At 41.4% G+C, this 223,769-nt stretch overlaps 2 protein-coding genes across 8 annotated transcripts; one reads left to right on the top strand and one right to left on the bottom strand.

Moving 5' to 3' along the window:
* Nucleotides 1-2,986: 2,986 nt before the first annotated feature.
* ERMARD (ER membrane associated RNA degradation) lies at nt 2,987-117,599 on the top strand. 6 transcript variants are annotated; one of them, XM_089669711.1, is made up of 18 exons: nt 2,989-3,189; nt 11,363-11,516; nt 14,451-14,590; nt 18,759-18,860; nt 32,418-32,507; nt 35,999-36,096; nt 37,182-37,318; nt 40,035-40,149; nt 48,595-48,697; nt 51,999-52,028; nt 60,930-60,998; nt 62,834-63,001; nt 66,043-66,126; nt 69,521-69,600; nt 92,840-92,962; nt 108,457-108,675; nt 115,295-115,408; nt 115,620-117,599. In XM_089669711.1, exons 2-18 carry the CDS (start codon nt 11,363-11,365, stop codon nt 115,768-115,770), a joined length of 1,977 nt encoding a protein of 658 aa, XP_089525837.1. In that variant the 5' UTR covers nt 2,989-3,189; the 3' UTR covers nt 115,771-117,599. The 6 variants fall into 6 exon arrangements, with proteins under 6 accessions (XP_089525841.1, XP_089525837.1, XP_089525840.1 ...); XM_089669710.1 differs by lacking the exon at nt 2,989-3,189 and adding an exon at nt 3,240-3,345; XM_089669712.1 differs by lacking the exons at nt 2,989-3,189; nt 51,999-52,028 and adding an exon at nt 3,240-3,345.
* Nucleotides 117,600-132,240: 14,641 nt separating this feature from the next.
* Nucleotides 132,241-212,985, bottom strand: AHCTF1 (AT-hook containing transcription factor 1). 2 transcript variants are annotated; one of them, XM_089669708.1, is made up of 36 exons: nt 212,668-212,985; nt 204,995-205,124; nt 199,032-199,285; nt 197,373-197,553; nt 195,621-195,828; nt 195,005-195,118; nt 193,839-193,920; nt 190,725-190,878; nt 190,491-190,623; nt 190,236-190,414; nt 188,129-188,190; nt 187,348-187,476; nt 187,160-187,250; nt 186,983-187,072; nt 186,758-186,898; nt 184,737-184,841; nt 182,242-182,335; nt 180,291-180,411; nt 180,160-180,216; nt 177,726-177,872; nt 172,296-172,483; nt 168,697-168,841; nt 168,437-168,568; nt 168,093-168,240; nt 164,793-164,940; nt 162,256-162,357; nt 161,823-162,030; nt 158,958-159,158; nt 157,818-158,205; nt 155,576-155,678; nt 148,747-148,826; nt 147,736-147,917; nt 143,429-145,220; nt 139,568-139,701; nt 139,348-139,457; nt 132,241-132,708 (listed from the first exon to the last, which is right to left on the bottom strand). In XM_089669708.1, the coding sequence occupies exons 2-36, from the start codon at nt 205,113-205,115 to the stop codon at nt 132,516-132,518; spliced, it is 6,717 nt and encodes a 2,238-aa protein (XP_089525834.1). In that variant the 5' UTR covers nt 205,116-205,124; nt 212,668-212,985; the 3' UTR covers nt 132,241-132,515. The 2 variants fall into 2 exon arrangements, with proteins under 2 accessions (XP_089525834.1, XP_089525835.1); XM_089669709.1 differs by having other exon boundaries at nt 155,576-155,672.
* Between the last annotated feature and the right edge of the window lie 10,784 nt (nt 212,986-223,769).

Genomic DNA, 223,769 nt, shown 5'->3' with positions numbered 1-223,769 from the left:
AAGTCCAATAAAAAACGTCAGGTGAATTCTGTGACTCCAGTGGCTAAAAATGAATGTATATTGCACTAACCAGAAAGCGCAATATAATGCACATTTGAGTAAATCAGACCACTCCTGGTCATCTGGATAGGTAACTCAGGGGATCATCTGGCAAACCTCAGCAAGACAGGTAATCAGCACATCGTCACTATCCAGGCATGCACATCCAACCAGCAGGGGGACCACTCTTGGGGGTAGGGTAAGTACGGAGTAACAGAAATCGACCTTGGGGGGGGGGGACGCGCAATAAACGAGCCACAGTTTATTGCGAGCCCCCCCCAAGGTGGATTTCTGTTATGGATGAAAAACAGACACCCAAGTATTTCTACGGATTAGTGGATGTAGATGGATGATCGTCCGTTAATGTCCGTATACGTTGATATTAGATTTTTTGAACAGAAGAAAAGCCTATTTTTCTTCTATAAAAAAACAGACAAAAAACGTATGTAAACAAATGAAAAATGATGTAAACGGATGGTATACGGATGAAAAACAGATGTAATGGATGAAAAATGCATGAAAAAAACTGATGTAACCTGATGAAAAAATTGATGGATACTGATCCATTTTTTCTTTGAAAATACATAAATGAACTGATGAAAAAAACGGAATGCCCCTGTGAAAAGACCCTTCCACTCTCCCACTGTTGCTGTAGATACACTTTTTAACCACTTGCCACCCGCCCACAGTACATTTACATCACCACTTCCTGGTTTTCGGGCTCACTGCGTGCGACCCCTGCTGATTGGCCATAACACAAGTCTGTCAGCAAGTTACAGCCAATGATTTTGGCTGTACACCAGCTGATCAGCTGTGATCAGTCACAGCACACAGTTCTGTGTTTGCAAACACACAGAACACTGAAAAGAGAACAAGCAATCTGGCTGTTTCTTCTCCCTGAAATCAACTCAGGGAGAAAATATAGTCAGATCCTGTGAGTTCACACATACACTGTTAGGCACACAGTTAACCCCTTGATTGCCCTTCTGATCACCCCTGTCATTAATACAGTGTACAGTATTATTACGGATCACTGTATTGGTGTCAATAGCGACGTCACTGTCAGTGTCCATCCCAGCCAGTGTCAGCACCAGATTGCACACTATCACAGTCACACTATAAGTTGCTGATCGTTACTAATACAGTGTCTATAGCTGCGTAAATTCCAGTATATATACCATAGTTTGTATAACTAACAAAACCAATTAATATGTGTACATTTTGTTTTCTTTGTGTGAAAAACAAAAAAAACATAAATTTAATTTGGGTACAACATTGCATGACTGAGCAACTGTCAGTTGAAGTAGCACAGTGCTGAAAAGCAAAAAAATGCCCTGGTTATGAAAGGGGTAAAACCTTCCAGAGGTCTAGCGGTTAAAGCCGTACTCCAGGAAACCTAAAAACCCTCCCTTGTGGCTGGGCTGCACCGGCACTGCAAGGGTTACCTGCTCCTTTATATTTAAGGGACAATTTGTTTCTTTTAAAGTGAAACTTCACCCTAAAGTTCTGCTTTATGTCCTTTTTTTTTTGGGGGGGGGGGGGTGTAGCAGGTACCTAGTTTTGGTAGGTACCCCTCTTCTGGTTAGATTGTCTTAGTGATTCCATTGGAAGTTCTGCCTCCTCCCTGTCCACAACCTCTTGGGGCACGTCACAGGTCCCATGATGCTGTGGGACCATTGGCAAAGTGCAGCACGGCTCACACATGCATAGAGGGAAGGCAGCTGTAAAGCTGCAAGGAGTTACAACCGCCACCCCACACTAAACATACCGGGGACCTGAAGACCAGCGAAGAACTGGCCCAGATGAGGACTGTGCTGGATTCCTGGACAGGTTAGTCCTTTTTATTAAGTCAGCAGCTACAGTATTTGTAGCTAATGACTTTGAATTTTTTTGCAAACAGGCTGAAGATCCTCTATAAATTGGAGAGATTTCTCATTTCCTATCGGTGAACTTTTTACCAAACAGGCTAGGTTCACACCGATGCAGTTTGCATATTTTCCGTTTCTGAAGTCTATTGGACTAAAAACACAAATTGCTGTGGGGAAAGAAGTCCTTGACCCTTTCCAAAAAACGCGCCCGCAAAAAATGCACAGATGTGAATGTGATCCATAGGAAATCATGATAAATGGCATGCAGTGCATTCCTGCAAAACGCAAAAAAAAAAGTGTGAACCTGGCCCAAATGGAAGAAGCCTCTGGCTGCACTTAGGGTCAGTTCACACTATAGAACAGTCCAGATACGTTTCTGCATGTGCGTTTTTCATGGTTCCGGTGCGTTTTTGACATGTTCCAGTTCATTTTTTCTTTAATTTAAATAGGGACATATGCGTTCCAGTGCATTTTTGATGAGTTTTACTATACTCTAGTACAGTTCTGTGCAGAAAAAATGCAGCCTGTTCTTTTTTTTCCTGCATCTGGAACACAAAAGCTGGAGATTGGCCTGGGCAGGAAGGGGGTATAAGTGCCCAGTACACAAGTGGTTAATACCATTAGATTGTAAGCTCCAGGGAGCAGGACCCTCCTAACCCTCTTGTATTGAACTGTATTGTCTCCCTTTATATGGTAAAGTGCTGAGCAAACTGTTGGCGCTATATAAATCCTGTATAATAATAACTAGAAAAGCTCCAATTTCAAACTCGGGCACTGCTCGAGAGCCCGGGATCAGTAGGGGGCCCCACGAGATGCCCCTGGTACCTTTTTCACAGGCTTTTTTGAGTTTGGGCAAGGACACAGGAGCCCCATGATCCCCTATTGCCCGGGGGCCCCATGAGTTGTCAGTCTGCCCCTGTATTGTACAATCCAGAGAGAAAGAGGAGCCTCCTTAATGCCCAACTCGCTTATCCTGCACCTATACACAGCAACTGCATAACCAATTAGAACGTGCTGCCCCCTAATGGTCTTTCCAGAGAAGTACATGATTCCCCTCAGCGGTCTATGTGCTCCTTCTCCGCCCCGCCATTTCACATATTGCAATGGCTGGAACGCACGGAAGTCCTGACAACCAGGCGCCTCTTTATGAAGCGATTACTTTTATGTTATTTACACCGTTTTCATAACCGCATAACCACAACTAAAGTGTATAGAGCCCACGGGTTTCCCGAGAACCATTCCAACGGCAGAAGGAACATTGGAACACATATCTTTTCCTCAGGTGGGTGGTTTCCAATGTGAGCATGCGCGGTGCCACAGAGCCGGTTGCACCGGAAGTCCCAGCTCTGGAGGTGTGTTCCCGGTGTCCGCAGAGTCTGTTCTGAGACATGGGATAAAACGTACAGCTCTCAGTGTAGGAAGAGGAGGCTGTATAATGGTAACTAACATCCTTCCTTCACAGCACAGGCGGCTGTAAGAGCTGAATTCATGCTGGCTTGTGTCTTCAGCTTACATGGGTGGAATGACATGTCTGCTCAGTGACCAGCATACCTGGAAATTCCAGTTACTCACCGGTCACACTGCTGCGATTTGTGTGCCGTTTCAGCACGATTTTCTGAATGATGCGCACTGATAGGCGGCACTGACTGATGGCACTGATAGGCGGCACTGACTGATGGCACTGATAGGCGGCACTGACTGATGGCACTGATCTTCTTTCTGAAGACTTTATTGCTACTTGTGAAGATTTTCAACGATTTCTTGCAATTTGCAGTGTGATTTCCATTGCGTTCTATGGATGTGAAATCGCAACAAAACTGCAGAAAAGGTCATGCAAGAACTACTTTAGAAATTGTGCTGCAGCAAATCGCACATGGTAAAGCACTGACGTTCACTAGATGTGATTTCACCATAGATTGTACACCCCTTGAGGGTCAGCGACTGATGTGAATGTACAATATATATGTAAAGCGCTGCGTAAATTGACGGCGTTTTACAATTCCCCGAAATTGAAATTTCAATGAGCAAACCGCACTGATATGACTAAGCACGCAAAGTGAAACAAAAAGCGCACCAACCTTGCGCATTACCTCAGTAAAATGTGATTTTATTAAATAGAGAATAATAATCACAAACAAAGAGCTCTGATGATGAAGGGACCCCCTTCGAAACGCGTCAGCCTTACTTTGAGAGTCTACCCTTGTGATGTGACTCGCACGGGTTCTACACTCCTAAGTCCGGTTGAGGACCTTATACGCTTGTTATACTTCTTTGTGAGTATTAGTCTCTACTTAACCACTTGACCTCCAGAGGATTTACCCCCCCTTAATGACCAGGCCTCTTTTTGCTACTCGGCGCTGCACTAATTCAACTGATAACTGTGCGATCATGCAATGCTGCACCCAAACGAAATTTACGCCAAAAAAAGGCCAAAAATTTTGAAGAAAAACAATATTTTTTACTTTCTTTTAAGTTGGTTATAAATTTAGGCCAAAATGTATTCTGCTACATGTTTGTGGTAAAAAAATCCCAATAAGTGTATATTGATTGCTTTGTGTGGAAGTTATAGCGTCTACAAACTATGGTATAGATCAGCAATGGGCAAACTATGGCCCGGCGGACCTTTTAATCCGGCCCGCGGAGCTAGGCTCCCGCTAGGCTCCTCTCACAGTCCGCCCTGAAGACCGGTGTAGCATGAAAATCTGTCTCCTATGAGGATCTGTCCCCCTCGACGTATCTGCGCATGTGCCGGAGATTGCCAATCGGCTGCTAATGCCTGAAACTGGCACATGCGCAGATACGTCGAGGGGGACAGATCCTCATAGGAGACAGATTTTCATGATACACTGGAACGGCACGGGAACACGGCGAGAGGAACGCGCGGAGCAAAGGTAAGTGAATTCACACAGGGGGTGACTTGGGGACTTAATATGGGGGATGAATTACTATAGGGGGGGATGAATTACTATGTGGGGGATGAATTACTATGGGGGGGATGAATTACTATATGGGGGATGAATTACTATGGGGGATGAATTACTATAGGGGGGATGAATTACTATATGGGGGATGAATTACTATAGGGGGGATGAATTACTATATGGGGGATGAATTACTATATGGGGGATGAATTACTATGGGGGATGAATTACTATAGGGGGGATGAATTACTATGCTTACTATGGGGGAATATTACTATACTTACTATGGATGACACATACACATCATTCATCTACTCTTGGTCCGGCCCCCGGGTCCAATATATGAACCCATTGCGGCCCTCAAGTCAAAAAGTTTGCCCACCCCTGGTATAGATACTGCAATTTACGACATTTTTCTGCTATACAGCGCTGCGCTAGTTTAACGGACAATTGCGCGGTCATGCAATACGGTACATAAATGAAATTTACATCTTTTTTTTCCCCACAAATTGAGCTTTCTTTCGGTGGTATTTGATCGCCTGTGCGGTTTTTATTTTTTGCGCTATAAAAAAAACAATATTTTGGACTTTTTGCTATAAAACATGTCCAGTAAAAAAAAAATGCAAAAATCAAATTTAGTCATAAATTTCTGCCAAAATGCATTCTGCGACATGTCTTTGCTAAAAAAAAATCCCAATACGTGTAAATTAATTGGTTTACGTGAAAGTTATAGCGTTTACAAATGGCGGGAAAGATACTGGAATTTTTAATTTTTATTTATACTAATAATGGCGCCGATCAGCGACATATGGCGGCGACCAGCGACTTATGGCGGGACTGCGGCGGACATTTTGACACTTGGGGGGGAACTGACTTGGGGTCACTGACATCCCCAGTGACACCAATACAGTGATCAGTGAAAAAAAAACACTGAAACTGTACTAATGTCACTGGGGAGGAAGGGGTTAACATTTTTAGAATTTGCTGTGTAAGTGGAGTGTTTTACTAGGGGGCGGGGGTGTGTACTGGACGGGGGAGGGAGGGGGGAGCTGATCGAGGGAGAGAAACTCTGCAGCTTCTCACAAGCCGTTAGAGAACTGACACAGAACAGGGCTGTGTGTAAACAATGCAGCCCTGCTCTGTGTCAGCGATCACCGTCAATCGCGGGAAAACCGCCGGTAAAAAACGGCCGTGACCCGGCGGCTGACACCCGCGGGACAGGTAGGGCAGGCGCGCCCCCTACCTGTTTTGAAGGCAGCCGTTTTAAAACGTGCTTTTGCCTACGAGTGCCGCCCTGCCGCCGTTTATATGCGGTGGCTGGGCGGCAAGTGGTTAATAAAATCACTGAGGTAATGCGCAAGGTTGGTGCGCTTTTTTGTTTCACTTTACAGTACTGGTCAGGCTTCCCCAGCCTTGTTTATAGCTGCACAACCTTCTGTGCATTGGTGGTCGAATTTTATCGAATTTTTTTTTCCATCCTTCCACCCTTGCTCTGAGTTGTGGAGCGCAGGAGATATTGTTTCTGTTTCCACTTAAAGTGGAGTTGCAGCCAATTTTGTGATTATTAAAAGTCAGCAGCTATAACAACTGTAGCTGCTGACTTTTAATTAACACACACTTACCTGTCCCAGAGTCCTGCAATATTCTCCCCGTCCCTTCTTCCCTTCTCTCCTCCACGGCGCCGGCATCTCAACTGTGGGCACTAGGCTGTGACTAGCCGGGAGCCCACTACGCATGTGCGAGTCGCGCTGCACCTCCTGATTGGTCTGGCAGTCTTCTGGGACCTGTGAAAGTTCCCAGGAGACTGCAGAGGGAGGAGGGGGCAAACTTCCGGCTCACTTCACTGCAGTGAACTGAGCCGGAAGTGGGAGTGGGTACCTGTCGAAACAAGGTATCTGCTTATCCCCCCCCCCCCCCATAAGGTGCTAAATATGGCAGTAGAGGGGGGGAGGAGGCAAATAAGTGGAGCTTTTGCTTTTGAGTGGAACTCCGCTTTAAGTCACCCATCACACTGCTGAGATTTAAAATCATGTGGTTTGTGTGCAATTTCAGCACGATTTCAGGTGCGATTTCTGAAGACTATTGCTATTTGGGAAGATTTTCAATGATTTCTTGCAATTCGCAGTGTGATTTCCATTATATTCTATGTATGTGAAATCGCAGCAAAACTGCAGAAAAATTAATGCAAAAACTGCTTTAGAAATTGTGCTGCAGCAAATCGCACATGTTAAAGCACTGACATTCACATTCATTAGATGCGATTTCAATGAGCAAACCGCACTGGTATGACCGGGCACTTAAAGCGGAGTTCCAGACGTTTTTGTGTTTATTAAAGTCAGCAGCTATAACAACTGTAGCTGCTGACTTTTAATAAACACACACTTACCTGTCCCAGAGTCCTGCAATATTCTCCCCGTCCCTTCTCCCAACTATGGCGCCAGCATCTCAACTGTGGGCATCAGACTGACAGCTTGCGGCTTCGTAGCTGTGTGTCCACTGCACGAGTCGCGCTGCGCCTCAGTGAACTGAGCCGTAAGTGGGAGTGGGTACCTGCCAAAACAAGATATCCGCTCCCCCCCACAGGGTGCCAAATATGGCAGTGGAGGGGGGGTAGTAGGCAAATAAGCGGAGCTTTCACTTTTAGTCACCCGTCACACTGCTGAGATGTAAAAACACGCGGTTTGTGTGCAATTTCAGCACGATTTCAGGTGCGATTTCTGAAGATTTGCTACTTGTGAAGAATTTTAATGATTTCTTACAATTTGCAGTGCGATTTCCATTATATTCTATGTATGTGAAATTGCAGGAAAACTGTAGAAAAAGAAATGCAAGAACTACTTTAGAAATCGCACTGCAGCAAATCGCAGATGTTAAGACACTGATGCATTCATTACACCCCGGTCACATCAGGTGTTGACTTGGCATGCGGTTTGCAAATCGTATGCCAGGTCGCACCCTTTTGTCCGCTATTAAAGCGGTCATATTGGTGCGATTCCGACTTGGTTGGAGCCGCACCGATTTCTAATGTAGTGCATGCACTACTTTTGTTGCAATTTGTATAGACAATGCCTCTTACTAAACACCTTGGACTTTCTATTTTCTAAAAAGGGGTCATTTGTACTGTCCTGGCATTTTTGGGCCTCAAGATATGAGATAGGCCATCAGTACATCAGGATTGATCGATTATCGATTTTACACCGTAGTTTCTGGACTCTATAACTTTCCTACAGACTAAATAATATACACTGACTTGGGTTATTTTTACCAAAAAAAGGTAGAAAGAATACATTTTGGCCAAAATTTATAAAGAAATAATATTTGTGAAATGTTATGACAGAAATGAAGAAAAACTTTTTTTTTCAATATTTTCTGTCTTTTGTTTAGTGTTTTTTAGCAAAAAATTAACACAGATTAAATACCACCAAAACAAAGCTCTATTTGTGTGGAAAAAAATGACAAATATTTCATATGGGTACAGCGTTGCATGACCATGCAAGAAGGGTAAAAGTGCTCTGGTATTGTAGTGGTTAAGATAAATGAAAAAAAAAAAACAAAACACTGGAATGCATCAAAAACACATAAAAAATGTAGCAAAAGCATGAAAAACATATCTATATGCTCATGCAGAAACACATTCAAACGCAGAAAATGTGGTGTGAAAAAGACACTGGATGTCTTGACTGTGTGCATGGCATTAAGAAATCTGAAGACCAGAGAATTGTGGGGTGCAATGTAGGGCCCACTGTCAGAAGGTCTCCGTCAGAGGTCATGGGTCTTACAGCAGGACAATGACCCAGAAATAGTTTAAGATAAAGTGCTGGAGGGTAGTGAACTGGCCAACAATGAGTCGAGATCTCAGTCCCATAGAGCACCTGTGGAGAGATCTCAAAACAACAGTAGGGAAAAGGAACCCTTCCAATGTGAGAGACCTGGAGCAGTTGGAGAAAGAAACTCATTGATAGTTACAGGAAGTGATTGATTTTTTTCCTAAGGGGTGTGCTACCAAATATTAACCCCTTCACGCCTAAGGGTAAAACAAATCTAAATGCCTAAGCACAATTCTGCAACGTTGACGTGTTAGTAAAACCGTACATATCGTCACAACTACTTTGTACATCCAGGTGGATTATACCTTGTTTTTTTCAGGACAAATTGGGCTTTCATTTGGTGGTAAATGGTCATGGATAGCTCCTAATTTTTTTTTATTATTAAAGGAAAACTGGGCCAAAATAGTAAAAAAAATCATTTTTTTAAATTTAACTGTGTGTTTCTTGTTACGACCATAACCTACCACCAAAGAACAACTCAAAATACATTCTCCAGTTCTTGACGATCGCAGCGATACCATATATGTGTATGTTATTTGTTGTTTGTACCCGTAGTACAGTCCAGAAACAACAGTGCGCATTTTGTTTTTGTCTTTTTTTTTTTTTTATATAAAACACACTGTCACTGACATTGACATTAACACTAACTGACACTGATACCAATTTTTTTTTTAAAAATCCTGACCTTTGCCCCTGACCTTGACCCAAACACTAACCCTGGTACTGAACTAGATCAAACCTTGATCTAGGTATTTTTTTATCTTTTTATTTATCTTTTTTTTTTTTTACAAACTTTTTTTTTCTCTCTCTGTGTCAGGAGTTCGAGAGATACAATGTATCTCTCTTCTCCATTCATAGAGAGAGAGAAAACAAGGGGGCCGGGCTGCACAGTGATTGATCACTGTGATAGCCAATCAGAGGCTATCACAGCGATCACGTGACCCGGAATCGGGAGTCCCGGGTCCCGATCGTTAGAACGGGACCCGGGGCTCTCAGTGACACCGCGGTCTTGGTGCTGGGAGCGCGCCGAGTGGCGTGCTCCCAGCACAAAGACAGGTACGCAAATATGCGGCCCCACGGAAAAAAGCCCAGGTCCGTGAGGCCGCATATTTGTGTTACGTCGGCGTCAAGGGTTTAAACTGAGGGGGCCAGTCCATTTTGGGGTTTTGCGTGAAATGTGTCAGATTTGGCTTTTTGTTTCTCCACATTTTTGTGTCATATCAATATAAAACAAAAGAAATAAACATGAGAATGCCTAAGCCCCTGGTCACATCGGGTGTGACTTGGCATGCAGTTTGCATGCCAGGCGATTTGCAAATCGTATGCCAAGTCGCACCCTATTGTCCGCTATTAGAGCAGTCATATAGGTGCGGTTCTGACTTGGTCGGAGATGCACCAATTTCTAAAGTAATGCATGCACTGTGTCAGATGTCTTGCAAATCGCAATGAAATCGGCAAGTCACCCGATTGTGAAATCATGCGACTTCACTGTAAGTCGCATGATTTCAAAATCGGCTTTGATGTGACCAGGGTGTAAACATTTGCAATTGCAACAATTTTCTGGGCGAAGTGGTGCATTATCTGGCAGAAATGCAGGGGTGCCAATATTTTCGGCCATGACTGTAGATAATACATCCAATGTTTTTTAAAATATTGAAATGATTCTTTACTTTGGGAAAAATAAGTCATCTACAAATCTTGTAATCCTGGCATCCTAACTTTTGGCATCCAGCTATGCTTCTTTCGTCTTCACACTCAGCTGCCCACTACTTCACACTGTCCAAACTACCTGGCTGCCCACCTGTCAAAACTAGGTTCCACCCTGAAAAAAAAAATTTACATGCCAAAAGGGGAGGAGGACTTGAAGTGGAACTTCCCCTTTTGGGTGAAGTTCCATTTTAGGAGTGTGTTAGCTGCATGGGTAATAGGGATTGGGCCCACCATTGTTGGGGGTGAAAATAACACATTAAAGTAAAATGTAAAGTATGACCAAAGCTTTTTGGATATACTTTTATGGATCACAGGAGTGCAGAACTGAACTGTCAGCTGACGTCACTCAGCTGGTCAAGGCACTGGATCGATCCCGACTTTACAGTTGGGATCCACCCAGCAGCCTGGACCAGCCTCTCTGAGATCTGCTGGGAGACTTAGCCAGCCACTCCCACTCCCTTTACAGTTCAGTGCTCCAGTGGGAGTTTGAGTGGCAGAGCAGAGAGCTGGTGACTGACAGTCATAGCTTTTTGCTCAGAGCAGAGGGAAGAACTGAGCGATCAGCAGTGTTTGATTACTTATTTCTCAGTGTAGAGGTAGCAGGGGACGGAGATCAATGCTGCATCCACCTAGGTGAGAATTATTATTTTTCTTTCTTTTTTTTTTTTTTGGAAAAAAAAAAAAAATTCTGTCAGCCTCTGCTCCATACTCCATTATGTAGAATCTAATGTCACTATAATAGTACCTTCACTGGAAACAAACTGAATCATTTAAAGCGGTGCCCACATACTTTTGACCATAAAGTGAAGCGACAGCCATAACATATTTTATTGAGAATGTTCTCCAACTTTTCAAAACATGAGCCAGATCAAAATGACTGAAAAAGATGGTTACTTTTCTCTGTCTTTTAAAGGTTATTCAATGCTTGTCCAAGTAACAATAGGTCATTGTGCATGAAACATTAACATTATATGTTTAATTTTGTTTTTCTGTGCAGATGCTCACCACATGCCTGTCTCCAGCAGTGCACAAGATGGTGTGTCAGCTTGGGTGTGAGATCAAGGATAGTATAGAGATTTTAGATATTGTGGACAAGGACAATCAAGTGTGCTGGGATGCAATATCTAGCAAAGTGTGTTATGCACCTTCAGGTGAGTTGTATTTTCACATGATTACCTAAAAACAGATGAGCATTTTGAAACACTCCTAAGGCCCCTTTCACATGGGGAGGACCCTGTTTTGATCAGCAGTCTTCTGATCCCCTGCTGATCAGAGCAGAGCAGACCAGACCAGTGACAGGTTTGTGTGTGCTCTGCATAAACTGAGCATGCTCTGGTCTGTGGCTGACCGGGTGTAAACTGATTCCACTGTCTGTTTACACCCGACTGCCTTCCAATCTGCTCCGCCTATACGGAGGAGGACAGATCCACTTCCCCCTTTTTTTTTTTTGTAATGGACCGAGTTGGAGGTAGGCAGGTGTAAGTGAACCCAAGTCTGCTTACACCCACCGTGCACAGGGGCGAATGGATCGTCCAATTACGTCCGCCTGAAAATCTGACATGCAGACCTGATCTGTCAGAACCTTCATGTGAAATGGGCCTTACACTTACCTTTGCTGTCCTGTTGGAGTCTGCATGTTAGCAGACAAAATATATTGGTGCTCCTGCCCCATGAGGAAGATCTAGAATATGGAATGATTGAAACGCATTGGTTTTTTTTCTCTCTTTTCTTGTGGTTTCATATTTTTGTTTTAAGAGTTTTCTTGTAAGAATACTGTCAGAGCAATATTCTTTTTAGAAATCATGTATTTAAAATTACAATGGAAATGTGTGTATAATAAAGTTGATAATCTTTTTTAACCAAATGTCTTTTTCAATATGTCTGATCCTATTGCTGCATTAAAGTCCCACTGGGGGTTCTTTGGGTACATGCCTAAATGCATGAAGGTAAAAAACCTTGAGCCTTTACAATTACCGTATTTTTCACTCCATAAGACGCACTTTTTTCCCCCAAAAAAAGGGGGGGAAATGTCAGTGCGTCTTATGGAGCGAATGTAAAGCGGCCGGTCCGGTATTTCTGCCGCCACCATGTCAGAATATTGTGCCGGCCGCTCAGCTCTTCTGTCCTATAGGACCTTACCTGTTCCTCGCTCCAGCGCTGCAGTCTTCCCGCGGCGGCTTCTGTGACAGCCGGGTGCCCTCTGCGCATGCGCGAGAAGCGTTGCGCTTTGTGAATGGTAGTGCGTCTTCTGGGACACATGACAGGTCCCAGAAGGCTCCGGGCCATTCACAAAGTGCAGCGCTTATCGCGCACTGGGCACCCGGCTGTCACAGAAGCTGCCGCGGGAAGAAGAAGGAAGGACAACTCCGCGGAAGTAGGAGCGGGTACCTGTCAAATTCAGGTACCCGTTCCCCCTCCCTCCCCAAAGGTCCGCAGTCTCTGGTCATCCCCTGCACTGTCTGCAGTCTCTGGTCATCTGTACTATGTCCACAGTCTCTGGTCATTCCCTGTACTATGTCCGCAGTCTCTGGTCATCCCCTGTACTATGTCCGCAGTCTCTGGTCATCTCCTGTACTGTGTCCGCAGGCTCTGGTCATCTCCTGTACTATGTCCGCAGTCTCTGGTCATTCCCTGTACTGTGTCCGCAGTCCCTGGTCATCTCCTGTACTGTGTCCGCAGTCCCTGGTCATTCCCTGTACTGTGTCCGCAGTCCCTGGTCATTCCCTGTACTATGTCCGCAGTCCCTGGTCATTCCCTGTACTGTGTCCGCAGTCTCTGGTCATTCCCTGTACTGTGTCCGCAGTCCCTGGTCATTCCCTGTACTGTGTCCGCAGTCCCTGGTCATTCCCTGTACTGTGTCCGCAGTCCCTGGTCATTCCCTGTACTGTGTCCGCAGGCTCTGGTCATCCCCTGTACTGTGTCCGCAGGCTCTGGTCATCCCCTGTACTGTGTCCGCAGTCTCCGGTCATCTCCTGTACTGTGTCCGCAGTCTCCGGTCATCTCCTGTACTGTGTCCGCAGTCTCCGGTCATCCCCTGTACTGTGTCCGCAGTCTCTGGTCATCCCCTGTACTGTGTCCGCAATCTCCGGTCATCTCCTGTACTGTGTCCGCAGTCTCCGGTCATCTCCTGTACTGTGTCCGCAGTCTCCGGTCATCTCCTGTACTGTGTCCGCAGTCTCCGGTCATCTCCTGTACTGTGTCCGCAGTCTCAGGTCATCTCCTGTACTGTGTCCGCAGTCTCCGGTCATCCCCTGTACTGTGTCCGCAGGCTCCGGTCATCCCCTGTACTGTGTCCGCAGGCTCCGGTCATCCCCTGTACTGTGTCCGCAGGCTCCGGTCATCCCCTGTACTGTGTCCGCAGGCTCCGGTCATCCCCTGTACTGTGTCCGCAGGCTCCGGTCATCCCCTGTACTGTGTCCGCAGGCTCCGGTCATCCCCTGTACTGTGTCCGCAGGCTCCGGTCATCCCCTGTACTGTGTCCGCAGGCTCTGGTCATCCCCTGTACTGTGTCCGCAGGCTCTGGTCATCCCCTGTACTGTGTCCGCAGGCTCTGGTCATCCCCTGTACTGTGTCTGCAGGCTCTGGTCATCCCCTGTACTGTGTCCGCAGGCTCTGGTCATCCCCTGTACTGTGTCCGCAGGCTCTGGTCATCCCCTGTACTGTGTCCGCAGGCTCTGGTCATCCCCTGTACTGTGTCCGCAGGCTCTGGTCTTTCCCTGTACTGTGTCTGCAGTCCATTGGTTCAGAATATTTTTTTCTTGTTTTTCTCCTCTAAAACCTAGGCGCGTGTTATGGTCAGGTGTGTCTTATGGAGCGAAAAATACAGTACTTTTAGTACATTTCCAAATTCTATGAATATCTCTAATTTAAGAAGAAAAGAAATGAAATTCCCATTACTCTCTTTACATTGTTTAGTGCCTAGCAAAATGACTAGCATTGTTGTATATTACTTAGCAATCATTTTCTATTATCCGTTTATTAACTTTCTGAATACTAGTTTCTTTTTGACTGACAGTAATGCCCCTGTTTTTCTGTAGTTACATTATTTTGGTAACTTGCTTCCAATTTTTAATCTTTTCCCTTAGGAAAAGGGCTGGATTATTTTGAAAGTGTCAGGCAGTTTGGGCCCCTATGTGAAGCTGTGCATTCATATTTCTTATCCTTGCCAAATGAGAAGTTTGAAGAAGCATTTAGACAGTACTTCCACTGGACAAACAATAAAGAGGTATGAGGAAAACGTAAAAATACTGTTTCATTTGATCTTAAGTACCCACTCAGGAAAGCAAAATTTGGGCTTTCAGTGCTTGAACACCGAAAGTCTATTGAGGCCAAGTAGTCAGATACCCCCTGATAGCCCCCATGCTGCACTTCTTGCATCACTTCTACACATCACTTTAAAACGTAAAATATGAAAATGTGATGAAATGTAAAATTTACATTACCATGTTCTAATTTGATTTCTACAATATAAGTGGAAGAACTGTAATAGGGATTACTGTGTGAAAACAGCTGTCATAAGTATCTATATATTTTTTTTCCTTCCCATCCTATCACGCCTCTGAGAAAGAAAGGGCTGGAGAACAGGATCATGGAGAAAAATAAGCAAATGTACAAAAACTTGCATGATTCAGTATTTATGATGTGATTTAACTCCGTAAGTTTACTGGGAAGTCAGGGAATTGTGCATATTTCTTTAAACTTTATTTGGTGGTACCACAAATACCAGCTAAATTGACAGGTTCTATTCACACTGCAGTTTATACAAATGCTATCTATGAATAGTTAACGCCTAACTGCAGGCAAAACCTGCAGAAAATGAGGGAAAACCTAACTTTTACACTATTGTCAGAACATTAGGTCAGGGGAAGAACTGTAATAGAGACTACTGTATAGTAACAGATGTCATAAAGGTGATTTCTTTCCCATCCTGTCACACCTCTTGAGAAATGAGGGATGGAAGAGTAATTTTCCAACAGGATCATGGTAAAAGTGTACACAAACCAGCACAGTTCAATATTCCTGATGCGATTTAGGCCTCATGCACACTGGATGTTTTTAACGCTGCTGTAAGGGATGTCTGGCACTTTTTTTCTGCCTCTAAGGGCTTGTTCACACTTGGCTGTTTTACCAACGCTTGCCAAACGCCCCTATAGCGTTTGGCAAGCATTGGTCCGGCGTTTGCGGAGCGTCGGTTGCTAGGCGTTTGCCGAGCATTAATAACGCCCCACAAACGCCTATAATGCAGTTTGAGTGGTGTTACTGCTCCGCAAACGCCCCGCAGCCGCACCGCAAACGCCGGCCGGGGGCGTTTGCGGAGCGGCACCATAGATGAGAATAGGAGGCTTCAACGCTTCCTGACTCGACCAGAGGCGTCCGTTTTGCCGCGACGTGACGCAAACGCTCCCGTTAGAACAGCATCATGTGCTGTAATGTGCAGAATTGGCAGAGGCGTTTGGGAAGCGGTAAAAACGCTTCCCAAACGCCTCTCTGCCGCCTGCACACAACGCTAGTGTGAACGTAGCCTAAAAGTCCCTGCAGGCATTTAGAGGCAGAAACAAAAACCCACTACCAGCACATCAAGGAGAAGAAGCGTTTGGCATCAAAAACACTTGGCAGGTCTAAATGCATGTTACCGCTAGGCACATTTAGCTTTTGACCGTTAATTCATTTCAATGGCCAGAATAAATTATTATTATGGCCAATGAAATTAATTAGTGTCGAAGCGCTTGACACAACTTTTTTTTTTTTTCTGGCAAAATGCTGCTGCCAGGAAGAAAGGTGTCTAGGAGGGATGACCTAACATCCAATGTGAATGAGGCCTTAACTCTGCAAGCTCAGTGAGAAGTCAGGAAGTTTTGCATTTTTGATTAAATTATTTTTGGTGGCACCACAAATATCAGCTCTTGTGATTGGTTTTATTCACACTCTAGTTTATACAGGCACTGTCTATAGTTTGCCTATCTGCAGCAAACCGTTTATTTTTCTTTGTTCTGAGTAGTGTAGGAAAGAGTTATAAATTCTATCAGAATTTTAAAATGTTTGTCCCTCTTGCAAAGATTTCCAGTTTTCCTTTATTTTTACCTAGTGATCCAGCCAGTAAATCCTGTTATTTTTCAAATTAGTTTAAAGGGGTAGTAAACACCGCTTGGACACTTATAAAGCTGACTTTGTAGGTACAAGGAGTATCTCCTAAATGTGCATTGTTTAGGAGATATTTAGTGTTTCTCCAGCCAGTGACTTAACCAGCAGAAGCACTCTGAAGGGACAGCATATTCATGTATTCATGCCGTCTCTTCAGAGCTCTGTACCGCGGCTTTAACTTCCATGCTTGGGAGTGATAACATCGCGGCTTGGCAGTTCAAATGGCCAGAGCCCACAAACCCAGGAAGGAAGACCGAGTGAAGATGTAAACCCTTTCAGCGGTGGCACTGCGCCGCTGGAGGGCTTTGTTTTAGGTAAGTATTTCATAATGTGCTAGCATTCAATGCATATCAGCACATTATGCTCTTAACTTGCAGGGAGATTTTTTTTTTTTTTTTTTTAAAGGGTAAGTTCACTTTTGGGAACATGTTGCATGTTCCACAGCTGATTTTAAGGTTGAAATATGTAACATGTTCCCAGTGCTACAGCTGCTGCTCGTTGCCCCCCCCCCCCCCGTGACAGCAGTATGGAGAGAAGTTCCCCATAGAACCTGTCACATTTTAAAAACCGCACGGCCGTGTGGGGCTCAGCCCACACATCCTCGTCATTCATTCACAATGTTTTGTGAATGAGTGAACTACAAGTTCCAACAGCCTTAGCAGCTGTTGGCTTGTAGTTCTCAATGAACTACCACGTCGCTGTGGAGCATCATGGTAGTTAATTGAATCTTCCTGTCAGTATATCTGCTTGCTCGTACATCCCATACGAGCAAGCAGATACACTGACAGTCTACAGGAGACCTGTATGGGACCAGCGATTTACTGATCGCTGGTGCAATGCTTTACAGGCTCCTGCAACCAAAAATAAGACGTGCACATTTATTTTTACCTGCAGAAAAATGTGCATTTATTGTTTTTGGTCAAACTGTGAACTTATCCTTTAATAAATGAGTTTACTACTGCTTTAACAGACCAGGCTGTCCCGCAAAAGTGGTAGTTAGAGGGCTAAGACAAACCATTTAACAGTGAGAGGGGTGCTTACAATTTTCTTCATTTATGTAAAAGCTTTTATTCTAAAAGGGGGAAAAAATGGTTTGCTGTAACTGCTTATAAAGTGTTAGCTGAGTATAAACTAGTAGGTTTTCGTATGGAAATTTTTCTTTTTTTAAGAACGTCATTTGATTTTCTAATTCTTAATAGGGTTAAATCGATGTTCATTTTCAACCGCAGTACAGTAATGAGTAGTATTGAGAAAATTTTGAAGGGTGGAAAATGTTTCACAAACAAATTCCTAACAGTATATGTTTTTGTTTGGGAAGTACATTCACTCCAAAATCAAATGTCAAAAACAAACAAAATTTAGAATTATTTTCTAGTGAAATTTTGTCAAGCTGTCGAATGTACTGAGAATTTTTCGTTTTGAATATTCGCATTACTTTTTTGTATGAAAATCTACTGGTGTATACCCATTTCTTTTTAGCTGGAGTTCAGCCTGAATTTGTTAGTCAAGTCCATTTTAAGCCGGCCTAGATGGTTTGAATATCTGCCGGTTCAGCTGGGACCGGCTGAGATTCAAACCATCTATGGGCAGGCTGATTGTACCCAATTCAATTGTTGTATGACTTGAGTACAAATAACCTGTGGGATTTTTCATGCAATTATTGTCAGTGGCTATAGCCACTAGCAATAATCACTGTGTTCTCCCAGCATTAGTGGCTCCCTGCTTGGAGAACACGGTAGCTTTGCTGACTGTTGGTGGGGGGGAATGAAGCAATTTTCTTTCCTGCAACCCAAGGTTGTAGGAAAGAAAATCTTATTGTCTATGGCCGACTTTAATCTGCTCGTTTTTTTTAATGTTCCCCTCCCCCTGCACTGACAATGCTGTTGTCCAAAGGTGTCTGCTTTACTACTTTATCCGGACTGGAGACATCCTAAGATAGGAAGTGTGTTACTGGACAGACCGCCAGGTGAATATAAATGTAAAAAGAAACTAATGCAGCCACCACATCTAAGGATTGGTAAGCTGCAATATATTATATGTTTCTTTTTGGAATTAATACTGCTTTCACTACCTGTCCCGGTGATCATACAAGTAGTGGGGAGAAATATTCCTGGGGGGAGGGGGTCACGATATAAAATATAACAAAGCTTCTAATTCTTCCCCAGTCATGAAAAAAAATCACTGTTTCTTTGTTTCATTTCCATCCCTGGCTAATATTATACAGTTATCATATGCAAATATATTATTCTCAGTTGTTTCTCAGTGTACCTACCGTACTAAAAGGCATGATTGGAACAAAGACTTCCCTACTGTTGATGAAGATGACATCTTGTTTAGAGCGTGCTCTGGGAGATGTAAGTAAGGGGGTACTTAGCGTATTAAGAAACATGGCTATAAAAATGTTTGCACATACAGTATAAAGAACTTGAGATATTTGTTATGTGTACTTTTCATTTGCAGCTGAATGCAATCAAATATGTCCTGGTATACAAAATTGTGGGCTTAGGGGTGATGCCAGCGGGGACTGAAACACACTCCCTGGATTTCATAAAGACTGGCGCAGACAGATTTTGCGACCAAGTGTCTCTTCTGTTCTAAAAGTGGTGCAAAATGCAACAAATTCCTGTACCTGTGTAGAACTTGTACTTGAATTTGATGCAGGCTGCACCATGTTTAGAATGCACACAAGACACTTTCACAAAATCTGTCTCTACCAGTTTCTCTGTCTGTACTGAAAAAAAACGGTTGGTCTTAATTAGTATCGCTTTTGTAAGATATGAAGCACTGGTATTTTATTTTCAATTTGGCTCATTTAGTGTGTAAAAGTGGCACATTTTAGAACTGTCTGCATTTAGTGCATGAGTCACTGTCAGAACCAAAAGCGTTGCAAATGCTTCATGAATTTGGAGTTACACTTTAACAAGAGGGATTAAGCACTTTACCCCCCTTACTGTCCAGGCCATTTTTCGCGATATGGCGCTGCGTTACTTTAACTGACAATTGTGCGGTCATGCAACACTGCACCCAAATTAAATTTATGTCCTTTTTTTCTTTCCCACAAATGGAGCTTTCTTTCAATGGGATTTGATTGCCTGTTTGTTTTTTATTTTTTATTTATTTATTTATTTTTTATTTATTATTTAGTTTTATTTATTTTTTCGCTATAAACAAAAAAAGACAGACACTTTTGAGAAACAATATTTTTGACTTTTTGCTATTAAACTTGTCCAGTAAAACAAATTTAAATCAAATTTTGTCTTAAATTTAGGCCAAAATGTATTCTGCTACGTCTTTGCTAAAAAAAAATACCAATACGTGTAAATTAATTGGTTTACGTGAAAGTTATAGTGTCTACAAATGGCGGTATATATACTGGAATTTTTTTAAATATATATACTAGTAATGGCGGCGATCAGCGACTTATTGCGAGACTGCGGCAAGCATTATGACACTGGGGGGGAACTGACTGTCACTGACATCCCCAGTGACACTAACACAGTGATCAGTGCTAATAAAAAGTACTGACACTGTATTAATGGCACTGGGCAGAAAGGGATTAACATGTGGGGTGATCAATAGGTTAACCGTGTGCTGTTTTACTGTGTGCTGTATGTGTGTTTCACTGTGTAAGTGCATTGCTTTGTATTACTCTGCTATGCAGAGCAATAAAAAGCAATGTGCAGGAGCTGACAGGGGAGAGATCTGTATTGTTTACATACAGGTTTCTCCCCTGTCAATGATACCTGGCGATCGCCGGGTGCCAGCGGGGAATCACTGGCTGGGACCTGGTGATCGACAGCTGAGGCCGCCAGTGGTGGTGCAGGTAGGGCGCGAGCGCCCCTTACCTGAAATGCAAAATCACGTATATACGTGATTTTGCGCAACCCTGCTGCCCTGTAGCAGTATTTCTGCTATACGGCAGTGGGAAAGCAGTTAACACAAGAAAAATGGCGGAGCAGCTATGTTCCCCCTGTGTTCTCACTTATATTAGAAATATGTCTCTCACATACTGTACCATACTGAGTTGATACATGCATACCATGGATTTCCAATAAGGAGTACCTTCTTCCACCCTACCAGAAAAGAATGAGTCCTATGTTCTTGTTCAGGTCTCAGCCATTTTTGTCATAAGAGGAGGCATAGCTCAGTTATCTTACCCCCTCCCTCCTCCTGCAGTCCGTGTAATTCATAGCTTTAACTTTTAACACACTTCAAAAGAGCCTGTTCTCCCAACTTAGGGACAGCAGACACCAGCACACATGCCTTTGACAGAGCTGTGAACAGCTAATTGAAGTCCTGGCAGGATGTTGGTTAGTTTCTACTGACCATAAAAAACCCTACAGATTAACACTTCTCACTGACCTATTGTAAACCTATGAAAAAACCCTTCAGTTCTGTCAGCCATGGTTTGTAGGTCAATTAACTAGGAATTAATTTATGGCACTAGGAACACATAGCGTGCCATCAAAATGGGGTTTGTAAAGCGGTCAGGCTTGCAGTGACCTTTGGGAGACCCCCTTCCTGCCCAAATCAACACTTCAAAACTACACACAATTCATAAAAGCAGACAGGACCAAGACACACCAATATTAAGTATATATTTGAATGGGGAATATCAAACAAATGAAGATCATACATGGCTAAGATATAGTATACAGAAGGTTAGATAGCCGTCAGATGGCTCCTGGGTGACAGGCCCTTCGAAAATACTGTATTTGATATCCTTGGACACAAAATATAATGCTGAACAATAATCTACCTGTTTCCAAAATGCAACCTGTACATAGTGAAAGATATTATTTTTAGTATACAGCTGTTTGTAATGGAGGGCCATGAGATATAAACATGGTGACACCCATATGGCCACTCCTTAGCCACTTAAAAGGTCAGATGGTTCATGTCAGCACTCCTTTGATACCATGGAAAAAAGGGAATGCCAGGACAGTTTGACAAGCTCTTGTGTACCATCAACCAAGGCACATCTGTTAAGTTATGAGAGCCGATAACAACTTGCTCTGCTAAATTCAAGGCATTTGCAAGTATTTACCTTATTTCACCTCTTGTCTTGCTGTTGCTTGTTCTCTGTTACTTTGTAATATCTTTGATTTTGTAAATATTTTATTTGCACCATTTTGACCTTTTAATTATTACTCGCTTGCCCGTCGCCCTATAGCCCTATAGTAGAACTACTGCTACAGCGCGGCAGGGCTGCGCAAAATCACGTGTATATATATATATATACACGTGATTTGCATCTCTGGATAGGGGGTGCACACATGGCCCTACCCATGCCACCATTGGAGGCATGTCAATCACCGAGTCCTGGCCGGAGATTCCCTGCCGGCACTCGGCGATCGCCTTGTAAAGTCCAATCTTTAACAAACTCGTGCAGACTCCACCTCCGCAACATCGCCAAAATCCGCACGTTCCTAACCCCTGAAACCACTAAACAGCTCATCCACTCCCTCATCATGTCACGACTCGATTACTGCAACTCCCTCCTCACTGGCCTGCCTCGCCGCTGGCTATCCCCGCTTCAGTCGATCCTGAATACGGCTGCCAGACTCATTCACCTTTCTAACCACTCTGTCTCCGCCACCCCCCTCTGCCAATCCCTCCACTGGCTTCCGATTGCGCAACGGATCAAATTCAAAATCCTAACGCTGACGTACAAAGCTGTCCACCATACTGCCCCGAACTACATCACTGACCTAATATCCAAGTACCGCCCAGCACCGCACACTCCGCTCCTCACAAGACCTCCTTCTCTCTAGTTCCCTGGTCTCCTCCTCCCATGCCCGCCTCCAGGACTTCTCCAGGGTGTCACCCATCCTCTGGAACTCCCTGCCCCAACCCATCAGATTATCACCTACTCTCCTCTCCTTTAGGCACACCCTGAAAACCCGTCTCTTCAGGGAAGCCTACCCCACCTGTTAAAGATAGTTATTAAGAGGTCGTACAATAAATTACCGTATCACCCAGTAAATGGTCTCCGTTCAGTAGCCAAAAAAGGCATACAAAAAAAGAGAGGTTGTGAAAAGAAATTCACAAAGAAAGCGGCTACATTATGAACAGAATGTGATACTCAGAAAAATTTCCAAAAATGATGCTTTATTACACATACAAATTTGACATATGGGCAATCGCCCTGGTTTACCATCACCTCAGTATGAGACAATACACACAGACCTAAAACCATATAAAATGACTCCAGTACCGGTCTAAATACCTGTGCAAAAAGGACAATGACTACAAGAATCTAAAGTCCCTGTGGCACTGGCGCATAGGTGAACACTTCCCAAAGGAGGTGTATACAAAAAATTATACCATAGGTATACCATAACACGTGTTATAAATATGTAGACTATGCTACTACCAGAGTGGTTATATCCCAAACAGGGAGTTTCAAAAAATTATACCATAGATATAAATATCACATGTATGCAGTACGGCAAGCACAGTATGCGTCAAAAAGAAGGCATGCCTCTAGGCCTATATGAAACAAAACATAAATGTCATGTAAATAATGCAGTACATTCCTATGCCGGCACAAGTGGTTGGGGCCCATTCATCTGTGATTATTACCAGCTGTTTCCTAGAGCTCTTGAAAAAATATGCCCCATTTTTACCAGGATGGAAGGGTAGATGCATAAAGCAGCGCACTGCTTGAAATGGTTTCTTCACCACTATATGTGGACTACATACCACTTTCTGTGAGAAAAACAAGACACATCCCAATAGATCTTCTGCCTGTTGAAATACATGTGGTATATCTTGTTTCCTATACAAGGCACCATGATGTCCCCATCCTGTAGTGAAACAGACAATATGTGGAAAGTCACTGAAAGAGCTTACACTCTATATAGGATATATAGGTCATATATGTCACATAGGACCATATATCTAGTGTCCCGCAACAGTCCACTCACCACCTGTGCAATGGATAATAGGAGAGGAAAGAATATCCTTCATAGGTACTGCCATACAAGGCCAAGGAGGCCAGGGAGCCACCGCTGACATCCGCCGATATACCGCGGGCTCCAGCCTCTTCTCGGCGCCTGTGCTGCCTAGGCTTGCCTCATGGCATGTGAAAATGGCTTCCTCCTTGTGGGTCAGCGTGCGTTCCACCTAATGCGCATGACCGGAAGTGACGTATCTGACGTATGACGTCAACGCGTTTCGCCGATGGGCGTATCTCACTCAGCTTCGTCAGGACCAATGAGACAACTGCATTTCAATTTCCTATTTATAGTGGGTTAAGGCCCACCCATTTATGCAAACACTAACTTGCAGCTATTCCCAATGGAGAAAAAAGGGGCTAAATACTTAGCACAGCTGCTGGTCATTATTGAATACAATTAAAAACAGGCGACTGGAAATATCAGAGAACGGAAAGGCATAGCAATTTTAACAATACATGTATAAATCAAAAAAGCATAGATTGAACATAATGATCAGTTGAAACATTACCACATTCTCACCAGAAGATGGCGATATTATTGAAAGAATTACCAGGCCTATTTATTAAATCAAATTTCCTAAAAGTACAATATAAATTACCATAAAGCCACCACAAGATGGCAATGTTAACTAAGGGATCTCATTATGAATTCCTTTATCAAAAGTACCCAGATTTCAAATGCCCATTTATGTTATAGTTATTCTTGGAGAAAATATACTCAAACTTATATCATGAGATCATCAAAATTGTTCCCAAATGCGAAAAAAGAGAGATTAACCTTAATTACTTAGCATATAATCCAACTATTAATGAAAGCAGGGAAATGCCATAGGTTAGTCAACATATGGAAATATAAGGGTACATAACTATGTAGATCTATTTATCCAAAAATACTTGGAGATCACATTCCACATTTAACCCCTTGGGGTGTAATGTATCAAGCTTATATATCCAATATTTCTCCTTTTTTAAGCAATTCTCTGTCAAAATCCCCTCTCCTTTGTGGAAAGTGCAATGCATAGAAACCTTTCACTTTTGTACCGTCCAGTTTACCTCCATGATATTTAGCATAATGTTGTGCAAGATTACTTTCACGGTCATTTGATCTAATATCTCTAAGATGTTCACCTATTCGTACCTTAAGTTGTCTTTTGGTCTTACCTATGTACATCTTTTTACAAGGACAGGTTAAAATATATAGCACTCTTACTGTAGAGCAATTTATGAGACTTTGAATTTTATAGTGAGTGTTGTTTCCTGAATCAGAAAGAGAGTCCGTACGATCCACATATTTACAGATTTGACATTTTCCACATTTAAACATCCCCTTAGTACGCGATTTTAACCATGTTGTTTGTTTTAACGGTTGATAATCAGAATGGATAAGGAGATCACCAAGATTTGGTGCTCTTCTTGCTACCATCTGGGGGCGTTCACCTACAATCTTATTCAATTTGGGACATTGAGTTAAAATTTTCCAATGTTTTTCTAATATTAATTTTACATCTTGCCATTGGGCTCCAAATTGGGTTATCATTCTTACAGGTTGGTCACTTAATTTGGCCTTCTCATCCTTTTTAGGAGATAATAGATCCTTGCGGTCAGTTTGATATGCCCGTCTTCGAGCCTTTCTAAATTGAGAGTGAGAGTATCCCCTTTCCCTAAATCTTTTATAGAGGTCCTGAGCCTCCATCCTAAAGTCATTGATGTTTGAGCAATTTCTCCGACATCTCAAAAACTGTCCCACTGGAATCCCTGAAATCAGTTAACGTGGGTGGTAGCTCCTAGCCTCTAATAGGGTATTGGCAGCAGTTGGTTTCCTATATGTCCTTGTGAGGAGTCTTCCATTCTCAAGTCTAATTTCCAGATCCAGAAAAGAGATACATCTTTCGTCAGATACATGTGTAAGTCCAATATTGAAGGAGTTTTGATTTAACTCTTCCATGAAAAGTTTTAATTCCTCAGATGTTCCTCGCCAAACAAGGAACACATCATCTATATATCTTAACCAAATCTGGACATTAACAAGAAATCTTGATGATCTGAAGACAACCTGCTCCTCCCAAAAACCTAAATGAAGACATGCATAGGCCGGAGCCCACGGTGCTCCCATGCTAGTACCTCTAGTCTGTTGGTAAAAGGTATTGTTAAGTTGAAAAAAGTTATGTCGTAATGCAAAATCCAACAACTCACTAATAAATTCATTCTGTCCTCCCAAAGTAGGATATGTTTTATCAAGGAAGTAAGAGGCCGATCTCACACCACATTCATGTGGGATAGAGGTGTAAAGTGATTCCACATCTATTCCCACTAGAATGGAATTTTCATTAATAATCATATTCTCAATCTTAGCCAACACGTCTTTAGTATCCCTTACATAAGAGGGTAGATTAGGGACCATGTCTTTAAGAAACAGATCTATATATTTCCCTGTTTTGTCTAGGGGACCATTAATGGCAGAAACAATAGGTCTACCCGGAGGGTTTTCTTGATTTTTGTGTATTTTGGGGATAATATAAAAAGTAGGGTGATTAAATTCTTCAATTCTCAGATACTCATACTCTTTTTTAGTTAACAAACCCACTTCTTTTCCCAGTGTTAGGATAGAGTTTAATTTTTTTGCCACCATATGAAAAGGATTAGTGGCTACTTTCCTATAGGTATATGAATCACTTAATAAGCGCTTCACCTCCCTAACATAATTTTGTTCATTTAAAATCACTACATTACCCCCTTTGTCACTTCTCTTAATTACAATATTCTTAGTCTCTTTTAATTCTTTAAGAGCTTTTCTTTCTTTTTTCGTAAGATTGTCACCAATTGGCATTTTCCACTCAAGATTTTTAAGATCATCAGCAACAAAATCTAGAAATGTTGAAATCCTCATGTTGGAACGAATTTTCGGCATTTTCGTCGATCTAATATTCAGATCGACTTTTCTAATCACATTACTGTGATTATCCAGGTCTATTTCACTCTCATCACCATCCTCATTTTCCTCCATGAGAGATATCAACATATCGAGCATCTTGCGATCCTCCATGGACGAGTCGGAGGCCATATCCTCCAACATAGTGGGATTGCCATGTATCATTCTCAAGAAAACTTTTCTTAAAAATAAGTTAACATCTTTAAATACCTCGAACTCATCCATGGGGGTCACTGGTGAAAAGGACATACCCTTATTTAATAAAGAAATATGTTCCCTTCTGAGTGGAAAATTAGCCAAATTGATTACCTTTTTATCATGAATATTTTCATCTACTACCTCCTCTGACTTCTTGTTCTGCCCTTGTCTTCCTGATGTTTGTTTTTTAAGGATTCCTCTACTTTCTTTTTGGATCCTCTTCCCATCTGTAATTGATTGGTGCGAGGAAGTTCTCCATTTTGTTGGTCTAAAAAAGAAACAGATTTCCCAAGATTTTCAGAATCACTTTCACTAGACATGGTTTCTCCCATTGATCTAGAGTGTGAACGAAATCCTCTTCGTTTAGATCGACTTCTACTTCTTTTTGTAGTGAGATCAAATATCTCACCTGTTTCCCAATCCTTAAGGTCACGTTTAAATTTAGTTTGTTTAGTAGTTCTCAGATTTTTTTGTACTTTTTCAACTTCCTTTTTCAATTGCTCATTATATTTTTCAAAATTCTCCTGATTTTTAAAAGGATCTAATCCAAATGCACTTTTACTAATAGCCTGATCCAATTCTTCAAGTTGTAATTTTTCCTCCTCAACTATAAGTTTCATACCATTAATTCCATGTTCTATGCATAGCATTTTCCATTTCTCCAGAAACCTTTCATTATGTAAATGTTCAGCTGGAACTACCTTACTTCTCAGGCCACGTGGGATAATACTCTGTCTAATGTAGGCTTCCAAAAAACATACATCCCATTTCCGGTTGAGACGTTTAATAACAAGCTTTTTATGTTCCCGAAACTTAATTTTAATGTCCTCATCTTCAGTAGATAAACTTGGGCCTTCTGCTGCAAAGGCTTGATGCATTTCCAACTCAACCTCTTCTCCTGGTATAAATGCCATGACTACAAGCCCTTCCAATCAATACATTCCAGCCACCTTAAAAAATAAAACACTCATCACCTGAGGTAGTGGCAAACCAAATTTCCAAAAGTCAGATAACCTCTATGAGAACAGGTCCATAAGAACCCAAAAGATACATTTGTTAAAGATAATTATTAAGAGGTCGTACAATAAATTACCGTATCACCCAGTAAATGGTCTCCATTCAGTAGCCAAAAAAGGCATACAAAAAAAGAGAGGTTGTGAAAAGAAATTCACAAAGAAAGCAGCTACATTATGAACAGAATGTGATACTCAGAAAAATTTCCAAAAATTATGCTTTATTACACATACAAATTTGACATATGGGCAATCGCCCTGGTTTACCATCACCTCAGTATGAGACAATACACACAGACCTAAAACCATATAAAATGACACCAGTACCGGTCTAAATACCTGTGCAAAAAGGACAATGACTACAAGAGTCTAAAGTCCCTGTGGCACTGGCGCATAGGTGAACACTTCCCAAAGGAGGTGTATACAAAAAATTATACCATAGGTATACCATAACACGTGTTATAAATATGTAGACTATGCTACTACCAGAGTGGTTATATCCCAAACAGGGAGTTTCAAAAAATTATACCATAGATATAAATATCACATGTATGCAGTACGGCAAGCACAGTATGCGTCAAAAAGAAGGCATGCCTCTAGGCCTATATGAAACAAAACATAAATGTCATGTAAATAATGCAGTACATTCCTATGCCGGCACAAGTGGTTGGGGCCCATTCATCTGTGATTATTACCAGCTGTTTCCTAGGGCTCTTGAAAAAATATGCCCCATTTTTACCAGGATGGAAGGGTAGATGCATAAAGCAGCTCACTGCTTGAAATGGTTTCTTCACCACTATATGTGGACTACATACCACTTTCTGTGAGAAAAACAAGACACATCCCAATAGATCTTCTGCCTGTTGAAATACATGTGGTATATCTTGTTTCCTATACAAGGCACCATGATGTCCCCATCCTGTAGTGAAACAGACAATATGTGGAAAGTCACTGAAAGAGCTTACACTCTATATAGGATATATAGGTCATATATGTCACATAGGACCATATATCTAGTGTCCCGCAACAGTCCACTCACCACCTGTGCAATGGATAATAGGAGAGGAAAGAATATCCTTCATAGGTACTGCCATACAAGGCCAAAGAGGCCAGGGAGCCACCGCTGACATCCGCCGATATACCGCGGGCTCCAGCCTCTTCTCGGCGCCTGTGCTGCCTAGGCTTGCCTCATGGCATGTGAAAATGGCTTCCTCCTTGTGGGATGTGTCTTGTTTTTCTCACAGAAAGTGGTATGTAGTCCACATATAGTGGTGAAGAAACCATTTCAAGCAGTGCGCTGCTTTATGCATCTACCCTTCCATCCTGGTAAAAATGGGGCATATTTTTTCAAGAGCCCTAGGAAACAGCTGGTAATAATCACAGATGAATGGGCCCCAACCACTTGTGCCGGCATAGGAATGTACTGCATTATTTACATGACATTTATGTTTTGTTTCATATAGGCCTTGAGGCATGCCTTCTTTTTGACGCATACTGTGCTTGCCGTACTGCATACATGTGATATTTATATCTATGGTATAATTTTTTGAAACTCCCTGTTTGGGATATAACCACTCTGGTAGTAGCATAGTCTACATATTTATAACACGTGTTATGGTATACCTATGGTATAATTTTTTGTATACACCTCCTTTGGGAAGTGTTCACCTATGCGCCAGTGCCACAGGGACTTTAGACTCTTGTAGTCATTGTCCTTTTTGCACAGGTATTTAGACCGGTACTGGTGTCATTTTATATGGTTTTAGGTCTGTGTGTATTGTCTCATACTGAGGTGATGGTAAACCAGGGCGATTGCCCATATGTCAAATTTGTATGTGTAATAAAGCATAATTTTTGGAAATTTTTTTGAGTATCACATTCTGTTCATAATGTAGCCGCTTTCTTTGTGAATTTCTTTTCACAACCTCTCTTTTTTTGTAAGCCTACTCCACCCCCTGCTAACTTGCCGACCTCCTCCACTCTTCCTACCACTCCATCCCCCACAGCTATCTCCTCCTGTACCACTATCCCCTCCCTCCTAGATTGTAAGCTCGAAAGAGCAGGGCCCTCGATCCCCTCATGTTTTGCATTGTATTGGTATTGTTCTGTCACATGTTCTGTCCCCTTTGTAATGTACAGCGCTGAGCGAACTACTGGCGCTTTATAAATACTGTATAATAATAATAATAATAATAGTACTGACAGGGGAGAAACCTATGTGTAAACAACACCGGTCTCTCTCCTGCCAGCAAGGACATGCTGCTGTGTATTTCTCTGCACAGCAGAGAAATACACAGCAGCTTGTCTCCCTAGTAAAACACACACAACACATTGTTAACCCTTTGATCGCCCCAGATGTTAACCCCTTCCTGCCCAGTGTCATTAGTACAGTGTCAGTGCTTTTTATTAGCACTGATCACTGTATTCGTATCATTGGGATGTCAGTGGCAGTTAATCGGTTCCCCCCCAGTGTCAGAATAACTTTCACGTAAACCATTTAATTTACACTTATTGGGATTTTTTTTAGCAAAGACATGTAGCAAAATACAGTTTTGCCAAAATTTTATGAAGAAATGTAATTTTTTTTTTACTGGATGTTTTATAGCAAAAAGTCAAAAATGTTGTTTTGTTTTCAAAATTGTCGGTCATTTTTTGTTTATAGTGCAAAAAAAAAAAAAAACTGTAGAGGTGATCAAATACCACTGACAGAAAGCTCTATTCGTGGTGAAAAAAGGACATAAATTTCATTTATGTACAGTGTTGCATGACCGCGCAATTGTCAGTTAAAGTAACGCAGTGCTCTATCACAAAAAATGACCTGGTCAGGAAGGGGGGCAAATCCTCTGGAGGGCAAGTGGTTAAAACTTATTTTGAAAAGTGTTGAAATTTGTCTCTAAGGGCTCGTTCACACTTGATTGTTTTTCCAACTCTTGCCAAATGCCCCTATAGCGTTTTACAAGCGTTGGTCCGGCGTTTGTGGAGTGTTTTAACGCTCCGTATGCGCGGTTTAGCGACGGTTGCTAGACGTTTGTCAAGCGTTAAAAACGCCCCACAAATGCCTATAATGAAGTTTGAATGGTGTTAACGCTCCGCAAACGCCCCGCAACCGTGTCGCAAACGCCGGCCGGGCGTTTGCAGAGCGGCACCATAGACTTGAATAGGAGGCTTCAACTCCTCCGGACTCGACCAGAGGCGTCCATTTTGCCGCGACGCTAACGCTCCCGTTTGAACAGCACCATGTGCTGCAATGTGCAGAATTTTCCCAGGCGTTTGGGAAATGGTAAAACCGCTTCCCAAACGCCTGTCTGCTGCTTGCTAACAAGGCTAGTGTGAACGTAGCCTAAATGCGCTAATGCAAACTAAAATTACAAAAAAAACATTTTATAAATCCTCTGAATATACCTGTCTGTGGTGACCAGTGTGTGTTGCAGGCGTTTATTTTAAAATCATAGTTGTTATTGCTAAGATTGTTAGTTTCCTCCTTCTCGGTAAAAAGGTGGTGGTGGTAGCTTAAAGAGTTAATTGCTTAGTTAACTTAACCCAGTGACAATTGCTCTTAAGCTGCTGGCACCTAGATTGTGGTCCTGTAAGTTGGAAAGTTGGACGTTTGTGCAGGGTGAAGCTGAGAGTGGCATTATGATATAAGTGACAGCGCAGTGTGAGATTGGCCAGTCCTTTGTCACGAGTTGAGAGAAAGGCAGGGGTCTGACATCCGCATTCCTCACAGAAGAAACCACAGTAAACAGGAAAAAAACAGATAGACCTTTTGGGGAACATAGACTCCATTCAGACAGTGCTTAAATAGTCAAAAAGCAGTGTATAATAAATACTTCACCTCTCCTAGAGCTGGATCGGCTACAAAGCAACCTTGGCATGAGCCTATTGCTCACTGGGTGTATAGGAGGACCACCTAAAATCTTCATGCTCTTGTAATAAACTAAGAGGGGATAATGCAGTTGATTAAAGGTGTGCACCTCCCTGTCACTTTGTGATCGGACCATGACACTACAGACAATGAAAATGAGGTAGCTTCTCTGTGCCTATTGCAATCAATGTTAATTGATAGGTGGAGGACCAAAGAGGCTACCTTGCCTAGGGCCCTATTTTGCCTTAATATGTCTCTGATCTTACAGTGGAACTTTACACTAGAAAATGAAAATGGACAGACAGGTAGGATTTTGAATGCAGAAGAGGCCTGCTTTGTCTCTTCTGCATTAAACTACTTACCTGCCTGTCCACCCGTGTCACTGCACAAATTTAGCAATGCTGCAGCTGACAGAACTGACATCATCTCAGCCTGGCGAAGGACAGCGGCCTGCAATAGAGACCATTAAACCAGCCACTCAAAGATGTCAGCGGCTGGTGCGGATTTCCAGGGAAAGCCCATCGCTGGATTCAAGGTGAGTATCGTTTTGCTTTGATATCACAAGTGTATTTTATACATATTTACATATCTAGGACTAGCTCCTGCATACCTTTTTGTTTTTCTACATACATCTACAGCATTTTTACCTAAATTTGATGCTAAAGCTGCCCAGGAATGAATGAAGGTAAACAATCTGATATAATGGTTCTGTATCTTTAAAAAACCCCCTTTAAATCTTTAAATGCTTCACAAAATGTTTACACAGAAAGTCAAACCACAACTTAAAACGAGAAGTACAAGCTTGAAATTGTGGGCTTTTTGCTCATCTCTCAGTCATTGTATAGTAGGGGTGTCTGTGATTCTGTGTTAAGGGTACTTAATTATTGTAAAAAGGAGATTCTGTTTTCCTCTTAATTTGTTTAAACTGTTCTTTTTGTTTTGCAGGTTTATTTAACAGTTGGAAAAGACTGCCCCTTTTTGCTGAGAGACCTTCTTGCATCAGAAGAGCTAGCAACAATCTTTGGTAAATCTGTTGTAAGTCAATACATTTTCCCAGTGAAAGAACCACTAAATATAATCCATCAGTGCTTCCTTGCACACATCCTTTATCAATACACCATCTGTGCTGATCTTATACTTTCCCAGATTTCAATATTCTAATGAAATATTGCACAAGTGTCTTTTTATAGTAGCTATATTTCGGTAACTTGACATTTTTACCCACAAGTTAAATGTAAACTTTTATTGATGTATGTCTAAACCCAGTATTTTTCTTTTGTTTTGGGTAAGAGTGATGAGGGGTTACAACAATACCTGGGAAAGGGAAAAGGGATGGGGAGAGAGGTGCCAAGCTGCCAATAGTGTAGCAAATTTTAATAAATAAAAAAGGGTATAAAATGCAATAATTATGCACTCACATATATCGCTGGTAATGAACATTGAATCGAGCTCCAAATGCAGACATCAGTCCAGAGTCCAGTCCACATCAGTACCACTTTCAGGAGTGCTGTGAAGCCGAAGCAGGGATCCAAGCAAGCCGGGGAGCCCCTTCTTGAAGACCAGATCTGTCAGAGAGCTGTCCAAGGAGCTGTTAAATGGCCAGGGTGTATATTTAACATCATTTATATCAAATAATAGCTATACTTAACTTCAATTATAGTGTATATTTCTTTTTTATATTATAATACTTTTTATTGCTCTGCTCCTTGCCTATGTGCCTATGCCGATAATTGCTTTGGGCACTATAGGGTTAATGGCAGTGAGTATATAATTCCTGGAGGTTAGGGTAAATGTCAGGCTGATGAAGGAGGTGACAGATCTCTGCGAGATCTGGTCTTCAGCGGGGACTTCTCAGCGGTTTGCTTGGATCCCTGCTTTATTTAATAAATTTTGCTACACTATTGATGGCTTGGCACCGCTTCGCATCCCTTTTCTCTTTTGTAGCACTTGGGTTCCCAGCCCGCTCCCAAGGCAGCCTTCCCCAGCCAGGTGTGTTAGCAACAAACTAATTACAACCTTACCTCCAGGATTATATTATATGTGTATATATTTTTTTTGTATATATTTTAAAGTGTTCCTAAACCCACAACAGTAAAATCAATCTGTACATGCAGTAAAGCATGCTTGTTATACTCACTGTGAAACCTAAGGGGTTAATCTTCCTCATTGTGTAAAAAGGCTGTTTGGTCCTGTCTTCTCTGATCCTTTCCTTCTACTGTCCCCAATCCATCTGCTGCTCTAGGAGTCACTCTGCACAAGCTCAGTTTAGTGTGTGATGGTAGAGAGGTTTTTTTTTTCCTTCAGGAGTGTGCATGTGATCAGCACAGGGCCAATCAGCACTGTCCAGACAGAGGGTCAGGGATTATGCAGCCTCATAGGACAGTCAGAGGACAATGAAAACTCCTCCTACAAGCTTTAACCAGTGGTCAGCTGGACACTGATAGAAGTCACATGACTGCTATATACTGCAGATGAGAAAAGGTATTTAGCAGTTTATATTTACTAAAATAATTGCATTTCCATGTTGTGTGTACTGAGGGAGACCAGATATAGTGAATTCAGGGTCATGGGTTTAGTAACACTTTTTTTAAATGTTCATGCAGTGAATTGGTGGATGGCGTCACCATGCAATCATAGAAAAAAAGGATCTTCACATACGCACCTCAATATAGTAATAATCTTGTCCTTCTTTCACATAAAGTAAATAGACCCAGCACTGAGTTCATTTCATGGTTGCCACCATCCCAAAAGTTATATACAGAAAGGTGTGTTCCCCAACAGTTTGAACTGGGACTTTAAAAGCAACCCAAAAAAGACAATCGATAATAATTAAATAGATCATTTATTCCAAAGATGTGAAAAGACATCATAATTTAACGTATAATATACATGTTAAGAACCTACATACAGCATAGTAAATAAACTGTATATATAACTTGCTAAGAGCTGAGATGTAGTGTTATGCCTTCTACAACTCAGAAGGCAGTGAAAGGTGAATGAACTTCAGCAGAAAACCTGACGCTTTTCAGAGCATGTCTTTCCTCAGGGGTATGCTGAAGAGAAAGATGGCTGGAAAGGCATTCTACAAAATGTAGTAAATATGAATCAGAATTCACAGTAGCATAACAAAAAAAGTGCAATCAAGAACATATAAACATTTACAACCTACATGCCATCTGGTTTTCTTCTGGAATAACAGTTGTGCAGAGAAAGGCATGAAGCAATCTTATTCTGATATGCTCACCGGTGGCACCCTGGTGCTCCAGGGGCTGGATGGTGAAAAGGGACTCACAAGGAGGAGGGGAGGAGAATAACCAATCCCCAAGTGGGGCGGTTCTCTCACACAGGGATCATCTGGAAAGACAGCGGACTATTTAATGTGGATGCCAAAGTTCAAACACAAGCCTATAGAAAATGCAGTATAATGACATTACTTTGACGTCGGTCCTATAGTGGCAGCAAAAAAAGGGAAAATTGTCAATACCTACACTGTCACAATAAATGTATAGAGTTGGTCTGCTAAATATATGTTAAATGTCTTTTCATAGCTTTGGAATAAATTATCTATTTATATATTATCTATTGTCTGTTTTGGGTTGCCTTTAAAGTCCCAGTTCAAACTGTTGGGGAATACACTTTTGGTCATTCACATAAAGCAACGGCCATCATAAGTCAGCTTTTTGAAACCTCACAGGATCTCTTTCAGGGCACTCTTGACATCACTTTGCTGTGTGAAAAAGGGATCCTGTGAGGCACTAAACATCAGCTTGTGATGCCTGTGTGAAAAAGGGATCCTGTGAGGCCCTAAACATCAGCTTGTGATGCCTGTGTGAAAAAGGGATCCTGTGAGGCCCTAAACATCAGCTTGTGATGCCTGTTGCTTTATGTAAATAAAGGACACAATTAGCACTATACCTAGGTGTCTTGGTCCTTTTCCTAGGTTACAACCTCCCATTGTTTTTGGGGTCTGTACACTCCTCCCTGTTTTTCTTGGTTTTCACTGTCAACAGGTTTGAAAATGATGGGACATCTAACATTTGGAGCTGCCACCAGTACAGGGAATTGAGGAAAATTTTCCTGTTGACAACTAAGAGGGAATTACATCACTTTGGAGATATTTCCCCTTAGTTCCTGTTGTGTTTAGTCAGGAAGTGAAGGCAATTCTTGTAAATGAGACATAGCAGAAAAAAAAAAAGTTAAATGACTGATAATTTGGTGAGGTGTGCTTCCTGCCTTATAATAAATTAGCAAATCCTATACCATGTCTGAATATTTAGAATTAACTTTGGTGGATCACATCATAATGTACCCTGTTAGGTAATTAATTTACTGCTAAGTACAGATTTTTAGTGGCATGCTCACTAGCAATAGTTTGGAAATTGAAAATACTAGCATCATTTGTGTGATCATGTTCAACAGCATGTTTAAACTTTCCTTTTAGATTGCTGTACAGTCAGCAGTTTCATAACATACAACTGTAATAAAATTATACATACTTATTTGTGCTTTTTCTTTTTTACAACCAGATGGATGTCCTGAGGATATTTATTGGTTCTCCAGAAAGTTTGAACCTCCGTAACATCTTATGGCATGGATTTGCTTCGCCTCATGAAATTCCTCCTAAGTAAATTGAAATACAGTACTGGTCTAATAAATATAACATGTACTGCCACATTAAAGTGCATGTATTAGACATGTGTGGTTCGTTTTGTTCCTAATCAAAATTTGGCCAAAATTTTTGTTATTCAGAGAGATTCAGGTGTACACGAATTTCTGAATTACAGTGGTAATGAATGTGAATGAATTCGAAATAACGAAAATAAATTTTGTCCGTAATAATATATTTGTATCAAATTTTGAAAATGAAATCGAATTCGAAATGTAAACATATTGCTGACTATTGCCGATTTCCTTCAAAGACTGTGTGTATTAGAATATAGCCTTCTTCCAAAATTCTTATTTCGAAAAGAATAGAAAATAAGAGAATAGAATGTAGCCTTCTTCTGAAATTTGAATAGAATAAGACAGAATAAAATAGAAAAGAGCAGAGTAAAATAGAATAGAAAATAAAAACAGAAAAAAAAAGAATTGAATAGGATAAAGTAGAATATAGCCGTTTTTCAAATTTTGAACAGAATAGAACCAGCTATTCTTCACAGTGAATTTGGATCAATTCGATATTTTCAATTTCAAATTTGTTTTCAATATTTCAAATCCATTGGAAAATTTTTAATGTGGTCGAAAACGAAATGAAACTAAGGAAAACTAATTTCGTCACAAATGCAACAAAACAAAATTAGTAACAAATCGATCCAAAACGAAACACATTTTTTCGTACTGCACATGTGTAGTATTAGCGCAAAACTTTTTTTTTCTTTCAGTTTTGGAAAACTTTGCCTGCTTATTTGTTTGTTTTCTGTGCATTATTGGGGAGGGGATAATTTTATTAGATCAAGGTGATTAAGACTGGAGTGTGGAAACTAATTTTAATCAATTTGCATAAGATTAAGTGAAAGGCCTGTATTGTAAGTGTTTTGATTGGTAACTAGTACACAAAGAGCATATGCATTCCACCTGGGTTTAGCTTTAAGTATCTGCTAATTTTTATGTGAAACAGTAATTTAATTTCTGATCTTGTGCGCTATTAATCTGTCTTCTGTTATATCCTGAAATGATTTATTTTAAATTCAAAAACACTTCTTTCTTCAGGTATTGTTCTGTGCTCCTGCTGTTTACAGGAGCCCTGGGACAGATCCTGCAGGCTCGTCACTGTAACTCTGGAACATTACTTGTCCACCGCCCTTACTTCATGTTTCAAAGTACAGAGGAATTACAAGTTTTTCCAGGTATGCTTTCAGAGCAACTTTGCAGCATTGATGCAATAACGGAATAGATATTTTAAAATTAGAAACAGTAACTGCTAAAAGCCCAGTCACACCACAATGCTGTGCACTGCAGCACACACTCTGTTGTGCATTGACTTGCGTTGTGTTAAACAGCCCAAAAAAACTGAATAAGCTGAAAAACTAGTAAATATATACGCAGCTTGTCCACTATAGTACGAATACCACTTAGTCTCCCTATAGTCCGTTGTGGGGCAGCCCTGCACTCCCTCACTTGCTCACTGTGCCAGATCCTGTCATATGGGCTACATTTGGCATAAAGACACTACGAAGTCTAATGCCACAGGGAACTCTCTTACCCTTTAGTGAGCTTAAAAGTATTTACAACCTGCCTAATCTGATGTTCTTCCATCTTCTACAACTGCGGCACGCAATTTCTGCTCAATTCCCAACTTTCTCAACATTTAAGACTTACCCTATGGAACGTATGTAATAGAGGAAGACCTACCTAAACCTCTGTCCTCTACTCGTTACTGTCTCCCTTGACCACTCCCAAAATAGATTCCCTTTATAATAAATGTCATGCGGACAGTCAATCCCTCTGAGAGGACTGCCTTCTGTAATATGTTCCTACCATGATCTCTGCCAGAGATCGATTTATTCAATTGAAAGTTATCAATAGATTGTACTATACCCCTTGGCTACTAGCTGCAATGCATCCTGGCAGACTGACGGCTTGCCTGTTGTGATATGGCAGAGGGCACATTTTGATTTTTTTTTCCAAATTATGTACCTTCTGGACAGGGGTGATGGATACCAGTAATACAGTCCCTATGTCCCTCTTAGTACTGCTGCTAGGACTCACTGGTTTTATGGAGGCATCTAAACATGTCAAACTTAGTTTTCTTTTTGGCCTACTATGCTAGAAGGGAAATCGTGTTGAAATGGAAACTGCCTACTCCGCCCACGGTTTGTGGCTGAAAGGCAGCTGTCAATGGGGATCTTCCCCTATATAAGCTTACTTACATCAGCCTAAACTGTCCTGCTAAATTTGACAAAATTTTGGCTGGCTGTATAGAGGCGTAAGGCTTTACTGTCTACATGTTGACACCTCTTGGTATATAATTGAGAGTTAGCTATTGTAACTTGTTTATTGTACCCTACCCACACTGTTTGTTTCCGCTTGATCCTACTGGTTTCCAGACTTTTGGTCCTAGGGTTATAACACTCCCTGTGGATTTTAAGCTGAAAAAGCTAACACTTTTGGCTTGTAGTGCTGGGGTTCTCGGCTCAAATCCCAGATGGTACACTACCTACATGGATTTTGCATGTTCTCCCTGTGCATGTGTGGGTTTCCTCCAGATAATCCAGTTGCATCTCCATTCTCCACAGGCATGCTGGTAGGTTAATTAGCTCCTACCCAAATGGCCCTTGTGTGTGTCTGTGTGTACATGTGAGACAGGGGAACCTTAGGCCCTTTTTCACACGAACATTCTGATTGGGTACACCTGTCCATTTTTCAGGCGGACCCAATCGGACCCTCCATCCTACATCTTGGAGTGGCTGGTGTAAACGGACTTGTGTCCGTTTACACCCGCCTACCTCCAATATGATCCGATCTTGGAAAAGCAAACGGAAGGGGGAATTGTTCCTCCTTATCTGGCGGATCAGAGGGTAGTCCGGTGTAATCAGACAGCTGGTCTGTTTACATCCTTCTGCCCATAGAGGAGAGTGGGCTGTGTCCATGTCCACTCTCCATAAGCAAAGCGGACATGGACCCGTCATCCACCTGCTTAGCGGGAGATCAGTGTTGACGAGCAGGCAGATCACAAGCGGAGTCAGCCCTGTGTAAATGAGGCCTAAGATTGTAAGCTCATTTAAGACATGGACTGATATGAATATACAGCATGTAAAAGCAATGCCTAAATTTTCAGAGGTAAAATACATATTGGAAACTATGGGCCTACCTGACACTGATGGCCACAGCCTTGTCCAGTGCTTACAACCTGCAGCCAACATATATGCTCGTGCCTACACGATGGATCCCCATAGAATGTTTTAGGACCATCTGTGGACGGAGGCACTAAGAAAAGGCTTGCAGAAAAGTTTGAGACGTTACTGTGTAGGCACAACCATTGGCAAGAAGATTTTTCTGAAGGATGTAAATCTTTCGGAAGGCTGCAGGTCTTAGATTAATGTAAGTATGAATGTGGGGTTGGGAGCGATAGATACTTTTGATCAAGGGTATTAGGCATAGGCAGGCAGGGGTACATTATTTGAATTAACACATCCCTTAATGGGATGTTTAATTGCAACACTGCTAGTCTAGCATGTTATAGGGTCTCTGGAGATATCCCTACTCCATTTGTGTGATTACAACACTTTGTTGGCCCTAGGCTGACTAAAAGTTACTGATATGCCAGGTGAGAAAATTTCACCAAGATATAATATTTTAAAACATGACTGTAAAATAATTATTTAAAAATTAATATTCATTACATTGTGCCAAGGTCTTTACAGGCTTTTCTGTGCCATGCAGCTTGTAGCCAAATTTTCTGGGTATTATCAGTTTTCCCAGATACATCATGCATCAGAAAGGCATTGTTCATGAGTACAGATCATAAGAATTCCAGCTACAGCTTGTGTTCCCCTTTGTTGAGAGTTATCTGTTGCATGAAGCTGGCAGTGAAAATAATATATTACTCTTTGCTTAATGTAGATCTTGATGAGGAGGTACTGTCTTTGTCTGAAAAGTTGGTGGAAGAATCTAAATTTGTGTTGTCTAATATGATACCCTACTGGAAGGAGGCAATTGCAGCCTTCAAACAAGCCAGGTAAAAAGAACTCAAAATTGTATTCGCTCAGCATTAGCATACGATTATTCCCATGTTTATAAATGAATTGAAGAATAAAGAAAAGGTTGGCACAGAAGTCACACACAGTACTTGACTGTTTTATTACTAGTGCTACAGTTACCTTACATGCAGATCATGTAGTGCATTAAAGTAGTATGATGACCACAAATGCTATTTCATATCCTACAGCTTCTTATTCTGCAGATTATGCTAGAATGGCTATGAGATTAAGGAAAAAACAACAGTTAGCAGGGAAAGTTCATTGTTGTGTGTAAATGTTTCCTGTGATCAACTATAATTGGTTACTCATGGCGATCTTGTGATCAGCAAGCCTCTTTAATTTTTAAGATTCCCCAGTGGAACTTTGCAGCCCATGACTAAAGATCAGAGCGATTGCTGGAGTATGGAGCTGCATTGAAAGGCCTCATTATACAGGGACCTTCTCAGAAGGACATTAAATTACAGCACAACTGTGTGGGGAAAAGGTTGAAACTAGAGACAGCCAAGCAAAACAGAAAATTGAATACCAAATACTTAACGCAATTTTCCTTTCCTGACAAGTTCCATGTCCACCACCTCCTGGGGTATGCCCCGCCTACCCCCATGTTATCAGGACTTAACTCATAAATTTGACCCCCACTGCCCAGGCCAGCGTTGCATAACTAGAACTAGAACTTTGTCCTGGGGTGGGAGTCTATGCTGACATGGAGCTTGTCAGGAAAGGAAAATTGCATTAAGTATTTGGTATTCAATTTTCCATTTTCCTGACAGGTTCATATCAGCCAACTCCGGGAATTAACTAGATAACAGGGTGGGATAATGTCAATATCATTTTAATTGTGGCCACTGGCCAAAGAGATTACAGCTTTCCCAAAGTCAACAGTACTCAATACAGAAGGATCAATATGGTAATGAGAGACAAAAGTGTGCACAGAAGTCCAGGTTGCTGCCTTGCATATTGTCTCTGGAGAAACTCTGCAGGAAGCCTCCCAAGAAGTTGAAACGCTACTTGTGGAGTGAGCTGCTGTTCCTTCCAGAAGTGCCAACCCCTTCTCTTTATATGTCAGAGTGATAATCTCCACAAACCAGAAGGCGATAACTCTTAGAACAGGCACGTTGAAGACCTGACATCAGAGGTAGCTTCAATGTAGGACCTTAGAGTTCTGTCCACATCTAGTGGGCTGACTTCTTTTTTGGCCTTAAAACTACTCTGCCTGGAAAGAAATATAGGGTTCTTTAAACCTTAAGGCTGCCAGCTCCAAAATTCTTCTAGTCAAAGCATTGTGATCAGGAAGGATATCTTCAGTGTTAAGTCCCACAATGACACTCCTTGGCCGAACCTAAACGAGGCCAGGAAATTTGGACTACTGGCAGGTCCCACTTGAGAAATGTGGGTGCTCTAAGAGGCCTTAGCTTTACTACAGCCTTAACCACTTCAAGTTCGGACACGTTTACCCCCTTCCTGTCCAGGCCAATTTTCAGCTTTCAGTGCTATCACACTTTGAATGACAATTGCGCGGTCATGCAAGACTGTACCCATATGAATTATTTAGCATTTTTTTGAGACCGATAAAGCTTTATTTTGGTGGTATTTATTCACCACTGGGATTTTTATTTTTTTTTGCTATGTAAATGGAAAAGTCCAAAATTTTTGGGAAAAAAAGTGTTTTTCTTATACAATTTTGCAAATAAATAATATTTCATCATAAATCTTGGCCAAAATTTATTCCGTTATCTTTTTAGTAAAAAAAAATAACCCAAATTAGTTTATAACCAAAAATTATAATTTTTAAACTTTTTTTTTACATTTTTATTTTTTTTTTTATATTATTATGTTTTTTTTTTTTGTTTTTTTTATACATACTGTCACCCTAGCAGTACAGTGCCATGGTGACACTGTACTACTTGTGGGGGGTGATGAAGATTTTTTTTTTTTCTTTTTTACACTGATTTCTTTTACATCCATAAAGGCTGTAAAAGCAATCATTTCTCCTCTCTGCCTGCATTCTTGCAGCCATTGAGAACTACTGTGTGAGCTGTGATTGGTCACAGCTTGTCACATGGTACAAGGCTGTTGTGAATAGCCTTGTACCATGTGACCTCTGTGATCATTCACAGATTTCACACAATGATGTCAGAAGTGACATCTTGCTTACTACTCTGCCTGTGATCACTGATTGGTCAATCCGTGATCACATGATCGGGACCTCACAGAGAGATCCCGTACAACGATCGGTGTTCCAATGTGTCTGGAGGACACAGCGGGCACCGGATCGCGGTGCTGCACGTTCCCAGGGAGTGCGCAGAAGCAGGGGGCGGGGAGACCGTTTATAAATGGCCACCCGACCCTTCACTGCCACCGTCCAGCCGTTTATATACAACGGCCGGACAGGAGGTGGTTAAAGAACATTACTATTAGTCTGTTAGAGGCCTACTGAGTACCCATGAAGGCTGATTTGGCCATTGAGCATACTTGCACCCATGCCCATTTCTAGGGCTTTCTGTAGAAACCCATAGACGTGACAAGTCCTGCGTTTTTCTGGCTTGAATCCTTCTGACTCTGCATATTGGAACCTCTGCCAGACTCTGCTATAAATGTTATTTGTTCTGAATTTGTGTGCTTTCATAAAGGTTTCTACAACCTCTGTGGAGCATCCCAAACTTAACCTCTGCCTCTCAATATCCAGGCTGTCAGTCTGAGCTTCTCTGGTGCTGGGTATAGAACTGGACCCTGGGGTAGGAGAACTGGCCTCATCGGTAACGGATGGGGAGTTCTCAAACTTAAGCTTAGAAGTAGCAAGTAGAAAGGGCACTTGGGCCAGTCCGGAATCACCGCCAGCACTGTGACATCTTCTGTATCAACCTGTTCAGAAAAGATAGAATGAGAAGCACTGGGGGAAAGACGTAAGCTGTCCGAAAGGTCCATTTTGATGTCAGAGTGACCGCCCATGGGTGATTACATCTTCCACAGAATTTGGGGAGTTTTGTGTGGTCTAGAGACGTGAAGAGGTCCATTTCAGGAAGAAAGGATCATGTCACAAGTTCCTGAAACACTTGCATCAAAAGAGACCACTCAGTGTTGTCCATTGAGACCCTGGACAGATAGTCTGCCTGGAGATTGACATATCCAGGCAAATACAACAGAGAGGAGGAAAAGATTCTCTTAAGCCCAGTCCATTATAGATTTTACCTCTTTCAGAAGGGACAGACGCTGCATGCCCCCCTGTTTTCTGACATAGGTTATGGCTGTAACACTGTCCATACTCGGGAGATCCGATCTTGCAGAATTCTCACACTTCAGGATGAAAGGAATCTTCCCCAATGGAAGAGACACTGTGTTTTTCTGTGTATTCAACTCTGCGCCTAGGTAAATTAGCAGCTGAGATGGATCCAACTGGCTTTTTTCCAAGTTTGAGCCACCTGAATTGCTGAAGGGTTGAGATTACTTTATTGCGGTGAGACAGTAACTGAGCCCTGTTTTGATCCAACAACAGGATATCGTCTAGATAATGATGAATGCGTATCCCGTGTTTCTGGAGCTGTGCTACTACCACCAGCAGCACCTTGGTGAAAACCGTGGGCGAGGTGGTCAACCCAAAGGGAAGGCATACAAACTGGTAGTTAAGAGGGCCCACTGCAAACCTCAAGAACTTCTTGAAAAATGGAATGTGGATGTACGCATCTTTTAAATCTGTCAAGAGGAGCCAGTGTACAGGTTGAACCACCTGCAGGATAATCTGTAACTATTCCATCTTAAGTGTTCCTTCACCACATGGCTGTTCATCCACATCAGGCCTCCAGCCCCCCTACTTCTTCTGCACTAAGAATAGTGAAGAATAGACTCCTAAGAAGCGCTCTTCTTGGAGGTACTGCTTCTACCGCTTTCTGATGTAGAAGCCTGTCAAGGAAGTGTAAATGGGAAGTTTGAACATAGTTTTTAGAGGAATTCCCAGAACTTTCAGTCTTTATGGTGGATAGCACCCAGTGAATGTTTTCCACCCATACTCACCAGAAACCACACTGGGTGGATATGAACAGGGACACCAACAAATCAATTTCTGGGATTCCTGATCTGCAGAAGAGGCTGCCCCCTCCTATTCTGGTCTGGAGGAGGCATTCCTCGGTCTGCAGGATTCTCTCTCTGGCCTATAGGACCTTGCTTCCTTCCCTCTAGAGGGTCTAGCAAAGGGTGGATATCTTTTGGCGTAGTAATCTTCTGTTTTGGGGGATGAAGCCAGATTTTTCCCCTGCTGCTTTGGCAATTGCTGTATTAAACTTGTCACCAAATTTTATTTCTTGTTAGCTGTAAACAGCAAGCTAACATACGGAAAAAATAAAAACGCTCAATTTCAAGAGAGCTAATTTTTCAAGGCTGAGAGCTGCTCTCCAAGACTTAGACTGGGAGGGAATATTGGCATTGATGAACACAACACAAAAATGGGAGTTCTTCAGAAAGACTGTATGTGAGCACACTGCAAAATATATTCCCATGGGCATCAAGTTTAAAAGGCTAAAAATCAAACCTATGTGACTTACGGCCAAAGTTAAAAAGGCTATAGATAATAAGAAAAGAGCTTTTATTAAGTATAAAAATGAAGGCACACTATCATCTTTTAAACATTACAAAGAATATAACAGAATATGCAAAAAGAAAATAAAGGCTGCAAAAATTGAAAATGACAGATTGCAAAATATAGCAGGACCAACCCCAAAAAATTATTCAAATATATTAATAGTAAAAAGGTTCGGTCCGAGCATGTAGGCCCTTTACAAAATAATCAAAGAGAAGGCAAATTTATTTAATACCTTCTTCAGCTCTGTGTATACAAAGGAGCATGGGGGAGCTCTTGTCCATAATGGGCATGGTATTGACACAGCTCCAAATGATCCACATTGGCTCACCATTGATATGATCCAAAAATATTTATACAGTATAAAGGTGAATAAAGCACCTGGACCGGATGGCATACACCCATGGGTTCTTAAAGAATTGAGCTCTGTCATTTCAAAGCTATTGTTTCTAATTTTTAGGGACTCTTTAATGACTGGCATAGTAGCACTGGATTGGCGTAAGGCCAATGTGGTGCCAATATTTAAAAATGGGTCAAAATCTTTACCAAGTAATTTCAGACCTGTTAGTTTAACTTCTATAGTTTGGGAAGATATTTAATAAAAGACCACATAGATGAGTTCTTCCTGGAAAAAAATATTTTAAGCAACAGACAGCATGGATTCATGAAAGACAGAAGTTGTTAAACAAATCTGATTTCTTTTTATGAGGGGGTGAGCAAGACCTTGGACAAAGGGGTGGCGGTGGACGTGGTATACTTGGATTTTGCAAAAGCATTTGACACAGTTCCCCACACACGGCTAATGTGTAATATAAAGTCTACTGGCTTGGAAAAATCTGTAATTGGATAGAAAACTGGCTAAAAGATCGTATTCAAAGAGTAGTGGTTAATGATTCATACTCTGAATGGTTTGGGGTCATCAGTGGTGTACCCCAGGGTTCAGAGTTGGGACCCTTACTTTTTAATATATTTAAAAACGATATAGGATCTGAGATTAAAAATCCCATTTCAGTCTTTGCAGATAACACCAAGCTGTGCAGTGGAATAACGTCCTTATAGGATGTCTTCAATTTACAAGCCGACCTCAATGCACTGTTTAATTGAGCAACTATGTGGCAAATGTGGTTTAATGTTGATAAATGTAAGGTTATGCACTTGGGGGCTAAGAATATGCATGCATCATACATACTAGGGGGGGTACAACTGGGGGAATCAATGGTGGAGAATGGTGGACAATGGTGGAGTTCTGGTAGATTTCAAGCTTAATAATGGCATGCAATGCCAAGCTGCGGTTTCTAAAGCGAGCAAAATTCTCTCTTGTATTAAAAGAGGTATAGACTCCAGAGAGAGAGACATCATATTACCCCTGTAAAAATCATTAGTAAAACCTCATCTGGAATTTGCAGTTCAGTTTTGGGCACCAATTCACAAAAAGAACATTGGGGAACTTGAGAAAGTACAGAGAAGGGCAACTAAACTGATAAGAGACATGGAGGAGATCAGCTATGAGGAAAGATTTAGAGGAACTGAATTTATTCTCTCTTGAGAAGAGATTAAGGGGGGATATGATCACTACATGAACCACTGATGTATTTATACATGTTGAATTCGGTGTGGAGCTGTTCACCCTGAGGTCATGACAGAGGACAAGGGGGCACTCTTTACGACTGGAGGAAAAGAAATGTAATCTCCAAAACACGGAAAGGTTTCTTCACAGTGAGAGCTGTGAAAACGTAGAATAGACTCCCTCAAGGGTTGGTTCTAGCCAGCTCAGTGGATTGCTTCAAAAAAGGCCTGGATTTTCTCTTAGATACACAGAATATAACAGGATACTAACATTTACAGGTAAAGTAGATCCAGGGAATATCTGATTGCCTCTCGGGGGATCAGAAAGGACTTTTTTTTTTCCCAGCAGGAAAAAATTGGATCATGCTTTGCTGGGTTTTTTTTTGCCTTCCTCTGGATCAACTGTGGGTATAGGATTAAAACAGACTAACTATATGTAACTAACCAAATAAGGTTTGACCCTCAAAGGCGATCCTGCACCAGCCATAAGGCGTGCCTTGCTGTGAGTGAGTTTAGCATCACGCACGCAAGAGATATTATTTAAATCAGTAGTGGCCTCCGTCATAAATGCAGTTGTCCGCTTCAGGTTATAAAATGAGGCAGTGATCTCGGCTTTACCAAGATTGCTAAAAACAGCTGCCTCCGACTTGTCTATCCAGACCTCTATGGCCTTGGAAACCGCTGCTAGGGCCACCGATGGTTTGCACGCCCCTCCTTTTTTTTTTTTAAGGTCTAAATCCACCCTCCTGTTGAGGACACACCTAATAGAGACCACATCATGTAATGGCAAAGTGACGTGCCTGGCCAAATGCATGAGGGCTGCGTCGAACACAGTTGGGTCCATGTTTGCTTCCACTCATCTTCAGTTGTGTCTTAAATTTCGTCAATGAAAGGAAACTCAATGAAAGGAAACTCAATGAAAGGAAACTTGAGCCCCTCTCTCTTCATATTCTTGAAGTAGCGACGCTGCTTTTTTAGTGGTTCCTCCATCGGATCCTCCCTCTCCCTGACTTCTTTCAAGACGGACTAAATCAAATTAAAGTCTTAACTCCTCAAAACTTGCATCGTCCTCCTTTCTGGACAAGTCTTTTGACACAGACCTGGCCACTGCCTGAGTTTCTTCACCTCCAGTGTTTAACTGAGGAGTAGTCACATGGGACGAGGAAGGGGCTTGCTGATGTGGAGGCTGTAGCTGCTCAGCAGATGATTTTAACGTATCCATGAACGCTTGCTTCATAAGAGAAACCATCTTCTCTTTTCCTGTGTCCTTATTTCTCTGAAGCAGGCTTTGCCACCTGTTTTTCCTTAGCGCCACATTAGGACAGGCCTAACAGATCCGAGGTCCAGGTTGTGGGTGGTGGGAGGAGCTTCATGCTCTTGGAGGGGGGCTACAGTGTCTGGGTCCTGAGCGAACGTGCCAATCCCTCAATCTCTCATGGCTTCATGGATCTGTAGCAGTGTTCAGCTTTTGAATGGCCTCTCTGAGTAAAGGAAAGAACGGTGTCTTGAATCTGATAACCTGGCAGGGAGAGGGTTACATCAGTGTTAGCCACTGGGAAAGGAGCACAGAAGGAACAGATCACTTCAGTTCACACAGACCACAGACTTGCAGCAGGCACCCAACCTTACCTCATTCACTTTCACTGCAGATTTGGCAACCTCCAGAAGGTACACAGGAATGCTTCTGGCAAGGCAGTGCTGATCTGAGCACCCTGAAAGTTTAAATTTGGTGGTAAGTCACCTCTGAGGTTTGCAATTGCTCGCCAGTCCACACATGCTCAGAGCAACCAGGAAGCCGTCGGCAAACCACCAGGGAGTGCACCACCATTTAGCTGGGACTGGAGCTTCATTGCAGAGACACCAAATAATCCTTGAAGCCCAGGACTTGCTGGAGAAGAGAGACAATGCCACCCCCGAAACTGCAGACCTTTAGTCCACTTACCACAGCCTAGAAAACCAGCAGCGTGGACCCCACACAGCCGAAGCATTTAGCAGGCACCAAAGGGGCAATGTCCAGGAGGACCCACACTGACAACCGGATCTTTAATCCAGCAAGGTAGGAAACTGCACCAGGTCCTGACAGAACAGAGGAAAGGATCGCCATTCTGGGCAGTAAGGGGCAAATTTATAAGTTAGGTCCTGATAGCATGGGGATGGCGGGGCATGCCTCTGAAGGTGGCTGACATGGAACTGTCAGGAAAAGTATGTTTAGATGAGGGTCAGAACTTTCTTGAAGCTCTGCTCTGGATTATTGCCTTCACACTTTTTTCCATTTATCTGTATTTAGGTATGCAGACTGTGCTATACTAATACTTCCACAGCTTGAAACTGGTCTAAGACTCATCTTTACCACTGTTAACAACTGTCCAGATCGGCTACTCACTGCTGAAGTTAGTAAATTCCATTTTCAATAATGTTACTTACAATTCGCATTATAATTCTTTGTTTTTAACAAACATGTCAGTTGTAGCACAGTTGAATAGACATACATCACATGAATAAATGTCTGTCAGCTGGCAAAATTTAGTCTACTTTGTTGTAAATATGAAGAAAGCTTGAAATGCTTGAAATTTGGAAACACAACTCATGTGCCTATAATTGTGGGCAACAAATGCAACATATTTTGCTTATAATTGTTTCTATGTGCCTTGAACACCAAAAATAACTGATCAAAACAATGTTATTGATTGGCACAGTGCGATTCCTAATGAGCAAGTGGTGAAAATATATTGATATCATTTTTACCTAAGCTGTCAAGCAAGATTTAACACGGTCCTTTTCTTCACAAAATCTTTTTTGTGAAACTTTCATTTTTGTGTCTTAGATCATAACTCCAGACAAATAGATAAATACACAGCTGAAATACATATATTTTACTGTTTTATATTGAGTAGAGAAAAACAAACAGGGGGAGCACCGGCCTAGTGCATTACCTTTAAAAATGCATTTAATAAATGATAAAAGTAGGTATTGTACTCACAAATTGACAACATAGTCAAAGGCACATCATGAAAGAACAGCTCTGTCCAATTCGCACTACGTGTCTGTCCAACAGGCTAATACGTTTTGAGGACTTGCCTTTTCCTCAGAGCCAAATGTAAGGGATTTCCGGCAAGACGAATCGTGACCGGAAATGCACGATCGCGCACACGCACGGTGAAGATTGGCACCAGATGGCCTATTTAGAGAGTGTCTCTGCTCATGTTCAGTGCTGACTGGTCTTCAGCTCCCCCGCTTGTTCCTGTATGATTCCTTTGTTACTGACCTGGCTTGTTCCTCACCTGACTCTGATTGCTCTCCTGGTTATTTGACTTCGGCTCTGCTCCTGACCTTGACTTTTCCTTCTGATTCTGTACCGTGCTGCCCGACTGTTGATGACCCTGGCTATTCCATGACATTGCTCCTTTCTCTTGTCCTCATTACCTGCCTTGCTCTGGTGCACGCCTGGCAATCTGCAAAACCTGCTCTGCCTACTACTACTGTGCCAAGATCAGAGGATCATCAGCAAGAGCTGCAAACAACAACTACTGGCACTCTTGTTCCCCTGGGTCCTAGACTCCCTCTGTTCCTACTCCAGTGGGGTCAAGACTAGTGACACAAGTGAGGCCGACCTCGTCATTTCAGTCTCCCATCAGGTACGTGACACCAACAAATGTGTGTGTGTATATATATATATATATAGAGAGAGAGACACTCTCTTCCTGGGGTAAGCACACATACACTCTGGGTTATAGGCTGCTACCCTCATATGATTGAACACACCCCCTGGGCATTTTCCTATAACCCTACCCCACTCTGTGAGACCTCAGTTTTTTTGCTAGTGTCCTTAGGTGTCCCTTGCAGAGAAGTTTCCTATTCACTGCCTTCTACTATAACATTAGAATCAGGTCATCTACATCAGCATAACCTCAGTAATACCTTGGGTACTGTACCCAGACCACACCCTGGGGACTGTTTGTAATGTTGCTTCAGGCACTGGAACCTGCTTGGGCGTCCACCTGGCACTGAATGCAAATGTTTGTAGTTAGATGCTGTACAGGTTTAGGGTTGTGGTCCATTCCTATGGTTTCCAGACCCTAAAAACCCCTCCAGGATTTGCCCACCATGACTGGCGAAAGCTGGACTCATTTAGGGACTAGTGACATGGACAGTCAAGACAGGTTCATCCTGGTTATCAGACAGATACCGTAGCCATAATCGCAGATATGAAAATTCTCATTGACATTACACAGTACACTTATTTAAGTGTTTCCTGAATAGTACTCCCCTTATGCAGTAAGGTGCACAATGTGTTGGATTTTATTCACTTTTGAAGTGTTAAAGCATTCAAACTTGGTGGCAAAGATTCTACTATTTAGAGCTTAGTCTTAGGTGGAAAACTAGGTGTTACATCGCAACACAGGTTGCACTTTTAACCACCACTTCCACCCAAAGCCTTTTTTGGGTGTGCTCAGTCCTTTCCTTCTGCCCTTTCACCATGAGGATTAGTACTGTTGTGTATCCTTGTCTAGATACGTGTACCGCCCTACTCTGTTTGTACCCCACAGATAATTCCCTCAATGATAGCAATGGTGAAAACCAGGTGCAAAGAAACTACCTCTCTTCAAGCCACAGAGATAATTCTATATCTTGTATTCTGGCCTTCTTCCAGTTGGAACCTGACCAGAATCTGCCCTTAATTATCCTTAAGAGAAATGATTTGGCCTTTTCCATCCCATTTCAGAAGCCCCAGCCCTCACTTTGATTTGATAGAGCAAATGGTTCTGAGTTGGGTCATTGACACTTGTACAGTGGATATAAAAAGTCTACACACTCCTGTTAAAAGGTCAGGTTTCTGTGATGTAAAAAAATTAGAAAAAGATAAATAATTTCAGCGGTATGAAAGTCACATGATTTACTGTACCGAATTAGAAATCCCTTGCAGAAAAACTGTAAAATATGTATATTTTAACTGTGTATTTAGCTGTTTGCCCACAGTTCTAATTTAACACCACGCATAGCATTGGGTAAAGAGCTGTCAAATAAGGGCCTATTCACACCATTGTGCTGTGGTAGCACACAGTATTGGATGTTATGTACTGTATGTTGGTTTGCTGCGGTTACTTAAATTTTTAACAGCATCCCAACCCACCTGCGTTGCAGAACATGGTAAAGCACTACCGTGTTGTGATGTGCTGTGATACAAATAATGCAACAGGTCACTTTTGGTGCTGCCTATTCAGAATAATAGGTTGCTCTTACACAATGGAAATGAACATGCAACATAACGCCTATTAATGTGTGTATATTGAACACACCAGAACACATTGGGGTTGATTTACTAAAGGCAAATATACTGTGCACTTGCTCCAGAGCTTAGTAAATGAGGTAAAGCTTCACTTTGCAAAGAATACCCAAACACAAAAAATAAAATAAAAACCAGCATTTTTACTTGCACATGATTGGATGATAGAAATCATCAGAGCTTCCTCTCATTTCAGAGCTTCCCCACAGTTGTGGAGCAACTGCACTTTCAGTGCACAGCGTATTTGCCTTTAGTAAATCAACCCCATTGCCGTGCTGTGAATTGTCCCTAAAGGTTTGATGGTGTTATCTGGTCTTCATGTTCTCTGATATGTATTTTTGTGTTTTCTTATCTTCCATAAATATGGTGAAAGCCATTTTTCACACTACTTTTTTTTTTCCCCCAAGTCCAACACTCTTTACACAACCTTTGATGAGGTAGGTATTCTCCTTTATCTATGCAATTATGTGTTTCCTATAACTGACTAATAGGTACAGTAATAAATGGTGAGTTTTTACATTTCTGTACTGGTTATGGATGAATAGGAGGCGCTTATGGTAATGTAAAACAGGTTGGACCAAAAAAAAAGCAAAATATGATTCGATATTTTGAAGTTCTTATCTAGTAGATTAGTATAATTTATAAATCATTTATTTTACATTAAATATACCATTAGACATCTTTTCGGCATATATTGCAGTTTGTATTCACATTTTTAATTTTGAGTAACTTTGACCGCACACCACAAATTAACTTAACATCCCCCCAGAACAAGCTGCTTGCTCTGGGGGCACCCATGTGTACTCGCTCCTGAGCTGGCCCTTTATGTCCATAAGACATAAAAGCATGGTTCTGCCCTGCCCCCCACTACCGCCTTCCTGGCTGTGATTGACAGCAGAAGGAGCTAATGGCTCCCACTACCATGTCTCAGCCAATAGGGAGAAAGAGACCTGGGAGAGCCGAGGCTCTTGTGTACAGTGCTTTTACAACCACTAACTCATTGCTATCTACATAAGTTTGTACAGGGCTTGAAGTCAAATTAAAGGCTTCTTCTGCAATAGGCGATTCAGTTTGTGAGATCCATCCAAGTGCTCAGGCATGTGTAAAGTTTTGTGGAAGGTTTTCTTATTGCAACACTGATCAGGTGGTTGTAATAAATGCAGCCCTCAATCAGTGAGTAGGCCTGTCAAGCTGAGGAAGCAGCAGCAGGGAGATGCAGAGAGCCACATGGAATTTTAGGCTTCAAATTGCTCCTGCTTCTAACGTGCCTTTTGGCCACCACAAGCCATTTGACCTTCATCCGCTACCAGCTGTCCAGGTTTCAGTACTTGAGGCCTTACCTCTTACCTTAATCCTATACTTTGCCTTACTGCTATGCAGTTACAACATATCTGTTTTTTAGACATGGAGGGGATTGTCCAACTGTACCGAGTGTTACCTAATTATTTTCCATTAACCGCTTCCCGACCGCCCTATTGCCGAACTTCTGCTACAGGGCAGCTCAAAATCATGTGTGTATATATACATGATTTCATATTTTCTGGGGATGTCAGTGGCAGTTAGCCAATTCCCACCCAGTGTCAGAATGCCCGCCACAGTCCCGCTACAAGTCGCTGATCGCCACCATTACTAATATAAAAAAAAAAAAAAAATTCCAGTATATATACCCCCATTTGTAGATGCTATAATTTTCATGTAAACCATTTAATTTACACATACTGGGATTTTTTTTAGCAATGACATAGCAGAGTACATTTTGGCCTAAAATTTATGACGAAATTTGATTTTTTTTTTATTTTTTACTTGATATGTTTTATAGCAAAAGGTCAAAAATATTGTTTTGGTTTTTTTTTTCAGAATTGTCGGTCTTTTTTTGTTTATAGCGCAAAAAATAAAAAGTGCAGAGGCGATCAAATACCACCAAAAGAAAGCTCTATTTGTGGGGAAAAAAGGACATAAATTTAATTTGGGTTCAGCGTTGCATGACCGCGCAATTGTCAGTTAAAGTAACACATGGCCGTATCGAAAAAAAAATGGCCTGGTCCGGAAGGGGGGTAAATCCTCTGCAGGGCAAGTGGTTAAAGGCTCCAGACTTCTTGCAGCAATCTTGTTGACGGCGCTGACATCTGCAGCCTGGAATCACGTTTTCCCCTGCTGTTAGAGACTTATCATATCTTAGGAGTCCTTTTTAACTCTGTCGGGTGTGGCCTGATCCTCTGCTTTTTCAACTCTAGGTTTTTATCAAGTGATCCAGTTTTTTGCTGATCATAGTGGCAACAAGCACATGCCCACTCCATCTCCAGCAGATTTCTTATCTGATTTGCCCATGGCATTAGCAGTTTCTGAGCAATCGTTCATATAGTTTTTTGCTCAAGTCGCCAACTGATGAGCATGCCCCTGAGGAGTAGCAATATACTGCAATTACTCCCAAATTAGAGGAGACCGTTTTGTCTCTTTTTCAAGTGGTGTGTACAACCCGCTGCAGAATCCTGTTGCTTCCACCAATTCTGTTTCCAGTATTTTTCTTGGCTCCAGCTTTTCCATTTTATTTCTGTACATGAATTGGAAATGTCTGTTTTTGTTTTTGTTTTTTTTTGCCATCCCTAGGCTCTATACTCCTTTAACAAGGATTTTGTTCTCAAGTAGTCGGTTCTCTCTGTGGATCTGGCCATGTCCCATCTTAACAAGGCGACTATTATACTGGTGAAAGATGAACCTGCCTTTAAAAACCCAAACGATAATCAGTTGGAAGCCCTTTCCAGAACTCTGTTCTCACTTGCGGGTCCGGCCCTGCACCTGATTCTGGATATGATTTTACCTTGTTGAACTATGTCTGACTGGTCAAAATCTTTTAAAAAGCATTTAGCCACCATTTCCTTGATCCTCTGCTCACTGAATGTGTGGAACAAGATGGCAGTATTAAGTTTCAGCTTTGATGGCTTATTAGAAGTTTGCCAACTTGTTTATCACATTGGTCTCCTGTCAATATACAGTATATGCATAGAGAAGTTTGGCTGAAGTCCAGAAAAGCATGTCAAAAGCATGGCCTTCAAGGGACCGTGCCTCTTTAAATCAGCTCCTGATAATTTTATCAAGACTGCTCCTGGTGGCAGGAGCACTCCTCTCTCCCATCAGAAGCTTAAAGCGGTATTAAACGCAAAACAAAAATGTAATATATGACAAAACTTTATTTACCTCCATGCTTTCCTATCTAACCTAAAAAAATGTTAAACTAAGCTGCTGTGTTTATTATCAGAGATGATAATGAATAAATACAGTAAGTGTACAGCCCAGGGCTCCTAGTGTTCTCAAACATACAGTAATAAAAACCATGTATATAAAGTGTCTGAACCATCAAAGAATAGAAATTATTCATCAGCAACTGAAATGATAACAATCATAGTCTCCAAAAACCAAATAAAGGCAAATAAAAATTTTGCATATCATAGAGAAAAAAAAAAGTAAACTCTAAAACAATTCCTCATTTTCCAGGACCATGTTCTTGAAAATGATGTGCTCAGTGCAAAATGTATTTAAATAGTTTTTTCCATGACTCATCTGTGTCTTCCACCAATTTCATGAATTGCTCAGCATGGTGCACACCCTAAGGTATAAGCACTCACCAGATGGTGTTGACCACTTCTAAGTTTGTCAAAATTCACGTTTTAGCTGACACCACTTTTTCTTTACTCCTTTTTCCTTCTCCAATGTGCAGGCTTTCCTTTCAGCAGTAACTCAAGAAAAATAAGTAAGAAAAGGCTCGCATAGCATAAAACCTTTATTAAAAATCAATATAAAAAGAACTCACATTTCCATCTGCTATACAGCACTGTTAGGATAGGTTCACCTGTAGCATGTTACATGCTACAGCCATATTTAGGATGTAACATGTTGTAGTACAGCACTGGCTCCGCCCACATGGCCACGTCATTCATTCACAGAGATCTGTGAACGAATGAACTACAAGTCCCATCTGCCATCTTGGCAGACGGCTTTCAGTACTCAATTAACTACTACAGCGCTGATCAGAGTCCTGGTAGTTCACTGACCCTTCCTGCATCTGGGTAACTGTAAGCCCGTACGGGGATATGGGCAGGAAGCTCTCAGCAGTCTCTGTCAGCCTTGCAAAAATATGTGCATTTGTTGTTATTTATTTTTATTTTTTTACCTGAACCGAACTGGACCTTTTTAACCTGTTCCCGCCCGGCCAATAGCAGAATGACGTCCAAGTGGGACTCCCATCGATCCAGGTGCGCGTCCCCGATCGTGCTTCGTGCATACCTGCGGGGTCGTGCTGTGGTGAGATCTGTCACTGGCTGTGTACCTTGGACACAGCCGATGACAGATCTGTGTACTGGCCCGTTGCCAGTGTCATGGCAAGGGCTGTGAATACTTACTGTCAGGTCCATAAATATTGGGACATCAACACAATTCTAACATTTTTGGCTCTATACACCACCACAATGGATTTGAAATGAAACGAACAAGATGTGCTTTAACTGCAGACTGTCAGCTTTAATTTGAGGGTATTTACATCCAAATCAGGTGAACGGTGTAGGAATTACAACAGTTTGCATATGTGCCTCCCACTTGTTAAGGGACCAAAAGTAATGGGACAATTGGCTTCTCAGCTGTTCCATGGCCAGGTGTGTGTTATTCCCTCATTATCCCAATTACAATGAGCAGATAAAAGGTCCAGAGTTCATTTCAAGTGTGCTATTTGCATTTGGAATCTGTTGCTGTCAACTTTCAAGACGCGATCCAAAGAGCTGTCACTATCAGTGAAGCAAGCCATCATTAGGCTGAAAAACTAAACAAACCCATCAGAGAGACAGCAAAAACATTAGGCGTGGACAAAACAACTGTTTGGAACATTCTTAAAAAGAAGGAACGCACCAGTGAGCTCAGCAACACCAAAAGACCCGGAAGACCACAGAAAACAACTGTGGTGGATGACCGAAGAATTCTTTCCCTGGTGAAGAAAACACCCTTCACAACAGTTGGCCAGATCAAGAACACTCTCCAGGAGGTAGGTGTATGTGTGTCAAAGTCAACAATCAAGAGAAGACTTCACCAGAGTGAATACAGAGGGTTCACCATAAGATGTAAACCATTGGCGAGCCTCAAAAACAGGAAGGCCAGATTAGAGTTTGCCAAACGACATCTAAAAAAGCCTTCACAGTTCTGGAACAACATCCTATGGACAGATGAGACCAAGATCAACTTGTACCAGAGTGATGGGAAAAGAAGAGTATGGAGAAGGAAAGGAACTGCTCATGATCCTAAGCATATCACCTCATCAGTGAAGCATGGTGGTGGTAGTGTCATGGCGTGGGCATGTATGGCTGCCAATGGAACTGGTTCTCTTGCATTTATTGATGATGTGACTGCTGATAAAAGCAGAAGGGTGAATTCTGAAGTGTTTCGGGCAATAGTATCTGCTCATATTCAGCCAAATGCTTCACATCTCATTGGACACCGCTTCACAGTGCAGATGGACAATGACCCAAAGCATACTGCAAAAGCAACCAAAGAGTTTTTTAAGGGAAAGAAGTGGAATGTTATGCAATGGCCAAGTCAATCACCTAACCTGAATCCGATTGAGCATGCATTTCACTTGCTGAAGACAAAATTGAAGGGAAAATGCCCCAAGAACAAGCAGGAACTGAAGACAGTTGCAGTAGAGGCCTGGCAGAGCATCTCCAGGGATGAAACCCAGCATCTGGTGATGTCTATGCGTTCCAGACTTCAGGCTGTAATTGACTGCAAAGGATTTGCAACCAAGTATTAAAAAGTGAAAGTTTGATTTATGATTATTATTCTGTCCCATTACTTTTGGTCCCTTAACAAGTGGGAGGCACATATGCAAACTGTTGTAATTCCTACACCGTTCACCTGATTGGGATGTAAATACCCTCAAATTAAAGCTGACAGTGTGCAGTTAAAGCACATCTTGTTTGTTTCATTTCAAATCCATTGTGGTGGTGTATAGAGCCAAAAATGTTAGAATTGTGTCGATGTCCCAATATTTATGGACTTGACTGTATGTACATGTGTTTTTTTTTGTCTTTTATTCTTAATAAATTGCAAAGATTTCAAAACGAACTTCTTTCATGTTGTCATTATTGTCATGTTGGGTATTGTTTGTAGAATGTTGAGGAAAAAAATGTATTTAATCCATTTTGGAATAAGGCTTTTACATAACAAAATGTATCAAAAGTTAAGCGCTGTGAATACTTTCTGGATGCACTTTATATCCCGAAGTTTGTGGACTTTACAGACTAAATAATAAATACTGTTTTGGGTTATTTTCACCAAAGAAATGTAGCAGAATAAACAAGTTTTTCTTTCAAATTTTCTGTCTTTTTTTGTTAATTTAGCAAAGAAAAAAAAAGCCCCAGTGGTGATTAAATACCACCAAAAGAAAGCGCTAGTTGTGTGAACAAAATGATAAAAATGTAGTTTGGGTACAGCATTGCATGACCGCACAATTGTCATTCAAGTTTTGAGAGTGCTGAAAATTGGCCTGGGCAGGAAGGGGTAAAAGTGTCTGGTATTGAAATGGTTAAACAAACACCTTACTGGACAGTGCTACCTCCATGTTTAGGTCACCGCTATTATTCTGTTAGATGTGAGGGCATCACAGACTGATGATCCCATTCACCATGTTTTGTCAAAATTACATTCTCAGGAATGGCGTCTGTGCTGCTAACCTTGTATACAAAAATAAAGGCCTCTTTCTTCCTTTCACAATTAACCCCTCTCCCATTTTTATTTGATCCCTCCAATGTAAAATGTATTTTTTTATATAATTACATCTTCCACTATATTATTTAAATAAAAAAATATAAAAAATATTTACCCCTGCCTAATATAGATAATACCCTAAGGATACTGAACATCTAAATCTTGCAAATATTGCAACTTGTGTAACATCTCCACCTAAAACTAATAATCTCATAGTGATAATATGCATTTTGCCAAACAATTTTGCAACTATAGAAACTCGAACACAAAAAAACTCCCAAACAATATAAGGGATTTTAAGTATGCTCATCGGTGTTATGTAATCATGCAGCAGTCAAAAAATAAGTATAAAATTCAAGGAATAGCTTTATTACATACAAAGTTTGTTTTGAAAACGTGTCAGTAGCCCATACAGGTAGAATCATCACGTTCATCAGTTATACAGTAGAAGAAAGCTCACTATACACTTAGATTAATCTATGCATTTTATGGGGTTACCACTTTATCAGGACTGTGGATAGAGCTTTCTTATATAGCTAAGTAGCCAAAAGCTATTTTATATCCCAAGTGGAACCAACATATATGCACAGATGTGTGAATTGGACTCCTACTGGATCCCCCCACTCGGCTTGTGGAAGAACATACAGTATCAAGGGAAGAGAGGAAGAACTATTCACAAAATGTAAGAAGGGATTGCTTACAAAATCTGATGCCAGAATTGGTGGATTTAAAGGCTGATCAGAGGAGGACACCAAGATATATGGACTAACCCAAAGAGATATTCAGGCCTCACTGCTCACAAATGGCCACAAGTAAAGTCTTCCAAGTAAATTCTGTGTCTCAATCATAGGGTCCCAGCCACCAGTAACGCTAGCACAGTTCTAGAGTTGGATGAAGGCCCTTTTTCCCATATTCTCACAAGAGATGCCACTTTGTTGGGTTGGGGAGGTAGGTCCGGGGTACCTGGTCTATGCAGGAAACTTTGTTCTCGGAGGAATTTTGTCTCCCAATCAATATTTTGGAGATTTAAGTTCTTTGGCTGTCCCTTAAGCATTGGTCCAACCTGTTGTAAAGCCAACCAGTCTGTAGTCAGTTAGGCAAGACTCTGTTGGTCAATCATCAGGAAGGAACCAGAAGTCTTGTTGCATTAAGTCGAGCTATTCTGTCTGGTCACTCTGAGAGATAAGTACACCCTAATCTAGCTCTATCCTTCCCTGAAACTTCTTCCTCGTTGGCTTTTCAGAATCAAAATGGTTGTCATTCCAGTGATCCTCATTGCTCCTAAATGGCTCAGGTGAATGTAGTACACTGACCTGGTAAGATTTATAGCAGACACACATTGGGATCTGCCACAGCAGTGACTTTCTCTGGCAAATTGGTGTTACTTAAGATAAAATAGCCAAACAAGGCAGTTCTAATTTACTGAGCAGATTTCGATCATGTTGGCTTTTAAAGCTTAATATGAATATACAGGATAAGGAATACGAATTTATTTGAATGCCTGCTATCATGTGCCCCCTTCTGGAGGAGTTTGCCTGAATTACGGATGACTTTTTATACAGATGCACCATTTGTGTGCACAATGCAGGAGTGGCTAAGCTTCTTGCTCTCTAAGATTATACCATCAGTGTAAGCCAGCTGGATCTGCTTGGATGTCTATTCAAGCTGGCCTCATACCAATGAATAGTTTACTTTTACCCCAGGACCCCACTACACTTTATTACTGAGCTGAGATCGATGTCCCTATCCATCAGGATATTGCCTTTTAAGAGATTCATTCTGCTTGCTTATATTCTAGTTTGAGTAATAAATCTTCATTTGCATTTTTTGTTGGTTGTTTTATACCTGGATAGGAACCAATGAGTAATCGCTCTGTTATTTATAAATTGATTGTATATAACAGGGGTAGGCAACCTGAGAGCCGCAGGACTACAAGTTCCATCATGCCTCTGCAAGTCATAGCTGTAACTGTCAGTTTTGTAATCTTTGCAATGCCTCATGGGAAATGTAGTTCCACAACAGCTAGAGAGCCACAGGTTGCCTACCCCTGGTATATAACATTGCCCAGGATAGATTGCTATGTTGAATGTTATTTTATCAAGTGGATGTTATTTCATAATTTAAGCTGTGTATTTTGAGGGGTATTTTGGACTATTAATATATAATTTATATATATAAACTCGATAATATTTATTATTATTATCGAGTTTATATTTCCATGCATTGGTTCTTTCCAGGATCTCTATCTTATTAATTTTAAATTTTGAGTTAATGATTGGGGGTATAGTTATTTTAATAAAGGTAATTTTTGATACATTTATCAGATGAGGATTTCTACTGAAAGCAGAAGAATCAAGACAAGGGACACATCATGCTAACTGCAAGTTGTGTCCCTTGTGCTGATTTTTCTGTCTTTAGTGTTAGCTAAACTTAGGCTTTAATAGAATAACATCCACAGAGTTCAATGGCAAGTGTTCTTTATATATTATGTTCCCATGTGCATGTAGAAAACGGTGAGATATTCACTAATGTAGCGTTCATGAATGATTTGTTCCTGAAAGGTGATTGCATCATTTTGCTTTGTTCTTTAGATTTTGGCAAAACATTTGAATAATGAATGTGAGAACAAAGTACCTAATGCACTAGGAGAACCAGCAATGGTAATTATAATATTTTTGTCTGCATATAATAAGTAACAAGTGAAAAACGTCTGCTCAGTATTTACAGCAAAATCATGTAGCCAGTATCTAGAGGATACATTACTTAAAATATGTTTAAAATTACTTAAGTCGGAAATGAAAATTAAATATCTGTATAAGGAGCATGGGATAGCTGAACAGAGAGCATTTCCTACTTTTTATCAGTATTTCATCCAAACATTGTTGTACCTCACCAATTAAAACCTACTCCGTGTTGAATATCATCTGCTTATTCTGGTACACACCTGCTGTTCATGCCGGAACATCTCCGTGTTGCCTTTCTCACAACACCCAATCACTTTTAAAACTGACTTGGAAGTTTGAACATAACTGGTAGAAAGAGAAAGAAAGTAAAGTTTTGGGAAGTATTACCAGGACAAGGTCATCTTGATCCCAGGGTGTAGATGCCCCTCCCCCCCCCCAAAAAAAAAAAATCAAGCACTAATCTGCACACTTGCCCCCCAAAAGCAAATTCTAATTTCCTGTGCAAGCCAAAATTCTTCACCCCCAGCTCAAATCACCCCCCAAAAAAGAAATCACGCACAAATCTTCTACCCCTTAAATGTACCCTCCTAGCACTAATTTTTCTCCCAAATCACCCCTGCCAGCACAAATACCCCCTTCTCTCTCTCTCTACAAATTCCACCTCCTGGCAAATCCTCTCTCCTCCCCCCTAAATTTCCCTTCCTAGCACAACCACCCCCTCAGAACAACTTCTACCCCCCCTACCAGCACAAATCATCCCTCTCCCCCTTTGAATTTCCTCTCCCATACCAAATCTTCTCCAAGCGGAGCCTAGAGGGAGCTTCTCTCGATTTTGACTATTAACACTTTTGACATGGCCAGTGGAGAGAGATGTTCGCTGCTACAGGGGTATGACACTGGCTGTCAGATTGGGAATTAGTAGGATTTGCTTTCCTGTCCCCTACCCACATTCTTTGCTGCCAGGACAGGAGCAATCTTGGGAGAGGATAGGGGTGGGTAAGCAAACCCTGCACAATCCTGATCTGACAATCCTGATCCAGGAGTGCTGTAGTGGCAGAAGGAAGAAAGGGGGGGGGGGGGCTTTGCAGCTCCTCCCTGCTCTCTTCTCCAGATTTGGCTTATCATTTCCAGCACACTAACAGAAGTAGTGATTTTGCATTTTTTGTATGCATCCTAGTATGTGTTAGCTCTTGTTAGTGCATACTTTATAATTTTGCTAAGTGGACCCTAGACCAAAACGGAAGATTTACTAAAATCTGGAAATGGTAATTGTGCTCAAGCTATACCTTGATAGATTTACTTTTTTTTTTATTAGTATTCCTCCTGAAAAATAGCGCTGGATTACCTGGGGGTTGGCAACCCGTCGAGCAGATGATGGATTGCGAGTGATTGAAATCCTTCCTTGCCAAGCCTCAGAAACTAAACAGGAGGAGCAGTATTTATTAGAACTAATCCTCTGTAATTTCTTCCTGCAGCAGGTGAAAGTTGTCCTCTACTCCTTTCCCTCCTGATGGCATTCAGCTGCTGCAGGAGGAAAATCGAGAGGATCAGTTCCAGTAATCTCTGCCCCTACTGTCCTTTTTATTTTTAGTTAATAGGAAACTGGCGACTCCACCACCAGCGCCGCCGCATTGAGGCAGATAAAGAGTCCTCAGTCCTGAATGGGCAAAGTTCAGGTTCACTTTAACGGTCATATGGACTTCTGTAAAGCACATTGGCTGCATGATATCATCATTCTTTTGCTATTCACAGTGATTTGTTATACTGTGTGCCCTATGTACATTTTAATGTTGGGTTTGGAATGCTTCCAGGAATTCATGTGGGATGTTCTAAATCATCAAGAAGGGCCACGTGTGAGAGACCACCTTAGCCATGGAGAAATACAGCTCAGTGATTTTCCCAGAGGAATTGCTAATGACTTGTTGGCTTTTTCAATTGTTCTGCTCTATAACTATTGCAACCATAACAACACTGACAAGGTAAGAAATCATATTAGGTAACAAGTGCAATAAACTTCTTGCCAAGGGCCTGAGATCACAATAGATGCAAACTTAAATTCATAAAAAAAAAATAGGGATAGAGATAATTATCTGGAGTTTTCATTTCACTAAGTTTCTCAACATTGCTGTTGTATTGAAAACTGAATAAAAATGATAAAACATATTTTTTTGCCGAGAATCTTTAACCATTATTTCCAGCCTGGATCCACCCAAACCTAACTGGGTTTGTAGAAAAGCTTCTTACCTGAGATCCTGCCAGTAACTGTACTTCCTGTTGCAGGCTGACAACACTGAACCCACTGCCTTGCAATTGGCAGCAGCTTTGTTAACCTGTCGTGTGCGCTTTCAGGGCACAAACCGTAAACTGACAACGCTGCTGCTAATTGCAAGGCAGAAGCTTAGTGTTGTCTTACAGCAGGGCATGATGGCAAACTATGAAAAATAGATGTGGGGTTTACATATACAGTGAGGAACAGAAGTATTTGACCACCCTGAGATTTTGCAAGTTCTCCCACTTAGAAATCATGGAGGGGTCTGAAATTCACATTGTAGGTGCATTCCCACTCTGAAAGACAGAATTTTTTTTAAAAAGATCAGGAAATCACATTGTATGATTTTTAAAGAATTTATTTGTCTTGCACTACTGAACATAAGTATTTGAACACCTCAGAAAATCAGTGTTAATATTTGGTACAGAAGCCTTTGTTTGCAATTACAGAGGTCCAACGTTTACCTGTAGTTCTTGAACAGGTTTGCACACACTGCAACAGGGATTTTGGCCCACTCCTCCACAGATCTCTAGATCTGTCAGGTATCGGGGCTGTCGCTGAGCAACACAGAGTTTCAGCTCCCTCCAAAGATGTTCTATTTGATTTAGGTCGGGAGACTGGCTAGGCCACTCCAGAACCTTGATATGCTTCTTACGGAGCCGCTCCTTGGTTATCCTGGTTGTGTGCTTCCGGTCGTTGTCATGTTGGAAGACCCAGCCACGACCCATCTTCAATGCTCTGACTGAGAGAAGGAGGTTGTTGCTCAGAATCTCATAATAACTGGCCCCATTCATCCTCTCCTTAATACAGTGCAGTCGTCCAGTCCCCTTCGCAGAAAAGCACCTCCATAGCATGATGTTACCTCCCCCATGCTTCACAGTAGGGATGGTGTTCTTGGGATGCAACTCATCCTTCTTTTTCCTCCAAACACGACGAGTGAAGTTTAGACCAAAAAGTTCTACTTTGGTCTCATCTGACCACATGACTTTCTCCCATGCCTCCTCTGAATCATCCAGATGGTCATTGGCAAACTTCAGACGGGCCTGGACATGTGATGACTTGAGCAGGGGAACCTTCCGTGCAATGCATGATTTGAAACCATGACGGCGTAGTATTCTACCGACAGTGACCTTTGAAACTGTGGTCCCAGCTCTCTTCATGTCATTGACCAGCTCCTCCCTTGTAGTTCTGAGCTGATTCCTCAACTTTCTTATCATCAGTAATACCCCACGAGGTAAGATCTTGCATGGAGCCCCAGTCAGAGGGAGACTGACAGTCGTCTTTAGATTCTTCCATTTTCTAACGATTGCTCCAACAGTTGATCTATTTTCACCAAGCTGCTTGGCAATTGCCCCGTAGTCCTTTCCAGCCTTGTGGAGGTCCACAATTTTGTCTCTGGTGTCTTTTGACAGCTCTTTAGTCTTGTCCATGGTAGTAGTTGGCGTCTGACTGACTGTGGGGTGGACAGGTGTCTTTAAAGAGCTCAGACAGGTGCTACTAAGTTAGATTAATGAGTGGAGTAGAGGTGGACTTTTTAAAGGCACAGTAACAGGTCTTTGAGAGCCAGAATTCTTGCTGTTTCTTAGGTGTTCAAATACTTATGTTCAGCAGTGCAAGACAAATAAATTCTTTAAAAATCATACAATGTGATTTCCTGAATTTTTTTTTAATTCTGTCTCTCAGAGTGGGAATGCACCTATAATGTGAATTTCAGACCCCTCCATGATTTCTAAGTGGGAGGACTAGCAAAATCGCAGGGTGTTCATATACTTCTGTTCCTCACTGTACATCGTTGAAAACAAATGCTATTACACTTAGAATTTGACTGATACAGATATCACTTAAACCTCAGGAACCTCCACATCAAGAGTTTCCACATTTAGTTCCATGTGTATGAGAAGGCTTCTGTTTAAACTATTTTGGAGTAATGAACAGCCCCCACAAACACAAGAATATATAGAAGAGGCCCATGTAACATCCTCACTGGTACTGGGCAGGTCAAAGCAATTTCCATTATCAAGGTCTTGAATATACAGCAAGTGTGCTCACGGCTCAATAGTAGATCCACCAACAGTTACACTTCTAAATAATTTAGAAAATATATGTTGCTGTAAGATAGTGTTGTTCATATTTTTTAGACATAATGGGGTTTATTTACTAAAGCTGGAGAGTCCAAAATCATACTCCCTTCTGCATAGAAACCAATCAGCTTCTAACCTCAGCTTGTTCAATGAAGCTTTGGCAATGAAACCTGGAAGCTGATTGGTTTCTATGCAGAAGGGAGTCTGATTTTGGACTCTCCAGCTTTAGTAAATAATAACCCCAATATGTTTTCTGTAATGATCAGAGCATCTTCCACTGGTGAATATACTAAAGCATTGTCACTTTTAATGCGTGGACATAGCTTTTTCCTTTTTTACTCATTTTGGAATATTAATGAGAAAATAATAATGTTTCTAGTTACATAGATAATGATACAAAGGTTGAGTTCAGAGATATGCAGTGCTTTATCGAAATCAATTTAATGTGGGCTACTGATTCATTATAATGGACCCTTAATTCACCAGCACCCTTTTCCAGTCCAGTGCAGTGCACATCTATTTTATATCTGGGTGGTGTCGTGTGCATTCAGATCGATGAATGGACTGCGGTTCTTGCTTTACCAAAGATGTGAAACAGACCTCAGACATCGTCTTGCTATGTATGTGAAATCTGCCACTGATGCTGTGAGTTCTATTTTTAACACAATAGGAGGCGACTGTATTGTGTCCACTGATAGATGCGGTTGTATCATATCGGTCAAGAGTTCATCCAGTTGCATTACTTCAGAAACAGGTATGTATGAATATAGTCTACATATATCCCTGAACTTTAGACATATCCTAGACCTGCCAACACTTTCTTGGCTGAATTGTAGCATCTTTTAAAAAGAAACTACAGATTTTGGGAGTTAGTGGAATTTCAGCTTTGTAGAAAAAAAAGCATAGACCCCCAAAGCACCCCCCCTTCAAACAAAGAACACTATTCTTACATTTTTCCTATAGTCTTCTATTGGTGCAGTGACATTACGGGACCTCCCTCTATTTTCTTGGAAGGGGGTTGTGTTGGCTGCTGTAATAAATGTGGGCTGGAAGCCCTAAAATGCTCTCTGGAATGTGAACTGGCTTTTTACAAACTCTGAAGCTGATCTTTGCTCTACGAGTTGTAAAGATTTTCTGTATTAAAGTGTTTGTCTAGCTCAAATATTTATTTTACTTTAGGAAATAGGTAAGGGTTAGAACATCTGTCAGATTTTTACTGGCATGAGGACCTCCGTTGGAGAGATTTCCTCTCATGTACTATATTGGTGACAATGGTTTCACTAGACTGGAAGTGAGGGATAATCCCCAACACAGACATCAAGAAAAAGCTGATGGGAGCAGTAGCCTTTCACTTCTTTACTGAAAACAAATTTATTTCTTTGTGTGTTACTGTTGGAGATTTTCCCTCACTTCCTTGACATAAGCTTTATAATGGTTTCATGAATTATGTATTCATTCCTCATAGCATACTTGGCACATACATAACGTTGCTAAAGTGCCAGTAGTATGCCATAGCAGGCATCTCAAGTTGCCTGCTTGTTCCTTCAGCTTTTCTGTTGAGCTCACTGAGACCCAAGGATGTTTTGGTATACAGGTTTTCAGTCAGCTCTTGTGGTCTAGGTTTTGTTATTGTTCATAAAGGTTTAAGATTAGGAGGAAGACTGGGTTGAGATCTAGGGTTTGGTTAAAGCTGAACTTTTAGGCAACTGATATTATTAATATTATTATTAGCTTTTTATTAGCAGTGATCACTGTATTGGTGTCATTGGGGATGTCAGTGACACCAAGTCAGTTCCCCCCAGAGGTTAGAATGCCCGCTGCAGTTCTGATATAAGTCGCTGATCGCTGCCATTACTAGTTAAAAAAAAAAATTCCATTATCTATAACGCCATTTGTAAACGCTATAATTTTCACATAAACCAATTAATTTACACGTATTGGGATTTTTTTTTACCAAAGACGTAGCAGAATACATTTTGGCTTAAATTTATGACGAAATTAAATTTTTAAAATTTTTTTTACTGGACATGTTTAATAGCAAAAGTCAAATATTTTTTTTTCTCAATTTTCAGTCTATTTTTTTGTTTATAGCACAAAAAATAAAAACTCCACAGGTGATCAAATACCGCCAAAAGAAAGCTCTATTTGTATAAAAAAATGGACATAAATTTAATTTAGCTGCAGTGTTGCATGACCATGCAATTGTTAAAGTAACGCAGCTCTGTATAGAAAAAAATGGCCTGGTCAGGAAGAGGGTTAAATTCTTTGGAGGGCAAGCGGTTAAGGTAAATCCTTGGTGACCCCAGGTCATCAGAACTAGTATCCCCATTGGAACATTTCCCTCTCTATTACTTTTCTGAGGACAACCCAAAATGTGGGATTTTCTTTTACTTTCACTTTCAACGATAACGGTAAACAGGACAAAAAGAGAAGGTAAATCTGCCTAATGGGGGAACAGACAGCAATAAAAACTTGATAGATTTTTTTTTTTTTTTTTGCAAAGTCCTGCGGTGTAGTGAGCACACTCAGAAAATTGGCACCCGGTGCAATAAAAAAAGTGAGCACGCAAAAGTGAGGCACACAAAAAAAGCGCACAGGGTGTACATCTAGTCCTCCTCCACAGAGAAAGAGCCCTAGCCCTGATTCCCCGTGGCACAGGGCTCCTGACAGGAACTGAGGCACTTGCTGGTCCACCTGGCCAAAACCAGGCAAATCCCTTTCTCTGGGAGGCCTGCCAAAGCAAGGCCACCCCAAGTACTCAGTGGGGCTCCCCCAAAGGGAGACCCCATGGGAGGGGGAGAACCTGACCAAAAGGCCACGTTCCCTCTCACCAAGATTTTCAGGGCAGGCCCGAGGACCTGCACCCTACTAATCTGGGTAGTGAAAACTGCATACAGTGCTGTGCAAGAGTGCAGTGACAAACACATATATAAGGCAGGGGAGAAGTGGACAAGTGCAATAGGTGCCATAGTGAAATACCATGGCGGGCCGTTCGGCCAGGAATAAAAGAAATTCCTCTGGTCCTGGCCAAAAGGCCCGGCCCTAGAGGCAGGTGTGGGGAAAAAAAGTGTGGCTGGTGCAGTGGCCATGGTGTCTAAAACCCAAAGTGAGCTCCCTTATCGTGAGAATTTTGGCAGCCCTTGACTGCCACTCCAGGGATACATACACTGGGGGGCTTCTTTCACAGCCTGGCCCTTGGCCAGACTAGTGCAGCTCCATCCCCATTAGGAAGGCATCAACTTAGCTTAGGGAGAGTCTTGACTACAACCAGGGACAAGCTCGGTACACCAGTCCAGATTCAACACGGGAGGAAAAAGGCCCTTCTACCACCCTCACCATTCCTTACCTAATTACATCAGGAGTAATACTAGTGGCTTCATTCTATGGAGAAGCAATAGAGCCACCTTTGAACAGCAACATTGTCAGTTGGTGGAAAGGGGAGTGTTAAATTCACCAGCAAATTTAGATTTACTGCTAGCTGGTGGCAGCTGCAGGCTAGGTGATGAATCCATACTCCACCACCTGCTCCCAGGTTTTTGGGTATGCGTGCACCCCCCCATGCTGTGTCCAATCACAGGTTTGTCAGCCAATTATTTTGGCTGAATACCTGCTTGACTGGCTGTGGCCAATCACAGCACAGAGTTCTGTGTTTACAAACACACAGGACAGTAATTCTTTTTCCTGAAAAGCAGGGAGAAAAAGCAGCCAGATTTGTGATTAAAAGCAGCACACAGTACACTTGTTATGCACACAGTTAACCCCTTGATTACCCCTTGATGTTAATCCCTTCTTAGCCAGAGTCATTAGTACAGTATTATATCTGATCAATGTATTAATGTCACTAGTGAAATCCGTGTTAGTTAGTGTCCCTCCCAGCCGGTGTTCATAAGCGCCAGATTGCCCACACACTATCATAGTCACACTATAAGTTGTTCATCACCGCCATTACAAGTATTGCATCTACAGCTGCGTATATTCCAGTATATATACCATAGCTGGTAGACGCTATAACTTTCACACAAACCAAATTATATACACATGAACCCTTAGGATGGCATGAAACAAAAAAAAAAAAGACCTTTTAGCATTTTTTTTTTAAACATATTTTGTGTTTTCTTCCCACTTAGATTTAAGTATTTATTTCACAGGTGTTACAATGCATGAAGAGTCTTCAGGAATGGTTTCTTCTTCCATCTCCTGATGTAGGTCACACTTCCAGCTCAGAAGGGTATGTTTTTTTTACCTGTTATCTGTTTCTAGCTTCATGTTTGTGTTCTCTCTCACTTTATTTACTCGTTATCAAGTGAGCAGTGTTTGTGTTATTTTATTGTGAAACTATGGTGGTGTGGGGTAAAATTTATTTATAAATTGCTTTTTTGTTTATTTTAATGTTTATAATTCGTTTACCCTTTCGCCACCATAGCCATTTTTGCACACATTGAAAAACTCATTTTTAGGCCTGAAGATTCCATAACCCCCTCTCCCCCAAAAATGTTATATTTTATGAAAGCAGACACCCTAGAAAATCAAATAGTGGTAGTTTAAATTTTTTATGTCACACAAAATAAGTGCTATGGTTCACAAAATGCAGAATTTCAATAAAAAATACACTAAAGTTACTTTTAGGGCACATAAACGCACTATATTAAACAGTTTTTATAAAATAAAAGGAGAGGTCATGCTGAGTAAATAGATGCCCAACATGTCAAGTCTTAAAATTGCATGTGCCCATGAAACTATGAAAACATCTGTACCCTAAATTTTCCATAGGCGTGGCAGTCTATAACAAAATAGTTGTAAGCCAGCCAAGGATAACCCCTGCTACATGTCTTAGGAGGATTTTTTTACTAGTATTTTTTTAAATTCAATCAAGAATCCATGCTGCAACACTACTTGAGCTTGTCTCTACAATGGAAGCCATTAAGATTAGACTTTCCAAAGCCTAACCTTGGAGTGTCATACCAAGTTGTTGGCATTGCCTTAACTCTTCCTGTCTCTGAAGAAGAATAGGCTGATCAGGCTGAGCACTAGGAGCTATTGCACTGCTAGGCACTTTGAATTTCCTGCTCTCCACTGGTTTCACAGTAGAAGGGGTTAACACTGAGGTTAGTGCATATGCCACCCACCTGGTGAAGTGTCACACGTTCTCTGTACTTTCCTGCCATTGAGAGCTGAGGAAGCATTTTACCCCTGCTACTCCTGCTTGAAAATAGCCAATGTGGAACTCTGATGTTTTGTCCATTTCTGCTGCTTTCCTATTGTGACTTAGTCACCTCTGGCCATCTGACACTGCACCTGCTACCAGGTAGGGTCCTGTGAGTACTTGAGGCCTTGCTTTGTACCCTGAGCTATGTTGCTTCACCACCACCACACGGTTGCAACATGTCTGACTCGAGACACAGAGTGGACAGTCCAACTTTTCTATGTGCCCCAGCTACAATTAATTAATGGCTCTTGTGTTGCTTGCAGCGTGCCCACTGATGCAGCTGGCATCTGCAGTCTGTCCCCTTGCTCCTGAAGTCTGTCATCCTTGGAGTCTTCCTTGCACTCTGCTGCTGCAGTCTATGCCATACTTGGAATTTTCTTTGCGCTCTGTTCCTAAAGCCTATGCCATCCTTGGAGTCTTCTCTAGCATTATTGCGCATAGGCGCCTCCTCTGCTTTGCCTGAGGAGGTTTCTACTTCAGTCACACATGACTTTATAGGCCAGATAGCACAGTTTTTTGCTGACTCTGAACGCAGAGGCCACAAGTATGCTACTGTTCTTCTCTGGCAGATTCTGTATCAGATGTGCGTACAGTTTCCAAGCCATCACCCTTCTGAACGAACTTGCCCTCAAAGAATTACAAACTTCCCCGATCACTCCCAAGCTAAACAAGACCATGTGGGCTCTTATTGACATGTTACCCACAATTATGAAGCTGGAGGATCAGCCCATTGCATCCACCAGTGCTATTCCAGGTATGGAAGGGAGTCCATTCCCTGATCTTCTCTGCTGATTGTGAACCAAGCCATTTCCAGGTCAACATCCTGGCTGAAAATTTGGGTAAATAGCTGATCGAGCAGTCTGTCACCGTAAAAGATACCTGTCACTTGACTAATGCTGTCACATTGGGGCTTTTCCTTGTGATAGCTATAAGGGTAAATGTATAAAAAAGTTAAATATAATAAAATAAAAAAATACCCGAAAAATTCAAAAGCACACTACACACAAATGCAAACCCATGAGTAGAGCAAACACATATACGTAAATGATTGTGGCACACGTTATTTATCTTCATGTATTGCAAGATGAGAACAATAATTCTACAACCCTCATTTACGGTAAACACTAAACTGATGAGCTGTAAAGGCATTTAAATGTTTATTGATCATTTTGAGTACTACAATTTATCACTATTTCGCAGGTGCATGCATTGTTGAGGCTTGATCCATTTGGTATTGATTAGCGTTGCCCCAATACCTGTATTAGTGCTGATACTAAGCATTTGCATGACTCATACTCGCACAAATACTCCGATACTAAAACCGATACCTTCAAGTCCGCAGACTGTAACCGTCACCTTTATTGAGAGATGCAGCAGGACATCTGACAAGGGCAGCTTCCAGATGACTGATGTCACACACGTCAGTTAGGGTGCGGCAGTGTGAGACGTGATACCCAGGGACTGCAGAAGCTCTGGCAAGTGCTCTACTGCTACACCGCCAGGGCAGAGGCAGGTGATCTGGGTGTTGTGTAAAAAAAAAAATAATTTTAATAGAATAGTTATTTGTGAGCCACCAGGAGTTAACTTACTCTATTATTAGTGTTAATTGTGTGCTTAAGTGAATATTTATTAAATATTGGATCGCCAGGCACTAATTACACCCTCTCTAGGTGTATGAAATTAAACTATGAATTATTATACTGTACCGCGCTCCAATATTATCAACCTTTTGTGATTAACCTTTTTTGGTTGTGTGAATTTCTTAATATACCACCTATAATCCAATCATTATTGGTGGATTATAGGTGGTATATTAAGAAATTCACACAACCAAAAAAGGTTAATCACAAAAGGTTGATAATATTGGAGCGCGGTACAGTATAATAATTCACAGTAAAAAAAAAAAATAAATGCATCCAAGCGCAATGATTGATTTTTTTTTTTTTTTTTTGCTGGCCTACCACTGTACCATCAGGGCAGAGGCATGGCAAATAAGTGTAGTAAAAATATAAGTTAGAAACTTAAAAACAATTAAATTTAATTTGTAAATATATAAATTCATACACTGCTGGGCTACCACTAAATCACCAGGGCAATGTCTTTTGAGTTAACGTTCTTCACAATTATAATGAAATTGTAATAATTTTTCATAGTGTAAAAAAACCTGTCACGTGAATATAAGTATCGGTACTCGTACACGGTCTTAAAAAACTGGTGTCAGTGCATCCCCAGTATCTATTTACGCAACACTATATAATTTTTATTTTGTACAAAATGTGGATCAAATTGTGTTTATGTGCACTAAAATTAATTTTAATGTCTTTTTCCTGAAACTACAGAATAAATATTTGATAAACAGTTGCACAAATATTGTACGATGTAAAAAAAATTGCAACTACCACCTTTCTATTCCACAGGGCCTCTGCATTCTGAAAATATATAATGTTCTGGAGGGTGTTAAGTACTTTTAAATAAAATATAAAGTGCAGCGCTAAAAATATAAATGTGACATAAAAAAAAAATATATATTTATATATATATATATATATATATATATATATATATATATATGAAAAAGTCCCAATAAAGGTGGCCTCGGGTAACAATGCACACTGACCAGAAGTGCACATAAATAGTGCAATGTAGCAAAGATGGAGTTCAGAAAGTAGTCATCAGCATGGAGAGGGTAGATGTATTCCCTTGATCAATGAAGGTCCGCACGGTGAAGACAAAGCTGGGCAGAATAAATCCACTAGATAGCAGAAAAGGAATCACAGCTCCACAAAAGAAAGCACCACTCCTCCACTGCACATCAACGATATCTAGGAAAAAATGCTCCCCACAAGGGATCAAGAAAAAATGCCCATAGTGAAGTATAGTTATGGTTTATTGGGATAAAGCAGGATGCATCCAGTAAAATGGCAAAGTGAAATGGCAAAAACGGCTAGCACACATAAAAGCTAGCATATGTAAAACGAACAGGACTAACCGTCCTGTCAGATGTAGTGGCCGCCGGAGCTCCACAATGCTTCGACGGCGTGACGTCAAGGCGTGCGCAGGCTCCTCCTTACGCGTTACGTGCCGAGCACATCTTCAGAGAAAGAACCGGTGTACGCCGCGACGTGCAGGTCGGAGCTAAATAGACCGAAAGGCGCATGCGCGATAGCCAGGCGCCATTTTGTCATAGCTCAAAAAGAGTCTGCATGCCCATCATAGATTATCAGAAGGACAGCAGACAATACCTCAATTGGGATCGAGCAAATCTCTCCATACCAAAAAAGGTCATACATAATGGAGAAAGATTACTCAAATCTAAACATTAGAGATATGTATAACTATAAACATAGTCCATACCATGAATATTAAAAAACAACCTAACTGCCAAATTAAAATGAGTCAATGAATACATATATATATAAACAACACAACAAATAATGATCATGAAATGATAATAAAGACACCACAAAATTATCGCAAAAAACATAACTCAAAAATACAAGGATGGGGGCGCATGCGCGGCCAGGATCGATGGCGGCCGCACTTTAAGTGAGCTCCGCTCATCCCCGGCCAGTAAAGACTCACCCGACAGCCGCTTCCACTCCTCTTCAGCTGTGGGTGAGTCCTACGTACCCCGCACCCGGCCCGGCACTTGAGGAGACTTGATGGGGAAGATAGGGCGCTGGAGGCCCCCCTCCCCGCAGTCACGTGACCCGCGGCCGTCGCCGCTCCGGCGGTTCCTCTCCAGGCCGCAATCCCCGGCCTCTAGTATGGCTGGGAGCCCAGGAAGGGATCGCGGCCCCCCGGTGGTCGCAGAGGGTACTGCACCCACGGATGTTTCAGCCTCTGCCCTGACACAATCACTGCTGGAGGACTATGAGCCCCAGCATGCTACTGGGGGGGTTGCGGAGCAGTCTGCATCAGGGAAGCATCCTCCCTCCATCCAGGCACCTCAGCAGGCCACCTCATCAGCTTCCCTCACATTGTCGGCGTTGGATGATAAGTTACAAAATTTTTTGCGCAACATTACTGCGTCCATATCCACGGAGGTGGGAAAGCTGGCCTTGGAGCTTAGAGGGGAAATTGCCCAGATTGGAGACCGCACGGACAGATTGGAAAACGAGTTTGATAATTTGGTACAATACGTCCACGTACTGGAAGAAGATAACGCTTACCTGAAGCACTCCATGTCCCAAATGCAGCTCCAGCAAGAGGACCTGGAAAACAGGGAACGGCGCCAAAATATCCGTATTCGCGGTATGTCCGAGTCTATTGCAGATGCACAGCTGCACCGTCATCTTCTGTCCTTCTTTACTGCCACTGCCCCCTTAGTTCCAGTAGCAGATTGGCGTATGGATAGGGCTCACCGCTCCTTGGGCCCAAAACCTGCTGAAGGCACCAGACCACGCGACGTTATTGTTCGCTTTCATTTTTTTCAAAGCAAAGAAGCTCTACTTTCTGCTGTTCGTCATAAATCGTCGCTGGATTTTGAGGGTGACAGACTCCAACTCTTCTGCGACCTGTCCCCGATTACGCTGGCTAAGCGACGAGACCTGAAGCCGATTACCATGCACCTTCAACAACACCATGTCCCTTACCTTTGGGGGTTTCCCTTTCGGTTGGTCGTAAATAGGGACAATACCCAAGTTGTGCTCCGTAATCTTCATGAGGCGGACTCCTTCCTAAAACGCCTGGGACTTCCGCCTCTGTCAGAGGATGGGTCCTCTCTGCCACCAACTCCATCTTGTCCGTCCGCCACCCCCAGCGGGATTTGGACCCCGGTTCGCAGAGGTCGGAAGAGACCTTCACGTACCCCACAACGTCCGCGCCATCCTCGGTCAACTGATCCACCTGCTTGACGAATCTCTGGGGCTACCTTCTGGATCTGGTGATGAACCTTTTCCTCCTGGGTTTTTGGTTCTCTCTTGCACTTTTTTTTTTTTTTTTCTTTCTTCTCTACATAATTTTCCCACGGGTTTTCCTTATCTGTCCGGCCAAATTGTGTTGGGTGCTTTTTTCATTTTTGATTACTTTTTCTTTGCTGGCCGGGTTTGACGTCCTCTCCGATGTTCTGGTTGTCATGCTGCTCCCGATTTTGTCTAGCCATAGGCCTAGACGACTTGGGTCACATTGTTGCTCCCGAGTTTATATCCTTGCGGATACTTATTTCTCCTCTGTTTTTTGTTCTTTACACTATTGCCTTGCAAAGTATTGTGTTCAACTGTTTGATGGTTTTTGTTTTTTACTGTATTACATCGATGGTATTCCTTTCATTTTTCATGCTATTACATGTAAAACCGTTGTCGTTATTTTATAATGGCTTTGCGGTTTCTGTCATATAACGTCAAGGGCCTCAACTCCATTCAAAAACGGTGGATGGCTTTGAAGGAATTCCGATCCTCAGGAGCAGACATTATTTTTGTCCAAGAGACCCATTTCAAATCGACTGGCTCTTTCCGTTTTGCCTCGAGATTTTTTTCCCAAGCGTACTGGGCCTTTGATCCCTCTGGGAAGGCCGGGGTGGCAATCCTTATTGGGTCACACTGCTCTCTTCGGGTTGTTTCCTCCAAAGTTGACCGTCAGGGTCGTTATATTATTTTAGAGTGTATGCTTGGCGAGACTCCCCTTGTTCTGTTGAATTTATATGCTCCCAATACAGGTCAACTGCAATTCCTGTCCCAAACGCTCGCTAATCTGGATTCCATTACTACCTCACAGGTGATTGTAGGGGGTGATTTCAATCTGATTGTTTCCCCTCATAAAGATAGGAAGGTGCTTTTTGAATCCACCCCCTCGAAGCGGCAATGCTCCTCTTCAAAATCGTTTCGTAAATTGATTAGGGAGCATCGTCTCTTTGACGCTTGGCGGATTAAACACCCTCTTCATAAACAATTTACATTTTACTCCAACCCTCACCGTAGCTATTCGCGCCTAGATCATTTTTTCATCTCTACCTCTTTGCTCCCACTTCTGGTTTCCTCTGAAATCAATCCCATCACTTGGTCTGACCATGCCTCTTTGACCTTAAATCTTTTTTTTCCCCCTGCCGTGTCACTGGCGCCTTAATGAGACATTTCTTTCCACAGATCATCTTAGGGATGAATTGTCACGGGGACTCGATTCATATTTCACTCTTAATGTCGGTTCCGTAGCATCTTCTTCATCTCTGTGGGAGGCCCACAAGGCGGTTTTTCGTGGACTTTGTATTTCCATGGGTTCTCGTTTAAAAAAGTCCTCGGCGAGTGCTAGGGCCTCTCTCATACAACAGCTCTTGGTGGCGGAACGTCGGTTACTGAATAGGCCATCTATTTCGGGGCTTCAGAGGGTGGCATCTCTACGTGCCCAAATTAAAGCTTTTGACTCCAGTAAGACTGCACAGTCTCTCCTTTGGGTTAAACAGAAATTTTACGAATTTTCTAACAAGCCACACCGTATGTTAGTCAACCGTCTCAAAACTCAGTCCCCTTCTACGATGCCCGATCTTCTAATACAGCCAGATGGAAGCCCTACTTATGACCCTCGGGCCATGGCAACACTTTTTGGCTCATTTTATGGGAAATTATATAATTGTCTGACCCCGGACCTTCACCCGTCTCTCACACAGTCATCATTTGACAATTTTTTTGACCCCTTGTCACTTCCGAGAGTAACATCCTCAGACATGGACGCCCTTAATGCAGACATTACACTAGAGGAATTATTGGACACAATCAAACACCTCCCTTCTCGTAAAGCCCCGGGACCGGACGGATTGCCTTACTCCTACTATAAATCTTTTATTGGTATTTTGGTCCCGCATCTTCTCTCCCTTTACCGAGATCTTTTTAAGGGAATCATACCCCAGACTGACTTCTCCCGTGCATATATCTCGGTTATCCCTAAGCCTGATAAGGATCACTCTATCGTAGATAACTATCGCCCTATTGCCCTACTTAATTCCGATTATAAGATTTTTACTAAAATCTTGGCCAATCGACTCTCCGGTATTATCTCCAAGCTCATACACAGGGATCAGGTGGGCTTTGTACCTGCCAGACAGGCTGCAGATAACACCAGGAGATCTATTGATCTGGTTGATTTGGTCAATCGTTCCTCTACCCCTGCTGTGTTATTGAGTCTGGATGCTCAAAAAGCCTTTGACCGTTTAAGCTGGCCCTATATGTTCATGGTTTTGGAGAGATTTGGTTTTAGGGGTTCATTTGTAGCAGCTTTGAAGGCCCTTTATTCATCCCCTTTTTCACAGGTCAGATTAGCCTCCTTTCTCTCACCACCCTTTCAGATGTCAAATGGCACTCGTCAGGGCTGTCCACTCTCTCCCCTGCTGTTCATTCTCTGCCTGGAGCCATTGGCTATCGCCATCAGGTCGGATCCGGATATCCGGGGAATACAATCCCATTCTCGTGAGTACAAATTATCGTTATTTGCAGATGACATTCTCCTTACACTTACGAGTCCCCACACCTCTTTACCGATTTTGCACAAAACTTTGAAACAATTTGGGGCTTTATCAGGCTATAAGGTCAACACGTCCAAAACTGAGGCACTTCCAATACATGTCTCTCCTGACGTTCTTTCCTCCCTTCAGGCAGCCTTTTCCTACCGATGGTGCACCCACTCTTTAAAGTATTTAGGTACCAACCTCACCTCCTCTTACCAATCCATATATGAGGCCAATTTTCCCCCACTGTTTGTAGCAATTTCTCGCTCTCTGAAACACTGGGATGCCTTGCCCATTTCCTTCCTCGGTCGTATTAATGTCCTAAAAATGACCGTGCTACCCAAACTTTTATATCTGTTTGCAACTCTGCCCGTACCCGTTCCTATGTCCAAGCTCCACTCCCTTCAGAAATCTTTCTTACACTTTATTTGGCACAACAGGCGGCACAGGATTGCTCGTTCGGTTCTGCTTTCCCCACGTTCTAGGGGAGGCTTGGGAGCGCCGGATATAATAACATACTACTTTGCAATTCACCTTCGCTTTCTCATGTCATGGTCCACCCACTACCCTCCCAATACATGGACTGAGATTGAGTCTTTGCAGTTGTCCCCTGTTCATCCGTGTTCCCTTCTCTGGTCGACCTCAGCAGTGGAAGTCCTTTCTTTTCGACACTTATTCCAAGGTCCCATGCTTTTCTCATTGAATGTTTGGCAGAAATGTAAGGCTAAATTCACATTGGCCTCTGATTGCTCCCCACTGACAAATATCCTTTATAACCCTAATCTTCCAGACAATATGGCCAAGTCCCGGATGCCTCTCTGGGTAGGATCTAACCTTTTTCAACTACGTCACTTGGTACACCCGGTGACTCGTAAGTTGCATTCATTCTCGGATCTCCAGAGGAAAGCCTCTCTACCCTCTCGCCATCTGTATATATACCTTCAAATACGCCACTTTTTCTCTACTCTATCTCCCTCATTGAGCTTAGGGAAACCTACCCCCTTTGAACGTCTATGTATGGAAGGTCCCCACCAAAGGGGTATTGTCTCTAGCACCTATAAAGTTCTTATGGAGGCCCCCCCTTTGTCCAATGACGCTCACCTCTATATGCGTAGATGGTCTCAATTTATACAACGTGATATTGACTTATTGTCATGGAAGAAAATATGGGACAATGCATCTAAATCCTCTATTTGTGTGGTTTTTAAGGAAAATATATACAAGATTATGATGTTGTGGTACAAAACACCAGAAGTTCTTCATGTTTATAATCCGAATGCTTCTCCTGCTTGCTGGTGCTGTAGTAGAGCTTCTGGCTCTCTTTATCATATTTTGTGGACCTGCAGCTCCATTGCTCCTTTTTGGGAAGAGGTTCGCTCCTTGTTGCAATCGTTGTTGCATGTTTCTCTTCCATTTGACCCATTGCATTTTTTGCTGGGCTTGCCATTCCCGGGTCTACCTAAACTAGCCAGAAAACTTGCTGCACATGTGCTAACAGCGGCCAGGAGAAGTATTTCTATGTGTTGGTTATCCTCTACTCCACCTTCCTTGCCAACTTTGTATAAACTTATTGCCGATGTAAGACAGATGGAGTGTTTGACTGCTTCACATAGTGGTTTGTTTGCTGTATTTGAGATGATCTGGCTCCCGTGGGATAATTTCTCTTCCTCTATGCTGGCCTGAAATGTAAGACCCTGATTATTAACGCACTGTTAATATATGACTCTATTGGTCTTGACTAAATGTAATCCTTGCCATCGATGTACTTCTCTGTTTTGCTTGTCTTTTTTGTTTTTCTCTCCTTGTTTTCTGTAACATATGATTTCTTTGAAAACCAATAAAAATTGTTAATATAAAAAAAAATACAAGGATATATCTATAAAAAATAAACTTATATATAAAATAAACAAAAAATTATAAAATGAAATAAAATGACAGTGCGGGAAACTGTTATTTTCAGCTATTGTCTATAAAACAATTTACGTCAAGTTCGACGTTAAGGCCCCGTGGATATAAAGTTTCCAATTGACAAATATATCTAGTTTCTAACTGTGAAACAGCCCGAATTTTATAAGTGCCTCTCCAATGTGGAACAATAGTATCAATTCCAGTAAATCTCAAAAGGGAGGGATCTCTCCCATGATGGCGTCTAAAATGTAGTGAGAGAGAATGATCTTTAAAACCCTTCCTAATATTATTTATATGCTCCCTGAGCCGATCACGTAACCTTCTTGTGGTACGGCCCACATATTGCTTGGAGCAGGGACATTCGAGAAGATAGACTACGTGCTTGCTATTACAGCATATGAACTTGTCTATATTATATGTGTTGTTATTAGAACTGGAACGAAAAGTAGTAATTTTCCTTTTCCTGATACCATCTACTCTACAAGCTATGCACTTGTTGCACGGGTAGAAACCTTTGTAATTAAATAAAGAAAGAGACTTAGCAGGGGGATTAATCACATTGGGAGATATAATATCTCTCAAAGTGGAAGGTTTACGAAAAATAACCTCTGGTGAGTCAGGCAAAATTTTGTTTAATATGGGATCAGCCCTCAAAATTTGCCAATTCTTTTTAATAATATGGCGAATAGATCTATGCTGAATTGAAAAGGTAGTGATGAAAGGGCAAATTAAATTCTTAGGTGGTTTGGAATCTGATTTAAGGAGTTGTTTCCTTCCCATATTTGCAACCATAGTTATGGTGTCATCAAGCGTAGAGGTATTATAGCCTTTTTCAATAAATCTCTCCTTCAAGATGGAGGCTTGTGTATGCTAGTCACCTAGATCGGTACAATTCCTTCTAATCCTCTCAAACTGACTTTTAGGGATGTTAGAAAGCCAGTTAGGATGATGGCAACTATCAAGAGGAATGTAACTGTTACGATCGGAAGGTTTAAAGTAAGACTTAGTAACAATCTTACCACCAATGTTCATAAGAACTAAATCAAGATAATTAATTTCCACCATACTATAAGTATATGTGAAATTAATATTACTGGTGTTGTAATTAAGCGTTCCAAAAAAATTAATGAGAGATTGCTCACTCCCATTCCATAACAAAAGTACATCATCAATGTACCTTTTATAGAAAGATAATTCAGGCCACTCCCTAGCATATATAATCTCCTTCTCCCAGTATGACATGAAGAGGTTGGCAAGGCTGGGGGCAAACTTAGCCCCCATAGCCACGCCCTTAATCTGCAGATAAAAATTGCCATCAAACCACATATAATTCTTTTTCATCGCAAAATCCAGTAGTTCAAGAATAAAACACATATGAGGTGCAGATAAAGAGCTATGATGTTTTAAATAATAATCAGCTGCCCGCAAGCCTTTATGATGGCTTATACTACTATATAGGGCTTCCACATCCGCAGTAACCAAGTAGGTAGTGGGGTTAGTAGTAATATCTTGTATAGCGTTCAATACTTGCTTGGTGTCCTTTAAATAGGATGGTGTAAGGGTAACCAGTGGCTGAAGATAGTGATCTATATAAGCTCCAATCTTGGAGCAAAGGGAATTAATCCCACTTACAATTGGCCTACCCGGAGGGTTTAAAGCATCCTTATGCACCTTAGGCAGAATGTACATAATAGGTAATCTAGGTGCTTTAGGACACAAAAAAACCTTTTCTTTCTGGTTAATTAGCTTTTTATCAAATCCAGAACTGATAATACTCTTTAGAGACTTTTTATATTTCAAAATGGGATTATTTTTCAAAGGCAGATAAGTTGTAGTGTCATTCAGAATTTTATAAACCTCGTCAACATAATATTGCTTATCCAAAATCACTACACCTCCACCTTTATCCGCCGGGCGAATAACCAAATCATTCTTCTCAAGAAGAGAGCTCATAGCAATTTTGGTAGAGTGGTCAGTATAATATTTTCTAACAGGAAGATTGTTTAGATCCCTTAAAACCTGTTCTCTAAAAAGACCCACTGCAGAATTAGCTTGAGAAGGTGGATTAAAGGTGGAGGCATTGCTCAAATTGGAGTAACTATGCTTAGCAGGCTCCCTACTGATAGGGTTAGTAAGAAAATACCTCTTAATAGATAACTTTCTTGAGAACTTATGGACATCTATAAAAGCCTCAAACGTATTAAGATGTCTTGTAGGAGCAAATTTGAGGCCTTTATCTAGTAGTTTAATCTCATCATCAGTGAGATGAATTTTACTGAGATTGAAAATTCCATTACCCTTTAGAACTTCCTCTTTTTGGGGGTGTCCATGTGTTCTCCTTCCTCCTCTCTTACCTCTAAATTTTTGTTTCTTTTTTTCCCCTGACCTGTCCCTAAAAAATGAGCAGGCTGGGAAACATAAGGGTAATTGTTAGGAGGTCCCTGTGACATAAGGGGAACCACATTATTAGGAGGTGGATAAGGTCCACTGGGTGGTCTGGAGGGACCTGAATTCCTTGAAGTCCCTGATTGCTGGTAATAATTATTATTAGGATGATAATTCCCCTTGGGAGGTGGACCACCATAATAATTAGATTTATAAGGGCTATTGTAATTTCTAGACTGGGGTGGACCTCTATAGTAGCCTGGTCTAGGTGGATTGTCCTGATACTCTCTATATTGAGAGTCAGGATATGTTTGTTGATGAGACATAGAGTGGCCATGTGGATGCCATCTAGAATCCCTGGGGCCTATATTAGTCTCTGGCATATATGAAAGTGGTTCGAACCTATTATGAGTAGGTATAGGTGGAACAGAAGGTGTAATCCAAGGCTGATTAAACCTCTTTTTTGCACGTTTATGCTTAGAGGGTTGAGAGTAAGGTAGCTGTACTGACACAGGAGGTAATTGTATAGGTTGTGGCTCCTCAGGAGAGAGTTGCCACTTAAATACCAACTTAGATTGATAATCATTACTGTCACAAATGTACTTTTTCTTTTTCTTCACTCTTTGTTCATTTTCAATATCCTCTAAATGCTTCTTAAGTTTATTAGATTCCAATGTGTAATCTTCCATAGCCATGAAAGGCACCAATTTCTCTTTAATCAGACTAATCTCATTATCCAAAAGCCTCAGCTTTTTCTTCTTTCTAATTAGAAGAAATTTAAGTAACTCAATACCAGCTGAGTTGAAAAATTGGTACCATTCAGAAAGAGTGGTAGGATCATCCGCATCTGGTGGGATGCTCCATCTAAGAGCCCTAGGTACCATCTGCTCTTTGATGTACCTCTCTAAGAAGGAGACATCCCATAGTGTTTTTAATTCAGAGGTAGTAAGATTATTTAAGTGTAAAAAAATACCTTTAAGGTCATTGGATTCATGAGATTGTGTATAAACATCATCAGAAATTGCCATCCTAGAGGCTCTGGTGTCAAAAATATCTCTAATGATTTGAAGATGAAAAGCTGCTACAAACTCGTATTGGTATATAAACGTATGAAATAGAGAGCAAAAAAGTGAGCGCTTTAGATGGACAAGCAGCTGAAGCACACAGGATAACCAAAAAATCCTCACATGAAAATAAGATTGGAGCTTATATAGATCACTATCTTCAGCCACTGGTTACCCTTACACCATCCTATTTAAAGGACACCAAGCAAGTATTGAACGCTATACAAGATATTACTACTAACCCCACTACCTACTTGGTTACTGCGGATGTGGAAGCCCTATATAGTAGTATAAGCCATCATGAAGGCTTGCGGGCAGCTGATTATTATTTAAAACATCATAGCTCTTTATCTGCACCTCATATGTGTTTTATTCTTGAACTATTGGATTTTGCGATGAAAAAGAATTATATGTGGTTTGATGGCAATTTTTATCTGCAGATTAATGGCGTGGCTATGGGGGCTAAGTTTGCCCCCAGCCTTGCCAACCTCTTCATGTCATACTGGGAGGAGGAGATTATATATGCTAGGGAGTGGCCTGAATTATCTTTCTATAAAAGGTACATTGATGATGTACTTTTGTTATGGAATGGGAGTGATGGGAGTGAGCAATCTCTCATTAATTTTTTTGGAACGCTTAATTACAACACCAGTAATATTAATTTCACGTATACTTATAGTATGGTGGAAATTAATTATCTTGATTTAGTTCTTATGAACATTGGTGGTAAGATTGTTACTAAGTCTTACTTTAAACCTTCCGATCGTAACAGTTACATGCCTCTTGATAGTTGCCATCATCTCACCAGAGGTTATTTTTCGTAAACCTTCCAGTTTGAGAGATATTATATCTCCCAATGTGATTAATCCCCCTGCTAAGCCTCTTTCTTTATTTAATTACAAAGGTTTCTACCCGTGCAACAAGTGCATAGCTTGTAGAGTAGATGGTATCAGGAAAAGGAAAATTACTACTTTTTGTTCCAGTTCTAATAACAACACATATAATATAGACAATTTCATATGCTGTAATAGCAAGCACGTAGTCTATCTTCTCGAATGTCCCTGCTCCAAGCAATATGTGGGCCGTACCACGAGAAGGTTACGTGATCGGCTCAGGGAGCATATAAATAATATTAGGAAGGGTTTTAAAGATCATTCTCTCTCACTACATTTTAGACGCCATCATGGGAGAGATCCCTCCCTTTTGAGATTTACTGGAATTGATACTATTGTTCCACATTGGAGAGGCACTTATAAAATTTGGGCTGTTTCACAGTTAGAAACTAGATATATTTGTCAATTGGAAACTTTATATCCACGGGGCCTTAACGTCGAACTTGACGTAAATTGTTTTATAGACAATAGCTGAAAATAACAGTTTCCCGCACTCTCATTTTATTTCATTTTATAATTTTTTGTTTATTTTATATATAAGTTTATTTTTTATAGATATATCCTTGTATTTTTGAGTTATGTTTTTTGCGATAATTTTGTGGTGTCTTTATTATCATTTCATGATCATTATTTGTTGTGTTGTTTATATATATATATATTCATTGACTCATTTTAATTTGGCAGTTAGGTTGTTTTTTAATATTCATGGTATGGACTATGTTTATAGTTATACATATCTCTAATGTTTAGATTTGAGTAATCTTTCTCCATTATGTATGACCTTTTTTGGTATGGAGAGATTTGCTCGATCCCAATTGAGGTATTGTCTGCTGTCCTTCTGATAATTTATGACGGACATGCAGACTCTGTTTGAGCTATGATAAAATGGCGCCTGGCTATCGCGCATGCGCCTTTCGGTCTAGCTTGTTTTTTAAATAATCATGATATGGACTATGTTTATAGTTATGCATATCTCTAAGATTTAGTTTTCAGTAATATTTCTCCATTATGTATGACCCTTTTGGTATGGAGAGATTTGCTTGATCCTAATGGATGTATTGTCTGCTGTCCTTCTGATAATCTATGACGGGCATGCAGACTCTTTTTGAGCTATGACAAAATGGCGCCTGGCTATCGCGCATGCGCCTTTCGGTCTATTTAGCTCCGACCTGCACGTCGCGGCGTACACCGGTTCTTTCTCTGAAGATGTGCTCGGCACGTAACGCGTAAGGAGGAGCCTGCGCACGCCGTCGGAGCATTGTGGATCTCCGGCGGCCACTACATCTGACAGGACGGTTAGTCCTGTTCGTTTTACATATGCTAGCTTTTATGTGTGCTAGCCGTTTTTGCCATTTCACTTTGCCATTTTACTGAATGCATCCTGCTTTATCCCAATAAACCAGTTTTAACTATACTTCACTATGGGCATTGTTTCTTGATCCCTTGTGGGGAGCATTTTTTCCTAGATATCGTTGATGTGCAGTGGAGGAGTGGTGCTTTCTTTGGTGGAGCTGTGATTCCTTTTCTGCTATCTAGTGGATTTATTCTGCCCAGCTTTGTCTTCACCGTGCGGACCTTCATTGATCAAGGGAATACATCTACCCTCTCCATGCTGATGACTACTTTCTGAACTCCATCTTTGCTACATTGCACTATTTATGTGCACTTCTGGTCAGTGTGCATTGTTACCCGAGGTCACCTTTATTGGGACTTTTTTATATATATATATATATATATATATATATATATATATTTTTATGTCACATTTATATTTTTAGCGCTGCACTTTATATTTTATTTTCATGTGAGGATTTTTTTGGTTATCCTGTGTGCTTCAGCTGCTTGTCCATCTAAAGCGCTCACTTTTTTGCTCTCTGTTTCATATGTTAAGTACTTTTATAGCGAAAAATGTTGTAGAAAAATAAAAAAAATTGCTGTAGAGAGATAATGTTTAAAGTGCTGCTTTATGGAGAATGAAAACACCTAGACAGGATTTTCATCCCCACCCCATCAAACGCTTAGTAGCCTTCTACCAATTTGAGAAGGACTTTAATGAAGAATGGGCTGCCCCCTGTGGATCTGGCAGTGTCTCGTCTTAACAAAGCGACCACCCTACCTGTGGAAGACGAACTTGGCTTCAAGGACCTAGCATTAAATGGTTGGATGCCCTCTAAAGCTCTGTTTTTGCTAGCGAGACCAGCTCTTCACTCGGTTCTAGCTGTGACCCTGATTTGTCAGACACTTACCAACTGTTTTAATGCTATTAGAAGGGATCTAGTTACTATTAAAAAATATCCCTTGGCTGTTGCCTTCAGCTAGAGCGTTGAAGGGCTGTTTGAGATTTCTAATGTAATTTCTGCATTAAGACTCCTGTCAGTCTACATGCGAAAAACACTAGTGTTGGACTGCGAATCCTGCATCCATAAAACACTCCTGATTGCCTTTAACCCTTTGAGGACCAAGGGATGTATTTGTCCCATGTTTTTAATTGCGTGTATCATCTGATTAAGAACTTAAAACTCTTTTTTTTTTTTGGTTTGAGTCAAAATTTTAGTTCTTATCAACAAAGAACAAATGGATCTAGCTTTTTGCCAATTATTTCATGAAATGGCTTAGTTACAGCAACTGAAGTGTACGAACTTTAAAAACAAAAAAATTGATTCTTTTGGCGTTCCAAAATCTTACGGTCCTCAAAGGGTTAAGGGACGTCTTTATGGGTCTACTCTGGGTGCCATCATCAAAGACTCTACAGGAGTCAAGGGTACTTATCCTCATCAGCCAAAGAAGTCTAAGGTCAGTCTGTGAAGGCTTCCTCTGCGATGGACATTAAGAAAAGATCTTTTTATTACACATCATTGTCAAACGCCAAGCCTGGCTCCCAATCTACTTGCCAAGCCCTTAGACAAATTTTATTCTGCATGAAGTTCAAACCCCACTTTCCAAAGGGGAGGGACTACTGTTAGATATTGAGAACACATGGGCAGCCTATATCACAGATGCTTGCATTTGGGAGGTGACTTCCAGATGCTACAAGCTAGTTCATCACTTCCAACCTTCCGGTGTTGCCGCACAGATTAGAGATCTCCAGCCATCTCTATCTGGTTATTTGGAACAAGGTATCATTGCCCTAGTTCCTGTGGCAGAACAACTCCAGGGGTTTTACTGCAACCCAAAGGAGGCATCAATTCCCTCTTGGATTTTTAAAGCTCTAAATGTCTTCATTCAAGCTCAGAAATTCTTTATGGAATCCACTAGGCCTATCATCTTCTCCATTTGCCTACATGCCCCCCGTCTTTCCATTGCACCAGCATATTGCTTTGCTGCAGGTCCCCTGCATTTTCCATTGGTGGACCTGCCATTCTGCCTATCTTTTGCACCTAACGTGTTCAGCAAGATGCAAGCCGCTTGCTGCATTCTTGAGGTATTCCGATTGTGGAATACTTAGATGACCTCCTACTAAGGAAATGGTCAGTATAGATTCTGACTTTGACTGTCCAGACTTTGCAAAGATTCAGATAGATCCTCAGCCTTCAAACATCAGCCCTGGAATGGACTCGTGGCTTGGATGAGCCTTTTCTGCTATTTTTATCCTAGGTTAGGACAAGTTGAAAGTCCAGCTTCCAGGGGGAGTGGTCCCTACACCCGGATATGTTCCAGGACCTGTGTCACTGGTAAGGAACACCAGATGTGGACCTCCTGGCTTAGAAGTTCAACAGAAACCTTGATATGTTTGTCTCCAAGTGCAGGGATCTTCTAGCAGAGGGAGCGGATGCTTGGTGGTTCCGTGGGATCAGTTCATCCTGATCTACATCATTCTTTCTTCCTTGTCTGCTTTGCTGAATTAAGATGGGGAGCATTCTGGTGATACTCATAGATAGCCTAGATGGATTTGGTACTGCGACCTGATAAGTCTCCTTTTTGTTTGCTCTGTGGTCTCCTCCATAACATCTAGATCTTCTGTCACCAGGGCTGATTTACCATCCTACTTTACAGTTAGTAGCTTTTAATGGCATGGCTGTGGAAGTTCAGATTCTGAAGGACAGGGACATCTCTAAATTAGTTATCTACAAAGGTAAATGTTAGAAGTATACTCTAAAAGTCTGTCACCGTACATGGAAGACGTATTTTCCTTGGAATGGGGCCTTCTGTGGGATTAATCTTTTTCTTCCTACAGCTGGGTTTGGACCAGCATTTGGCCCTTGGCACCAGTAAGGGTCAGGTCTCCGATCTTGCTATATTGTTCCAGAGACCTTTTGACTTTCTATTTTTTGATTAAAGTGTCATTAAAGTCAAAGTTGTTTTCATAAAACAGATTCTGTTATAGCTTATTTGCATTAGCTGTTTTTTTTTCTGTAAAATTCTCCTCTGAGCTTGCTTTTTAAACTGTCCCCTGTCCATGCTGACACTCATTCTGTTTGTGACCTCTGTGCTGCCAGAACCTATGAAGTCCTGTAAGAATCTCCTCGGCCTGCACGTTCCTGCTTTGAACTTCAACTATACATCCATTTGTTCAGAGCACCACACACAGGCAGCACAAGAGTAGCACAGAACAAAAGCTAAGATTCTCTTCCTCCTCCACAGCAGTAATTAGCAGTTCCTTTGCATCCCTCTCGCAGTGTGTGTGTATGTGTGTGTGTGTGTGTGTGTGTGTGTCAGTCATTCTGAACAGGTGCAAATGTACAGTTCTAGTTTAGAGCAGGAGCCTGCTTGCAGTGGAGAGATATTAGTATTTCTTTTAAGTAAAAAAAATGTACTTTAAGGTCACTTTTGGACCTTTGTTCACCGTGGCTCCCTTGTGACTCCATGGGATCTGAATTTGGTTCTCTGGGCATTTAAAAATGACTCTTTGAACCCATCAGAGAATCTTCTCTTCATTCTTACACATGAAGTGGTGTTTCTTATAGCCATCAAGGTGAGTGTCTGAACTGGTGGCTTTATCCTGTAAAGAACCCTTTCTGGTTTAGCATAAGTACAAGTTGATGTAGGGGTCCAGAACTTTCTACCTAAAGTACACTGCTCAAAAAAATTGAAGGAACACTTTTTAATCAGAGTATAGCATCAAGTCAATTTAACTCCTGGGATATTGTTCTGGTCAGTTAAGTAGCAGAGAGGGTTGTTAATCAGTTTCAGCTGCTTTGGTGTTAATGAAATTAACAGGTGCACTAGATGGGCAACAATGAGATGATCCCCAAAACAGAAATAGTTTTACAGGTGGAGACCACTGACATTTATTTCCCTACTCATCTTTTCTGACTGTTTTTCACTAGTTTTGCATTTGGCTAGGGTAAGTGTCACTACTGGTAGCATGAGGCAATACCTGGACCCTACAAAGGTTAAACAGGCAGTCCAACTCCTCAAGGATGGCGCATCAATACGTGCCATTGCTAGAAGGTTTACTGTGTCTCCCAGCACAGTCTCAGGAGCATGGAGGAGATTCCAGGAGACAGGCAGTTACTCTAGGAAAGCTGGACAGGACAGTAGAAGGTCCTTAACCCATCAGCAGGACCGATATCTGCTCCTTTGTGCAAGGAGGAACAGAATGAGCAGTGCCAGAGCCCTACAAAATTACCTCCAGCAGGCTATTAGTGTGAATGTCTCTGACCAAACAATCAAACAGACTTCATGAGGGTGGCCTGAGGGCTCAATGTCTTCTAGTTGGCCCTGTGCTCCCTGCACGGCACCATAGAGCTCGATTGGCATTTGCCATTGAACACCAGAATTGGCAGGTCCGCCACTGGCGCCCTGTGCTTTTTCACAGATGAGAGCAGCTTCACCCTGAGCACATGTGACAGACATTTAAGGGTCTGGAGAAACCGTGGAGAATATTATGCTGCCTGTAACATAGTTCGCATGACCATTTTGGTGTTGGGTCAATGATGGTCTGTAGAGTCATATCCATGGAGGAACACACAGACCTCTACAGGCTAGACAATGGCACTCTAACTGCCATTAGATATCGGGATGAAACCCTTGGACCCATTGTCAGACCCTATGCTGGTGCAGTGGGTCCTGGGTTCCTCCTGGTGTACAACAATACCTGGCCTCATGTGGTGAGAATATGCAGGCAGTTCCTGGAGGATGCAGGAATTGATACCATTGAATAGCTCCCACACTCGCCTTACCTAAATCCAATAGAACACTTCTGGGATATCATGTTTGAGTCCATCCGACGCTGCCAGGTTGCACCTCAGACTGTCCAGGAGCTCCTTGATGCCCTGGTCCAGATCTGGGAGGAGATACCCCAGGACACCATCTGTTGACTCATTAGGAGCATGCCTCGACGTTGTCAGACATGCATACAAGCACGTGGGGGTCATACAAACTACTGAGTACCATTTTGAGTTCCTGCAATGAAATTTCAGCAAAATGGACTAGCCTGCTGCATCATTTTTTCACTTTGATTTTCAGGGTGTCTTTGAATTCAGTCCTCTGTAGGTTGATAATTTTCATTTCCATCAAACGATGGGGCATTCTTTACTTTCCTAACACATTACCCAGTCTATATCAGTATAGATAGCCAGCATACTTTTCCCCATTGAGATCTGATGTGTTTTCAAAGTGTTCCTTTAACTTTTTTGAGCAGTGTAGTTTCAGCCTCTCACTTCAACCAGGATATCGTTCTGCTGTCCCTTTGTCAGTAGGAGATTTATGTCCATTGTCTGAATGTGGTTTGGGCTGTAATCTCTCAGCCACTGCTTTCTTCAGAATGACTGAACTTCCCATTCCATCATTTCTCTGTGGCTCAGACAGACCATTTCATAACCTTACAGTTTTAAGGAAAGGATTCCTCCCTTTTCTGTGAAGGCACACTTTACTGTGTACAGTATGTAAGTGCCTTTTGGGCTCTTCAGTGTAAGGCTACTATTTCCCAAATTTGCCACCTGGTCTTCTGGGCTTTCCAAGTTCTACCAGATGGATGTTCAAGCCCCATCCCATGCCAGCTTAGGGTATAAGGTCCTTCAACTCTTTGAGCAGTGGGCAGTACCTAGTTCTGTTGTTTTTGATGGGCCTGTTTATCATTTTATTTGCTGTTTCCCCTCCCTCAATTAGACTGCTTTTAGACATCCCTGCAGTTAATGACTTCCAGAGTCGTTCAATGGATGAGAAAGAAGGAAAATAGGATTGTGTACTCACTGTAAAATCCTTTTTTGGAGTCAATTGAGGGGCACATGCCCTCCATGTTTATGATCATGCCTTGCTACAACACTGAATCATGCTGGTAGGAGGAGGGGTTATCCTGGGCTGGCATACAAATTTTTTTTGTTTGCCAGTGTCCAGTCCTCCCATAGGTGACATTATGACACGACAGTCAATGACTTATTGTGTCCCTCAATGGACTTCATATATAGGTTTTTACTGTGAGTACAAAAATCCTATGTTTACAAATAAGCATTTAATATCTGACATCTTGATTTCCATGGTGCAGTGGTTTTTCTAAAGAGAGCATGGCCAGACTTGTTTCCTTTCAGAACCCTTGTTTTTTTATCGAAAAACTTGTAAGTACTTGAAGAAGGACAGGAGTTACAGCAGTGATGTATTCAATTGCATGTGAATTTCTACTGAGCTGTAATGCTTTGCAAACAGCCTTTTTGTGACAGTAGATAAGGAGTAACTAGAAAAGTAGCCTTAAGACCTTTGGAAATGCAAATAAAGAATATTTATACAAAAATGTTCCTATTTCAAAAGCTCAAAAGAGAAAATGTTTAACATTTTATTTTTTAGTTTTAATAAAGAAAATATGTGCAAAACCACTATACATTCTGTTTACATGTAAAGTTTTTTTTTTTGTAGAAAAATAGCCTATGCAGATATGGGTCCCCAGAAGGTTAAAACAAACTGTGTTATTTGAGAAAATGTTCTCTACTAGTAAGTCCAATTTAGGTGAAACGCATCAGTGTGAGTCTATGGTCAGGAATAAAGTTTTTTCCCAAAGTGATTTCACCAGTGTGCTGCCATCTGTTACATTGATTCTGTTGGGAAAATGTTGCTTAATATAAGCGCCATACCTGTAGGACATTTGAGCACCTTCTCCCACGGAAGTCTGGCTGAAAAATTCCCATAGCCATCATCCCTTGTCCTTCATTATTGCCAGGAGACTGCAGCCATTGGCCTCTCACCCCCAGTATCACAGAAGCGAGCAATATTCAAATCCTGATGCGTGCTCTCACAGGCTTATTCGTGGTTCTGCTGATAGGGAGAGAGTACATTCTCTCATAAGAAATGTCACCAGCAAAGCTGTAGAGAGCAGTCTTATGGCATTCCTTATGCAAGTCTAAGGCCCCTGCCTGTTAGGAAAGACCTAAGAAGCCTGTGTGCACATGCTAACACGGTCACTCCCACTTGACTTCATAAGTCCAGCCTCGGAGGTTTTGCTGTAAAAGCCATTGTTTGCATAGGCTATTTTCCTAAAAAAAAGATGAACTTCACCTTTAAGCCACAGAGCACAGAAGCACAATTTTAGTTGAAACTATTGTTTTATTTAAAATTAGTTACCAGCTTCTTTTCTTGAAATTATGATGAAAGATGTGTGCTCATAAAGAGTCTGATTGATTGAGATTGTTTTGTTTCCTGTGCAGGCTTGACGACATGACAGATCCTAGTGTATCATTTTGTGCTGAAATAATGCATGTTTTCTCACTGCTTCAACATCAAAGAATGAGTGGGTTCAGCAATGAGAAGTGGGATCTTCAAACAGACAAGTACAGTATTTGGATTTTTTAGTTAAATACATTTTTATTGCGTTTATACAATAAGCAGATTAAAGTGGTTGAAAAACCCTTCTGTATACCCAGGGAAGAAACTAGCCTCAGTTGATACAGAGATGAAACAACTCCTTCAGGGGCTGGATAAAATTATGGAAACACCAGGTAAAAGAACAAAATCATTACCTAATATGGAGTTGGACCGCCTTTGGCATCCAAGACAGCTTGAATTTTCCTGGGAATTGACAAATATACGTTTTGGATGGTGAATAATGGAATCTGGTACCACTCTTCATGCAAAGATCGTTCCAGTTTCCTGCTGAACCAGAAAGATTCAAATTGTCTATGACAGGCAAGGGAGGGACAGGGAAAGAAGACAGAAGTGGGGCAAGCAATAGTTTGACCAGAAGAGAAATTACCTTAGAACATTCAACTTTGCCCCATTCACATACGAGTCACAGTTACTGAGTAAATGCTGGTTAACCACTTCCTGTCCGGACACTTTTAGCCCCTTCCTGTCCAGGGCAATTTTCAGCTTTCAGCGCTATCACACTTTGAATGACAATTGCGCGGTCATGCAACACTGTACCCATATGAATTTTTTACCATTTTTTTTGAGACAGATAAAACTTTATTTTGGTGGTATTTATTCACTGCTGGGATTTTTATTTGTTTTGCTATGTAAATTAAAAAGTCCAAAAATTTTGAAAACAAGTGTTTTTCTTATAAAATTTTGCAAATAAATAATATTTCATCATAAATCCTGGCCAACATTTATTCCGTTATCTTTTTAGTAAAAAAAAAATAAGCCAAATTAGTTTATAACCAAAAATTATAATTTTTAAACATTTTTTTTTTTTACACTTTTATTTTTTTATATTATTATTTTTTTTACATACTGTCACCCTAGCAGTACAGTGTCACCATGGTGACACTGTACTACTTGTGGGGGGTGATGATTTTTTTTTTTTTTTTTTACACTGATTGCTTTTACACCCATATAGGATGTAAAAGCAATCATTTCTCTTTCTCTCTGTCTGCATTCTTGCAGCCATTGAGAACTACTGAGTGAGCTGTGATTGGTCACAGCTTGTCACATGGCACAAGGCTGTTGTGACTAGCCTTGTACCATGTGACCTCTGTGATCATTCACAGATTTCACACGTAGTAAGCAATGATGTCAGAAGTGACATCTTGCTTACTACTCTGCATGTGATCACTGATTGGCCAATCAGCGATCACATGATCGGGACCTCGTACAGAGGGAGCGCGCACAAGCAGGGTGTGGGGAGACCGTTTATAAACGGCCCCCGACCTGCAGTGCCACCGTCCGGCTGCCGTTTATATACAACGGCCGGACTGGAGGTGGTAATCAACTTATTGTATGTACATAATGTTTCACTGGATGAATAGCTATATGCTCTTTTTTAGAACTGTCATAGTATCATCTAGTCATGAGGAGCAAGGAGGCAGATGTTATATAAGTGGCTGTTTATTGAAGCTTTGCTCAACATTGTAACTGTATTTTATGTATACCAGTACAATTCTATTTAAATTCAGGGGAGGGACAGGGAAAGAAGACAGAAGTGGGGCAAGCAAGAAGGTGGGTGATCCGCATATGTTGCATTTGTATTTCACAAGCAGAATGAGCAATCAAAATTGGGGGGAAGAAAACGCTTCACCCTTGGGGCCTACATTTTTTCAGAACTGGACACATCCAGTTTTCATCAACTGCTTGCCGTCCGGCCACTGCAAAAAAACGTCCACAAGGTGGCACCGCTGGGCAAAATCACGTTTTAAAGCGTCATTTTGCAAAACAGGTAGGGGGCGCACACCCGCCCTACCCATCCTGCCAATCGTGGCAGCGGGTGTCAATTACCGTGTACCGGACGGTCATTACCCGCCGGGTCCCGGCGATTGCCGGCAAGCAGTGACACAGAGCACAGCTGCATTGTTTACAATGCAGCTCTGCTCCCTGTCAGCTCCTAACATGCTGATCCTGAGAGAGGAGTTTATCTCTCGGGATCAGCGTGTTCCTGTGAAGTACACACACCCCCCCTAGTAAAACACTCCCCTCACACAGTTAACCCTTTCATTGCCTAAAAAAGTTAACCCCTTCCTCACCAGTGCCAATAATATATATATATATATATATATATATATATATATATATATATACACACACACACACACACACATGATTTGCGCTCCCATGGTTTTCACGCCCCTCCCAGATAGCATCAGATTGCCCGTCAGTACACCAGTCATCACATTTAACCCCTTAATTGCCAGGAGCACGCTCATGCACAATAACCCTCCATTGCTAGTATAGTGTCTGAACGGATCAATATCTTTGATCAGATCAGCACTATACCAGCGTTCACATTAGTATAGTGTCCCCAAAAATGCAGCGTTAGCGGGATCAGCATCGGCACCTGCGTTTAGCCCCTAGGCTTACCCCCCCTTCTCCCCCAGCAAGTGCAGTGTCAGTAGGTCACTGTCACTTGATACAAAACCGCAGTGTTCGCAGAATCAGGCCTGATCTCTCATATGCAGCAGAGTGCCAGTACTAGTGCCACGCTACCTTTTGGTGAACTGGCGAGTACCAGCGGTCTAGTACATCTTGGTCTTTCACATACCTGCTTGATTTTTGGAGCTGTTTTTCACGGAATATCTGTATGCGTTGATTGTGGATCAAAGCAATTTATATGCACAACAATTTATCGCCGCCAACCCAAATTCAAACCTTGCCAGACCAGTCGCAAGGAAACTCATTACGGTTTCCGAATTTACATTTTTTTGGGCCTAGCCCTCAACATGTGCATTACTAAAAAAAAAAATGAATTGCGGTTGTATTGGTCCACAGACCCGATTCATCATATTCCCATCTTCTCTGCTGCCATGGTCAGCCATAGATATGAGAGTATAATGTGTTTTATGCATTTCAACGACAATATACTCTGTCATCCTTGGGGTGACCCTGAATTTGATTGTCTCCACAAAATTCAGCCCCTCGCAAATCACCTTAACCAAAAATTTGCAGATGTCTATACTCCCCAGAAAAAAATCTGCATTGATGAGTCCCTGATTAATTTTTCTGGCCGCCTTGCATTCAAACAATTTCTCCCCAGCAAGCGTGCCAGATATGGGGTCAAGATTTAGAAGACCTGTGAGAGAACAACAGGCTATACTTATAAGTTTCGGATATACGAGGGAATAGATAGTCACGTGGAGCCCCCTGGATGCCCAGACTACATGGGGAGCAGTGGCAAGATAGTTTGGGACTTGGTGTCATCCTTTTTCTATATGGGGTACCACTTATACGTGGACAATTTTTATTCAAGCGTGCCACTATTTAGACATTTGTACAATCTTGGAACTGGCGCATGTGGCAAAGTGTGACCTAATGTGTGCCCACCATTAGAAGTGGGTGGATGCAGGGCGGTATATTCTAATGGTGGACATACCACACACTTTTTCTGGCAGAGATTTCTTCTTTTTTTTTCATTCAGTCCACAGGCTGCATACAAAAAAAAAAAGAACACAGCATATACACCCAACAAGGATCAGCGATGTAGTGGTACATCACTGGACTTTGAATGGTTATACCAGGATGATGCCTACAGCTGCAGGCATCATCCTGGTATCGTTTTTTTCAGCCGGCGATCGGCTTTCATGTAAAAGCAATCCTAGTGGCTAATTAGCTGCAGGATTGTTTTTACAAGCAGCCGATCCCCCACTCATAACTTTACCATTAAGATCAACAGCACTACCATTGGTCCTTCCCCTGATGCCAGGGTGCTAGGCGTAATCCTAGACTCTGACCTCTCCTTTGGGCCCCACATCCACTCACTGGCTAAATCCTGCCGCCTCAACCTCCGGAACATTTCCAAAATCCGCCCCTTCCTGACCAGTGACACCACAAAACAACTTATCCATGCCTTGGTTATATCCCGCCTTGATTACTGCAACTCCCTCCTGACTGGTCTACCGTTACACAGGCTTTCCCCCCTTCAGTCTATTATGAATGCTGCTGCTAGACTCATACACCTTACCAACCAATCAGCGACTGCTGCCCCTCTCTGCCAATCCCTTCACTGGCTTCCACTAACCCAACGTATAAAATTCAAAATACTAACCACAGCTTACAAAGCCATCCACAACACTGCCCCTAGGTACATCGCCAACCTCATCCACAGATACCGCCCAAATCGCCCACTCCACTCCTCCCATGATATCCTCCTCTCTAGCTCCCTCATCACCTCCTTCCACGCTCGCCTCCAGGACTTCTCTAGAGCCTCTCCCATCCTCTGGAACTCCCTACCACATCATGTCCGGCTAGCCCCCACCCTGTCTGCCTTTAGGCGATCTTTGAAAACTCACCTCTTTAGGGAAGCCTACCCCACCTCCACCTAAGAACTGTACTTGAATCACCTCCACCAGATCATCCCCTGCAGCTATCACCTTTTGTATCATCTCCCCCTTCCTTTAGATTGTAAGCTCCACATTCCTCACATTCCTTCTGTACTGAAATGTATTGTAATTGTACTGTCTCCCTTATATTGTAAAGCGCTTAGCAAACTGTTGGTGCTATATAAATCCTGTATAATAATAATCCTGGTATCGTTTTTTTCAGCCAGCGATCGGCATTCATGTAAAAGCAATCCTAGTGGCTAATTAGCTGCAGGATTGCTTTTCCAAGCAGCGGGATATGATGCCCCCCCCCCCTCCCCCGCTGCCTTCCACGGCCTTCTCAGGCAGTCCCGTGCCATCGGGGGAACCTGAGAATGCAGCCGGTGTTTCTGCCAGCTGACCATAGAGCTGATTGGAGACCAGAGTGGTGCCAATCATCTCTATAGTCTAAGAATTTGGAAGCTACGAGCATTTCGCAGGATATAAACAGCGCCATTTGTAAATTGGGAAAGCATCTGATCACACCGATTTTGGTTTGATTAGATAATGTAAGGGCAGAGGAGATATCTAGAGTCTGAGAGACCCCAGATTTCTAAAAAAAAGATTATATGACAATGCCCATTGAAGTTATAGGGGATATTTGCATTCCCTGTGATAGCATTAAAAGTGATAAAAAAAAAATGAAAGTTACAGTGTAAAAATAATTTTAAAAAAATCAAAATAACTTAAAAAAAAAACTTGCTCCTCCCATGCACGCACACCTGTGTGCACAAGCGTTGACCCTGTGCCGGTATGTAAACAGCGTTGCACCATACATGTGAGGTATCGCCGTGAACGTCAGATCAAGGGCAGTAATTCTAACACTAGACCATCTAAAATGGTAGCTTTTAAAGACTTTTAAAGTGTTGCCTATGGATATTAAAAATGTATGCAGTTTGTCGCCATTGCACGGGGCATGCGCAGTTTTAAAGCATGTCATGTTTGATATATATTTACTCGGCATACCATCATCTTTTATATCTTACCAAATAATTGGTCATTGTATTGTTTTTTGTGCATTAAAAGTAAAAAAAATTTATTATTTTTTAAAAAATTGCTTTTGAAAAATCGCTGCGCGAGTACTATGTGCCATAAAAATTGTAGTACCCACCATTCTATTCACTAGGGTGCCTGCTTTAAAAAAATAATGTTTGGGGGTTTAAATTAATTTCCTAGCAAAAAATACTGATTTTGTTTCATGTGAACAAAAAGTGTCAGAAAAGGCTTGATCTTCAGGTGGTTAGAAGAGTGAGTGATGTGTGGCATAAACTTCTAATGCTGGGCATAAAATGCCCCCACCCCCCAAAACGACCCCTTTTTGGAAAGTAGACACCCCAAACTATTTGCTGAGAGGCATGTTGAATCAATAGAATTTATTTTTTTACCACAAGTTTTTGGAAAACAGGACCCCAAAATCCATGAGCACCTTCAGGCTTTTAAAGGGCTTTATTTCCTCATTACAATTCCAGACTACCTGTCACAGTTTCGGAGACCCTGAAATGCCAGGATAGCACCTAACACCCCCCCCCCCCCAAATGACCCCTTTTTGGAAAGTAGACACCCCAATGAATTTGATAAGAAGCATGATAAGTATTTTGCATATCTCATTTGTTGCCACAAGTTTTTGGAAAATGAGGAAAAAAAACAAAAACATATTTTTTCTATTCTTTTTTTATATTTCAAAACCTTGTGAGAAAAAATGAAATCTGCAAAATACTCACCATGCCTCTTTAAATTCCTTGGGGTGTCTACTTTCTATTTCAATGGTTTTTATTAAATTTTAAACAGTATAAACAGAGGCAATAAAACACGCCCACGCAGGGGCTATCAATTGCACAGATAAACAATATGCAAAATAAAAAAAAAGGAAAAACAATGCTCTAATGCCAACAGGGCAAAAGGTACGCCCACGCAGGGGCTATCAATGGCACATAAGTTACAAAACAGTAATGTAACTGGTTATAACAACTAAATGCAGCTGCCCAGTCACACCAAAAACAGAGAGAGAGAGAAAAAAGAAAAGAGAGAAAGAAAAGAAAGGGAAAAGAAAAAAAAAAAAAAAAAAAAAAAAAGGGGGTGGGGGCAAAGAGCAGGGATTCAAGAGCGCCAATACCGAACGCCATTACATCCCCAGACTAGCCGGGGGGAGTGAGGGAAGGGCATATTGCAACCACGGCTCCCATATTTTCAAAAATTTACGTTGGGAGTCGTTGCGGATACTCGACATCTGTTCATTGAGCATCATAGTGGTCATACGATCCCGCACCCCCTGAAGAGGGACAAACGGACTCTTCCAGGCCTGAGCAATTGTTCTAGTGGCGGATAAAAACAGATAGGAAGCCAACTTCTGCTGGTGAGCTAAGAGGCCCGGTATGGGGCAATGAAGCAAGGCATACCGAGCATCCCGGCGTATGGAGAGATGGAACAAGGTGAAAAGGAGGCCAAATACACGAGACCAAAAACGAAACAGTCTCGGGCATGACCACCAGATATGTAATACATCACCACGATGACTACAACCCCGAAAACATTGATCACTACAGGCAGGGTTAGCCCGGGCCAGCCGAGCCGGAACCCAGTACCAACGAAACAATACCTTATAGGCTGCCTCCAGTGTGGTCGTATTAAATGAGCATTTAGCTATGAGTGACCAGGCCTTATTCCAGTCCTCCGGATCCACAGCCACTCCCAGGTCGCGCTCCCACTGAACAACATATGAAAGTGAAGTATGCGACGAGCGTCTGTTCAGAGCTGCATAAAGAAGGGATATAAGGCCCGGAGCGCCCGGACGCACTTGGCAGAGCTGTTCAAAGGCAGATTTCTGGTACGGGAACGCAGAAGTACCCCGCAGCGAGAGCAGCCAGTGTCGCAATTGAAGATATCGAAAAAATTCCGCCGGGGGGATATTCCGGGATTCCCGAAGAGAGTCCCAGGTGGGAAAGGACCGAAAAATCAAAAAGTGTCGCACCTGCGAAAAACCATTAGTCACCCACCAAGAAAACGCCCCTGGGTGATCCAAACCCGGCGGGAAAAGAGGGTTGTTAATAATTGGGAGCAAAGGCAGAAAAGGTGACATCAGACCACCAGAGTAACGCACCGAGTCCCAAACTTGTAGGCCATGAAGTAACATCGGACTCAGTGCCATAGGGCGCAGGGCAGGGGGAAGCCATAGAAGCGTCGATAGTGCGATAGGGGCACAATTAGGTAGTTCCAACAGGACCCAGAGGGGGACGTCGGAAGAGGCGTGCAACATAGACAGCGGGGCAATCTGGCTTGCTTGATAATACTTAGTCACATTAGGCACCCCAAGACCACCCTGAAGTCTATGGGCAAAAAGCGTACTTTTGGATACTCTGGGGTGCTTATCGGCCCAGATAAAACGCATTAACTTCGCCTGAAGCAACCGAAGAAAATGAGGGGGAACCCGCACCGGGAGTGTGCGAAAATAATACAACAATTTCGGCAAGATGGTCATTTTCACCGAATTAACCCGTCCTATCCAAGACAGGTGCGGAAATTGCCAAGAATGCATAAGAGAGGATAGAGAGCTAAGCAATGGATAGTAATTCGCAGCAAACAAGGAGTCATAAGTGGGGGTCAAGCGAATGCCTAAGTATTCAAGAGAAGAGGAAGCCCATTTGTAAGGGAAGTGGGATTGTAGGCGCGAAACCAAATCTGAAGCCAAAGTAATATTGAGGGCGACAGTCTTATCCAAGTTGATACGGAGACCCGAAATCAAGGAGAAGCGCTCAAGAACATGTTGCAAATTAGGAAGCGTCGTCAGGGGGTTAGTAAGAGTCAGGAGGGCATCATCCGCAAAAAGGTTCAGTTTGAATTCCTGTCCCGCGTAAGGAACCCCCGATACATTGCAATCGGTCCGAAGCGCCAAAGCCAACGGCTCAAGCGCCAGGACAAAGAGCGCTGGGGACAGAGGGCAACCCTGTCTCGTCCCTCGCCCAATAGGAAAGGGATCTGAAAAATACCCAGCGTATTTGACGGAGGCCGAAGGAGAAGAATACAAGGCCTGAATCCAAGAAAGAATAGAATCCCCAAAACCCCAACGAGACAGTACAAACCGCAGATATTCCCAGGATAGAGAATCAAAGGCTTTATATATGTCTAAAGACAGTAAGAATCCCGGGATTTTCCGCTGTTGCAGAAAATGTATAAGATGGACCACCTTACGAACGTTATCACCCGCCTGCCTCCCGGGGACGAACCCTACCTGGTCCCTGTGGACCAGGCTACGCAAATATTTATTAATGCGGAAACTAAGGATCTTGCCCAATATCTTCAGGTCTTCATTAAGAAGAGAAATAGGCCGGAAGGCTTGCGGTTCCTGTACATCATCGGTCGTCTTAGGAATCATGGCGATATGCGCTCTAAGCGCATCTGGGGAGGGCGAGGAGCCCTGTCGTAACGCATTAAAATACTCAGCCAAAAAGGGCGCCAACAAGGCTGAGAATTTCTTATAATAAAGACCGGAAAAGCCGTCGGGACCTGGGGCCGCGGTGGACCGTAAAGATTTGATAGCTTGGAGCACTTCTGGTACAGTGACACCGGCGTTGAGTGCCACCTGTGCTGCCTCGGATAACCCAGGAAGTCGGAGATCTTGAAAGAATGCCTCTGCTTGAGCCACGGGGAAGGGATCTGGTTTAGCGTAGAGGCGTGCAAGGAAGTCTGAGAAACGGGAAACAATCTGCTGGGGATTAGAAGTACAGCCACCTGTAGGAAGTCGCAGTCGAATCGGTTTATGGGGTTTCCCCACAGAATTGAGTTTCCTGGCCAGCATCGGGCCTGGCTTATTAGCACAGGAATAAAATTTGTGTTTGGTCCAACGCAGGGCCCGTTCCGCCTCTGAAGAGGCAAGTAGGTCTAACTCTGCCGCCAGAGCGTCCCGAGCGCGTTTATGGGCCGCAGATGGAGAGGACTTCCAACGCGCATCCACAGAGGCCAGGAGAGAATGAAGCTCCAAAAGTCGGCGCTCCCGCTCCGCTTCTCCCGCTCCGCTATATTCCTAGCACAGACAAAGGGGAGATTGCGTTTAAAAGCGATCAGGACACCCCGACGCTTCTCAGGGGCCGAGGCCGTGTAAAAGGTGGGATAGTGAGGTGAAAGATAACGCGGGGCGGAGGACTGAGAAAACCTGGTCTCTTGTAAACATACCACGTCAATTTGTTGTGATTTGAGGTGATGAAAAACTTTAGCCCGCTTCTGAGGCGAATTAAAGCCTTGAACATTTTGCGAATGAATTTTCAAAAGGGGCGAGGCCATGGCGGCATCAGGGCAACACGCTCAGCAGAAGAAACCATAAAGCAGCTAGCAATTTCCGCTCCCAATGGCGATCGGACCGTGGCGTCCCGGAACCCTGCAGAACACAAAAACAAAAAAAAACCAAAGGAGAAAAAAAAACAAAGAAAGAAAGAAGGAAAAGGACACAAAAAGAATATACAATAGTGCAATCGTGTCACGCCAATGGTGACGTGCATCCTACAAAGGAAGGATACCAGTTAGGGGTGGCTCTACCACCGGACACATGGCTGCAAATGGAAACATCAGAAACATAAGTCCCCAGGGGGCAAAAGGGCAATAAGGCACTAAACACAATAGAACGGGGTACCAAAGCAATAAAACTAAAGGAGCTAGGCCACCGTGATGACCTCCCCATAACAACCCAGAGAACCATGGGGCTAACCCCCTCCCACCCAACCGGGCCTACCAGATCAACCTCCCACCCCGAAACCAGAGGGAACCCTCACTCCGTGCTACCAACAAAAACCGGAATACCATCACCCAGGCCCAAAATAGGCTGCGGCAGCAGAAAGTCATAATTCTCGAATCCATGAGGAGACCCCCCCAACCAGGGAAGGAACCCAAGGGGGCACACTGGAGCAGTCCCAACCCGTAATGCTGACAAACTGGGGGAGCCCTAAGGGCCAAACTCACGGTCCCGTCAAGGAAGTCAATCGGTGAGATGATACATGGGAAGTCCAAGACACATCTTCAGCCCGGAGAAGAACAGGAAGGACTTGATCGTGAAGAGGTCTGAGGGAGGGCCCTCTTCCTATTGGATGACCGCTCCCAGATGCGGCTTGGAAGAAGCGGCCTTGCCGGGGATCCAGATGAATGAGCTGGGCTCCGATCCGCAGCCTCAGGCGAAAGAAGGTGTAAAGATTCCAGAAGAGAATGGGCCTCCTCCGGCGTAGCCACAGAATGACTGCGGCCCTGGTAGGTGAAGGTAAGGCGAAACGGGAAGCCCCAAGCGTATTTGATACTGTGTTTCACCAGGACCGAAGTGAAGGGCTTCAATTGGCGACGCTTCTGAAGAGTGGTCTGAGAGAGGTCCGCAAAGAGCTGGTAGCGATGCCCCTGGAAGCTGAGGTCAGGGTTGTTTCTGGCCGCCAAGAGGATAGTTTCCTTAGTGCGGTAATACGTAAACTTGATGATAATGTCCCTCGGGGGCCCATCCGGTCGTCTGGGGCCCAACGCACGATGTATGCGGTCAAATTCAAGCCGGTCAATGGGAACAGCGGGTGTCAGCTCCTGAAACAGAGCTGTAGCAGTGGAAGTAAGATCCGCGACCGTTTCCGGGATACCCCTTAACCGCAGATTGCCACGGCGGGAACGATTTTCGAAATCCTCAAGCCGTAGCAGCGTGTCCGCCAATTCTTTCTTGAGGTCGCACAAATCCTGTTCGTGATTTTCCATGACCGTGGCCGCAGCGTCCATCTTATCTTCGAGGTCGTTCGTCCGGTTGCCCAACTCGCGAATCTCCTGCGAAAGACGGTCGGCCAGCTTGGAGGTAGCGGAGGACAACTCGGACTGCAGCATACATTGGAATCGGCGCAGGAGCTCAGCATCCCGCAGAGATGGGATGGGAGACTGCAGGGATGGCTCTGGTCCCGGGTCCTCTACACTGCCAGGGTCCGACCCACCTATGGATGGTGACAGCGGGGGACCCAAAATCGCGGCTGGGGCTCCATCTGAAGTCCCGGGCGGGAGCCGCGAACCCGTGGCCGGGGTCCTGGAAGTCCGCGGCGGCCGGCCCAAAATCGAGGCCCCGGCTTCAGCCGCGATCTCCGGCAGGTAGGCCGCAAACTCCGGAGCAGCCTGCCGGGAGCTGGAGGCACGGGCGGCTGGCGTTTTTTTGCCCATCAGGGCACCAGAGAGACAGGGGGCCAGGGAGGAAACAGGGGGACCCCCCCTGAGGAGAGAAAATTGGCCGATGTGTCCGGCGGCCGAGGAGTCAATTTACAAAGCAGCCATCTTGGTTGCTGCTCACGAGCGCCCCCGGGGTGTCTACTTTCAAGAAAGGAGTCATTTTGGGGGGGGGGTTGGTGCTATCCTGGCATGTCAGGGCCTTGGAAACTGTTAGGTATTGAGGAAATGAAATGAGGAAGTTACGCACCTTCAGGCTTTCAAAGTGGTCATTGGATTTCAGGTTCCTGTATGTGGCTAGGCTCCCAAAAAGTCTCACACGCGGTATCCCCATACTCGGTAGAAGTAGCAGAATGTATTTTGGGGTGTAATTCCACATATATCCATGGCTTGTGTGAGAAATAAATCATTTAAATGACAACTTTGTGTAAAAAAAAAAAAAATTGTTTTTGTCATTTCCCAGAAACTTGTGGAAAAAAAATAAATCTTCCATGGACTCAATATGCCTCTCAGCAGTTACCTTCGGGTGTCTACTTTCCAAAAAGGGGTCATTTGGGGGTGTTTGTACTATCCTGGTATTTTAGCACCTCAAGAAATGTGATGGGCAGTCAGAAAGTAAAAGCTGTGTAAATTCCATTATCTATACCATATTTTGTAGAAGCTATAACTTTCACACAAAGCAATAAATATACATTTTCTGGGATTTTTGTTAACTGAAAACATGTAGTAGAATACATTTTGGCCTAAATTTATAATGACATTTTAGTTTTTTTGGATATTTTTTATGACCGAAATGAGAAAATGTTTTTTTTTTCAAAAAAAGTCTTCAAACATTTTTTGTTTATAGCGCCAAAAATAAAAAGTGTACAGGTGATCAAATACCACCAAAAGAAAGCTCTATTTGTGTGGAAAAAAAGATAATAAATTTCATTTATGTACCTTTTGCATGACTGCGCAATTGTCCGTTAAACTAGCGCAGTGCTGTATAGCAAAAAAATGGCGTAAATTGCAGTATCTATACCATAGTTTGTAGACGCTATAACTTTCGCACAAAGCAATCAATATACACTTATTGGGATTTTTTTTACCAAAAACATGTAGCAGAATACATTTTGGCCTAAATTTATAGCTAACTTTGAGTTTACTATATATTTTTTATAGCTGAAAGTAAAAAATATAGTTTTTCTTCAAAATTTTCGGTCTTTTTTTGTTTATAGCTTGAAAAATAAAAAGCGCACAGATGATCAAATACCACCAAAAGAAAGCTCTATTTGTGTGATAAAAAGTACGTAAATTTTGTTTGGGTACAGCATTGCATAACCGCGCAATTATCAGTTGAATTAGTGCAGCGCCGAGTAGCAAAAAGATGCCTGGTCATTAAGGGGGGGGTAAATCCTCAGGAGTGCAAGTAGTTAATCTGGTCCATATAATTTGGTTCCTTAGCATCATGGAAATGTAGACTGTGGGATTTCTAGAATATAATCTGCTTTGATGCTGAAAGTATCAATGTTCGTAGAAAAGAACACACGTGGTGCAAACACCTAGCGCATTATCCAAGATTTATTGTAAAATTGATGTGAACAATATCATATTCACAAACAACAGAAGAATAAAAAGCCTGCAAATAGCCACTGGGGATCATCCAATGTGGTTGCAGAGTTCCTGACTGAATGGAGTCGGCACACTAATGTGTTTCAGGGACATGTACCTTTCCTCAGAGCTCAGAGGAGGGCTGCATCACCAAGATCATGTTCCAAGAGCATTTGCACTTTTGATGTCTCCACCATTATACTATTAGCCCGCTGGAGAGGTGGTTTCTTGTCATCAATGTTAGTACTTTAAATTGGTTCAGGGTAACTGCCTGTTTTTTTTTTTTCTCAGTGGTTTTATAATATTGTTATAACACAGTCTCACACCAGTGCCTCTTTTTCTTCTACTTCGAGTAATACAAAAATGGATAGTATTTGGTGAAGTAAAACAGGTGTTTGTGGAAAGTGGTGCTTTTTATGTACTGTCCAATGGTCTATATGCAGTATGAGATACATGTTTAAGTACATTGTGCCTTCAGGGTAGAGTGCTTGTCAACATTGTCTAATCAGTGGCAGACTTTTTGTTAACCATTTCACACTAGCTGCTGCTGCCCCTTTGTGGACCAGTGCAGTTTGAATAATTTAGCTTTGGCGCATTGATTTGCCAAAAGCTTTGTCTTTACATATATATAGTTAGTCTGTCTGAAAAAAAGACAAAAGTCCATCCAGTTCAACCATAGAAAAAAAAAGTTATAATCCTATACCCACAGTTGATCCAGAGGAAGGCAAAAAAAAAAAAACCCCCCAGCAAAGCACGATCCAATTTGCTCCTGCTGGGAAAAAAATTCCTTCCTGATCCCCCGAGAGGCAATCGGATATTCCCTGGATCAACTTTACCTATAAATGTTAGTATCTAGTTATATTCTGTGTATCTAAGAAACAATCCAGGCCTTTTTTGAAGCAATCCACTGAGCTGGCCAGAACCAACTCTTGAGGGAGTCTATTCCACATGCTCATAGCTCTCACTGTGAAGAAACCTTTCCGCGCTTGGAGATTAAATTTCTTTTCCTCCAAAGGTAAAGAGTGCCCCCTTGTCCTCTGTGATGACCTCAGGGTGAATAGCTCTACACAGAGTTCACTATATGAACCATTGATGTATTTATACATGTTGATCATATCCCCCCTTAATCTCCTCTTCTCAATAAATTCAGTTCCTCTAATCTTTCCTCATAGCTGAGCTCCTCCATGCCTCTTATCAGTTTGGTTGGCCTTCTATGTACTTTCTCCAGTTCCCCAATGTTCTTTTTGTGAATTGGTGCCCAAAACTGAACTGCATATTCCAGATGAGGTCTTACTAATGATTTGTACCGGGGTAATATGATATCTCTCTCTCTGGAGTCTATACCTCTTTTAATACAAGAGAGGATTTTGCTCGCTTTAGAAACCGCAGCTTGGCATTGCATGCCATTATTAAACTTGTGATCTACCAGAACTCCCAGATCCTTCTCCACCATTGATTCCCCCAGTTGTACCCCCCTAGTATGTATGATACATGAATATTCTTATTCCCCAAATGCAAAGTGATCTGTATATATTTTAGATCAAGCAAGACTTTCTTATATTGGTGCTGTCTTGAATTCTTCTTTAAAAATAATGTTAGCTTTAGTATGACTGTACATGATAAATTTTTTCTATAATTTGCCCTCTTTGGTAAAGCAGTAAAACAATATTTCTGGTGAAAAAAGCATGTTTAATCTATTTAGATAAATTAAAGTTATTTCATTTTATTTTTTATAGAAAAGTTGTCATTTGTGTAAATGCCTTCCTCCCTGAGTGCGCCCGCCTGGTAAAATACTTATCTTCCACCCTGCTCTGTTAGCTTTTACTGCGTAGGTGTGCTTGGCCAGGTCCTCTACTGTGCATGAAGCCGTTATGAACACGACTTATTCATGGTAATGATAGAAGGATTATATTACCCAATTAGGCCCTGTTATTGTTTGTTAGGGGTTATATAGGAATATTCTTTTTAAAATTTAAGATTAAAAAAAATCTGTAAAGCTTTAGGTCGATATCAAGGAGCACTTTTATTGAGGAGAAACTTTACTTTCACCAGGTGGTAGGGTGAGATTTACTAAAACTGGTACACACTCAGAATCTGGAGCAGCTGTGCATGTTTAGCCAATCTGCTTCTAACTTCAGCTTATTCAGTTAAGTTTTGACAATAAAACCTGGAAACTGATTGGATTCTATACAGAGCTGCACCAGATTTTGCACCATGCAGTTTTAGTAAATAAACCCCAGTAAATACTTTGCAATGTATATAAGTGAAATAGTTTTTTTTTTTTATTACAGGTGGTTTACTTTCATGGAAGAGCATTGTAGCAAACGTTTTTCAAGCCTGTATTGTCATCGATGGGTGATGGAAGTAGTGAGCATTCTGCGCAGAGTCACCACAAAGTGCCACCTAGTGTCAAATAATATTATTTCCACCTTAAAACTGAGATACGAACAGTGGGAAAAAAAAACATTGCGGTCCCGTCAAAGGCAGAATTATATCCGGCTGTTGAGTAGGTTAGTGAATTTACTATATGGACTATGTCTAGTTTGCTGTTACGTTATTTTTGTTTCGCGCTAGAAGCTAACACACATCAAACACTGATCAGCAGATTCCCATTTATTTCAATGGAATAGTCTAGATGACAGTTCAGAGGCTATATTTGAATTGCTGTGTGTTGTGTTTCTTCAGATGCAGCAGGTCCTATTAGGGTGCATTTTCACTCTTCTCAAAAGCTGAATTTTAAATTTTAACACGTGCATTTGAATTGCTCTGGATTGGAATGGAAAATGCTGTGTAAACACCCATCTCCATGAGTCTTTCTAAAAATTCTTATTTACAGGTGATTATCATATTTAAAGTATCTCTGTTTGCCCTTTTTGTTTACAGTGTTTTTATTTCACCACCTCCTTCCCTGCCAATTATAATAGTATGGTCGAGCAGGAGCACCATTATCTAAGGCAGATGTCATATGACATCCTCCAACTCGTACACCTCATGCGTGCCCTGGGAGCTGCGCAGCTGTGAAATCTCTGACCTGCTGTGTCCACCAAAGACAGATTGTTGTACCGAGCTGGCCTTAGTACCCCGTGATTGCCCTGACCAATCACAGCAATCATGTCAGGTGTACACAATGGCTTTCGTTAATAGCCATTCATCATAGCCAATATTATTTATATTATGTGTCATTTTTTTTTTTTTTTTTACATACGGGCACCAGTAGGTGTCCCTGATTAGTGCCACACTAGTCATATGGTGATGCTGTACTGATCTGGTGACACAATACCATATAAATTGTGTGGAAAAAAAATGTTTTGTTTAATTTTCAAAAAAATTGTGATAAAAAAAATTACAGCTTCAAAAAACTAACCATACCTCTTACTAAATGCTTTGTGGTGTCTACTTTCCAAAAAGGGGTTATTTTGGGTGGTGTTTGTACTGTCCTGGCATTTTAGAGACTCGTGAAATGAGATTGGCTGTCAGTATATCAGGAGTGATCAATTTTCAAATATATATACTATAGTTTGTGGACTCTATAACTTTCACACAGATTTGGATTATTTTATTTTTTACCAAAGAAATGTAGCAGAATACATTTTGGTCAACATTATATCATTGGGTACAGTATTGCTTGACTGGCGTTTCACACTTTGAATGCCAGTTACTCAAAGTCTGAATATTAGACTTGGCAGGAAAGGTTTGAAAGTGTCCAGTGTTGAAGTGGATAAAGAAAAGAGGATCCTATGTGAACATCTTCAAGATGAGAGTAACTATCTTTTGAAGCGCTTTGGAATTTATTATACCAGGGAGAACAAGTTGTGTTCCCACCTGTCACCTCGTCCATGTGAGCAGTTTTTAGGGCTTGGCCCATATTAAATATGCTTCGGCCTCTGCCTTTTGGTGTCCTCATACACTATTATGGTATAATCCTAATGTGCCTGAATTTGAGACTCTCCTGGACTCCTTTATTTGGGCTTCGAGAGGTATAGACAATATTTGTGATGGGCTCATTCAATACTGTTGACCATCTTAAAACACAATATGACCTTCCCAACTCTCACATCTTTTGATTTCTGCAACTCTGTCATGCCCTCTGTTCTTAGTTTGAGGTGGATTCAATCTGTTAGCTGACGATTTGGAGTCTCTTTTACGTGACCCATCCCTAAAGAAGCCTCTGTCAGATATTTACAAGGCGCTGCTACCTACAATCCATATAGGTCTACACACCTTGCACTCAAAATGGCAGGCAGAGATTGCTGAGCTTACTGAGGAAAATTGGGAAGAGACTTGGGAATATCCCTTTGCATACTTGGTAGCTACTGGAGACAAATTAATACAATTTAAATTTTACATATGGCCTATTTAATGCCATCCAGGCTACATAGAATATTTAAAGGGTGACATCTAATTGTTGGCGCTGTGGTGCTGCCTCAGTGGATTTCATACATATATTTTGGTACTGTCCCCACATCTCTGCATTCTTGCTGGAGATCTTGGGGTTTGTCCACTCCCTGACCACCATACCCATTACCCAGACAGTAGATGTGTCTCTTAGGCTTGGTGAACTGCCTGGCACACACCAGAGCTGTTAGGATGCTCTTTGGCTTATTACCCTTTTATGCAAGAAAAACCATTGTTTTGAAGTGGAAGGCGGCCCAACCCACCTCCTTAAATTATTGGAAGACACTGGTCAATTCTGTTGTGCCATTTTACAAATTGACATATATATCCAGGGGATGCCTGAAGAAGTTTAAAGAAATTTGGAATGTGTGGAATCTTCCTTTATGGTTGCTGGTGCTTCTAAGTGAGGGAATCTGGGTGCTCTTCTACTCCGCACAGCTTCCACATAAACATTTTGTGATCTCCAGGGTTTTCTGACTGCTTCCAGGCCTCATACCTGGACCTGAATACCCTCTCACTATACATCCCTTTTAATCTCCTACAACTGCCAGGACCTATACTTATCAGTGTATATTACCTAACCAATAACAATGGTTCTCAGGATTGAGTGACCTGTTAAGTTTTGTTTTCCTATGATTGCACCACGTGAACTGGCTAATGCCCAGAGGCTCTGTTTTGTACCACCTCTTTACTGCAAATTCAAATATAAAGAGTTAAAAAAAAAAAAAAAAAAAAGATGAGCGTAACTAGTTGGGTTTATATATATATATATATATATATATATATATATACATACACACTCTTTTGCCACTTTATTAGGAACAGCTGTTCAGTTGCTTGGTAACAAAAATTTCTAATCAGCAAATCACATGGTAGCAACTCAATTCATTTAGGCATCTAGATGTGGTGCAGATGACTTGCTGAAGTTCAAACCGAGCATCAGAATGGGGATTTAAGTGACTTAAAGGTGGCGTAATTGTTGGTGCCAGACGGCCTGGTCTGAGTATTTCAAAAACTGCTGATCTACTTGGATTATCACGCACAACCATCTCTAGGGTTTACAGAGAATGGTCCGAAAAGAAAAAATATCCAGTGAGCGGCAGTTGTGTGGACAAAAATGCCTTGTTGATGTCAGAGGAGAATGGGAAGACTGGCTGCTGCGACATTCAGATGATAGGGTCAGAATTCAGCGTAAACAACTTGGATCCACCCTGCCTTGTATCAACGGTTCAGGTTGGTGGTGGTGTTGTAATGGTGTGGGAGATTTATATATATATAAAATATTTTTAAAGGCACAGCAATAAAAGTTTGCTTTCTTGCATTCTTTAGTTAAAAATTCCCTGGACTGTATCAGGTTTTGAACTCTCTTGTTCAGGAACCATTTTTATCTCTTGTGTATACAGTTAATATGAAACCTTGGATGTAACATTTCTTTTGCCTAAAGTGTGCCACTACTGGCTTCAAGTGATACAAATGAAATCACTTGATGTCGCCAGTTTTAGGGAGGTTTATTTACATGATATAGCCTTAAAGGCTAAGTTCACCTTTTTTTCCAGCTCGCCATGTACCAATATACCATTAATGTACCTCAGTTGCAAAAAAATAAAAGCTTTCTTTGATTTTGAGAACAAGGCCATACCTTAGCCCTTACTGTATTTCTTAGAAAGCTTCATCAATTCCTGGTATGTAGATTTGGGACAGAGAAACCTGCAAGACACAGGAAGGAATTTACCAGCTGACCTCATTAGCACAAAAATCTTTCACTGACAAACACCCATCAACTATGTGTGCGTGACATCCCTCCACGTTTGCATTTTTCTGGCTTTCCCAGTGTCCCTTAGATGGGTCTAAGCTGCATGCTAAACTCCCTGGGGCTGCATGCACCTGTGGTTTCGACACCCCTGATGTAGTGCAAGGGCCTGCCTGATTGGATACAAAGTTAATGGATAGATGGTGTGTCTTCCTATTATATAGGTTTGTTAAATCTAAAGGCGATTGTACAATCAGATTGTATAGTGTATTAGCACCTTTATACACCTAAAATTAACTAGTTGTGCTTTCAGTGCTATTAATTGTTAATGCCACCCCAAACACAGAGGCAAACACACATTTTGCCACATGAAAAAAACAGACAAATGCAGAAAAACGCACAGTAAAAAACATGCAACCCCCACCATGCCAAAATGTCCCATGAGCTACTTTGCCAAGCGTCACACAGCCCATTGAAATCAACAGGCTAGCCAAAAAAACATGCGCTCCTACTATTCTAGGTGGGAATGGGGCCTGAACGTGAAATTGCTGGGTTTACTTAATAACAATGAGGCTCTATTCAGATTTTTGCGTTACCTAATGCATGGCAAACCACACAAAAAATGCATACTTTGCTGCGCATTTGAGAAACGCGTTGCAAACGAACCAAAGGCTAAAACAACTGTGCAGTATGTGAAGATGTGAATGGCGCCTGACAACTGAGTGTCTCCATCCACTCCCTCCCATGTGCTTGTATAATGATGACCATACACTATGCAGTCTGATTGTACAACCTAATTTAGATTTACCAGAACTGTGGAATAGGAGGACCCACCTAAACAATCCATTCAATTTGTATCAAATCAGGCTAGCTTTTGCACTACAAAGCTTATAGGAGATCTAAAGGAGATTGTATAATCAGATTGTAATGTGTATGGTCACCTTAAGGGAAGAAGTACAGTCAGGTCCATAAATATTGGGACATCGACACAATTCTAACATTTTTGGCTCTATACACCACCACAATGGATTTGAAATAAAACGAACAAGATGTGCTTTAACTGCAGACTGTCAGTTTTAATTTGAGGGTATTTACATCCAAATCAGGTGAACGGTGTAGGAATTACAACAGTTTGCATATGTGCCTCCCACTTGTTAAGGGACCAAAAGTAATGGGACAATTGGCTTCTCAGCTGTTCCATGGCCAGGTGTGTGTTATTCCCTCATTATCCCAATTACAATGAGCAGATAAAAGGTCCAGAGTTCATTTCAAGTGTGCTATTTGCATTTGGAATTTCTTGCTGTCAACTCTGAAGATGAGATCCAAAGAGCTGTCACTATCAGTGAAGCAAGCCATCATTAGGCTGAAAAAACAAAACAAACCCATCAGAGAGATAGCAAAAACATTAGGCGTGGCCAAAACAACTGTTTGGAACATTCTTAAACAGAAGGAACGCACCGGTGAGCTCAGCAACACCAAAAGACCCGGAAGACCGCGGAAAACAACTGTGGTGGATGACCGAAGATTTCTTTACCTGGTGAAGAAAACATCCTTCATAACAGTTGGCCAGATCAAGAACACTCTCCAGGAGGTAGGTGTATGTGTGTCAAAGTTAACAATCAAGAGAAGACTTCACCAGAGTGAACATAGAGGGTTCACCACAAGATGTAAACCATTGGTGAGCTTCAAAAACAGGAAGGCCAGATTAGAGTTTGCCAAACGACATCTAAAAAAGCCTTCACAGTTCTGGAACAACATCCTATGGACAGATGAGACCAAGATCAACTTGTACCAGAGTGATGGGAAGAGAAGAGTATGGAGAAGGAAAGGAACTGCTCATGATCCTAAGCATACCACCTCATCAGTGAAGCATGGTGGTGGTAGTGTCATGGCGTGGGCATGTATGGCTGCCAATGGAACTGGTTCTCTTCTATTTATTGATGATGTGACTGCTGACAAAAGCAGCAGAATGAATTCTGAAGTGTTTCGGGCAATATTATCTGCTCATATTCAGCCAAATGCTTCAGAACTCATTGGACGCCGCTTCACAGTGCAGATGGACAATGACCCAAAGCAGACTGCAAAAGCAACCAAAGAGTTTTTTAAGGGAAAGAAATGGAATGTTATGCAATGGCCAAGTCAATCACCTGACCTGAATCCAATTGAGCATGCATTTCACTTGCTGAAGACAAAACTGAAGGGAAAATGCCCCAAGAACAAGCAGGAACTGAAGACAGTTGCAGTAGAGGCCTGGCAGAGCATCACCAGGGATGAAACCCAGCGTCTGGTGATGTCTATGCGTTCCAGACTTCAGGCTGTAATTGACTGCAAAGGATTTGCAACCAAGTATTAAAAAGTGAAAGTTTGATTTATGATTATTATTCTGTCCCATTACTTTTGGTCCCTTAACAAGTGGGAGGCACATATGCAAACTGTTATAATTCCTACACCGTTCACCTGATTTGGATGTAAATACCCTCAAATTAAAGCTGACAGTCTGAAATTAAAGCATATCTTGTTTGTTTAATTTCAAATCCATTGTGGTGGTGTATAGAGCCAAAAATTTTAGAATTGTGTCGATGTCCCAATATTTATGGACCTGTCTGTAGGTGGTGGTATAGTAATGAGGGAGGTGTGGTCCAGACTGGTAATACACACCCCTTCACACGCTTTCTGCGATGCAAAAAACACAGATTATGATGGAAGCTTGACTACAGAAAGTGATGCAAGCTGAAAGAATGTTTTAAAACTTAACCAGAAACATATTTCAGACTCTGTTGATGAGGTAAGTGAGAGAACATTGGGATTGCTGGGCCAGAAATTATATCTCAAAAGGATCCTATTTATTATGTAAAGTGAACTTCTAACAAAAAGGTGGACTTATCCTTTAAGAAAAAGGCACTGAAAGCTTTTTAGTGCATAAGCCTTATGACTTTAGAACCACTTTAATGCACCCAATGTTTTCACTTTATTTTTTTCCATAGCACCAAGACGTTAGCGCTCGCAATACGCCTGATCCTGACGCTGATCATCATTGATTTGCACAACATTCATAGCGTATCTTCAAAGATGCCATCAGAATACCAAAAATACTTGAAGTAAGGCTGTATTTTATAATTCTGCATACACACACATACATACACATATATATATATATATATATATATATATATATATATATACAGTATATATATATATATATATATATGCAGAGTTACATTTTTGGGCAAGTTGCACTCTATAATATAACTCTTTAAGGTCACATTTCTTCCTTTTTATGCACATTATTTTCTCCCTTCTTTTTTGCAGGTACTTAAAATCCATTTTACAGTATGCAGAAAATGTGTCAACATACACAAATCAAGATAAGAACAGATGGGATGAAGCAATGCACTTAACTAGTAAAATTATTATGAAAATAAGAATGTTTTTTGAAGCAAGTAATTTGAATGAAAGATGAAAAATAGATATATTGTTCTGTTATAATACATAAAACATTCATTACATATTCTAACGGTCAATAACAAGGATTACTAGTAATAGAAAACCAATTCAGAAGAGTTTCCATATAGGGGACTCTTCACTCTGTATATCTTGAAAGAGAATGTATTTGTATTTTCTTTTTACCTATTTTCTTTAACAGGTAATATTCATATTTCACACTTGCCACTTGCAGCCAGTGTGTGATGACCCACAAACCATTAGTGTTCAGAAAATAGCTATGATGAGTAAAATATATGAATAGTAGGAGAGATCAGATTACACACTGAACTGAGTTACTCAGAGCAGGGACATCTGCCTTTCTGAGGCAGGACTGTATGGCTTTCTCAGTTATATACATGTTGCCAGAAAACCTAATGTCCTAGATGCACCTTGTAATTTTTTTTCCTTTTGTTGAAATAAAAGATTTATTCACAGTGGGACACCAATCGTTGTACGGGACCTCTGTGCGAGGTCCCAACCATGTGATCACTGATTGGCCAATCAGTGATCACATGCAGAGTAGTAAGCAAGATGTCACTTCTGACATCATTGCTTACTACGTGTGAAATCTGTGAATGATCACAGAGGTCACATGGTACAAGGCTAGTCACAACAGCCTTGTACCATGTGACAAGCTGTGACCAATCACAGCTCACACAGTAGTTCTCAAGAACAGAGAGAAGGAGAAATGATTGCTTTTACAGTCTTTATGGGTGTAAAAGCAATCAGTGTAAAAAAAAAAAAAACCATCACCCCCCACAAGTAGTACAGTGACACTGTACTGCTAGGGTGACAGTATGTAAAAAAAATATATATATATATATATATATATATAAAAATTAAAAAAAAATGTTTAAAAATTATAATTTTTGGTTATAAACTAATTTGGGTTTTTTTTTTTTTTTTTACTAAAAAGATAGCTGAATACATTTTGGCCAAGGTTTATGATGAAATATTTATTTGCAAAATTTTATAAGAAAAACACTTTTTCAAAATTTTTGGACTTTTTCATTTATATAGCAAAAAAATAAAAATCCCAGTGGTAAATAAATACCACCAAAATAAAGCTATATCTGTCTCAAAAAAAATGCTAAAAAATTCATATTGGTACAGTCTTGCATGACCGCGCAATTGTCATTCAAAGTGTTATAGCGCAGAAAGCTGAAAATTGGCCTGGACAGGAAGGGGGTAAAAGTGTCCGGACTTGAAGTGGTTAACAAAAGGACACCAATGTCTTGTCAAATCCTTGTTTCTTTTATGACCCAATGACAAGATGATGAATCTCATACACTCAGATATTTTCCATGTGATTTGAGATGTTTTTGAGCTGAATGGAAACCAGTAAGATATGATTAAAATTTGGTTCCGTCTATTGTCACTACAGTAAACGGTAATGATGTAGGGTTCTGCAGGAGGAACCACACAGTGCCCAGTAGGTGCATGTTATCTGACACACCTAGAATTGTCTGATAGCAATTGCACCCAGAGCTTTGCAAGGAGGGGAAGAATTTGATGGATAATTGTTACCTTTATTGGTTTACTTGCTCTGGAACTGTCCTTCCTTCTGTTTGTTGGAAACATAATGTTTTGTCTCCCAATCTAAAATAAAGGATACGTGTAAAAAAAATATATATATATTTTATGTAGATATAAACTGCTAAATATAATCATGTGCAGAATATTTGGCATCCACAATTATGAAATGTATTTTCTCTGTGAAAAGGAGAGAACCCAGATTCTGTAGGGAACACACATAGACTTTGTCATGACATAAACGGGTCTGAAACAGACAGTTCATGCAAACTATGAGGGAGGTCCTGCTGTAATGTGTGGAGGTCAGCAGATGTAGGGGATCAACAATCCTGAAAGTGTGAGTTTACTTGTGGAAAGGTAGGTATTTCCTTAATTTTTTTTCTTTTTTGCAGGTATGTCTGTTTTTGGAAAATGTTTTTTTTTAAATTGTCCTTAGAGGTACACAAGAAGCCTTATACTTTCCTTTTATACTGCCACCTACAAGAGCATTGGACACTGGCAGACAAAATATTGGGGTCAAGTTAAGGATAACCCCTCCTACCTAGGGCTGGATCCACTAATCCATGAGCCAGTCATGGGAGAACTCTGATTCGGACACCTGATGTAAGGGAGCACTCCGATAGGGGATGGGGACACCTAATGTAAGGGGGTACTCTGATGGTCCCCATCAGAGTGCCCCCTTACATTAGGTGTCCCCATCCCCCATCGGAGGATGTAAGGGGACACACTTAAGGAGACACCTGATGTGAGGGGGACTTTGATGGGAACCTGATATAAAGGGGGATTCTGATGAGGACTCCTGATATAAGGAGGCACAGGTTCTTTTTAATCTCTCTCTAATCTAAAAGAGCCTAATACATACTAGTGTTTCCCAAGTTGTGACTGTGTGAAAGACTCAGTGACTCACACTGTCAACATTATACCCCCTGACTTTTTCTTACCCCCAGATCAGATAGGCTAGATCCGGCCCTGTCTCTACCCCCAACATGCCTCATTTTTTTTGCTAATTTCCTGGGATGATGGACATCTTTTCTCAAAATTCAATGGTGTAAACCATCGGAGGGCCAAGAGTGGCCACATATCCATCTTGTGGTACTGACAGAGAATTAATACCCTAATCAATGTATAAAATGTACAGGTGAAACTCAAAAAATTAGAATATCGTACAAAAGTTCATTTACTTCAGTAATGCAACTTAAAAGGTGAAACTAATTTATGAGACTCATTAAATGCAACGCAAGATAGTTCAAGCCGTGATTTGTCATAATTGTGATGATTATGGCTTACAGCTCATGAAAAACCCAAATCCACAATCTCAGAAAATTAGAATATTGTGAAAAGGTGCAATATTCTAGGCTCAAAGTGTCCCACTCTAATCAGCTAATTAAGCCATGACACCTGCAAGCCTGAGCCTTTAAATGGTCTCTCAGACTGGTTCAGTAGGAATCACAATCATGGGAAAGACTGCTGACCTGACAGTTGTGCAGAAAACCATCATTGACATCCTCCATAAGGAGCGAAAGCTTTAAAAGGTAATTGCAAAAGAAGTTGAATGTTCCCAAACTGCTGTATCAAAGCACATTAATAGAAAGTTATGTGGAAGGGAAAAGTGTGGAAGAAAAAAAGTGCACAAGCAGCAGGGATGACCGCAGCCTGGAGAGGATTGTCAGGAAAAGGCCATTCAAAAGTGTTGGGGACTTTCACAAGGAGTGGACTGAGGCTGGAGTCAGTGCATCAAGAGCCACCACACACAGACGGATCCTGGACATGGGCTTCAAATGTTGTATTCCTCTTGTCAAGCCGCTCCTGAACAACAAACAACGTCAGAAGCGTCTTACCTGGGCTAAAGAAAAACAGACCTGGTCTGTTGCTCAGTGGTCCAAAGTCCTCTTTTCTGATGAGAGCAACTATTGCATCTCATTTGGAAACCAAGGACCCAGAGTATGGAGGAAGAATTGAGAGGCACACACTGCAAGATGCTTGAAGTCTAGTGTGAAGTTTCCACAGTCTGTGTTGATTTGGGGAGCCATGTCATCTGCTGGTGTTGGTCCACTGTGCTTCATTAAGTCCAGGGTCAACGCAGCCGTCTACCAGGAGATTTTGGAGCACTTCATGCTTCCTTCCGCAGATGAGCTTTATGGGGATGCTGACTTAATTTTCCAGCAGGACTTGGTACCTGCCCACACTGCCAAAAGCACCAAAACTTGGTTCAGTGACTGTGGGATTACTGTGCTTGATTGGCCAGAAAACTCGCCTGAGACCTGAACCCCATAGAGAATCTATGGGGCATTGCCAAGAGAAAGATGAGAGACATGGGACTGAACAATGCAGAAGAGCTGAAGGCCGCTACTGAAGCATCCTGGTCTTCTATAACACCTCAACAGTGCCACAGGCTGATAGCTTCCATGCCACGCCGCATTGAGGCAGTAATTGCTGCAAAAGGGGCCCAAACCAAGTACTGAGTACATATGCATGCTTATACTTTTCATAGGTCCGATATTGTACAATCCTTGTTTGATTGATTGCATGTAATATTCTAATTTTCTGAGATTGTGGATTTGGGGTTTTCATGAACTGTAAGCCATAATCCTCACAATGATGACAAATCACGGCTTGAACTATCTTGCTTTGCATGGAATGAGTCTATCTCATATATTAGTGTCACCTTTTAAGTTGCATTACTGAAATAAATAAACTTTTGCACAATATTCTAATTTTTCGAGTTTCACCTGTATTTATGTGTATATATTTTTGTATTATTAGGTGGAAGTGTGCAGAGCGTTTATGTAGAACAACCGTGCAGGGGTCGGGATCTTTTTCTTAGACGGTGATATGTATTTATGGAAATCATAGTTATCGTTCTCTTAGTGGGAGATTTGTATACTGCTGTATGTGGTTGTGACAGTATTCTTATAGCCACATTTGATTTTTATCATAGATATGGCAGCTGGGCATAGCTTTTATCCCATTGGAATTCTTGATATCTTTGCTACAGAACAAGGAACACTCTAGTTCATTGTGTTTATTGGCCTCCCCCACATGTGGTCACGCTTTTTATACATTGATTAGGGTATTAATTCTCTGGCCCTCTGCAAAAGCTGTTTCTAATTTCTACCACATTTCTTACGACGATTATAGAAGGACATGGAGGGTGATTTGGCTTTCCTTCTCTGCCTTCAGTACCACGAGATGGTTATTTGACCAGCCTTGCCCTTCCGATGGTTTACACTTTTGAATTTTGGACTATGCAGTCCCATCTTGGATGTCAGTATTTTTATGACCACTCTGATCAACATTAACCATTTAATTCCCTTGTAAGTATGAAAATGGAGATTATATTAGTTATTCTGATTCTAAATATAAAATATTATTGATCTCAAATATGTTTGTTCAGAGATCCCTTTTATACTCGTGCCCCCTGAAAAAGGTCTAAAAGTGGAATGATTGAAACGCATCAGTGTAATTTTGAGAATATTGTATTGTTGCAACTTAAAGGGAATACATCCCTGGAATAGTTATCAGAGCCAGTGTGTTTTTATTAATATTTTTGTTACAATAAAGTGCATGACCAAAAAGAGATCCTTTATGGTACATGTGATATGTTTGCTGCATTAAAGTCCCATAGGGGGTCATTTTTGTTTGTATTCATGTTGGGGACAAGCAGCAAATACGCAATTTTTCCTTACGTTCATAAATGTGGGGATTGGGGTCCTCAAAATTTTTTGGGTGGGAATGTTAGGTGATTGAGTGTAACTTTTTATTTCAATCACATAGGGGATACAAAGTCCCATATGTTATGATTGTTAGGTGACAGGTTCTCTTTAATTAAGACATGCAGGGTCCGACAACCCTGTAGAGCAGTTTCTCAGCCAGGATTCCGCAGTGATCTACCCATCAATCACAGACAGCTGAAGAATAGATCGGGTCTCAGTCAACACATGCAGAGTAGCGTGGGAAGCAGCTGTAATAAGACCTCTGTTATACCGTGATCCTTACCGCCAGACCCTCCTTTCCACCTTATGTGCTTGTATGTGACATCTCCTGTGGTGGATGAGAAGAGAGGAGGGGCCGGCAGGAGGGATGACGCTGAGAGGTCTTATTACAACCGCTTCCTGCACTACTCTGCATTTGAAGGAAGCTGCTACGCCAGTGTACCCTATTGTGTACCACATGCCCTGCTGTGAACCCCATGATGTGCCCTATGCCCTGCTATGTGCCCCCATGTAATGTGCCCTATTGTGTCCCCATAATGTGCTCTGCTGCTGCCCACCTGTACACTGCTGATCTCAAGTTAAACCCAGAATTGAGCATCTATGCAAAAAAAAGTTTCACAAAAAAATATCAAAAAAAAAAATCTAAACTTACCTATTTCTTAAAATAGTTGATCACACCAATGTTCTGTGAGCTGTAGATCTGACTGTTAATTCAGGGGTTCCCTGAGATCTCAAACCTTTTGCCAGGGGTTCCTCGAAGGTAAAAAGGGCGAGAAACACTGCTGTAGAGTTAATAAAAATTTGTGGACATTTGAAAGGTTTAGTTTCTCGGAACAAGCAAGAGTGACTTCGGGATACCTTGTACCCAGCTGGTAGGCATGATCAAATCTGCCAAGTTTCAAGTAATGGTGGTTTGTCAAATCCTGCTTGAAATACGTGAAAGATAAACTTGAATTCTTTTGGTGAATTGATAAATTCTGGCCATTTGTAAGGCTAATAGACAAGCTATGGTCAAAAAAGGGCATAGAGAGTTGGGCACTGCCAAGGGTGATTGGGTATTTTATGTAATTTCAAGGGGGAAAGGGGCAAACCAACAATCCTCTTAATTACATGCTTGAGAGATGCCTTAAAGCTGTGGCGTTATTATTATTATACAGGATTTATATTGCGCCAACAGTTTGTGCAGCACTTTACAAAATGAAGGTAGACATAATAGTTACAATACAATTTTGTACAAGAGGAAACAGAGGGCCCTGCTCGTTAGAGCTTACAATGTAGGAGATGGAACAGTGTGATTTCAAATATTTTGGATGTGTAATTGTTGTTTTTACTTTTTCATGTAGCTTGGTTTTAGATACAGTAGCAGCATCCCAAGTAATTCTTTCAACTTGAAAAGGGTTGTTTTTTTCTTTCTTTAGGTAGTTTTGACTGCGCTACCTTAACTTATGTTTATTACATGACTACCTATTATAAGATATAACATACTCCCAGGAAACACAAAATTCACTGTGAAGAAATTAAAAAAAAATCAACAAATATCCTGTGTCCATATGTTCTTGTAGATGTGTTTTAGTATGTGTTGTTAACCATATAACAAGCTCTCATGAAAACAGGCAATTCAGTGTGAAGAAATTAAATAATTAACATAAAAGTTCCATGTGTCCATACATTCTTATAAATGTGTTTTGGTGTTATATGGCCTTCCAACTGTAATTTATTTTCTCTGCATTTATAATCCTTTGTATTATACTTTCACCACATGCATGTATCCCTTCACCATCATTTGTATGCTCTCACCTTATGTCAAGACCTCACAAGTAGGTTTCATCTTCTTGCCTCTTTAAATGGGGTCTTGTATATCATAGATGCAATGCCCTTCTTCAGCTCACTGATGCTTCTTAATCCATCTCCATCCTCTGGATGTTGGTAAAACACTCAAAGAGGGAAATATAGTGCTCACCAAATAAAAACAAAACATTGTTTCATAATTAAAAAACATACACTTCCATTTTTTGCGGCCTGACGCCACTGGCTCCTCCCAACGTGTTGCGTTATATGATCGCATGACTTCATCAGGGGTAAAAGGGACTGATACTTGCTAATCGCCTTTTATACACCTCAGCTCAATTTGTTGCCTTGGAAACTTGGGGAATGTACCTATCGGTCCCCATCTTACTGAAGCCCATTTCATGGTCAACTGTTAGTGGTATTATAACAAAGTGGAAGCAACTGGGAACAACAGCAACTCAGCCATGAAAAATGACAGAGCGGGGTCAGCGTATGCTGAAGTGCACAGAGGTCACAACTGTCTGCAGAGGCAATAGCTAAAGCCCTCCAAACTTCATGTGGCCTTCAGATTAGCACAACAGTGCATAGAGAGCTTCATGGAATGGGGTTCCATGGCTGAACAGCTGCATCCAAGCCTTACATCACCAAGTGCAATGCAAAGCATCAGATGCAGTGGTGTAAAGTACACCGCCACTGGACTCTAGAGCAGTAGAGACGTGTTCTCTGGAGTGAGGAATCACGCTTCTCTGTCTGACAATCCAATGGATGTGTCTGGGTTTGGTGGTTGCCAGGAGAACGGCATTGTGTAAAGTTTGGTGAAGGGGTTGGGCTTGGCCCCTTAGATTCAGTGAAGTGAACTCTTAAGGCATCAGTATAACAAGACATTTTGGACAATTTCATCCTGCCAACTTTGTGGGAACAGTTTGGGGATGACCCCTTCCTGTTCCAACATGACTGTGGACAAAGCAAAGTCCAAAATGACATGAATGAGCCAATTTGGGGTGGAGGAACTTGACTGGCCTGCATGGTCCTTATCTCAACCCAATAGAACACCTTTGGGATGAATTAGAACAGAGAATGCGAGCCAGGCCTTCTTGTCCGACATCAGTACCTGACCTCACAAACGCGCTTCTGGAAGAATGGTCAAACAATCCCATACACACACAAACATTACATTGCATTGTTTGAGAGACAATAGCCATAAATACTATTGATTGACTGGAAAGTATGTAAGTAGTTTGGTTAAGCCACATTATAAGGATAGATGAGGAAGACTTATCTTGAACTAGAGTATAAAGTGAATGCTGTGCTGATATGAGAAAATAAAATAAATCTGTGTTCTACACAATTAATAATAATCAACAGCACACAATGAAGAAACTCAATATACATAAACATATTTTAATCAAACAGTGTCAAGCAATAAAGTGCATATGTGCAGTATTCCAAATGTAATAGTTCACAACAATCAAATATCACCAGTGATATTAATAAACTGTGACTAAATGGTTAGCACTTCCGCCTGGCAGTACTAGGGTCATTGGTTTGAATCCCAAGCACGGCACCACCTGCATGGAGTTTGCATGTTCTCCCTGTGCCTGTGTGGGTCTCCTCTAGGTACTCTGGTTTCCTCCCACACTCCAAAGACATGATGATAGGTTATTTGGATCCTGTCTAAATAGTCACAGCACTGTTTTTGGAGTGCTTGAGACATACAATGTGTCACAGCTCAGACCCCCTAATTGTGAACACCCTAGGAGAAAAAGGCAGCAGGAAAAGCAACATCACATACCGTGCAAGAAAGTTAAAACACAAATTCTCTTCACATAGTCACCAAAACAGCACACCTGAGAAACCGCCTGCCTGTGAGGAATAGCAGAGAGAATTAATAAATATACGTTAGTGTGTAAAATAGTAGCAAAAAAGGACAATTAAACACCACAGTGGGAATAAGGCTATACTATCACTGTGACTACTTAGTGGAAACCAAAAATTAAATTTACTAGTAATTCCCTTTCTATGTTCCATGTTAGCACACCTGAGAAATATAACAGATAAATAACTTATCAGTGGAATGCTGAGGACCACACTTTCCATCCAAAGTCTGCCTCATGATCTAGGTTCCACTTCTGGCCTGTAGCGATAGATGAAAGTGTGAAAACTTGAACACAACAACTGTACATAACTGATCCACTGTAGCTGAGGCATCCTTAGACCAAAGGAAGAGAGATCAATCTGGTAGAATGTGGCTTTAGCTTTTCAAGTGGAAGCTTTCTGATAACTATGTATCTTACAATGAATGGCTTGGGTGAACCATCTGGCATTAGTCATCTTAGAAGCCTTATGGCCTTTATTTTTTTTCCTTGAAGATATTTTTACTTTTCTCCAAGGCTTCATGACCTCTAAATACTTGAGCAAACACCTTTTCACATCCAGTTTGTGAAAGTCTTCCTCAGTCGAAGGAATAGGGTAAAAGGAGGGAATAGTTAGCTGTTTCAGCTTCCTCCTTAAATTTTCCATTGGATTAAGGTCTGGAGACTGGCTAGGCCACTCCATGACCTTATTGAGCCACTCCTTTGTTGCTTTGGCGGTATGTTTTGGGTTATTGTCATGCTGAAAGAGCCATCCACAACCCATATTGGTGGGTGTGCCTTGCTGGGGGGGGGGGTTGCTATCAGCAGACAGGTGTGGAGGCCGGCTTTGAATGGGCAGAATGACTGCTGATAGCAAGACATACCCACCAAGCATCCGCTCCTCCCATGATATCCTCCTCTATCTCCCTCATCACCTCCTCCCACACTCGCCTCCAGGACTTCTCCAGAGCCTCTCCCATCCTCTGGAACTCCCTACCACAGCATGTCCAGTCAGCCCCCACCCTGTCTGCCTTTAGGCAATCTTTGAAAACTCACTTCTTCAGGGAAGCCTACCCGACCTCCACCTAAGAACTGTACTCGAATCACCTCCGCCAGATCATCCCCCGCAGTTATCACCTTTTGTATCACCTCCCCCTTCCTTTAGATTGTAAGCTCCACGAGCAGGGCCCTCCTATTCCTTCTGTACTGAAATGTATTGTAATTGTACTGTCTCCCTTATAATGTAAAGCGCTACACAAACTGTTGGCGCTATATAAATCCTGTATAATATAATAATATTCAGTGCTGTGGCTGAGGGAACATGGTTTCCATCCAAGATTTCACAATACATAACCCCGTCCATTGGCACCGCAATGCGGTAAAGTCGGCTTGTACCTTTATCAGAGAAACAGCCCCAAAGCATGTTTCTACCTAGGTGCTTGACTGTAGGGATGATGTAGTTAGGGTCATCGTAAGCATTTTTCTTCCTCCATAACACGGCGAGTCGAGTTAATGCCAAGGAGCTCAATTTTGGTCACATCTGACCACAGCACTTTCTCCCAATCTTTCTCTGAATCATTTAGATGTTCATTGGCAAACTTCAGAGGAGCCTGTACATGCTTCTTCTTGAGGAGGATGACCTTTCGGGCACTGCAGGATTTCAGTCCATGGCATTGTATTGTTACCAATAGTTTGCTTGGTGACTGTGGTCTCAACTGCCTTGAGATCATTTACAAGCTCCTCCCGTGTATTTCTGGGCTGATCCCTCACTTTTCTGATGATCATCCTTACCCTACAAGGCAAAATCTTGCATGGAGAGCCAGACTGAGGGCGATTGATGGTTATTTTTTATGACTTCCATTTGCGATCACTCCAAAAGTTGTCTCATTCTCATCAAGCTTCTTGCTGATGGTCTTGTAGCCCATTCCAGCCTTGTGCAGGTCTACAATCTTGTCCTTGATGTCCTTTTACAGCTCTTTGGTCTTGCCCATAGTAGTGAGGTCTGAATGGAAGAAAGATTCTGTGGATAGGTGTCTTTTATACACATAATGAGTTGTCGTTAGGAACACCTTCTTAAATTGACAGGATTAATCTGTGTACTACATAGCCAGTCTGTGGGAGCCAGAATTCTTGTTGGTTGTTAGAGTATCAAATACTTATTTTGCTCACTGAACTGCAACTCAATTTATAACATTTGTATCGTGTTTTGTCTGGATTTTTGGTTGATATTCTGTCTCTATCATTTGAAATACACCTATGATAAAACTTAGACCCTTCATTTCTTTCTAAGTGGGCACACTTACAAAATCTTCAGGGGATCAAATAATTGTTTTTGCCACTGTACCCAAAAATCATTCCAGGAAAAAGCCTTTGGCCACAAAGAAGGTCTTAAACCTGAGGCTGCCTTGATAAGTTGTTTATTTCATGTATGGTCAAGCCAGACTGAAATCACAGAAGAAAGTTTCAAAATCTGGACTTTCAGTATGCTTGGTTTTTGCTCCTTCTCCAGTCCTGCCTGAAGAAAGTTCAAAATCAAAGAATTGAGAACTCAAAAGGATAAACTTTCCATTGACAAAAAATTCTGAACAAAAAGGTTCAAAATGCGAAAAAATAAAATAAAAATAATTTGTTTTTAGAGGTCCCCACCTTCTTACCCTCTTAACCACTTCCCGACCGGCCGTTGTATATAAACGGCCGGACAGTGGCAGTGCAGGGTCGGGTGGCAGTTTATAAACGGCCTCCCCGCACCCTGCTTGTGTGCGCTCCCTGGGAGCACGCAGCACCACGATCCGGTGCCCGCTGTGTCCTCCGGACACAGTGAAACATCGATCGTCGGACGGGACCTCTGTACGAGGTCCCGATCATGTGATCACTGATTGGCCAATCAGTGATCACATGCAAAGTAGCAAGCAAGATGTCACTTGTGACATCATTGCTTACTACGTGTGAATTCACATGGTACAAGGCTATTCACAACAGCCTTGTACCATGTGACAAGCTGTGACCAATCACAGCTCACTCTGTATTTCTCAATGACTGCAAGAATGCAGACAGAGAGAAAGAGAAATGATTGCTTTTACATCCTATATGGGTGTAAAAGCAATCAGTGTAAAAAAAAATCTTCATCACCCCCCACAAGTAGTACAGTGTCACCATGGTCACACTGTACTGCTAGGGTGACAGTATGTAGAAAAAAAAATAAAAATAAAAAATAATATAAAAAATAAAAGTAAAAAAAATTATTTAAAAGTTATAATTTTTGGTTATAAACTAATTTGGATTTTTTTTTTTACTAAAAAGATAACGGAATACATTTTGGCCAAGATTTATGATGAAATATTATTTATTTGCAAAATTTAAAAAAAAAAACACTTTTTTTTCAAAATTTTTGGACTTTATCATTTACATAGCAAAAAAAATAAAAATCCCAGCAGTGAATAAATACCACCAAAATAAAGCATTATCTGTCTCAAAAAAATGGTAAAAAATTCATTTGGGTACAGTGTGGCATGACCGTGCAATTGTCATTCAAAGCATGTAGCGCTGAAAGCTGAAAATTGCCCTGGTCAGGAAGGGGGTAAAAGTGTCCGGTCTGGAAGTGGTTAAAGAGTGATTACTCTCTAGAAGAGACCTTTTTATTTTTTGAAGATGGTCCGCTCAAATGCAAGCCAGTCAAGCTGAGCTTCTCTACTGTTGGATGCAGAAAGGTAATTTCTGCCTGGTAGAGGAATCAGTTCTGCCACTGATAACAGAGCCACCAAAGAGCTATGAAGATGACTTCTGCCTGCTTCTACCAAATTTTCTTTAAGACCCTTGGGAGAATATCCAGAGAAATTCCACCTCTGGCATTCAATCCTTCTGGGAGGTCCCTCTTGTTTAAATAAATAAAAAAAAGACCTTGGAAGAAGGGCATTTCCTAAAAAAAGATTGATCTGGGGCATCCACAAGTGATCTATAATTTGTTGCAGCAACTTGCAGTTTAGACACCATGCCTACCTGATCCAAGTCCCTTCTAGGAGGAAAAGAAAATGCTGGCTTCCTCAGCAGATGTATGGCCCTTCAAGAGGAAACATGCATCTCTGCCCAGAAAAAAAAAAACTCCCACAAGTGGCTCCTTGCACCTGTGTGTTCACAAAATCTATAACTGTGGTATTGATCTAAAAAGATCTTAAAGTGCCTTTGAGAGACAATATCACTTTCAATTTTCTGAAATTGGGGGAACTAGATGCTAGTTCCCAGGACCGAGTTGCCTGCAATACCTGCTGCTCCAGCATGGTTCCCCAATCCTATCAGACTTGCATCAAGTTGCTTTACCTCCAATGAAATCTTTCCACGTTTGTTCAGGACACCCAAGAGACAAAGGATTCCTGAACATGGGGAGAAATAAAGCAGGCTGAAAAACTGACTCTGTAGAAGTCTCCTGTGTGCTTGCACCCAGGGTACTCCCACAATACAGGCTGACTTAAAGCCAGGAAGACAGTCTTCCTTGAATGAAGCATGCTATTTCTACCTAAACACCTTAATTACAGGAGTGAGGGCTGTACTTATTTTGAGGTAAGAAGGGCATTTCCAGCCCTGTATTCAAAAGAATACATATAAAAAATATGGAGGATGATGTAATAGATTAAACTTTTTCAAATTAGTAATCCAACTGTGTGGTTACACACATGGGCGACCTGGTTATGCAGGCATTCTTCAGATGTGACTGACAGGAATAGATTGAAGTTATGGAATAAGGATTCCTTTTGTCCTTACATGTGCTGCCAGTTCTGTCATTCAATTTGTAAAAGTCCAGGGGCTTGCGAAACCCCAAAAGAAGGCCTGAAACTGAAGATATACCAGTTCTTTCCCCAGATACATGGCTCTATTCTGTGATATTTCTGGGAAGCAGGATTTATCAGATACACAGTAATAGGCATCTTTTAGATCCAGGGTTGCCATGCAGAATCCTTTCTGAAGCAGATTGATTGCTGAATTTACCATTTCCTTGTTGAGCTTCTTGTATTCGAGAATTGATTTAGAAGTTTTAGGACTGATAATGGTGCTTAAAGTCTCATTTGGATTGGGGCTCAAAGATTTGTTGCAAAAAAAAAAAAAAAATTGTGTTGCTTTGAGAGGAACTGGCATGAGAACTCCTTGGAGGATAGTGAATTTCACTGCCTCCTCCATGGCAGTGTATAGGGGGTGAGAAAACTTTCTTGAAGTTACTTTGAAAACTGGATGTTGGTCATCAAATTCCAGACTCTAACCAGTCTTGATGACATGGAGTATCCTTGGATTTATAGTAATCTTCCAAATCTTTTAGAAACCAAGACAATCTACTCCCTACTGGATGCAAGTTAAGGTTTAGCATTCTTTGGGGGGGATTAAACATCAAAGGTTGTCTCAAGGTCCTACACACTAAACTATTAATCTTATTAAGGTGGCATGGAGACACGGACACAAAAAAAAAAAAAAAATACTCACATACAAAAATTACACATTTATTTCCACAAACATCTAAAAGTCAACGGTACAAGTTAAAATTCCTCACAAGACACCTGCTGGCATATAAAAGGTAGCCAAATACCAAAATTATAGAAGATAAAATTATCATGTGAACCAACCACTAGTGTTTCAGGAAGTCACAGATACTTACATCACATCTGCCACCCCACCATCCCATAGATGTTGAAGACCCCCTTCGCTTTCGTCCAGATGGTGACGGCAGAGGTAATCTGCCTTCCAATTGACCACTCCTGGAATGGGGACAGCAGATAACTGGACCTGGCTTACTTCCTTCAAGGCTGTATGGATTCAGGTGCCCCCTTGGTGGCTGATGTAGGCCACAGCTGGTCTGACTGCAACTTGATTTGGTATCCTTGCAGAAAGGGGTCCAGTGTTGCAGAGCCATCCTTATGGCATTGACCTCCAAGATGCGAGTTGGCTTCTGCCAATGACCATGTTATTTGAACTCTGAGGAACTGGATCACTCCACCTCAGCCTGAAAGACAGGCATCCATCATTATCACTTTCCAAAGATATGGAAGAAGCCACTTCCCCATTGTTAAGTATGGTCTCGAGAGCCAACTAGCTAGGGAATTCCTTGTTTGGCTGGAAAGGAGTATGGGTAGGTTGAGAGAAAGAGCTTGTTTGATGCAAACAAGTGTGTGTTAGAGGGGTTTCAAATAAAATTGCGCGATTACGAACAGCCTGGAAGGACACTATGAGGCCTAAAAGTCTTGTTGAGAAGCTCTGTGGGATTCAATAGGGAAATGGACGCCTCTCAACCAACCTCGAGTAAGATGTATGGGAAGGTATCAGCCACCACTCTGGCCATGTCTTCTGATTCGTTTTGCCCCTCCCACCCTGACTAACTCTTGAGCACAGGCTCGATAGGACTACTGATGAGATAGGGCAGATAAGGTTTTAGGTGGGCATAAAACAGCTTTAACATACATTATGCATTATAAAAGGTTGGAAATGCCAAAAACCAATGTAGAAAAACAGCTGAAATTTGATTTAGAATTGAAACCAAAAAGAGCACAACCATACACTGTGGTTGTGTCACGTCTTAAAACAGATTAGTTTTCAATATTAAATGAACACATGGAAAGTTTCTTTTCCTGCTCTGTTTAATTATATGGCAGTGTTCTATAACATGACCACAGTTTAGAATAGTAGTCTCTTTTCTAACATTCAAAATAGCCTCGTTCAGTGCATTACTTTAGAGACTATATTTTATATTTGTTATTCACATAGGGTTTTCTTCAGCTGCGTTCTCATGAGAAAAATGGAGACATTATTCATGCACAAAAGGTAAAAAACTTTCAGCCTCTACCAATACTTTAACCACTTGCCTACTGGGCACTTTTACCCCCTTCCTGCCCAGGCCAATTTTCAGCTTTCAGCGCTGTCGCACTTTGAATGGCAATTGCGCTGTCATGCAACACTGTACCCAAACAAAATTTTTATCTTTTTTTAGACAGAACTTTCTTTTGGTGGTACTTAATCACTTTTTTTATTTTTTGCTAAACTAAAAAAAAGACTGAAAATTATGAAAAAAAAGTTTTTTCATTTGTTATAAAATTTTGTAAGTAATTTTTCTCCTTCATTGATGTGCGCCAATGAGGCTGCAGTGATGGGCATTGACAGACATCACTGGTGGGCACTGATGTGGCATTGATGGGAACTGACAGGTGGCACTGATGGGGCTACATTGATCATCAGGGCACTTATGATCAGTGCCCTGATGATCATGATGTCCCCTCAAGAAGAGGACTGACGATAACCAGCATTTCCTGTTTACATGCGATCAGCTGTGATTGGACACAGCTGATCACATGACAGCCTGTGTCATCGGCTCTTCACTGTGATCGGTGATCCGCTGTGTCCCAGGGGCACAGTGCAGCAACGATCACAGGGGCACGCATGCGCAGTTAGAGTGGGAGGATGTCATATGACGTCCTCAGAGAGCGAGAGCTGCCGCCCGCCTTTCATTTCCTTATATGGTGGGCAGGAGGCGGTTAAAGTACATGTCCCATTCAAGAAAAAAAATAAAAATAAATCAGAAACTGAAAATATTTTAAACGCAATATCGTTTTATTTACCATTCCATGAAACTATAATACATATTTTATAAAGGTATGAAGATTTAATACAAAATAGAAAATAATCCTTTTGTATAGGAAGAATATTCTTCCCTTATATGTGAACTAAATTTTTAATTTACACTTTTAAGAACATTTACAATAATTTATATAAATTATCCTCCCCGAGACCAGTTGTGTTTTAATATATGTTAATATTACAGGTAATACAATTCACATGCAGAATTTAAAACCATAAAATCGTAATCATCTGATCTTCCGGCGTGTTACAGGTATGGATACTATTCTTCTTCTGGTTCTTCTCAGTTGGTTCTGATTCAATGCTTTGGTTTCTGTGGATACTGACTTTGTATTTTCTGAGTCGACATCTGGACTTTCCGGTGGCGAAAGAAGCTGAATTTCTACAGATGGGGGTGACCAGGTTGCTTTACCTACTGACCTGTCAAAACACCAAGATTACATCAATTAAACAAAATGAACTAAACATCAATGAGCACTTGCTATAACAAAGGAAGGAAGTGCTGAGTTAAAGTATATGTCAGGGTGTTAAAAAAAAATAAAAAATAAAAAAATATCAGTACATCTCAAGAATACATGCAAAATGCTGGGCTACAGAGGCCTGGTGATAAAAATACCCAGGAATCCAATCTAGTGGAATAGTCAGAAAAAGTGCAGAAAGAGATTTATCCTGGCTTGTGTAAGTTCTAGCCATCAGATTTCTTATTCATCTCACAATGGTTGACTTGGAAGTAGGGTGTCCTTTGCAAGGTCTTGAGAACAGGACAAATAGGGATTAGAGCGATAAGGTGCTTTGCATTTTGGAGGAGGTAGAGGCTTCTGAGGATGAGAGTTTTGGGATCTACTGTGGGAGTAAATCCTCTCCTGTGACATGTTTTATAAATTGATCAAGCGCCTCTCTAAACAGACACCTTCTTTGCAGAAGCATATATATGCAAGGTGCTTGTTACAAGTAGCTTCCAGGCTTTTAAACACAAGATTCTGGGCATGTAAATGGAAATTAGGGCCATTCTTGAAATTATTCTCATGCCATATTCCAGGGCATCCAAAGAGAAAAGCAGAGCTAAATGTAGTTGCTGTAAATGCTCTGTTAAACCAACATGGCCCTGTTTTTCATTGCCCTAGTTGAGTTAGCTGTAGTTTGACATTCTGAAAATGCCGCAAGTGCTTGCTGCAGGGCTGGGCCCCCCAAAGTAAAGGGAGCCTTTAAATAGTGTCTCAAATCTTCTATGTAAGAATCTTTAAAAGAAGGACCATCTACAATTGGTACAGTGAGATGTTTCTATTGGATAGAGTACAGCAAAGATTTTGGGGGGGGAGAAAACCTTCCTGGAGTAATACAATCAAAAGATTGCAGTCTCATCACTTCATGAACTGGGAAAGATTTTGTCCCAAAGGGACATGGCGAGATGGAGGAGAATCAAGCTGCACAATGCCAAGGCTTTTTATGTTAGAAAGTATGTTGTGTGAAGCTCCCTCTTCAATATAGCCGTGATCTGAGGGAAGAAAAATCTTGAACAAATTCCTCCAACATCCTTTTTATTCCCTTCTCTGTCTACCTAGTCTAGGACACGCACTTCAGGATCTGACTCAGGTAGGGAAACGGGAGTAGAAGAGGAGTGGAGTTTGAGCTTTGGGAAAAGATTATTTTGTCTAAAGAATTGTGACATTGTTGCACTGCCTGAAATAGGGCTATAACCAGTGTTTGAGTCGGCTTCTGCTCCCGTGCAAAGGACGCATTGTCACTGAAATTAACTGTTATGCGGGCCTTCAGCACAACAAATGTTTGCAATGGCTCCCTTTCACCTAGGCTATGCCATAGCTACATGGAAGTGTATACCCCTGTGGGGTAATCAGAGAGGTGCAGAAAATAGAGTGTGTCCCAAAGGAGAAAGCAGCAACCCAGATGTAGACTGTCTTGTAGCTATCATTTTAGCAAAAGGGTGCGAGGAAGCGGCCATATAAAGATTCTAAAATCAGACGTAGGGGTGAAGTGTGTGACCTGTGTTATGCCAAACCTGGTCATTCACCTGAGACCAACTTCTAAGTGGCTGAGTTTTAGCATCAAATTTTGAAAAGTTTACACTATAGTGAATACAACTCAAATACATCTCTGGTCTTTTACAGTAATAATCAGATCCAGGAGACCCTGTCTTACTTGTCCACAAAGCTGGACTGTATATAAAAAGCCCAGGCTTTAACCCCAACAATGGGCATACCCCTGAAAGGGTCATCAGTATTTGGGTTTCACAGGAATGGACCTTGGCTCTGGATCCATTTAGGACTCAGCGACTGCCTACAAGTGTTGAACTAAGAGCCGTCATGCAGGATCCAGTGCCAAGAGCACCATTACAGGACTTCCCCACAGCGTGGGGTTTGGACATGGCTCCAACGATTTACCAAGGTTGCATTGTTCCAGGCTGCACTGCGTCTATTTGTGGCATTAGAAGGCAGTGAGGAGTTGATTGAAGAATCCAAAGAAAATATACTAGTTAAGCTAAGAGTGATTTCTCTATGAAGGAGAAGAGGTCAATCATTTTAGGACACTAGCACAAAACTGAGGACTCACAGAGTGGGGTAGGGTTATGAAGGAAGCTCTCAGTAGGTGCCTGTATCCAATCAAATCATTTTAAACCATGCGCTGGACCCCCCCCTTTTATCTTTATACAAACACAATATAGTAAACAATGATCCTTCCCTTAGCGGCTGGAGTCAATCTGTTCCCCTCACAGGAAGAAATGAAAGGAGTGACCAGTGCAAAAATAACCTCAATATCGTCTCTGTATACAGCAGATCAGGCGTCATACATCCATCAACTTGTCCCTCTGAATACAATCTTCCCATACAGTGATCTCCAAAAAAAATATAGAGTAGTATGCTCAATACACCATGCTTCATATCCTGTCCAATGTGCTCACTTTTTTTTTCGTTATAAAAGTGTACTTGTTCACCAGTGTTGTTCTTTATCTACCCGTAACCCTTCATACACTTGTTGTATATCCAATCAGTTATTCTCAGAGTCACTTCAGCTCTGTGTCTCCTCGTGTCTGGTACTTCAATGGTCGTCTCACATGAAGATCCACACAATTTCACTCAAAATACCAATATAGTACAATACTGTTTTCTAAAAATTTCTGTCAGGATAGAAAGGCACTCACATTATACTATATTAACTGTGCATTCCCATTACTACCCATAGAAGGATCCACCTTAGTGTATCACCTCTCCAAAGACATTCCAAACTCCTTACCGAACTTCCAATAAACTGTGCTTTAAACAAACCATTCCACCTTCTGCCTACTCTTTACCAGTGTGACTTGTGTGAATGAGCCCCCAAAAAACAGACTAATATAGTGTGATATTGTTTATAAACAACGCATGCACATGTTTAATAGGGTCACTCCATGCACCTTATTAAAATCTATGCACTTAGAGACCTTCAGTGTAAAAAAACGCCTGTAACCACTTCCAAAATGGCTGCTGCGGCACTTCCGGCATATGCGGTTGCGTTAATTCCATGTCTGATGTCACTTCCGACCGGTTTTGTCATCAAGACTTCTTCCAAGGACATCCTTGGAAGAAGTCTTGATGACAAAACTGGTCGCATATGCTGGAAGTGCCGCAGCAGCAATTTTGGAAGTGGTTACAGGCATTTTTTACACTGAATGTAAGTGTATAGATTTTAATAAATATATGGTTTTAGAAGGGTTTACTGCAGTATGGCCTCTGTATGATAGCTCTTGCATGGGAGCCCTGGAGGGAAGCTGGAGTTAAAAAGGGGATTGTTGAAAGTGGAGGAGTTTGGTGAAAAGTGATTTGAAAAGGCGCCAATCTGGTAAGGTGCATGGAGTTACCCTATTAACCACTTGCCCTCCTGAGGATTTACCCCCCTTAATGACTAGGCCTCTTTTTGCTACTCGGCGCTGCACCAATTCAACGGACAATTGCGCGGTCATGCAATACGGTACATAAATGAAATTTATGTCCTTTTTTTCACACAAATAGAGCTTTCTTTCGGTGGTATTTGATCGCCTGTGCATTTTTTATTTTTTGCGCTATAAAAAAAAAAAAAAAGGCTGACAATTTTGAGAAAAAAAAAACCAATATTTTGGACTTTTTGCTATAAAACATGTCCAGTAAAAAAAATTTAAAAATCAAGTGGCTTTCTATCTGAGAGAGATTTTTGGAAAACAGTATTGCACTATATTGGCATTTTGGGTGAAATCGTGTGGATCTTCATGTGAGAATCATTGAAGTACCTGGTTATCCAGTCAGTAAGTCTTATTTTTCAATTTACCTGTCCATACAAAGTACCAGTTGGAGGGCTGAGAAACGAATACGGACAGCGGTGTTTACAATGGTCAGCTTCTATTCAGTTATGTTAAATCTTTTACTGTAACTGCTTATAAAGTGTTAGCTGGAGTTGAGCTTAAAGTTGTTAAGTCATGTTCATCTAAATTTGCTAGTCTACCACTACCCTCCCCCCAGCCTAACAATGCTGCATTACTACATTATCCAGAATGCATACACCCAAAGTCTGGCAGTGTGTTACTGGCTGGATCACCAGGTAAAATAAAGGGAGAAAAGCCTAACATAAGAAAACTAATGCATCGAACCACATCTAAAGAGGTATTAAACCCAAAAACCAAAATATTATGTAGTTTACCAATCCTTAAAGAGCCTCAATTCTTGCGGGGCCAGCCCTGTAACCAGCTCTGTGCAATTTTAGGATGACAAACTGAAACTAACTGGACTGAAACAACGAACCACCAACATGATCCTGTTTTCCAGGACCGTGTTTCAACAGCAGATTCCTTCTGCTTTGCTCTTTTGTGTAAAAGCCCTTGAACATGTAATAGGTCTAACAATTCCAGAACAGCTCTAATCTCCATTCACATGCACAGAATCTTGTGGCTCAAAGCCTGGGCAGCTGAAGCTTTTAGGTAAAACCTTTATCCCAAAAGGAAGAAAACTGCTTCATTAAGTGTATCTAAATCTACTACTCTAAGAGTACCCTCCACCCAAGTCTGACAGTGCTGCTGTGCAAAGCTGTCTGCTTCACTACTTCATCCAAAGTGGAGACACCCTAGACATGAAATGTCTTACTGGTTGGATTATCAAGTGAAATAAAGAAGAAAGCCGTAAAAGAAAAGAAAAACGATTGCATCCGTAACATTTAAGGATTAATAAACTGCATTATACTGCATTTTTGTAGAATGGTCACCAGCTAGGAGGAATGATTCTCACGGAAAGCAGCATTGAACCACAGACCAAGTTAGAAGCAAAACAAACAGGTGCCAGACAAAAGGACCTGGGAAGGTCAGTGTAAGACAGGGGTGGGCAAACTTTTTGACTTGAGGGCCGCAATGGGTTCATATATTGGACCTGGGGGCCGGACTAGCTGCTGGCCGGCCCAGCCACTACCATGCCATCCATAGTAAGTATAGTAATATTCCCCCATAGTAAGCATAGTAATTCATCCCCCCTATAGTAATTCATCCCCCCTATAGTAATTCATTCCCCATATTGTGTCAATTCACTTACCTTTGCTCCGCGCGTTCCTCTCGCCGTGTTCCCGCGCCGTTCCGGTCCTCAGGGCGGACTGTGAGAGGAGAGGAGTTCGTCACGCTGCCCCGCCTACATCCTGACAGCCAATGTTTGCCACGCTCCGCGGGCCGGATTAAAAGGTCCGCCGGACCGTAGTTTGCCCATTGCTGGTGTAAGACAAGGCAAGCCAGGCTATAAAGAAGGCCCAAAGTCCTTACTCACCTCAACCCATAACAGCCAAGAGATAAACGGTGTACCTGGAAACATTGTCAGACAGTGCCATGGCAAGGCTGCCAAGGAAAACTATTGAAGTGACTACAACCACAACCTGCAAGGAGAATGAAAAGGACTCTCGAGCCCAGCAGGGAATCCAGGAATCACTCCCACAGTCAGCATAGATTACAACTGTGTTGGAACAGAGAATAAGGCATCACTAGAGAAAGACCGAGAAAAGCACTCAGAAATATATCCTGCATAAACCCTGAATTCCACAATTATATGGTTAACAATGCTGCAGACTCCCCAGATCCAATGAGGCAGTAGGATCTTTGGTATGAACACGAGTTATCAGGATAGTGAAGAATATCCATCTAGAACAGGCAATGGTGCCAACAGGGCTTCCTTAATAAATCTGCAGATCAATCAACGAGGGACTTAACCCCAGGTTGGCAAGTCCCCAAAGGCTTTCACTGACAAAGGATATCTGCAGCAGAAGACTAGTCAGTTCCACCTGCAAACAGCCCAGGGCCCCCATCCAAAACTCTTTAATCAAAATACAGGGTCTGAACAGCAGCAAGAACCTCACCTCCATGTCTACAGGCTACCAGTTGGGACGAAATGGTTTCCGACCTCAAAGGGATCAGCATGAATAGGACTGAAACCCACAAAACCATTTACAACCATAACCAGGCTCTCTCTGACATAAGACATAAGAACTTCCATTCTTTCCAGAAGGTGAAGTCAGCAGTACCAAGATGGAGCCACACAGTGTCTGAGCTAGGAGACTTACTCCGAGCAGAATCTCATGAAGTAGCAGGAACCACTTTTTCTGGAAACACAGCCACTCAAGATATGGGGAGAAAAGATCTTAACAGCTGTAGACCCAAGGCAACAGGGAAAGGGGTTGAGGTGGATTTAGAAGAGGCAAGAGAAAGAAGTGCCTCTAGAAGGAAAGCCTCTCTACAACCAAGGTTCCTGCAAAGAAGAGAAAGACCCTTTCAAATGGCAAGGAGTCAGAGGGAAAACAAGTAGTCAGTTCCACCAGAAAAACAGACAGTTGACGTGACAATTATACAAATGCTCCAAGCTGCTGTAGTAGGGAGGTGTTTACTCCCTCCCAGATTCGATGCAAGTCTTATGCTGGTGGCAGTGAAAGGGTTAAAGCAAACCTTTCCCAAGAGAAATATGGGCTACTGTCCCTAAGCTCTCAGAATGTTAGTATTCAGCTAGGAATATTAATGCATTAACAAAGAAATCTGTCAAATAATACAGGCCTCCTTAAAAATGTACATACTTTCCTGCTTTGTTTCCTTTATGTTTAGGAGGTCTTCCCCTTGGTCGTTTTAATATTTGTTCTTTAGGAACCTCAGTTTCTTTGTCATGGGATTCTGGAATCTTCAAATCCTGTAAGATACATACGGCCAAGTAAGCTGCAGGCAAGACTAGCATGAGGGATAAAAAAAATAAATATACATAATCACAACCAAAAAAAAAAAAACCTGAGTTTGACTAACCTGTTCTTTCTCTGTTACAATAGTGGAGTTTCTGGTTGTCCTCCTTGACCTCAGAGAAGGGGGAGAAAAGATGTACTGAGGAGCGAAAGGGGGCTGTACAGACTCTGGAGAGATGGGCGGAACCACTAGTTCAACTAAAAAAAAAAAAAAAAAAAAAAAGTTACAACAAAGCATACGTAAATGCGTGTATACAATACTCCAAGTACAGGTTCATTTCCTCTAAATGCTGGCTTAAGTACCTTGTGTATAGTGAAGCCTGCAAATACCAAAGCCAGGAAAAAAAAAAAAAAAAAAAAAAAGACACAAAGCCATTAGCCCTATTTCTATACTCCTTTTCATTTTAAAGCCAAAATGCCATTTTTGAACTGTAAATTCGTTTTCATTTCAATAACCACTTGTCTACTGGGACAATATTTTAATTTTTTTCCAGCAAATTAAAATCTGTATTTTTTGCTAGAAAACTTACTTTAAACATCCAAACAATTGCATATATGCTGAAAGCATAGGGCAATCAAATTTGTTTTCTTTTACTTTCACATTTTCGATGATAATGAGAAACATGACAAATACAGAGAGTAAATCTCCCTAATGGGGACACATCATTCAACTTGAAAAATGTGTTGACAGAAGACCAGGTGGCAGCCTTGTAAGTCTGGGACAGTAGCCTGATGTCAAGAAGCCAAGATAAACATCCTATTGAATCAGACTTTGAAAATCATGCAACTTCACTTGATGTCGCACAATTTCAAAGCCGCATGTCAGTGCCACTTAGATGACATCTGTGCAGCTTCATGAAGCGGCTCATGACATGCGGCTTTGAAATTGTGCGACGTCAAGTGAAGTTGCATGATTTTCAAAGTCTGATTCAATGCAAGTCACACCTGAAATAGCAAAAAATAGTGCAGGAACTTTTTTTCAAATTGGTGCGGCACCGCAGTCGGAGCAGCACCGATGTGAACGATTCCATTGCTGACAATAGGGTGTGACTTGTCCTGTGATTTGAAACTGTCAAATCATATGACAAGACACACCAGTGTGAACCAGGGCTAAAGGAGATCTTGTTCTGATGAAATGGAGCCAGGTACAGGGCAAGAAGCATGATGGTCCTGGCTGTGAAAGACAAAAACCACCATAGGCAGAAAGGAGACTCCAAGGCCTTTACACCATCTTGTCCCTGTGTAAATGTGTAAGACAAGGAAGTGTTCTTTGCAGGACAGAGTTCAGACACATGCCTCACAGATGTGATGGCAACAAGAAATGCAACCTTGTGAGTGAGACTGGTTCAAAAGTGCTGGGAGAACCATATTCAGATTCCACTTTCACAGGAAGCAAGATGAATAACACCCTGCACAAATGTCTTAGAGTTGGAAGTAGGGTTGCCCGATACAGATATGTGTGCTGATACCAAGCATTGCGTGAGTACTCGTACTAGTGCAAATGCTCCGATACCTGAAATACCTTTGCGGTGTGATTTGAATCATAACAAAATGAACGCGTGTAATTTGAGCTGAAGTAGCAGTGCGATTCCTGTTCAAATTCACATGCGGTTTCCCTACAAATGTGGTGCGATTTGAGCCATTTTGTATGGCTCAAATGGCACTGCACCCATAGGCAAACCGTATGTGATTCAGACAGGAATAACACCGCATTCCTGTTCAAATCCCATGCAAATCTTTGCAGTGCAATTTGAGCCCATTAATTTTGTATGAGCTAAAATCACACCACAAAAGGTATCAGTAATCGGTATCAGAAAGTACTTGAGCACAAGTATGCAAGTATCAGTACCTGTACTCGCTAAAAACAAAAAAAAAAACCAATGAGATAAAAGAGGACTGAGATCAACCCGTGGTACTCTAGTGAAAGGCTGATCCAGGCCCAGTTGCAGAAAGGTCAGGAATCAACCATGGAGGATTTTCGAGGGTTAAAAATTTCTAACCATGAACCAAGTGAAGTATGCCATGTGTGATAGCCTACTTCCCACAAGGTCTGTTATCCCACTTTTAGCATCATAGGAATCACTGATTCTAAGATGGCCCTGTCTGTCAAGACCTGTGTCTCAACAACAATGCCATTAAAATCAGGAGGGTAAATCAGGACTTAGGACAGAAGATCTGAACAATCTGGAACAGCTCAGCATCTGCCAAGAGCCCAATAACGTCAAGAGTAACACATCCAGTTGGACCAAGTGAAGGGACCATTCCCCTGGGTCTGGGCACTGCAAAACGAGGAAGTGTGTTGGCCAACCGTACACTCTAGTGAAACAAACACAACAGAAGATTAATTTCTGTTCCTGACAGAATTCTACTCCATTGGTTGCAGCAAATTTCTGATTCCTCACTGGTTGTTGATGCACGCCACTGCAGTGGCATTGTCCAACCAATTTTCCAGTCAGTGTGTCCAGTATTGCATGGTCAACCAATGCCAACTGAAGCTAGATTCACACTATTGTGGCTAGCTCAGCTGGTCCCGCAACCAAAACATGCTGCTCTTTAGAGATGAGTAGAGCGGCCATTCATTCTCAATGGCATCCCCACACATCTAAAACTGCAGCGCGTTTGCAGGCTTGGGAACCACTGGGAAATTTCAAAAGCACAATGTGATTTCATAGCCGTTGTGGTCTAAAAATGGTGCAGGAGCCTTTTCCTGCAGGAAACGCAGGCACAGCAGCCCATTGAAATGAATGGGCTGCCATTCCGAAAGACACTCATTACAAGGAAAGGTATAAATTTATTCAGATCACTAATTTTCTCAAAACGATCAAACAAGAGTCCCTATCACTGGATAAAAGGGTATGGGACTATTATCACACATTATCAGACAATAAAGGAGGTATATCATGGTTTTATAACCATTTACAACTGAAAGACCAAATGATTAAAACTAACACTATACTTAAGTGGGAAAAGGAACTAAATCAAACCTTTACACTTCAAGAATGGAGTCAGGCATTTACCCACATCTATAAATCAACTCATTGTGTGTCTCACTGGGAAATTGCATTAAAAATTATTCATAGATGGTACATCACTCCTTACAGGCTATCATTTATGTTCCCAAACAGCTCCTCTGACTGCTGGAAGAACTGCGGCCAACAAGGCAATTTGATGCATATACTGTGGTCTTGAAGGTCGATAGTAAGCTTCTGGAACACCACATTTTCCCTAATCTCCTCCATTTCAGGTATTATAACACCCCCAACGCCTGAACTAGCTCTATTAGGAATAGGAATCAGTGCATTCTATTTCGCAGGCTAATAATACACATCTTAATTGCTGCCCGACTGACAATTTCTAATAAGTGGAAAAAAGACCTTGCGCCTTCCATTGTACCAAGTTAGTAGAGAGAAAATAACACCCCAAGAAAATACCTGGGATGTTTTAGAGCCGGAAATAAAGAAGGGAGGGACAATGTCCAGGTTGAGGTGAAAGAGGAAACCAACCTGAGGAGAAAGAAGAAGAAGAAGAAGGAAAAAAAAAAAAACCCACACACAACAAACGCTGTTTCGGAAACCCTGGGAAGACCACTCCCTGGAAAAGTCAGGTGCAGAGAATAAAAGACTGCATTAAATCTATATTTATTATTAACCTGTGTGTAATGTTTAACTCCATATTAACACAGCTCTCCTTCCATGACAATAATATATGCCAAAAAAACGTGGTGCACCAGTTGAAAGATTTGGTAAAGAACTTCTACGTACAAGTAATGTTTCCAGTGAATCTTAGAAAAATATGCCTCTAATCTGAAATCTGCTTCCATTCTATATTTTGCATTCAACAAAAAACAACAACCTAGCCATAACTATAACAGGGAAGATATGAAATCTATTACAATGATCATATAGCTGTATAAAGCAAAAAATACCTTTTGCATTCTTTCTACGTCTTGGAGTAGGAGTAGTGAATGCAAATGTAACCGTGGAGGGATCTGCAAACGTGGAAGGATTACTCAATCGAGTCCTGGTTAAGCGGATGCTTTTAATCTGGTCATCTTGATCAGCATTAGGTTCCGTGTGTTGACTGTCAACTGGATGCAAAACATTCAGTCTTTCCTCCACACTTTCCTCTGACACTGAAGGAAGAGCACGTTTTCTAGTCTGTCTGACAGACAAGTTCCCTTTCTTTGTTCCTTTGGTCAATGCAAGCTCATCAGCTTGTTCTAACAAGAGAGGTTTTTTAGAAATCTCTGTGGATTCCTCTGCAAGTTTGCCAACATTAGACTTTTTTGTCCTTTTCCTAGGTGTGTCTACAATTTGCTCTTGTGACTGTGTATTTTCTTGCTCAGCTGCTTGATGATCTATCTGATTTTCTGATTTTATCCTTGACCATCTTAAGGAGACCCTTTTTGGAGAAACGGGTGGACTAGAATTTGTTTGAATAGCATTAAGCTCAAAATGCTTGACCAACTCATTTACAGCACGCTTTCCCCTCCGGCCTCTCGTAGGTGTAGTAACTTGATCAGTTTCAGAAGTTTTAGTCAATAGTTCTGTTTCAGCTTCCTGTATGATTTTAGAAGATCTTGTAATCCTTGGAGGTGTTAGAACACCAACCTTTGGATCCAGCAAGTCTTCATTTCCTTTGTTCACTTCATCTGAAATGGGAGCTTTACTTCTACGAGTTCTAGCTGGAGAGAGTGGCAGTTGTACTGTGACTTCGTCTACACTTGTTAATCCCACTTCAGTACTTTGAGTTTTTTCAGGTACTTGGCTTCTTTTCCTTCTGAAAATTTGTGAGGATGGTTGTTCCTCCTGTGAAGTGGCTAGTGTCAGCTTTTCTTCATTTTCTTTGGCTTTTCTCCCTCTTCTGGGAGTTACTGGATGCTGAACCTCAAGTTCAGCACTTTTACTTTCAGTTCTTGCCGATTTCCTTACAGTTCTCCGCGGGGTTTGAGGGTTAGCAACCGCAGACAAGTCTTCCTTTGGTGAGGTTTCTAGAGATTCTCTGAGCCCTGCAACATCTGATCTTTTTTGTGGTGTTACCGCTTGGATGACGCTCTCGGCTCCCATATCTTCTGATTTTGTTTCCTTTTTTTTTGCAGGCGTTCTAGCAGTGCGGACACTTCTGCGCTTCTTTAGAGACTCATTTTCGTGGGCTGATTCGTGATCCACTTCAGAAGTAAAATCTTTGCCACTATTACCTTTAAATACATCAAGTAAGTTTTCTTCTACAGCTACCTTAATTGGCTCTGGCACATAAGGCAAGGTTTCCATAATCTTTGTCTCATGTTCACCATCTACAAGCGTGAATGCATTTGCAGGGCATGTGTCAGTAATTTTAATCTCTTGGCCAGCATATTCCTCAGTCATTGTGAATGACATCTTTGAAAGGGTTTTCAGTTCTTTGTCTGAAGAATGATTGGATTCAAGCACTTCAGTCTCCGCAGCTTCATTTTCTCCTGCTTCACCTTCCGCAGCTTCATGCTCTCCCCCTTCACCTTCTTCCTCAAGGATTAATGTAAAATTACTAGCAGCTAGAGCATTCTCCACTTCAGCATCATCAGTTTCCAAAGAATTTCTATCATCAGAATGTTCACATGTGTAGTGCTCTTCAATAAATTCAGCATTTGAATACACCTGGAATTCAATAGCTGGATGCAACTGATGGCAGCTTGTCATGAGTTCAGATTCAGATGCCTCTTTTTCCTTTAAATCCTTATCCTGCAAAAATATATTAAATAGTTTATTAAGTTTTTTTTCATTGATATTCAGAAATTATAAAAAGGGAAATGCGAACATATTTCACTTTAAAGTGTAAGTTCCAGCAAAATAAAATCATCAGGCAGTAAATCTCTATTTGCCAATTTTCTTATGTTCTATCCCTTTAATTCTCCTGCAAAAAAAAAAAACAACACCCGATTCTGCGAGAAATTCAGTGAACTTCTAACTACATTCTGCGTCTGCTCTAAAATCCCAAAATTTAACCAGCCCTATCTGATTCTCCCCATAGGACTACACAAATTCACCCTATGTTTCTGAGATGTGCAGTGGAGAAGGGGCTCTGTAGTCCAGCGGAGGGCAGGGGAGTGAACAGGGCACAGGGATGTGTAATTTGTATCGCCCAACACCCGAGACATGCATGTACTGCCTTTTTGTACCCTAAAATTAACTTAAGTGTGCCTTTTCTGAAGTTTTGCATTTCCTAGACCTTTGTGTTAATATCATGTGACAAAAATTGGACCTACCACTATTTTATTCTCTAGGGTGTCCGTTTTCAGAAAATCTCTGTTTGGGTGTTTTGGACCTAAAATTATTTTTTATATGTGTGCAAAACACGCAAAAATGGCTCTGGCTGTGAAAGGGATAAAGAATAAGCCCAACACTCACCTTTCCTGACAAGCACCCAATTAGTGCTCAAACTGCAAGGTCTCTCCCCTCCCTGCTAGTCCCTGGCTGCGGTGCTGGAGACAGGCAGGGAGGTGAGGAAGAGATAAACAGTGCAATGTTAAAAATATTAACCATTTGTGGTTTTTATTTTTTGCACTATAAACAAAAAGAAAAATGTAAGATAAAAAACAAAAAACTATTTGACTTTTTGCTATGAAACATCCAATAAAAAAAAATAACAAAAAAATTTAAAAAAAACCCTCAAATTTCTTCATAAAAATTTGGGCCAAAATGTATTCTGCTACATATCTTTGCTAAAGAAAAAAAATCCCAAAACATGTAAATTAACTGGTTTACGTGAAAGTTAGAGCATCTACAAATGGCGGTATATATACTGGAATTTTTATTTTTAATGGCGGCGATCAACCTGCAACGGGACTGTGGCGGGCATTCTGACACTGGGTGGGAACTGTCACCGACATCCCCAGTGACACTAATACAGTGATCAGTGCTAATAAAAAGCACTGACACTATACTAATTACACTGGGCAGGAAGGGGTTAACATCTGGGGCAATCAAGGCTTAACTGTGTGTGTTGTGTTTTACTAGGGAGACATACTGTTTTGTATCTCTCTGCTGTGCAGAGAGATACAAAACAGCATGTCCATGCTGACAGGAGAGAGACCGGTGTTGTTTACGCACAGGTCTCTCTCGTCAGCTTTCCCCGACGATAGCTGAGTGACGGCCAGAAATCGTCGAGCCGGGACCCATGATTAACGTCCCTAGCTGCCAATGGTGGCACGCGCGTACCCCCTACATGCAAATGTAAATCATGTATATATACATGATTTATATCATGTATATATATATTCATGCAATGCTGCACCCAAATTAATTTTTCCCACAAATTGAGCTTTCATTCGGTGGTATTTGAATGCCTGTGCTTTTTTTATTTTTAAAGACCGACAATTTTGAGAAAAAAAAAATATATATATTTTTTACTTTTTGTATTAAACATGTCCAGTAAAAAAAATATAAAAAAATCAAATTTCATCATAAATTTAGGCCAAAATGTATTCTGCTACATGTCTTTGCTAAGAAAAATCTCAATACGTGTAAATTAATTTTTTTACATGAAAGTTATAGCATTTACAAATGGCGGTATAGATACTGGAATTTTTTTACTAGTAATGGCGGCGATCAGTGACTTATAGTGGGACTGTGGCAGGCATTCTGATATTTGGGGGGAATGACTTGGTGTCACTGACATCCCCAGTGACACCAATAGTGATCAGTGCTAGAAAAAAAGAAAAAAAAAAAGGCACTAACACTGCACTAATGGCACTGGGCAGCAAGGGGTTAACATGAGGGGCGATCAAAGGGTTAACTGTGTGCTGTTTTACTAGGGGCTCTGTCCATGTGCTTCACTGTAGGCACACTGCTTTGCATCGCTGTGCACAGCCATCCAAAGCAGTGCGCACGAGCTGACAGGGAGGAGAACCGTTTTGTTTACAAACAGTTCTCCTCCCCGTCGGAGATGCTCGACAATCAACAGGCACCGGTAATCACTGACCAGGACCCGGTGATTGACAGCTGCGGCCGCGAATGGCGGCACGGGTAGGGCACGCGACCCCTATCCGTAAATGCAAAATCATGTATATATATATATATATATATATATATATATATATATATATATATATATATACATACATACACATGTGATTTTGCGCAGCCGTGCCGCCCTGTAGTAGTATTTCTGCTATAGGGCGGTCGGGAAGTGGTTAAATAAAGCTATAAAACATATGCTGAAACAAACTTTAATGTAAACATTTACATTAGAAAGTACCTCTTCTTCCAAGCAGCAAGAAAGTGGGGACCTAGCCACAGGGTATTCCTCAGTCACTAGACTTTTGTCTTCTAAAACGTGTAATTCAACTTCTCCATTGAGTTCCACCACTTCATTTTCTTCATTTAGATGTTCTGAATGTGCACTTGCAACATCTTCACTGTCATGAATACTAATAACAGCTATAAAAAAGGAATACATCTGTATCAAAAACTGCAATGAAATTAGCCGAAAACTCACAGAAAGCTTTGGCAAGTAAAAATGTAGGACCTTATTTTAAAGGACAAATAAATGCTATGGGAACAATTACATACTATATACAGAGTAATTACAAATGTTAAATTTGGGAAGTAAATAGCTGGAATGCATGAGAAAAGAGAAGTATGGCCCAGCTTTTTGTAGGAAAATTAGCAAAATGACAGGTAGCTGCAAAAACAAAATACTAGCTACTTAAAAAATGGTAAAACATAGAATGATGAATAAACAAACATATCACCTTCCATGCACAGCAGTGTGAATAACCATAGCCAATATCACTAGTAAATTTATGAAACCTATTGGGAAAGTTCAGAGCAGAATACATGTGTGGAGACTGTACTAGTAGAAAATTATAAGCCCACTGCCTGGAATGCTGGGTTCCATCAAATCCACCCCACCCTCGTGCTTATAGTAATCTTCCCTCTTCTTCCTGCAGCAAACAGGAATACACCATTTCCAGGTATGGGGAGCATGCGACACTCGCATTACTTCCAGGATGCCATGCTGGGTTCTTGAGGGACCAAATGCCTGGCACATTAGCTATCGCATGGGACAATCTAACTGTGTGTAAGCTCTAACTACAGCAACTTGGCAGCTTGCTTACACAGGGTTTTTTCTACTTGCTTCTTCAACTGAACAGAGTAGAGGGAGCATGGAAAACCTTGTATAAGTAGCTGGAGGAAATAGAATGCTAACTCAAATTCGTAATCGTATTATATATATATTACAACTTAACATGACATGAATACGTACATGCAGAGTCCTGGGTGGAAGAAACGGATTCTGGATCCATACCAACTGTCTGTGCATTATCTTCTACCTCCTCCGAAGCACTAATAAATACATCAGTTTTAGTAATGATAATATTTGCACATGGTAAAAAGATTCTTGACTTGCCTGCAAATTCCTTTTCTTCACAGGACACACAATTGGTTAATTCTTCAGGTTATGGAGGTTAGGCTCCAACTCCACATTACTGGACGCTGGCAAAAAGCTAAGTTGAAACCCAGCACTGTAAAACTCGAACTCTGAGAGTGATCCGTGTTTTGTGATGTACTTAAAGAAAAATTAGACTTTTGACTTGCCTGTAAAATCCTTTTCTTCATCATACACCACAGGAATAGCAACAGTTAACTCCCCCTTCCAAAAATGAAAACGAAAACATCTCACAGGGCCGCCTGAAGACCTTTTTATCTGAAGTCTGCATTCACTGGAACCTGGACCTAGACCTAGAATTTGGCAAAGAGAAGACCAGATGACGGCCTTAGAGACCTGCAAAACTGAACCCAGATGCTGGAAAGCCCAAAAAACACTTAACACTTCTGGTAGAATGTGACTTGACTGAGAAAAAAAAAAAAGAAAAAAAGAAAAAACCACTCCCTTGAAGTCATGGCTATGCCTGAGAAACAAGTTGTTGAGTCCAGAGAATCAGAAGCAGCCTGCCCTTTACGTTACCACTCCAGCAGGCAAAAAAAAAAAAATCAGACTGACATACGCATTCCATAGAAGAAGAGTAAACTTGCATCTAATTCTAAGCAAGGAATAGCAATATCCTTAGAATGTATAGGAAGAGGACAGAGACAAAAGGACAAATGTCCTGGAGAAGCCAAAAAGGAGACACTAGATTTTTAAAAAGTATGCTTTCCAAATGCAGAGGTAAACTTGGGAGGAAGCAAGCTTCCTAACCTTATCCAAGAGGGCAGGGATGACGAAATCTGAAAGTCCCCTGACTTTTTACAATCTGGCCTTTATTAGCCATGCAGTGAAGGTCAATGACCGGGAAGCAGACAGCATGTCCCCATAAGACTGCAGGTCAAGATGACCTGAGAGTGCACACAGAAAGCTTGACAAAATCCAAGCATCCCCACCCCTACACCCCCCACCCTCAGAGCCACAAGATACACCAGAATGCATCCTATGTTGATCCTATAAAACAGATGAGTAAGGCATCAGTGTGATCTGATCCCATGGAGTCACCAGGGCATCCCCTGTAAAGGTTCCACGATCCCAGCTACAAATCTGTAGTGTGTTGCTGAACCTGTGGAGGTCAGGGAGCCAGCATTCTACCCTTATAAAAAAAAAAAAAAAAAAAAAAAAGATGGCTTGAAGCTCCTCTGGATGAAAAACCCATCCTCTGGTATCTAGGTGCTCTCAGCTTGAGAAATTGTTTCCCCTGTGCATTGTGGACAAGGCCAGAACATTAACTGCTACTCTGAGCAGGACAGGTTCTAGCGACCCTTTGAAGATTGATGGATGCCACCACCATGGCACTATTTCCTTATGGGGTAACCACAAAGCAGGGAGGTTCAGCACTGAAGGGATAGCCCTTTGTGGGGCCATGTAAGTGAAAATTATGTCTCTTGAGTTTGAAATTTTTTCTTGGATATCTATCTATATAGATCTATATCTATATATAAATAAAAGTGCAGCGCTAAACTAGCGCTGCACTTTTATTTACATTTATGTGAGGATCTCTTTTGGTTGTCCTATGTGTTTCAGCTGCTCGTCCTTTAAAGCGCTCACTCATTTTCATTGATTTATATATCTATATATAGTTGTGTTCAAAATAATAGCAGTGTTGAAAAAAGTGAATAAAGCTCAAAAGCCTTCTAATAGCTTTTATTTCCATACACACAAATGCATTGGGAACACTACACATTCTATTCCAAATCAAAACATGAAGAAAAATAGATCAAATTTGTGTTGTTCCTCTAAAAAAATTGAAGAAAAGTGAATATTAGACTGTTCAAAAAAATAGCAGTGCTTGTATTCTTCTTTACAAACTCAAACATTCACTATATAAACTGAAAAATGTTTGAAGATTTTGCTTTCCTTTGAATCACTTAATGAATATTTAGTTGTATAAGCACTGTTTCTGAGAACTGCTGTACATCTGTGTTGCATGGAGTCAACCAACTTCTGGCACCTGTGAACAGGTATTCCAGCCCAGGATGATTGGACTACATTCCACAGTTCTTCTCTATTTCTTGGTTTTGCCTCAGAAACTGCATTTTTGATGTCACCCCACAAGTTTTCTATTGGATTAAGATTCGGGGATTGGGCTGGCCACTCCATAACGTCAATCTTGTTGGTCTGGAACCAAGATGTTGCACGTTTACTCGTGTGTTTGGGGTCGTTGTGTGTTCAAGGGCATTTCCTCTTCAGCATAAGGCAGCATGACCTCTTCAAGTATTCTGATGTATTCAAACTGATCCATGATCCCTGGTATGCGATAAATAGGCCCAACACCGTAGTATGAGAAACATCCCCATACCATGATGCTTGCGCAACCATGCTTCACTGTCTTCAAAGTGTACTGTGGCTTGAATTCAGTATTTGGGGGTCGTCTGACAAACTGTCTCCGGCCACTAGACCCAAAAAGAACAATCTTACTTTCATCAGTCCACAAAATGTTGCACCATTTCTCTTTAGGCCAGTCAATGTGCTCTTTGGCAAATTGTATCCTCTCCAGCACGTCTTTTTTCCAACATTGGGACTTTGCGGGGGCTTCTTGCAGATAGCTTGGCTTCACATAGGCGTCTCCTAATTGTAACAGTACTCACAGGTAACTTTACACTTTCTTTGATCTTCCTGGAGCTGATTGTTGCCATTTTGGCTATTCTTCTATCCATTCGAATGGTAGTTTTTCGCTTTCTTTCACGTCTTTCAGGTTTTGGTTGCCATTTTAAAGCATTTGCGATCATTTTAGCTGAGCAGTCTATCATTTTCTGCACTTCTTTATATGTTTTCCCCTCTCCAATCAACTTTTTAATCAAGGTACGCTGTTCTTCTGAACAATGTCTGGAACAACCCATTTCCTCAGAATTTCAGAGAGAAATGCACTGTAACCAGCATGTACAACATTTGCTGCCTTCCTTCCTTAAATAAGGGCAATAATTGCCACCTGTTTTTCAAAGAATGAATTACCTCACTAATAGAACCCCACACTGCTATTATTTTGAACATGCCCCTTTCAATTAGTGATTCAATTACACAGAATCAGCAGCATGCATGTCATGACTGTTGGGTCTGTTGGATTTCTATTACTCTACTACACCTGCTAGTAAATTATTTTCCATGTAGAAATATCATTTCTACCAAAAACAGTGATTGATCAGGTTAGTGATATCTGACTGCTATTATTTTGAACACATATATATATATATATATATATATATATATATATATATATATATATATATTAATGACATTTACTATAGGTTTCATGCCTTCTAAGCACTGCTGAAGAGATTACTGTGTCTCAAAACGCATCAAGTGCAAATGCATGCATGATTTATTTTCATCCATGTACCTACTGTGCCAGTTATGTCCTATGTCACCACCATACTTTATATCTATATGTTCTTTTAACATTTTGTAGAAATAAAATATGGTTTATCAAATTTTAATTTTTTTTTTATGTCAATTTGTTTTGTGCCTATAAAATCCCACAAAAAGAGGGGTTTTCCATATGCATTGTTACAGGGATGATGGCACCTCTTGTAATCACACCCATTGCTTTTCTCTAAAATGCAAAGTGATAGGATCAAAATGCACTTATAAGTCATGGGGAAGACTAATGATGGCAGAGCTGTTTGAAAGATTTTGTATATCTTTGTGTTAACCACCTTGACAGCTAGCAAAGGCCACAGTCTTCATCCCCCAGTGTAAATGTGAGGGTATCCCAACAAGAGTACTCATTTACCTGACACATTGCAGAAAAAAAAAAAAAAGAAAAAAAAAAAAAAAAAGGAGGTGAAGGTCTTCTGTGGACAACACTTAAGCAACAGAGCCCAGAACCACCATCAGGCATAGTGCGGTGCAGCAGGGAACTGAGTGGTGTCGGTACTTTTTCTCCTGAAGTTGGCACAAAGTTGGTGTCCACGCATGCACAGAACAGCTGAGGACAGACTCTTGTGTGTACTTGTGACCCTTAAAGTCCAAAGGATGACAGCAAAATGGAAGTTTCCAGCCATTCTGCTCCAGTGGATAGGCAGATGAGGCTAGTACACCACTATACCAGGGTCACAGCTCTACATTCTAAAAAGCAAAGCAACAAAGCTATGTTTCAAGGGGGTACTTGACGGTCCAACAGCTTCATATACTGCATAGCTATTATGGCTATAGAGACCCAGATCAATCGTCATCTAATCGTGGACAGCATACACCTGCACGGGTCCTCAGTGTCTGTGCTCCATTGCAGTGGACCACACCCTTGGACCTGTAGAGCACCGCATAAATCTCCCAGCTTAATGCAGCCGCAGGCTATGGTGAGCCCTTAGCACAGGGTTCTGTGCCAGTTAGCAAACCTACAGGGCGTCCTGCTGTTCTGATCCTGTGGGGTCCAGGTACAGTCCCTTGAGGTACAGTTAATACAAGAACAAACAAATCTGGATATAAGCTGCTGAATTAATCCTCTAAGGCATAAAAGCTGGACACCAGAAACACTTGCTAGAAGATCAGAACAGGTATCAGTAATAAAGTTCTCTCAGAATAGAGAGGCAATCACTTAAGGACTAGGAAAAAAAGGACTAAGCAGGGCTGGATTTCAGCTTTGCTTTTTGCCAGCATCCAATAACTTGAAGGTAGAGCATAACCCCCTTTGTTGATATCACAGGACAAAGTATTTTTGTTAATTCTTAAACCAAAGAAATTACATTTTAACAGACTACAGTAGTATGAACAGAAAGGATTGGGCAAATTTAACTGAGCATCAATAAGAGAAAGCAGGCATATACACAAAAAATGAAAAAATAAATAAGTCTAAACTAAAAGTTTAAAATTAGCTGTTAACTGTATTGTAATGAATCTGTGCTGTGATAACGTGTGGCTGCTGGCAAATCGTGGAGTTTGGAATAGTCAGCAGCTCTCTTAGCGAGTTTACACCTTTTTTTTCTCTGGTACATTGTTTTAACTGAATGACTAGCTCTATTCTACAATAAACATTTAAACTTCTACACTATCAATGGCTTTCTGTTGGCTCCTTGAACAGCCCTAACTGTTCCAGTGGGAGTTACCTTTTGCTGCTAAGAGGAGTGACTCCAGAGTGAAAGTGCATACACCTGGGGAGATTTGTGCTTGAGAAACATGCTGTGTCTGCTGTATCTGTCATAGCTTACGGTTGTGGCAAGTGTGCATTTGATTAAGGTAGTGACACTGTCTTTTTGGTACCCTGTCTGTTACAAATAAACTACATGAAATTGCAGCCCCTTCAAATTGAGGTTTATAATCTACTGTTTGACATAACTATCTACACCAGTGGTCACTAAAAAGCGGACTGTGGTCCAGAAGCAGATTGAGTGACAGTCTGTCCAGACCGCAGCCACGCCACCGCCGGGTGCCCTCCCCTGGGCACCGCAGCCACGCCACCGCCGGGTGCCCTCCCCTGGGCTCCCCACCCAGCAACCGCCGCCATCCCCACAGCAAGCAGGGTGCGAGGAGCCACAGATCGGGACCGAGGTGCAGGAGTTGCCCAAGTCACCATGTCAACAAATGGGCAAGCGCCCGGACAAACACTATGAAAAGACTCCTGCCCCCCCCCCCCCCCCTCGAGCTGCAGAGAGTGGAATCCCCACACACCAACAAGCTGGGCCAACCAGCAACTCCCACCCCTCAGTCCTGATCCACAGCTCCCCACACCCCACCCACCGTGAGAACTACACCAAGGGCTGGGTGGGAGGCCCAGAAGAGGACACCCAGCAGCAGCAGCGGCACGGACAGGACCACCCCTTGGTGGGCGGGGCATGAGGAGCTGCTGATCGGGACAGAGGGGCAGGAGCCAGCGAACACTCAGCCAGTCAACATGCAAAGACCTCCGTTCTCTGCAGCTCAAGTCAGAAAGTGGGGCGCCCCCCCAGCAAGCAAGGCAATCGTCCACTTGCCAACACAACAACCTAGGCAGCCCTTCCCCCACACCCCGCCCACCATGAGGGCGACACCGATGGTGGGCCAGAGGCCCAGAACACCCCAGAAGGTTTAGTGTCTTTGCCCTGCCTAAGGTACAATAGGACTGTCCAGGGGAAGGCTTGCATTAAAAGGAGCACTGTGTTGTGTTAAAGAGTGCTGTGTGTTTTATGGGCGTTGTGTTGTGTTAAGGGGCGCTGTGATGTAAACGGGGGCAGTGATGTGAAGGGGAAAAGAGGACACTGTGGGACTTCTTTAAAGAGGGGACTGTGATGTAGAAGGGAATACAGTATGAAAGGTACGCTAAAGATAATAATGTACCGGGGGACTGTGATATGTTATATAGCCAACGAGATTCGGACCTCTGCTGGAAGGAAATTTTGCTGACCGGACCTCTGTAAATTTTAAATTCAAGACCCTTGATCTATACCCTTTCCCTGAGAATGTGTTAGTACATAAAATTTCTTATCCGTAACTACTAAAATAAATAAATCTTTATTCTCAGAATGCATATACCAAAGTCCAGAGAGGTCTTGAGCTTTTTGTTGAAGGTTAAAAGGTTTTGATTCTACTTGTAGCCATGGAGCTCATAACATTTTCAAAATTGCCTAGTTTTACTGTATGATTTGTGCTTAAAGCTTGATTTTATATTTTAAACATTGAGAACAAGAACACTTACCACTTAACTTGAGTAACGATTTCCTGCACTGCAGTTAACTGGTGTAATGTTTCCGTGTCATTTTCAGATAGTGAAATATGGTCAGTATTTGCATCTACTGTATCTAGTAGAAAAATTTGAGAACACGAAATAAGTTAACAAAATCTTTCTGGCCTGATTCCTATTATTCTAAAACCTAGGAAATAAACTTCTCACAGTCTCTTGTGGCAGAAATGGAAGGCATGTCAAGGCTTCTGCCCCAGGAGTTTCTCGATGCTCTAAAATCTCTCCTTCCTGCAGCTGGGTCCAGACCAGAGTTTGGCTCTCAGCACTATAAATGGTCAGGTGTTTGCCCTTTCCAGTACATACACTGTTGGCCTCACTAAAACCTTTGTACAGAGGTCTGCCATGTGGGCCCCCCCCCCCAATCCATTCTGCTTGCAACTCTGTGGGAATTAAATCTAGTGTGCTCTGTGCTTCAGCTGTTTGAACCTATTACAGCAGCCTCTCTCAACCTTTGCAACATAGAAGAACCCTTGAAATAACTTTCGGGAAGAAGTGGCAGTAAAGTGTTGTGCCCAGTAGTAAGATGTGATGTAATAAGAATAAAAAAAAAAAAGAAGAAAAAGAAAAACAGCACTAATCTAACACCTAGTTAAGTAATGTAAATATACACTATATTTCCAAAAGTATTCGGACGCCTGCCTTTACACACACATCAACTTAAAAGGGCATCTCAGTCTTAGTCCGTCAGGTTCAATATTGAGTTGGCCCACTCTTTGCAGCTATAACAGCTTCAACTCTTCTGGGAAGGCTGTCCACAAGGTTTAGGAGTGTGTCTATGGGAATGTTTGACCATTCTTCCAGAAGTGCATTTGTGAGGTCAGGCACCAATGTCGAAAGAGAAGGCCTGGCTCGCAGTCTCCGCTCTAACTCATCCAAAAAGTGTTCTATTGGGTTGAGGTCAGGACTCTGTGCAGGCCAGTCATGTTCCTCCACCCCAACTCACTCATCTATGTCTTTATGGACCTTACTTTGTGTACTGGTGCGCAGTCATGTTGGAACAGGAAGGGACCATCCCCAAGTTGGAAGCATGAAATTGTCCAAAATGTCTTGGTATACTGACACCTTAAGAGTCCCCTTCACTGGAACTAAGGGGCCAAGCCAAACCCCACACCATAGTCTCCCCTCCATTAAACTTGGCACAATGCAATCAGGCAAGTACCATTCTCCTGGCAACTGCCAAACCTAGACACGTCTATCGGATTGCCAGACAGAGAATTGCGATTTGGCAATCCAGAGAAGATGTCTCCACTGGTCTAGAGACCAGTTGTGGCATGCTTTACATCACTGCATCCAACACTTTGCATTGTACTTGTTGATGTAAGACTTGGATGCAGCTGCTCGGCCACAGAAATTTCATTCCATGAAACTTTACACACTGTTGTACTAATCTGAAGGCCACACAAAGTTTGGAGGTCTTTAGCTATTGACTCTGCAGACAGTTGCCGACTTCTGTGCACGGTGTTCTTCAGCATGCACTGACCCAGCTGTCATTTTACGTGACCTACCACTTCGTGGTTGAGATGCTGTATCCAGTTGCTTCAACTTTGTTATAATACCACTAACAGTTGACCGTGGAATATTTAGTAGCAAGGAAATTTCATGGACGGACTTATTGCACAGGTGGCAACTTATCACGGTACCATGACTGAATTCACTGAGCTCCTGAGAGGGACTCATTCTTTCACAAAATGTTTGTAGAAGCAGTCTGCATGCCTAGGTGCTTAATTTTATACACCTATTGCCATGGAGGTGATTAGAACACCTGAATCCAATGATTTGAAGGGGTTTCCCAATACTTTTGGCAATATAGTGCATGTAAACAAACCCTATATTACCCCTACAGTACAAATAATACCATACTGGTGCAATCGATTACATAAAATGTTCAGAGAGCAATAACCTTCCGTGAAACTTTCCATATCACAAATCCATAATAGGTGAATAGAGATGGTGGATAGAGAAATTTTTGCACCAAGTGTGAATTCATTTAAACAAGCCATGCCTGTAATTTGAGAACGCCTGGGGCAGTTTTTTTAAACAGACTCAGAGAACAAAATTTGCCATACTGCGGCAGGAATATAAGACAGGCTCTGTCTTCTCTCCCATCTTACTATCTAATGCAAGTACTGAATCTATTTGATATTTCAGCCAAGACACATAATATACAGCACGGAAAAGTAATTACATTTACACACACCTTTATCTTGCAGTTCTTGAACCTCTGTAACACGGATTTCTGGTGCTGCTATGGTGCCCACTTCAGAAGGCAATGAGTCTTTAAATATAAGAAGCTCTGACTTAGCTGTTACAGTAACTACATCATCTTCCATATCTTCAGGTGTTGGAGCATCATGATACTCTAGTGTTGTTTGATCTGACCTTGCAGATATATTACTTGCTTCCCTACTGGCTTCCATCTTGCTAGGACTCCCATCCTGAATACCAGATGAAGACTCATCCATCTCATCAAGATCTTTAGTAGAGGTGTTACTTATAGACAATGTCATCCTTTCTGTCCAAATGGTATCCTGAGCAGATTTTGTTAGTGGGGAGGATGCTGGCAGATCCTTGTCAGGTGTTAAAACCTACAGTAACAAATGTAATAGACAATAAAAACTATTAGTGTTTGTCCACGTTTTATATTTTTTTTTTTATTATTTGTAAAATGTTTTCTCAAATAGACCAAAACAAGGTCATGGCTTGCGCTACAGCATGCATGAGCTCGATATTGTTTTTGTTTAGATGGGAGATCAACTTTCATGTAAAATCGATCAACCAGCTGTGGAGCTTTAGAAAAACAGCGATTGTTTTCACAGGTTTGCGATCGCTTAAACTTTGAATGACAATGTGTTGACTTATGTTTGCATTTCATGCTTGGACAGTGAAATCAATTATCATCCAATGTCATTGTAGCGACCTAAGGAGGAAATATTTATTTTCAAGAAATTGAAGCTGGATATTTTCCACAGGAGCCATAGAGACCAAGCACCGTTTAAAGCAATGCTGGTATAAATATCACTCGTCTCTGCACTGAGGACTCAAGTGGTTAAAGTGACCCTATCACAATTTAGGAGCTGCCACTGCTGGACACCTAAAGAAAATGCTAGCAGCCTCAGAATTACAGATCTTTATATGCTTTCTGGGTCAGTAACTCAAAGCACTGAAGCCAAAGCTTTACAATAACAGTTAGTGAGCTACCACGCTCTTAAGAACTCAGAAAAAGTAGCCTCCATGAATCTTAATGACAATCATTTTAAGAGGACGTACAGCCTACTACATACCATAACCTCAATATTCAGTTTACATATTCTCTCACAATGTATATCAACAAGCTTACCCCTTTGATATATTTGTTATCGATCTGTTCCATAAAAGAGATTTTAGCCTCTCTAGGTCGTAAAGGAGGCGTAATTGATCTTCCAGGAGAAACTGAAGGAGAAGCCAGAGGGGTAGTTCGAGCACTGGACCTCAAAATAGATTGAGGTGTATGCCCCGTAAAAACAGAAGAAACTGAGCTTGCAGCCAAAGCTTTTGCCCTCTGTAAAGAAAACATTTTCAGTTATTATATTAATGTTAAATAAGTAGACAACTTCAGCAATGAAATAAAAGTTGTAACAGATGTATATAATGCCCTTAAATTACACCTGCCATTAGTAACCTCCATCTGAAAATGATAGATGCCCTGCTTTTATGGCTACAAAAATCAAGAAGAAATATGCACATTGGGAATGTCAAAAAAGGCTATCTAGATATTTGACTTGGGTTGGTAGAATATTAAAATCATAAAGCAAACATTTTGCAGCTTAAAAATTCTTAGATGTTGTGGCTGCATTTGTTTTCTTTAATTCATTATCAACTGGTGATCCTGCCAGTGTTATTTTTCAACAGAACAAGCTGTCCAGCAAAAGTAGCAATATTAGGGCTTACCCCGACAGGGGTGCTTTCAATGGTCAACATTTTTATTTTACTTACTTTTGTAAAACCATTATGCATACAGAAAAATATGTGCGCTGTAACTGCTTAACCACTTTAATACCAGGCACTTTTACCCCCTTCCTGCCCAGGCCAATTTTCAGGTTTCTGCGCTCTGACACTTTGAATGACAACTGCGTGGTCATGCAACACTGTACCCAAACTAAAATTTTGTTTTGTTCACACAACTAGAGCTTTCTTTTCGTGGTATTTAATCACCACTGGGGTTTTTATTTTTTTGCTAAATTTAAAAAAAAAAAACCCCACGTTTTTCTGTTTCTGTTATAAACGTTTGCAAATAAATAACTGTTCTTCATAAAATTAGGCCAAGATGTATTCTGCGACATTTCTTTGGTGAAAATAACCCAAATCAGTATTATTTAGTCTGTAGGAAAGTTATAGAGTTCACAAACTATGGGATAGATCTGAAAATTGACCAATCCTGAAGTACTGACAGCCAATCTAATTTCTTGAGGGCCAAAAATGTCAGAACAGTACAGATATCCTTCAAATTACCCCTTTTTCGCAAAGTAGACAGCCCGACGTATTTCATAACAGGCATGGTGAGTTTTTTGAAGGTGTAATTTTTTTGTCATAATTTTTTGGAAAATTAAGAAATTTAAAAAATTTTCACATATTGGTCACCAGTTCAGTACAGCATCATCATATAACTGGTGTGGTGGTGATCAGGGACACTGGTGACAGTATGAAAAAAAAAAAAAAAAACTTCAATTCTTAAAAAAATTTATTACATTTTTTAAAAGATTTTTTTTTTTTCATATTACACTATGACCTAAGTAGTATAAAATATTACCATAGTAAAGTTGTACTACTTTGGGGAAGTGATCAGTATATATATAAAAAAACATTTTTTTACACAATTTGATTGCTTATAGCAAAGAATTTCTTTGCTATAAGCAAGAAATTTAACTGAATGAAATCGATTTATTCAAGCTTTTTGTTGTGATTAGCAATGGCTAATCACATGACACAGATGGGCTGTGATTGGCCCAGCCTCTGCATGTGATCACTGTGACTATTCACAGCTACACACACACTTGTATACAATAGATGGCATGAAAGGAAGCCACCCATTGTTTACAACTGTCATGTGACCTGCTGTGATTGGTCACAGCAGGTCACACAGTACTGGCAACAGGGCTGGCACATAGATCTGTCATTGGCTGTGTCTGATGTACACAGCTGGTGACAGATCTCGCCACAGTGCAGCCCTGTGGGCATGCGAAAGGGGCAATCCGGGAAGGATGTCATATGACGCCCTCCCGGATCGATGAGCGGCTCGCCCGGCCATTATTTTACTATAGGCCGGGTGGGAAGTGGTTAAAGGAGAAGTATAGCCAAATCTCTTTTGGCTATGCTTCTGAGGATCACAGAAGTGCAGTTCTTTCTGCACGCCTGTGACCAGTTTTCAGCCAGCAGCAGGCTGTAGCTCCCTGTTGGCTAACCTCACAGAGCCGGTCCAGGCTATGAAAAGATCCCCAACCATATAGTCAGGATCCACCTAGAAGCCTGGACTGGCACCTGGCTCAGCCTCTCCGTAATCTGCTGAAAGCCTGAGCCAGCCACTCCCGCCCACTCCACAGCCCAGCGCTCCAGCGAGCACTGGAGGGGCAGAGCAGAGAGCCGGTAACTGACAATCATCAGCTCTCTGCCCATGGGACACTGAGCAAACAGCAGTCTTTGATCAATCAGTTCTCAGTTTTAGAGCTGGAGTGACAGGGGGTGTGTGTGTGTGTGTGAGTGTGTGTGTGTGTGTGTGAGTGTGTGTGAGAGTGTGAGTGTGTGTGTGTGTGTGTGAGAGTGTGTGTGAGTGTGTGTGAGAGTGTGTGTGAGTGTGTGAGAGTGTGTGTGAGTGTGTGTGAGTGTGTGTGAGAGTGTGTGAGTGTGTGTGAGTGTGTGTGTGTGAGTAGGTGTGTGTGTGAGTGTGTGTGTGAGAGTGTGTGTGTGAGTGTGTGTGTGTGAGAGTGTGTGTGTGAGAGTGTGTGTGTGAGTGTGTGTGTGTGAGTGTGTGTGTGAGAGTGTGTGTCTGTGAGAGTGTGTGTGTGTGAGAGTGTGTGTGAGAGTGTGTGTGAGAGTGTGTGTGAGAGTGTGTGTGAGAGTGTGTGTGAGTGTGTGTGTGAGTGTGTGTGTGTGTGAGTGTGTGTGCGAGTGTGTGTGTTCACACATTTCATATTTTAAACATCACACATTTTATGGCAAATTAAATTACCTTCACTACAATAGGTGTTTCCAGAAGGTTAAACTCAGATGCTCTGGTCAAGTTTCTCAGCTGTGCAATTTTCCGCAGACTTGATTGGACAGGGCTAGAAGTAATCAACATGGAAGATTTACGAGGAGTTCGTTCAATACCCATCTCAAAATCTGTATCTAGATGTGAAGGCTCTGTTAAGATGGGATGTACAATAGAATCCAGTAATCTGTGGAAAGACAAAAACATCCAACCATTTAGGCAACTGCCTACTGTAAAAATCAAGTAAAAAAAATTAGTAAACAAAGCTGTATAATAAATTTATTCTGGCATTAAAAGAAATTTGACTATACTTAAAATGGTTTTTCGTGAGACTAACAATAAAGGGAAAAGAATGTCATCTTGTATCAGAGTAGACCAATTCATACAAATTTCTTAGGGTGTAGTTACTAACCTTGACACTCTTCTAGATTTGGATATAGGCGTACCAATAAACGCATCAGTGACTTCTAAATGTGGCAAAGAGGTTACTGGATTCTGCTCTTCAGTAGTTAAGCTGCAAAGTAAATGGAAGTTAATTAGTCTGCGTCACAATTAAAATGGACTTAGTCACTTAGCTGGAAAAGAGTGGGGAACAGTTAAAATGTCTTGTTTTTATTGCAGTCTGTGAAGTTGGTAGGGGAAACCTTTCCATAGGGTTTGTTCCCACATTGCGCACGGTAAAAATGTCATGTTTTACTAGGTAAGAAAGTGTCCTTTGGCCAGAGCAGCAGGGGCATTTACATGCAGGAAAAAATCCCCAAGCCAGTGCGTCCAGAAGCAGGGTTTTGGCAGAAAAACTGCCCGATGCGTGTAAACGTTAAGTGTTTTTAGAGTGTTAATTTATTTAAATGGTCAGAAAAAAATATTATTCTGGCCAATGAAATGAATTAAAGCAGAACTTGACTCAAAACAACTTGATAAAAAAAGAATGTCCTTTAGGAAGGAATTCCACATTAATAATTATGCCAGCAAAATTAGTGTGTGCTGTAAATTACCTCCAGCATTAATCCAGTTTCTTCTTGCTGGAGGCTGCCATTTTGCTTAAGCCCAGAGCCTCTGAACAGCAGTAAATCAAACAGAATGAAACCCATTGATTTAATGGTTTAAAAAAAAAACAGTTACATTCCTGGAATGTCTGGATTATCAACTGTCACATCTGCTTGTGCCCTCAACCAAACTGTCAAACCATTAAATGGCTAGTGTCCTAACTGATCACATGTGCAGCAACATGGCAGTTGCAGATCAAACATAAGCAGCTTCCTTGGCTGTGGAGTATAGGAGGGTTTAATTCCGTTTCTAGGGCTGTCAACAGATCGGCCTCTATAAATTCAGCAGTGACTAAAAAATAAGAGAGAAACTTAACATGTGCAGAGTAGGGTGAGAGCGTGTAGTACTGGACTTTAAAAAAATATAGGCAGTTATTTTTAATGTTTTACATAGCTATACCTGCAAAAGGGGAAAGCCTGAAGTGATCTAACAAGACTTCATTTTCTGATTAAAGTTCTACTTTAACCACTTGCCCTCCAAAGGATTTACCCCCCCCCCCCCTTCCTGACCAGGCCATGTTTTGTGATACGGCGCTGCATTACTTTGACAATTACGCTGTCATGCAATGCTGTACATAAATGAAATTTATGTCCTTTTTTTCCCCCACAAATAGAGCTTTCTTTCGGTGGTATTTGATCACTGGTGCCATTTTTATTTTCTTGTGCTATAAACAAAAAAAGACCGACAATTTTGAAAAAAAAAACCCCACACATTATTTTTGACTTTTTGCTATAAAACATATCCAGTAAAAATGTTTAAAAATAAATAAATCAAATTTCGTCATACATCTAGGCCACAATGTATTCTGCTAAGAGAAATCACAATATGTGTAAATTCATCGGTTAGCGTCTACAAATGGTGGCATATATACTGGAATTTTTTTTTTTATACTAGTAATGATGGTGATCAGCGATTTATTGTGGGACTGCGGCGGGCATTCTCACACTGGGGGGAACTAACTGCCATTGATATTCCAATGACACTAATACAGTGATCAGTCCAAATAAAAAGCACCGACACTGTACTAATGACACTGGGCAGGAAGGGGTTAACATCTGGGGCAGAGAAATACACAGCAGCATGTTACTGCTGGCAGGAGGGAGACCTGCATTGTTTACACACAGGTCTCTCCCGTCAGTGATACTCAGTGATCACCGGGTGTCGGCGGGAAATCACAGGCTGGAACCCGGTGATCGACATCTGTAGCCGCCAATGGTGGCGTGCGCGCGTCCCCTATCCGGAAATGCAAAATCATACATATATACATGATTTTGTGCAGCCCTGCAGCAGTATTTCTGCTATCTGGTGGTCAGGAAGCGGTTAACGACCAAGCGATTGACGCCTATAAACATGCTAAATGCTTGTAAAAACGTTACAAACTTTTACAAGCATCAGGTGTTTTTTCTGCCAAAATGCTGCTGTCAAGAGAAGGAGCGTTTTTAAAACGTCCTGTGTGCATGAGGCCTAAAACTTACTCCAAGACTGCTTTTGAGTGTGAACAGGGCATATAGAAGACAATTGCTCTCTGTATGCCCATGCAGAGACCAACGATTTTCTAGTGAAAACTGCGGGTCTTCTCTGAACAAGTGTCAAGTCCTTAAGCAAAGATGGCTGACTGTATCAAGGCAACTTATCACTGACAGTATTGAAAACAATGGTTAATAGGCTGGTAAGTTGCCTTGAATCGTTCAATTGTTTCTGGTGTTTGAAAGCCTATGAAATTGGAGGAATTAGTTGGTATAGGGCAAGCATTAAAAAGATAGCCTCATTAAATGAGAAGAAATCTCCTAAACAGGGTCATGGACTGCAATAAAAATCCTGGCACAAATTTTACCCCTTCCCCACTGTATCCAAACCAATTCTCAACATAACTTAATAATCAAAAAGTAAAGAAAATGTTACCTTTTGTAGGGTGAGAAGTCCATATTAATGTCTGTGGCAGATACTTCTTTTATCTTCATTAATACATTGCTGATAAAAGTTGCCTTGCTCACAACACTTCCTGGTGGAGCTTGTTTTACAACAGTAGATAAAGGCTTGGGCCTTGTCACTAAAAAGCAAACGGGAAAAAAAAACCCAAAAAAAGGACAAATCCATATTTAGAGAACTGATAAAATTTAGACATTTTACACGTTTTTCAGGCAGGCAAACAAAATGTTGTATATGTAGAATTTGCATTTTCATAAGCAGCCAGCAGGTGGTGTTCTAGGTCTATTGTTTATGCAGATCAATAGCTCAAAAACTCTACACTGACCCTCTTAACCATTTCAATACCGTGCAATTTTACACCTTCCTGCCCAGGCCAGTTTTCAGGTTTCAGCGCTCTCACACTTTGAATGACAATTGCGCGGTCATACAACATTGTACCCAAACTAAAATTTTATCATTTTCTTCACACAATTAGAGCTTTCTTTTGGTGGTATTTAATCACCGCTGGGGTTTTTATTTTTTGCTAAATTAACAAAAAAAGACCAACAATTTTGAAAAAAACACACATTTTTCTTTGTTTCTGTTATAAAAGTTTACAAATAAATAATTGTTCTTCATAAATTTAGGCCGAGATGTATTCTGCTACATGTCTTTGGTGAAAATAACCCAAATTAGGATGTATTTTTTAGTTTGTAGGAAAGTTATAGAGTTCACAAACTATGGTGTAGATCTGAATATTGATCAATCCTGAAGTACTGACAGCCAATCTAATATCTTGAGGTCCAAGAATGTCAGAACAGTACAGATATCCCCCAAATGACCCCTTTTTGCAGAGTAGACAGTCCGACGTACTTCATAAGAGGAATGGCGAGTTTTTTGAAGTTGTATTTTTTTGTCATAATTTTTCGGAAAATGAAAAAATTAAAAAAATAATTTTCACTATTTTTTTTTTTTACATACTGTCACCAGTGCAGTACAGCGTCATCATATAACTGGCATGGCGGTGAACAGCGACACTGACTGGTGACAGTATGAAAAAAAAATATATATATATTTTTTAATTTTTTTTATTTTTTATTATATTTAATTTTTTATTACATTTTTTTTATTTTTTTTAAGATTTTTTTTCATATTTTACTATGACCAAAATAGTACAATGTTACCATAGTAACACTGTACTACTTTGGGGAAGTGATCAGTATTTTTTTTTTTTTTTTTACACAATTTGCTTATAGCAAAGAATTACTTTGCTATAAGCAAGCATTTACCTGAATGAAATCGATTCATTCAGCTTTTTTTTTTTTTTGTGCTTAGCTGTGATTTGGTCACAGCTAATCACATGACATGTGCATGTGATTAGCTGTGACCATTCACAGCTAGGCACTAGTATACAATGGATGGCATCATGAATGAAGCCATCCATTGTATACAACTGTCATGTGGCCTGCTGTGATTGGTCACAGCAGGTCACATGGTACCGGCAACGGGAGCCGGTACTCGGATCTGTCATCGGCCGTGTCCGAGGTGCACGGGCGGTGACAGATCGCACTGCTGCGTCGCTCTGCAACCGCGCAAACCGCGCATGTGCGGGAGCACGCCAAATGGCGTGCACCCGGAAAGCTGCAGCGCTTTTCAAGCCGCCAAACGGCCATTGGCCGGGCGGCTAACCGTTAAGTGCTGTTTTTCTCAGCTCAGTCATATGGAAGAGGCAAGCGGCTTTGGCTGTGCTCTTGGTTTAGAAAAAAAGTGCTCTGGGAAGCCTTGGTCATTAGTGTCCCATGTATTAAGGTCAAATTACAGTATATTTTTAATGCATGCACATGTGCAAATCAGTGTTACCTTTTGCTTTATGTATATCTCAAATGAACCGTATGGTAATTGGACAGTCTATTACCTCTCTAATCCACTCCAGCTTATGCAGTTTGTCAGCTGCACTTAGTAAAAAGTAGTAAAAGGCTGCTTCTCAAATGAGAAGGGAGTACACAGGCAGGACTGGTAGGAGCCACATTGTTCTGTGCAGGAATTACATCTGCCCCTTAAGCAAATAAAAACATAATGAACACACTAAGAGGTGTGGAAATCCTATGGCCATTCAGCTGTGCAGAGACCAAAGGTGAAGAGGTAAGAGAGTCCTAGGGCCTACACAGAAGCTGAGAACCGTTTTGTAAAAGCAATGCCAGCGTGCAGTCATGTACTATTTTTAACTTGCAACTTTAAAGTACCTGCATAAAAAAAAAAAAAAAAAAAAAAGTAAAAAACAGGAGTTTTTTGAAGAAAACCGTTGCATTGCATCATGATAAATAAAAGAAACCATGTGACATGCCAAAATTAGTGCATTGCCACCATAGAACATACTACCAGCCATGTGTTCAGCACAGCTTGGTGGTGTGAACAAGCCCTAAACATTTATATAAATTTCATTTTAAAAAAATAATTTTTGTATTCACCATATAAAAAGGAAAACTGGGTACCTGTAAATTCCTTACCTTGGAGTACAGTACCATTCCTTTCTTTTTTTGCCAGTATGCAATCACCTGAAGGAAGCCTACATATAACCCATGGTCTATGAATACAAGCACTGTCTCCTGTACTCCAAGATAAGGAATTTGGAGGTGTCACCTCTGATTCAAGATCAGAGTCGGAGAGGAGGGAAGTGGTGTAGTGTTTCTGGCCTCTGGAAGCTGAAAGTTTTTTGAAAAATTCAGGCATTGTGAAAAGAAATCTGCTTTTGTAAGACAGGCTGCATGTTGTTAGGGAGAGGTGTCAAAATAGAACATTTCTCCTGGACAAGGGAACAGCTATCACCCCCAAGCAGTGTTCTGCATTTCCTGTAGGCCATCAGGAGAGTGCATATTATGCAGCCCTTTTGTCCCAGCAATTTTCTACCTGTGATCTGCCCATGCTTAAGTGAGAGGATCCCCTGTGGGGTACAGAACTAAGGAAAATGTATCCTCCTGCCTGCAGCAAACCGATGATACTGTATAATCACAGACTAGGCAAAGTCACTTGCCTAAAGCTCAAGGTCTGTTTTAAAGATGGAGAAAAAAATAAACATTTTTTGGAATACTTAATTGTTGTTAGCAAGTGTACAAATGTAGTTTCTTGACAAGTCCACTTTAATACTGTACAGCATTTTAAAGAAAATCACCATACATTTTTCAACAATGGGCTAGATTCATTTATCAGATTTGTGCTGCCATCTGTGCTCCCACTTGGAAAATTTCCACAGAGTGGGCAGAAACCGAGCAATGGTAAATTGTGATATTAAATTACCTTCCTTCCAAACTGTTGATGATAATGCAGAGTGCTTAGACCTTTCATTTGCAAGAGTCCGCTGCACACCTGGCAGTGTTTTACCATACTGATCAAGTATAGCGTTTCTGGCCACTGCTCTCTCGCGAAGCTTTCGATCTGAATCAAACTGCACAAACAGAAAAATAAAAAGGTACAAAACAGAATGGCTGAGATTACTCATAACATGATAGATCGTACAAGAGAAATCTGCATTTCCTCCTCCATCACAAAAGCATTTAGTTGTCCTGTATTGAAACACAAGAGTTATCCTCTGTGCAAAAACCTTCATCATTTGATACCCACATGTGAGCATGGGATCTTACCATATGGTAACCTTTCAAAGACTGGTTCAGCTGCAGAGCTGGGATGTAGTTGGCTCTCTGCAAGTGATGCACCAGAAGCAATTCTTGATTTTGCACACCTCCACTTGTCTGCAAAAACCTGTGCAAAAATCCCTGCAATTTAAATTAAGAAGCTGTAAATTAGAAAAACCTGATATCTACAGTAACTGGACATTCTTCAGACTTAAATTTCACACTTTATGCATTGATCAACATATTTAAAGGTTCAAGACATTACTTACTTGCTCAGAATCTGTAAATGTTAATTTTAACAGATCTTCTATGAGCCCCATTTCTTGGCATGTTTCATACATGTGTTTTAAAAGCTCTTCTACATTCAGTCTTGAAGAGTGAAGCCTCTGTAGATTCCAGGCTTCAATAAGATTCCTGACACAAACAATGAAAGGAAACTGTTACTCCTTTCATTCCCACTTGTTTAACAAAGTTGCATGTACAGATTTTGCAAGTCTAAAGCCTAGCACACAAAATTCTTGTAAAACAGAATACAAAACTTTGGCAGTGATGTATTGTATTGTAATGTATTCTTTTGGTTCTGAACAGGCACGGTCTTAGTCACTATTTCTTACAAATACTGGACTGATTAACCCCTTCACGCCTAAGGGTAAAACAAATCTAAATGCCTAAGCACAATTCTGCAACTTTGACATGTGTTAGTAAAACCGTACATATCACAACTACTTTGTACATCCAGGTGGATTATACCTTGATTTTTTCAGTATAATATCCTGGATGTACATATCCAGTAGATTATGCCTTGATTTTTTTCATTTGGTGGTAAATGGTAATGGATAGCTCCTCTTTTTTTTTTTTTTTTTTTTATTATCAAAAGAAAACTGGCCCAAAATAGTAGAAAATAAATACATTTTTATTTAGCTGTGTGTTTCTTGTTACTACCATAACCTACCACCAAAGAACAACCCAAAATAAATTCTCCAGCTCTTGACAATCGCATTACCATATATGTGTATGTTATTTGTTTGTACCCGTAGTACAGCCCAGAAACAATAGTGCGCATTTTGTTTTTTGTTTTTTTTTTACCTAAGACACACTGACAGCAATTTTTTTTTTTAAATCCTGACCTTTGACTCTGACCTTGACCCAAACACTAACCCTGGCACTGAACTAGATCAAACCTTGATCTAGGTATTTTTCTTTATTCTTTTTATTTTTTAATATTTATTTATTTTTTTTACAAACTTTTTTTTTCTCTGAATGCCTGGAGTTAGAGATACAATGTTAGCCCTTCCGCCTGGCAGTACTAGGGTCGCTGGTTCAAATCCCAGCCACGGCACCACCTGCCTGGAGTTTGCATGTTCTCCCTGTGACTGCGAGGGTTTTCTCCAGGTACTCCGGTTTCCTCCCACACTCCAAAGACATGCTGGCAGGTTAATTGGTTCCTGTCTAAATTGGCCCTAGTATGTGTATGTATGAATGTGAGTTAGGGACCTTAGATTGTATGCCCCTTGAGGGTTAGGGACTGATGTGAATGTACAATATATATGTAAAGTACTGTGTAAATTGATGGCACTATATAAGTACCTGAAATAAATATGTATACACAAAAGAGAGAGTGAGTGAGAGTGAGTGAGTGTGAGTGTTATTTTTTTTTTTTTTGTATTAACAATTTTTATTGGTTTTCAAGTAAATCAAGTGTTACAGAAAACAAAGGGAAAATAAAACAAGCAAAACATAGAAGTACATCGATGGCTAAGATTACATTTGGTCAGGACCAGTGGAGTCATATAGTAACAATGTAAAAAAAAAAAATCATGGTCTTACAATTTGGGCTGGCATAGAGGAAGAGAAGGTATCCCACGGGAGCCAAATCATCTCAAATACAGCAAACGAACCACTATGTGAAGCAGTCAAACACTCCATCTGTCTTACATCGGTAATAAGTTTATACAAAGTTTGCAATGAAGGTGGAGTAGAGGATAACCAACACATAGGAATACTTCTCCTGGCCGCTGTTAGCACATGTGCAGCAAGTCTTCTGGCTAGTTTAGGTAGACCCGGGAATGGCAAGCCCAGCAAAAAATGCAATGGGTCAAATGGGAGAGAAACATGCAACAATGATTGCAACAAGGAGCGGACCTCTTCCCAAAAAGGAGCAATGGAGCTGCAGGTCCAAAAAATATGATAAAGAGAGCCAGAAGCGCTACTACAGCACCAGCAGGCAGGAGAAGCACTCGGATTATAAACATGAAGAACTTCCGGGGTTTTGTACCACAACATCATAATCTTGTATATATTTTCCCTAAAAACCACACAAATAGAGGATTTAGATGCATTATCCCATATTTTCTTCCACGTTAATAAGTCAATATCACGTTGTATAAATTGAGACCACCTACGCATATAAAGGTGAGCGTCATTGGACAAAGGGGGGGCCTCCATAAGAATTCTATAGGTGCTAGAGACAATACCCCTTTGATGGGGACCTTCCATACATAGACGTTCGAAGGGGGTAGGTTTCCCCAAGCTCAATGAGGGTGATAGAGTAGAGAAAAAGTGGCGTATTTGAAGGTATACATACAGATGATGAGGGGGTAGAGAGGCTTTCCTCTGGAGATCCGAGAATGAATGTAACTTACGAGTCACCGGGTGTACCAGGTGACGTAGTTGAAAAAGGTTAGATACTACCCAAAGAGACATCCGGGACATGGCCATATTGTCTGGAAGATTAGGGTTATGAAGGATATTTGTCAGTGGGGAGCATTGAGAAGCCAATGTGAATTTAGCCTTACATTTCTGCCAAACAGTCAATGAAAAAAGCATGGGGCCTAGGAGTGAGTGGCGAAAAGAATGGACATCCACCGCCGAGGTCGACCAGAGAAGGGAACACAGATGAACTGGGGACAATTGTAAAGACTCGATCTCAGTCCATGTATTGGGAGGGTAGTGAATGGACCATGACAGAAGAAAGCGAAGGTGGGTTGCAAAATAGTATGTTATTATATCCGGTGCTCCCAAGCCTCCCCTAGAACGTGGGGAAAGCAGAACAGAACGAGCAATCCTGTGCCGCCTGTTGTGCCAAATAAAATGTAAGAAAGATTTCTGAAGGGAGTGAAGCTTGGACATAGGATGTGAGTGTTATTTTTAAGTAAGGTATCAAAGTAATATTCACCAACAAAACACTGCATACTAATTGGCTAGGTTGATTGCAAAGTAGCAATTTGTAAAACAAATCTATCAGACTCCATAACCTGAAAAAAGTCCTGGGCCTAAAGGGGGTTTATACAGATAAAAGTTGCTTAAGTGTTCCTAAACCCAGGACCCTGCATTCAACTATATCTGGTCTGCCACAGTACACAGACCATGAAACTGGAATTATTTTTAGTAAATAGAAACTGCTAAATACCTTTTCTCATCAGCTGTTAGAGCAGTCTTGTGACTTCATCAGTGTCCAGCAGAGCACATGTTAAACCTTGTAGGAGGAGTTTTCATTTCACTCTAGGAGAATGCAGAAAACCTGACCTCTGTCTGGACAGTGCCGATTGGTCCTGTACTGATCACGGGCACTCTCCCAACAAAACAAACCCCCCCAAAAAACACCTATCTAGCAATACACACGAAACTGAGCATGTGCAGAGTGACTCCACATGATATGTCTCATCAAGATATAAAAAGTAGGGCACTGGAAGAAGGGGAGGATCGGAGAAATCAGGATCAAACAGCCTTTTTACACAATGCAGATGATTAACCCCTTAGGTTCCACAGTGAATATAACAAGCATGTTTTGCTGTATATCCAGATTGATTTTACGGTTGTGGGTTTAGTACACTTTAAGAAAAAATAAAAGTGGTAATATACAACTTACTTGTTGGCCAGCAGAACAGTGATTTGCAGTTTGACTTCTGCACTGGTAACTGCTGGAGGTTTCATTACTTGTATATAGCGCAGGGCTTGTCTGTAGTCTCCTTGGCACATTAACGTTTCAATTATTTGATTATGCTGCCAACTCATCACACGGCTTGCAGCTGGGTGAAGAATACAGTCCAGAGAATTCTAAAGTAAAAACAAATGCATATCACTTTACCATAACTTTGCTTTTTACATTTTTGTAATTGAGAAACATCCTAAGCAAAGTGTGGACTGAAGTTGAGTTTTAACAAGCTGAGAAAAAAAAAAAAAACTCACCCAAAATTGGCACCCCCTTACATTTTTGCTTCTAACAGATACCTCCTAATTGCTGACTTCTAAAAAACCTCTCCATAACATCACCAAGTATAAAGAAACAAACAGGTGATTTAATCCAGTGGCACTCATCAATTTGCCAATTAAGTGGTCTTGTGGAAATCACGCATTAAAAGAACATGTAAACCCTTATACTGAATGTTACATTTTTGAAAGTCATTTTCAGCATTCTTAAAAACAATTATCAGGAGATCTGATGATCCTATGAGTAGGATTTCTGTTATAGGGTGATAACTATTCCAATCGTTCTCCTGCGTCGTCACACTGTCCTTTTTTGGCTCTCCCAATGGATATTACAAGTGGTTGTGCCAAAGTACTAGCACGTTCCAATGAGGTCACCCTCAGAATACCCACCCAAAGAAAACGACGTGCAGCAGTTACAGTGCATGAATATAGACAGGTAATGGATGTAAAAGGGGTGCAGGAGATCAGTAAATAAAAGATTGGGGGGGGGAAAATACATATATTTTACTTATCATAAAATACATTTCTTGGAGTTCATTTAGGGACATTCAGAGATTTCTGGGTTATACTGCTGCCTACAAAAGGATCTGGACATTGCGCAAAAAAAAAAAAAAAATTGACAAGCCCAGTATAACCCCTTCCACTCTGAGCACAGTTTAATGAAAACAGTACCAAGATAATGATCAGACACAGATCATGATCACAAGCGCACACAACTCCAAGAAATGGATTTACGGTAACTACAAAAATCTGATTTTCCTTCTTGTTCATTGAGGGACACAAATACTGAGATTATTGGGACAATCAAAAGCAGTCCAACTGAAAAAACGGGCCTAAAAAAATGCCTGCAGCTCAAGGAATTGCCTAAAAAGAACCTTACCCTTGAAGCAGGCATCAAATGAAGCAAGAGAGTGTGAACAAAGTTTAGATGGCAGCTTTGCAAATCTGGGAAAGAGTAGGAGGTCAAAAGCTCAAGAATCCATCACAAATCTAGTGTGCCTTGACAGAAAAGGGTAGGACCTTACCCTTAAGACCATAAAGCTTGAAAGAGGTCTTTCTGAGCCACAGAGAAATGGGGGGAAAAGAATCAGGTTATCCTTAATGAGCATAGTAAGAAATGTCTTTCTAAAGAGCAGAAAGGTTACAAGGTAGACAGGCACCTGCATGAACTGCATCAAGGCAATAGAGAAATGTCTTCTAGGGGTCAGACAGAGGGATGGAACAATGTCCTATTAAGGTGAAAGGTCAAAAACTACCTTGAGACAAAAGATGTGAACCATCTAGAAGAGCTCACAGAGAATCTGCCAAGAGACTAATGAGGTCCAAGTATACATGTGTCTGGCAATAGTGGCATGATGAGAATCATCAGAAAGCACTCCATGTCCAACCTGCAGTGCAGGTGAATAAGAAGTCTCAAGAGGACTAAAAGGCGTATATCAGGTTGAACTCCTCCCACAGTGTCACCAGAGCATGCAGTACAAAGATTGGAGGATTCCTGGACCTGGAGACAAACTTGCTCAGATTATTGATGAACCTGTAGGTCAGAAAGCCAACATCCGGTGTCCCTGACTTATGACAAAGGTCTTTAAATAATTCAGGATGAAGAAACCATACTCCAGATGTTGAGAAATGAGGAAATGTGCTTGCAAATTTTCCCCACCCAGGTTGTGCAAAGCTGATAGGGTGGAATGTGACATTCAGCCCACACAAAGATCAGTTCCACTTCTCTTTGAGCTGCCAGACTTACAGTTCCTCCAATTGTTGATGCAAGTCATTGCCACGACAATATCTGACTGGATCCTGGGTCAAATGTCCTTGAGACCCAAAGATCCAGCACTGAATGGATAACTGAATTGCTTGAGGGGTTCAGGATAATTAACCAGGAGACTGTTCTCCATTGACGAAGTCCATAGCACCAACAGAATATCTAAGGTTTCCGCACAACCAGTCTGATATCTATCAACAGAGACTCCAAAGCAAAGGGAGGATTTTTCCTGACTCTAGTGCAAGACTTAGGATCCACCAGGCCAGGACAAGCCAGGTTTTGTATTAGGTCCATATGAAGATCCAGAGATTGAGCTTACGTGACCCACGCTGCCTGAATGTTGAGTTGTAACAGTCTACAGCAAAATAGGCAAATGAAAATGCTTTGAAAGAGGCTGCCATCATGCACAGAACCCCTATGCCAAAGTGGAGGCTTGGTTGACTCCTGTACCAAAAGGTTTGAACATGAAGGCTGAAAGTCTGCAGTTTGACCCGTGGAAGGAAAACCTTGAACAGGCCTGTATGCAGGAACAGGCTTCTGGAGATTTGGGAAGCAACTGAACCTTTGTAAGATCTGGACAGTCTGTTGGACTTTGGCAAAATTCCCTGAGAGAGAAAGAGCAAAAATAAGGGCCCACCTTGGTGTAAACTTGAGATTCAGCGAATAGACCAACGGGAAGGACAAAAATAGTGTGTGCCCACTGAAAAATTCAGGTAGCGTTGATGTGCTGGAACAATGGGGACATGCAAGTAGACATTCTTAAATGTACACATAGGCTAGATGGTCCCCCAGATGCAGACAAGCCACAACTGACCTGGCTGATTCCACGCAGAATTTTTGTACCTGGAATGTGGTACTGAGAACCAGTTGTTGAAGGAAAGGAGGACCCCTTAAGGACCGATTGAGGATCCCAAGACACATCCTTGGACCAGACAGCTAAGGCCTGACAGATGGCCATTAATGGAATGGAAGTTTGTAAGGCAGGGCCTGCACAGAAGAATGAGGCCTTGGAAAATACTTTCAGCCTTTTATCGAGAAGGCCTTTAAAACACTGCATTTTCCTGTAGTTCTTAAGTCGTTAATACAGGAAGAGGCTACTAGAGAGACAGCCTTTTTTTTTTAATTTTCTTTTTTAATTTTCTTCAATATGGCATCACAGGGCAAAATGTTTGGCCCAATCCTGATAAATTTGCCGCTTCTCCGAATCACTACAGAAGTTACAAAAGTGAACATACCAAAAACGTCTTTAAACGTTGGGGATTTTAAGAGAACGCAAGTCGGTAACTTTAGGCATACCAAACACAAGCAAGTCTAGGCATGTGTAGACTGTGCCAATAAAGGACCAATATGATATCCTTAGAGATGGAGCAATGTCAGCGTGTTCTCTGGTGTGAAGAATCAAGCTTCTCTGTCTGGAAAACTGATGGATGTGTCTAGGTTTGGCAGTTGCCAGGAGAATGGCACTTTCCTGACTGCACTGTGCCAAGTGTAAAGTTTGGTGGAGGGGATATTATGGTGAGGGCTTGTTTTTCAGGGGTTGGGCTTGGCCCCTTAGTTCCAGTGAAGGGAACTCTTAAGGCGTCAACATATCAAGACATTTTGGACAATTCATGCTCCCAACTTTGTGGGAAGTTTGGGGATGGCCCCTTCCTGTTCCAAAATGACTGCGCACCAGTGCACAAAGCAAGGTACATAAAGACATGGATGAGCAAATTTGGGGTGGAGGAACATGACTAGCCTGCACAGAGTCCTGACCTCAACCCAAAAGAACACCTTTGGGATGAATTAGAGCGGAGACTGCGAGCCAGGCCTTCTCGTCTGACACCGGTGCCTGACCTCACAAATGTGCTTCTGGAAAAAAATGGTCAAACATTCCCATGGACACACTCCTAAATCTTGTGAACAGCCTTCCCAGAGATTTGAAGCTGTCATAGCTGCAAAGGGGGGGGGCAAACTCTATATTGAACCCTACAGACTAAGATTGGGATGCCATTAAAGCTCATGAGCGTGTAATGGCAGGTGTCCCAATACTTTTGGCAACATAGTGTCTTGAATTGTACTGTAGGTGAACTGTACCGGTTTCTATATATATATATATATATATATATATATATATATATATATATATATATATACATATATATACATATACACACACACATACATATACACACACATAGTAATAATATTAATATCATGTCTTTAGCAATTTATCATGCGAAGAAGATAGTCAATACCTACTTTCCTAATATTATTATATATGGTTATAGAGAATTCAATACAAGCTTTGGGTTTATTAATTGAAGTTATTTATCCTGACTGATGGTCATCATGGACTGCCATTGATGTACATGACCAATGATGCTGCAGCTTCTCATAACTGGCATGCTCCATCTGTTTGTATGAAGTGAATGGATGCTGCTTGCTATCTACACTGGAAGTATTGCAATTCTAATTGCTTATGCACTCTGATTGACTGCATGCATAAATAATTCAATACAAGCCTGGGGTTCTGGCATGCTTCACTATTGAAGAGATTTATCCTGACTGATGGACATCATAGATTGCTATTGATGTACTTGCCCACTGATGTCAATCTTAGTCACATTTCTGGCCCAAGTTTTCAAAAACGGGGCCAGCATAACCATATCCATATAGATACAGATGACACAGCTCATCCATCGGTCAAGTGCAACTAGTCATAATTATATTGCCATTGACCTTTATTCATGCTCCCATTGCTGCAACACAAAGTACATGTCCAAGTGTGTGTGTGGTAGGTATGTATGTGAGCCTGGGCGGTGTTTTTAACGTTGTCATTTGGTTTTAATTGTGTAGGGTGGAGGGATATTAGCCATTATTGAATTTTTGATATTCTCAAAAATGTAATTTCTTCAAGCCGCGGATTGGTTCTGTTGGGACTTCTTAATGTTGGCTTCTAGCTTACATATTGATATTTCTGGTATATGAATATATAGCCTGTGTCCTGTAATGTACTATTAAGAATGAAAAAGTGGACTGTATTAAAAAATTATAGCAAATGCTTGATACTTCGTGCTTTAGCAAACTAAATCATCCTGTAAAGGGTTTATATGCACTTTAAAATCCGTATACGCGCATTTACATATCTGTGAGCATAACTCTGTACATGAAATAATGTATTACTGTTCCAAGCATACAATATCTGTTTGAACCGATAGCAGAATGTGGCATGCCAGGTAGAAACAAAACTAAAGACAAACTAAATGGTACAAATAATTAAATCACGAGCCAAGGCTTTTTCATTTGTATGTAAAGCAAACTGAAAAAACAAAAATGCTTTACCTGGTAATCATTGTGGTCCAACAGCCAAAATCCTTGAATAAGCTTTATGAGTCCACAAGGGACAGAAAAGGCAGTAGGAAAAGATTCTATGGAAGAATCAGGCTTGTCCGGGAAGGAGTACATGATGTCCAACAAAAAATAAATTGTCTGATTTACAAAATGTTAAAGAAATACTCCAAAACCAGGCAAAAGTGCAACACAAAATTTTTGTACTTACCATTAAATCTGAGGGATACAGGAATTCAGAAGTAGTCAGGGTATACTGCCACCTACAGGAGATTGGGACTAGAGCACAGAAACGGTGGCATATAGTGTAGTATTTTTTTTATTCCTTTAAAATATAAACCATCAACGTGGATGCTTTGAATTTTAATGGAATAAAAAAATACTACACTATATGCCACCGTTTCTGGGCTCTGGTTCTTGAGCTCGTTTGTTTAGGATTCGTTATAGCCGGATTGATTGTCGATTCATGTACAGGAGCAGAGGTATCCATCCTGTAGGAATCCCCATAGAGAGCCCAGTCGCATTGGGAATTTGGCTGTTTATCCATTTCCTGCAGTGAAAAGGTTACATCCCTTGAAGGGACCTCTGTACAGAGCCTATTTGTTCCCAACGTCTGGTGAGTGCATAGTGGGGGAGGATTGTCAGAGATGTCACCTCATTTTACTGGTCACCATTGATTTTTACAACACTGATGGACACTGCACTTTGTGGACTTTATTTACATGTGTTATCTGATTTTAGTTTCTTTACACTAGTGTACACAGACAATTTATATTCTTTTTTATTATTTATTTTACACTCAAGTACTGCACCTTTTGTATATCCTGTAAGTGATTTCACCTTGGAGGAAAATAGGTCCCTCATCTTGAGACACAAGCACAAAACTGAGGATTCACTAAGTGGGGTAGGGCTATAGGGGAAACGCCCAGTAGGCATATCTTCAAAAGCTTGCCAGTGTCCAATCACCTGAAGGTATGAGCCTATAACCACAGACTTTGCCTGTGATCTGTGCTGTATGATTAATATAAGGGTGGAATCCCCTTCCTCTTCCCCACATCACCTGCACTGAGACTGCAGTACAGTCCAGCCACCTGTGAAGAGGAGAATTAGATATTGTTTGAACATTTTATCAGCATCACATATGCATAGCCGGAGTGCCCTATGCATTTGAACAGATCTCTGGCCCATGAAAGAGGTTTTGAGGCTTTTATCAAGCCACGACAACGAAAGCACAAGGCTCCAGATACAGTATTTGCTCCAGCTGCTCTATAAAACGAGGGCCTTCTCCTGTGGCGTAGGGTTCCTTGTTTAAAGGATTCTACCTATTCCGATATTGTTTGACAAAGCAGTGTTACCACCAACACAGGACAAAGTCAAACTAGTTGAATCAAGCTAGAATCCAAGGAGGAAAATCAATTGTCTAAGTAAACTTGGAAAAAGGTGAGCACATCTTCCAAACCTTTAGTGGCATTTGTTAACGTGGATCAAATGAGCATTCACAATTGGCATAGACCACTGATTTACAAATCCATTCTCAAAAGGAAAAAAAATGTTCTTTCAAGCTATCAGGTGGGGTTCAAGCCTCACAGAGAAATGACTCAAAACAGCTGGTGCTCCAAAGCTAGAACTAAGGAGCTGCCAAAGCAGATAGCTACTATTTAGAGATCCGCACAATTACTGATTTAACAAGGAATCCTGACTGAAATCCTCAAAAAACACAAAAAAAAAAACAAAAAAACTACACAGTGAGGCGGCTACCAAAATTAGTTATTTTTTTCAGCAGAGCCAAAGAAAAACCATCAACCACATAGGACACTAGAAAAACTAGACAATGGAGAGATTAAGATTTTTGTACTTGCCATTATTTTTTGTTTTTAGTTCATCAAGAAACTGAGTCCTCCGTGATGTCTGTCTCTCACAAAACTGAGGCATGCTAGCTAGAGGGGTATACGGGGGTACAGCTTATAATTTTTCTTCTTTTTGCAGCTTCCTGAAGTATGACTTTTTGAATTCCTGTGTCCCCCAATGGCAAAAACATTTTGGGGTCCATGTGGGTCTAACAGTCCCTTAGATGCCATATCATTAACAAATCTAGCAATTTCATTCGGATGTCCTCTACTGCATATCGAGTCACACAACATACTGTATAAATCCCTGCATCTTTAGCTACTCTTCTATTTTTGGGAGTTTTCTTCTTTAGTCCCTAGGTGGTTCAATATATTAAGTTTACAAGCTCCTTGTTCTATAGAATGTCAGTGAGTCATGCTGACAATGAAATGTGGTTGTTGGATTTGCCAGAGTAAGTAATCTGTTTAGGTAGCTCTAACCAGGAATAAGACATTGGACATGATCAATTGGTGTCATAGCCCTGCTTTAGTTGCTGAAACCTGAAGACTGAATTAAGTAACAGCCAACGTAAAAAGGATACAACAGCATGCTTGCTTATTTCATCTGCATTTTCTAGGAGATATAGATCCAAAAGTGCCTGAAAAAAAAAAAAAATGCATTAAGCAACCAACATCCCCAGTCAAAGTGAATAGCAAAATAATTGATACATACATGTAAGGTAGCAGGTGGATATTTGCCTGTGCCTCCATCTCTCTTCCATAACTGCTCAGCTTTTTCCCCTAGCTGGCAAACCATTCCATCAATCATCAAAGAACTGGTATTCCATTTGCCTCTACAGAGAGAAAAGAGAAGAGGGGTTTCCCCAATTAAAAGCATGCTTAGCAAAACTATGAACACTTTTATCCTAAGTACATTAAACACTTTTTGGACTTCTAACTAAAGATCTCTAACCATACATCTTTTGAAAGTTAACCAATTGAGTACCAGCCTGTATTACCAGACCATTTTTCAGTTGTCAGCACTGCAATCGTTTGACAATTACCCTATACTTGCAGATACACCCAAAGGTGATCACTTACTGCCAAATTTTTTTTGGAAAAGCTGGTATTAAAGGTTAAAAATGGAGCTAGACTATGGTAAACCAGATAGAGTACAGGTCATATACAGAGGAAAGATGAAATTAATGGGTTAATGTACTGTCACACAGTGGCATGATGGAAATGAAGAGGCTATTTTTCACAAGTACAGGATAAGGGAGATGAATACGTTAATAAACAGGTCACATGGAGACAGCATTAGGATAGTATATGTAGGCAAGGATGTGGGGGGGAAAATAAATAATTGCTGATCCATTTATTCTCTCTATTACTGAATATCTCATCTCCCCCTCTTGTACAGAGGGAACAACACTAACACTGTAAACAGTACAATGATTGTTGTGATGCCCGATAACATAGTAACCTTTTGGATTGGATTGGTACAGTTTGTGTACGGAAAGGTTTAATAATCGGCCGCCCGATGGCTATTTATCCAGTGCCATTCATAAGTTGCAGTGGGTAAATAACGGCGAGGCGATCCACTGTAGAAAGATGTACAGTGGTACATAAGGGATTAAAGAAGAATTCCAGGTATAGATCTATTTACATCCAGCTTAGACCAATGTAACTATGCATATACCATACCTTTGGGATACCTCTAGAAGTTGGAATCACCGCAGCAGACACCACAAGCTTCCAAGACCATGGTACAATTACAATGTATATAATATTTTCCTGTATAATATATATGCCTCTATAGGACCTGGGCCTGCTCAGAGGAGGGAAACAGTGGTCTGGATACAGTCCACGAGACCAAACTGGCACAGGACCTAGAACAGGGGTCAAGGACCCCCTAACACACAAGCCAAGGTTGCCACATGATGCCTTTTTTCAGGCATCCTGTACATTAAAAAAAAAAAAAATGTATCCCTTACCAACAAATTAAAGAACCATATGTGAATTAAAAGACTAACTTTAAGGTTTGATTTAACCTTATATAGTAGATTTGGACCAAGCTGGTCCAAACAAACCATTCCCTTCGCCAATACAAGCACTTGGCTAGGAGTGCTGTATAAACTGTATGTAGCCTCAATATACAGCGGGTAAAGTATTCAGCATGTCACCATTTTTCTAGGTAAATACATTTCTAAAGGTGCTATTGACATGAAATTGTCACATGTTGGTAACAATCCATACATACAAAGAAACCAAAGCAAACAAGTTCATAAATTAAAGAGATAACAAAAATTAAAAAAAAAAAAAAAACATGTCTGTACTTATCTGCTTTGTGCAGTGGTTTTGCACAGAGCAGCCCCGATCCTCCTCTTCTCGTGGTGGTGTTCACACAAATTATGGCTCAAACACCCCCCCCCATTGGATGTCATTGACAGCAGGTGATGTACCTGCATCAATGAGGATGGAGAGAGCAGAGAGTCACTGTTCTCCTGCACAGCACTGGATCACGATCAGACTTAGGTATTGGGGGGTGGGGGGGAGGGAGGCTGGGAGGCGATGCATGCAGAAGGTTGATGCATGAAGAACCACTTCAAGATGGTATAGTAAAGCTGAATATCATTTGAGAGGCAGGTAAATAATATCTGGATTTATGTCAATATTTAACATACCTAGATAAATTATCTATTTTTTTCCGTCGATCCGCGTAGTACTGCTGCATTAGATTGTAATTGTAGCAAGGTCGGTTTAACTGCATTGCATCATCTGAAAGAGGGACAAAAAAAAAAAAAAGTTTAGAAATAAAACAAAAAAAAAAATATTTAAGCAGCATTGTTTTTCACAAAAAAATAAAATAAAATGAGATTTTTATACTCGCCTTTTCTCAGAGTATAGTGAATAATACAATGAAGTCATACTGTCATGTTATACTGCTGTCTACAGCAGGATTGAACACTGGCAAACAAGAACATTGTAAGCCATACTAGGATAACCTACCTCCTTTACAGCCAGCATACCTCAGTTTTGTAGCAAAAGCAGCACCAAGAACATGATCAAAATAGAGCGCTTGGGCCTGAGTCCCTAAATGGACTTCAAGAAAAGGATTTTATGGTGCCATTTTCTTTGTCCATTGAGGGACACAGGAAATCATACTATCAGCATTTCCAAATACAGTTCACTGAAGGGTGGACAACAGCAAACAACTGCTGGGTACCAACATGAACCAACTGTGGCCTGAAGCTCAAGAGCCACTCAAGAACGAACTGAAGCTGACACCAGATGAGTCGGAACCCCATCCCATACTTTCAATGGTGTATGGGTTAACAGCCATTACCTGTCATTCATCTGCCTCTCCCCCATTCACAGAACCTGCTACATTTTGGGAAGCCATGCAGGGCAGTTAAACCATACAGCACTGCTAAGAGAACCTGGTTTCAATGAAAAGAAGATTTCCACAGTAAGGAGCAGTCAGCAGGGCATGAGATAACCTGCTTGCCTATGATGAAGTGTTTGTGACTAAAGCTATACCCCAAGAACTAAACTTCAGCTTAAAAAGAGTGGATTGTAAAATCCAAGCTATGGTGTGAACCAACACTGCAGACAGGGATATCTGCTCTATTACAAACTAGTCTTTAGGCACCCACCAAAACACCAGAGGCTTCTAAAACTACCTTAAACCACTTGCCTACCGGGCACTTATATCCCCTTCCTGCCCAGGCCAATTTTCAGCTTTCAGCGCTGTCGCATTTTGAATGAAAATTGTGCACTCATACAATACTGTACCCATATGAAATTTTTATAATTTTTTTTTGATAGATTTCTTTTGGTGGTATTTATTCACCTCTGTGTTTTTTATTTTTTGCTAAACAAACCAAGAACTGAAAAAATTTAGAAAAAAAAACAGCCATGTTTTTTTCTTCGTTTTTGTTATAAAATTTTGTAAATAAGTGATTTTTCCCCTTCACTGATGTTCGCTAATAAGGCTGCAGTGATGGGCTTTGACAAGCAGCTCAGAAGGGCACTGAAAGGTGGCACTGATAGGTAGCAATGATGAGCACTGACAGCTGGCATTGATGGACACTGACAGGTGGCACTGATGGGGCTACACTGATCATCAGTGCCCTGATGATCAGTCTACATGTCCCCTCTGAGGAATGCCAATTACCGGCTCTCTTCTCCTGACGAGCTGTCGCTAATAAGGCTGCAGTGATGGGCTTTGACAAGCAGCTCAGAAGGGCACTGAAAGGTGGCACTGATAGGTAGCAATGATGAGCACTGACAGCTGGCATTGATGGACACTGACAGGTGGCACTGATGGGGCTACACTGATCATCAGTGCCCTGATGATCAGTCTACATGTCCCCTCTGAGGAATGCCAATTACCGGCTCTCTTCTCCTGACGAGCTGTCAGAGTGACAGCTTGTGAGGAGAGAAATGCCGATAACCGGCATTTCCCTATTTACATGTAATCAGCTGTGATTGGACACAGCTGATCACGACTGAGCCAACCTCTTCGGCCCTTTCCATTGATCAGTGAACCGCTATGTCCGAGGGACACAGCGCACCACCAATCGCTGTGCTGCGCGCCCCCGGAACCTCCTTGCTCCCGTCATTTCCTTATACGGTGGGCAGGAGGCAGTTAAAGACACACAGAACAGCTGGACCCAATAAGATCATCACAACTCTTCAAGATACTGGGTTTTCCACTTAATCCCAAAAGGTCATAATTTGTGAAGATGGGCAAATGCAGTGTGCTTTCAGATTCATTTAACCCGCTTTGATATTAATTTGGTGTGCTAGTGAAATAAGGTTCAGTCATCACTGTCTGCCCAACAAAGAGGGGGCTTGTTCAGTTCTGAAACATTTAAGCTTGCTTCTATTGGGGATTTTAAAATGAAGATGGATTGAGGAACATTTGGTGTGCTGGTGGCTATGCAATCTCTTGTTTATTGGTGACAATGCCACCTGTGTAATCACTTCTGCACCCTCACTGCTAATCTTCGTTCTAGAGCACCATTAGGTGTGCAGTGTGAATTATTATTATAATACAGGAGTTATTCTGATGTGAATACAAAACTCTACACAGGCAATTTGTCCCACTGAATGCTCTGAACAACTGCCTTTTCAAATTAGAACTATTACTAGACAAAATTGCTTTTTTTCTTACCTGAACAATCCGGAAGAAGCCCACATCGGCAAAACCAAAGCACAATAGAGGCATACTGAGCTAAAAGCTTTGTCACCGACTTTTTGTTTGCTAGGTCTATAAGCCCTGTTGAGCAAACAAGAAATAAAAAAACAGAATCAGGCAAACACATTTCACACTATTTTACAGGAAAAATAAAAGAAACAAAAAAAAACCACACAATAAGAGCTCCTGCATATGGGCATCAAAAACAACACCCACAGATGCCTACAGTTTTGTAAGCAGCAGTACAAAAGCCTATAGGCCCATTCAGAGGATCTAAGCAGTACTTCGTCCTGTTTTATACTGTATGCATGTAAATATTTGTGCCAAGAAGACCCTGTGTAAAGGCAGATGGCCATGTGAATGAGCCCTAATATGGAAGGCACTTATGGATGTGACCTTCCAGATCCAATGCCCACGACTGAGTGAGTGAAACTTCGTCCTCATGCACACTAGACGTTTTTACAGCTGCTGTTATTGACGTTTCACATTTTTTGTACAGCCAGTAAACCCCCCAGCATGTTATCCTATGTGTGCATGCACAGACTGTAATAAACGTTTTTTGGCAGGGGCCAAGGCTGAAAAACGTGGCAAACCGGCAATTTTTGGGGGGCTTTTTTTGACCCCCAAATTTTTTTTTTTTTTTGGTTTAAAAAAAAAAAAAAAAACGAAAAAAAAAAAAAAAACACTAAAACCTGCAAACGCAAAAAAAAACGCTGAAAAACTCACGGTTTTAATGTGTCTTTACACAGCTGTTACCAGCGTTATTAAAATGCCCAGTGTGCATGGAGTCTTGTTGATCCACCCACGCAGATGTCAGAAACGGGAAGAGACTAGGATTTTGTCACTTACGGTTTCAGAAGGCAGAAGAGATCTGGGGTTGGTTTTTACATGTATGAAAAATGTCAGATTCGCCTCGGACTGGAGGTGGTTAACAGACCAAACTGCCAAGACAAAGTAGCAGTTCGAGGGCTGAGACAAACCATTTACCTTGACAGGGGTGCTTTCAATGGACAGCATTTCTATGTAAATCCTTTATCCCAAAAGGAACAAAAACTGTTTGCTGTAATTGCTTCTAAGGTGTTAGCTTGAGTTTAGTTTCAATTTGTCAGTCACGTTCATCTAAATCTACAAGTCTAACACTAACCTCTCCCCAGACTGACACTGCTGCTGTCCAAAGGTATTGTGCTGTCCCCCACATCTATGGATTAGTAAGCTGCAATATATTTCATTTTTGTTTTTGGGATTAATACAGCTTTAGTGAGGACATTATGCCTTAGCCCTACTTTTGCAATCCACACTCTCATCCTCACAATATGCAGCTTACATAGGCTAACAGAGCAGTACATGAGTGAAGAGAAATAACATGCGACTGTGGGATTTGATATTACAATTAATCTGCTGCTTTATCCAGTAAAGAATAAAGTACAAGTTTACATTCGAGGGATATCTTTTAAAACACCTTCAGCAGCTGATTAAATCACTTGCTAAATATGTGGCTTTTTTGTCTTTCAAGCCTTGCCTACATTCCTGTTACGCTGGTGCCATGGCTGCTGCCCCAGGCTTCCCAAGTCAGGGTGGTTCCTTTCTCTTAAAACCTAGCATGCAGGGGCTTGAGTTGGGTCTCCCTACATAAAGAGCATCAATAGAAACAGCACTAGGATGGCAAAGTGCTCCCCTGCTTCTCATTCTTCTGGCTACAGACTGCACTGTTCAATCTTTTCAGTGAAGACTGGACATTCATGGAAGCAGCACTGATACAGCTGGAGGCAGCAGAATTGAAAAGCTGTAAAGTGAAAATGTTGGTGTAAGAATTTTAACAAAATCATCTACTGCTAAACCACAGGGTTTAATAATACTACACATTATAGAAAATCTCTCTGCCCAGAGACAGTGGTAGTTGTTTTGCATCCTGCAGTGTAATCAGTTTAGTCTTCATATTGAACATCAAGATACAAGACTTGTGATAAGAATGATCACACTAAGACAAGTAACAGTACCTTGTTTGGTAAGTTCCTGGGCTTCTGTAATAAAGCAGCTTAAGACAGTGGTCAGGTTGCGGAGACGCAGCTGACAGTTATGTAGAGAATGCAGTGTTTGAGGGTCAATAAAATTGCAAGATCCATCAAACAATGGAACACCTGTAAAGCAAGACAAACATTTTAGAAATGACAGAATGTAAATATGAATTTACTGCCCAAACAATATATTATAGGGAAACTTACAAAGTCTGTCAAATTCCCTCTTTACAATAGTCACTTTATTCCATGTCCACTCCAGAACAAATCGCAAGTTGGCTGCAGATCTTGGTTGCTCTTTAAACAAAAATAAGTTAGCCATTACTTCTAAACAAAGCAGATTCAATATTACATAGCACTGCAGAATTAAAAATCAACGCTTACCTTCAGCAGTCCACAGTTTGATACAACGAGTTAACAGGCTTATTGAACTAGTTTCTACAGCTGTCGATAACACCGCTTGTAACTGTTCTTCCTAGAAAGTGAAAAAAACATTTTAAATTACTCCAAGTTTTGCATTTAGCATCAACATGCTGGTATACAAAAAAAAAAAAAAAAAAAAGTGTGCTTACTTGACTCAAGCTTGAAGGCTGGACATCAGCAAGCCTTGGAGACAAAAGACCAGCTACTAAACATCGACTATAACCATCAGGAACAGTTTCATTCAAGGTAGAGCCAGAATTCTTCAAAAAGTACAAAGTCTAGTTTAAAAAGCAAACAAATAGTGCTGCTTTAAATATTTAGATACTAATCCACGATTATACTCTATTGTGATGACATACAAAAGGATGATTTAATGCTAGCCACCAGATAGTAGTGTTTGGCCTTTGCCCAAGCGGTAATAAAAATACTACAGTTGTGGAGTCCCATCCCAGGTATCCAACAAAAGAATAAAAATGAGCAATGTATACAATGATGTGGTCATTAAGGATATTACTCAAGGTGCTGATTAGAATCAGACTATGCACCAAACTGCCTTTTATTAGCAAAACGATTTTAAAAGTTTCATGCATCTGCGTCCACTGCAATTGCAGGCACCCAAATGTAAAAAAGACCTGCAATAGGTTTTACCATAAAACTTGTGACAGTTTTCCCCTTAAAACATTGCCAAGACCACATATAAGCACAATTCTACCTTTGTGCAACAGAGATGAACATTTCGATCTGCAATTTCATTGTAAATTTACCTCAGCTTGTTTTGTCTTTAGGTGTAGCAAAACTGATGAATCGCATTCATGATGTACAGGTATACTATAATCATTTACTATAATTAGATTGGTTCACGAAGTTTAAAATTTATTGGATAACAGACCAAATATAGCATATTGATGCAGACGAAAAAAATGACCTTACCTCTTTCTGAAACCCAGTGCAAGTAATATGGATTATTCCAGAACTCAGCAAACATGTGGCATCTTAAAAAGAAGAAAAAAATATACTGCAAACAAAATCACACACCAGATACAGCTTTTTCAATTCAGAAATAAACTCAGATTTTATACAATTCGCTTACAATAATTTGCCACGTTGGTCATGCTAACAGAGAATTATTCATGATTAATAAATAACACACTTCTAGCAGCCAGATAGATTCGCCAATTTAGAAAATTTGTGTAGCTAAATGCCATTTTTTTCCCCTTTTCTATGTATGAAAAATTAAAACTGATTTCCAGGCTGTTTTTTGTTTTTAAATATAACAAACAGGTCTATACTTACCTGCTCTGTGCAGTAATTTTGCACAGAGCAACCCCAATCCTATTCTTTTCAGGTCCCCGCCAACGCTCCTGGCTCCTCCCCCTCAAGCAGTGCCCTCCAGGGTAAGCCACTTGCCCTGGGGGACACCGCTGCGTGCTTGTCCCCGAGCCTTTGCGCTGTGCGTCCATAAAACACAGAGCTGCGGCTCTCTCATTGGTTCACTGGCTGTGATTGACTGTTGTCTCAGCCAATGAGGAGGAAGAGTTCCCCAGACAGCAGAAGCTGTCAAGAATGTCGCTGGGCCAGAGGGGGCTCAAAAAAGAAATGGGGGGGGGGGGTTTGCAGGCTCTGAACACAGGTTCTTTTTTTACCTTCATGCATAGAATACATGAAGGTAAAAAACTTTGAGCCTTTAGAACCACCTTAAACTTGTTTGTTTGGGCCAAGCTAGACTACACCAACTATTTTTACACTATCAGTGGGGCACTATATAAACTGTATGTAGCTTCCTGTGAAGGGCTAACACCCGCTCAATCCCGACTCAATTTTGTACCAGGTGTGAGACAGGAAGTTTCAGTCTCACTACTGGAACACAAGGCTGTAGATTGTATGTAGTTGAGGCTACAAACAGTTTATAAAGCGGACCCAGCTGGTGCACCTTTTAGGCTGGCCATACATTATACAATTATCTGCAGATTTTCTGCCCAATTTCCTTTAGATTTACCTTCAACTATGTAGTGCAAGGGCCTGCCTAATTGGATACAACTGAAAGTGTTGTTTAGGTTTGTCCTCCTATTATATGGTTTTTGGTAAATCTAAACCAAAAATCTGCAGATAATTGTATAATGTATGGCCAGCCTTAGTGTGGAAAGCAGTTTGTTTGGGATAGCTTGACCCTTGGGTTTGGAGAGGGAAAGCTAATGATCTGTAAACATTTAAGGTACTACTGAGATTCACCCTAAGCCTCAATTTTAAACAGCCAAATATGCACTTAGGAACTAAAAATCACAAAGACAAAGTAAAACCTTTAAGTGATTTTCAGTTAGGGTGTATTTAGTAATTTGATCATTAAGATGATCATTATGCTGCCCACCTCTCAAAGTACATACACCAGAAACTTCAATAGTAGTTTATTCACTGACCTATTTACCTGCTGCCCCAGGTTCTTGAAAAGTCTTATGTGGGTGGGTCTTGTTCCAAGGCTTCCCCCACAAAAGCCTTTGAGGCCATCTCCACTACAGAACCTCCTGCTAAATCTACAGATATCCCAGCAGCCCAGATTTTATTCACCTAGAATTGTCCCCTTGCATTTCACTGAAGCTTTTGGATATTTCACAAAAGGTTTTATTTGAATAATAGGCAATCTCATACTTTTGAAAACATACACTGATATTATTGCAAGACTACTACAGCTAATCCCTGTCCAAAATTATTCAATCTTCACATATGTATGGGAAAATCCTTTGACATACCCTAAGGCTGCTCTAAAATTTGGCTTTGGATGGCCACTTCTGACTCCTTCAATGAAGCAAACTGCAAAACATGTCTTCAGAGACAGATAGCTAATACTCTATGTACAAACCATACACCACAGAATGCAAACAATGCCAGTATTTGCCTGCTTCAGTGATCTGTACCATTGTAAATTTTATTAAAATTAAACAGTGGTTAGTAGGCAAGGGGTTCTGGTACACATTCCACTGATCTGCATTTTTGTGAAATGCGGCAAAATCTCTCATTTTGTTACTTCAAATATAATATTTACCAAAATTGTAAGTGCTGGGGTAGTAGAACTGCTCTGGAGGAGGGTATGATGTTGGAGCTCCTCTGCTAAAACTCCGTTCATGCACAAGTATATCAAATATGCTGTCCTGAGTCACACTCACAACAGCTTCGAGGGACCAGAATGCAAAGTAGGAGCAATTCCTGAGAAACTGGCCAGGCCTGGAAGAAGAAATTGTATGATGAAATAAATGTAAGAAAATAAGAGAAATCAAATTTAATTCCTCAGTACCCTCACCTTAAAGAATCTGGCATCTGAGCTTGATACCAACGGTTTATGTCAAACACTGCCATATAGATTGATGGTTTACCATGCCCATAAGTAGCTACTTGCCAGCTGAAGACTGTAACACTGGTATCAGGTGATGTAACTAAAAATAAAATATATACCAAAATATTTTGCATAAGACTGTATTACCAAAATGACACAGACAGGGCTTAAAAATTCTCCAAAAATGAAAAATGGCCATACCTTCATGAAGTCCATCTTCTCTTTCACTATGAGCACGGAATTTCTCTATGGTTTGACAGCCCAATAGCTTTGTACTGTTTTGACTTCTCAAAGACAAAGACAAGGAGCTAGCTGAAAGATCCAAGCTGTATCTTTCTTCGCAATATTCCAAGTGCTGTAGAAACATTATAATTAAACAAATGTAAAAATACTAATAGCAAGATAACCTACATCTGCCATAAATATGCATTCTCAGTGTCTCAAAGTGGTTATAAAGCCTAAACATTTTTTACCTTACAGTAAAACTACAGGAAAAATGTTTTCCCCATTTTGGATAGAGTAGGGGAGGGAAATAACCCGCAAGATTTTTTTTTTTTTGCCATTTGTGTCCCATTGGAGAGATGCATTCACTTCCTGTCCCACAGCTAAAACAGGAAGTAAGTGAAATTCCTACAAATTAAAGGGAAACCCTTGGGGCCCCCAGGTCATCACAACTAGTTTCCCCATTGAAAGATATCCCCTCTTATTTTATGGGACAACCAAAAATGTGGGATTTTCAGAATAAACTAAGAGGGTCAATATCCCCAACAGGGGATGCAAACAGCAATAAAAACCTAAAAGGAAATCCCATCCCTCTCTACTCTGCTCAAAACTTAGAAAAAGAAAAAAAAAAAAAAAAAAAGTTCTACTTTTATGCATTCCCTGCATGAAGGAACAAATGTTTAGGCATCAGTATTGAACCCTCCCACCTTTAATTACTGGAGCCCTTATTCAGTCCAGTGCTGTGCCCATCTGCAGCTCTTCTCTCCCATCACTTCCTGGTCTCACAGGCTTTACTGAGGCAGCGGGAGCCATTGGCTCCCACTGCTGTCAATTAAAGCCAGTGATAAGGAAGCGGGGGTGGGGCCGTGTCCCACTGTGTCTGCAGATGCAAGCAATGAGGCTCAGGAGCAAGCCCACACAAATGTCCCCATAAGAATCCACATCTCCATTTGACCCACCCACTGTGTAGTTCATTCTGTCCTCGATCCAAGTGTTGGTCTGACCCTCCCACCACTAGTGTCACTGGACTGACAGACCCATGTAGTTCTGCGTTACACCAACTGCGCTTAGGAAAGGAAGTTGGATGCCTTATTGATCCCTCCTCCCAGCAGCCAGGCACAGCTCAGGGATGCACAATTTATATCGCTTGGCGTCCAGGACATGCAGCAACATGGCAGGTGTTTTTTTTACATTTAGCCCTGCTGAGGGCAAGCACCCTCTTTAGCCTGGGTTCACACATGTCTGCTGAAATTGCAATGTCTTTCCGGTCACTGTATGATTTCAGTGCTGGTGAGATTGTGGCTGTCTGTCCACAACTGCCTCTCCCTGACTTCAAAGCAAAAATGCCTCCCACTGACTTCAATGCTGAACACTTATCTCCGCATGACACTATCACTGGTGAATCTAGAATACACCGGTACAAACTCGCAAAAGGAGTAAATGCACTAAAAATGCAAAATACCATGCGTGTGGATTGCATCTCTGCGAACCACCTCAACTGGAATACATATTTAGCCTGTCAAGTGAATCTGAGTTTGAAAAAGCATCCAGAATCACATGTGTGAGAACCAGGGCAGCTCCATTCACACCTGCGTGTTTTGGGATCATGGCAGAATTGCTGCGATTCTGCACGCAATTGCAAAAAACAGGTTCAAGCGCCATTAATTTCAATGGAACCTAAAATGTGGGGCAGTTTTGCTGTGATTGTCGTGTGGCAAATTACATTGCATGAAGCTTGTTGCCCAAAAGCTCATGTTCCTTTTTAAACAAACTTCACGCGTTGCGAAAACAAAACATAAAAAAAAAAAACCCAAAGCAAACAAAAACACTGGAATACTCAGTATTGGCTTACATGGCCCTTTTCACATTATGCATAATGACTATGGAACAAAATATAAAGCAGAAACCACTGTACTTAAACTGGAACTTTAGTTAGAAAATAAAGTCCTGCTAGATCACATCCAGATGGCCCCTTTTGCAGGTATTGCTATGTAAAACATTAAAAATAAGTGTCTATACTATTTAAAATACAGTAATACACGGACTCACCCTGCTCTGCACATGCTCAGTTGCTCTCTATTTTTAGGCACTGCTGAATCTTAGAGGCCAATCTGCTGACAGCCAAAGGCCTCGCTCACACCATATGTGCAGATTTCACTTGAAGAAATCAGTTTTAATGCATGCTTCAATGAATTTTATACATGTTGGAGACTCCTGTGCAGAAATATTCTGTAGGTGATACTAGTGCTGTGGTGTGAATAGGGCACTGAACACAAATGATTTTGTTGTGCCCTTGCAGAAAAACTGACATCTCTGCATCATGTTGTGAACAAGCCCTTACACCCCGGTCACATCGGGTGTGACTTGGCATGCAATTTGCATGCCATGCGACTTGCAAATCGTATGCCAAGTCGCACCCTATTGTCCGCAATTAGAGAGGTCAAATTGGTGCGGTTCTGACTTGGTCCGAGCCACACCGATTTCTAAAGTAGTAGATGAACTACTTTTGGTGCGATTTGCATACACATATGTGTCAGATGTCTTGCAAATTGCACCTGAAACCGGTATCTCACCCGACTTTGAAATCGTGCAACTTCACTGTAAGTCGCACAATTTCAAAGCCGGGCTTGATGTGACCGTGGGGGAATTAAAGTGGAGTTAATCCCTCCTATCCTTTACAGCCAAGGAATCTGCTTTTGTTTGACCTGCCATGATGCTGCACATGTGATCAGTTATGACACTACCAATTTGATGGTTTGACAGTTTGGTTGAGGACACAAACAATTGTGACAGTTCGCAATCCTGGCATTATAGGACTGTAACATTTTAAAAACCATTAAATCAATAGGTTTAGTTCCACTTTATGATTTATTGCTGTATAGGGGCTCTGAGCTTCAGCAAAATGGCAGCCTCCAGCAAGAAGAAACCGCAGCAATTCTAGAGGCAATTTACAGCACACACTAATTTTGGTAGCATAATTAATGTGGAATGTTTGTTCCTTGCTAAAGAACATTTTTTATCAAGTTGTTATGGATAAAGTTCAGCTTTAAGCACATTTCAAGGGCAAGTGTGTTTTCATATACATTACTGTACCTCATAAATAATTTGTCCTGATGCCAAGCATTTTCTGTCACCAAATGCAAGCTGCAACAAATGTAGGCTTACATCATTTCCACTAAAACAAAGTAAAAATAAATTATCACGTTATTATAAATACTTGGTGTAAATGACAGCAGGACAATGCAAATTAGGAGCAGTCCAACAATTGTACTTTATAAAACACATTTGTTAGCACTGGCTGTATTAAAAAAAAAATGCAGCTCCAAAAGGGCATAGGGTTGCACAGCTTCAGCAGCATATAAAGTATGGTGGCAGCATATAAATCATGGTCATGACTTAAAAAGGAACCAGTGTCCTGTAATGTACAATTAGGAAAGGTTTTTTTTTGCTATTAGAAAACACAGTAAGCTTCTCCACAAAAAACAAACAAACCTGTCAATACCCCTTATGAGACCTACTTCTGAAGTGTTTATAGAGCAGCTTGTTTGGTGATGTTTGTATTTAATGTTTCTTGTTGAGGATGGATCCTGGACAGGAGATGTGTGTCCCCCAATTGGATTGTGGTTCTCTTAGGAGGGACAACAAGCAGCTCAGAGTACTCAGGGATTCTCACCTATGCAGGGTGATGGGATCTGATAAAGAGGATCAGGTTCTTAAACTGGACCCAGAATTCAGAGACTTAGAGAGACTTTAGGTGGGAAAGAGCCTCCAACTCTGATTAAGGGTTTTTCAGTCATGTATGGGTTAACCTCACCTACAAGAGGGCTCAAAAAGGGTAAAAAGCTGACAGCAGGTGTCTGAAGTGATGAGTGGGAGTGGACACAGTTGTGGGAGGACTGTGAACTATCTGGATACTGAGACACTGCACGAGTTTTTGGGGCAACTTTAATTTTCTACACTTTTTTTTTTTTTTTTTTTTTTAATAAACTTTTTCCCTCATTACAAAAGGGGACAGAAAGTCTCATATGTGCTACCTGATGTCTCACCTATTATCCAACAAAACGAATGCAGTGCAAATTGTACTGCATTTGTTTCTTCCCTGGCCATACTGGCTGGGGAAAGTGACACAGGGATCCAGAAGTAACATTTTACACCATTTGTGGGTCACTAAAAATGGAGAAGTCAGTGTACGGACTTTCACTGATCGCTCTCCCCTCTACCCCGCAGCACTCGCCATCACCTGAAACTGCATAAAATACCTCTGAGTGGCCTGAACAGCCCAAAGATAGCAACAATTCCGGGGGTCATTCTCAGGCTCTTGAAAAGTAACCGCAGACACAGGAACTTTTCCACCTTCAATTTGAACATGGTATCTGTCAAAAGGAAAAAAAAAGGTGTACATAAAAGTATGAGACATATGCAAAACATGGCTGGCTCAAGCTCTCAGCAGCACAAAGAAAGGCCAAGCCAGCTGCCAATCAGCCATCTGGGTGGATCCTGACACATCGGAATCCCTCAGTCTGGACCGGCTCTGTGACCTCAGCTGAAGAGGTGCTAGAGTATACTGTTAGCCGATTTTGAGTCACAGGAATGTACAAGTGTACTTCTGTGACTCACAAGAGGTATGGCCAAAAGGGCTCGCTTTTAATGTGCTTTAGAGGCTACGATAAGGATGTTGTCAGAGTGTTGCATAACTAATTACAAAGTAATATGACTGTGTGAAGTGAGCATTAAAACCACATTGGAATCTCATTGATATATATAGGAAAACTCCAGTTTATGTTCATTTAAAATAATCAAGCCACAGCAGGGCAATTTTGCTCATACTAATCGTGTATATACATTCCTACCAAATTTAAAGTAAAAATTACTCACTCTCTTCGTAAAGTTTTCATGTTCCATAAGGAAAGATATCCATCAGAAAATCCAACAGCCATTTGGTTAGTTCTGCTTATAAAGCTGAGGGCAGTTACTGAAGTTCCAGATGGGGCTAGCAATTGAAGACATAAATGCCGACGTTCTCTTGCTGCTAATTCACGCAGTTTTGGGATTTCAGCTGGAATCCCACTCATTACTTCCAAGTCTGTAAAAGAAAATTAAAGTAAATTTCAGGTTACAAACTGATAAAAATACTTCAACCAGACAATGACATTTTCAAAATCATGCCAAAAAAATTGGAATTTAGTGACTAAAGAAAACCAAAATGACATTTGCTGTAAAAATAAACATGAATCCTTAAGTGTACCTATTGTATGGCCCCTCCCATGACACACTTTGGGCCCATCGCTATGATGCATGGCTTCTCTGACCAATAAATTGCTATGAGAAATGCAAGCTGAAACTACATGCAGACATTGGATCATTCCTGCCATTTCATTCAACTGGCAATAAGTTTAAACCATTACGTGTTTTAAAGCGGAATTCCACACTTGCCTTCAGCTGTACAAGTTTCTCTTCTATAACAAAATTACTAAGGGTACATTCACACCACATGCAGGAGGAATGTGTTGGGCAGTTAGTCCAGCGCAGTCCAACTGCATGACAAGGCAAAAAACCTGGTCTCCCTATCTGCCCAGTTCACACCATTGTGTTGCAGTGGTGTGAAGGCATTATACAAAAGTATTGAGTGCAGTACTCTTTTACAGCACAGTGCAAGGCAACCCACCGCCTTGCACCTTGTGGCCAGCAACACAACTAACTTTACGAGATGTCTGTGTGGAAAAACAAAAAAGGAGCAGTGCAATACACCAAAAACGGCGCTTCATCACTGTGCTGAGCTCAGTCGTGCCACACCGGACAAAAAACAGATTGAACTTCAGCTTTAAAAGCTTCGTGCCACACACTGCTGCATCATCCATTTACAAGCTTAGTGCCACACACTGCTGCATCATCCATTTACAGGGATCTGTCAACTGGAAAGTTACAAGTCACACACCACAGTAACAGAGGGACTCAGATCACTCAGGCTCAAGACAAGTGCCATGACATTACCACACTTGAAATCCATTGTTTACTTCCTCCAGCCCTGTAACCGGTCTGTATCTCTATACAGATCTGGGGTAACAATGCATGAGCCTGTGATTTGCACCTGTAAATGCACTGATCACAGTTGCAATGCTCTGCACGTTTCATTGCAAAGATTTGATAAATGTACATTTTTTACAAACCATTGTTGGCGTTGTCTCTACTGAGACTCCACAATTATTAGAGCTAAATAGCATCTCACTCGCCTCTCATGTTCGAATATGAAAGCTTCATAAGCTAAACCTGCCAGAAGTGATCCAAGTTACCTGCCATTGCCAACACTTTTCTGAAGATGAAGCGTTGTCCTGAAACTTGCCTCACCAATCCAGAACACACACGCAGATAGTAAAGTTTCATGTCTCCTGATATGCGCCCATTTGTGCTAGTTCAGTGGCCCACCAAGCAAGGATATTAGGGTGGAGACATTGGAGCTTGCACCTTAAACAAATCTAAAAAACTGCAGACTTCAAATTTCCCTCGGCTTTCCATTTCTATCTCCACGGTTCTCTTATAAAATTATATCTTAACACTTTACAATATTACAATACAAAAGCATGGGATGCAAATATCATAGCATTCTTGAGGGGAAGAGAGAAGTTGTACCTGATGCTTCTAGTTCATCTTGATTTCCTGATACATCATCTAAGCATAAATCAATAAGAAGAACATGGCCAACATCTGTGACCACAGCAGCAACGCCAAAGAACCACCTCAAACTTTGATGTAAATGTTGAGTGCTTGCGCTAGCTCCACCATGATTGATTATAGGTTCAACAGAAGTCACCTAAGTTTTCATGGAAATGGAGAAAGACAAAAAAAGGGAGGTGGAATGTTAGTCATAAAACCCTTCAGCAAAGTACGTCGTTATATCTTAGAAGATGTTACATCAGACCTATGTAAGCCAAAGTACGTGCTATGCAACAGACACTTCTGCCAACATTTTATCCAATTAAAGCCCGATTCCAAATACTTTTTAATTTTGGATAGAGCAAGGAGTTAAACGTGGACCTTTAAGTCCTGTTAGATCACTTGATGCTGGCCCCTTTTGCAGGTATAGCTATGTGGAAAACATTAAAAAATAAGTACCTATATTGTTTAAAATCCAGTAATACACTCACCCTGCTCTGTACATGCTCAGTTGCTCTCTATTTATTGGCACTGTCCCAAAAATGTAGTGGCAGATCTGCTGACAGCCTAAAGATTTACTGCAGCTCACAGCAATTTTGCAGACTCCAGCAAGAAGAAAACAGGAGCAATGCAGGAGGTAATTTACAGTGCACACTAATTTTGATAGCATACTTATTAATGTGGAATGTATGTTCCTTAGTAAAGAACATTTTTTATTCAGGTTTTACCTGGGGAGTGGGGTTGTGGAAACGCATTTTTGGGTTCTTAAAAGATTTTCCATCATTTTCAGTCCTAATATGTATTGAGGTGGAAGCTCCTTACAAGATACACCGTTTACAATAAAACCCCAATAGAAGATTTAACCATTCTACCTAAAATAAAAGGTTTCTGCTCTAGTACAGTTATTTTATTTGCCCCATTTTCCACCTATCCAAAGTCTTTACTCACCTGTCCACACCGTGTAAACAAGGAGTGATTCAGCAGCAGCTGGGCCGCCTTCCCATGGATAAAGTAGGAGCATGGATGGGTGAGTAAAAAAAGAGAAATTTGAGGGAGTGTGGAATTAAATAACTAACCTGCATTTTTTCCCAGAATGCAGAACCATTATGCAGAGGATCGGAGTCCCTTTTGGGACTTAAAGGCAGCTTTTAAAAGGTATTTTATCCTTGGAGCTCTGCTACAGACATTTGACTTATAATTCAAAATTGTGAGTAGGCAGGCTCTTTATTTCCAAGCAGACATGCATATGTCATTTCTGCAATAAAAGAAACTTTCTTGGTGGCAATCTTCTTTAAAATATGCAGTTCCGTTTACTTTCTTGGCACACCTTGGTGCTAGAATAAATTAAGTCCTCTGAGCATGTGCAGGGGTTGCGTTATTCCCCCACTGTCTACTTAAGACTGCCATAGACCCGACACCCAGAAGAAACTGGGAGAACATGTTGGTGCTAGTGAGGGAGTTTGTGAACGTTGCATTGCTGGAATGAAGGAGTATACTTGGACTTTAGTTCTACTGTAACAACCTCAGCAGGTCTGTGGTCCACCACTCGTATGGACAACTAAGAAATCATTGATGCAATAAAGGAATACATTTAAAGTACATTGAAAACACAAAACACACAATGTAAGTACATACCGAACCAGGAAGTACAACAGCTTTAACTACTCTTGAAATGCTAACATCATATAGGCAGAGAACACTGCTTTCTGCTTCAACTAGTCCCACAAGTAATCCAGTCCTTTTTTGCCAGGAAAACTCTTTGACGGTCACAACAGTAGGAGGTCGTTCAGTCACACCGCTAAAATGATAGGCAGAAAGCCTTTCACCTGTTAAAGCATTAATAACTTCCAGCTGTGGTCCACAAGCCAGCCAAGCTAGTCCAGCTTTACCTTTAAAAACATAAGAGAAAATAATTATTGCCAAAAATGTACACAAACATGTCCATCACTAGGAAAGCATTTCTGCAGTTCTTAAAGAAATTTTACAACAAAAAAAAACAAAAAAAAAAACCCACCATATCTCCACCTCCCTGGCGGTCTAACTAAGCAATATTTTTGAATGTCAAAGCGGTACATTGTTTTGCATGGAAATTCGTTTTTTTATATTGTAGGCCTGTAATTCTTAGGAATTACTCACTTAAATCTGTCCAAACAAGAGTCTAGTAAACATCCCGGGTATGAGAACGTTTGAAATACAAAATCAAATAATGTAATTATAAAAGATATAATACATTTAATTCAATAATGTAATCAAACCAAACACACTAAAATTTGAAATATAGCGCCAAGTTCCCACATCACTGAGCTCAGTCGCAGAATCGTTTTCAGTGTTTGATGACGAATTTCCCCACTAATCATTATCGCTGAATTCTGCAAGTGATTCTAATTCACTATTGTGGTTTTCTAGCTGGTCTAAAACCACTTTTGACCTAAAAAGGGACACTTTTTTGATGCCATGGACATTCTCAAGTTTCCAAGCAGAAAAATGGTAAAATTACAGGCAGAGCACTGGACAAAGCACTAGGGACAAAATTGAGGTGAAATGGTTTGATACAGTAATATAGTACTAACAGATTACAATGTATTGTGTGTATGTCATATTTTTACTTCTTTGAATCTCCCACAAATTCCACCCCCCTGCGTACCGATGCTCGCAGGGAAGGGAACCCGGAAGCCAGATGATGGCATCGACTGGAGGACATCGGGGAATCGTAGGACAAGCACTACAGTGTAATCCCAAGTGTGGCTCGGGGTTACCGCTTTAGGTACTGTAAATTAACCCCGAGCCACACTCAGGATTACCGCTGGGAAGGTTAATAAATACCTCAAAACAGTCTATGTTCCAAAGAGGTCATTTGGGGGGGGGGGGGGGTAATTTGTGCTGTCCTGTCCTATGACATTCACACAAACCAATCAATATAAAACTTTTTGGGAATTGTTTACCAAAGACATGCAGCAGAATACATTTTGGCCTAAATTTATGAAGAAATTAGATTTTTTTTATTGCATATATGTTTTATAGCAGAAAGTAAAAAAAAAATATTTTTTTTTCTAACTTTTTAGGTCTTCTTCGTTTATATAAGAAGAAAACCCAGTGGTGATGAAATCCTACCAAAGAGAGCTCTATACGTGTGGAAAAAAAGAATCTAAAATTTCATTTGCGTACAGTGTTGTATTACCGCACAATTGCCAGTTAAAGTAGCACAGTGCTGAAAAGCAAAAAAAATGGCCTGGTCATGAAGGGGGTAAAATCTTCTGGAGCTCAAGTGGTTAAAGTGACAGCACTCCAATTAAGGTCTAGGTTTAATATCCCAATACTGGACAGTATAACTAAAAGCAAAACAATTTAGGTTTTTTTTTTTGGATAGAGTGGAGAGGGATTAAAACAACAGCCATGTTTTATTGCTACCTGTGCACCTATTACAGAGATTCACCCTCCCTACTAGTGCTGTTTACCAATATTGCCAAAGGGGAAAAAAAGAAGAAAAAAAAAAAAAGAAGCAAACTTTGGGTTGTCCCCAGAGCAGGAATAGTGGGCATATCTTCCAACGAAGACACTAGTTCTTGTGACAACCAAGGATTCCCTATCCTCAGAGGGATTTTTTCTCACTTCCTGTTTTACCTATTCATGGTCAAATGGGAGGAGGTCATCTGGGCCGTCCACAGACCACAGTTGGTGCTGTGGTAAAGGTACATAGATGACATCCTGTGGAATGGTACTCATGATTCTCTTATGTCCTTTATGGATGAACTAAACTCTAATGTTAGAGGCATCGTTTTGAATTGCACATACATTTCTTGGATTTGTTGAATACAGCTAATGAAGGTATAATAACCACAAGTACTTTCTTCAAGCCAACAGATAGGAATCTTTTATCACTTTAGGAAGTGGTCACCACGAGTCATGGCTTAAGTCAGTTCCCCGGAGCCAATTTGTACGCTTAAGGCGCAACTGCACTCAGTTACAAGGCCAACGCTCTGAGAAAAAAAAAAAAAAAACGTATAAAAGGATATAATGTGTTGCAACTAGACCACACCATAGTGGAAGTGAAAATGTTGGATAGGGAGTATTTGCTTAGAGATCAGATGGATCCGGGTAATCAATATGTTTTAATTACTACATTTTCAGTTCAACATTATGCTGTTAAAAATCATTCTTAAATATTGGCCCATTATCAAAAATGAAAGCATCCTGGGGCCTTTGTTGCCTGATAAGCCTATGGTTCTATTTAAAGGGGTTCCTGCTTTGCGGAATAAGATTGCATATAATGTGGTGGATCCTAGTTAGTTCGACCTTTTTTTTTTTTTTCTCTTTAAGACCTCATTTTTTTAAATTGGTTTTTAACCCATGATACATTTTTGCTTTGCCAGATCAATAGAGCTGGTAACAAAAAGCGTTGCGCTCTTTAGTCCATGGCCACATCTAAAACATACTCTATTAAATCTCTCATCACATGTGCTTTTCACAGCCTAGACTACTGCAATGCCCTTGTGGCTTGCAATATGTGCACAGGACTATTCAAGCTTTACATGTTAGACTAAGTGAACATATTGGCAACATTAAGAGGTTTCACTGGCCACAGTGTGTCCAAACATTACTCTTTTCCTTGGAAGTTTTATTTGCATTCCATTACATGGATTCTGGTGCCGAAACCGAAAATTCAAAATGCACTTGGCCGAAAACCGAAATGCGCAGTTTTTAAAATTATATATTTTTTGGAAAAAAATAAAAGAAAACACAACAATATATACCCCAATTTTGTTTGTAAAATACGAATGAGGATGTTACGGCGAGTAAATAGATACCCAACATGTCACACTTTGAAATTGTGCGCGCTCGTGGAATGGCGTGAAACTGCAGCACTTAAAAATCTCCATGGGTGATACTTTAAAAATTTCTACAGGTTAGCAGTGTAAAGTTACAGAGGTCTAGTGCTAGAATTATTGCTCTTGCTCGGATGTTTGTGGCGATACCTCGCGTGTGGTTTGAACACCATCTACATATGTGGGCATGGCCTACGTATATGTTCACCACTATGTGCGAGCACGGGGCACTTTAAACTTTTTTTTTTTTTTTTTAATGGGTTTTTTTTTTTGCACAATTCCTTTAAAAAACATTTTAATCACTTTTATTATCACAAGAAATGCATGCATCCCTTAGTTATAATTAGTGACAGGTCCTCTTTATGGAGAGATATAGGGTCAATAAGACCCCATATCTCTCCTCTGCAATGTAAAGCATTGGTTCAAATAAAAAAAAGCATTGATCTAGTGCTCCGGTCCTCCAAAGACATAGGAGATGCATGGCAGCCATCTTTCGTTCACTCATCTCTATGCCCAGCGCCAGGATCAATGGTTTCTCAGGTAAGGCTGAACTATCGAGCGGATGCGGCAAGGGGCAGGGTTTTTTCGGCACCTGTATCGGTGCTTTTTTTCCAGTTCGGCAGAAACGTTTCCGCCACCAACATTTTTAGTCATTACCCGTTAACTGCATTCCCAGGAATCTTCCAGGACAGCTTAGATAGATGAGAGATAGGCAGCTCCTCCCACCAGGAAACACCTGATCCACTTTTTCCTTAATAAAATAGCCTCTCCATCCCTGGGTCCTCAGTATAGAAAAATAACGGAAGGTCTAGGAGAGATCATAAGCATACCAGTATCTATGTATAAATCATCCTTGTTATGACAACATGACCACTCATAACACTTCATCGATCGGGTGGGAACTACGCTGTCCCAGAAGATTCTTGGAAATACAATTAACAGGTAATAACTGGTTTTCCCCAAGTCATCTTCCAGGAAAACTTGAGAGGATTAAACAGAAATACGTACATTAGGGTGTGACTGCTGCATGTAAGACCTTCCTGCCGAATGCTTGTTCTTTATTGACGATTAGGTCTAACTGGTAATGCCTGGCGAAAGTGCTGAAGCTGGTCCATGTTGGGCCTTGCAGATCTGTCCGGGGGCGGCTCCAGCTTTTTCCGCCCGTGAAGCTGCAGTGGCTCTTGTTGAGTGTGCCTTTAGACCAGACGGTGGGTGTTAGGCCTGCAGCTTTATAACCTTGAACCTTCTGAGATAGCTTCCTTTAGCCATCTTGCAATGGTACTTTTAGAGGCTTGGGAACCCTTTTTTGGACTTTGGAAAAGGACAAAGAGGCTTGGTAGAGTTCCTCCACTCCTTTGTACGTTCGATATAAGTGATCAGGTACATTCTTGCATTAATCTTGTTAAAGCCCTCCTCTTTGGCGTTGCTTGGGTTCCCACAGAATGACCGTATCACAATGTCTTATGTCCTATGAATGTGTGACGCCACTTTAGGAAGGAACGCTGGATCCGGATTTAGGATAATCTTATCCAAAAGGATTGTGCAATAGGGTTCTAATACCGTAAGTGACTAATTCGCCAATTCTGCATGCCGAAACTACTGCTACTAGAATAAATGGTTTAGAGAGTTAAATACTTGAAAGTGCATCCAAGTATCCAGGGATCTGTCACACTTAGTTTCTTCAAGAGGGAAAATCATTACCCTCCAGTGCAATTGCGACCACTGTACACCTAATATGGCTGTAGTCACCCCCCCGATCAGCTTCATCACATCCCTGATTGATGCTTCTATGAAACTTCCTGTGCCTTGGAGATTGAGAATTTTTTCTCTCATCGGGTATAGTTGGGAGTTCGTTGAATCCAGGATGTATCCTAAATATGGAATTCTGTTGGAAGGCACTAGTTGAGATTTTTTCGAGTGGATTAGCCAACCTAGACCCATCAAGAAAGATATTGTATCCAATACCCGGCTTTCAACATCCTGGTCCCTGTAGACAGCCATCAAGGCTGGGAGAGCATGTAATACGGTGTGATGTTAGACCCTCCATGTCTCATTAAAGAGAATCGGTCACCAAAAAAATCACCACATGGGGACTTTTTCTCCCCTACATGATGAGATACAAAAAAAAAAACACACACACCAACACACTAGGTAATTGTTTGGTTTTTTTTTTTAAATTGTAAAAAAAAAAAAAAAAAAAAAAAAAAGTTACACCCAAAGACATAAACTCAAAATTTTGAGGTCCCCCACATAAAAACGTAAACACACACACGTCGGGGTGCCTACATGTGAAAGTGTCGATTGCGACACACGTTACATATTGCGGCGCAAGCAGGAACGAGAGCAATAACTCTAGCACCAGACTTTCTCCGTAAAACTAAAGTGATGACCTATAGGGGGGGCTTTAAAGTATCACCTAAAATACAGGGTACTAAAGTTTGTCGCCATTCCATGAGCGCACGCAAATGTAAGATTTGACATGTTGGGTATCTATTTGGGTATAATGGGTAATTTATTGCATCTTTGTGCCCTAAAATTAACTTGTGTTTTTTACTGTAGTTTTGCGTTTCCTAAACCTTTACGGCAACGTCATGTGACATAACAAATTGGAACTACCACTATTTTTTTTTATCTGGACAAGTAGATTGCGACACCCATTTAGTCCCTGGAAAAGATGTTTTTATCAAAAAAAAAATGTCAACAGCCGTGAATAATACATTTTAGTAGTACATATAAAACGTACTGTAGAATCCCCAAAAAAGATGTTAAACATACCTGTTGTAAATTTTGCCCGAAGAACAGAATCCAGCTGTATATCATCTTCCTGAAGTGCTTTTACAGTTGCATCAGGAAATTGCAGGAACTCACTGGTTACTTGTGCAGACAGATTTTGCATCTTTTTTGCCTAAAGCCACAAAATAGATTGTAAAAGAGCAATTATCTAAAATGAAACCCATCACAATTAGCGATGTGATCTATCTAAGGCTAGGTTCACACGGTTGTGGATCTGTGAACCACGTTTGCTCAGGCACCACACACAGTCTATTTGAATGTGCTGCAGTGCCCGTTTCATTCAGGAAAAAAGTGTTTGTGCCATTGTTAAAATTGTAACAGCAGGAAATTGCTTGGCGCTTTTTGCACCATGCCCTCTCTCAGCAGTTCCCACACCCACAAATCAGGTGCGATTTTAGATGCACGGGGGTGCCATTAAGAACGACTGTAAAGAGATACGCATTTTGGCTGCTGGAACAACTGCGGTTCCCGCATTCACAATATTGTGAAACTAGCCTAAGAGTAATTACCAATTTAGAATAGAGCATAGAAAAAAAAAAAAAACACAATTCTTTTACTATGCATGTCACAAAAAAGTTTAAAAGTTTCAGCAGTTTTTGAAGCACAGAATTTGTACAGAAAGTTTTCCCTTAAAAGTGTGTGTTACCAGAAAATTAAAACAGTAAATAGCAGAAATTAAATTTTGAATGCATGCATTGCATACTAGCACATTATATAAAACGAAGCCCTCCAACAGCACGCAGTCACCGCCGTAAAGGCTTCCATCTTCACCTATCTTCCTTCCGGGTTCATAAGCTCCAGCCATCTGAATGGCTGAGCCACAATGAGGTCACTCCATGCGCATGGGAGTCATGGACCACGGCAGTGCTCTGAAGGGATGGCACAGTCAGGCTATTCCTTCAGAGCGCATGCGCCAGCTAAGAAAAAAAAAAAGCCCGAATATCTCCTAAACAGTGCATGTTGAAAGGAAATTAATTTTACGCACAGGTAAGCTTTATTAAAAATTAACCATATTCCCACCGCCCTATAGCAGATATACTGCTACAGGGTGGCAGGGGTATGCAAAATCACATATATACACACGTGATTTTGAATTTCGCGGCTGCAGCTGTCAATCACCGGGTCCCGGCTGCCGATTACCCACCGGCGCCCGGTGATTACCAATGATCTCCGACGGAGAGGAGGGCTGATTTGTTTACCAACAGTCGTCCTCCCTGTCAGCTCAGGCACACTGCTCTGGATGTGCTGTTTCCTGACAGTAAAGCACACAGACACTGCCCCCTTACAGTGAAGCACACAGACACTGCCCCCCAGTAAAACACTCCCAGCACACAGTTAACCCTTTGATCACCCCTCATGTTAACCTCTTCCAGCCCAGTGCCATTAGTAGTGTCAGTGCTTTTTTTTTTTTTGTAGCACTGATCACTGTATTGGTGTCACTGATGTCAGTGACACCAAGTCAGTTCCCTCCAGTGTCAGAATGCCCGTCGCAGTGCCGCTATAAGTTGCTGATTGGCGCCATTATTACTATAAAAAAAAAAAAAGAATTCCAGTATCTATACCGCCATTTGTAAACACTGTAACTTTCACGTAAACCAATTAATGTACACATATTGGGATTTTTTGTTAGCAAAGACATGTAACAGAATACATTTTGGCCTAAATTTATGATGAAATTTGATTTTTTTTTATTGGACAGGTTTAACCTCCCTGGCGGTCTGATTATGTCAATATTTTTTGAAAGTCAAAAGCAGTACATTGTTTTTCATGGAAATGATTTGTTTTATATTGTAGGCCTGTAATTCTTAGGAATAACTCACTTAAATCTGTCCAAACAAAGAGTCTAGTAAACATCCCAGGTATGATAAAGTTTGAAACACGAAATCTTAGATTATAATTATAAAAAAAAATTAATAAATGTAATTCAATGATGTAATCAAACCAAACACACTGAAATTTGAAATAGAGCGCCAAGTTCCCACATCACTGAGCTCAGTCGCAGAATCGTCCTGGTCGTCACTTTCACTGTCTAATGATGAATTTCCCCACGAATCATCACTCAAGTCTGCAAGTGATTCTAGTTCACTATTGCCGTTTTCTAGCTAGTCTAAAACTGCTTTTGACTAAAAGGGACGTTTTTTGGATGCCATAGACGTTCTCAAGTTTCCAGGCAGAAAGAATGGTAAAAGTGCAGGCAGGGCACTAGGGACAAAACTGAGGTGAAATGGTTTGATACAGTAATTTAATCCTAACAGATTACAATGTATCGTGTGTATGTCACGTTTTTACTTTCTTGAATCTCCCGCCGGTTCCGCCCCCCTGCGTCGCGGCGCTCGCAGGGAAGGGAACCTGGAAGACAGATACCAGCATGGGCCGGAGGACATCGGGGGATCACAGGACAAGGTAAGTTACACTACAGTGTAATCACGAGTGTGGCTTGAGGTTACCGCTTTTGGTACTGAAAATTAACCCCGAGCCACACTTGGGATAAACGCTAGGGAGGTTAATAGCAAGTCAAAAATATTGTTTTTTTCTCAAAACCTGTCTTTTTTAAATACAATGCCTTGAAAAAGTAATCATACCCCTTGAAATTTTCCACATTTCGTCATGTTACAGCCAAAAATGTAAATGTATTTTATGTGATAGACCAACACAAAGTGGCACATAATTGTGAAGTAGAAGGAAAATGATAAATGGTTTTAAACATATTTTACAAATAAATAGCTGAAAAGTGTGGCGTGCATTTGTATTCCCCTTTACTCAGATACTCCTAACTAAAATCAAGTGGAACCAATTGCCTTCAGAAGTCACCTAATTAGTAAATAGTCCACCTGTGTAATTTAATCTCAGTATAAATACAGCTGTTCTTTGAAGCCCTCAGAGGTTTGTTAGAGAACATTAGTGAACAAATAGCATCATGAAGACCAAGGAACACACAAAACAGGTCAGGGATCAAGTTGGAGAAGTTTAAAGCAGGGTAAGGTTATAAAAAAATATCCCAACATCTAATCTGAAAATGAAAAGAGTATGGCTCAACTGCAAACCTACCAAGACATGGCCATCCACCTAAACTGACAGGCCAGGCAATCAGAGAAGCAGCCAAAAGGCCCATGGTAACTCTGGAGGAGCTGCAGAGATCCACAGGTCAGGTGGGAGAATCTGTCCACAGGACAACTATTAGTTGTGCACTCTACAAATCTGGTCTTTATGGAAGAGTGGCAAGAAGAAAGCTATTGTTGAAAGAAAGCCATAAGAAGTCCTGTTTGCAGTTTGTGAGAAGCCATATGGGGGACACAGAAAACATGGAAGAAGGTGCTCTGGTCAGATGAGACCAAAATTAAATTTTAGCCTAAAAGCAAAACGCTATGTGTGATGGAAAAGTAACACTACACATCACCCTGAACACACCATCCCCACTGTGAAACATGGTGGTGGTAGCATCATGTTGTGAGGATGCTTTTCTTCAGCAGGGACAGGGAAGCTTGTCAGAGTTGATGGGAAGATGGATGGAGCCAAATACAGGGCAATCTTAGAAGAAAACCTGTTCAGAGTCTGCAAAAGACTTGAGACTGGGGTGTCGAGCAGGACAACGACCCTAAACATACAGCCAGAGCTACAATGGTATGGTTTAGATTAGGGATGCACCGAAATTTCATCCACTGAAACATATCGGCATTCTGCTGATAGGAAAAATTTAGATGATACAGGAGATTGTGTGTACTGCAGATGTGAGGGGGGCGGCAGAGAAAGTCAGGAGAGGAGCAGTGAATACAGTGACTAGCTGTCACTATATGTCAGTGCCGGTTTTTAAAAGCAATTACCAGCTTTTTTTTCCTTCACTATAGCTCACAGACTTAGCGGTCACTTTCCACCCAGCTAAAAGAACCAGTTTCCTTTTAGTTTCTTTAAACAAAGTTTCCTTTAGCTCCAGGGAAAGTGACAGCTAATTCTGTGAGCTATAGTGAAGAAAAAAAAAAGCCAGCAATTGTATTTAAAAAGAAATAGCAACCACCATTTTGTTCTCCAGGACTATTGCTTTCACAAAATGTAATGTTTGGGGCTTCTACATAACTTTTAGCCAAAAAAAAAAAAAGTTGTTTTTTTTACATATACTGTATGTGAGAAATGTCAAAAAATGCTGCAGTAGGCAAGTGGTTAATTGAAATTGCTGGGTGGACAGCCCCTGCATGCAGCTTTGTACAATTGATATGATTAAGCATGAGATCGTGTGAAAAGCGTTAACAGGTCCTGTATTCATGTCCTGGTGTTTTGTGTGTCCTATGGATCAAGAAATACACACTATATTCATCTATCCTCCGGTGTGCGGCTGACCCTTCTTCCTATTGAATTGATGTGCCATCCTGCAGGAGTTGGACTGCCAATGCAACCTCTGTAGGGTCCAGGTATCACCTCATGCTACCAGTAGTGACACTGACCATAGCCAAATGCAAAACTAGTGAAAAACAGTCATAAAAAATGAGTAGGGAACAAAAATGTCAGTGGCCTCCAGCAAAAGCAGCCGAAACTGATTAACAACCCCCTCTGCTACTTAACTGACCAAAACAATATCCCAAGAGTTTGACTTGATGCTATACTCTGATTAAAAAGCGTTCCTTAGGAGGAGCCCTTGACGTCACGCCGCCGGATCAGGAGGTCCGGCGGCCACCTAATTGTTCACACTGGTCAGTGTATTTAGCTATTCATGCTACTACTCCTCACAGTCACCTTGTGCGTTTATTTTATCCATGTATGCTCGTTTGATACATTACTAATTTATACTTAATAAATCCTTTGGAATACAACACTATGAGCACCTATATCTTTATTGCTTTGCACTGAGCTCCCACACCTCAGCCCAGTATTCCAGGTGACCTGTCCAGGCCTAGGAAGCAAGCCCTAAGACCAGACCAGTATTCCCGTTACCTACCACCCAAACGGAGGGACCACCTGAGGATCATTCTATCACCAGGCAGTGACCTCCGGCTAGTTGGGATCTCTATATGCGCATTAAGATTGCGCTTCCAGTGAGTGGGCAATCTTTCCATACCTTCACATCGGGATGCTGGAGCAGTGCTCATATTGATTAAAGTCACGATTTATCATTTTGGACCGTTCACCTATTTAGTATACCACACTGGACTTTACATCTTTTAGTAATTTTTGTACAAGACTATCATATTGTTACCATTTTACTTAGCGCTGCACTTTCATTTTCTATAGCCAAATGCAATACTAGTGAAAAACAGTCAAAAAAGATGAGTAGGGAAACAAAAAAATGTGCATTTATTATTTTGTCCAAAAGGTGAACTTATCCTTTAACCTCCCTGGCGGTATGATTATTTCAGATTTTTGGTGCTGAAAGCGGTACCATTATTTTGCATAGAAATATGTAGTTTTTTATTGTAGGCTGTAATTTTTAGGAATAACTCACTGAAATCTGTCCAAACAAGAGTCTAGTAAACATCCCGGGTATGATAAAATTTGAAACACGAAATCATAAATTATAATTTAATAATCATAAAAAATAATAATATAATAATACATTTAATTCAATAATATATATAATCAAACCGAAAACACTGAAATTTGAAATAGAGCGCCAAGTTCGCACATCGCTGAGCAAAGTCGCAAAATCGTTTTCAGTGTCTGATGATGAATTTCCCCATGAATCATTATCACCTAATTCTGCAAGTGGTTCCGATTTACTATCGCTGTTCTCTAGCTGGTCTAAAACCACTTTTGACCTAAAGGGACACTTTTTGGACTCCATGGACGTCTCAGTTTCCAGGCAGAAAGAACAGACAAAATAATGCAGGCAGGGCACAGGACAAAGCACTAGGGACAATAAGTATGTGAAATGGGTTGAAACAGCAATGTTTTACTGTGAAAAATGTGTTTTGAAAAAAAATTACATTTTTTAAAATTTTCAAATTTCCCGCCGCTGCCCGTACGTCCCAATGTCACAAGGATCGGAACACAGAAGCCGGATGCCGGCATCGGCCGGAGGAGATGGCCGGGGACACATCGTGGGAGCGAAGGACAAGGTAAGTGCTGCAGGGACTCCCTATGCAGTGCCGCATGGTAAGCCCGAGTAGCTCGGGGTTACCGATTTTGGTACTAAAACTCTACCCCGAGCTACACTCAGGAATACCGCCAGGGAGGTTAAGCAACTGTCCAGGTGCCAGTTCAGTCCGCAGCCGTATGTGTCATGGAAAAGAAGAGGAAGCATCAGCACTCCTGATGAACGGAGGAACTCTTGAATGCGTTATTCAATAATATGACATATTCGATACAGTGACAAAAACTGCTCCAACAGCTAACGCGTTTCACACAATCTGTACTTAAAGTGGAGCTCCACCCAAAAGGAGTAGTTCTGCTTTAAGGACTGCTCCCCCACTCCCCATTAAGAATTGGCACCTTCGGGGAGCGGGTACCCGAATTTGACAGGTACCCGCTCCCACTTCCGGTCCGATCGCCTAGGTGATCGGAAACAGAAGGTATCCTCCCTCCCTGTAGTCTTTTGGGACACATGACAGGTCCCAGAGGACTACAGGACCATTCACAAAGAGCAGTGCTACTCCCACATGCGCAATGGGTACCCGGCTGTGAAGCTGCAAGCTGTCACAGCCGGGTGCCCACACTGAAGATGCCGGCCTCCTGGAATACAGCATGGCCGGTGAAACGAGCTGCGGGGGGACGCACCACGGGACTGAGGGACAGGTAAGTGGCTGTTCTTTTAAAAGTCAGCAGTTACAGTTTTTGTAGCTGCTGACTTATTTTTTGATAGGTCGAGTGGAACTCCACTTTAAGGTGGCTCTAAAGGCTCAAGGTTTTTTTACCTTCATGCATTCTATGCATGAAGGTAAAACACCTTTTGAGTGTAGCAGCCCCACCCAAAAAAAAAAAAAAAAAAAAACATTCACCTGAGCCCCCTCTCAATCAAATGATGTCCATGAAAGCCTCAGTTCTTGGGGACTCTCATTCCTCATTGGCTGAGGCAGCAGCAGGAGCCATTAGCAATCACAGCCAATCAGGAGAGGCCGAGCCCTGCTGTGTGTGTGAATGGACACACAGAGCTGCAGCTCAGAAGTGTGCCTGTTCAGATGCCCCTATAGCAATCGGTTTGCTATGGCCGCACCCAACAGGAGGAAGGAGCCAGGGGCGCTGGAAGGGGATCATGAAAAGGAAGATCCGGGCTGCTCTGCTCAAAGCCACTGCACATCCAGTACAGTTTTATTCATAACTGACAAATTGCATGAAACTGAAATTGCGTGGACTAGGTTAGCTGCTGGAGCCGTGTTGTCGCTCATCAGGACTTTCCTCTTTTCCAGGGCTGTGAAGTTATGGCCGATCGGTGTATGTGTTGTTGACTATGGCGCTGCAAAGACTGCCTTTACATGCAATGCATACAATGGGGTAATAGTGTATGGCAGCACAGCGCCCTGCATGTTAGTGATCAGCAGGAAGTACACATACTTCACTCTGCAGTAAGCAGTTCTAAAGTTCCGCCATTGCACAGATCCTGTTAGCAATCTGTAGATGGAGCAGATCTGCACACGTGACGGTGAGATCCAAGCGGCCCCGCCCCCTCTGCATCACCATGCTGCTCAGCAGACGCAGGAAAGCAGAACGCGATGGGATATAACTGCAATTACCTGAGAACAGTCACCGCCGTGACAACTGTCTGCAGCCCGACACTGGAATGAAAGCCGTCGTGTGCTTCACATAGGTCAGGGGCTCCCCGTCCAGCACCGGAGATAATGCGCTCGGCTCCTTCCCGCTACTACGGGACTAACCGCCTTCACCTCGTCTGAGGCACCACTGCAGTCTCGTCACCTCCAATGGCTTTAGGTCTTAAAAAGCGGACACACAGTAGTGCTAAACGGCGATATTTTCTAACACACAGGCCTATCACACACCCGGGAACATCGCGGCAACCATCACTGAACCCTTAGCCCCGCCTCTTCCCGTTCCTTCGCACAGCGTCAAAACACACGTCGCGAACGTCGACACGACGAGAGGTGGGCGGATCCCAGACGATTTCCTGATTAGTTAGTTCAGAGTTTGGGCAGCAATGTGATTGGAGGAGGCGGTGCAGGAGGAGCGGACGTTCTCACTGATACCTCAGCCAGCTCAAAGTTGTGGCGGGAATTTCCTTCCTACTGTTCAGTATGCCAGTTTTGTTCAGAGGAACTGAAACCTACTTAGCTGTAATTGTGATAGTAATACATGGAGACTGTGTGAAAGTCACATACCAGTCCGTAGAGTCCAGTGCTGTCCTACTTACAGCCCAATGTTCTTTGGCACTCTGCTCATGTGCCACCATCTTGGACCGATACCCCACACGTGCAGACATACCAAAGGTCGCTCCACAGATTGTACGTTCACGGAATAGCGATAACCCCCCATATACTGCATGGGATTGCCAGGTCCCATGGACTGACTGCTTGACACACCACGACTCCATGCCAGTTCCTATACAGTGCCTTGAAAAAATATTCATACCCCTTGAACTTTCCACGTTTTGTCATGTTACAACCAAAAACGGTAATTTATTTTATTGGGATTTTATGTTATAGACCAACACAAGGTGCCATATAATTGTGAAGTGGAAAGAAAATTATACATGACCTTACCAACCAATCAGCGACTGCTGCCCCTCTCTGCCAATCCCTTCACTGGCTTCCACTAACCCAATATATAAAATTCAAAATACTAACCACAACATGCAAAGCCATTCATAACACTTCCCCCAGCTACATCAGCAACCTCATCCGCAGTTATCATCCAAATCGCCCGCTCCGCTCCTCCCCAAGATAACTTGCTTTCTAGCTTCCTCTTCACCTTCTCCAGGACTTCTCCAGAGCCTCTTCCATCCTCTGGAACTCCCTACCGCGGTATGTCCGGTCAGCCCCCACCCTGTCTGCCCTTAGGCGATATTTAAAAACTAATTTATTCAGGGCAGCCTACCCCACCTCCACCTAAGAACTGTACTTGAGCCACCTCCATCCCCACATGGAAGAAAATATATTTTAAAAATATTCTTCACAAATATATTGCCATAAATTTGAAATACTACAATTTTGGCCATATTCAATATATTTCAATAATTAAAATAAATATATATATGTGTGTATATATATATATATATATATATATATATATATACAGTATATACAGTTGTGTTCAAAATAATAGCAGTGTGTTGAAAAAAGTGAATAAAGCTCAAAGTCCTTCTAATAGCTTTTATTTCCATACACACAAATGCATTGGGAACACTACACATGCTATTCCAAATCAAAACATGAAGAAAAATATATCAAATTTGTGTTGTTCCTCTAAAAAAAATTGAAGAAAAATGAATATTAGACTGTTCAAAAAAATAGCAGTGTTTGTATTCTTCTTTACAAACTCAAACATTCACTATATAAACTAAAAAATGTTTGAAGATTTTGCTTTCCTTTGAATCACTTAATGAATATTTAGTTGTATAAGCACTGTTTCTGAGAACTGCTGTACATCTGTGTTGCATGGAGTCAACCAACTTCTGGCACCTGTGAACAGGTATTCCAGCCCAGGATGATTGGACTACATTCCACAGTTCTTCTCTATTTCTTGGTTTTGCCTCAGAAACTGCATTTTTGATGTCACCCCACAAGTTTTCTATTGGATTAAGATCCGGGGATTGGGTTGGCCACTCCATAACGTCAATCTTGTTGGTTTGGAACCAAGATGTTGCACGTTTACTGGTGTGTTTGGGGTCGTTGTCTTGTTGGAACACCCATTTCAAGGGCATTTCCTCTTCAGCATAAGGCAGCATGACCTCTTCAAGTATTCTGATGTATTCAAACTGATCCATGATCCCTGGTATGCGATAAATAGGCCCAACACCGTAGTATGAGAAACATCCCCATATCATGATGCTTGCGCAACCATGCTTCACTGTCTTCACAGTGTACTGTGGCTTGGATTCAGTGTTTGGGGGTCGTCTGACAAACTGTCTCCGGCCACTAGACCCAAAAAGAACAATCTTCATCAGTCCACAAAATGTTGCACCATTTCTCTTTAGGCCAGTCAATGTGCTCTTTGGCAAATTGTAACCTTTTCAGCACGTCTTTTTTTCAACAGTGGGACTTTGCGGGGGCTTCTTGCAGATAGCTTGGCTTCACATAGGCGTCTGCTAATTGTAACAGTACTCACAGGTAACTTTACACCTTCTTTGATCTTCCTGGAGCTGATTGTTGGCTGAGTCCTTGCCATTTTGGCTATTCTTCTATCCATTAGAATGGTAGTTTTTCGCTTTCTTCCACGTCTTTCAGGTTGTGGTTGCCATTTTAAAGCATTTGCAATTATTTTAGCTGAGCAGCCTATCATTTTCTTCATTTCTTTATATGTTTTCCCCTCTCCAATCAACTTTTTAAGTAAAGGTACGCTGTTCTTCTGAACAATGTCTGGAACGACCCGTTTTCCTCAGAATTTAAGAGAGAAATGCACTGTAACCAGCATGTACAATATTTGCTGCCTTCTTTCCTTAAAAAGGGCAATAATTGCCATCTGTTTTTCAAAGAATGAATGACCTCACTAAAAGCAGTCAACACTGCTATTATTTTGAACATGCCCCTTTCAATTAGTAATTCAATTACACAGAATCAGCAGCATGCATGTCATGACTGTTGGGTCTGTTGGATTTCTCTTACTCTACTACACCTGCTAGTAAATTATTTGCCATGTAGAAATATCATTTCTACCAAAAACAGTGATTGATCAGGTTAGTGATGTCTGACTGCTATTATTTTGAACACAACTGTATATATACACACAGTTGTGCTCAAAAGTTTACATACCCTGGCAGATATTGTAAAATTTTGTCATTGATATTGAAAATATGACTGATCATGCCAAAAAATGCTCTTTTATTGAAGGATGATGATCATATGAAGCCATTTTTATATCAAATAGTTGTTTGGCTCCTGAACAATTCTTCTGGCAGTTATGGCTGCAATCTTTCTCGGTCTACCTGACCTTGGCTTGGTATCAAGAGAACCCAGAAATTTCCACTTAGGTACAACTGGAACTCTCTCTACATCACACAGAAATTATACCACAGAGTCAGATAAGAGCTTGATCACACAATTCTAAATAATGTACACTGTAAACATTAATACCATCAGTAGATCTAATGAAGAGCCAACATCTGTTGGTTAGATCTAATCAAGCAGTAATCTAATAACCAGCTTGTACCTAACAGCTGAGAATGATCTAATTACCGGTGAGTAAAGCTGATCATACATGGGTCAAATTGCAAAAGAATTTTCTTTTGAAAATCTTTTCTAAGAATGTTTGTTCAAATTTTGCACCATTAGTGTTGCACAGCAACGGCCAGTTTTTGAGCAACCATCGAATTTGAGTGATCGGGCATGTTGGAAATATTTGGAAAAGGAACAAATTTCTAATCAACGATGGGAGAGTCATGCGAGAAATGTAAGTGAAAAAGAAATGAGCATAAGCTGTGACCTGGAAAGAAAAGAAAATTTTTGGCCAAGAAAATTCTCTTATGTAGTAAGATGAGGTGAAATTAAAGGCTTGGATGTTTGAATTTCAAAATCAATGGTGGCACGAACGGATTACAAAATGCACAAAATTTCCGATTTTCGAAAGAAAATGTGTTCGAAATTCGACCCATGTATGGCCTGCTTTGGTCAACAGCCAAGCATCCAGACAATGCTTTGATTAATCAGGAAGTCTACAACAGACAATCCGGCAACAAGCCCACCCCCTCAATGACACTTGTCCGCTGACGCCCGCCGGTCCATAGAGGTCTATGGATGGTCCGATCGGGTTCGCCTAAAAACTGACAGGCGGACCTGATCGGGCCTGATAGATTTTTTGAGGGAGATTGTTGAGAAATATTTCTGTCCCAAGTAGGGGAGCTTCTCCAACCCAGTCTGCAGGAGGGCCACCTTATTTCCTCTGAACCCTAACCTGTCTAAGATTAATATTACACCTTTCCATCTACTCCAGAGTGGAAGCTTTATTGTCTTTATTCAGAGGATTAATCCAAGCCTCGCTCTCAGAGAGTTTTGGGTCCCCCTATAGTCCTGCACAGCCAGGCAACACACATTTTCTTCAACACTTGTACACTGGAAACCGTAAATAGTCCTTTTTTTTTGTTTTATTAAGAGGTATTGAACTTGGATGGGGTTGAAGGGTGTACGGGATGCCAATAGACAAACAACTCTCCAATCCTTCTGGTGTACCTCCTCAGACCGTAGATGAATCCTTCTCTTCACCCAACCTTCTCTGAGCAAGGGGGACCAAAATACTGCCACTTGTGTAGAGCAGCCCCAGACAAGGAGCTAATGGTTTGCCACCTGACTGCCTTCTGCCCTATCTGGCCCATGGGATGCCGGATTTCTCACTCAGTCCTCTCTTGTAAGCTTTTTGAGTTGGTGGCTGCCTTCAGGCTTTACACTGGTCTGGCTCCTTCCTTGCTTCCCAGGCTGTCCTCTCTCAGAGGACAGTAGAGGCCGAGAGATCCTTGTTCCAAGATCCTGCCTGCAGATGGGCCCCCTCCCAGGCTCCAACTCCAGCCTTCTCACATCTTCTTCCACCCAATGCTGACCACCTCCTGAGCAGGCTGTCCCATACTTAAGGGCTGCCCTGACCCTATGCCAAGCCTCCTGCTTAGGTATTGGTCAGAGTCCCCTGAGTATGCAGATCAGCCCATCCTCATCTTCACCCACTGCCTTCTAGAGACTTTTCAAGCTTCTAGAGCAGGGGAAGGTGTCAGGGAACTGACCTACAGAGCCCTCAGCCCTGACCTAAATTTACCTGGCTGATTCATATCAGGCTGCTATCTAACCTCTAACTAAAAACCTAGCTAGCTTCCCCTGGCTAATTAGATGGGCACTACCTCACCTTCAAAGTAGTCCTGTTGTAAAGCAATTCACTTTTCTAGACAACTGTGCCACTGCCAGAAACATTCCTGTTTTTTTTTCTGGAGTATCTTTGTCGCGGTGCTCTGGAGGCCTAGAATCTCATCAAATCTGTGTCTTTTTCAGGCATTTTTAAATTTTGGAAACAGCCAAAAGTTGCAGGATGCTAAGTCAGGGGAATAAGGTAGTTGGTCAAGTTTCGGAATGGATTTCTGGGCCAAGAACTAATGATCGCTTAACGCATCATGTGCAGAAGCATTGTCGTGGTGGAGAATCAACGTCTCAGATCAGAGTTCCAATCTTTTCCCCTGAACAGATTTGATTTGCACCCTGTCCACATTTGCATCCATCCTTTGCGTTTGTGGCTGTCCACTTCTTGCGTCATCATGGATATTTTCCCGCCCCTCCCTAAACCACCTATGCCATTCAAAAACACTTGATTTCTTCATGGAATGCTCATCATAAGCCTGTTGTAGCAGAGCTAACGTTTCACTCACACTTTTGCCAATTTTCACACAAAAGTTGATGTAAATCTACCTCTCCAGATTCCTTTCGCTCATTTTCTGCCACAACGCAACACACACGTGTTATTTCTTCTACTACTCCATAAAGACTGAGCCAACTGGTCTGCGACCCAGTTGACAAGTGCAAGTTTGAACATGTCAGAACACGCTCCAGTGTGAATGGTTTTGTGACTCACTACCATAGTGCTATGCTGTGGGCATTCCGGGAATGAAATTGTCACACCTTGTATATTACATTTAGGCCTCATGCACACAGGGTCTGAAAAAGCCCTCTGAACCCCAGAACTGCTGGCAGGAAAATGTGGCTTAAAAAAAACGCACCTATTATTGGCATAAGTTTATATGCTTCCCTAGTGGTATGATTCTTTTGGGGTTCTGCTCTTGGTCCTGAGAAGCTGTGGGTTTGGCCCGGGAAGGGATGGTGTTGTATGTATTCCCTCTTCTGAGCCCTATTCCTTGTCTTTTCTTTCTCCTTATCTATACTTCTTTCTTTGTTCTTCTTTCCCTTTGTTGACTTTCTGATTTTATACTTTCGCCCCTTTTGGGGCCTCTCTTCTGTCTAAAATGGAAAAATGTGCATTTCGGTGACATTCAAACTATATGCAAAATGCACTACATTTGCGATCTGTAGTGTCAATAAAAAGTTAACAATACCCAAGCACAGTTTGCAAACGTTTTCAAAAAGTAGTGCATGCGCTTCTTTTGGTGTGAGATTTCAGCCCATTCAAAATGAATGGGCTGAAATTGCACCGCACAGAACAACATGTGAATTGCACAGGAACACACAGCATGTTCCTGTGCAATTCAGATGTGGGCATGGTGTGCACCGGCCCTCAAAGCCACATACTGCACACACATTTAGTTATGTCTAGCGTTTGAGTGTTAATTAATTCTATGGGCCAGGATATTCATTTCTTCTTGCCTTTGGAATGCATGAACACTCAAATGCTAGACAGATGATGCATTTATGCTTGCTTAGGTGCTTTCTGAGTTTTTTTTCTGCTCTTTAGCTCCTCTCCTGAGCACGCCTTTGGTGGGTTTTTATTTCAGCCTGTAAAGCTACTCATCTAATACTCCTGTAAATGCCTGTGAGTGCATGGACATGTAAGGGTGCATTAACAGGCTGAGCAGAAGCTCTCTGTAAAGTTGTTCATCTTTCCTTACCTCTGGAAGCTGCCCCACATTACTCTTTACTGGCTTGCGGGGCAACTTCATAGGATAGAATGACAGGAGCCTGACACACAGTTCCTTTGCTGCCTTCCTCTGACCCTCCTCAGCCCCACCACTTTCACCCCCGCCTGTCTCTTCCTTTCCCTCGCACCTACCACTCCTGTGATGCCTGTCTATATATCTCTACAGCTGCCGATCTTCCCTTCTTCTGTTAGAGGGGCGTCTGCTGGACAACAAGAGCAGCGCTGGCAGCAAAGCCCACTTCACTCCTATTGGTTAAGGTGTGAATGAGGGGAGAGTGACAGGCATCATAACAGCGGCAGGTGTGGGGAGAAAAAAGCAGGCAGGAATGAAAGCATCGGAGGTTGAATTCACACCGGAATGGAGATCTGTGAGAATGGTTTTCATGACAATTTAACATGTCTTGAGTATGTAATTTACGAGTAAAAGCTTCCCTTGTGAAGACACCCAAAAGCCCCAAAACTGCTGCTAGGCTCCGCCATCTTGGATGCTATGTCAGCAGACTTAGAAATATCACTTCACCCTTATTGTGAAGTTCCTCCCTCTCCACCCCTCCTTCCCTCCCCCTAATCTGAAGCACACTTTTTTCTTCTTTTTTAGTTTTTCTTTTCTAAAAAAGTTCTGTCCTTCCCCCTAATGCCCGTCATTTGCCTAGGCGAACTAAACAAACTGTGCAGTGTAAAATAGTCATTAATTCTACTGTCACGTAGGCCATGCAATCTCCACATCCTGCCTTGTTGCTAGGACACGAAACCATTAGTGTTCACTCCTGTAATGCTGGTAGTGAATGTCCACAAGATTTTACATCATAGTAACAAGGCAGGGCATGTGGATTGCTAATTCTGAGTTTTTCGGGCAGGCTAAATCCGCTAAAGTCCGTTGTGGGCCGAGTCCCATGCATCCATTCTCTCTATTTACTTAATCATTGGGCTGGCTGGCTCTTTGAGGCTATTGCAGCCAGCCCCCTGATGATGTTTCACTGTGGAAGTGTAGTGTGTTCATCAGGATTGCCTCAAAGTCTCCTGGGATGCTTGACATTGGTGTCCCAGGAGCCTTCAAGCAGCTGGGGACATTATTCTTGCCTGTGCTTCCCCAAAAAGGTATTTGACACCCCCCAAAAAAAGATTGATATCTGAGATTTCCTGAAAGGGGTGGAAGGAGCAATAAGAAAAAGGTAGTGAAGATCTGCTCTAAAGTGGTTGTTGATCTAAGACATGAAAAATGAACAAGGCACATCCTTCTATAGTGTATACTAGCCTGAATCCAAAACACCAAGTATGGTTCCTCTCCACTCTCCTCTGTCTGCATTATTCACTTCTGACAGGTTATCCGAACACAACAGCCTCCCAGGAAACATCTTCCCCTCCTCCAACACACAGCAGGTGATTCATACCCTCAGCTCTGTATGTTTTTTTTTATGTCAGTGTGTGAGGGGGTGTGTCTAATCTATTCACTCAGATATCAGGAAACTCTGTGCTGTAGCTCTGTAGTGTGTACGACGTCAGGTCGCTGCCTCTGTCTGCTAAAGCTGAACAAAATTCTTTGATCTGTGTGTTTTAGGAGGATGTAGAGAAGAGAGGGCTGCAGATAAACAGGTACTGCTTATGCAGGAGGATTTGTTTAATCTTTTTGTACCTCCTGAGGTTAGTGACTTCAATGGATATATGTAAGGGTTACAAACCACTGTAAAGTAGAAATAAAGTCAGCATTGAAAAAATGTTCTTATTTACATATGTAGCACATAGCCCATATGGACCCCGCAGATTTGTCGTAGGTTCTGTTCCCAAGTGGGTACACAACTCCAGATAAACAGGTGCAAATTATGTAGTAGGATTTGTTTAATCTATGTGTATTACCTGAGGACAGTGACTTCAATGGGTATATGTAAGGTTTACAACCACTATAAGCAGAAGTAAAGTCAGCATTGCAAGTTGTTCTTATATACTTGTGTAGCGCATGCCCCATATGGGCCCCACAGATTTGTCACAGGTTCTATTCCCAAGCAGCTACACAATGGCCAGGCACATAATAGCTCCAGTCTCACAGCACAAAGACCAGCCTATTTGATGTTTAATGCTCTTTGAATTTGGTTGGGGTGTAGGGTAAGCCTTGGGATACTCCAAATTTAGTGCACAATGTAGATTAGGACACTCTGGATTTAACTGGACTACTCAGGGTGACCCCCTTTTGGACTAGCAACAGGTGTATGCACACACACATATACACACACATACACTCAGGGGACTCCAAACACAGGAACAGTCCTAAGTCAGCAACTCTGGAGCAAGTGCTTAAAGGGTTAAGTAGCAATAGTCACTAGGATCATTCTCTCAGGCCTATACTCACAAAGTCACTGTGTACATGGATGCCTCCTTCCAATACCAGCCAGACACTTCTCCTGTGAGCGTCCAGACCAGATCCTCAGTGAACTCCCTCTGAATTGACTTTTGCAACTCTCAAAGACAGGCCTCCCAGCTCTCCCTGAGCTTGAACCTTTGTGCTCCATTCAGAAAGTATGCCCCCCAGCTCTCCCTGAGCTGGGAGCTGGATGAACTCCTGCAGACTTTCTAAACTGCCCAGAAGGGAAGAAGCCCCCAGACTATTTATACACCCCTCAGCCACCCCCTGGGCATTCTCCCCCCCAAGGATTGGCTGAGGCTACATAATTATTCAAGCCCAAGGCTTGCCTCTTCCAGCCCACTACATTCTAGAATCCACCAGAAGGCAGGGGAAGTAGTTGATCCTGCAGCCAGCAAGGCCCTGAACAGCTAAAAATAAAAAATAATCACACTCTGCTCCACTGACTACATGGGAGCTAAAAAAAAAAAAAGAAAAGCTACAATTTACCTTAACTTATCTAGTAACCTAACTAGGAGGGTGCTACACATAGATACTATACTTATGCAAGAAATTTACTACTGAAGTCTGTGGAGGGTGGGGAGGGAAAATGAACATAGAAGCATATTAAATTTAGATTGTGCCATCTTCAGCATCAATGAGGTTAAAATGGCACACACCAGAAAATAAAGTAAGGATTCAAGTACTGTACATATCTGGAGCATTTGGTAAACTACAGAAATAGGGTTGTGAAGCTTTTGACAGGAGACGAAAGACTTCACTTCTGCTTTAAAGAGTCTCTATCCCTAAGATTTTATCATTGTTCTTTCCTTCCATCACTTACTTGGGCCCCTCTGCTGTTATTGTCCTTGTTCAATGCTGCAATTCCCTTTACTGCAAATGCTATGCTTGCGTGCTGCTGGATGCCACAATCTTACCTTCTACATCAGCACCAACAACCAAGGACCATCAGTCTATCTACAATGCACATGGGTCTCGTGTGTGAGTAATAGGACACTGGCAGATAGGGCATTCAGGTTGCTGTATTTATTTACCCCCCTTTGACAGTTGTCAATGGAACAGGTGTCCACATTAGAAAATTACCCCTCCACTTGTGTTCTGGTGAAAAATCAAAATTTGTAATTTTCAAAAACTTTCAGTCCCAACAAATCAGTCTACAGGGTCACTCAAAGGAACAAGGAAATGTACTTCAGTCTTTATGGTGCTGGAGTGCCCTGCCAGTTTAAAGTCATGAACTAGACTGAGGACTTCTACCCGTGCAGGTTCAATTATATACATGAGATCAAATATAGTCCAGTTACCATTTTTAAAGGGATGAGCTGATGGAAGTGATAAATGTATATTCAGAGGCGTGATAGGCTTCCCTGAAGAAATGAGTTTTCAGGGATCACCTAAAGGCAGCCAGAGTTGGGAATAGCTGGACAGATTGAGGTAGAGAGTTCCAGAGGATGGGAGAGGCTCTGGCAAAGTCTCAGAGACAAGCATGGCTTTGTATGTTGTTGTTAGTATTTTGAATTTAGTTCGCTGGGCAATCATAAGCCAGTGGAGGGATTGGCAGAGAGGAGTGGCAAACACTGAGCAGTTGATAAGGTAGATGATCCTGGCAGCAGCATTCATGATAGACTGAAGAGGGGATAGCCTATGGAGAGGAAGGGCTATGAAAAGGGAGTTGCAATAGTCAAGATGAGAGATAACAAGGGAGTGAATGAGTAGCTTGGCGGTTTCATTGGTTAAAAAGGGGTGAATTTT

This window comes from Staurois parvus, unplaced genomic scaffold (assembly GCF_062004578.1).
Source record: "Staurois parvus isolate SC_StPar_1 unplaced genomic scaffold, SC_StPar_1.0 ptg000081l, whole genome shotgun sequence".
NCBI lineage: Eukaryota > Metazoa > Chordata > Amphibia > Anura > Ranidae > Staurois > Staurois parvus.
Note: the sequence above shows the minus strand (reverse complement) of the source record. Positions and strands in the feature narration are given on the sequence as shown.

Bases quoted from the DNA above. Each gene is read 5' to 3' on its own strand.
- ERMARD (XM_089669710.1), top strand. The intron at 60,999-62,833 runs GTAATTATAATA...GAATGCTTCCAG, and splicing joins CACTAGGAGAACCAGCAATG to GAATTCATGTGGGATGTTCT. The intron at 69,601-92,839 runs GTATGTTTTTTT...TTTCCTGTGCAG, and splicing joins CACACTTCCAGCTCAGAAGG to GCTTGACGACATGACAGATC.
- AHCTF1 (XM_089669708.1), bottom strand. From the start codon at position 205,115: ATGCAAAATCTGTCTGCACAAGTAACCAGTGAGTTCCTGCAATTTCCT. The intron at 148,827-155,575 runs GTAAGTGTTCTT...TGTATTTATTAG, and splicing joins ATCGTTACTCAAGTTAAGTG to TGCTTCGGAGGAGGTAGAAG. The intron at 139,702-143,428 runs GTATTTTTTGCT...TTTTTTTTTTAG, and splicing joins ACGTAGAAAGAATGCAAAAG to TTGAACTAGTGGTTCCGCCC.